Source organism: Vipera berus (genome assembly GCF_964194415.1).
Source record: "Vipera berus genome assembly, chromosome: 3".
NCBI lineage: Eukaryota > Metazoa > Chordata > Lepidosauria > Squamata > Viperidae > Vipera > Vipera berus.
The window spans coordinates 153,836,472-154,081,737 of record NC_138204.1 but is presented as its reverse complement, the minus strand read 5'-3'; the positions used below and the strand labels follow the sequence as shown (position 1 = coordinate 154,081,737).

General features: G+C 39.0%; 7 protein-coding genes across 14 annotated transcripts; 5 read left to right on the top strand and 2 right to left on the bottom strand.

Moving 5' to 3' along the window:
- The first annotated feature begins 64,054 nt into the window (after window positions 1-64,054).
- On the top strand, window positions 64,055-82,003 carry KCNG2 (potassium voltage-gated channel modifier subfamily G member 2). Its single transcript, XM_081323486.1, has 2 exons — window positions 64,055-64,922; window positions 80,810-82,003. The coding sequence occupies exons 1-2, from the start codon at window positions 64,167-64,169 to the stop codon at window positions 81,617-81,619; spliced, it is 1,566 nt and encodes a 521-aa protein (XP_081179612.1). The 5' UTR covers window positions 64,055-64,166; the 3' UTR covers window positions 81,620-82,003.
- A 5,239-nt stretch (window positions 82,004-87,242) lies between these two features.
- On the bottom strand, window positions 87,243-166,452 carry SLC66A2 (solute carrier family 66 member 2). Of its 2 annotated transcripts, XM_081323487.1 has the most exons (6): window positions 166,251-166,452; window positions 163,234-163,576; window positions 151,418-151,551; window positions 143,502-143,555; window positions 121,032-121,248; window positions 87,243-90,889 (listed from the first exon to the last, which is right to left on the bottom strand). In XM_081323487.1, the coding sequence occupies exons 2-6, from the start codon at window positions 163,461-163,463 to the stop codon at window positions 90,682-90,684; spliced, it is 843 nt and encodes a 280-aa protein (XP_081179613.1). In that variant the 5' UTR covers window positions 163,464-163,576; window positions 166,251-166,452; the 3' UTR covers window positions 87,243-90,681. The 2 variants fall into 2 exon arrangements, with proteins under 2 accessions (XP_081179613.1, XP_081179614.1); XM_081323488.1 differs by lacking the exon at window positions 143,502-143,555.
- Window positions 166,453-173,774: 7,322 nt separating this feature from the next.
- Window positions 173,775-177,149, top strand: HSBP1L1 (heat shock factor binding protein 1 like 1). The gene is made up of 3 exons (XM_081325588.1): window positions 173,775-174,053; window positions 175,264-175,360; window positions 176,280-177,149. The coding sequence occupies exons 1-3, from the start codon at window positions 174,009-174,011 to the stop codon at window positions 176,396-176,398; spliced, it is 261 nt and encodes an 86-aa protein (XP_081181714.1). The 5' UTR covers window positions 173,775-174,008; the 3' UTR covers window positions 176,399-177,149.
- A 2,406-nt stretch (window positions 177,150-179,555) lies between these two features.
- On the bottom strand, window positions 179,556-194,228 carry TXNL4A (thioredoxin like 4A). Of its 5 annotated transcripts, XM_081325805.1 has the most exons (6): window positions 194,096-194,216; window positions 190,852-190,945; window positions 189,886-190,059; window positions 186,127-186,202; window positions 184,183-184,286; window positions 179,556-181,891 (listed from the first exon to the last, which is right to left on the bottom strand). In XM_081325805.1, the coding sequence occupies exons 3-6, from the start codon at window positions 189,912-189,914 to the stop codon at window positions 181,720-181,722; spliced, it is 381 nt and encodes a 126-aa protein (XP_081181931.1). In that variant the 5' UTR covers window positions 189,915-190,059; window positions 190,852-190,945; window positions 194,096-194,216; the 3' UTR covers window positions 179,556-181,719. The 5 variants fall into 5 exon arrangements, with proteins under 5 accessions (XP_081181931.1, XP_081181929.1, XP_081181932.1 ...); XM_081325803.1 differs by lacking the exon at window positions 186,127-186,202 and having other exon boundaries at window positions 194,096-194,228; XM_081325806.1 differs by lacking the exons at window positions 189,886-190,059; window positions 190,852-190,945; window positions 194,096-194,216 and adding exons at window positions 186,660-186,924; window positions 187,265-188,369.
- Window positions 194,229-196,500: 2,272 nt separating this feature from the next.
- On the top strand, window positions 196,501-219,097 carry LOC308666693 (uncharacterized protein). The gene is made up of 11 exons (XM_081325587.1): window positions 196,501-197,721; window positions 200,171-200,552; window positions 202,402-202,573; window positions 204,288-204,466; window positions 205,197-205,293; window positions 207,742-207,883; window positions 210,761-211,145; window positions 212,642-212,813; window positions 213,746-213,924; window positions 215,229-215,325; window positions 217,219-219,097. The coding sequence occupies exons 1-11, from the start codon at window positions 197,584-197,586 to the stop codon at window positions 217,370-217,372; spliced, it is 2,097 nt and encodes a 698-aa protein (XP_081181713.1). The 5' UTR covers window positions 196,501-197,583; the 3' UTR covers window positions 217,373-219,097.
- Window positions 219,098-219,384: 287 nt separating this feature from the next.
- On the top strand, window positions 219,385-236,379 carry RBFA (ribosome binding factor A). 2 transcript variants are annotated; one of them, XM_081324647.1, is made up of 7 exons: window positions 219,386-219,618; window positions 220,974-221,016; window positions 221,910-222,086; window positions 230,832-230,944; window positions 231,599-231,683; window positions 234,672-234,745; window positions 235,800-236,379. In XM_081324647.1, exons 1-7 carry the CDS (start codon window positions 219,413-219,415, stop codon window positions 236,155-236,157), a joined length of 1,056 nt encoding a protein of 351 aa, XP_081180773.1. In that variant the 5' UTR covers window positions 219,386-219,412; the 3' UTR covers window positions 236,158-236,379. The 2 variants fall into 2 exon arrangements, with proteins under 2 accessions (XP_081180774.1, XP_081180773.1); XM_081324648.1 differs by lacking the exons at window positions 231,599-231,683; window positions 234,672-234,745 and having other exon boundaries at window positions 219,385-219,618.
- A 4,934-nt stretch (window positions 236,380-241,313) lies between these two features.
- Window positions 241,314-243,779, top strand: LOC308666524 (nuclear transport factor 2-like). Of its 2 annotated transcripts, none has more exons than XM_081325392.1 (4): window positions 241,314-241,415; window positions 242,627-242,698; window positions 242,892-242,990; window positions 243,327-243,779. In XM_081325392.1, exons 1-4 carry the CDS (start codon window positions 241,317-241,319, stop codon window positions 243,438-243,440), a joined length of 384 nt encoding a protein of 127 aa, XP_081181518.1. In that variant the 5' UTR covers window positions 241,314-241,316; the 3' UTR covers window positions 243,441-243,779. The 2 variants fall into 2 exon arrangements, with proteins under 2 accessions (XP_081181518.1, XP_081181517.1); XM_081325391.1 differs by lacking the exon at window positions 241,314-241,415 and adding an exon at window positions 242,235-242,366.
- Window positions 243,780-245,266: the final 1,487 nt, after the last annotated feature.

The window sequence follows — 245,266 nt, the reverse complement described above, 5'->3', positions numbered from 1 at the left end:
ATATAGCACCTTTTTAAAGCAATAGAGACTCATGAAGAAACTTAGGTATAGATATTTATTCATGGGGGTTTGAATTCTCAGGCTAGGAAGATTAGCAATGGTGCTGCAAAGCTATAGCCAACGGTCTTGCAGAGAATCGAAATAAATGGATTTGAAATTTAAATTCTCAGTCCTACTCAGCAGGCCAGAAAGGATCATACTAGATAATTGTTTGTCAGGAAAGGTGAACGAATAGCAGAAGCTGCTTAGATCAACATACCCCTTCTACATAAAAAATGGGTATAATAGATATTGGGGTTAACTCTATAGAATGCCAAAATATAACATTTTTCAAAATGTTTAAAATCTCAAGTCTGACTCCTGATTTTCTTTACAATGAAGAAGTAATTTGTCTTCTTCCAGGATTTTTTTTTTAAATTCCTAAATAGTCCCAGAAGCTTGGAATTTCCAGCTATTGCTAGGAAATCCTATCCCCCAGATCTGAATCTGCACTTGTGTTTCTTTTTCAATATCAGCCAAGTGAGCTAACTGCTGTCCTGCCTCTTTCTGACATTAGAAAGAGAAGTGTTCTACAAACTGATCTGAATGCATTCTGAGATGTTTTGCAAATTACTTACCACAAAATCAACATGAATTTCATGTGGTCTAATTTTAAACCAAAAATACTTTGCTGCTGTTAAAATGGCTTTTAGGTAAAAACCTTCATTTTAAATAGCCCTAATTATACCATACAGAGAGAAGCTTTTAGCCAATGAGTGTTTCTAAACAGAAGAGGGTTTTAAGATGCATCTCTTTCTAAACAGATGTATTTTAAGGAAGCCTCAATTTGTTGCTTTATAAAACCTCAACATCCAAAGTTTCCTTTTTTCCCCCTTTGATACTGAGTACCTAATCATCCATTATGCTCAATAGTGCATTTTAATAGGCACTGTAAAGTCTTTTATCCGGATGCATAATGAGAAAATCCCTTTCAAAGCTACTTTGTTAGCATTTAATAAGAATGCCCAGTTCAAAGCAGCCTAAATTTAAGAAGCGGGTTCTGACTGATATTAGCAACTCTTAAATAAGCTTAAAATAAACAGAAATAAACTCTTCACAGAAGCTACTTGGAAGTAGAAACTTACTAAGCACAAATATGTTTTTGCTTCTTTGCTTCAGCTTAATTAGCTAACATGAAAATAACATATACAACATAATCTGAATGGTTTCAAATGAGTTTTCCCAAGGACCATCATAATATAAAAATCAGAAGTACTTTAAATGTAAGTATTCTGAACATGGCCATGCCTCTCCATACCAGTATTTCTCAACTTTGGCAGCTTGAAGATGTGTATGTTGGCTAGGGAATTCTGGGAGTTGAAGTCCATATATCTTCAAGTTGCCAAGGTTGAGAAAGGGTACTCTATATGCCTATTTCCCATCCCTGCTTACTCCATATGCAAACTCTGCCTTCCCCCACAGCAGCATGAGGGCTTACCTTTTGGCAAGTCAGACCAAAGACAGACTGGAAGCCGATGGCTTTTAACAGCATGTTCTGTATTGCTGCAACATGGAAGCTGACAGCCAAGTGTGTAGATATGACAAGGACCCAGTAATGATCAAATAAAGTTAAGGTGGTTGTTTTTAATTTTTATTCCTCGCCATTATCATCAGGATACACATCAAAACCATAATGTGGATTCCTTCTCCTTCCTCTCCCCCACCTCCCGTTTCCTGAGACAACAAAGATTCTAAGGTATGTTGTGTAAGAACTGGGAATGGTAAGACGGGAATAGGCAGATTCCGGCTAAGTGGATCTGTTGTGTAAGCATAACTCAGTTGCCTCCAAAAGTCATCAGAAGACCAGATAAATATCCATTAACTCAGAAGAAAAAGAGGAAAAACACTAATTTAAACCCTAGAGCATATTTAGACAGAGATACTCTGATTTATTTCCACTGAAGCGTTGAGTATAAAACTCATACTTATCTGCAATAAAGTTTCTAAGCTAGATAATATATGTCTGAGAGTTTTCTGTCAAGTCTAGTCAAAGGGTGAATTATGGATTAAGTATCTGGATAATTTACTGCTAATTTTAGGGTGATATTATGGCTGCAGATCCTCTAGCAAATCTTTTAACTGTTGGACAAGTCAACAATGCCTTGTTCTGGGATCAGAACTAAGAGACAGTAATGCAGCTAACCCTGTTCCCTAGCAGTTGGGATGCAACTCACCACAGCTAGTAGTCCTCACACTATTGCTAGCCAAAGAATCTTCAAACATATTGGAGCATCTGTCGCAGCTCTCAAGTGCTGAATATCCAACACTGACAAATATCTTGAGAATTCAGTCAAGCATTTTGCCTTCCTCACTCAGCATAAACTTATAAATCTCTCAGACAATCATCCGAACCTCTGTTCAATTTCTTATTAGGAGTATAAATAGAAGTTTGACAATAACTCTGTGAAGAAAATCAGAAGCCACTTCTTTGAATTTTTTCTTTTCTATTATTTTTTCACCTTATTTCTTTTCTTGCAATTTTTGCCTTTTCTTTCTTTCTTTCTTTTTCTTCCTTATATTAGTTTAAGTAAAATTATATTCAAAAAAGAATAACAGAAGCGAATAAAAAAATTGACAGGAAACACAAGTCTTACATTTGTATGACCTGTAAAAAACAGTTTCTGTGCAGAGCCTATGTTCGCTATTCTGATGGAACCGCTATGGCCTTTTTTACCATTCTACATTCTCTTACTGGCTCCATTCTCAACAGACTTCTTTGGAAAGCACTAATGTTTAGAGATATTTTTCATAAAGTTTCTTTATACCTTCATAAACATCAATGATTCCTTGAGGCATTTAATAATTTCTTTTTAGCTATAAACAAGGGCATTTTTGTTATATAAACCCAACTAAATATCAGGAAGAAGGGCAATATTACTCTGTTAATATTATGTTAACAAAGGCCACTTCTATCCATTAATTTATCTAATATTTTTCTGCTGCCATGTGACCTAATGACTATTTATGTGTCATATTAATGAGTCCTCCATTTGTCATCCTGAACTTGTTAATAAGCAATTTCGGCAGATGGTTGTGAGTTCCAATAGAAAACAGAAGAAACTTCTTTCATGTTCTCACTGTCTCCATAGTGTTCTTTTGTAACCTTCTGCTTTGTCTTTTATTTTTCTTCTAAAATAACACTTTGTCCTCATTAGAAAAATGGGCCAAGATCTGGATCATTTCAGCAAACCTTTTCTGTTTTTCTCAGTGCTCTGACATTTTTTTGTTCCCTTTCCAAAATATGGCCTTGTTCCAATCTATTTTCTTCACAAATGCTGGTACAGAGACAAAAAAAGTGCCAAAAAAGTGAGTTATGGGTTCTTCCTCATATCTGTATTTAAGATCTGTTCAACACTCTTAGTGTGTGCAGAAAAGTCAGTGAATTGTAGCAACATTTTTAGCACAGAGGACGATGGGTCTATAACATAGGCCTAGATTCTAGGCCCTAGATAGAAGAACAACTCCATTTGTATAGCTTTGATGGCTCAGAGATCTTCATGATGTACCTAATTGACAAGTAGAAGTTCTTCTTGATTTGAAGAGATGCTTTTCAGGTTACATTAGGGAATATCCAAGCACTCAGGTTGCACAGAACACTCAGAAAAGACATTTGATTTAATTTTAAGAACATTTTCAACAGCATTCCTCTTTAAATTGGGCAGACTTGGAAACAACAGAAAGAAAACTATAAAGGTACTAATTCTTTCTTCCCAGGCTGTAGCTTTTTAAACTTCTCCTATGCAATTCAATGGGGATAGTAATATTGCCATTGGATTGCCAGGAAAAGGCAATGATGCTTTGAGGATTTAAAATCTAATCTGGATGTTTATGAAAAACCAGCAAATCACGAACTGAATCCTGTAAAGTTAGAGTCCTTTGAATCTATTTAACATCCCTTAAAGTTGAAACAAATACTGTAGGAAAGTGACCATTCCTAAATTAAAAATAAATAATCATTAACTATCCATTATTTTATTATTCAATTAATATAAACCATAAAGGCTCACTTGCCTTGCACAACATTACAAAGATTTGTAAAACAAAAGACTGGAGAAAACAAAATGGAAAATAATTAGAGGAAAAGTGTTGTTCTTAATTCATGTAACCACCTTGTTTCTACAGTATTTTTTATGGTCATTATAGAAATGAATATAAGGCTAATTCAAGGACATTGGCAGGATTAATTTCCATTTTGGAGGCACACAGTTGGTCTCTAAATTAGCTACTCCACTCAGCAGAAGATCTTGACAGTAACTGTAAACTATTCAGTAAAGATCTCTGCTCCTTGTTACAATATAAGGCAAAAAATAAAATCCTGCAAGAATACAAAGATGCATTTTTCAGAAGTAGAAATGGATATAAAACTACCTACGTAAGTTAATTCAAAATAGTAAAACTAAACAGATTAATGGCCTTTTATCTTGAAGTTAATAGGTCTATATCAAATAATGCAGGCTAGTGTTAAAAGTGCCTTCAGTTTAGAGCTATCATTTCTGAGCTGCTTAAATCTCAACAATTACTTGTTAATAGCAGACATACCAAAAACATGGCATAATACAGCAATCTGTATTTTTGCAGAGAGATATAATAAGCCTATTCTAACAAGAGAAAAGGTAAGGTCTAATACTTCTTTTAGCCCCAAATTGAAAATCAAAAGGGGAAGGCTATAGTTACTCATGCTTACTCAATGAGTAGTTACTTTTCTTGTATTTTCTGCTATAGGAAAGCCTTTCAACCCCCTGTTCCAAGAAGTGGGCAACACCATAAAGAAGGAATGTTTCTGAATAGCTATTTGGTGGCAATGCACAGGTAAAAAATATAGCCAGAATGATCTCCTGCATTTTAGTGATCATGCAAATATACTGTATAGGTATACATTTTCATTTGATAAACCAAACATAACATTGGAAAATACTTATTTAATGCATCATGTGATCTTTCCATACTGTAATATTCATATTATTCATATAACTTTTAATTTTTCATTTTTACTGCTATCCGTGAGCAAAGATTGGTGTAATAACTAATGTATGACAATGACAATCTGAACTATAGTAAAGTCATAGAAGCTATGGACCCCAATCTATTATGTTTGTTTGTCCAGTGCTGGTGGATAGATTTAAGATTTCCAGCTTCCCAGTGAGGAGAGAATGATTGGTCCAAAACCCCCTATCCAGCTTCTATGCCTAACAGAAGACTAAAATTTCAGTCTCCCTGCCCTTTAGTCCATCACTTTAACTATTTTAACTACTGCACCACGCTCACTTTCAGTGACTAGTATAGTCCTATACTATAGTAATCATGAAGGGACGCGGTGGCTCAGTGGGTTAGGACACTGAGCCTGTCAATCAGAAGGTCGGCAGTTTGGTGGGTCAAATCCCGAGTGCCACGTAACAGAGAGAGCGCCTGTTACTCATTCCAGCTTCTGCCAACCTAGCAGTTCAAAAGCACGTAAAAATACAAGTAGAAAATAGGGGCCACTACGGTGGGAAGGTAACAGCGTTCCATGCGACTTTGGCATCCAGTCATGCTGGCCACATGACCACGGAATGTCCTTGGACAAGCGCTGGCTCTTTGGCTTTGAAACGGAGATGAGCACCGGCCCCTAGAGTCGGAAACGACTAGCACGCATGTGCGGGGGAACCTTTACTTTTACCTTTATAGTAATCATGAACATCATCTCTCCCCTCCCCAAGATTTAGTTGGAGGACCCCATCACATCTTTATTTATATAAATGGAACCTCTTATTGATGTCTGTAAACTCATCCACACTTTAATGGAGTGGCAACTTATCTGTTGATATTATTGCTTTATTTATTTATTTATCAGACCTGTATGTTGTCCATTTCATCCAGTTCCTCATTCCAGCTATATTCTACACAAAGCTGCCTTGTGGCTTGAACAAATTGTGTTGTCTGAGTTGGCGAACTATATAAAAAAGGATATACAAGATCAACATTATTAGGAATTTCCATAGAGCTGCTAAAGTACTTTGTTTTCTTTGAAACACAAAGCTAGTCAGATAATGGTCAAAGGAGAAACAAAACAATCTTTAAAATATCAAAATGATGAACAGCATGCTCTATGTCAGACTTAGCTGTAAAGTACAAAAGAAAAGAAAGGAAAGGTAATAATCTACATCATAGCAAGCCTGTAATTTTTCTGAGTCTAATGCCCTTAAAATTCATTACAAGTCCACTGTGCAATCTAATTGGTGATTTGGAGATTTTTGCAATTCTTCTGAATATTGCAAATTATATCTGTATACCATAGGTTGCACATCACCACCCTTTTTAGACATTCTCCCAGGCCATTTTCGATTATTCATTTAGTAAGTCTAGCTATCTCTGAAGTACCTAGATCAGTGTTTCTCAACTTCAACAACTTGAAGAAGTTAAACTTTGAGACCTCATTTCCCAGAATTTCCCAGCTTGATGAGGAATTCTGGGAGTTGAAGTCCATCTTAAAGTTGCTAAGGTTGAGAAATACTGTTCTCTAACACTTCAGGTTTTGGGTTTAGGGTCAACTGACTGAATGTTTTTCATATATCCACTTCCCCAAGTCTTACAGAGAAACAGCTTAGTAGGGAAGAACAGTAACATGTAATTTGTAATGTTACAACTCTGATATTGATTTCTTATCTCTTTGATGGTAAACAGGTAGTCGTACATTCACTTATGCCAATTCCTGGCACAAGGTTAAGACAAGAACATGATGTGAGCTATTACTACGTTTTATACTGCATAAGAATCTGTATCAGACTCTGAACTGTCCAATAGGAACTAGTCAACAGGGTTGATACAATCATTGTCTTAATGAGTATTGTCCCAGCAGGGTGAAATTTAAGAATTTTATAGCTAATTTACCTGCTTTAACCTTTCCTGACTTTGTCTGATTTAAACTAAAACATGGAATACTGCTGTTGTTTCCATCGGAACAAAAATAGAAAATAGAAGACTTCAGGCTAATGAAGGGGCATGGTTCATCTGGACTGATCAGAACAAAACATAGAAGTTTTCCCAAATCAGTTCCTGGAGTTCTGGATTCTTTTTTTCAGGATCCAATCTGGGTTAGTTACTGGGACTAGAGCTTTAATCTTCTGAACTGTCGGACTCATGCTGGAGCGCATCCTCAAGGAACTTCTCTCTAGCAGAATGTGTCACATTCTAGTAGAGAGAAGTTCCCTGAGTATGGGCTCCAGCCCAAGTCCAAAAGCTTGGAAGACTAAACCTCTCGTCCTGGTGATCAACCCAGATTGGATCCTGCAACATTATCCTGGGATATGTATATTTGCCTTCAGTCAATTTTTTAAAAAAAATCTGATAAGGGTTAGAATGCAAATACCATACCATAAGAGTCTAGGGCAAGAATTCAGAGTTTCAAGGTGAGGGTTGAAATAAATGGCCTAAATAGCTTCTTCCAACTCTATAACCTTATGAAACTTCATAAACTGTGCTATGCTGGCCCACTGCATATTCTGTTATAGAGATGGGAAAACCTTTTTGCCTATCTTGAATTAAACAGAACAATGTATAACATTTCAACCTGCCAGACATGTTTATCTCGCTAAACACAAATATTTGTATGCATAAAGATATGAAATTGCTGACATATTCTATCATTCTAATTTAACAATTGTTGGCATAATTCCTAAAACCTGTTATGAAGTGTTGTTCCTTTCTGCTATATGACTGTATATTATTTTTCAAGGTTGAAAGCACTTTTAAAGGAAAAGGAAAAGAAAGAAGATGCAGCACTTTCATAGATGCTGAATTTATACACTAGTTTTTCCCCTCAAATAACAGCAATACTTAAAATTCCAGAAGCTGGATCTCATTTTTGGATTCTAGTCATTCAGTAAGGCATGATCATTCTTTCATTTTTGAGAAAATAGTATTCAGCAATAAATAATATAGGCATGCTTAAGAAAGTTGGATGCTTGTATGACACTGAAAGGTTAAACATAATTCTTAATACAACTATCTCCAATATTCTTTTTTTCCTCTCCCTCTCTATTTACCTGCTAATTTTATTCTGATTATTTTATTGTGAAGTTGCTGTTTGCAACACAAATAGCACTTTAAAATACATTCTATTGGCTAGAACTGAATTCAAGCAACATAAACTGGATTATCATAACTGAATTATACAACTCTGAATGTGTTATTACTTTAATAGTAAAATGGAGATTTGAGAAAATCAAAGCTTTCCTAAATCCAAAGTAAATTAATTTTGCTAGTCCATATAAAAATTGATAATGAATACACATGATTTGTTAATAAGTATCTTTTTATCATTTTAAAGTTACATAAAAAGAGTCTCCTTTTTGTTTCTGCTTAGCCACAATATGTTATATTAAAGCACTATTTTAATGTTAAAGTGTGCAGAGGGTAGGATTTGCTGAACAACCTTTTATTTTTATTTGAGCTTTTTCTTGGTGTTTTGAAAATAAGACCAAGTTTAATTAGAAGTTATTCTATGCTGTTTGATATTATGGTGTACATTGGAACAACAGGATATAAAAAATGATAGCAAGCAATGCCTCTCAGTAAGGAAGCTGTATGACCAGGTATTTGCCAGGCATATCCTGAAATATATTAATTTCTAAGAAATCTGAAGTGAGACAGTTTGTTAAGAATTACTTGAAATACTGTATTTCACATTAATACAAAAGCAATCCATCAACTCTAGCAATTTACTGTCTTTATATAATTGCAAAATTGTCTTTCTCTAGGTCCTGAAGGTAAATACAAGTAAGGGTCTAAGCTATGCTTGAAGAGCTTAGACGATAAATTGAAAACTTTTTATGTATATTATGCATTACTGAGGGCTGCTAACCTGTTTCCTCTTCATTTCAATTATTATATTAGATTGTAAGGTGAGAAAACTTGTACATACAGTATAAGTTGCCCTTGTTTCCTGACTATTTAGTATAACATATATATTTAAAAGAAGCATGATGAGATTTTCTGTATATCAATTATGCTAGCAAATTGAAACGTTATATATAATATTTTTTTCCAATTTCTGAAATGTTTAGCAATTTAAATATTTTTCTTTCTTGCCCACTGAAGGCAGCTGTATGACTAAAAATTATCTGCTATGCTTTTCATGTAGAGTTAAAAGAAATAACTATAAATGAAAAATAGCAATTTTGGAATTGCACAATTGTGTATAATACTTAAACTAGATTAAATATGGAAATATTCTTCTGAAGTTAACCTGAGGTGTGTTAATAAACTCTAAAGTCATGAAGCAAATAATCTAGCCAATAATTTATTCCCTGACTATGTCCATTTGGTATCATAATTAAGCCCAATGCTTAGACAGAGATTATATAGAGAAAAAGTATGTACGAAACACTGGAAGCAGATTGATAAATCAAATGAAATTCTAGGTAACTTTGATTGTGTCAAAGTTTAAAGCAAACATCCCCAAATATTTTGGTCAATAGGCAAACAATATATATATATTGCTGTGACTCCTATGGAAATAGATGGGTCTTACAAATTTCTCAGAATGTCTTCAACAGTGGATGGCCAGCCATAAAATAAAAAGTTAGGAGGAGTGTTGGCATAAAATCAAAGGAACCATCCACCAGTTCATTAGTGACCAGGAACTCAAAGCCCTTAGACATCTTTAGGAAGATTAGGATAATGATACATTAGGTTAGTCTTGAACTTTAAATTAAAAAATGATAAAGCTATTGGGAAGATGATTCTGGATTATATCTCTCAATAGGCATGTGCACAATAAATTCTTAATTCAGTTCTACAAATGGATGGAAGTAATCTTGCCATTATAGGTTTTGTAAAATATTTTTCCCCTCAAGGTTCTTTTGTTCTTAATTAAGATAAGCTTAGTTTAAACATCACAGGAAATATATATCAAAGAGAATTTATGGGAAGTTAACAGAGGTTATCTTGTCCTCCTTGATAGGCTGTTAACTATGATTTCTTTCTTATCCGGAGGGGAAAAAAAATCTGCTTATGGAGGATGTCCTTGTATGGTAATTTATAGATATTAGCGACATCATGTCTATATATGATGCTGAAAAAAAGAATTAGCGGCTACTTGTGTCTCATGTAAAAGTACTCCATATCTGAAAATAATGCAAATAATGTCTTCTCTATTTGAAGGAAGGAAGGAAGGAAGGAAGGAAGGAAGGAAGGAAGGAAGGAAGGAAGGAAGGAAGGAAGGAAGGAAGGATCTGAAGAGAATGTCAAAATAGCCACAGGTTCATGAAATTTTTCCTTCCACACGTCTCCAAGAAAAAGAACTAATTATTGTTCCTTTTCAACTTAGAATACTTCACTCAACTCACCATTGTTAAAATCAGTGCAAATCTGCTGTTATCATTACGCACTAACTTCACAGAAGCAAATAACTCAGTACAATGCCTTAAATCCGTATTTTAATATTTAGGCTGGACCTACCAAAATCAATTGGAGTTTATTTATGTTCTGTACCAGCCTGCTACCGGCCTTGCAGAAAGGCAACCCCTGTACAAACGGCAGAGGCTGGAATACGTCTGCCAAATTTATTACACAAACAAACAACAAAACATGAAACAAGATACCGGAGCTTTGATCCTCTATCGGAGCGGTTGCTTTCAGCAAACCAGCCCTCCCCCAAACACTCCCTTTATAAGAGTTCAGGGCGTGGCCTCTCTTTGCCTCCTTCCGAGAAGTCCCACAGCCTTTCTCTGCTTGCTCCTACTTGACTGCCTCCTGCGTCGGGCGTCCTTGAACAGGGCCAGCTGTGGGTCATCTTCATCCACACTGTCGGGCTCACACAGCTGGGTCTCCACCAAGTAAGAGGGGCCTGGCTGGGGGCTCTGCGGAGCCTCCAAGCCATCATCAGCAAGTTCTTCTTCAACACCCCCCTCCTCCCCCTCATCTGAGTCATCCGACCCAACTGCCGAACCCACAGGCTGACCCTGAATCACAACAATTTACTAATTATTTCTGAAAAAAATCCTTCAATCAGAACAATCCAAAGGTTTGTCTTATTGTACCCCAGTAATGGAAGCTTGACGCGGTGGCTCAGTGGGTTAGGACACTGAGCTTGTCGATCAGATGGTCGGCAGTTTGGCGGGTCGAATCCCGAGTGCTGCGTAACAGAGTGAGCGCCTGTTACTCGTCCCAGCTTCTGCCAACCTAGCAGTTCAAAAGCACATAAAAACGCAAGTAGAAAAATAGGGACCACTACGGTGGGAAGGTAACAGCGTTCCGTGCACCTTCGGCGTCTAGTCATGCCAGCCACATGACTACGGAGACGTCCTTGGACAAACGCTGGCTCTTCGGCTTTGAAACGGAGATGAGCACCGGCCCCTAGAGTTGGAAATGACTAGCACGCATGTGCGGGGGAACCTTTACCTTTACCTTTAATGGAAGCTTGCACACATCTTATTCACCGGTACAAAAGTCAGTGTGCTTCTACTTTGTATCAGCAGACCTTTTTTAAAAAAAAAATCCCTCCCTTACAGTCAGTGTAAGGGAAGTTATTTTAGACTAGCTCAATGGGTTTTATAAATTTTCTCTTAAATAAGCATCTTGACAGAAAGCTGGGCAGGCTTTTCATTCTTTGAATGTACAATCTTTCCTGACATGATTTCGCTCAACCTCTGCTGCATCTCTTACTCTCTTTCAATATTACATTTTCTGATATCAACACAATTAATCTTAGAGGCTGGTAGGAACAGGATTAAGGAGATTTTTAAAATAAATTTTCCCTTTCAAGCCTGGAGCTTTCTCACAAGGATATAGGATTCCAGCCTGTACATAACTTCATATATTTTAATAAAGTGAAGCACGGGCTATAGCAAGTTTAATTTGATTTGAATATATTATTTAAAACTATGGAATAGTCTTCATATCTTTAAATATTTTTATAGGTCCCAAACATCTTAGGTTCTTGTGTTTATCAGGAAAGTATGGGTGTCAACTTCTTTGTGTCAACCTATTTTTTTAGTGATTCCTGCAAGCCTGTTGTTACTGTGCAAGGCAGTAAGAAATAGAATAAAAATAGTCTGGGTTTTCTACATATTTTACAGCTTCAAGGAATTGGAAGATTCAAGGCACATCTCTTGTCTCTGTCTCTTTCTCTCTTTCATCTCTTTCCCTTTTTCTCTTTCCATGCTGCATTTATAACTGGAGCAGTGACAATAAAGATACGAATCTTTCGGAGAGCTACATTAACCAATAAAGTTCATAACAACTATGGCCAAGTCAGGCAGTTGGAAAATAGTTAACTTATAATTGCCATATTATTGTGTTCTTTTAGACAATTTGTCTATTTCTTTTTTAATGGTAAAATAATATTGCTGAGTGTTATCCTGCTGAACTTTTAAAAACAAGAGTAGGAAGCTACATTCTGCCTTTGTTCCCAATTAGCCGCATGTTGCTTGCAATGAGCTTGCTATAATACTGTCACTAATCTTTTTCAGTGTTTGACCCATATAGATAGATTGCATTATAGACGCATTGTTATGAAGTATGTTATTTTTTTATTTAATACATTTAAAATACATTAATATAGCTACAGTAAAGAGTCATAAACAGATTACAGAATGAAATTCCCTCACAAAATGTTTTTATTGATCCTGCTGGATTAAAATGGTGAAAATCAATAACTGACCAATTTAGTTATACTTAGGAAATTCATTAGGAAAATATAGTATTGGGCTGAATGCTTGTAACATCAGAAATGTATATTTAAACTACATAGAGACAAATGATGCAGGAAGGAAGAACACAGAGATTAAACAATATATCAGATAAATGTAATAATTTATTATATATTTTTTTAAAAGAAAAGAATGAAATTATATAAATAAGCAAAGGAAATAACTATGTAGTCCAATCTTTGTTATCATTTGCCTGTTTTTGGACGTGGTGTTTTTTGTTGAAGTGTTTAGTTTTATTATGGTTTTTATGTTTATGTTTTTTTTTTATTGTGAACCAACCTAAATTGGGCAGACATTAATGTTTTAAATAAACAAATAAATACATTTGCGGGCAGATGGACAAATGTATTAGTTTTAAATAAATAAATTCTACATTTCTCACTGCTTAAAAATGGAAAATACTGTAGCTTTTTAATAGAATAGTTGAAAGTGATCTTGGAGGTCTTCTATGTCAATCCTCTGCTCAAGTAGGAAAGCCTATACCAGGGGTGTCAAACTGCCAGCCCGCACTGGATGTGTCATGCTGAAACCGCACCCACCCACTGCCGGCAATGGGAAAAAAGTTGCAATACGTTGTGAAACATCGTGTGATGTTGCGAGTTTGACAACCCTGCCCTATACCATTTCAGACAAATAATTATTCATTCTCTTCTTTAAAACATCCAGTATTGGAGCATCCACAAATTCTGGAGGCAAGTTTTTTTTCTTTAGCAATAGGCACTGCTGTGATAGAACCATTAAATACAGTTCCAACTCAGCATGCAGTTTTTTCCTGTCACTTTAAAGATTAAATGCAAATAAAATGGGCAACACAAGATGATATTAAAACTCTATAAAACCTGTGTCAAAGAATCACCCATTTTTGGAAAACATTAATTTTTTAACTGGGATTTTGTTGTTACCTTGTTTCCTTTTTCCTAAAAAGTATTAATTGCATTAGAAATTATAACTATGGTATATATTTCAAAATTCCAAAAAGATAATAGCTAAAATACAGTTGCATGGCCGGTGGTCAGTATATATCTTTTAAATTATTCATGCTTCCTCCTGCACTACAGAAGTCAAACTAAGATGCCTGCAAACATCAGCACATACTGATGTTATTCCTTGTGGCAACATGCTTGCTGGCTGGGAAATACATCAGCCAGGAAACAAGACTGAGATTAGTTGGAAGAGACAGAGTGTAGATTTAAATTCCTCCAGTGTATTTAAGTGGCCCAAAACTGGTTTTGCTAAAATTCAGATAAACATCCCATAAACAGAGATGGGTTATGAACTAAACATTAGACTGTGCAATTGTATGTATGACTATTGAAATATAAGTCTGATATCATTCAATTGGCTTTTGCCCATTACATAAATATAATATATCAGCCTAAGGGGGAATGAACCTCAGGTAAAATAATAGTTCTTGAAGACTGTGCTGCCTACAGGCTAACTAGAATTAATTTTAAATGGATAATATCTTTTTAAATTACTAGTAGCATTAAAGGAGGAATAGTTCAATCTTACAAAATTACAAAGCAGCTATGTAACACTAATTAATATCTGAGTTCATTACATCATCATAAAATAAAAAATAAAATTTAGGATCCAATTGCATAGCTATCTGGAATAAAGGTAAAGGTAAAGGTTCCCCCGTACATGCGTGCTAGTCGTTTCCGACTCTAGGGGCCGGTGCTTATCTCCGTTTCAAAGCCGAAGAGCCAGCGCTTGTCCGAGGACGTCTCCGTGGTCATGTGGCCGGCATGACTAGACGCCAAAGGCACATGGAACGCTGTTACCTTCCCACCGGAGTGGTCCCTATTTTTCTACTTGCATTTTTACGTGCTTTCAAACTGCTAGGTTGGCAGAAGATGGGACGAGTAACAGGCACTCACTCTGTTATGCAGCACTCGGGATTCAACCCGCCAAACTGCCGACCTTCTGATTGACAAGCTCAGCGTCCTAACCCACTGAGCCACCCCATCTGGAATAAGTTCCACTAAATTCAGGTGTGTGTGTGTGTGTGTGTGTGTGTGTGTGTGTGTGTGTGTGTGAGAGAGAGAGAGAGAGAGAGAGAGAGAGAGAGAGAGAGAGAGAGAGAGAGAGAGAGAGAGAGAGAGAGAGAGAGAAATACCCACACCTATGCATATACAAACAATCCCATTTGAATTCAGTGGAATTTACTAATCAAATCAAACCTTTATTATGCGCATAGACCAACAAAAGGAAAGTTAGCCAATTAAAGGGAATAAAAGTATAAAATAATAAATTTTAAAATGCTAAAAGAAATAAAACAGAAAATATATATAATAACAAAAATTTAAAAAGAATCTAAAAAGGGGGGTAGGAACATTAGATGGATACAGAGCAGCATAAAGGTTAATATAAACTATATCTATAAAATTACAGAGCATTCTAGTATGATGAACCAGCTGCTCATTTAGTCTAGTTGATGGCACAATTCATCATCATCTAATGGATTTTAAGTGCTGCTGCACAGAATCTGGTAACATCATATGTTGTGGCAGGGTGGGTATCTGAAAACAAAAGGACAAAGGTGTTCTCATCACCTCTGAAGAAGGTGATGGTATGTCCCTTGCTTCAGGAGTTTTTCCTTTATCCAACTGTTTTAGACAATTGTAGACTTGTCTGTAATTATAGACTTGTCTCCAAGCTTCTTTTCTTAGAAAGGTGGTGGAAAAGATAGTGTCCCTACAGCTCCAGAAAAAAAAGCATGGACTCCTGATATATGGGATTTGATCAAGATTCACAGGCGAATGTTCCTTCCACGAGTTCTTCTCAACCTATTGTTCCGTCTTCACAAGTTGCCAATGCTGCTGCTGGCGACAATGATGAAGTCGAAGACGAAACGGAAGAAGAATGGACGGTTGTTCCGAGACGTTCCAAGAGGACCACAAAGGGAATCCCTCCAAAACGGTATTCGTGGCAAGTAACGAAAGCACCTTTACCTTTGATTTGTAATGTTACACTTCCTCCTGATAAGTTCACACAAATCAAACACCTTCCTGAATCAGAGCAAGATAAATGGTTTGAGGCAATGCAGGCTGAAATGGACAGTCTAAAGAAACTTCAAGTGTTTACGCCTGCAAGCCCTCCAGCAAACAAGAAAGTTATTGGCACTCGATGGGTCTACAGAATTAAAAAGAAGCCAAATGGTGAGTCGTTGTATAAGGCCAGACTTGTACCTCAGGGTGTCTCTCAATGTTATCCTGAGGACTATACAAATACTTATTCACCCACAGTGCGGACTGAGAGTGTGAAAATCGCCTTAGCCACTGCAACTATCCTTGGTTTAGAGGTTTTCCAGTTCGATGTTGAAACGGCTTATCTACACGCTGATCTAGATGAAGAAATTTATGTGAAAGGTCCTCCAGGTTTCTGACAAGGGGATACTTGGTTTCTACACAAAAGTCTTTATGGTCTGAAACAGTCTGGTTTAATGTAGTACTTATGTCTTTCTGACAAACTAAATTCAATGGGCTTTATTAAGTCCGAAACAGACGAATGCATGTTTACTAAAAGATCTGATAATAGGTATGAGATAGTTCTTGTTTATGTTGATGATATTGTTTATATTGGTCCAAATAAGCAGATGAGTGAGATTTTTGCTAAAGCTTTACAAAAGTTTTTCACATTGAAGTCTTTAGGATATATTAACACTTATTTGGGTGTTCAAGTTGTCAAAACACAGAAGAGGTTTAGTCTCACACAAGAAGATAAAATTGAACAACTATTGCATCACTGCAACATGAAGGATGCTAAGACAGTGAGTATACCCATGCAAACTGATTTTCACAACTTGGCACATGAACCAAGTCCTGAGTTCGAAGATCAAACACTTTATCGCTCAGTCATTGGGTCACTGCTGTATATTAGTAGTTGGACTAGACCCGACATTGCACTTAGTGTTAATCTCCTATCACAACACGTAGGCAAGGCAAACCAGTTTCATTGGACATGTGTTAAAAAATTATTGAGATACCTAAAACACACTAAAAACATGAATTTATTATTAGAACCGACACACACTGATTATGCAGAGTTATGTTGTTATGCAGATTCTGATTGGGCAAGCGATAAGAAATCACCTAAAAGTACTTCAGGTTATATGATGTTTTTAAATGGATGTCCCGTGTACTGGCATGTGCGCAAACAGAATTTTGTTTCTTGTTCATCTACTGAAGCTGAATATGCTTGTGTGTCAGATCCATGTAATTCTCTAACTTGGTTTGATGCTTTAGTCACAGATATCTGGACACAGCCGATTCGACCGATCACTGTGATGGAAGATAACGAATCTGTGGTTTACATATCTGAAACACGATTTACAGGTTCTAGGTCTAGACACATTGACATCCGTTATCAAAATATAAGACAAGTAGTTAAACAAGGTTTTGTAAAATTGCAGTATGTGCCTACACATGATCAGATTGCTGATATGCTGAACAAGCCACTTCCTGCAGCCCAGCACGAGTATCTGCGTAAGAAAATGTGTCTTATCTGAGTTCTGCTTTACTGACAAAAGGGGATGTCACTGCATTTTTTCTGTTTTGTCAGCTCAGCACATCTCACTCTGTTTTTCTGCCAGCTGTATTGTACTCTTATCATTGTAACCAAGGTGATTGTCACATGTCCAGCCATGTTTTGCTTTCATGTCTGGATCTACCATGATGTGTGCATGTCCAGACATGCTTCGTGCATGTCTGTGTGCATGTCCAGACATGCTTCGTGCATGTCTGTGCATGATGTGTGCATGTCCAGACATGCTACTTCTCTCCTTCTCTTTGTGCTGTCTGGTGAGATAGACATGTAGTCATGAGTCTTTCTTTTTTTTTACAAGTTTTTTTTGTAATTAAAAGTTTTATAGTAGAATATATGCTTCGGGGTTTCTTTATTTTTACCTGATGTTCATCATGCATCAAATGAACCACGGTTCATCGCCCTCTGATAGGGAGTTTTTGATTTACTCCCTGACAATTGGGCCCTTGGCAGTCAAAAGATAGGTTAATACAGCATGGAAACTACATTGGTCATGCTTGAAGTTGATCATTTGAGGGACTGGGATGAACTAGGACAAAGATGTTTTGGTTATAATACACAATACACAAAGGAGAAAATATGAGAGGATTGAAATTTCCATGGTTATAATCTTGAAGAGAATTTTTATAAAATAATGTATCATTAGTAAATGTCACCAGAAAAATTATCTAGAATGGGTAATGATACCTCAAATCTATGTTGGTAATGTGAACAAGAAGTAGGGACACTTTATCATGCAGAAAATTTTGGATACCAGTGCATACACTAATTCAGAGGATCTTAAAGATTGAAGGACCTTTCAATTGAACCTGGATGCTTTTCTTTTGGGATTTATGGGAATAAACAGCTGGGGGAAAATTATGGAATTTTGTTTTTATATATGATAACTGCAGCAAGATTATTATATGCACAAAAGTAGCAAGTTTTAGCACTACCATAGTGATTGAGGAAGATGATGGAACTTAGCAGAGATGCTAAATTGGCTAGTTAGAAAACAAACAGTATCTACATTTATTGCTGACTGGAAACCCCTTTTAGACTTTTGCATGAAACAGAGAAAATGAACTTAACTTAGCGAACCACAAAAATCTCGGTTCTTGCAGTCTTTTATTGAGGAGCAGTGTCCAGAGTATATGTGGACAATCTCATAACCTCTCCTTTCCTTGGAAAGATTTTGCTGGCCAGGATCCTGCTCCTTCAGGGATGTCTAGCTCACCATTCATTTTCTCTGTTTCATGCAAAAGTCTAAAAGGGGTTTCCAGTCAGCAATAAATGTAGATACTGTTTGTTTTCTAACTAGTCAATTTAGCATCTCTGCTAAGTTCCATCATCTTCCTCAATCACTATGGTAGTGCTAAAACCTGCTACTTTTGTGCATATAATAATCTTCCTCACTGGAAGTTTTCACTTGGATCACCTTTATGAATATGTATTTTAGTACAAGTTTGTGACTTCAAGGAGCTTAAATTACTAATATTTCTTTATCCCATCCACCTCCACATCCCAAGTGTCGTACAAAAAATTAGAAGCTTTTCTAAAAAAATACTTAGGCAGGGAAAAAAAGTTAATCAGGAAAAAAAAGAAACCAAGGTGAACAGAGGTGACCTAGAGTACTCAAATGTTTGAAAGGAGAATTGGTTTTTAGATGCAAAAACATTCTAGTGCTGAAAGGTTTTAAGGAAAAAAGAGAAGTATGTAGATATACAATAGACTTAATACAATAGACCTAATTAAAGTATTAGTACATGTTAACAAAAGAGTCCAAGAATAAACTTACAGAACCTATAAAGAAAGAGGCAAAAAAAATTCATAAGCAAGAAAACTATTCATTCAGGAAATTTAAATACAAAATGGAGGGAAATATCTGAAATAGGAAAACTGAATACTATATTGCTAACTAAATAAGTGTTAGCACAAATACTGAAATAAGTACAATGTTTAAAAAAGAACGGAGAGTTTAAAGACGAGTAAAAACTTGTCAACCCTCTTGGGTAGACCAGACAGAAAACATAATCAGATGAACTAAATGTACTTTTATTGTAAGGCTACATGAACATTTCAAGTTAGAAAGTACAAACTTTCCACTTTTACCTGCTTACTCCATTAGGGTGGGCCCTTCCTTTATTTTTTTTCCTGACCATTCAGTGACTGCAGCCCCCTGCCCCTCTCATCTGATCATTTCCTAGGCACTATCTCTTATCCCCGTTCCTCAAGGTCACCCATGCCTCCCATTACAAAACTGGAAGATTAAAGCTAAATGTGAGAAATAATCAATGAATATCCATAGACAGTTCAAATCAAAGCTCTACAATAGGAGAATGAAATAAGGTAAAAGTAAAGGTAAAGGTTCCCCCGCACATGCGTGCTAGTCGTTTCCAACTCTAGGGGCCGGTGCTCATCTCCGTTTCAAAGCCGAAGAGCCAGCGCTTGTCCGAGGACGTCTCCGTGGTCATGTGGCCGGCATGACTAGATGCCAAAGGCGCACGGAACGCTGTTACCTTCCCACTGGAGTGGTCCCTATTTTTCTACTTGCATTTTTATGTGCTTTCGAACTGCTAGGTTGTCAGAAGCTGGGATGAGTAACAGGCGCTCACTCTGTTACGCGGCACTCGGGATTCGACCCGCCAAACTGCCAACCTTCTGATTGACAAGCTCAGCGTCCCAACCCACTGAGCCACCGCGTCCCTTAGGAGAATGAAATATAATGTATTAAATATCTCTAATTAAAGAATTGCTTTCAAAATTTTACTCAACTTCTGGCAGAACAGACGACCCTGTAAGAGTAGAAGGTCAGAGGTCTTCAGCCTTCTCTCCTCTAAGCCCTCTGGGATTTCATCCTCTTCCCCCAACTTCTAGTTTCTAATTGGGATAATAGCTTGGTAGTTCCTTATGCTACTACCTTTCTTCTAAGGAGCATTACACCTGCCATTGATCCCAATGCTTGTGTGTGACAAAGAGTCCCATGCCCAATACTTTCTTTCTGGTAATTAAAATGCTAAAATACAAAAAGCAAAGTAACAGTGTAAGTTGACGGCTATGCAGTATAGAGACATGACTAGTTGACCCATGCCTTCCTTTTTTCCTAATCTCAGCAGTGGTAAACAAAATAAAATTTTATTTGTGTGTGTCTGTGTATGTGTATATACACAAATAAAATTGATTTTTCCTAATCTCACCAGAAATAAACAATATAATATCTCTGGTTAATAGCTTTGATATATCAAATATTGATAGAAATATTAGTACATACCTGTATATCAAATATCTATCGTTGAAAGATGTGAAAATATAGTGAAATTGGATTTTAAATAATATAGTACAGATAAAGACTTTATAGAAAAGATAAGTTAAAATACTTTTAAAGTTTTATTATTAACGTTAATTTCTAAGACAAACACCTTTTTTGTAATATATTTTTAAAAATCTCATTGGCATTTTAAATCATAATTGATATAATCTCTTGATTTTTACCTTCAATGTTTGGTAAATTATCCAAACATTAGAGTGATAATTATCTTTAGTCAATACTATACAAATGCCACTATATCAAAGAATATAATGGATTATGTTTTACATACACACACTGAGCATATACATATATACATGTATATATTCTAAAAATAATTTCTGTACTAATTTAAGTCCACACATCTTAAATTTGTCAAGTCTGAAAAACATTGCTCTACATCATTACATCAATGCATACCTTTTGTTTCAGGTTTCCTTGTTCAAGATGACAATTTTAATTGATGATTTGATTTGCTTCATTGGCTACCCCCATGGAAAAAAACACCAAATCATTTTAAAAAACACAGAATATCACACAATGGCTCCATCATGACTCTAACCCAGGGCCTGAAATAAAGCCAGATTTTAAGGACTTGTTTAAATAAGGCCACGATGGGAGCTGTATGAATCTTGAGGTGGGTGATGGTGATGGAAAGGTATACCAGGTGTACTTCAATTGATGGGCATGCCAACTCTTGTCAGACTATATGGGATGGGTACACTGTCCCTTCATTTAAATAGTGTGATTTTGGGAGGCTAAGGAAGTATGCCTTCTTTGTGGCAGTACCTGCCCTTCCAAAAGCATACTCTGGAGATACATACAGCTCACATCCTTGAAATACGATTATGTTTCCAGGCCCTTGATTAGGATGTTTAAGGAGCTTCTGGCAATGTTTTCTAGATGTTATTTATGCGGTTTTGTCTTGGTTGTCATGATTCTTTTTTTAAAAAAATTATGAATGCTTTTAAAGTAGTGATCCCCCAAGAACCAGCAGGGCCCCATCCTTCTAGAAAGCTGGCTTTTCTCCCAAGCGATGGGACAGGCTGAAGCTGAAGCCTGGTGACTAAAACTGCTTCTATCCAGGGGAATGTTATTTGGGATACTGCAAGTTGGCTTGGTGGTAGGTATGTTTGCATTTTTTTAATTGTTGTCCCTGGGAGCCGCTCAATGTTAAGGCACATAAGATGGATGGCTATGGCTATATAAGACTTTTAAATAAATAAATATTGTAAGCTGCTCAGGGACTTTTGGGAGTCAATCATCCTTGAAATCCAATAAATAAGTAAATTAATAAAAATTACGAATAGCCAATCCCTCAAGTCACCAGCTATATGCCATGGAAGACTTCACCTGTAATAACCAGCACCTTGAATTGTATGAGGAAGTCAACTGGCAACCAGCACAGCTTGCATTAGCATGCTATGGTCTACACCCATAACTGTCTGTGTAGTCACATTCTGCACTAGCTAGTTTCTGAATTGTTTTTAAGAGCAGCTCCCTGTGCAGAATTATATGCCGTTCTTTTCATTTACACTTTCATTGCATTACATTTTATTTTCCTGCAATTATTATCCTTTGTCTGCAAATTTAGTGAAACAAAACTATAATTACTTCAGAATGTTTATAAATATTTATTAGTATTTTCTCATATGATTTGCATAATCATACCTATGGATTAATACTTCTGCAGCTATATATTTCTGATGGTTTGGTGCAATTTAATAATACTGTGTGCCTTTAACAAAGCACATAACAGCTAACCAGTGGCGTAGCGTGGGTTGTCAGCGCCCGGGGCAAGGCAAGTAATTTGCGCCCCCTAACCCATGGATTTTAGCACTCGAGTGGGCGGTGACCCGGCGGCTCGGATCGGATTCGCACAGCCAGCACTGCAGTGAGAGAGAGTGAGTGAGCCAGGCAGGGGCACAGAGCTGCGAGTGCGAGCGCGCCCCCCCCAGATGTTGCGCCCGGTGCGGTCAGCCCCCCCTGCACCCCCCACGCTACGCCACTGCAGCTAACCATTCAAAAACAACTATAACAAAATGCCAAAGAAAGGGAATACAAATTTGACACCAGAAAATTACAGAAACATCACAATTTATCATTCATCAATTTAAATAATCAAATAGCTAAGCCTGTTAAACATGCATCCCCCCCCATGTTGTTGTTGTTAGCTGCGAAGTCGTGTCCGACCCATCGCAACCCTATGGACAACATTCCTCCAGGCCTTCCTGTCCTCTACCATCTTCTGGAGTCCATTTAAGCTCACGCCTACTGCTTCAGTGACTCCATCCAGCCACCTCATTCTCTGTCGTCCCCTTCTTCTATTGCCCTCGATCTTTCCCAGCATTAGGCTCTTCTCCAGTGAGTCCTTCCTTCTCATTAGGTTGCCAAAGTACTTGAGTTTTAGCTTCAGGATCTGGCCTTCTAAAGAGCAGTCAGGATTGATCTCCTCTAGGACTGACTGGTTTGATCGCCTTGCGGTCCAAGGGACTCGCAGGAGTCTTCTCCAGCACCACAGTTCAAAGGCCTCAATTCTTTGGCGCTCAGCCTTTGTTATGGTCCAACTTTCACTGCCATACGTTGCAACTGGGAAGACCATAGCCTTGACTATACGCACTTTTGTTGACAGGGTGATGTCTCTGCTTTTTAGTGTGCTGTCTAGATTTGCCATGGCTTTCCTCCCCAGGAGCAAGCGTCTTTTAATTTCTTGGCTACAGTCCCCATCTGCAGTGATCTTGGAGCCCAGGAAAATAAAATCTGTCACTACCTCCATTTCTTCCCCATCTATTTGCCAGGAATTGAGAGGGCCAGATGCCATGATCTTGGTTTTCTTAATGTTAAGTTTCAACCCAAGTTTTGCACTCTCCTTCTTCACCTGCAACAAGAGGCTCTTTAGTTCTTCTTCACTTTCTGCCATTAGAGTGGTATCATCTGCATATCTTAGGTTGTTGATATTTCTTCCGGCAATCTTAATTCCAACTTTTGATTCATCTAGCCCTGCCTTTCTCATGATGTGCTCTGCATATAAGTTAAATAGGCAGGGCGACAGTATACAGCCTTGCCGGACTCCTTTCCCAATTTTGAACCAATCAGTGGTTCCGTGTCCAGTTCTCACTGTTGCTTCTTGACCCGCATATAGGTTTCTCAAGAGACAAATAAGATGGTCTGGTACTCCCATCTCTTTAAGAACTTGCCACAGTTTGTTATGATCCACACAATCAAAGGCTTTAGCATAGTCAATGAAGCAGAAGTAGATGTTTTTCTGGAACTCCCTAGCTTTCTCCATGATCCAGCGTATGTTGGCAATTTGATCTCTAGTTCTTCTGCCTCTTCGAAATCCTGCCTGCACTTCTGGTAGTTCTCGATCCACATACTGCTGAAGTCTAGCTTGTAGGATTTTAAGCATGACTTTACTAGCATGAGAAATGAGTGCAATGGTGCGATAGTTTGAACATTCTTTGGCACTGCCTTTCTTTGGAATTGGAATGTAAACTGATCTTTTCCAATCCTGTGGCCATTGTTGAGTTTTCCAAATTTGCTGGCAAATTGAGTGTAGCACTTTTACTGCATTGTCTTTTAAGATTTTGAATAGCTCAGCTGGAATACTGTCACTTCCACTAGCTTTGTTGTTGCTCAGCTTTTCTAAGGCCCACTTCACTTCACATTCTAGGATGTATGGCTCGAGGTCAGTGACCACCTCATTGTGATTATCAGGGACGTTAAGCTCATTCTTGTATAGTTCTTCTGTGTAATTTTGCCACCTCTTCTTAATCTCTTCTGCCTCTGTTAGGTCCCTGCCATTTTGGTCCTTTATCATGCCCATTTTTGCATTAAACGTTCCCTTCATTTCTCCAATTTTCTTGAAAAGATCTCTGGTCCTCCCTATTCTATTATTTTCTTCTATTTCTTTGCACTGTTCATTTAAGAAGGCATTCTTATCTCTTCTAGCTATTCTCTGGAATTCTGCATTCAATTGGGTGTATCTTTCTTTTTCTCCCTTGCCTTTCGCTTCCCTCCTTTCCTCAGCTATTTGCAAAGCTTCCTCAGAGAGCCATTTTGCTTTCTTGCATTTCTTTTTCTTTGGGATGGTTTTGGTTGCTACCTGTTGTACAATGTCGCGAACCTCTGTCCATAGTTCTTCAGGCACTCTGTCTATCAGATCTAATTCCTTAAATCTATTTGTCACCTCTACTGTATATTCAACAGGGATATGATTTAATTCATACCTGAGTGGCCTAGTGCTTTTCCCTACTTTCTTCAGTTTAAGCCTAAACTTTGCAAGGAGAAGCTCATGGTCTGAGCCACAGTCAGCTCCTGGTCTTGTTTTTACTGACTGTATAGAGCTTCTCCATCTTTGGCTGCAGAGCATATAGTCAATCTGATTTCTGTGTTGACCATCTGGTGATGTCCATGTGTAGAGCCGTCTCTTGGGTTGTTGGAAAAGAGTGTTTGCTATGACCATTGTATTCTCTTGACAGAATTCTATCAGCCTGTGCCCTGCTTCATTTTGCACTCCAAGGCCAAACTTGCCTGTTATTCCAGTTATCTTTTGGCTTCCTACTTTAGCATTCCAATCCCCCATGATGATAAGAACATCATTTTTTGGTGTTAGTTCTATAAGGTGCTGTAGTGCTTCATAGAACTGGTCAATTTCATCCTCTTCAGCACTGGTGGTTGGGGCATAGACCTGGACTACTGTGATATTGAATGGTTTGCCTTGGATTCGAACTGAGATCATTCTGTCATTTTGAGGATTGTATCCCAGTATTGCTTTTCCTACTCTTTTATTGACTATGAAGGCTACTCCATTTCTTCTGAAGGATTCTTGCCCACAGTAGTATACCTGATGGTCATCTGAATTAAATTCACCCATTCCTGTCCATTTTAGTTCGCTGATACCTAAGATGTCAATGTTCAGTCTTGTCATCTCTTGTTTGACCACGTCCAGTTTTCCTTGATTCATGGATCTTACATTCCAGGTTCCTATGGAGAAAAAATCTTTACAGCATCGGACTTTCCTTTCACCACCAGACATATCCACAGCTGAGCGTCCTTTCGGCTTTGGCCCAGTCGCTTCATTCTTTCTGGCGCTACTAGTACTAGCCCTCTGCTCTTCCCCAGTAGCATATTGGACACCTTCCGACCTGAGGGGCTCATCTTCCAGCGTCATATCGTTTTGCCTTTTGGTACTGTCCATAGGGTTTTCATGGCAAAGATACTGGAGTGGTTTGCCATTTCCTTCTCCAGTGGATCACGTTTTGTCAGAACTCTCTGCTATGACCTGTCCGTCTTGGGTGGCCCTGCACGGCATAGCTCATAGCTTCATTGAATTACGCAAGCCCCTTCGCCACGACAAGGCAGTAATCCATGAAGGGGAGTAATCCATGAAGGGGCATACCTCATGGAGTAATCCATGAAGGGGCATACCCCCCCCATACCATTCTTTAAATGGAAAAGCTCTTTTTCCATTTTTGTCGGCCACTAGTGTTAAAATCTCACATCCAAAATGTTTTTGTTCACCACAGAAGTAATTGATTGGTGTAATATCCTTGTGATTACAGCATGGGCACATACATTCAGAGAGATAACTGTCAACCATTGATCGAGAACCTTGGTCCTAATTCATTTGGTGAGAAAGTACAAAACGGTTGAAATAAGCGGATATAATTGATTGGTGCACAAAACACTGGCAAGTGAAAAAGGAACAAGAGCCAGTAACATTGCACTTTTACAGTGCCACTACACAGTACAGATCTTTCCTTCCTTCCTTCCTTCCTGTTAATTAACTCCTCCTTCTAAAGATGTTTCCTTATATTACAAGTAGACAAAAGGTATGGTTATAAACTACAACCATTAATAGAGTGTGTGTGTGTGCGCGCGCGCGTGTATGTGTATACATACACATACTCATGTGTGTGTGTGTGTGAACACACACAATTGTGAGAAGTTTTATATCAAAATATATTTTACTCTTTATACTGTTTCCATCTTCCCCTTAAAGTATTAACAGAATCCACAATAGTTTGAGAATGTTTCTCCACCACATAATTGATAGTTAAGCTTAAACTAAATTAATCAAGTAAAATAGCAAACAGGGGAAAATCCCTTTCTTAAACTTCCAAATAAGTTACTAAAATCTAATCCACATATCAAAGAACAGCAGTTAATTAAATTAGGTCTCCCAGAGGAAAGGTATATTCACAAGAACACACACTTTCTCTCTCTCAAGTGTGACTCTAGGAATAAATATTTCTTCTTTCCTCATATCTGTCTGGATCTCATTTTTATTTATTCTTGCACAGCCCCAGCTTGAGTTTGAACCCCCAAATTATTCTCCTGATCCTCCCTCCCTTCCCTCTCTCTCAATCTGGGGAAGAAAATAATGCCAAGCCACTTCCAAAAATCTCGCCAAGAAACCCAGCGGAACGTTTGCATGTAGTCGCTACAACTCCAACCCTGGTGCCCAAATGCACGCGTGCTTAACAGCCCCCCTCCCCATAAGCTCCAAGATACTAAGATGGGGAAGGTTAATTGCGGGAGTTCATGCTACTATGATTACTGTTACGCAGGTAGCATTCTTTTGAATTCTTTCTATTTCACAACATTCCATTTCTCTTGTTGGAGCAATAACTTGCAGTTGACTCGTCTCTTTAGCTACCGATTCCCCAAGATAAAACTTCTTATCCGGAGCTTCCTTTGATCGCAGCATGCAAAAATCGAAAGGGCCAGGCCTGCTGAATAGAGCACGTGTTGTGCAATGAACAGAAAAGCCTACGATTATTATTATTTTTTTTATTGAAAAGTTTTACAAAAACAAAGTTTTACCCCCCAAATCCCCCCCACCCCAAAACCACCCACTTCCCCCCCCCGCACTTCCCAGAGCTAAATACAGGATTATAGTTATAATCATCATATTCTAAATAAAAATTATGCAAGTATACAATTAACCAAATTCATCACGTGCTTTAACTCCCCTTTAACATAACTACAATCAAAGTACCAAGAACAATATTCCACTAAAATCTACTCATAAGCTCAATGGAACTCTTTAGTCCCATATTTGTTCTAAATATAATCTATCCATCTCCTCCAAACTGAAATATATCTTTCCTACGATTATTAAGTAAATGTGTGTGTGTGTGTGTTTGTGTGTGTGTGTGTGTGTGTGTGTGTGTGTGCGGAAATCCGAATTAAATGTCGTGAGGGAAGAAAAGCGTTAGGTTGCTATTTTTCGTTGGGTATCTCTACCTCATGCCCCGAAAGTTCAGGGTGGGGCCGGCCACCTCGACAACGCCCTGGCTCTTTCGCCTCCGAGCTAGCCAAGACTTAGCAAAGCTCCCGCGATCCCTAAGGCGCCCCCCGACACCCTCGCACCCAAAGGCGGGGCGCAGGTACTTCTCTTGAGGCCAAAGAAAAGCGCAACCTGAGGGAGAGCCGGTCCGGCTGCGCCTTTTCTTCTGGGGGTTTCGCGGCGTGAGGGGGCGCGGAAGGCGGTGCCTGAGGCGAGGCTGAGCGGGGCGGGATTCTTCCCACCCGCCTCATTTCGCGGCTGCCGCTGCTTGCGGCGCTCGGGCTTTTTTTTTTGGGCGAAGCGAGCGGGGAGGAAGCGCTTGCAAGCGCGCCGCCTAGTCTCCGGAGCTGAAGCATCGGGGAAGAGGGAAAGCCGCCGCGTCTTCCCGCCACCCCTGCCTTCCATCCGCAGCGCCAAAGAGAAACTCCGAGGTGGGTGTCGAGACTCCCCAGCCAGCTCTCAAGGGCGGAGGAAGGCAAGGGATCGCTAGAAAACTAGAGGTGAAGAAGGGGAAAGTTTGGGTGGGAACCCCAGTGGAGCCACCTTAGCGGAAGAATCGGGGCCGTAGAGCTGAACGGTTTCGGACGAGGGTGGTTACTAGCAGCCCAACTTTAATGCGTGCGTAAGCCTCTTTGAGCAAGTTACAAGCCAGAGAAAGTGCATATAGAGTATAGGATTGCAGCGTGCAGCCCCTTAGCAAAACGCTCTTTAATTTGCGCTCTTGTTACGCACCTGCTTGTGTGGCTGCAAAAGAGTTGGTTATATCGCCTCGAGGTTGTTTTTAACTCGTGAAGACTCAAACCTAGGGCTTCTTTCTATAGCAACAGGGTTAGAAATGTGACTTGTTTCCTTGGGGAATAGGTTTGCGGACGCTTCATCCTCTTTCTTCCATCCCTCTTCCCGTGAATTCCTCCATTAAGTAAGTGGCTCGCATCATTTGATCTCTCACATCATATTTTGGGCAACTGTCTCTTCCCATTAACTTCTACCGGCATATTCCATTAGGCAGGAGCAAAGCAAACTTAAGGAAGAGCATGTCTCGGCTTAACGGTTAATTACTGTATTTGTACCCTCACTTTGTAAAGCAGACTATCAAAATACATCAGGGGAAAAAGTGAAATAATTCAGTTTTCCATTTTATTTCAAAACACCAGTTCCTGTTTTATTAAACTGTCTTTTAAATTGCCAGAGCAAAATATGTGCAATTACAATTGTAATGTGTGGCATAGGAAGTCTATGGCACTATAATTTGGATATGGGAGTATAAATTACAGTAATATTTTGAGGAACGACGTAAAATACCAACTAGATCCTGCTGCTGGAGCAATAGCTATTTGGACCACTAGTCGTTAACATAAAACAATTGATCGAGCTTGACTGTTTTGGAAGGTTATCCATATGCAAATATATTTTCCTAGACCTGTGATAGAAAAATAAAAAAAATATTATATAATGTAATTTAATTTATTTAATTATGATATTAATTAATGCTCAGTTCTAAAAATGTTTTGTTATGGCTCTTCCCTAATAAGAAATTGGTGGATTTCACTTTTTTGGAAGGGTGCATAGTGCAGCTGATACATTCAGATACATTTGGCTAGCTAGAGCATTCCAATACTATTTTTTCCTTTTTAAATGAACCTCCTTGAATTTAATGCAATTTTATCTTAATATAGCTGAATAAAATGTATGAACTTTAGAACACGTCAGTAAGCAAGCTGTTACTTTCTTAAAAAAATAATGAGATACCCAAATACTTTATACATTGTATATAGTATTTATAGATATTTTCAGGAAGCATAAGTTATGTTCATTGTACTATGTACAGTGATGTAATTTAAGGTTTCATCTCTGTAGGAAATCTATTGCATACAGTACAGTTCTTGATGCCCAGTAATAAACTTTTGTTTACAATTTAAGTGATAAATAATGCCTGATCACTTACTAATAATAAGACCTGATGTTTATAGATGTGGAAGCATGAAAGTCAGTTTCCTATTCATGTTCAGAATGTGTAGTATTTCATGTTTGCTATTCATGGCTGTATGGTCTTTACCAAGTCCTAATCAAGTTAAGGGAGTGTTTAACTTAAAACAGCTCATGAAATGGCTTATGAAACTCCTATGTAAAGAGAGGCTTTGCCAGTTTCATCATAAGAATTGTCCTTAAATTTTTATTCTTAATTGTTTATAATATTCCCTGATCTGATAACAAAATAATTGAAATTAGATTTAATTTCGGTTCCAGAAATGAGATTAAAATTGCTTCCCAAAAAGTTTACTTCATTGAAAAAGTAGATACTTTACTATAAGTAAAGTTTGGTTTTTTTAAATATATATTGTTTTCTATTTCAGTCACACACTATTGTAAAAGTGTCCCAAATTTTGCATATCAGTATAATTTCATTTTTAATGTAGGAAAAATATTTGCTTTAATATGAAATAATTTTCCACTTTGAATGTCTTGTTGGACTATTAAAGTAGAAATAATTTGTATGAAAAGTATTTTGGATGCATATAAACTGGCTCCAGCTCTTTCAAAGAATTTCGTGGCTTAGCAGGCATTTGAACCCAGATCTATTCAGTGTTATTCAATGCTTTATCCATTATCATGCTTATTCAGTGACACAGCAATGGCATTTTGTTACAGTTATGGTTTCCAGCTCATTGCTATAGTATGCATTTAAAATATACATGCATTTATTTGGAAGAGACATCTTTGAATAAAAATATTGTGAAAAGAATATCAGCATTCTGAGTGTAAATAAATATCACATTATCTAGGAGTCCTACATAATGTATCATTGATGGAAGTTCAGCTATGGGGAAAATTAATATTAGTTCATTAATTGATTTTCTGTAGCTGTCTAAACCTCCAAAAACTTGTCCCAAAGATTGGGAATTATTTGGATAATACAGTGAGCTGTTTAGGATAGAAAAAACTAGTGAAAATCATGTTCCACTTTCATTACCTTATTCACAAATCAAAATCTCTGCTGTATGTGGAGCTACTGTTTCACAATAGTTCATAGTCAGGCCACAAATTCAGTGATGTATAACACACACACACACACACACATATGTATGATTGCACCCTTTGTATCTTATAGAGTCATGTTTGATACTTAGTTGGAATAAAAAAACAAGCAAGCACAAAGGTCACTGATCCTTGAGGTAGAATATTAACATTTTAAATAAATAAATTTTATTTCTTAAAATAGAATGTGGCTTGCAAAACAGTTCTAAAAGGATTTCACCTATGAAGCACCTCTAATTAAAAAATCATAGCAACAATGAAACAGTTTCCCAGCCACAAAAAACCTTTTAAAAGAAAAATGCCTTGTTCTTTCTTTAAAAAGTTAATAATAATAATAATAACAACAGCAACATACAACCTAAGTGAATTTATATACTGTAAAGAACTATTTCTATGCCAAACAGGACCAGCAGGAGGCATACACATTTAAAAATAGTTATTTGTAGACAGTACTCAGAAATCAGAATCAAATTTTAATTCAGCCATATGGCATAATTTTTCCAACTTGGGAATAAAAAACTGCTTGCAAAATAGTTTCATATTTGTCTTCCCAAAGTAGCTTAAAATTCAAATGTAAAAACACCACATTACAAACTATGGAAATAAAACTATACCATGAAGCATTTCCATTATGTACAAAATTTAAGTTTCTAAAAAGCGTCACTTTTCTTCTCTTTAAATACAGAATTATCAAGTTTGTATGGAATGAACAGTAGGTTCTCAACTATGAATGACGTTGGTATGGGTACATACAATTCCTTAATTCTTGCTTAGTTTTTCCCATTTCTATTATTGTATTATCAGGATCTTCTTTTTGCATGTTAGCCAGGTTGAAGATCCTGACCTGTTATTTCAAAAGGCTCTATCATTCATCATCATAAATGTCTCAATTTAGGGGATATTGGCTGAAGAGCAATAAGCTAAACATTCTTTGGGTAACATGCTAAAATGTCATTTCTATTTTTTTAGATGATCGTGATAGTATGTATAGTGATAATCTATGCCAAGTGCAACTGATGAAGTCAATATTCACTGGAAATAAGCTTTATTATGCCATTGACCATTATCTCAGCACCTTCCCCACTTGTGCCTAACCATGGCATGGATAAGGTAAAGGTTCCCCCACACATGGCGTGCTAGTCGTTTCCAACTCTAGGGGCCAGTGCTCATCTCCGTTTCAAAGTCGAAGAGCCAGCGCTTGTCCGAGGACGTCTGCGTGGTCATGTGGCCGGCATGACTAGACGCCATAGGCGCACAGAATGCTGTCACCTTCCCACCGTAGTGGTCCCTATTTTTCTACTTGCATTTTTATGTGCTTTCGAACTGCTAGGTTGTCAGAAGCTGGGACGAGTAACAGGCGCTTACTCTGTTACGCGGCACTCGGGATTCGACCCGCCAAACTGCTGAGCTTCTGATCGACAAGCTCAGCGTCCTAACCCACTGAGCCACCGCGTCCCTCATGGCATGGATATGCCTCAGCAATTTACATGTTTTTTTATATGTTTCCACGTTGTTGTCTTCTGTTTATCCCAACCCATCATGAAAAAGGCTGTTCAGTGTTAAAAATAGTGCTTTCTTCGTTGAGCAGCCAACAAGTGGTAGTTTTACCTTTGATACAATCTAACATGCTTCACCAACCCTTTTGTTGGTGGCACTGTCAGATAATTTTGAAGTGGGAAGGGTGAGGGTGGGATCAGCTTAGTTCCTAATGGCCACTTTAGACTCATGCAGGTGTATCCCTTGCTCCGCGGGCACCCTCTTCCAGGGTTGGTGTGCTTGGGGAGTGAAAGATTTTGTTCTGTCATACTGGGCTCTCCTCCTGTACACATCCAAATAATTTGAATATTCGGATCTGCCCAGTTTTTCAGTTTGCTTTTTTGAATGGTCACATAGTGCTTTTTTGAAAAGGGAAGAAAAAAATGTTATAGGTGACATGGCGAAATGGCAGAAAATGGTTTGTGGGTCTTTCTGTTGCCAGTTATTTCATAATACATTTAACTATATGACATGGTTTACCTATCTCTGTGGTGAAGGCCTGACCCAGAGATTTGGCAGCTCGGGGGCTTCCCCTTCCCCTTTTCCTACCACCTCCCCAAACCTTTGGAACGGATCATTAGGATGGGAGATACACCAGGTGAATGGGCAGCCTCGGAAGATGGCTAAACCTACAAAAACAACGGTCAGTCCCTGTAGTGCTGACTGATAAAAGTTGAGGAGGTAGAAAAAGGGTGGCCTTCCCAATACAGGAAAAGGGTAACTCTCCTCTGGCTATAAGGCAGAAGAGAGCCAGTCTTCTCCTCCTCCTCACAGATGGGAAGAAAACACTCAGCAATGGGAAAAACTTTCATTATAAGGGCAATGAAGCAGGAGTTTCAGGAACACTAATTTCTAAATGCTGATTTTAGGCTTTCCCAGGTAATGATAGAATTGTAGTTGAACGTAACTGTTGGAGAGCACTTGTTTGGTATTTGTGTATTTACTGATTTAGCATTGAATTACTTTTAAAAGCCTGATATTTTACATTTTTTCTGAAGCACACTTTAATTTTTTTGACTGCCCTGGGAAAGAAAAGCGTGTGTAACAGCAGACAACTTTCTCTCTCCTTTATTGTTTGGACCTGCTAAAAGGTTGCACTGTGATATGCTGTATCTTTACTAAGTTCCCTCCCCCAGTCTAATAAAACCAAACCTGTATAGCAGGGGTGTCAAACTCAATTTCATTGAAGGCCGCATCAGCATTGCGGTTGCCCTCAGGGGGCCGGGTGGGTATGGCCTGGGTGGGCGTGGCCTACTGGGTGGGCGTGGCTAGAGTGTGTATGGCCTACTGGGTGGGCATGGCCAGCTCTACATCGTTCGCATCAAGGGTGCCTATGGAGGCCTGGGCAGGAGTGGGACAGATCTGAGGGTCTCTGGCAGAAGAAGGGTCTCTGGGCCAGGGCCAAGGCAGTGGAGGCCGTTCCCTCACTGTTTCCAGGATGGCTTCGCGGGCCACATGAAACCACTTCGCGGGCCGGATCTGGCCCCCAGGCCTTGTGTTTGACATGTCTGCTGTATAGTGTCATTTTATGGATCAGTTACTCCATCCTAAAAAGAATCCTCATGTTCATTAATGGACACACCACTTTAACACTGAATGAGGCTATTACAAGTATGAAGAACTTCTAGAAAGATCTTCAGTTCCTCTTTGAGAAAACAGCATATTGGAATATGCTAGGGCCGTGGTGGCGAACCTATGGCACAGGTGGCACGCAGAGCCCTCTCTGTGGGCACGCGCACTGTCGCCCCAGTTCTAGGCCTTCAGCTGGGTGTTATAAAACCTTTTTGCTTTAGGCCTCCGCCGCTGTGTGCAAAAAAAAAAAAGTTCAGTATATCAACCAATTTCAATTTCTTGCAGGAAAAAAAATCTCTCACAAAGTTGGAATTGATTGATTGATTTTTTTAGTCTCACCCAGTCTTCCATTAATACCGCAGCCACGCCCACCCAATTGGCCCACCCACCCAATGGGCCACGCCCACCCGGCACCCGACAATACATAAGTGAGTTTTAGGTTGCAGTTTGGGCACTTGGTCTCTAAAAGGTTCACCATCATTGTGGTAGGGAAGCAAAATAAGGCAAAAATGTCTGGGAATTTGCCTTCTGCTAACAGTCCTATATCACAGGTCCCCAACCTTTTGGGTACCAGGGACCGGTTCTCGCGGATGGGGCTTTGCTTGTTTGGGCAGACTGGTTGCTGGCATGCCACAGACCGGTACTGGACTGGGGGTAAGGGACCCCTGTCCTATATAACTCATGGATGGCCTCAGATCTTAAAAGCGTTTGGGGATAGATAAATAAGAGGCTCATGACAAGATGAGCTGAGAAGATCTATTGGATTTGCTTTTGATCCCAGCCTACGATAAATGACCAGCCATTAAATATGATTCCCATAATTTAAGGCTTATTTTTATTGCTGGATATTTCTCTGTAATGCACAGTTGTCTTTGTTAAGCAATTAAAGCTGATTGCCTTAGAAGTCTTGACTCTAGTACTTAATGACAAACAGCAATTTCAAAAGCTAAGAATAGCTTTTAACCTAAAGAAGTCACTTGTGTATACTTTCAATGTGGCGTAGAAGGTGGAAGAATGCTATTTTTAAACTGGCAATATATTTTTAGCCAATGTAGTCTCTTATTATAGTTATGGAAATAACCAATTTAACTCACTCATGTGGAAACAGAAAAAAGCTTTCAGTAGCCTCTGGCCAAATCATGATCAGTTGTATTTTACAAGGTATTTGGCTTGGTAAAGCTTTCATAGAGCATGCTTCTCAAGGAAGAAAAAGATTGTGTAGGCAGAAAAAGCTCATGGAAGAGATAGACCAAGGGAAAACATGTATATTGGATGGAAGGAAAGAGGGAATTTTTATTTTGTTTACAATGAAATTTTGATTGGATGGTGGAGTGTGTTTTATGTAGTTTGGATTTTAATATTCAGGATTATTCAGCAATGGAGTTGTCAATTATACATAGGTTATATGGACATTAAATGTTCTTGCAGTTTAGATAAAATATTAACAGTATGAAAAATAATGAATTCAGTGTATTGCCTCCGAAGTACTATATCTGTAGAGTTTGTTATTTAAAAAAAAATCACAAAAGTTTGTAATCAGAAATTCACATGCTTTATGGTAATGTAGTTTAATCAAAGCAGATTATTTCTACTGCAAGATTTTTCCCACAGAGGATTCCTTTCCCCCACCCCTGCAATTTCAGCAAAAAAAGGGAATATTTGAGGACTGGAATTCAAAATCCCAGTGTTTCAGAATACAATAGAGAAACTGGTGATAAAATGACATTACCAGAAGAGACGAGAGAGACAAATTTTGCAGCCTATTTTGCTCTCAATTCCACTGTTAAAATGCCCCCAAATCTTTTTTTAAAAAAATTCAGAATTACCACTTTGAGTGTCTATGAATGGAAATGGAAACAGCTTGTTTCCAAGCACCTATATGACCAGACCTGATTTTTACAACTGTTTTTTCAGCAGTTGTTAAGTGAACCATGTGGTTGCAAGTCTGAATCCAGGTGGCCTTTTTTTTACTAGAAACAGGCAAAGCCCACCAGAAACCAACAAAAGACATTGCAAATGATGGTCACATGACCGTTGGATGTTGTAACCTGTCATAAGTGTGAGCTGGTTGCCAAGTGCATGAAATGCAGTGGTAGCACAACATTTTATAATAGCCAGAAGTGTTTTTTACAGGCCACAAAGTACCTGTTTCAGAGGCTATTGGAACTCCTAAGAGTCATTAAATGACTAGTCTTAAGTTGAGAACCACCTGTAATTTATTTTCCTTCTAGTGCATATTAGTTTTGCGATGTCATATCCATTACGGAAGCCATTTTGCAGGAGGATCCAGAACATGCTCTCAGAATTTCATATCTGCACATGAATGAATTTTTGTTTTGCTTCCAGCTACTCTATGAAACCTTTTTGAAGTTGAAGTGAAAATTGATTAGATTTTTTTTTGTTTCCTTTTGGGGGGGGAGGGTGTTCATTTCTTCATCATCAAAGCCCCAAAGCCAACTTGTCAATGAAAATAACAAAAACTGAAGAAGAGACATTACTTTGCATTAAGCAGATTAACTAAGTTTATAGGGTCATAAATTTGGAGTCATGTTATATGGATAATTTCTCAGCTGAGATTTGTTTTTTCCTTTAAAGTACAGTACAGTAATCAAGATGATTGCTTCTGCTGATGATTTCAAATGTTTGTCTTAGGCAGACTTTGGGCCAAATTATCGTGTCTAATAGTCTAAAGCAAAGTGCATTAAATAAAAGACATACACAATGTATCACTTTGCGATAGAAATAGAATTGTTTTCTATCTTTTGAGCAGAGAGCCAATTTGGTGTAGTGGTTAAGGTACCAGGCGAGAAACTGGGAGACTGTGAGTTCTAATACTGCCTTTGATGCAAGACAGGTGGGTAGCCACTTTCTCTTAGTTATAGAAAGGAGGCAGTGACAAAATCTTTTCTGAAAAACATTGCCAAGGAAACTGCTGGGACTTGCCCAGGCAATTTTCGCGAAATTGAATAGAAGAGGAAAAAATGCTTTGAACAATCTGTATAAAAATGTTCTTTCCATCCTTGTACAACGTGAGTTGTATTCTGATATTCAAAGTGCTAGTTTGTTTCATGGAAATGTTATGATGTTGCACATAATTTTTACCCGACTCATCTTACTTGACTCATTCAAATTAAGGGGTAGTCCTCGACTTATGACCACAATTGGGATCAGAATTTACATTGCTAAGCTAGGCGGTTGCTAAGTAAGACAAACCCGATTGTACAACATTTTGCCACCGTTGTTAACTAAATCACTGTAGTTGCTAAGTGAATCATGTAGTTGTTAAGCAACTCTATCTTCTCCCATTGGTTTTGCTTGTCAGAAGCCATCTGGAAAGATCGCAAATGGTGATCACATGACCCAGGATGCTGCAACTCTCATAAATACATGTGGTTGCCAAGTGCCTGAATTTTGATCACATGACCATGGGAATGCTGCGTCAGTTGTAAGTGTAAGGACCAGTCATAAATTAGTGCTGTTGTTACTTTGAGTAGTCACTAAAGAAATGGTTGTAAGTTGAGGACTACTTGTAATGTCTGTTGAGTTATTGATCACAATAGGCATTGAGAATCTAAAATCCTCTAGGCAGTCTGTTGAGTTTGTATGATTATGTACGTTATACATCAGCCTTTCAGTTTAAAAATTGACATCTTAAATAGTTAAAGAAGACTTAACCTTAGCCCAGAGATTTTACTATATTGAACCCTTCAAATACTTGAGACCATCATTAGATTTCTAGTTCAAAAGCAATAAAATATGGTTTTAAAAATTTTAAAAATTCAAAATTTTCTGTTTTTTAAACAATGTACTACAGCATGGTTGTCAAACTGCCAACCCGTGGGCCGGTTGCATCATGCGGAGGCCACACCCTGCCCAGCTCTGGCAATGTGAACAAAGTCATGATATGTTGCGACATGTCACATGATGCGGCGTGTTTGACACCCGTGTACTACAGCATGGGTTCCCAACCCCTGGTCCGTGGACCAGCATGCCAAAAGCCAGCCCGCGCAAACAAATGAAGTCCCATCCACAGGATGCAGACAGCATGCGAAACTACACCCCTCCAGTCCGTGGAAAAACCTCTCTGCACAGAACCGGTCCCTGGTGCCCCAAAGATTGGGGACTGCTGTACTACAGAGAATTATAAATTTATCGGGGAGCTAAATCAAAGAAGGTAATTTCTGTATTTTTAACTAAAAGGTTAAACAGCAATACTGAAATAAGTTTAAATTGTATTTATGTGTGCCTGAGAGTGTTGGTGGTATATTGACTTGATTCCTTGACTTTGACAACTGCCTGGACTAGTTCCTCTGCTTTTCTTGGCAAGATTTTGGAAGTTGTTTTTCTTCCTAGTAGAGAGTGTGACTCTCCTTTCTTTCTCTCTCCCTCTGTACACACACACACACACACACACACACACACACACACACAGTTTAAATAACTTGAAAATTTTATATATTTGAAATATTTACCATATTTACCAATTGTTTCTAAAGATTAATTGGGACTTTTAAAAAATTATTTGCACCAGATTAAAAAAAACATTTGAGGAAGAATTGCAGATATTCAAGCTATGTTTGCCTTTTGTTACAATTTTAGATAGTCTGTAGGAGTAGGCTATAGATATGCAAGTTCAATCCTACTGTGCTAAAATAGTATTTTATTACATTAAAACCCTTCTAAGGACTGCTGAAAAGAAACCAAAAAACAAAGCAACTATAGAAAAGTAATGAATAGATGATGGGACTCTTTGATCAGGGTCATGGGACAACCATTAATATATGCTGCTTTTAATTGATAAGAATTCTCTGAAGGTGTCAAACTCGTAGTGTGTGTTTCTCTCTCTGTGTGTGTAGTGTTTGAAGCAGTAGTAGCTTCAATATAAATAATCTTATCAACGAAGGCAAGTCATCCCAGTATTATATTGAATTTGAAAAAACAAGAAATCTTAACTATTTTTCTGCTAAAATATCTTGCTGCTCTCAATGGATCATCTATTCTATTGCTGTTTTTCTTTGCCCCTAAAACTTTTCCTTCCTTGCTTTTCCTTAGCAGAATAAAGATAAATGATAAGAGAGGAAAGAAGAAAATCCTGAATGCCTATGAAATTATGTCATTATTCAAAAGCTGATTGCATTTTCTCAGGATCCTTTGTCAAAGGGCACTAAAAGACAATGCCATAAAAATATTTTGCACAATTCTACCTTAACTATATAAAATATGATAAAAATCCAATACATACTATTTATCATGTAACATAAAGCACAATTTGCAATGAATACTGTATTGTAAAATTTATTTTCTCCCAGTATAGCATAAACTAGACTAGAACCTATAAAGAAAATCATTTATACACATTTCCACATTTGGGAAGGAAAACAATTGGATGATAAACCACATTTTTTTTAAAAAAAACTTTCATTGACTTATCTTTTAAATCACTATTTACTTTTGCATATTTGCATTCTGAGTTCTAGTGCTGCTTTGTGGCGTGAGGTCTAGTCCCACCTTAGGCATGAGAGCTGGCTGGATAAATTTGGACCAGTAAACCATTCTCATCCCAAACCCACCTCACAGGGTTATTATACTTGTGAGGAAAACAGGGGTATTGTGTATGTTTGACGCTTTACGTTACTTACAAATTAATAAAGGGAGGATAAAAATCTAATAAGTAAATTTAAACAATAGCTTGTCGATCAGAAGGTCGGCAGTTTGGCGGGTCGAATCCCGAGTGCCGCATAACAGAGTGAGTGCCTGTTACTCGTCCCAGCTTCTGCCCACCTAGCAGTTCGAAAGCACGTAAAAATGCAAGTAGAAAAACAGGGACCACTCCGGTGGGAAGGTAACAGCGTTCCGTGCGCCTTTGGCGTCTAGTCATGCCGGCCACATGACCACGGAGACGTCCTCGGACAAGGGCTGGCTCTTCGGCTTTGAAACAGAGATGAGCACCGGCCCCTAGAGTTGGAAACAACTAGCACGCATGTGCGGGGGAACCTTTACCTTTTTATCTTTATATACTAGGTAAAACATTTCCATTGTAATTCACTAGCAGCCTACTTTAAAGACAATTAGATTTGTTTTCTTACATGGCTCAGTGGAAAACAGACTTTGATTCTAAGAAAGCCATTAGCAGATGAGTAGTTTATTGGTGGTCTATGTTTTGAACATTGTATTTTATATTAGTTCTGTACCACAGAATTAGTTCTGTTATTGGAGGTGCAGATGAATATATATTTTCAGTAACTTAGACATAATTTAAGATTAGACAATCTATGACCATTGGGTTATTGATTTGAAGATACTTCCTCACCAGATTCATCAATTCCTTCAATAATGGCATAGCTTCTAATATACTTGAAAAGTTTGTAAAAGTTCAGGGAGATAGAGATGTATCTGCCTTGAAAATAGCCCATATTGACACAGACATCAGGAATTGACCATAGGAAATGTTTTATGACATTTTGTTTTATGTCATAAAATACTTTTATGGTAATTTTTATGTTATAAAATGTTTTATAAAATTTGCCAAATTCATGCGTCCCAGATTTGGGGGATATTTGTAAGGTTGCCCATTTGAGGTAACTCAGTTCAAAAATAGTTGCCATATGATGTAGTGTTTTCCCTATTTAAATATTATGGGAACAAAAGTCTTGGTAGTATTTAGATAGGTAGGATTGATAATTTGAATTCTTTTTCCTAACCTGTTTAGGAATATCAGTTTTTATTTTAAACATTTTTTTTGCTGCCATTATATTTGATCTCAGAAAAAAATCCCAAAATATATCTTTTAACAATAAGTAGATGACATGAGCAGCACATAATTAGACAAGATGGGTAGCAGGCACATAAATCTAATAAACCAACTGTCAACTCCTCGTCTTCGCCGGATCAACAAGCTCACAGGAAAAACCACGACGAAGTACGGATGACTGGAAAGAGTACCTTTAATAGCAGGACCTCTATACCTTAACAAAGTCAGCGTTGGGAACCATTCGTCCCAACGCTTCTTTTATATGCAACAACTGCAGCTGGGAGGCCCGGCCGGTCCTTGGGGAGGGGCCGCGGGTTGGGGCCCACCACCGCTGCCCGTAACCTTTGACGTAACCTTTGTTGTTGCCCAGGATCTTCATTGGCCGCCGAGCAGCTGATTGAGGTGCTGCGGCTCCAGCGTGGGCGCCCGGGGCTTCCTTCGGCCGCTGCCCTTAATGAAAGACATGTTGTCCCACCTGGCTAAGGGGAGGGTGTTTACCCGCTTGGACTTACGCGAAGCCTATTATCGGGTGCGAATCAGGAGAGGAGACGAGTGGAAAACAGCGTTTAACTTCATCGGCCGCCGAGCAGCTGATTTGGACATGGCGGCTCCAGCGTGGGCGCCCGGGGCTTCCTTCGGCCGCGAATCAGCTGTTGGGCGCGGCCGCCATACGGGTCTAGCGTGGGCGCCTGGGAATCTCATTGCCCGCTGAGCAGCTGTCGAGCGCGGCTGCGACTGTGGCTGCGGGTTGCAGGCGGCGTCCGGAACCCCCTCCCGGTAAGCATGTCGAGCCCGAGGGGCTCGACACCAACAAACAAATAAAAAATAGCATGCAATTTGAAATGGGGATATGGCTAACATATTTAAAGAGAACAAGTTTATTTGTAACAATACAAAAATGCAGAAGGTTCTCAACTTAACAAGCACAATTGAGCCTGGAATTTTTGTTGTAAGTTGTTATGGCCATTGGTTGAGACACTTAAATTTTTACAATGAATCCTTAAGCAAGTCACCATAGTTGTTAAGCAAATCACATAGTTGTAATCCAGTTTATCCAAAGGGTGCTGCAACTGGTCATAAATGCAAGCCAGTTGGCAACCACCCAAAATGTGATCACATGACTGCAAGGGTAGTCATCGACCATGGTATCCTGCTGCGGCGTCTCAGGGGATTGGGAGTGGGAGGCACGGTCCTTCAGTGGTTCTCCTCCTATCCTGGGACGCTCGCAGTCGGTGTTGGCAGGGGGGCAGAGGTCGACCGCGAGGCCTCTCATTTGTGGAGTCCCTCAGGGGTCGGTCCTCTCGCCTCTCCTTGTCAACATCTACATGAAACTGCTGGGTGAGATCATTAGTTTCTGGATGAGTGCAAATCTTCAGTGCTGTTCGCTCATAGGATTAATATTTAAACTCAGTATTGTGTAACTCAGTTGACATAGTTCTCACAAATTTTAGAGTTTTTTAATACTAGGATACAAATATTAACTTTAAAGACGATAAACAGTACTGTAATTGTCATAGCCAGTCATGTCTTCTACCGTATCAGAACAAGTTCATATTTTAAGAGGTTATCATAAACAGAAAGATGTAATCTTTCCTATAGTATTGAAGTTGGAAGGGACCTTGGAGGTCATATAGTCCAACCCCCTGCTCAGGCAGGAAACCCTATACCATTTCAGACAAATGGCTGGCCAGTCTCTTCTTAAAAACTTCAAGTGTTGGAGCATTCACCACTTCTGGAGGCAGGTTGTTAGTTGTTCTAACTGTCAGGAAGTTTCTCCTTAGTTCTAGGTTTCTTCTGTCCTTGACTAGTTTCCATCCGTTGCTTCTTGTTCTGCTTTCAGGTGCTTTGGAGACTAGCTTGACTCCCTCTTCTTTGTGGCAGCCCCTGAGATATTGGAACACTGCTATCATGTCACCCCTCACCCTTCTCTTCATTAAACTACACATACCCAATTCCAGCAACCGTTCCCTATATGTTTTAGCCTCCAATCCCCCAATCCTCTTTGTTGCTCTTCTCTGTACTCTTTCTAGAGTCTCGACATCTTTTTTACATTGTGGTGACCAAAACTGGATGCAGTATTCCAAGTGTGGCCTTACCAAGGCATTGTAAAGTGGTATTAGTACTTCATGTGGTCTTGATTCTATCCCTCTGTTAATGCAGCCTAGCACTGTATTGGCTTTTTTTGGCAGCTGCAGCACACTGCTGGCTCATATTTAAGTGATTGTCCACTAGGACTCTGAGATCTCTCTCACAGTTACTACTGTTGAGCAAGTAGTAATACTATATAATACTATACCTGTGCATTTGATTTTTCCTGCCTAAATGTAGAATTGAATTTCATTTTGTTAGATAGTGCCCAGTGTTCGAGTAATGTATAGAGCAGTGGTGGTGAACCTATGGCATGCGTGGCATGCCCTAACCTGTCTCCCCCCATGGCCCCCTCCTCACCACCAGCGCCTCTGCAGGAGAATCGCCCCCAGGTGCCGCCCGCACAGAGCAGTACAGCAAAGCATATGGCAGCTGGGCAGCAGGGACAAGACTCTGCCCTCGTGCCCTGTTGCACACAGATGATGTTGTGGGGCATGGGCAGAGGGTGAGGCCGCCATGGCACTGCAGGGCCACATGGGCAATTTGCGGTGGGCTGTAGCAGTGGGTGGCCCTATGGGCAGGTGGGCGGGGGAAGGCCAGGAGATGGGGGACAGGGCGGTTTTGGGGCACTCGGTCTCTAAAAGGTTTGCCATCACTGGTATAGAGTATGGAGTAATGTTTGGAGCTTTAAACTGACCTAAGTATTTCAGAAGGAATAAATAATTTATACAATCTCATAGCTGTAAATCATTTAAGACCCTCAAGTTTTATTATGCCAGCCAATAAGTAGACTGAATACTTTTAATAAGCATTGGATATGTTTAATAAAGAATGCTTAATTAAATCTCATGGGTCATATAAAATAGTTTAAAACATAAATGCCTATTATATTACAGAACAAGATTCACATTATTTTTTTACTTATTAAATCTCTCTTATGATTTATTTATTATCTATTCTTTATTCTCTGATCTAAACAACTTCTGGTGTATGTTTTGTAGTATTGTGATTTAAAAGACTGGCCATTAAAATTATTTTCTGAAAGCTCAGTGAAAATGTATGGTACATTCATCTGAATGTTATCTGGCTGCAAGATGTGTTTTGCCATATTATTATGAGCTCCAAGGGGGTGCAAGTTATCTCATAAACTCTTTGACACAGTGTTTAGAAATTAAGAAAATTACCCTTTACTTTTTTTTGCCTACCAATTAGACTTGACTCCTGGAAAGGACATGGACAATTCCATGCAGATTTCTTGGAAGCACTTTGCCTTATTTGAGGGCTGAGAGAGAGTGAGCAACCCAAGGACCCCCAGCTGACTTCCATCCCTAAGGCAGAATTGGAATTCAACCTTCTCCGCTCCTAGTTCAGCACCTTCACTAGTAGACCAGATTAGTTCTGTAATATAGTTACAACTTCATTTGCGACTATAATTGAGACCAGAATTGTGCTCGGAAGGCATGCTGGTTATTTAGTGGGTCATCATGTGACTGATCCAATTTTACAACATTATTTTGTGGCAGTTGTTAAACAAATCCATTGTTCGCAATGGGCATTTTTTGACAATATCACTTTCTCCTAAAATGCAACAAATGATTTCTTCTACCCGTATCCCAGGGGTCCCCAACTCCTGGTCTTCAGCCCAGTGCCAGGCCACAGCCCATTTGGAACCAGGTCATGGAAGTGGTGAGTGAACGGGTGCATGCAAAACCATCCCCTCTCCCCCCCATCGCCACCTCCACCAGTTGGACGAGCCAGAAAGGTTGGAGACTGCTGCCATATCCCATCTCTTATCTATAAACAAATCCATAAACATTCTCAATTCAATTCAGATGTAAGCAAAAGGGTTATCAGAAATAATAACATACCTATTTTAACCTTGATCAAATAAGCTAATTTTTCTTTTCTCCTAATAATCTTGATGCTTAGTCCCTTCAAATAATATTGTAGAACTTGATTACTTCTCATTTCTTCTTTAGCCCTTATAAAATTATTCACAGCTTTTAAAAAGCCTCTTTTATAAATCCAATATAGGAAAATTATCCAGGTCACTGCCTTGGTTTGTTATAAGTATATTCTTTTTAATTATTTCTTGTTATGTCCAGTTTATCATCTTTCATGATGTGATTCTTGTAGCCTGTCAATTTTAAATCCACATTCAAGTCAGTCTAGATCTTACCCGGAAGAACATGTTCCTCTTCCATGATATCTTTTAGACACAGCCTATCTAGAGGCAGAAAGTTTTAAAATTAACTCTGGATTTGTTGTTCAAAAATATTTGTTAATTATGTCCAGTGTTAAAATATTTGGCTTCATTTTACAAGTGTAAGTTGAGTTTGAGTGTTTTTCTCCATTAATTGTAATCTATAGTGTCCAATTTTTAACATCTTTAATTTTAAAAAAAAAAGCATTTTCCCATGGGAAGGATTCTTTACAATTAGTCTAAATTCTTATTTCAAATTTATCTGTACCATTAATCCATTTGTAATTTCTTATTTTTTTTGCTGAATATTAACCCGCACCAAAAAAAAAAGTTCTTAAAGCTGTATTTAAAACTTCTTTAGCTAAGGTTTGAAGGAAACTCTCCCATTGCCGTAAAGCGTGTCAATCCCAAAATTTCTAATAGCTGAAAAACAGTTGACCCGCAATTTCTGAAAGTGATTAGAAAAAGAAATAAGTGAACTTAATGGCCTTTCAGAGGTTCCAATGTGATTGTAGCAAGGTAGTTATTCTCTTGTCTCCCAGAACTCTAGCTCTGCAAGAGACCACTAACTTGCAGTTACTTTGTGAGCAGCAACTGTCTGGAACACTTGTGGGAATCCCATGAGGAATTATGGAGCTCTCTGGTTTTTCATTCCCTGAGGTTGCCAGCTCTGCTTTGTGCAGAGCTATCTTCACCCTGTCATTTCTTTCCTGGAACTCTAATAGCATCTTCTTCAGTTAAGCAGAAGGAAAGGTATTAGACATAGTATATATCAACATATCAAAATAGGATTCTAAGCATTTTTTGTTTTAAAATATTGGGTGTGTGAGAGAGAGGAAGCTACAAACAGAAATAACAAAGACAAGGTAATCTCTTAATTTACCAAATCTTAGCTAAGATACCGATTTCCAAATATAGTCTCAGTACAATTGAGTTGGTTGAAGCTTTGCTCTGATTTAGTTTTACTTTAATAAATAAAAATAAACTAGAAAGGCTTTTTGCTGTAACCTGTATACCGAAGGCTTGTGTCCTTTCTATTCCATCACCCATAATTAATCTACAGCCTTGAGACCCTTAAAGATTCCTCTGTTTTAGTTAATCATGCAAGATGTCCAGGAACAATAGTCATTTATTTAATTTGTGTAGTCCTTCTTTACACAGATGGTGTTACTTGGCCTACAGCCTGATGCAAATTTATATGACATTTATATTTTCTTCTAATCATTTGCAAGAAAGAAATTAGAATTATACTAAAACTGGTCCATTTTTAATACATATAATTCATATAAGATCTTCTGTAAGAAGGTAAGTTTTCATGAATCTTCTGTAGTCATTCTTTAAGATGGAACTGCAATTTATCCCAAGCTGATTTGCATCTGACACTTGTTAAACTCAGCCACTTGTAATTTATTAACTAAAAATAAAGCCTTCGTCTGATTTTTTTTTCCTTCTCCAGTAAAAATTACATTTTAAATCTTAATTTTTTTTGACAAAATGTTATTTCAGGGAATGTAAAGGAAAGTTTTTGACTAAAAAAAGGCAGTTGGGACTGAACTGCTAATAATCCCATTATTTTAACACAGTCAAGGAGAGCTGTAAAAGGTATATGAAGACTTTTCTGACTTTTTGAAAGACCACAGGATGCCATTTGGAGATGCTATGATGTCATCATAGATGTCATGGCTGAATTTGTTTGGTCCATTTTGGGGCCTTTGGTCATATTGACATCAGTAATGATTCTTGGGCTGTCGGAGGACCACCACCACCACCAAAGAGATGATAGAGGGCTTCATGTTTGTCAATAACTTATATTGTCCATCTGCTTTCCTTGGCTCAGCTTTCCTTGCTCATGCTCACATCTAACTATGTCTGTAGTTTATTTTTTCATGCACAAAGAAAAAACCCTTAGAAAACATGGATGACTGATTGTTGTTCTTAAATATGCTTCGGAAATTGTTTCCACTGCAGACCTGCGTTGCATTATGGTAAAGGTTAGGTTTTCTGTCTGAAAGGGCCTGAACATATTTCTAACTTATTTCTAAAACAGTATAGGGGAATTACTATATTTAGACTTAAAACAGCAGTAGTTTTCTAGAAATTATGGAAATAAAACAACTGTAGCAGTTGCACAATTATCTGAGAGTACTTTTTAGAAAAAGAGATGGAGGTTGATTTATGAATTTAATTTAGGTTTTGTAAGAAGACAGTGAAGAAAAAGGAACAGAAAAAAATTAAAAAGACAAAAACTGTTAATTTTTTAAAATTTGGTTTAGAAATCAAGAGTGGGGGAGGAAATTTAGGATTGCAAGATTTCCAGCCATGATTTGTAAATGTAAGAAATGCAAAGGAAGGAAGGATGAAAGAAAGGGAAAAAATAATAAGGATCTCTACTGAATAATTTGATGTAGTTGAAAAAAATTATCATTTTGCTAATCAATTTAATGATATTGGTAAAAAAAAGTATAACAAAATATTGATTTGGACCCCAAATCCTTCAATATTTTTATTAATGGTAAGGTGAAGGGAATGCATAATAATTTCAAGTTTTAAATAGGACACCCCAAAACACTGAGGAACAGACACTCTCACTTATAGCTAGAAAGTTCTTACACCTTTCTTACTACCAGAGCAGTATCATCAACATATTTGAGGTTCTTTTTTCTTTTAATCCAATCTTACTCATGATACATTTATGTTGAAATATCCATCAATTAATTTGGCTTACAGTTACAAGGGAGTTTATGTAGTTCAGTCAACTATCTTGAGTATTATTTTCCTTCAGACATGTTTCAACTTAATAGTGGATACAGAAAGAAACTACTAATATTCCTGGTATGATTTCTTCTAGTGAAATGAAAGGGGACTGGGATATTCCCTTTGATGTATACATGCAGATCATATAAATTTTTGCTAAAGAAATAATATTAATCTCTAATTTCCTAGAAATGTCCCATCTCTGGCAGAAGAGAACACTAGTTAAAAAGGCAAAACATTTACAAAGAGCAAAACTTCTTGTTTTGTAATAAATGATCAGCTTCATTTGTAGGTATAGATTTCAGTCTTAGGCACACTTAGAGTGGACCCATTAAAATTAATGGGTTAATCATGATTAACTTTCTCCATTGAGTTCAGTGCATCTAGTTCAGATACAATTAAATTGAGATCAAAGCCATTTCATTATGCAAGATTTTGCATTGCAAACATTAGACTAAAGAGGCATTTGTCAGGTTGTCAAAAGAGAGCTAAAAATGTACATAGCTTTCCATGCTGAACAAGAAAATGCTGAGGCAATGCTACCCCATTTCATTTATGTGGAGGGACTGTAATAAGCTTGCAAAGGTGAGAGCATTAAATCTTGTTCTTCCTCTTGTGAAGTGTTCTTTAGGGAAATACACTTCATTAAGAGAAAAGGAAATTCATTCCAACTTGTTGCCTCCAAACAAAAAAGGATGAGATAAGCAATGGACCACATTTATTACAAATAAATAATTGGACGCTGTTCTACACGAGAAAGGGCCAAGAGCTATCTACCTAGGAAGTGGATTCAATATAATTTTGAAGAATATAGAAAGCAATCACAATCAGAGGAGCTTTTCCATAGTAAGATCTGAAATCATAATATGTATTTCCATGGTTTCTGTTCAGTTTGATGTTCGTAGCATAATTCACTATTTCTTATTTGTAAGTCTATTCTTTTGATTGTCTTCTTCAAGTTTATTGAATTTGATGTAGCTAATGGACTGCCTAATCTAATTTATCATGGATCTTAAAACATTTTTTTACTTTGAAAGCTAAGAACCAATGGCACCTGAGAGACAGGCAAGGGACATCAGAATGACGTATAAGATGTCACAATAAAAACCCCTCCTTCTTTCTGTGTGCATCGAGATGTTGCATGCATGTGATGTTGCTGTCAACATTCTGATAAAATCAGTAAAAACCAGTGGCTGCCATTGCCAAGAACAGTAAATTGTGGGATATTGCTTAACTTCAATATTATGAAAATGCTAGTTGAATATAGTTTAAATTTTGTATAATGATGAACTACTACATAGTCTTTGCAATTTCCTATATAGGTCTGATTGAAGATTGAAAGGGAGAACATCACCAAATGATTACTGTTAAGCAGTGCTTTTTTTGTAAAAGAAAAAGGTGCCGGAACTCACACATGTCATACAACCCACCTTGCCTACCCTACAAGTTTCCATCCAAAAAAGGTGCCGGAACTCCGTTCTGAGCGTTCTATGAGAAAAAAAGCTCTCCTGTTAAGGACAATTCCATTTCAACCTTTAGATTGCACGTTTAAATTGGAGAAAGCTAACTTTCTAGTATTGCAAGTTGAATATTGTTGAGTTGGAGGCACACATATTATTAGTTCTTTTTGTATTTAGGTCAAATATCTAATTGATAATAACTGCATTATAGAAATTTTAACTTGAAATGGTGGATTGCATATAATAAAAAGATAACAAGATAAATATTATTTTAAAAGACATTTTTTATTCAGCCAGCACAAAATGTGTCTTTTTGTGTCAATTTTGTTTTCATGGATCAAACTTAAACATACTTTTAGCAATAAACTGGGTATAAACATAAAGGTTTTTTTCAGCTTTCTGAACTATGCAAATGATATTTTACAATGTTATTTTAGCACAATGCATTCTCAGAATTGTATCTTGAAACATAAAAGCATATTGTACCTTAAGGTCATTAAAAATATTTATCTATCACTGAAAGAATAATAATATTTATTTCCCAGGTAAAAAGCATTATATTTCAAAATTTTATGAAATTGTAACTATGTAATATTTATATGTTATCATTTTTAAAATCTAAATGTTGTATAAGAAAGATAAAAGATATAATTCATAGTATCAAAAGAATGTTACATCACACAGTTATATACTACATAAAGCAAATAATACAGAAACTTTTATTTAGGATTCTGTTTCTAGGTTTTTTTTTATTTTGGTTCTCTTCCATTGTATCATATTATTAAAGCTGGTGCTAAAAATCAAGATCTTATGCTTTCTGATAATTTTCCAAGAGTTGTCTGCTTAGTACATATGGTGATAATTTGGAGGGATAAGAATGAAAAACTAGAGAATAAATTTTAATAATCTGTCTTTTAATATATCATATTAAAACTATACTAAAATTATTTTTCTGTATGAAGATATTGACTAAGTATATGACCTACTTTTCCTAAATATTTTGTTTACAATATAAGAAAAATAAATAATGTGCTAGTTGACAGCTTGCTCCAGTAAAGGATAATAATTCACACATAATTACAACATTACTTAGAAATGCTTGATTATATAGTGTGCACTTTTATAATTAGTATCTGACACTTTGAAAAAGCAGTGAAAATCACCATTTAAAACCCATACATTTCAGAATTGAAACATAAAGCTTCAAAAATATAAATAACAATAAAGGAAACAGGAACAATGTGCTAGAACTTGGATTAATTTTTGCCATCAAATATAAGGTGTGCAAATTATTGGGGGTAGTAAGAATATAATGTTCCTCACATACAAAGATTTTTTAATGAGTGATGTACTTAAATATATTGCATTCCTTTACAATCCACATAACAGTTTTATTTTTTTAGGAGTTGGTAGAGTGATATTTGTGAATGCCTTGGCATGTGCAATATCCCAAGTGGCATCTGTGGGATCTCAAAATTATTATTTTTGATAATGACCAAAATTTCAAATAAGTCTTTCAAAATATTATTTTAGTGCCCAAGATAGTTTGGGCACCTATAAAGGTTGCTAATCCTTATTCTATTTATTAAATCTCAACATTTTATACAGTAATTCTACATTTTAAAGTAGACTAATAATTAAATGAAGAATTTGGTGTAATTCATTGTGTAAAATAAAAGGCATTAAATAAATAATGAAGAACCTTGGAACTTGATTGAAGAGATGTAAAGAGCATTTCTAAATTCCATGTGTGAATTTTCCCCATTTTCTTCAGAGGCCTTGGGCCTCACTGAAGACCTTATTTTCATAGGCTTACAGTGGTACCTCGGTACTCAGTTGCTTTGAAACTCATGGAATTTGCTTTTCAACCACATTTTGATATGAAAATTTTGTCCTGGTACTCATCATTTGTTTGGTACTAAACTCACAAACTAGAATTTGTCATTGCCCGCTGCCTTGTAACTGACTACACATTGCGCCTCCCGGAACCAATGAATGATGAGTACTGAGATACTACTATATAAGTGAGCAACCTCTGTAATGAAAAGGCTTTTGTGGAATTACATTCTTTCTCGAGAGCTCTCTGCTCAAATGGGGGGGTGTTTCCCTTAGTAGAAATAATACTGTTTCCTTCTCAGGAAGAACCTCAGTTTTAAGAATGTGTAAAGGTTCATGGGCTTTGCAGTTAGCATTTAGTTAATTTTGATTTAATAACTATATTTTTTAACTTTATAGAAAAAGGATGAGTGAGTTTCAGGTATTTTCAGTTTGCAGAGTCGGGAGAATGCCATACCTCTGTTATGTTAATACATACATCGGTAAATTTGCAACGCCTGTAGATTTTATTGCAAAATAGGTAAGGTCATCTGTTATCTGGAACCACTGATGCATTCTCTTTTTTAAATCAACTTTCAATAATGCAAAAAGGTTATAGGTTATGGCAGCAATAATTCAAACTAATTGATTAATTACAGGCAGCCCTTGACTTACAACCATTTGTTAGTAACCATTTGAAGATATAAAGGCACTGGAAAAAGTGACTTATAACTGTTTTTCACACTTATGACTGTTACAGCATCCCTGTGGTTATGTGCTCAAAATTCGGATGCTTGCATGTATTTATGATGGTTGCAATGTCACAGGATCATGTGATCCCCTTTTGCGTCCTTCTGACAAGCAAAGTCAATGGGGAACCCAGATTCACTTAAAACCATGTTACTAACTTAACAGCTGCAGTGATTAAACTGTTAACAACTATGCCAAGAAAGGTCAAAAAGTGGGGCAAAACTCAGCATCTGTCTTGCTTAGCAACAAATTTTTAGACTCAATTGTGGTCATAAGTTGAGGAGTACCTGTATGTGTCATTAAGTCAGTGTTGACCCTTACCACCAACAGACCTTCTCAAGGATGATCTGACCCCAGTGTGGCTCTATATACTGTATGTTCCAGCTGTGCACCCACTGCCACTTAGTCAAGTCGATCTACTTTACTGCTAATCATCCCCCATTTTTCCCCTTCTACCTTTCCCAGAATTGTGAACTACTCAATGAAACAGGGTTTTGACACAAAGTGTCCAAAATACTATAATTTGAGCCTGCTCAAGGATGCCTTGAAGAACTTGGATTGATTTATTCTGTGATCCATTGCTTTGTTTCCTTGGATATCCATGTTATTCTCAGGAATTTTATCCATCACCAAAGTTCATTCAGTACTCTTCCAATCCTACTTCTTTGAACTCCAGCGTGATCTGATCTTTATAGGTATAGATGTCATACCATCTGAATATATTTCCCATCTTCATTGTTCCTCTACCAGTTGCTGGTCCACAACATATTTCTTGACTCTTGGTTCCCTTACTGTTGATATTGATTCTAAAAGGCAGAAGCTGTCCACCAATTTAGTATATTCATTGCCAGGTTTTAACACTGGTTGTTATACTTTTTGTCATTAATTTGGGATTCTTTATATTACTAAGATTCATTTCATCTTTCAACATATCCATGCTTCTTACATTCCATGATTTCTATTGTAGTTCTCTTTCTGCAGCTTTGCATTTTCTTATCAATATCAACAAGTAGATTTCCTGAAGGTTTTAATCTAGCTGCCTCATAACCATCATTAGTACTCTTAAAAGATCCTCAGCAATTTTTCAGTAGTATATTGAGTGCCAATATCTTAACCTCTAAACCAGGCATGTCAAACTCGCGACATCATGTGACGTCGCGCAACGTCTCGGAGCTTTTTCCCCATTGCTGGCACTGGGGTGGGCGCGGTTTCGTCGTGACGCGTCCGGCCTGTGGGCCGGCAGTTTGACACCCCTGCTCTAAACAATTCTAGAAATAGATCTGATTGAGCAATTACATGTTGTACAAGGTTTCTGTTTTTAGAGCTCTGTAAGAGCTTTTATGTTCATTCAAACTTCTGTAAAGAGTATCATATACTGATTAGTAGTTCTCCAGTTTGACAGCTGAACAGCATAAGCATTTCATCATTTGGTAACCAGTCATTTGATTTGTTTATTGGTTTTCAACAACTACTCTGTTTTACTGTACAAAACTCAAAGTCAAAAATACTACTCAGACATATATGATTCACTACAGGATAGTACATGGTTGATATAGAAAAAATCCTCTACTATATATGAGGTAAAACTTTATCCTAAAACATTAGGAATCAAATTTATATAGAATATTCTTTAGGAAGAGGGAATAAAGAGGGAATTTTTTTCCTCCTTCCCAGCAACAAATATCAGAGAAAAGACACCACTAAGCCTGCATTAAAATTATGAGACATGACATGTAAAACATATAAATGGAGTTATATTTCAGTCTTCAGATTTAATTCCATCCAGCAAGTATTATTTTATAGAAAATACATTTTGCTATCTTAAGTGTCTTATACAAATTTGTTCATACCAAAAATATAAAAACACAACCATCCAGCTCAGAATGGCCCAACTAGGTGAACTATTGACTGACGTTTGGAGGAGAAAGCAGAAAATTCATTGTTGGGTGGCCAGCAGTGGAATAGAGCAACTAAAACATGAAGAGGAGCACTTCAACTTGAAATTGTTTGTTATCGCACTGTACTTACTTCCTTTGCTTTGTATATCACTAAATATCACTATCATGCATGTTCAGAAGCAAATTTAGGGGAAGTTCATTTTCATATTTAAAATAATGTAAGGCCCCAGTTAGCGCAGAATATAATTTCAAGTATGTGTTACAATAACCAAAGAATTGCAAGCTGATTTAGGGTAATGGTTAAAGTCCTAGACCAGGCATGTCCAAGATTGTAAATTTCTACCATTATTATGTAATTTATATTCACTAACTATACTATATATTTTATATGCATCCCAAGACAATTTCTCTTCATTCAAGGTGACCCAGACAAGCCAAAAGATTGGACATGCATGTCTTAGACTAAGATCAGTCTTCCCTTAAGCATTAAAAGCCAATAGGTGGCTTTACTCCAGTTAATCAATCAATCAATCAATCAGAATAGAGCTTGAAAGGACCTAGGAGGTCTTCTCGTCCGATTCCCTGCTCAAGGAGGAGATTCTGCCTATACAGTAAAGTTACTTGCTCTTGGCACTAATCAGTGTCAAGATCTGATGCGTTGTGCGTTGATAGCTTTGAAATATGAGCCTAGTGCAAAACAAGCAGATCTGTAGCCAAGTGGGACAAATAATCTCGGTAACAATCACAAAAGTTAGAAGGCTTTCATCTTTCAAACCTGTTTTTTAATGGAAGGCATTTTATTATGTACTATGTAGCTGGCTTCGTAAAAAGCAAAGCTGAAGTTCTGTGTCTTTTCTACTCCCACTGACTTAATTCCTATTCAGCATTGAACATTAAAAGAAAATGATAATAATCACTATATCTTAGACGTGTACATCATTTTGCACCTGACACAATTGAAATAATAATTTTAAAAATCTGTTACATTTTATTGGGCAAAAAAGTGAGGTTATCTCTTTTTCTTTTGGTTAAGGTATTTCTTCCCAATGCTGTTCTTGGAATTTTAATTCCTGAGATATATACACTAATTAGAATTTCTTATGTAGATGAAACTGATTGTATAAAAACTATAGCCACAACTTTATTGCATTTCACTAAAATGACTGCTCAGAATATCTAATAGGACTATGCATATTTTGAGAATAATTTTGAAGAAGTATTTTGGATCTTGGGTGAGCACAGCTCCTCTCTACTGTACAATAAAACAGCCTATATTTTTTTTCAAACTTCCATTCAAGCTTTAAATGCTGCTACTTTAAGATGTCCAGTGGTTAATCTTATTCTTAATATAGCAGCATTTTTTTATGGAAACACATGGAAGTCTGAAAAAGCCAGGCTGCTAATGAATAGCAGAAATTTGCTGTGTTTTTGCTCACACAACATCTATCATTTCTAATATTTACATAGTTTAATATTAAGTACATATTTTTATTCTAAAGAAAAGCTGAACCTCTGGAACCTCTTTCACATGCTGTTAAATTGTAATCTGCTTGGAAGAGGAAATTATTAAAATATGGAAAAATATTAAGTATATATAAAATATAATTATCTAGATTAAGTCAAACAATTCTATCTTGATTCCAATCTCTCCTTTTGCCTCCTCTTTTGACTGGACTCCCAGGATCCCACATGATCCCCTTATTTCCCTCTATATCAGGGATCCCCAAATTGGTCAAATATTGATGAGGCTTTCCATTATTGGTGTTGTTGCTGGTTACACCATCAGCCAAATGTTTAGACTGGATCTGGCATTTTTATCCACCTATCAAGTCCTTCCCAACAACCTAGAATAGGCAGATGTTGATGTTTGAAGGTTTTAAGGGTATTGTCACTGGATGTAAGCTGCTCTGAGTAAAGCTACCTTTTGCAATTGATTGATGGTGATTTTGTCAATGACAATGGTATTCAAGTGGCACTCCAGTTACTTTGGGATTACACCTAAAGTGCCTATCACTATTGGTACTATCTTCTGTAAACACTAGTCCTCCTTCTGTTTGGGGGTTTTGGTATTTTGTGATTTTCTCCAGTTGTCTCTTTTCTATTCTGCTGTTCCCAGATGTCCACTATTCAGTCTTTTTTGTCTTTCTTATCAACAGTTGTTAAGTCTGGGGTATTACGTAGAGGGTGGTTGTCTGAGCCAGAGTACTTTAGCTTCTTCATTTTCTACTACTTTGTCTATTTTATGGTCCCACCAATGTACCGTTGTTGTTACTTTGTCATGCTGTTTGTTTCAGTCAGTCTGTATGATTTTGCAGCAGCTAACTAGGTGGCCCACTGTTTCTTCAGCTTTTTTGCAGAAATGGTATTTACTGTCTGTGGTTTTCTTCTCAATTCTGGCTTGTTTGCATTTATTCTTTTTTAAAAAATATAAATATTTTATTAATTTTCTAGTTTTACAATCAAGTACTTAATAGACAACGTATTGCCTGGGTCCATTAGTAATTCAATGGTATACATTTACTTCTTCAATCTAGATCCAATGTTGCACCATCAAATATTTCCTCTCTTTTTCCGGTACTACCTGTTTATTTATTCTTAAGGCTCGCTCTTATACAGCCAAAATTAACCCCTCTCTCACTTCCTTCAACTTTCCTGCTCTTAGCTATTGCCAAGTCTTGTTATCTGCTTTGCCTGCTAGTTTGTTTGGTTTTTTTAATGTATGACCATGTAATAATTTGCCTTACCATGTCTACTTTCTATCTCCCTTTGGTGTTTCTTGTAGACCAGCTTGATATCTCTGGTATTTACCAGTAGTTATTGTTGTTATTATTTGTTATACTATTAAAGTAGTATTTATTAAATTATTTTCATATAATAAATGCTTGGGGGTTGATGAACGATCTGCTTCATGAAGGGGTCAGTGAACTGAAAAGTTTGGAGACTGTGCTCTAGAAAGAGAATTTACAAATTTGATCCCACTATAGAAAAAGCATAGGGACGCGGTGGCTCAGTGGGTTAGGACGCTGAGCTTGTCTATCAGAAGGTCGGCAGTTTGGCGGGTCGAATCCCGAGTGCCGCGTGACAGAGTGAGCGCCTGTTACTCGTCCCAGCTTCTGCCAACCTAGCAGTTCGAAAGCACGTAAAAATGCAAGTAGAAAAATAGGGACCACTCCGGTGGGAAGGTAACAGCGTTCCGTGCGCCTTTGGCGTCTAGTCATGCCGGCCACATGACCACGGAGACGTCCTCGGACAAGCGCTGGCTCTTCGGCTTTGAAACGGAGATGAGCACCGGCCCCTACAGTCGGAAACGACTAGCACGCATGTGCGGGGGAACCTTTACCTTTTTACCTATAGAAAAAGCTCCTTTATTTAGCTCTGCTTGCTTTGACTCCTTTGTCAGCGTACAGGCAGAATAGTTTTGTCAAAAATACAAAACAGAACAGGTTGCTTAGAGTTTAAAAAGCTAAAAATCCTGGAAATAGGCCTAATAGTCAGTGCTAATGATAAATTACTTCTGTGATATGACTATATACTTTTTTTTGTTTGAAATATTCATCACTGTACTGCTATGCAAGTTTTTGGTGCGGAATTTGTGTTGATTTTCATTGGAGTCATGTACAAATCTGTGCAGAAATAAGCTCCATGGAATTCATTGTGACAATTTTTCTGGAATAAAATTGTTTATCTTTTCATGAACTCAATTCCCCTATCTGCTTTTTATCCTCTCCCAGTCTCCATGTCATTTGCTGATCCTGCATGTGTAATTTATTTCCAGGTTCGTGTGAATGAATATTCTGATAGAGTCAACTGGACACACTTTAAATATGGCTAATTAAGTTTGCCAGGCATTAGACATATTTATTTTGAGTTATCTGGTTCAGGGACCGGCTATAGTCCAGATTGGAGAGATATACACACTTAACAGACATACTGTATGCAAGGAGGAAAATTCATTGTCTGAAGAACAGATGAGGCTTTGGGAACAGTTTGAGATATGCCAGGCTGTGATAACTGAATGGATAGAAGCTGTGGATAAATGATTCTAAAACCATCTCTATTTTTGAATATGATACAGGTATGAGATAACGTTCATAGAAATCTGTTCAAAGGAAAATGCATGTTTGATTTTTTTGCTATTTGAAAGAATCAAAACTTCAGATTATTTTCCTATTGTAATAGGATTCGAAAACATAGCACCCTTTGACGGGATGAGGAAAATAAAATCCTGGCAAGTGTAAAATGTGTATGTGGTGTTTAAAACTGAAACATAGTGACTTTAATATGTCTAGAACAGTGTTTTTCAACCACTGTTCCGCGGCACACTAGTGTGCCGCGAGATGTTGCCTGGTGTGCCGTGGGAAAAATTGAAAAGTAATTATAAAATACTTTCTTTGTGTTTATTTGATTCCTATTCAAGAGAATTACTTTATATATAGTCAATATAGGCACAGAGTTAAATTTTTTAACATTTTCTAATGGTGGAGTGCCTCGTGATTTTTTTCATAAAACAAGTGTGCCTTTGCCCAAAAAAGGTTGAAAAACACTGGTCTAGAAGAACAATATTTGTTGTATCTGAATTATAGTAGCTTGTGCGTTGCTTAGAAACAAAATATGTCAGTCAATTCTCCATATTTTTGGACTTTAAAAAACTCCAACAACTCCGTTGCCATCCCTGGATATATATTTTTTCTAATTTTTATATATATGATGACACTTCATAGTAGGAGGCAGGTAATTTGCATTAAATTACATTTTCAAACAGGAATGCTTACCCAATGCAGCACATTGACCATTAATAATAAATGCAAATTATCCATGCATTCTGCAAAATCATTTCGTTTTTCACTCCTGGTTATTTCTTCAACCAAATATTTCCTTCCAAGCTCATCAGTTGATTCCCATTTCAGGGATCCCAGAGACTACAATATAATATGCCAGTAAGTAACATTTGAGGTGGATGTTAGAATGATGAACTTTTTTGCACTTGCCCAGAAATGGATACCTGAAGGGTATTTTATAATCTTTTGCCTATTGACAAGATTAAGATCATGGCTTCTTGTACAAACTAAGAACTAAGTTGTGATTCCAAATCCAGCAATTATTCTATTGCTGTTGAACCATGCTTTTTGGAAAGGGTTCAAATGTAATTAAGATATAGCATGCTGAACTTTAGTATGGGCAAGCTAAATTAGCAATTCAAATTATGGACCACTTAATATTATTTTACATTTTTTTTCTAATTTTGCAATCTCCCTCCAAATTGATCTTATCTCTAGGGCTTTTCCGAGCACCAATTTAGCAAGTGACCATGCAGAAACATTGGCTTAGATTGCTAATTTGTTAATGGGCTTACATTAACATTCTCATCATTAGGCAAATGAAACATTTTCTTCAACTTATGTTGCTACAAGCAATTTTTTCTTATTTTGGATAGTTAGGCCTAATGGCTACACACACACACACACACACACACACAAAATATCTTCTCACTCCTGTGTTGTTTTTTTCAAGGTGACATACAGTGCCTCTTCTATGTGTATAAAGAAATGGAAAGCTTGGGAAAGTTAGAGAAGAGAAATAAGTTAGATGGTTGCTGGATGGTAATAAAAAAGAGGGGTGGTAATGACAGGAAGTAAGTCTAGGGTTGGTAGAGTAATGATTTAGGAGTAGAAATGTTGGATGAGATTAGATAAAAGGTGAAGGACTAGAGAAAGGTTGTTGGAAGGACTGATTAGTAAGAGGTTCACTGCTAAAAAGGACTAATTAGCTTACAAGATATTCCAAGAGCTGAGTGAAGACTCCCTACTAACTGCTACATGTAGTGAAAGTAGATTAGTCCAGTTTTTGATCAATCTATTCTGCGTATTATTTGTATGTATGTATGTATGTATGTATGTATGTATGTATGTATGTATTATGTAACTGTTCATGACTCAGACATTCAATTGTCATTCTCTGTTGAATATTTAAAGACTTTACTGTTATCCATAAAGGTCCACAAATAAAACTGAGTAGTCTATCCTAATCTGATCTTTTTTGTCCCCTTTCCTTGAGAAATAGTTGTCAGAAATCTCCAATCTCTTCTCTTTCTTAATATACTCTGTGGAACATCTAATAAAACTTCATGTATTGTGTCTCCAAATTTTAAAGAAGTATTATGCTCCTTTGTTTTAAAACTACATTTTTCCTTAAAAATTGTGCTATCTGTGTTTTTAGTCAATACATTTATTGAATTTCCAATAGTGCATCTTGATCCAGATTAATGTTTTTCAAATTTGGCAACTTTTAAGATGTGTGGACTCCCACAATTCCCCAGCCAGCTTGAAGTTTATATATCCTAAAATTTCCGGCTTGAAAAACACTAATCTAAAACCAAAATGCTCTTTGAGTAAATTTTCCATTTTGCTAAGTCTTCTCTGCCAAAATCCAAACCATGAATATTTTAATGTAGTTCGGTTTTTGCTATTTGTAAACTAGTTTCTATCTTTAATTTAGACTTCCAACTTCTCTTATATGAGATCAATTTTTGTTTTGCCTTGCATGGGTTTATTATGCTCTTCTATTAGAGGTTGTTAATTTATCACATTTATCATGTGAATGATATATGAATATTAGGAGCTCCTTAGATAGAAGTAATCTATATTCTTCCAAGCTTTTTTAAATGTGGTCCACAACACACCTTTTGGGATTTTTTTGAAGGCTAAAGCCTCACTCAATTTTGAAAAATATTTTTAAATATTGTATTTATTTAAAGATTTGATAACCAACCTTTTGATCAAAATATTTTTAAGGATAATTAAGTAGATTGTTATGATAAACAAAATCTAGCATGCATAGGAAACCTCATAATCATTCAGCCTGTAGTTGATGTTAAAGACTAGAATGTGCTTCTTTCAGTGCTGCAGTTCTAAAACAACTTTGCCATATTAAATATATTATAGTTTGAAAACAGTATAATCCTGTACATATGCCTTAGAGGTTAACCTGTCCAACTCAACTATAAAACAAGAAAGAAAACTCCAAATACTAAAAATGCCCAGGAAAAACAATTAGAGTCAAGACAAAGCTAAAATTGATTTAAAATATGAAATCAGCCCAGTACTAGTAATATGATGATTTCCATGTATTTGGTTATTTTCTCTTTCTGTCAAAATTACAATTTGGTTGTATGGACACTGTGAGCTTACATAGGTAGCCTGGAGCCTCAATTGGGTCCCCTGATTTTAAGTGCTTTGAAGGCCGGGGTATCTTTCTGTTCATGAGGTAAAATAATGGAAGGGGAATTCCTAAGGTAGCAACATCAGGTTGCTAATAGCAATAGAGCTTTCAGCAGTGGTGCAACAAATTACACTGCTATCAAAATAATAACATGTAAATCTGAATGGCATCTTTGTGATATCAGATAGAAATATGCTTGGTTGTATCATTTGAATGATGACACAGTTGACATCATTTGCCTTGCATGTGGCCATTCTTCTCATGCCTGTTGGATGAAGTAACACAGCATATTCCTGTCCAGGAATAGTAGCTAAGCATGACTGAAGCTAGTGCTTAATAAAGCTCTATATTATATATCACTACTGAGAGGCACATGACATGGATTTTGTAATTTGGAAACTTGGAACAGATTTGGCTATCACAATATAAGAAAAATACACCAGTGTCCATTGGAACATCTCCCGTCCCTCAATCTTCTTCTCTATCAAAACCCTCAACATTTTATATGTTCATCTATATATCTTTGTGGTTAAAATAGCAATTACCGTTGTTTGGCAGTCTAATAGCTGAAGTCATTAAATTGATATGATATTTACATAGAGAAGTGAACCTTAGCATCATCACAATATAAGCAGAGAATAGAAAAATGTATGTTCACTAAAAAAGGAATTTGGTAGAGTGGTATCTTCGTTTTTCATCAGAAATATTTTTTAAAGTTTTCAACTTTTGTTCTACTTATGCTGAACTGGAAAAAGAATCTCCTGGCCTTTTAATTGCAAAAACTAAACTAAATTTAAAGAATACTGCAAAGTAATGGGATGAAAATGATGCTCATATATCTAGCTCTGAATATTTTATCTAGTTAATCGATATGTTTTTATTGCAGTTATATTGATGATGGAGGTAAATATTATTTTAAACTATCCTTTTTAACCTCTATGATTTTATTTGAAACAAGGAGGCATTACATTTTATGTATAGTGAACCCTGTAGAAATGTTGAAATATTTTTTACATCCCATAGGATTTATATAGGATCTAGAGACATTACTGTAAATAAAGACAATGATAGTGGCTGATCTTTTGCTTCCCAATTTGCCAGATTCTCATTCATTTTTCTAAAAGAAATATTAAAATACAGTAATATGAAATGAGGTGGAAGAGGAAGCTTGGCAAGGTATCAAGAAAAGTTCATTAGCCTAGCCAAATATTGCCATAATAAGAAACCATGCTATCTTTGATAATTCGAATACGCGCACCTTGATACTGTATTTTGATTACATTAATTTTTTTCTGATAAATAATTAAAAACACAGTTTAATATACATTCTACAAACATTATAGAAGGTTAATATTTCTTTGTAAAATTATCTCACATTAATGCCAACATTATTAGCTGCATTAGAATATTAGTACTTCTTTGCATGGATTTTCTTATTTGTACATTTTAATTCTAGGACCTTAAAGAACAAAGTGCATAAAGTTATATAAGAATATTATGATAACAAATGTAAATCCCAGTATCAGACTCAGATTCTTATTTTGCTTAGAATATGCTAAAGACAATAATAAGAATAAAAATATACAAATAATTTTTATCTTTAACTTCTTCCATAAAAGAAAAAAATCTTACAACTTTTCATGAGAAACTGATTTTCAGAGGTACTGAATTCATGAGAATGAAACTTTCTTATCTTTTGCTGAAAATAATGCCATTAGCAAATAAATTTGCAGAATATTTTTATATATTTTGCAATAGTATAATCCAGCCATATCCTAGTGAAGTACAATAAAAACTGGACCAATATTATACTCAGAATATCTGTGACTGAAATTTAATCAATGAGCTGATTATACCACAGGATATATTGATATGAATATCGTCCATGCTATTAGTAGTTTGGCTTGAATTTTTTAAAATTTAGCTTTAAAAATCCTACTCAGTACTACCAATTTATCATGATGTGTTCAAGGAATTAGTATTGTATGATTCTAAAGATAATTACTATTGAAAATTAAATGGGTTAAAAGGCTATAACAAAAAACAATACTTTCCTATTTTGTCCTAATAAGACCTTTTCTTCTATTCAGTCATGCCCATTTTTTTGGAAACTGCCTGGATAAGTCAATACAACTTTCTTGGCAATGTTTTTTAGAAGTGATTTGCCATTTCCTGGTTCCTAGGGGCTGAGAGAAAGTGACCAGCCCACTGATACACAGCTGGCTTTGTGCCTAAGGCAGGATTGGAAGTCATGGTCAGATAGTTTCCTCTTAATAAAGGAATCCTTAAAAATGTGATCAAACTTCAGAAATAAAATTCTACATTCTATCTGCCAAGACTTAATGAATGTTTATTCCATTTTGATGAGAAATAAGTTATTTGGTAATTTCCAATAAAAGACAAAGACAGGTAAGCTACCTGTGAAAAATCTGTTTCTCCTGAAAAGTTGCAAGGTGTTTTTTTTTCCCTTCATGGCAGTTAAAGAATGAAATGTCCAGAAGATATTTATAGGGATTTTAATGTAGAAAATATGTGGGAATTAAGGTCCACCAGTGTGTTAACACATGATCCATCCAATTCCCTTCTTCCTTAAGTTGTCTATGTAGAGAGCTGTAGGGCAGAGGTCCCCAACCTTTTGGGCACCAGGGACGGTTACGTGGAGAGAGGTTTTTCCGCAGACTGGAGGGGGCAGGTTTTGTATGCTGCCTGCATCCCACGGATGGGGTTTTGCTTGTTTGTGCAGACCAGTTGCTGGCATGCTGCGGCCCAGTACTAGTCCACAGACCGGAGGTTGGGGACCCCTGCTGTAGGGCATAATGCAAGGAGTCAAAGCAAAATTTATTGGGGGAAATTAACAGCTCTCCACATCTTGAACTGCCCCTCCTTTTAAAGTTGCTTTTCCTGTTTAACTTGTGTGACATATGTTGAAAATTCTCATGTTGAGATTTATTGAAGATTTACAGGTAAAGATACATGTTTGCATATATTATATTTGTTGGACTCTGAAATGTGAAAACTGTTTTCCTAGTTGTTTTCTGTACACTGTAGGAATATTGAGGAAAACCAGCAAGGTTTCTTGAGAAAAACACTATGTAGTTCAGAACGTCAGAAGGGGTTTGTTTTGCCTTTATTAAAAATGCAATTTCTGACACTAATATGTTCACCTTTTCTATCCTCACTAGTTAATACTCTCATTTCTTCAACTGCTCTGGCCCCTTCATGAATGTAACAAATGTATCAGGAAATGGCATTGCTGCCTGGGAATGCAGACCCCGAATTTACTGCATACTCTTATAACAACTTGGAGACACTTTGTGATGTGCAGACAAGGAAAGGCGTCTTCTACAAAAAAGCAAAACTTCTCAGTCCTGGGGAAGACTTGTATTGCTTTGCCTGTAGGGAGGACCAAACCAGGAATGTGATAATCAATGTAGGTGGCATAAAATACAAAATTCCATGGACCACATTAGAGAATTGTCCCTTGACCAGGCTTGGAAAGTTAAAATCATGCAACAACCATGAAGAAATAATGGATATATGTGATGATTATGATGTCAACTGCAATGAATTCTTTTTTGACCGCAATCCTTGTGCCTTCAGGACCATCATGACTTTTTTGACCGCTGGGAAGCTAAGGCTCCTCAGGGAAATGTGCGCGCTCTCTTTCCAAGATGAACTGGTTTACTGGGGGATAGAAGAAGAACATCTGGAATGGTGCTGTAGAAGACGAATACGACAGAAGGAAGAAGAGATGGCAGAGGCTGCCTTATTTGAAGACGAAGAAGAAACTAACGAAGCACCCCAATGTGCCTTCAAGGACAGCAGCCGTTTGCATTTGTGCATGAGAAAGCTCAGGGACATGGTGGAAAATCCTCATTCAGGGATCCCAGGAAAAATCTTTGCTTGTATATCGGTTTCTTTTGTTGTCATCACTGCAGTTACCCTCTGCATTAGCACCATGCCAGATCTCAGAGAAGAAGAAGAACGGGTAAGTGTACGCTATAAAAATAATGTTTGCACAATTGTAAACATTTCCAGAGGCTTCTCTGTGATACTTGCTTTTTGGCTTGTCTCTTTTGTACTTTTGTAGTTTTATGATATGCCCTGTTCACCGCCCTGAGTCCCTCGGGAGAAGTGCGGTATAAAAATTTAATAAAACCTAAAACCTAAACCTACATATATGTATATGGTAGTCACATAAACTTTATCCCAAGCAGATGTTCAGACTGAGATTAGCGTAGTTATAATTGCTTTTTTGCTTTTAAGTTAATATTGTATTATATATTAACTTTCTCAATTAGTTAGGACAGATATCTCAATAACTGCATTTAGGATATTCTCCCGATTCTTCTTGTCTTCTCGTATCAGAAACTTTAGCTGAATCAAGGCTGGATTTTCTTTCTGAAAGAAGAAGTTACAGTAGACAGAAAAGGGATTTCTTTCCCCTCTGCTGTGAAGGGAGATAAATGATCTGGGATGATGAGGGCCCCAAACCACAGCAAATTCAAAGAAAGTATTTGTGAAAATCTAATAGAGTTGGAAACTGAGCAAGATTGATTTTGACTGTCTAGAGTTTCCCCTGATCAGCATAAAATAGTAATGGTCATGTGGCCGGCATGACTAGACGCCAGAGGCGCACGGAACGCTGTTACCTTCCCACCGTAGTGGTCCCTATTTTTCTACTTGCATTTTTACGTGCTTTCGAACTGCTAGGTTGGCAGAAGCTGGGATGAGTAACAGGCGCTCACTCTGTTATGCGGCACTCGGGATTCGACCCGCCAAACTGCCGAGCTTCTGATCGACAAGCTCAGCGTCCTAACCCACTGAGCCACCGCGTCCCTTAAAATAGTAATTAGCGTGCCATAATCCTTTTTATTATCAAGAATGTGGCGTTCTTGTCTCTGAACACGTTTTGAAGCTCATAGTATATATGTAAACAGAAATCTGCAACTTTGCTTTATAGTTCCATACAAATTTCTCCTTTGGGTAGAAAACCTTGTCATCATTTTTCATTTTGTTTTCTTTTTGTTTGGTTTTTATGAAAATTAGTGGTCATTTAATTAGTAAATTTATATCATGCCTTTTGCTTGAGCTCAAGGAATACTAGTGTTGTCATTGATGACAAAGCTAGGGGTACAATAAAGGGTTTTGAGGACCTAAATGGAAAGAGCAAAATCAACATTAAAATACTAGTAAACCTCACCAAATTCTGTAAGAGGCTTCAGTATTTTTACAAAATTCTTACTTTAAACTCTTTTAAATATTTTACATATTATAATGCTATGCATAATGAAGAATTCATTCTTATTAGTTATGCTGCAACATTAGGGTCTTTTGAAAAATGTTTTTAAGATCCAAGTATCTCACTAGTTGAGGATATTGTAAGTGCAAGTTTCCTATGGAAATTCTTGAGACTTAAATGTATACCTCTATCTTGAATAGTTTTTTTCAAGGGCATATAGTATTTATTTCAGACTGTTTATATTATATTACCATATATTGTTTATAGTTCGTAACACCCCAAATTCACCCATTCTTGATAACTGGAAATGAAAGATTTATTACACTGAAAATTTACCTTTAAAACTGTAAAATATTTAACAGTGTATTTTTGTTTCTAGATAGATAAATAGAAATACAAAACCATAGAATACACATAATCCTTGACTTTGAAGCACAGTTGAGCCCAAAATCTATGTTGCTAAGTGAGAAATTTGTTAAGTTTTACTCCATTTTATGACTTTTTTTGCCATAGTCGCTAAGTGAATAACTACTGTTGTTAACTTAGTTGAGTTGTTAACTGGTTGTTAACCATCATAAAGATGAATCAGTTGTCAAGCATCCATTTGTAAATCACATTACCTTGTGGATGCTGTAGTGGTCATAAGTGTGAAAAACAGCCATAAGTCAGTTTTTTCAGTGCTGTTGTAACTGAATGGTTACTAAATGAACTGTTGTAAGTTGAGGACTACCCATAGTTACCAGTTTTCCAACTAGGCCACAATAGAGAAAGATGTCTGTAATTTGAATATAGTTCTTTATCGGACAGCCAGAGTCTGCTCCAAGAAAGATGACAACTGTTCCACGAAGGAAAAATGTGTTCCAGCAGGATGTGGCACAGAGCCAAAATTTAGTGACAAATACTAATTAAATATGTTTTCTTCAAACATGCCAAAGTAATGAATAACTTTAAGAGCACTTGCTTAACTCAAGTAGTCTAGTGGAGCAGATTTTTGTAAAAACATTGCACGTTTATAAATTATTATATTTTTTAATATAAACTCATAAATCAGTGGCTAAGATCTTTGTAAGAGTTTGCTGATTCTACATCCATAGAAGTGTTTTAATGCTTACTGTTGTGGCATAATGATAAATGATAGATGGATAGATAGAGCTTTGATTAAACTCGTAGGTTTGATCACAAAATGTCTTTTTGGTCAAAATGTAGAAAAAGTAAGTGAAAAAAATTAATGTTAATTTCAGAGACCTGGATCCAAAGACATTCAATTAGTTCATACAATAAAGCTTTCCTAGAAAGGCTGCCTCTGTGAGCTAAAAGGCCTTCCTGAATTGCACAAAAAAATCCAGGACTACCTGTATTCCATTGCACCTTTGCTGTATACAAGAAACACTTTGTAATAGTGGCGGATATCTATAGCCCAGCGTGGAGATTTGTTCTCGAGCTTGAGGGTTGGTTTCTGAACATTTCGTTACCAGGCTAGGAAACATCTTCAGTGAAATTCCACTGAAGATGTTACCTAGCCTGGTAACGAAACGTTTGGAAACCAACCCACAAGCTTGGAGAACGAAATTCCACCCTCAAGAAACACTTTATTCTTAGGTAATTTAGACAAAAAGGAATTACCTGAGGATGATCCATTTGTTGTGGGCAAGGCTGAAGAGTGGTAACTCGGCACCACTATCTTGATCAGTTTGAAGAAAGTTGGGGAGAAAGTTTTGTCAGAGCGGTTAAATTACATAACCTGCGCCTGATGGTTAACAAAATATTTTCCTGCTACTTGGCAGACTTAGCTTCTTGCTCTACTCTATAGGCTTTCTTATTATTTTTCATTGGTATTCTCTTCAGTTCAGAACAGCAAAATGTGATATTAAATTTCTCTTCCTATTCCAACAACAGTTTTATAGCATGGGCATGTCCTGAATAAGTTAAATTCCATTTAATGCAGGTTGTGTAGGAGAAGATTTTGATGCATCTATGATGTCTTTTTCCTTCTGCTTCTTGCAATGATTAGTTTGCTTTTTTATTTTTGTAGTGTGTCAGATGGTGGAGATGGGATTAAAAGTAAAATAAACAAGCCAATATCTTTAAAACAGAGCACAGGAATTATGTTTTCAGTCCAAAATATGGCTTGAGGATAGCTAAGAAGAAATGCACTTATAATCAAAGCATCAGAGAATGTGGTATAATAAGTTTTTGACAGCCAGTGCTGTCAAGAAAACTACAAAAATATAGTTTCAGGATAAAACTGTTAGTCTTACTTGGCTGATAATAAGCCATTGTCAAAACGCAATCTCCCTAAAATAACACATTAATATAATTAGTGGTAGCAACCAAATGGTGGAGATAGTTAAAATTCAACAAAGAAAATGATAGGACACTTATTAATATGCCAATGGAAAAGTAAAGCAAAACGTCATAAAGAGCCTTGAATTGTAGTGTCTATTTCTAGTCTAGCGTAACTATGAAAGAGGAGCAAATCTATTTTGGCTTTGGAGATCAGTGGGAGCAATCCAATATTAAGATGATACTAGGTGTCAAATAAAAAGAAGCATTAGAATGCTTGCAAGCAGCCTGTAATCACCTGCTAGATTATTATAATAATTACAGCTAGCTTTTTGGACTCTTCCAAAGACTATTTTACATAGTGCATATTCAATTAAATATAGTTAATGGTTTATCAGGGGTGTCAAACTCAATTTCATTGAGGGCCGCATCATCATTGCGGTTGCCCTCGGGGCCAGGTGGGCATGGCCTGGGTGGGCGTGGCCTACTGGTTGGGTGCAGCTAGAGTACGTATGGCCTACTGGGTGGGCGTGGCCAGCTCTACAGTGTTCGCATCAAGGGTGCCTATGGCGGCCTGGGCAGGAGTGGGACAGATCTGAGGGTCTCTGGCAGAAGGAGGGTCTCTGGGCCAGGGCCAAGGCAGTGGGGGCCGTTCCCTCACTGTTTCCAGGATGGCTTTGCGGGCCACATGAAACCACTTCGCGGGCTGGATCTGGCCCCCAGGCCTTGTGTTTGACATGTCTGGTTTATGCAGAGGACCTGCCTAAGTGTAGGAAAGAAAACTAAAAAAAATCATTCTTAAAACATTTGAAATGTTTTAAATTTTCCTGTTATATAACTTTGGCATCCTCACTCAGAATTGCCAAAATAACAAGTTAACAGCCTTGAAAACTTGTCAAATTTGTAGTTCTTGAAATATTATGACAATTTTGTTTTTGTTTGTTTTAATTAACTTTATCTTTGCATTAAATTGTGCTTTTAAAGAAAAGGGAGCTGGGAAGTTCTGCTGTTGTTTATTTGGTTTTAGGTAGACTTTTGTTATCAATCAATTACCAAATGTTTATTGTTTATTTGCCACTTTTGTATGGTTTCGTGCTTGGAAAGAAGTTTGCTGTTCCCTCTTTTGGACAAGGTCACTTTCTGTCCTTACTGATTGTTCAGACTGTCTAGACTAATTTATTGTTATTAGCCACTTTGTCATGTTTTACTGCCGACTTGTCTCACAATATTCTGAGACAGTTCTTTCTTTATACTCCCCCATTAATCTTATAATAGTTTATCAATTCATTAGTCTCTACTAAGGAGATCATGCAGTTCTTTTTCTCTCTGATTGGATTCCTTTGCTTGTACTAAACTGATCCATATTTTTCTATTTTTTGTATTTGTTGGCTTAGATTGCTGGTATTGCAACTCGCTACTTTTTCATTTGTGCCCATTGTTTTCATCTGCTTTCGGCTTTTCAGTCTGGTCTTGATTTACTCTACTTTTTCCCCAGTTCTTCCATTCATTCACCAAAATGGCCTCCCATAGTATTAACATGCATGACTTAATTTCACAAGTGATGTACAGTACCTCATTTCCTAGTGCTAAATATGCTACTGGAGTGACTTCTTGTGATTACGAACAATGAATTAACATAGTTTGCATTTCTCAGATGGTTATATTTTAACACCTTCCATCACAAGCAAACTAATCCTCAGAGTATTACATTTTCAAATATTTGCTGCTAGACTGACTACTATATTGGTACAGTCTGGAACAATTTAAGCTCGTAGTTGCATCTAGTAATTTGATAAAAAAACATTTAGAAAGTTGGCTTGCCCCATCAAATTGTAGAGAGTTGTTCTATTTTCATCATAATCAACTTTATCCAGTGATGACACTAAAAAACAAGAAATTGGATGAGACGGCACATTTTAAGATTGAAAGCAAAGGGCTTCTTCTCCCATTATCAAACCTACTTTGCTAAACGTGTTAGTTCCTCTCATCCTTGAATGATGATATGCAATATATATATATATATATATATATATATATATATATATATATATATATATATATATATATATATATATATATATATATATATATATTGTGTGTGTGTGTGTGTGTCAAATACTTGTTAACTATTTAGATTACCTTGCTAGACCCCAAACATGGGGCAAATCTTTATTTCCTGTTTCAGCCTATCTTGAAGGCCATCGAACAGGCAGTAGTCACACTGGTGACAGCTCGTATATTTATGTAAATTATGTAAATTTGAAATGCATATCAGTCTCCCTTAATTCTTTGTTAGTAATTTATATATATATATATATATATATATATATATATATATATATATATATATATATATATATATATATATATATATATATATATATATATATATATATATATATATATATATATATATATATATATATATATATATATATATAATAAAGGGAACACTTAAACAACACAGCGTACTGCATTTAATAGTAGGATGTCTTATTTTCTGTTCCCTTTATTTTTTTGAGCAGGATATATATATGTTCTTCTAGGCTTGTTCCTTCAGAAGGAGCAAGTAAAGAATTATCTATGGGCAACCTCTTAGTTTTTCTTTAACTTTTTTATTCTTCTTGGAGATTCACTTCCTTGCTGGAGGAGAGGAGATTACAGCTAGGAGAAATTTGATTGGTGGAGAGGTGTAGGAGATGACCAGTCTGAGCCCATGGGAGGGGTCAAGGGCGTCATCAGTTTGGATCCCTTCATGTCCACAAGAGATCTTGTCCAGTCCTCCTTGAATTCCACTGACTCTTATCTATCGGCAGTTCAGATTCTTATTTAGAGGTAACGTGAAATAAACTTGTACTCATTCCTGCATCTGACAGTAGGACCAAAAAGAAGATGCATGAATTTAAAACATAACAAGAAAAGGTAAAAGCACTAGTTTGAGCATTTTTACTTTCTAAAATGCCAACTGCCTATTTTGAATCTATTTTAGAGTATTATTTGTTCGTTGGTATTTTATAAATATATGCACTTCCGACAGTCCATGAGAATGATGCTAGATAACCATCTGAGACTGGAAATTTGCCTTCATTTATTAAACTAGGTATGGGTGGGAGGGAGAGACGTTGCTTTTAGAATTATTTGATCTCTTATGTTAAATATCCCATGTATTATTTTAGGAGCATGTGTAAAATAATTGTCCTAAAGATTCAAGCATTGCTCTTCAATATACAAGTGAAGAGAAAAGGAGTGCTTTTAGATGTGACTTAATCTTGAACTGTAAGGTCACACACACTCAAAGTAATAAACTAAATCATGCAAGAAAGCTCTTAGAGACCTCAGGAATACAGAACAAATGTAAACTAAAACAATTCAAACAGATATTTACCTAATGTTTTAGGCAGGTGGCTATTTCCTAAGGATTTTTGAGAAAGCTGTTACGAATGTGTGTCTTTTAAATGTCGAACTTGGACTAAAACAGCGGGTATAGGGAGGGAAATGTCTTGGCACAGAGATATAGTCCAAAGCCAAACACTAGGTTTAATTGCATATTTTCAATCAAAATGATTGGTTGCTACTTAGTTAGTTTCTTGGAGAGGTTTTTCATGAGCCGGATGACTCATTTGAAACAGACTGTATCCAAGAGAAATGTCAAACTCCTTGTTCAGTGGCAGGAAACATGACCAGACATCCATAAGGACCCCCGCCCCCCCTCCACCATTCCTCCCGCTTCAGCAGAACAAACCCAAAGTCCTGGGTTAGCAAATGAGTAGCATAAAATGTTCTGGACACTTTATCATACTAAGAAAGGAGATTACAATCTATGGATGTGATTATGAATACTATGGCTATAGAAGACCATGCAGAAGTAGTTCACAAGAGTACATTTTTGAACTGGGTTTTTAAATTTATAATAATAATAGGTTTTCCCTCACATTAATACATTCTTTCTTCAGTTTATTTACATTTGTCCTTTAGCCGCTCAGAACAAAAATGTTGGCTGCTCACCATGCATTTAATAATATGGCCATATCATCACAAGCTATTTTTCGCTTTATCGTATTGGCTCAGATATGAGGGCAATTCGGAAGTAAACCTCCGTTTGGTTATCAATGACAGGCACTCGCAGAAACAGAACTTTTATTATACACATTTGAAAACTACAACATTACATTACTTTTTGATATAATCGGCCTTCAGATTGAAGCAAGTGTCACAATGTCTTACAAGGTTTGAAATTCCTTAGTAGTAGTCACTTGGGGCCAAATCTGGGCTTGGGGGGGGTGATCAAAAACATCCCAACGGAACTGCTTCAAAAGTTCTTGGGCGCGTCTAGCAGTGTGCGGGCATTATTGTGAACCAACACCACACCGGAGGTCAGCATGCCCTGACGTTTGTTATGGATGGTTCGTCTGAGTTTTTGTAACGTTTCACAGTAGACTTCTGAATTGATGGTCAAACCACGCTCCATGAAGTTCACTAGCAGTACTCCTTTGGCATCTTAACATTTGGCAGGATTTTCTATGGCACCACTTCTGGCTGGTTCACGATAATGCTCGCCCACATACCGCTAGACGCACCCAAGAACTTTTGAAGCACTTCCGTTGGGATGTTTTTGATCACTCCCCTATAGCCCAGATTTGGCACTGAGCAACTACTATTAAGGAATTTCAAACTTTGTAAGATGTTATGATAAGTACCTCAATTTAAATGGCGATTATGTAGAAAAGTAATGTAATGTTGTAGTTTTCTAATGTGTATAATAAAAGTTCTGTATCTGCGAGTGTCTTGTCACTGATAACCAAACAGAGGTTTATCTCCGAATTGCCCTTGTATATTCTTTGCATGTTCACTGTAATATGGAATCCCACATCAGAATTTCTTTAGAAATGCATCTGTCAGTAGATGTAACAGGGGGAAAAATTGAAGTTGAAGAATAGATTATAGCAGACATGTCAAACTCACGTCACGTGACATCGTGGAACATACCGGGACGGTTTTGCCATTGCCGCCAATGGGGTGGGCACGCCTTCCGGATGATGCATCCGGCCCGCAGGCCGGCAGTTTGACACCCCTGGATTATAGTATCTTAAGAATGGAATATAAAATTGATTTTAAAATCATGGCATTGCCAGGGTGTGATACTTTAGCATTTGTCAACAAGGAATATATGGTACTGGCTAGCTAGCGACTCTAGATCTCACTTAGTTTTAGAAAACCACTGGCCTGTTCCAGACATAAAGTTAGAAGTTGCCTTTCTGGCTGCAATCCTCAGAATAACAAGGAATAAGAGCAGATGTCTTGGCTGGCCTTGTGACTCAGGCCTTCTGCCCAAAAACCCTGGAAGAACTGGAACCAGTGGGATAAAGCTGCCAGAGAAAATATAGGCAGAAGAATCAGAGATGTTTTATTTCTTTGCAGTGCTATTTTGCTCAGCTGTGTGTTACTAGTCTTCATTCGTCTATGTCACAGGTGTCAAACCCGCCACGTCATATGATGTATCGTGACATATCGCGATTTTTCTTGCATTGCCAGAGCTGGGGTGGGTGCGGCCTCCTCATGATGCAACTGGTCCGTGGGCCGGCAGCTTGACACCCTTGCTCTATGTTTTTGCATGTTTGCTTGCTGTTGAATAGTTGTTAAATGCAGATAAATGTAGGAAACAAGAACTCGGCTCACATCTCTTATTTCCCTCTTAATTGTATGTTTGAAAAATAAAAGTTTGATTCTACTCTACTCTACTCTACTTGTTATGTTACAAGTATTACAGTCCTTGTTATTGAATACTACAATTGAATAATAATATCATCATCAACAACAACAGAGTTGGAAGGCACCTTGGAGGTCTTCTAGCCCAACCCCTTGCCCCGGCAGCGAACCCTATACCATTTCAGACAAATGGTTGTCCAATCTCTTCTTAAAAATCTCCAGTGTTGGAGCACCTACAACTTCTGGAAGAAACTCCTTCCACTGATTAATTGTTGAAACTGTCAGGAAATTTCTCCTTAGTTCTAGGTTGCTTCTCTCCTTGATTAGTTTCCATCCTTTGCTCCTTGTTCTGCCTTCAGGTGCTTTGGAGAATAAGTTGATTCCCCTCTTCTTTCTGATAGCCCCTTAGATATGGGAACACTGCTATTATGTCACTCCTAGTCCTTCTTTTTCAGTATTACTGAATACTACTAGTGAGTTTGTATGTGTTCTACGATCACACATTCCAAAGCCAGCTGTTGGACATCATCCCCTTTTAAAAGGGAGACTCTGGAGCCATTTTTATAGAAGCCTTATCATCTTTTGTGCTACTCAGTTTCTAGGGAAAGGGGGAAGTATTTTCCCACAAGTAATAGCAGCATAACTACTTCCTTGAGTAAATACATCTTAAGTCAGTTGGGGGAACAGATGCACAGACAACCTGGAGTTCATGTAGAGGCGGCAAAAGGAGGGAATCCCAGGAAGAGACCAGATAGGCTTGTGCTCTGTGTTCAGGTTGGTTACCTGGCTAAAGAACTATTACTTAGTTATCTGTGTAGTGATTTCTAATTTTTGACTGTGAAGTGGGTGAGGGACAAAAGATAATGTAATCTTCTAACCTGGATCCCCAATTCATCCACTAGATGACATTCATCATCATCATCATCATCATCATTATTACCATCATCATCAGTCATCCAAGGAAATTCTATTCTGAATTGTTCCTGGAAGAGCAAAACTAGCAGGACACCTCTGTTAAAACACGGGCTATTCAAAGCATGGGCACTGCCATAGAAAAGCAGTAGCTATAAGCTTCCAAAGTACATCTTGCGGAATTGGAAGGCTACCAACAGTTTCTCTCAAGATAAATGAGTTGGTGAGATTGACTCTGATTGAAGAGAGTACTGATGGTATTTCAATACGAAGCTATTTTCAACTTTAGAGGTAATCACCAGCATCCTAAATTGCACTCAGAAGCTAATTGGAAGCCAGTGCAGGCAATAATGATATATTAATAACAGCAACTGCCAACCAATGAGCAGGCAATTACATTGTGAACTAATTGAATCTGTTGGGTGGTCTTCAAGAATAGTGTTGTGATTCAGCGTCAGCCTGTGGTTCCAGCAGCTGAGTCAGATGATTCTGAAGAGGAGGAGGAGGGGTTTGGCGAGCCTTTGGTGTCAGAGGAAGGTTCTGATGCACTGCAGAACTCTCAGCCTGGCCCCTCCCATCTTGTTCCTCCTCAGACTCAGCTGTGTGAGCATGAGGGATTGGAAGAAGACGATACACAGCTGGCTCTGTTCAGGGACGCTAGGAGCAGGAGGCAATCTAGCAGAGAAGAACAGAGGAAGGCAATGAGGCAACTCGGGAGAAGGCAATGAGAAGCCATGCCTTGGGACGAGGTGCTGGTTGCTGAAGGCAACCGTTTGAAGATCTTCTGCTAGAGTCCTGGTCTGTTATTCTTGTTTAACTCTTGTTTAACTTTTTGGGTTTAAGTCTTGTTTGAATTTTTCATTTAACTTTTGTTTGAACTCTTTGTAAATAAGTTTGGTTGGGTTTTTTCCAGCCTGTTGATTATGAAAAGGGGTTGTCCCTGACATTCAAACAGGGCCGGTCGTAAGCTGGAACAGAACGAACAGCCTCACATCAAGCACATTGCAGTAATCCAGACTCAGGATGATGTGTGCAGGAATTATTCTCCTGTGCCAGGTGTCATGCCTTGGAACTGGTCTAGATAATCTGCTTCTAAAGTGCTTGAGTCACAGTGATGTAGCAGGAATGGAGGAAGCCTACATGGTTTGTTTTAAGTTTCTTCCTACACCATTTCTTACACTCTATTCTGTCATAACCCAGACTGAATAAAGTTTCTTTAAAACAAAACAAAAAACAATCACCACTAGCTGTCCAAAGCATCTGCATGAGTTTTCTCCAACATCAAAGTTCAAAAGCATCAACAGACTCCTGCTTCTTCAGAGCCCAACTTTCACTTCCTTAAAGTGTCATTCCCTGCATGAATCTGATCTTCGTAGGTATAGACACATTGCAATATCTGAATATTTTTTCCAGTACCTTTATTGCTATCTTAGCAAGTTCTAATCTATAGCATCCTACTTTAGTGTTGGTTCCTTTAATTGTTGATATTCAGTAATAATACTCGTGCAGCTAAAGAAACTATAACTTGTTTCATTCGTGGCTTGGTATACTGTGAACACAACTGCATGGAGACATGGTAGGAAAAAAGATGTTGCTAGAGCATGTTTGTACCAAAACCTTTGCAGAAGCAGCAAGCCAAAAGAGGAAAAAGAAAAATTTTCACTCTTTTGCCTGTTGTTTCATTAAGATGCCCTCACCCCCAAAAAGAAATTCAGATTTGCTTCAGGAAGACAATACAATAATGTACTGTAAATCCTGGTAAGAGGTTTTGGATTTCTTACTCTGGGTCTAACTCCCAGGATTCCCTGTTTATTATATTTTGATAATTTAGTTAGTTATTGGTTTTTAGTTCCAGAATAAAAGTGTTTATGTGAGAGAAGAATGATGGCTAGGAAGAGATTGTACTATAGAAATCATACAATTCTGTATGGCATTGGATATTTTAATCCTTTCCTGAAGTGTTAGGACTTAGAGCAAGCAATAAAATGCACTGGCTGAAGATAAAGTACCTTGCACAATGTATAATTAATGTAATTCACTACCACTGGAATCATAATTATTCGCCACACAGTTGATGTTGGTTTTATCATTTGAAAGGGCTGAAGCGATTTATGAAAAATGGGTCCATTGGTGGCTATAACTTGTAAGACCTAAATGTGAAAGGGAAGAAGTGAAGGAAGCTTATTGCTTATATATAGCTGATCATATTTGAAAATCGAATGCGAGGCTAAATGGATCTTTATTCCAATCCAAAATCTAGTTGTGCCAGCTATAAAATTATAAAACATTTGCACAACGAAATATGGAAATAATTCTTAGTTCTCCTTCTGAAAGAAATTGAATGTACGTGAATTTTAAAAAGAGATATGTCAGCTGTGTGTTTTCTCCCTGAATTACATGTTCTTTTCCCATGTTACAATTTTCTACTTGAAGCTTCTTTGTGTAAAAGGTTCATTCCACAGCTAGAACTAGTCCTTTATGATCAGCCTATTTTATAATATGCATGAATGTGCCACTTAGTTCTCTGACAAATTATCTTTGCAAATTATTTAAATCATTTTAAATGATTCCTTTCCGCAACAACTCTAACAATATTCCAGTATGATCTAATATACTGGAATGGAAATGCGGTTTCATTTTTCCCCATATAAGATAGGCATGGTTATCTACTAAGTAGATAACATTCTGACTGTTGGTTTTTTTGTTGATTAGTGACCTGAATTGAACTGACCACTGTTACTTTCCCAGATAAAAACTTAAAAATGTTTTTGGACAGGGAAAACCTACTGCTAGGTTTGAAAGTGAGATTGGAAAATTGTCATCCAAAGTAACACTATGCCTAACTGCTGCTGGCTTCTATCGATGGAAGCTAGTGGTTGTTTTCGTACCTTTTTCTTTTTTATTGTCTAATTGGGCAAAATTACCTCAGCTCTAGGTCTGGTTTTAGGTTTTTTTTTAACCAGAATCATGAGGGAGCCTAGAATCCTGCAGAACCTTGACTGCAGAACAGCCTTGTCCTTGCAAATCTCTTCCAGCAAATTACACCAGTTGAGAGAACAGTAATTTAGAAATGTCATATCTGCCTCCTTTCCTTTTCATTAACACATTTCAGGTTCCTTCTCTCCTCCTCAATGTAAAGAGTGGTCTAAATCACTGTTAGACCTTCAAGATATTCCAGACAAGAAGGATGTCTGCGATTACTGTTTCTGTTGTGAAGTTGCATTAACAGAATCTTGCAAGTCTGAAAAACGCCCTCCTCTCCTTCACTTTTACCCTCTCCAAAACTACGGAGAGTCCCTTCTGATACACTTTTGCCCTCCCTTCTCATTAGGTCTGAAATTTTATCAGACCATAGTATAAGTTGTGGCTCTTCCTCCTGTCCCCCGAGGTCCTTCCCGTATACCATCACAACCATTCAGTAGTCCAGGGGTAGGCAACGTTGGCTCTTTTATGACTCGTGGACTTCAACTCCCAGAATTCCTGAGCCAGCCATGCTGGCTCAGGAATTCTGGGAGTTGAAGTCCACGAGTCATAAAAGAGCCAACATTGCCTACCCCTGCAGTAGTCCCTTGAGTAGACTTGTAAGGTAAAGGTAAGGTAAAGGTAAAGGTTCCCCCGCACATGCGTGCTATTCGTTTCCGACTCTAGGGGCCGGTGCTCATCTCCGTTTCAAAGCCCAAGAGCCAGCGCTTGTCTGAGGACATCTCCGTGGTCATGTGGCCGGCATGACTAGACGCCAAAGGCGCACGGAACGCTGTTACCTTCCCACCGTAGTGGTCCCTGTTTTTCTACTTGCATTTTTACATGCTTTTGAACTGCTAGGTTGGCAGAAGCTGGGACGAGTAACAGGCGCTCACTCTGCTACGCAGCACTCGGGATTCGACCCGCCAAACTGCCGACCTTCCGATCGACAAGTTCAGCGTCCTAACCCACTGAGCCACCGCGTCCCTTCGAGTAGACTTGTAGGAAATGTCTAATTTTTTCCCCCGTAAATGGTGGCAGATTTTAGGAATTCAGCAAGTCAGCACTCTTTTATCTTCAGAGAAAAGGAAGGTGGATTGCTGGAAAAGCAACTGTATAATTCTGTTCAGTAGTGTAAGTTCCGCTACCAATATGTCTGTGGAGTTTCTCAATCATTTATTTATTTATTATTTTTATTACATTTATATCCCGCCCTTCTCTGAAGACTCAGGGCGGCTTACAAGCTTAGCAGTAGCCTTCATTCTATGTATATGCCTGCTTGTTAGGGCTTTCACACACCCCCAAGCGGCATTATTACAAAGTCAGCTTATTGCCCCCAACAATCTGGGTCCTCATTTTACCTACCTCGGAAGGATGGAAGGCTGAGTCAACCTTGAGCCTGGTGGGATGCGAACCTGCACTAATTGCAGGCAGCTGGGGTTACTTAAGGAGGCATTAGCCCACTGGACTTGTGGACTTCAACTCTCAGAATTCATCCTGGGTAATTCTGGGGTTTGAAGTCTACAAGTCTTAAAAGTTGCCAAGTTTGGAGACCTTATCCAGGTCACGATTGTCCCCAAAGGTGCTTCTCCCAAAATTCAGTTCTGAACTGAAGAAAAATGTCTTGGATGAGAAACAAAAAATTTTCAAAGGGGGGAGGGGAACCAAAAAAAGTCCAGTTGCCTTTTAGAAAAAAACACATTTGCTACCCATATGTTGCCTATTCCCCTGCACCCAAAAATCACATTGTCAAAATTCAGCAGGAAAAAGATTGGTTTTCAGTGGTACAATTTGTGGCGTTCTTTTTTTTCAAAAGCAAGGATAGAAATGGAAATGAGAAAACTGTGGAAGACAAACCTTGTTCCACCTTTAAACCCTGCGCTCCCCTCATCAAGCACATTGAATTTGTAAGGAAAAAAATATTTCATGTTTGTTCTAATAGCCTTGGTTTGTTCTGTTTTCTCTCTGGGGGTGATTAACATTCACACATAACGAAAAGGTAAGGGTGAACTGCAGCTATATTTGAAATTGGAGAGGAAACAGCCCAAAAAAAATGATTATTCATTGTTGCTTAAGTGTCGGGTTGGTGAGTTTATTTGCAGCCTTTAAGCAACAACTTTGTTCATTTTCCAGGAAGGAATAATATTCAAACAGGTCTCTTACCTATTGGATTTTTTTAGTGGCAGTTATTAGTTTTAATTTAGGGGGGAAATGTTTTGTAGAATAAGCTTTTTAGAAGCTTTTCCAATAGAATTGTTTAATGTAAAGTAACTACTACTCTTTTTTTTTGCCAGAATCAAGCCCCAGATTTGGTGTGAATTTGGGATTTGGTCCTTGGGGGGAAAAGCTGGTTTTAAACCCATTATTCATGCTAGTTGGAGGGAGTTGAAGTTCACATATCCTAAAATTGCCAGGTTTAAAAACTGATCTAAAGGATTTAGGTATTGATAAAAATAAAGTCAGTCTGATCATTATTTTTAGAGAAATTTACTAAAAATGTTACAAATTCATTAGGAAAATGAATAATTTGAACAGTTCATGTGATAAGGAGGCTACTGTCTGGGTAGGTCCATCCCATAATAAATCTGTTGATCTCAAAGATGCCAATGCATAGAAATGCATTTAATTTAGCTTTGTATTGCAGCTTTAAACTGTAACAGATTACTTACAGGAACACAGAAGCACACAACACAAGAGCATTTTTGACATCTTAAACTAAAGATTTTTGGCTGGCTTGTTAAATAACTCTTAATTTTCTGCCTTCCTTGCAGGGGGAATGTTCCCAAAGGTGCCGTGACATCTTTGTGCTGGAAACGGTCTGTGTGGCTTGGTTTTCTTTCGAGTTCCTCTTGCGCTCCATCCAGGCGGAGAGCAAGTGTGCCTTTCTGAAGACGCCGCTCAACATTATAGACATTTTGGCCATCTTGCCTTTCTACATCTCTTTGATTGTAGATATGGCTTCTCCCAAAAGCAGCGACAAGCCTGGGGGAGGGGGAGTTGGAAACAAGTACCTGGAGAGAGTGGGGCTGGTGCTGCGGACTCTGCGAGCCCTTCGCATCCTCTATGTCATGCGCCTGGCAAGGCACTCCCTGGGGCTGCAGACACTAGGACTCACCGTGCGCCGCTGCACCCGGGAATTTGGACTGCTGCTCCTCTTCCTTTGCGTCGCTATGGCACTCTTTTCGCCCCTCGTCTTCTTGGCGGAAAGCGAAATGGGCGCCAAGCACGAATTCACCAGCGTTCCTAGCAGTTATTGGTGGGCTGTGATATCCATGACAACCGTCGGCTATGGTGACATGGTGCCTCGCAGCATTCCAGGGCAGGTTGTGGCCCTAAGCAGTATCTTGAGTGGCATCCTGCTGATGGCTTTTCCTGTCACTTCCATTTTCCACACCTTCTCGCGCTCGTACATCGAGCTTAAGGAAGAACAGCAGCGTGCTGCCAATAGGCAGTTTCACGAACTGGAAGAAAGCAACCACTTTTCACAAGACAGCAGCTCTCAGGAAGAAGAGTCCTCTTCGCCGGGCAATACCGGAGCAGCAATTCCTGCTGAAATGGAACAAGGGACTAAGAATTGCTGACACGAAGGAAATTGGAATCTTGGAGAACAGAAGGAGAAAAATGGATGGAGGGGTATTTTATGTCTTAAAGCAGGAGTCTACAAACTTGGCAACTTTTAAGACTTGTGGACTTCAACTCCCAGAATTCCCCAGCCAGCATGGAAGTTGAAGTGCACAAATCTTAAAAGTTGCCAAGTCTGGAGACCCCTATCTTAAAGTAAAGAAACTGCTTAGATCTCTTTTTACAGCCAGAAAGACTTGTCTTTTGAGCAACGGCTTACCCATGATCATAGTGCTGAGGCTTTAATGTAACATCCTTTAGAATTTCAGAGACTCTCCAGCACTAACGATGCTACCAATTGCGCTTTCAAAGGCAATTTTCAAACTTGTTTCTGTTGTGTGTATGTGGGAAGAAATAACACAGCTAATGTATTATTAAAAGTATCCAAATTCAGGTAGTTCTTGTTCCATTCATTTGCTATAGAGCTAGAGAAGCTGACAGATTGACCAGCAATAGTTTCTCCCTAGCTGTATCTCTAGTGGATTCAGGTTTCGGTGTACATCATGAAGTTGTTCTGTACCAGCCTGCTACCGGCCCTGCAGAAAAGGCATTGTATTGACCTAGAGTTGAATATAGGACAAACCCCAGAACATCCAGTTAATGTTAGCCCTGGCCGTTGCGAAGATGCACAAGAAAGGAGGAAGCACAACATATTTGCACTTCTTAATTTCTTCTGTTTGCAACAAAAGTTTTGTTCCATGGGGCATTTGGGATTTACAAAATGTGAGATAAAAGCTTTTGGTTTGGATGGATTTTGACCCTGCAAATCTTTTCCTCATAGTTAAAAATGTCGAAAACAACCACACAAGGGTCACAATGAGCAGTATGTTTGAAGTATATTTTCCTACCGGAAGGCAGGGAGCTTTTACAGTAATTAGTAATTGTGGTGAATTCCAAGTCCCAGATCTAAGCAAAAATTAAAAGCCTTACTGCTTTTGAAAATAGAGGGTCTTAGTGCTGGAGGTACTAGTAGTAAGGCTGAAGTCCACTTACTCTTTCATTTGTATTGATTCTTGGTCCGCAAGATTGTGATGACGCTGGGAGTTTATGCAGTCTTGTTTTGTATGGCTGAGCTATATTAAAATGTCATCTGTTAGCAAGGAACATTGTAAAAAAAAAGCTCCTTAATTTCTATTTCCTGATTCTCATTTGTTCCAGTTTATTTTGAAAATAAGAAAGGAAAATAAAATTACCTTGTGGCACATAATCTAAAACTAGTTTTTTTTTTAACCTATGGAAGCCATTTCTATCACACGCAGACTATTTGTTTTCCATGTGCATTTCACGTTCACTTAATATTTAGAGCTGTACATCACTCACAATTTTTCACATAGAAGAGTGTTTCTGGACTTATGCTGGAGTCAGAAAAACCCAGGAAAGATAGGAGAAACTAAGCTCAAACTATAGTAGAAAGTCCGATTCCTACTTTGGAAGTGTGACAAATTAATAGTATAACTTGTTCCATTTTCCTGAAGTCTACTAAAATATTGTGATTAGTTTGGAACTAATCTCTCTTCTAGCTAGTTTAGCAAATAATAGGCACTTCTACAAACCATTTCAGCCCTCTATAAGTAATGTGAAATGGACCAGAGTAACCATCTTTGTTCTTGTTGATTTCAGGATTTTGAGAAGGAATGCTTTCCCTTCAGTGCCAATCAATGCTCCGCTTAAACTACTATTTGTCCTGGAGCAAAAACATCCATTCCAAACGAAAAGGAAGTTACATACATAGCTAACACTCCTCCAATGTGCATTTGGCTATCATTCCCCCCACCCAATGCATTAAAGCTATCTGATCCTCTTGTATTAAAGCCTCATTAAAAACTGTAAAGGTAGCATCATGCTCTGTACTTCTTGCAATCAAATTCATTGTATCAAATTAATATGGCCGCCCATCTCACAGAAAGTGACTCTGGATGGTATAAAATAATTCAATAAAATTATATAAAACAATCATGACCTAAAACCATTATAAGCAATCATTACAAAAACACTAAATGTTATAACAACAGAACTAAAGAAGAAAAATAACAATGAGATGTTAGTAATGGAGCCATTTCACAAGTTTGCCCCTCCCCTGGAGTTTTGAGGCCTGCTGGCACAACCAGATCTTCAGGGACCTGCAGCAGCTCAAGAATGATGACATTGACATCTCTGGGAGGAGAAGATTCCGTAATCCAAGTGCCCCAGCAGAAAAGCTCATTGCCTAGGGCAGGGGTAGGCAACCTCAGCTCTTTTATGACTCATGGACTACATGGCATGGGTCCGGATTACCTACGGGAGCACTTGCTGCCGGCGTCACCTTCCCTCCGTCCAGTGCACTCCCACAGAGAGGGCCTCCTCAGGGTGCCACCGGTCAGAGAATGTCGACTGGTGACCCCCAGGGGGAGGTCGTTCTCTGTGGGCACGCCAGACCTTTGGAACCGCTTACCGGTTGAGCTCCGGATGGCTCCCGACCTTCGCTCCTTCCGACGTGATCTAAAAACTTATTTATTTGAACAAGCCGGCCTGGTCTGATGGGTTTGGGGTTTTAACATTGATCTTAACTAATTTATTGCATCGGGCACAATTATTTAATGTTTTTTTAACTTTTGTATCTTGTATTTTTGATATTTATTGCCCTGTACACCGCCCTGATTCCTTCAGGAGAAGGGCGGTATAAAAATCAAATAAATAAATAAATAAAATAAATAACTCCCAGAATTCCTGAGTCAGCTGACTCAGGAATTCTGGGAGTTGAAGTCCATGAGTCATAAAAGAGCTGAGGTTGCCTACCCTTGGCCTAGGGCTCCCTAGATGATGGAATCTACAATATGTCTATTAGAACTCAGGAAGAGACAATCCCTCGAGTATCCCGGCCCCATGTCATGTAGGTCAATACCAGCACCTTGGACTGGATCCAGAAACAAACTGGTAAACCAACACAACATGCGCAGCAGAGGAGTAACATGAGTACTAGCAGGAACATACGTAACTGCCCAGACTGCTGTATTTTCCACCAGCTAAGGTTTCTGGACAGCCTGATGTAGAATACATTGGCATAGTCCAACTGGGATATGATTTAAGGCATGAATGACTGTGTGCAAGCCCCTTGATCCAAGAATGGTCTTAACTGGACCACAATATACAAAGACCTTCCTAGTGATGTGTGCCATCTGCTCCTAGAGCAGGAGTTGTGAGTCCTGGAAGACCCCAGATTGTGCACAGGGTCTGTTTGGGGCAGTGCAATCCAGCATTAGAGAAGCTTCACTGTATGTAACACCAGTGAAAGGAGGCAACATGTAATTTTTAAGCTACAGGAAGTGGGACTCATTGTAAGGGCAATTTGTGCGATTTCTTCCTCATAGGACCAACCAGAATCTCTCCTTCCCCCAATACAGACAGAGGGAGGGAAAGAGAGAGAGAGAGAGAGAGAGAGAGAGAGAGAGGGAGGGAGGGAGGGAGGGAGGGAGGGAGAGAGAGAGAGAGAGAGAGAGAGAGAGAGAGAGAGAGAGAGAGAGAGAGAGAGAGAGAGAGAGAGAGACTAAGCAACTTGTTCTTTGCTGCATAATAGAAGGGAAAAGAGAACTTCTCACTTTCATCCCAGCTAGTTAGAATAGCATTGCCCTTAAAGTTGCTGCTAAAATGGTGGACAATCAGGAACTCAGAGCGACACAGGGACAAGAGGTACATCCAATGGAGAAGCAGAGTCCGTTTTGTTTTTGTTTTGCAGTTTTGGGTTACACCATTTAGTTGGAAATAAGATGGCTTAGCGTCTGAGCTCACCATGCAATTACAACACCGGTTCTGAACTGGCAGAGTCCTGATGCGTAGTGCCTAATGTTGTTTGGGGGTATGAATTGGAGCAACAGTTGTCAGCCATTTGCCCAAGGACTCTTTAAATTTTTGTATTATACTAACTAGGAGCACAGCTGCTGGTGGAATATGTGGCGTGCTCTGCCAAAAGAAATCTTAGCGCAACTGACAGAAGCACCTTTTTCTATAGTATCCAGTCTTCTAGATCAGAGGTCCCCAACCGTGGCCACTTTATGACTTGTGGACTTCAGCTTCCATGCTGGCTGAGGAATTCTGGAAGTTGAAGTCCACAAGTCATAAAGTGGCCAAGGTTGGGGACCCCTGTTCTAGATGGAAACAATATCATTTCTTCTATTTTTATGTCCAAAAACAAAAGAATACATGTAGTCCTTGACTTACGACCACAATTGAATCCAGAATTTATGTTGTGAAACATTTGTTAAGTGTGTTTTGCCCCATTGTACGACCTTTCTGGCCACAGTTGTTAAGTGAATCACTACAGGTGTTAAATTAGTAGCCCAGTTGTTAAGCGAATCTGGCTTCCCTATTGACTTTGCTTGTTAGGAGGTTGCAAAAGGGGATCACATGACCGCAGGACACTGCAACCGTCATAAATATGAGTCAATTCCCAAGAGTCTGAATTTTGATCACGTGGCCATGGAGATGCTGCAATGGTCGTCAGTGTGAAAAACGGTCATAAGTCACTTCTTTCAGTGCTGTTGTAACTTCAGTCACTGAATGAACTGTTGTAAGTTGAGGACTACCTGCAGCACAATTTAACAAAAATAAGGGCAGCAAGGATAGGGCAGCAATCAAGGCTATTGTGCCCAGAGCTGATAAAAGATTTGGCAGGCTGGAGAGCTGGGGAGAAAACCCGAGCTTCAAGCTAATTGGGGAATGTGATTTATGACTGTTAATTTGAGGAGGGAATTGTGCTTTGCTGCTATGTGGGGGGGAGGGGAGGAATTCAGTTTTTGGCTTTAACTATGTAGTGCCGATGCTTTGTTCCTCAAATAAAAGATTCTTTAAGGTAAACAATGCCTCGAACTTCTTTTAAAGAGTTTCATCTGTCGGAACTATGACAGAAAGACTAGATAAAAAAATTGTCTTTTGAATAAATAAAACTCCTCCTGCAATTTTTTATTGGAATTTGAAATAGTTGTTTCTATCCTACAGTCCTAACAAAATTCACCATGCAGGATTCATTGAGTTCAGCCAATCATAAGTACTTTATATTGTATTCTGGGCAAAAAAGTATATGAAATGTTTTAACTTTACATGCCAAAACGTATAAAATAGCAATGTTTTGCTGTAAACAGTGGATCAGAAGAGGAGGTCTATTGGAATAGGTCAAAGATCTGTTCAGAAAGTTGTTATCCAGAGGTCTGGTTCTGTGTGAATTGTGTATAATAAGTGCATATATTAACATCTCATTAGATCATTGGTATCTTGGAGAAATAAACCATCTTTGTTATCAAAATGCATTATTTCAAAGTATTACATTATTAAAGCCATCAATTTTAGAAGACTGGCCTTTGAGTATAAATGAGTTGTGCTGGAAATGAGTATGTTACTGAATTCCTTTTGCACTGGTGCACAATCAGTCCTGAACACAATAAACAGCAGCCTTATTTCAACATCAGAAAATCAACTCAGTTCTCCTGTATGTATATACAAATTAAATGTTTTCTTTCTCAAGTTCAGTATACTTTGGAGAAGGAAGCCAGGCTAATTGAACCCACATACAGCAATATTTCTTCTGTTACATTTGAAAAGAAAAACAAATAATGAACTTGTGTATAACTTTATTCTTTTTAAAAAAATCAAACTGGTCATTAAGGAGTGCAATTGGATTTTTTCCATACATTCAACATGTAGCTAGCTAAAATATACAAAAGTTCTTTACAGATATTTTTTTTTAGGAAATAGTTTCCTAATTACAGAGGTGCTCTTTGGATACTCTTACAGATGTATCAGAGCTGCTGCTTGATGAAGAGTTTACCTGTGACTAAGAGAAGGCTTAAGTGAGTGATGGACAACCTGTGTCCTATGGTGAAATGTGGCCTCTTAGCATCTTGAGAACTTTTCATATTTGATGGCAAAATAGCCAGTTTTCAGGGAAACGGGTCATCCATCCTCCCCCCACCCACCCAAAAAAAGCTAAGAGAAAATGGATTCTCCCGCATTGCTAGAAGGCATGCTACACTCCTCTAGTTGATCAGGAGAGTGAGCTTTACCATAGTCTAATTAAAGACTGGCCACTCTTGGTTTAAATCAGGAATGTCCAACCTTGGCAACTTTAACTCCCATTTAAACTTGACTCCCATTATTCATGCTGGCAGAGGAATTCTGTGAGTTGAAGTCCACAAATCTTAAAGTTGCCAAGGTTGTGCAACCCTGGTTTAAATGTTCAAGCCATGGCAACAGAAATTTCATGGGAAAAACGCAGCAATTGGCTCTCTACTATGTGATGGGTAGTTACGATCCCCTGGAAATCAATTGATGTTGATCCTAAAACCGTATTGGGTCGTGTTAAAATGGCCCTTTTCTTAAATACGTGGCTATCTGGAGTTCAGGAGTGACCCACACAGTTAAATACTGCACATGTGCATAAAGGTCTCAGGTTTACTTGTAGTTCTGTGATGTTCTGAGCCTATATTTTAATAACGACAGCAAAAATATGTGGACAGTAACTCATCTGAAAAAAGAAAAGTAGAAGTGTGTGTGGAATACTATTATTAATCTTACCTTCAATAACACTTGTTTTTTAAAAAAGAGGTATTTGTATATATTCAGGCTAAACTAACATAATAGTTTAATCCCGTATCTCTTTTCAAAAGACACTGGGAAAGCAAAGAATATTACCCCATACAAAAATAAAACCTAGCATTGCAAGTTTAATAAATTCTGTTGTATGAGTAGAAATACAATCCTCGCTACAGCAGCACACCAGGAAAAACTAGGATGAAAATGCATAATTTAAAAAACGACTGCCACCCTGTTCTAACACAGTTAGAACATTTGTGGAAAAGAGAGCAATGCAACATTTACATTCAGCCATGCTACAAAAAATCAGCTTGGTAAGGTCACTTCAGGCACCAAGGAATAAGCAACAAAGCCAAACAACAGCACAAGTCTAGCCAACTACATTTCACACCAAGCTCTCATTAAAGCGGCTTTCCTGAGGTTTTCTTTATTTGCCAGCCAGGCAGAGAGAACTCCATTAAAGCGATAGCCAATTAACGTATTGCCTCATCCTTGACTTGCCTTATCTTAAGTTTTTGCTCTTTAAGGGAGGGATCGAGTTCCTGGGCATTCAGAATTGCCCTAGTGAAAAGCTTGTCCCTCAGACCCAAAATATAGGAGAGGACACATAGCCAGATCACATGTGCAAGTGGAAGAGATTAAAGCAAAGCTTCTGATAGATTCCCACTCTTGCAAAGATAGAATTTTGATATCTTCAGGTCACCCCAGATTTGGGAGAGAGAGGACTGGATGAGGCAAGGAGGAGATCTAGCTGAAGACTTTTGATCAGACTTCACTGTCTTTTTCTGGATAGTTGAGGGGAATCAATGTAACAGTTGAATCAGCGTTTAATAAAAAAATCCCTCCATGTAGGCCAGGGGTCCTCAAACCTGGCCACTTTAAGACTTGTGGACCAATTCCCAGAATTCCCCAGTCAGCATGCCTGGCTGGGGAATTCTGGGAGTTGAAGTCCACAAGTCAAAGTGGTCAAGTCTGAGGACCCCTGATGTAGGCTATATCTAAAAACAAAAGCACATACAATTTTTTTAAGGCTACGAGAAGACAGTGGCTCCTGAACCACTGTTGAATGCATATATGTCCCATAGCTATGGAAGCAAATTTGCCTTGACAAGTTAGTCAAGGAACTTTTAAAACAATACAAGCAATGCTTTTCTTGCAGCCCAATCAAATCCCAGAATAGACTTACCTAAGTCTGGTGAACTCATTTTATAGATTCTTCAGTGTCTCTGCTCTTACAAATATGCCTCCCTAAGTGCTTTTTCATTCTCCCTTTTCAGTTACTGGCGACGGCATTGCTAAAATAAGCAACTTTCAAAACTTTAATGGACTCAGAATTACTACCATGCTTCCCCTCATTTTCAGTAGCCCCACTTCTTCCCAAACTTAAAATGACATTTGGCATTAAATATTTAGAAAAATATCACACACAAATATCTTCGTTAAAAAAAAAGTTTGCCCTATTATCCAGCACTAAAGTATTGCCCTCTCTTCTCTACCCTAGTCTAGTAGACCAACTCTGTCACAGAGAGATTACTCAGATAATGTCTTTAGCTTAAAAAGCAATACTACTGTAGTTGATCTGTGCAACTTAAGAGTGTAACTTTAAGAAGGTCATTGTGCTCGCACTGCGAAGACAAGATTTGGCTTTTCCACCAAACAAAAATACAGCAACAGGCTGCAAATAATGCCTAAACTAAACACAGACTCTCTTTCAAGCTTCTCCTCTTTAACTATAAATCCTTTATAGATTCTGTTAGTAATTTCTCCAAGGTGTCAAAATTACTCATCCTTCTGAGCTGTCTGAAGAGTTACTATGCATCAGTCTGTTCTGTTTGGCTGTAGTAGCATTTGTATCAAAATCACGAATCACTTTGATGTATTTATACATCACACTGGCCCAGCAGTGTGCACATATATATTTAACACAGTTGCACAAAATCTATTTCTTGACATTATTCACTAAACCATTTCTTCCTAGTATCAACTCTTGCAATCTTTTACCAAGTGTGGCCTACCACATTAAAAAAAACAAAACAGGTTCTGCATATTCATCTAAGGAATGTAACATATTCCAAATACATAGCCAATGTGCATATAAATAGGTAAATGCTTCGGACAAAATACTCCCAACTTTTATGACTGACCTCTGAAAAAATAGCATTGAGAACATTAACAACCAGCCCTTGTGATACACCCATTTGTCTGTGCACAGATATTTAGAGAATTGAGTAGAACAGAAGAAAATAAAACCCTTCACTGTAACCTCAAAGAAGAAAAACCGATTTCAACAGATATGCAAACCAATGAAAGAGGGGGAAAATGCCAAAAGAAGTGTCCATGTAGCTATGCAACTTCTATTTCTAGTTCCTCAGAAACATAGTAGGTACAAGCAGAGTTGAAGCTAAGGCTGGCTCCCAGCCTCTTCTACATCTCCCAAGAATAATTGCTTCCGTCCTGTGCTTTAAAGTGCCTTCGTACTGGCTGGATGTGATGAATGAGGAACAGGTTTCTGTGGGTAACAGCTGAAGAAGTAAACCTGCAAAAGGATGGCCATGTCTACAAAAACCTGGAGAAGTCCACACACCGAGAACTGGAATGGAGCTTGATTCAGGAGGAAATACACCGTCTTGAAGGTGTCACCACTGGTCCACATTAGCACCATCTTTACGCTTAAGAGAGAGAGAAAAACAAATCAAAAATAGAGGAAAAAAACAGTAATAAAAGTATTTCCCTGACATTCTGCTAATGGCAAAACAAATATGTCCTTTTCATGAAGAATGAAAACATTACAATGTTTATCCAAGAAGCTATCAAGAGCAATAAGGGAAATCAAACAAACTACAAATCACTGTCATCAGTGCTCAGATATAAAGAATGGTAAAAGTTTGATCAAATGGCATTGCAATGATGCTAACAAACAGGGTATATCTTTAGTCTGCTCTTCGGCAAAGTAATAACTCACAAACCTATTAAGTTCATCCAGATCAGGCCATACAACTTCATATGACACACAGCCAAACGTGTCTTTCAAGGCTAGATTAATTTACACATACACATAATTCAGACACATCTCTTAGATTTTTTTAAAGATACCCACATAAATAGATGTACTTAACTTTGATCCAGCTTAAAATGTGCAGTGCTGCTGGCTACAGTCATGCTTACAAGTGTTCCTTAAGTCATGCAGTATTTTATATTTTATAAATGGGTAAAAGAGTCTGAGAAACAACAAATTGCTGAAGGCTAAAAAGGAGATGACCTATTTCAAACTATAATATCTTGTCTTAAAAAGTGAGCTCTGGACAACCCTTTTTTGCCCATAAATAAAATCCCCTCGCTCTACTTTTTTAACCAAGTTTTAATTAGTCATGACAATTGGTCAGGATATAAAAATGAGGAACACAATTTACCAGTGTTCCTCATTTTATATGAACCAAGATATAGGGGTTCCAGCTTCCAAATAAACCAGGATATTAAACTATATATTTTTAAAAAAGTATGTTTGTTTTGAGTATGAAACCAATGCATTGTGTTTAGGAAATCAACTGAACCATTTTGGATGAATCATGGAGCATCTTGAAATGAAACAGGGAATATCTTGATTGATTCATGTTTCAGCTTAGAGATGTTTCAGGCGGATCCCGCAGGATGAACAAAGCAAGCTTTGGGCACCTTGCTCCTCTCTACTCTCTGCTTTTGTATGGTTTGGGCAGCAAATCTTCCCTATCCTTAGCTACCCCACTTGAATTCAAAGGTGGCATAACCAAAAAAACTTTCCTTCTCTGGTATCTTTGCTTAGCTGCCACTGCCAATGACCTTGCCATTAATCTGATGTCTTCCACCATACAACATCTATGCCAAGATCCAACATGCTTGTTCTGGGTTCACACCTAAAATGAACACTTTGGTCAGGATGTGGACCATCTGAACCTCACTGTTCCATGCAAGACCCTTTTGAACATTTTCTGTGATTTCAAAGCTAGACACACCTTCCACAAATGGAAAATTAAGTTAATTAGAGGTGTCTCGATTTAATGGGCAGCAGTTAATCAAGGATGTTGCATATGGCAATCACCTGGATACAAAGTCTGTCCTATGCTGCCAGGTAATCAAATTTTGTGGGCACAAAGAAATAAAGCAAATATCCCAAGCCATAGAATTAACTCTACTAAAAAAGAAATAATATATAACATTATTTTTAAGCCACTGTTTTCCAGTTTAAAGCACAACACTTTTTTCTTATAATACTAAAATGAAAGCAATCTTAAGTAGCTTTTATCATTTAAACACTAAATATTTTCATTAATGCATTATATATAGCAACTCAAAGACATTGCCAGCTTTTAAGTGACACAGTCTTAGCACATTATAAATGCATAATCTTTTAAATGGAAATTATAAGGAATGCCCAGTAAAAGCTTCAGAGCTGTTAGAATAACTTAAAAATGCATTGTGCATTGTGTACAAAATATAACTGAAAATGTGAGCACTTCAGATCTTATTTACAATTTATGATGTGCAAAAATAAATATGACTGAATTCAGAAATGGCCCAGCTCTTATCCATCCACTGTAATAAGAAAGGGAGGCAGAAATGCAGGTTAGAGATGATAAACTTTGTGTTAAGAACCCAAAATGTCTTCAAAAGTTGATGAAAGAGAGATGCACAATCTTAGTATTGTATTATTCTAAGAATAAGCTTCATCATGTGATGAAGTTAGGACTTACTGAAACTTGTAAGGTAGCAAAAATATGTATTGTATCTGTGAATTATCAAAATCTGATGACTAAAATTAAAAAGCTATATTCTACAGAGACAAGCTATTTACTACTTACTAAGAAGCTACCTCAAGGAAAATGTCCGAAAACTCAAGTAATTATACAAAATATATTTTAGAGCAGGCTAAATTAATTAAACATATATTTCCCCTAAATAAATAAGTTCTTTTGCAATGCAACTTGATTTCAATGAGACTTGAATTCAAATAACCTCATCACAATTCAGTCTACTATCTGGCTGTTCAATCTCCTCTTAAAAACTTCCAGTGTTGGAGCATTTACAACTTCTGGAGGCAGGTTGTTCCACTGATTAATTGTTCTAACAGTCAGGAAGTTTCTCCTTAGTTCTAGGTTGCTTCTCTCTTTGGTTAGTTTACTTCATTTGGTTCTCCTGGTAATTCATGTGGATTGGAAATAAATATTCCAAGGATCAGTCTGCCTATCTGAGCAAACTATACCCAATAATCTAGAGAAGTATTGAAATTTTCAGAAGAAAGTTTCTGTCTAACTATATCATCAGTTCGCGTCAGAGGTTCCCAAACTTTCTTGATTATGAGTGACACTTTAGCATCAGTAATATTTTCACAGGTCAAAAGAGTGACAGAAACACAGCTTCACAAAGATACAATGTTGCAAATGGATGGTGTCAAACCTAGCTTTGCAAATGGACATCACACAAAAAAATAGAAAGTATCTTCATGGGAACCATGGTACACAAAAATGACAACTTTAAGGTCCCATGAAGAGATCCATTATCCAGGAAGCAATAAATTTCAAGATGACTGTCTATGTTCATGAATTTCCCAAAGAAAGAAATGGTTGAAATTTTAGAATGTCTTTTGCATGGCTGGGAGCCAAGGCAGCCATTTCGACAGGAGATCTTATTTGATTTCTGCCTAAAGAAAAATTGTTGTTGTATTTGCCTAGAATTTTCTCCAGCACTCAGTATATGTGAAGCTGCAACAATGAACAGTATAGATACTAATGAAGCTTTTATACATCCATAAACACCAGGAAGGTAACAGCAGGATTAAAGATAACTGTTAATGAACTGTAGCCTCTCTTTTCCTTTAAAGAAACACAAAACTAAATAATTTAGTGCACAGTTTGGGTACCATTTCCTATGGGTCGAATCCTACACTTTCACACCAAGGAGTTACAAACCTGAAAGGAGGTTGTTTTTGGTTAATGACAACCCTTCTAAATAAACAAAGCAAACTGCTAACAGTTCTCTTTCTTTCTTATAGCCATGAAGTGTTTTATTTAAAAAAATAGATATGTTTTCCATATTCCGTATTTAGGCACAAAGGCTTAGGACCAATGTCCCAAAAGCATAAATTGTTAAGCAAATGCTTTAAATCTGTAGCTGTAGTTCCACAATATGATGGAGTTGTTCTGACTATGGGTACAATCCATGACATGAAAATTTCTACTTCGTGTACGCTCCCATTTTAAGATATTGTTACCTCTTCGCTGCACATCCTCCCACCCCCTCCTGCTGCAAAATAATGGACCTTTTGCATAAGGAAAAGGAAGGAAATCAAGGAGATTAAGCTAGCCTTCTGGAATCAGAAAGAACGGGGGGGGGGGAGGAATATATGTCTTTTCCGCAAAGGCTGAACAGCTGCTGGGGCTCTTACTTCTGAGGGACAGAAGAGGAAAAAACAGACCATAAAGTCCCAACTTGCAGGAAGCTAGAAGCAACACACAATCTGCCTGGAAGCAAGAAAGAAAGCCAAGTGCACGGACAGATAGGAGTTTTATTACACAAAGGTTATTTTCCCAATTTCGAACAGCTGCTCCACAGAACAATCTTCCTCTCCATTAATTAAAAAAAAGGAGATATGTACCAGGGTTGCAATTCTGGGAGGGAATCCGAAAGTGTTTTGAGGGATTAGAAATATGCTAAGAAGAGTTGGGCTAACCAAGTTCATGTCACCTTTTTTTTCCCCCCCCACAAAAGACATGATGCTAATGTAGCAAGGAAATTCACGGACCAACCTGAAACAGAATTATGTCCAAAAAGCTACCAAGTGAATTTGATTAATCATTCATGAATGTCAAGAGTATATAAATAGTGAAAGATAAAAAAATAAAGGCTACATTCTACATGTATGCAACGCTACCATTCAGTGGCCATAAAATTCCAAAGCGTAGAAGCAAAAATAATGGGTGCACAACATTGAAGACAAATGCAAAAATGATTCACAAACCACAGGCGGGATCTGTATCAGGGGTCATAGTATCAAAGAAGTCAATAAGAGCCTTGGTGGAGCAGTGGGCTAATGCCTCCTTAAGTAACACCAGCTGCCTGCAATTAGTGCAGGTTCGCATCCCACCAGGCTCAAGGTTGACTCAGCCTTCCATCCTTCCGAGGTAGGTAAAATGAGGACCCAGATTGTTGGGGGCAATTAAGCTGACTTTGTAATAATGCCGCTTGGGGTGTGTGTGAAAGCCCTAATAAGCAGGCATATACATAGAATGAAGGCTACTGCTAAGCTTGTAAGCCGCCCTGAGTCTTCGGAGAAGGGCGGGATATAAATGGAATTAAAATAAATAAAATAAATATGGCAGCTGGGACCGCAATCAAAGCACTGCCCTTTTTTCACGGGCATTGTATCGCACATCACAAAGAGGAAAGGTTTCGTTTGTTATGCTGGCAGCTACCATCTCGACTTTTTGACCCTGCCCCACAGAGAGACAAACTGAAGTTTCTAACAGCCCTGTTAAAACAAAAACCTAAGTAAAGTACGCAAAAATTGTATGAACCCTCAGGACTATATTTTCATAGCAGTATAACCTGTACAGGTAGTCCAAACAGTTGAGCCCAAAATTTCTGTTGTTAAGTGAGACGTTTGTTAAGTGAATTTTTGCCCCCATTTTATGACCTTTCTTGCCTCAGTTGTTAAGCGAATCACTGCAGTTGATCAGTTAGTAAGATTAGCTGTTAGGTGTTAAGTGAATCTGGCTTCCCCATTGGCTCTGCTTGTCAGAAGGTTGCAAAAGGGGATCACATGGTCTTGGGACACTGCAACCATCATAAGTAGCATCTGAATTTTGATCACATGATCATGGGGATGTTGGAAAACGGTCATAAGTCACTTTTTTTCAGTGCTGAACGGTCACTAAAAGAACTGTTGTAAGTCGAGGACTACCTGTATCGTATGTACTAATGCACATTTTGAAGATGGTTTGAAAGAAGGGCTGACTTTAATCACCCCGTCATTTTTCATTGTTGCTGTTTTAAGGAGTCAATAATCCATTAATGTGAAAGCAGATCCACTTTTTTCAGGCTTGTACAGAGGCCAGAAAACGACAGCTTTCTTCAGCGAATAGGAACTTGGCAAGTTCAAAAGCAGTTTTTCTATATCGTTTTAAAGAACGCAAGCCCTAATATACCCCAATCACAGCTTCCCATTATAGCTAATGTTTCTATTACGAGCACATTTTCTGCAAATCTTCTAAGAACCATCATCTAAATGGCCCACATTTAAGGGGGGGGGGACAGAGTGTCATCAAAAACCAGGGGTGCCAATTAGGAAATGCTGCCAGCTCCAAGGTGATCAGAAAAACAAATCCGTATTACGGTAGATGGGAATCCAATCTATAAAATACTGAAACGTACTGCAATATGGCTGGTTAAATAACAAGAGAAGCATCCAATATTGCAACAATACATATGCCAGAGAAAACAAAAGAAGCAGTGGCTGGGTTGGAAGAAATGCTATTGCCAGAGGCTTAAGCAACAAAAATAGCATTTCCGTGCGATGTAACTCACTGCCATGATATCCAATGTCAAACATGCCCCTCTAATATAAGTGCCTTATAGCGTAGCATTTAAAAGTTTCAACACGGAAGGCAAACAAGAACAATCCATTTATGCAATGCAGACCACTGCATTTGCAACAAAGGATTTAACAACAGTAATTACATGCATAACAGGAAAGAATATTACAGATAGTCCTTGATTTACGATCAGTTGGTTATGACAGACCCAGAGAAGGGGAAAAATGACTTGAATCTGAAGCTCTGACATTCACCCCTCCCCAGCAGTCACATGATCGCACTTTGAGCACTCAGCAACAACACCACATTTATGGTGATCTGCAGCGTCCCATGTTCACTTGAGCATGTTTTACACGAGTTTTGCCAAAAACTGGTACCTCACTTCCAAATTACGGCAAAATTGCACCATAGTGAACAATGGATTTGCATAACGACTACGCTGTTCATCTAACAACTGCAGCATTCGCTTTATGACTGCTACAAAATAGTTTGTAAAATCAGGTTGGTCACATGACCTGTTTTGCAACCATTATAACTTGTGACCATAATGGGCAGTATCATGGAACACGAATTAAAATGCTTTATAATTAATGATCCAGGTAGCATAAACTCTGCAGAATGGTTTTAAACAGACTTTTATTGGTCAGGAATCCTAGGCAGACTTACGTTTGCTGTTAAGTTCATCCAACCATGGCACATTTTTCCATTCGGACAGTGTAAAAGATTAAAGGTAAATTTACCCCATGTTGTTTCGGAGTGAAGAAGCATCCTTGCTTGCTTTCGTGAAGAGATGTAGAACAAAGACAAAGCCTGGACGTCCTGCCATAAAACTTTAAGCTCCACCCACTTAACTAGGTAAGCATGGCATTCACTAAACAATTAGACTACAATTCCCATAAGGCAACTCTTGAGGAAATAAGGTTTAACCCTGTAAATGCTACATGTTCTTACATACAATGCTACTAAGGGTGCTGTATTAACCCTGTAAATGCTGAATACACTAACACAGTACTTAATTCCTAAACTAGATATAAAATGGAGCAGCTGAATATATACTGGTCCAGCACAGGCAGGGTCCATTACAGTCGTAAGTCAAGGACTATCTGTATTTTGTACTAAAAAAAAATATGGTTTGTAGTCAGGGACTCTGCTCTGAATGTTTCTCCAGATTTTCAGGTCCTGGCAATTGCAAAAAGTTTGTGCATCCAACTTCAGCGCAAGGCTGAAAATCCATGATTAAGTCAACCTGTTCTGGCAATAATTAACACTTACAGAGCAGATTACTAATTAATTTAGTTTACTATAGTAAAATGTAGCCTGAGGCTCCATGGGGCAAAGCAAAATGGGGTGATTTTGGGCCAGTCACTCTCTCTCAGCCCATCCCACCTCACAGGATTGCTGTTGTAGGGATAATAGGAAGAGGAAGTTGTGTTGGATGTGTTACCCAACTTGGGTTATTTGTAAAAATAATATAGACAGGAAATGAATGAATGAATGAATGAATGAATGTCTCTCAGGACTCCACAAAGATCAAAATTATTTGCCACCCTACGCTGAAAAATAACAGTATTAAACCCCATCAAACAATTGTGAGAAGCAATAGTGGGAGGGAACACATCAATTTTAATTTTTAGTGCAGTAAATATTGATAAATGAAACCCATGCAAACAAAAACTCTTAGAATCCTCCATAATTTTTAAAAGTAGGAAGGGGTCCTGTGAGGAAAAAAAGTTTAAAAAATATTGGTGTAGCACAATATACTACAGCACAATAGTGCCATTTGGGTTGGCTCTATATAGTTTTTCATGAGAAACAGCTTAAGGTAGAACAGGGGTGTCAAACTCAATTTCATTAAATAGTGGTGTAAAAAATAAGGAAGACAAACTTGATAGAAATAAACAAGAGCTACTTATTGATCTATGGCAGGGGTGTCAAACTAGTGCTAGTAATGGTGTTCAAAGCCCTCCATGGCATGGGGCCGGAGTACCTCAGGGAACATCTGCTGCCGGCATCAAGCTCCCTGCGCCCTGTGCGTTCCCACAGAGAGGGCCTCCTCAGGGTGCCACCGGTCAGAGAATGCCGTCTGGTGGCCCCCAGGGGGAGATCCTTCTCTGTGGGCGCCCCGGAGCTATGGAACCAGTTACCGGTTGAGCTCCGGACGGCGCCCGATCTGCGCTCCTTTCGCCGCGATCTGAAAACATACTTGTTCGAGCAAGCCGGCCTGGCCTGAGGGGGGATTGGTGGGGTTTTTTTTATCATTCTTATTGGGGTTTTTTACTATGTATCAATTGTATTTTAATCGGGCATGCATTTAATTATCTTTTAATTTTTGTAAATTTCTGTGTTTTATTCTTGCCCTGTACACCGCCCTGAGTCCTTCGGGAGAAGGGCGGTATAGAAATGATAATAAAAAAAACACAAAAAACTCAATTTCATTGAGGGCCGCATCAGCATTGCAGTTGCCCTCAGGGGGCCGGGTGGGTATGGCCAGGGTGGGCGTGGCCTACTGGGTGGGCATGTCTAGAGTGCGTATGGCCTACTGGGTGGGCGTGGCCAGCTCTACATCGTTCGCATCAAGGGTGCCTATGGGGGCCTAGGCAGGAGTGGGAAAGATCTGAGGGGGTCTGGCAGAAGGAGGGTCTCTGGGCCAGGGCCAAGGCAGTGGGGGCTGTTCCCTCACTGTTTCCAGGATGGCTTCGCGGGCCACATGAAACCACTTTGCGGGCCGGATCCGGCCCCCGGGCCTTGTGTTTGACATGTCTGAGGTAGAAGATGAATATGCTCCCCATCACCCTTGGCCAGCCCCATTCCCTTCAGATTTTATTTCTTAGACCTCTTCTAGCCAAGAAGAGGCCTAACACGTGTGAAAGATACCTAGTTAGACCTCTGATCCATCAACTTGCAGAAAAGGTTTTATTTTTAATCGTATAACAGAACTACAAACTCTTGTCTGTTTCAGAAAAGATTACCCACTGCACTACACACATAGCCCATTCTGTAAACTTCATGACAAATTCAGAACACATTTCCAGGGTAAACTTAAAAAAAATATCTAGGAATGTGCAGCGTTAAGCAAAAATAAACTTCTAATTCAGATTTCTAAGGTTAGGATAATGGTAACTGACTTTTATAATATAAACTGTGAAATTGACCATTTCAAAACATACATGATTCTTCCATCATTATCTCCTCTCTCACACACTCTTTCTCCCTCAGGTGGGCCATTAAAACAGCCTGGGTAATATCTAACTGTGGAAAGTATTCTTTTATTAGTCTCCCTCCTGAGCATTTTAGTCCGTTATAAGATTCCCAGCAGAAATTTCTCCATTATTAGACTCATCAGTCTATGGTCTGAAGCTGCTTATGCCAGGATTTTTGTTGTTAATTCCTCGACTTTTTGCTTAGTTATTTCTTGCCGTTTCCTTGGGGTTCTTTCTGAGAAATGGAGAAACACACAAGGCAGAGACTAGACCCCAAAGGCCTACGCCTATTCACACGTTGTTGTTGTTGTTTTTAAAAAGGTGTGTTTCTGTGGTGCAGTTTAATAAGAACATAATCAAATCACAGAAACACCTGTTTTCTGGCAAGGCACTATCAGCCTTGCTGACCCACAGAATTAAATTTTGCAGGATGTTAGATTATTTCAAACATGTGCTCTAAAAGTAGGTCAATAACTCCACTACCTAAACTACAGTAAAATGTCAGAAAAGGAAAACGAGAGGGCAGTATTGGTACAGTTGCATCCAAAACACGGAAAACTGGAGATGATACTGTCAATTTCTTTCTCCTGGAAAAAATACAGACAATCCTGGCTTACCATCCACTCGTTTAGCAATCTTTTGAAGTGGCAACTGCACTAAATGAGTGGGACTTACAACTGGCCCTTGAAGTTCTGGCTGTCACGGCATCCTCGCAGGAATGTGGTCATGATTAGGCACTTGGAAACTGGCTCGCAAGAGAGTTGCAACGTCCCATGGTCATTTGATCACCAGTGCAACCTTCTCTGCTGGCTCCCCACAAGCAAAGTCCTGGGGAAGCCAAGAGGGAAGATGTCCCCCCTGGCCTTCCTGAGCACACGCCCTACCACGCCACATCCACACCTGGCTTTCCTGCACGTGCATCTTGTCATGCTGTCCCCCTGGCCTTCCAGCACACGGGCCCTTTTCTTGCCTCCTTTGTTCTCCCCCAATTCATGCAGGGCCTACACTGGCCCTCCCAGGTCCTCTCACATGACCCCTAAACTCTTTACCAAGGACTCCTTCTGCTTGCCGCTTAACAACATGCTGGGGTTACAACAGCAACCAGACTGCTTGGATTTATCATTGCTAAGCCACTGTAAAATTTCAAAGCAGAGTTTTCCTGGTGTGAAAATTATTGCTTCTCAACTTGCCAACGAACCTGAGGGGACGGAAGGGATTGGAATGTGAGCTGAGAAGATTAAGAGGCTAGACCAGGGATAGGCAACCTCGGCTCTTTTATGACTCATGGACTTCAACTCCCAGAATTCCTAGCTGGCTCAGGAATTCTGGGAGTTGAAGTCCATGAGTCATAAAAGAGCCGAGGTTGCCTACCCCTGGGCTAGACCATGAGATTCAAGGACATTCTACCAAGCATCTGGGTAGACTTAAAGATGCTTTTCCATAACAATATTTTCTTGTTTGATTGGGCAATGTGACCTGACCAAGAGGGAGGAGGAAGAATTCTATGCTTTTACTATAGAGTTTGGGGTGGGGTCTGGCCAGAGATGGTTTTGCTTTCACTGTGCTGAACTAATGCACTCAATAAAGTTTTACATTAAGAGATTGGAATGTCTCGAAGATGTTTATTTGGTGGGTTCATCAGTCTGAATCTTGACAGCCATGCTGTCATGTGACATAGGTTTTATGACTGCATTGCTTAGGGATGGCAATACCAATCCCAATTACCACTGCAACCTAAGGACTATGCATAACATTTTAAAATATTCAGAACAGAGTTGTATAATCAATCTAACTCAGCAACTCCCAACCTTTTGGGAACCAGGGACCAGTTCTGTGGAGGGCAGTTTTTCTGTGGACTGGGGGTGGGGCATGGTTTTGCATGCTGTCTGGATCCTATGCATGTGCAGGTGGGGCTTCGCTCACTTGCATGGCCCGATTCCTGACGGGCTGTGGACCAATGCCGGTCTGCAGCCTGTGGATTGGGGACCCCTGATCTAACTGAAGGGGGAACTTTACACTCTCATTGAAGGCTGCAGATCTAATAATTACATAATTGGAGAAAAGCATTTATTATACCGTATATACTTGAGTATAAGCCGACTCGAGTATAAGCCGAGACCCCCAATTTCACCCCCAAAAACTGGAAAAAGTTATTGACTCGAGTATAAGCCGATCCGCCGTTCTGCAAGCCTCTGCCGCCAGCAGAGGCTCGATCCGCCATTTTGCAAGCCTGAATACACAGGAATACCCTGTGTGGCCAAGGCTCGTCGGCAGGTCTCCGTTCCTCCTGCCGACCTTTGGGGAGGTTTGGGCGCCTCCCCAAACCTCCCCAAACCTCGGCAGGTCTCCGTTCCTGTTTGGGGAGGTTTGGGCGCCTCCCCAAACCTCCCCAAACCTCCCCAAACCTCGGCAGGTCTCCGTTCCTCCGCGCAGACCTGCCGACCTTTGGGGAGGTTTGGGCGCCTCCCCAAACGTCCCCAAACCTCGGCAGGTCTCCGTTCCTGTTTGGGGAGGTTTGGGCGCCTCCCCAAACCTCCCCAAACCTCGGCAGGTCTCCGTTCCTCCGCGCAGACCTGCCGACCTTTGGGGAGGTTTGGGCGCCTCCCCAAACGTCCCCAAACCTCGGCAGGTCTCCGTTCCTCCGCGCAGACCTGCCGACCTTTGGGGAGGTTTGGGCGCCTCCCCAAACGTCCCCAAACCTCAGCAGGTCTCCGTTCCTGTTTGGGGAGGTTTGGGCGCCTCCCCAAACCTCCCCAAACCTCGGCAGGTCTCCGTTCCTCCGCGCAGACCTGCCGACCTTTGGGGAGGTTTGGGCGCCTCCCCAAACGTCCCCAAACCTCGGCAGGTCTCCGTTCCTGTTTGGGGAGGTTTGGGCGCCTCCCCAAACCTCCCCAAACCTCGGCAGGTCTCCGTTCCTCCGCGCAGACCTGCCGACCTTTGGGGAGGTTTGGGCGCCTCCCCAAACGTCCCCAAACCTCGGCAGGTCTCCGTTCCTCCGCGCAGACCTGCCGACCTTTGGGGAGGTTTGGGCGCCTCCCCAAACCTCCCCAAACCTCGGCAGGTCTCCGTTCCTGTTTGGGGAGGTTTGGGCGCCTCCCCAAACCTCCCCAAACCTCGGCAGGTCTCCGTTCCTCCGCGCAGACCTGCCGACGTTTGGGGAGGTTTGGGGAGGCGCCCAAACCTCCCCAAAGGTCGGCAGGAAGAACGGAGACCTGCCGAGGTTTGGGGAGGCGCCCAAACCTCCCCAAAGGTCGGCAGGTCTGCGCGGAGGAACGGAGACCTGCCGAGGTTTGGGGAGGTTTGGGGAGGCGCCCAAACCTCCCCAAACAGGAACGGAGACCTGCCGAGGTTTGGGGAGGTTTGGGGAGGCGCCCAAACCTCCCCAAACGTCGGCAGGTCTGCGCGGAGGAACGGAGACCTGCCGAGGTTTGGGGAGGCGCCCAAACCTCCCCAAACAGGAACGGAGACCTGCCGAGGTTTGGGGACGTTTGGGGAGGCGCCCAAACCTCCCCAAAGGTCGGCAGGTCTGCGCGGAGGAACGGAGACCTGCCGAGGTTTGGGGACGTTTGGGGAGGCGCCCAAACCTCCCCAAACAGGAACGGAGACCTGCCGAGGTTTGGGGACGTTTGGGGAGGCGCCCAAACCTCCCCAAAGGTCGGCAGGTCTGCGCGGAGGAACGGAGACCTGCCGAGGTTTGGGGAGGTTTGGGGAGGCGCCCAAACCTCCCCAAACAGGAACGGAGACCTGCCGAGGTTTGGGGACGTTTGGGGAGGCGCCCAAACCTCCCCAAAGGTCGGCAGGTCTGCGCGGAGGAACGGAGACCTGCCGAGGTTTGGGGACGTTTGGGGAGGCGCCCAAACCTCCCCAAACAGGAACGGAGACCTGCCGAGGTTTGGGGACGTTTGGGGAGGCGCCCAAACCTCCCCAAAGGTCGGCAGGTCTGCGCGGAGGAACGGAGACCTGCCGAGGTTTGGGGAGGTTTGGGGAGGCGCCCAAACCTCCCCAAACAGGAACGGAGACCTGCCGAGGTTTGGGGACGTTTGGGGAGGCGCCCAAACCTCCCCAAAGGTCGGCAGGTCTGCGCGGAGGAACGGAGACCTGCCGAGGTTTGGGGAGGTTTGGGGAGGCGCCCAAACCTCCCCAAACAGGAACGGAGACCTGCCGAGGTTTGGGGACGTTTGGGGAGGCGCCCAAACCTCCCCAAAGGTCGGCAGGTCTGCGCGGAGGAACGGAGACCTGCCGAGGTTTGGGGACGTTTGGGGAGGCGCCCAAACCTCCCCAAAGGTCGGCAGGTCTGCGCGGAGGAACGGAGACCTGCCGAGGTTTGGGGAGGTTTGGGGAGGCGCCCAAACCTCCCCAAACAGGAACGGAGACCTGCCGAGGTTTGGGGACGTTTGGGGAGGCGCCCAAACCTCCCCAAAGGTCGGCAGGTCTGCGCGGAGGAACGGAGAGCTGCCGAGGTTTGGGGAGGTTTGGGGAGGCGCCCAAACCTCCCCAAAGGTCGGCAGGAAGAACGGAGACCTGCCGAGGTTTGGGGAGGTTTGGGGAGGCGCCCAAACCTCCCCAAACGTCGGCAGGTCTGCGCGGAGGAACGGAGACCTGCCGAGGTTTGGGGAGGTTTGGGGAGGCGCCCAAACCTCCCCAAACAGGAACGGAGACCTGCCGAGGTTTGGGGACGTTTGGGGAGGCGCCCAAACCTCCCCAAAGGTCGGCAGGTCTGCGCGGAGGAACGGAGACCTGCCGAGGTTTGGGGAGGTTTGGGGAGGCGCCCAAACCTCCCCAAACAGGAACGGAGACCTGCCGAGGTTTGGGGACGTTTGGGGAGGCGCCCAAACCTCCCCAAAGGTCGGCAGGTCTGCGCGGAGGAACGGAGACCTGCCGAGGTTTGGGGACGTTTGGGGAGGCGCCCAAACCTCCCCAAAGGTCGGCAGGTCTGCGCGGAGGAACGGAGACCTGCCGAGGTTTGGGGAGGTTTGGGGAGGCGCCCAAACCTCCCCAAACAGGAACGGAGACCTGCCGAGGTTTGGGGACGTTTGGGGAGGCGCCCAAACCTCCCCAAAGGTCGGCAGGTCTGCGCGGAGGAACGGAGAGCTGCCGAGGTTTGGGGAGGTTTGGGGAGGCGCCCAAACCTCCCCAAAGGTCGGCAGGAAGAACGGAGACCTGCCGAGGTTTGGGGAGGTTTGGGGAGGCGCCCAAACCTCCCCAAACGTCGGCAGGTCTGCGCGGAGGAACGGAGACCTGCCGAGGTTTGGGGAGGTTTGGGGAGGCGCCCAAACCTCCCCAAACAGGAACGGAGACCTGCCGAGGTTTGGGGACGTTTGGGGAGGCGCCCAAACCTCCCCAAAGGTCGGCAGGTCTGCGCGGAGGAACGGAGACCTGCCGAGGTTTGGGGAGGTTTGGGGAGGCGCCCAAACCTCCCCAAACAGGAACGGAGACCTGCCGAGGTTTGGGGACGTTTGGGGAGGCGCCCAAACCTCCCCAAAGGTCGGCAGGAGGAACGGAGACCTGCCGAGGTTTGGGGAGGTTTGGGGAGGCGCCCAAACCTCCCCAAAGGTCGGCAGGAGGAACGGAGACCTGCCGAGGTTTGGGGAGGTTTGGGGAGGCGCCCAAACCTCCCCAAAGGTCGGCAGGAGGAACGGAGACCTGCCGAGGTTTGGGGAGGCGCCCAAACCTCCCCAAACGTCGGCAGGTCTGCGCGGAGGAACGGAGACCTGCCGAGGTTTGGGGAGGCGCCCAAACCTCCCCAAACGTCGGCAAGTCTCCGTTCCTCCGCGCCCTGCCTGCCTGCTTCTTTCCGCTGCGGAAAGAAGCAGGCAGGCAAGGCGCGGAGTTTGGGGAGGTGCGCGCGCACCTCCCCAAACCTCCCCAAACTTCGGCAGGTCTCGGACGGCGGTGGCTTGGGAGAGGTGCGGGCGATCCCGGAAGCACCAAAGCCTCGGCCGCGCACAAGTCCTCGGTAAGTTTTTTTGTTGACTGGAGTATAAGCCGAAGTGGAATTTTTCAGCCCAAAAAGTGGGCTGAAAAATTCGGCTTATACTCAAGTATATACGGTACCTCATTTATTTACCAGGAATAAGCTGCCTCACAGTGAGGTGAAATCTCCTTCCTTGGAGAAATTAAGTGTGATTTAGACAATAGAAATCCCACCAAATGTCAGGGGGACAGATTTGATGCTCCCCCCTCCCAATTTAACAACCTGAGCGACACTGATAGTGAAACACTGGGACAGAGATTCTGGGAAACCAGACTTAATTTGGGGCCATTGCATCTCAACTCTAGTCTCTGTGTGCAAAGAGAGAATTAGGAAGCAGAACCCCTCCATTCCTTGCAATATTGGGGTGGGTGGGTGGGAAACATGAGATCTCTGCACTATGTGTTGAGCCATATCAGAAAACTGTTCCTCTGAATTCTGGGTGCACTGAACAATTTCACCAGGAAGCTGGGTTGGCACAAGCACCAATTTGTCTATCTACTTATCTTACTCTGCCACATTCAAAATCAGTTGTACGTTCAATCCACACAATTTATGCAGCAGAGAGTAAAGCCCCTGCTACAGACATAATTCTCACAGTGTAAACACTGCAGTCAAAAAACCTTGCTCCAAATAGCACTGGTGAGTTTTTAAATGTAATGCTGATTATTTAATAATGCAGCTTTCACGTTTCATATATTTGCCCTAATTTTCCCAACATAGGCTTCATTTCTAGGTCTGTGCAATTGGGAGCCCAGCTGAATAGAATGGATGTCCTTCAGAGAACACATTTCAGGGCAATGAAAAATTATTTCTGTAGCAAACAGAACCAAGAGCCATCCATCTATCTATCTATCTATCTATCTATCTATCTATCTATCTATCTATCTATCTATCTATCTATCTATCTATCAAATTTATATAGTTGCCTATCTCACCACAGGCAATTGGGAAGCACACAGCAAACAGATAAAAACCACATATAAAAATTAATAAATATTAAAAATAAAGATCATTTTGAAAAGTTAATATTATAAAAAAAAACCAGCTCGGCAATGAAGCCATCTAAGCATCTCTCTGGTTCCCTGGGACCCCCAGGTCTAATAACACAACCAGGTTTTGAGGGTCATATTTTTAGACAAACCTTGTCAAAGAATTAGTCCATCAATCTGTATGATGAAAAAGCAAATGTAGCAATAAAAGCATGTTTCAAAGGAGGGTGGATTTTCAGATGAATAAATATTTCATCATCTGGAATCAAGTTGGATTGCAGGTGTGGTTATATACAACTAACCAAAGTGTTTTGCCCCTGCCTGTTGCTGGGAATTTTTCCAACTTTCCAGCCCAAATACACAGGCCTGGCATTTCCTTGTGGCTTCCATCTTCTACAAAAACTGTGATTCAACCCAGTTTAGTTTTTCTAGTTTAGTCATGATCAGTTAGATACTTCTACCTCGCCAAGCAGGAAAAAAAAGAAACTGCATCGTACAGAAATAGAGATAGATAACAACTTTCTAACATAAATCAATAATTACAGCAAGCAGAAACTGTTAAAAAACAACAACAAAACTCAGGTTATTTATGCCAGGGATCCCCAACCCCCTGGCTGTGGCCCACTACCGGTGTTCTGTACCAGCCTGCTACCGGCCCCGCAGCAAAAGCAGGGACAACCCCTTTACAAACGGCAAGAGGCTGGAATAAAGCCTGCCAAATTTATTCACATAAAACAGAGCAAGACAAGACACCAACCATAAAACACGAGCTAAGAAGCAGGAATAATCCAAGCGGTTGCCTTCAGCAAACCAGCCCTCCCACACATTCCCCTTAAATACAGTTCAGGGCGTGGCCTCTCTGTGCCTCCTTCCGAGGTGCCCCATTGCCTTCCTCTGTTTACTCTTGACTGACTGCCTCCTGCGTCGGGCGTCCTTGAACAGGGCCAGCTGTGGGTCATCTTCATCCACGCTGTCAGGCTCACACAGCTGGGTCTGCATCATGACCAGATGAGAGGGGCCTTGCTGGGGGCTCTCATCAAGCTGTCCAATCCCCTCAGCAAGCTCTTCAACACCCCCCTCCTCCTCCTCTGAGTCATCCGACCCAACTGCCGAACTCACAGGCTGACCCTGAATCACAACAACCGGGCCATGGAAGTGGCCGCTTGCGTGCGGAGCGGGCCGGCAAGCATGAGTGCACAGCTCCGTTTATGCAAGCGGCAGGCGTGCGTACCTGCTGCTTGTGCAAATGGAGCTGCTTGTGTACTCGCTCGCCACTGGCCTGGAACTATCATCCCCTCTCCCCCACCCACCAGTTCGCAAAGCCAGAAAGGTTGGAGACCATTGATTCATGCAACTCTCCTCTTGGTATAAGTGAGAATGCACACTAAATCCACATGTCTGTCACTTCAGCTGGAATACAGGATAACAGGAACAGCAGACATTGCGGGGGAACAACTGATGAAGTATACAGAGAAACCAAATAATGAAAAAAATAAACTAGATAGGAAAATTTATATCCTAAGAGTTGAAGGGTACAGCAATATCCAGAATGGGTTTGTGTATTGACAAAAGAACATTTCCCTCCCTAAAAAAGTGATATGTCAAGGAAATGCATACGCTACTAAATATTAGAAGTGGAATCTCTAGAACAGTTGAAAGAATTTCAAATGCCTCGTGTGCCGCTTGTTCACAAACAATGCTGTAAATTATGGCATCTGAGAAGAAATTGAAAATAAAGTGAAGAAGTCCCCAAGCTGGGGGCAAACAGTTGAAATGTTCATTTAGTGTCCCTCTTAGCAAAAGATTTTGTGCTCCAGAAATAAAGGCTAACGTACCAGCTTTGCCAAGTATTTTTGTAATAACCACTTTATTCTCTCCACAAGTTCTCCAGTGGAATATGATAATGGAATATTTGGAGTGCTGGCCAATTCTGATAGCCAAGCTTGAACTTAGCAATGAAGAAATAGCTGGATCTGCTAGAGCCAAAGTTCTTAATGTGGGTTTCAAAAGAAATATTCAATCACTATTCCCAAGTCTAATTCAGTTGTCCTGAACAACATGCAGGCATAACTTTTATTTTTAATTTTGCCGAAGCCCAAGAAAAAACAAAAGTATCCTTTAAAAGAAAGATGGACAAGGACATGTGGACCATAGACATTAATAAAGAATGAAACCAGTACCACCAGTTGCTCATTTCCTTAGGAATATTTTCAATACTTTCTAACCAGTCAATCTTTATCTGTTGTTGAAACAGGAACTGATTACAATATGGGCACCCATTCTTCCAAGTGCTGACTATAATAAGATACCAATAGTAACTCATGTCAGAGCAAAAGGTCCCCTGTTCAGAAAATATAGATATATACTGGTGATTTATTTTACCTATTTTTGCAGAGCAAAAAGCCAAATAAAGATATAGAATATAAAAAAATAACCAATGACAGAAACAAAATCTTGGCAGAATTTGTATTACGCACATACACACAAATATATGTGAAATGTTAAGCAGAAATAACAAAGTTTTCCACAAGTCAAGGTCAACTTGTAGTGATACGCTAGCTTACCCATGTTGTTCTCTTGGGGAAAATGCTAGTGTGGTTAGCCACTGCCTTGCTTCAAGACTTTGCTTCTTCTAGTCTACAGAGCAAATAGATAGATCGGATGGATGGATGGACAGATGATTAATACATGATGCATGGATGGATGGATGGATAGATACCCCCAACCAATTATTAGCTGCTTATTCTGAGATCAACTCAGAAATCACCAAGATCAGTTTCAATATTCAACACTGTATAGTTAAGGAATATTAGGAAAAGTACATTAACAAACAAGACACTTCACCCAAAAAAACCCCACTGAAGATGTTATCTAGTCCGGTAATAAAATGTCTGGGAGCTAACTAGCAGACTCAGAGGACAAATCTCTACCTAAATCTACAATCCGAGCTACAAATATTCCCTACAATTAGGAAAAGTCTTACTAATGCAATCAGTGAACAATGTAAATTCACTGCCTAATCAGGTGGCAGCACTTGGTCAACTTTGTGGGACTGAAACCTAAGCAGAGTATAGTCTTTGAACAGGAAACGACCACAAAATATCATAGCTGCAGATTAGACTGCGGAGTCAGAAAACATCTCAAAAGAAATCAATGGCCAAACTCTGTGGCACTGCCATGAAAATGGAACATCTGTGACTTGTTCTTACCTTTCATGTGGAATTCAACTAAGTTCTTTGCTGTGTCAATTTCTGTGGCCAAAGTAATTTATTTTATTTTTTTATTTTATTTTAATTCCATTTATATCCCGCCCTTCTCCGAAGACTCAGGGCAGCTTACAAGCTTAGCAGTAGCCTTCATTCTATGTATATGCCTGCTTATTAGGGCTTTCAATTTGTTGCACCTTTCCAATCATACTACTCCAGTGAAAGATGCACTACTTCAAATCCTCAACAATGAATTGTTGTATTCTCCTAATAACTTTACAAGAAGCTGAGTGCTAAAGAACATGCATCCAGATAATCTCACACAACAAACAAGAATAGAATTTCCTTGCCCAATATGTAAATCGTGGTTTAAACAGTTTAACATTAAATATTTTTTTTCACTAAAATGAATTTAACTGACATTAAATTGAACCTGCTTTATTATGAAATTAAATCAGCTATGCACAGGACTATTTTTATATGACTTTATTCGGTAATGTCTTTGCCATACATGACAGTTTAAATGATCATAATGAGCAGGTTTGAATCTGCTCTAAAATTAAGGCCAGGAGGGAAAATGCATGAAATTAAAGAACCTAATGAGAATTTAAATGCAACCAAAAATTCAGGAAGGTATTGATGCAACCCATTTCCAAATTTCTAAATAGACATTTTATGAATAGAGTACAGGTACTCCTCAATTTACAACAGTTCTTTTAATGACCATTCAAAGTTACAACGGCACTGAAAAAAGGGACTTATCACCATTTTTCAGACTTACGATCATTGCAGCATTCCCCAAAGTCACATGATCAAAATTCAGACGGTTGGCAACTGGCTCATATTTACTACGGTTGCAATGTCCAGGAGTCATGTGATCTCCTTCTGCGACCTTCTTACAAGCAAAGTCAATGGGAGAAGCCAGATTCATTTAACAATTGTGTCACTAACTTAACAAATGCAGTGATTCACTGAACAACTGTGGCAAGAAAGGTCATAAAATGGGGCAAAAAAAAATCTCTTAACAAATGTCTTACTTAGCAAAAGAAATTTTGGGCTCCACTGTGGTTGTAAATTGAGAACTACCTGTAATTTTTTTTTAAAAAAAAAAGATTTTTTTTTATTCTTTTAAAATCTGAGTCTGTCCAGTTTGCACCTGAAAAAATGGAATTCCTGAATGAGCAGAGGCCAATCTTTGGAGGCCAACCCTGGGTTCCCAGGGCAACGCTTGGGAGTTCTAAATTCAAAGCTCATTCCGGCATGCCGATGCGCAACCCCTCAGAATAGGAATTTCTTATGTCACTTTGCAGCAATCCGTCTGGCGTTTTCAGCCACACTGATAATCTCAAGAACGAGCAAGATGTCCAGTCCTATCTATCAGAAAAATCAGTTAACTGGGACTGGGAAAGAAAGAAGAGCTCCAAATGTTATTTTGGGAACTATGGTATGAAGCAGAAACTGTATCCCCAAGTAAAAGGATGACCTAATACAAGAAGTTTGTTTCAGCTAACTTTGGGACAGGGGCAGAGATATAATGCCCGACTCTTTAGCAACGTACCATAGAGAAAGATGATCCTGGGTCACATCCACAAAGCAAATACAGCATCATCTTGGAATGTGCTCAGGGCTGGTAGACTTAGTTTTTAATAAAATTAAGGACAGATTCGTGTAACTGAAAGCTACCAAGAGTCCCACAGACATCTGAGACAGCAGTTAAATACTTAAATCAGATTTAACAATGGGCGGCCGGTCTTTCCTTTTCAGGTGTTTGAAGCATTCATAAAATTAGCAGCTCTTCACGTAGGACGAAACTCATATGCTAGGGGCTCCCCAGGAGAAATCTTGTTTCAAGGATCATAAAGGCGGCAACAAGAATTCTGACCCTCAGTTGTGTTATTTGTCTCTCAGACAATGCACTCAACGCTCCTTTGAGTGCGCTATCAGAAACGGAAGCTATAGATAGGCAGATTTCCATCTCCATATGGACAAGAGGTGATAAAGACAGAAATGCTGTTTTTCTTAAGGCGCTGCTACCATGACAATATTGCAAGCTATTCATTACTCAGCGCAGAAGTATTAGTTCAAACAGTTAAATCTTCACAGAATGCAAAAGCAATGGCACTTTTGAATTAGGCCCACGACGAGGTGGAAATCAAACACTGTACACTTAATTTGAGGCCATGCTGCACGTTAGGAAAAATCCATGAGTTGCATATTTCCAAATTCAGAGACAATTTAGAATGCCAAAGGGGCAATAATCTACTATTTAATTAGAGATTAATCTTATCTGGGGAACCATTTTAGGAAATGGAAGACCAAACCAATACTCATAATTATCAACAAAGATTAATTTAATACTGTTGTCTTGCAAATCCCTTGAGAAAATGCAGCATATTAAGTTCTTCATTTATTTTAACTGGGACATCATGTCAGTGGTTCATACTGTTATTTCACTTTAATGATTCTAAGACCAGTCTAAGCAATCAAATATTAGATTAAATATTAATCCACAGCAGTTGTTCAGAATCTGTCTTTCAAACTATCTCTCATAAATATATAACAAAAGTACACAACATACATACATCCAATCTTAAGAATTATATTTAAATATACAAAGGTATATTTTAAAAAATTGTTTACAGGTTTTTTTTGCAGGAGATAGAAGAAGTTCTACGGCATGGAAATTGGACAGTATGAATTGGAAAATTCATACTGGTAAGAGGGATATGAATGAATAAACAGCCTGTCTCAGGAGCGGGTGGACTCTCCTTCCTCCAAGGATGTTTGTACGGAGCCAAGATGTCATCTATCATAACTGGTATAATAGTAGTGACTAAATTAGTAGACCAGCGAAATACCATGGACATAGTATAATTAGACTTCAGCAAGGCATTTGACAAAGTAGACCACAACCTACTGGTTGGTAAACTAGAAAAATGTGGGATAGACAGCATCACCACCAGGTGGATTTATAACTGGCTGACAAACCATACTCAATGAGTAGTCCTCAATGGTACTATATCCACATGGAGAGAAGTAAGCAGTGGGGTACCACAAGGCTCTCTGTTAGGCCCAGTACTCTTCTATATCTTCATTAATGACTTAGATGAGAGAATAGAAGGGGAACTCATCAAATTTGCAGATGATATAAGCTGGCAGGAATAACCAACACCCTAGATGATAGGATCAAGATCCAGATGGATCTTGACAGACTTGAACACTGGGTCCTATCTAACAAAATGAAATTCAATGTAGAAAAAAGTAAAGTCTTAAACTTAGGCAAGAAAAACCAAAAGTATACATATAGATTGGGTGAAACCAGGTTTAACAGCAGTAACTGTGTGAGGGATCTTGAAGTCTTAGTGGACAATCAATTAAATATGAGCCAACAGTGTATGGCGGCAGCCAAAAAAGCCAATGCAATCCTAAACTGCACTAACAGAGAGATTCAATCAAGATCATGTGAGGTACTAAAACCATTTTATAAAGCCTTAGTAAGACCACACCTAGAATACTGCGACCAGTTTTGGTCACCACACTATAAAAAAGATGTTGAGACTCTAGAAAAAGTGCAGAGAACAACAAAGATGATTAGGAGACTGGAGGCTAAAACATATGAAGAACGGTTACAGGAACTGGGCATGGCTGGTCTAATGAAGAGAAGGACCAGGGGAGATATGATAGCAGTGTTCCAATATTTGAGGAGGTCTCACAGAGAGGAGGGGGTCAATCTATTTTCCAAAGCACCTGAAGGCCAGACAAGGAATAATGGATGGGAACTGATCAAGAAGAGATTCAACCTAGAAATGAGAAATTTTCTGACAATGAGAACAATCAACCAATGGAACAGCTTGCCTTCAGGAACTGTAGGAGCTTCATCACTGGAAGCTTTCAAGAAGAGACTGGACTGACATCTGTCAGAAATAGTGTAGGGTTTCCTGCTTGGGTGGGGGGTTGGATTAGATGACTTACAAGATCCCTTCCAACTCTTATTCTATTCTATTCTATTCTATTCTAGTTTCCTGCATTGAGCAAAGGGTTCAATTTATCTCTAAGGTCCCTTCTGGGATCCCATCACCTCCAAGTGTAACTTAACTACTTGCAATAATCTGAATCAGGTATTTTAAAATACAGTAATATCCTTCCTTAATTTAACTAGCCTAACTTGGCATATTACACATAAGGGGCATCTGAAACCCAATAAATGTAGTTCTTTCCCAATTTTTTATTGGCCATTGACAACAAACTGCTTCCACTGAGTTCTCTGTAATACTAAATCCCATGTAATGGTTACCAATATAATGATAAAGTGTAAGGAGTACATTCTTTGGTGGAAGTGCAAGCCATTTGTTCACTTTCACCAATGGTCAACAAAGAAAATATTTTTAAGGGTGCTTTTATGAAGGCAGAAAGGATCTCCAAAGAGGGAGGGAGGGAGGGAGGAAGTAAGCTTCAAAACTGAATTTTTCTTCCTACCAAACTTTCCTATTACCAAAATCTTTCTTACACATGACTCATCTGCTTCTGTATGGCATCTGTTGAACAGTTGAAGTCCATTCAACAGCATCAGCATAATCTTTACTGGGAGAGGGGTTTGCACACTTTTCCAGTTCTTTTAAGTGACATGGCTGAAGTGGTTAAAAAATCCTTCATCTTGCATTAACCATTGTACTCTGCAAATTATATAGTTCAGCTATTATTTTTTATTACATGTGGGTTTTCATGTTGAAGAATCTACTAATATAAACTAAACACATCTTTAAGAGTATTTGAACAGTATTTACTAAGCAGCAGAAAAAGTATCTGTACGCAAAACAACCCCAATGATATGAAAAATAAAGGCTCACCTTAAGTAGTGTCTAAATCAGAGGCTCATTATTTATTTATTTATTTATTTATTTTTGGGACTTATATGCTGCCCTATCTCCCAAAGGACTCAGGGCGGCTTACAACAATAAAAAACAACAATACAAAAATTAAAAAACGAATTAAATAACAGCCCCAAAATAAATTAACTACAGTTAAAAATTAAAACATATTTAAAAACCCATCATCAATCCAGGTCAGCCTGATGAAAGAGAAAAGTTTTGAGGTCGCGGCGAAAGGACCAGAGGTCCGTGGCCATCCGAAGCTCAAGGGGAAGCTGGTTCCAAAGGGCTGGTGCTCCCACAGAGAAGGCCCTCCCCCTGGGGGTCGCCAGCCGACATTGTCTGGCTGACGGCACCCTGAGGAGGCCCTCTCTGTGTGAGCGCACTGGGCAATGGGAAGTCGTCCCCGTTAGCAGACGGTCCTGCAAGTATCCCGGGCCTAAGCCATGTAGGGCTTTAAAGGTAAGTACCAGCACCTTAAATCTCGCCCGGAAGACAACTGGTAGCCAATGCAGCTCACGCAGGTGGGGTGTAATATGGGAGTATCGGGATGCTCCCATCACTACCCGCGCGGCTGCATTCTGCACCAGCTGAGGCCTCCGGGTGGTCTTCAAGGGCAGCCCCATGTAGAGAGCATTGCAGTAATCTATCCGAGAGGTAACGAGTGCATGAGTGACCGTACGTAGGGCATCTCGGTCCAGATAGGGGCGCAACTGGCGCACCAGGTGAACCTGGGCAAATGCCCCCCTGGCCACGACTCCAATATGATCTTCAAAACTGAGTCGTGAGTCCAGGAGGACGGCTAAATTGCGTGCCCTATCAACGGGAGGCAACACCTCTCCTCCCATAACCAAAGATGGAACCTCTTGGACAAGTCGAGATGCCGGTACGTAAAGCCACTCAGTCTTGGCCGGGTTGAGCTGGAGCCTGTTCTTCCCCATCCAAATCCGTACCGCTTCCAGGCAACGGGACATCACGTCGAGGGCATCACTGGCTTGGTTCGGGGTGGAGATAAAGAGCTGGGTATCATCGGCATATTGATGATACCTCACCCCAAAACCACGGATGATCTCACCCAGAGGCTTCATATAGATGTTGAACAGGAGGGGCGAGAGCACCGACCCCTGAGGCACCCCACAATTAAGGGGCCTAGGGGTTGATCTCTGCCCTCCTGTCAACACCATCTGCGAACGGCCCGAGAGGTAGGAGGAGAACCACCGTAAAACGGTGCCTCCCACTCCCAACCCCGCAACTGCTAATTTTCCTTCTGTGCTTGTGCAAGCATTATTTTTAAATATTTAAAAAAGTAAATCAGTTTACTGGCAGTATGTGAAGTTTTAACACACTGTCTCACCTTGCAAGGATAAAGTTTATTCTGTATGCCTACATTTATTTGCTGAATCAAATCCCGTATCAGAATTGCTTTTATAGAGAAATTTGCCGGATTCCACACCGACAGCCAATTATCCATAGCCTCAACAAATAATTGCTTGAGGTGCTGCATTTTAATGCTCAAAAAAAGAACTCTTATTCCAAATGCTTTCCAAATGCTCCTGGGCTGACAATGATTTGGCTCACCAGGTTCTCATTTGAGGCAACCTGGTGTTACCCTAATTAAAAAGTCAGAAGAAAGAAATAGTTGCAGCCATACTGACCAAAGCCATTCAGGTCAAGTTGGTAGTCAAGGGAGCTGTAGAGAGGCTATAAAATAAGGACAGGTAGATGACAGAGAAAGGGACGCGGTGGCTCAGTGGGTTAGGATGCTGAACTTGTCGATCAGATGGTCGGCAATTTGGCGGGTTGAATCCCAAGTGCCGCATAACAGAGTGAGCGTGTTACTCGTCCCAGCTTCTGCCAACATAGCAGTTCGAAAGCACGTAAAAATGCAAAGTAGAAAAATAGGGACCACTATGGTGGGAAGGTAACAGTGCTCCATGCGCCTTTGGCGTCTAGTCATGCCGGCCACATGACCACGGAGACGTCCTCAGACAAGCGCTGGCTCTTCGGCTTTGAAACGGAGATGAGCACCGGCCCCTAGAGTTGGAAACGACTAGCACGCATGTGCGGGGGAACCTTTACCTTAGATGACAGAGGCCAATATTGAAAGCATGGGATTTACCGAATAAGCATGAAGGTGATGAAAAGGTTGATGGCAGAAAAGGCAAAACGCTGGTTCAAAGCACATAGTCAAAATTGTGGAAGCTGATGAGCATATATTGGTTACAGAAAACGCAGGAAAGGGGAAGTAAAGTTAGAGGAGACATTCAGCCTTGCCAGAAATGGAGTTTAAATGCTGACTGTCACAATATGAGAACTACAGCAGCTACACAATCCTGGACAAGAGTACAATGTTTATTTACTGTGTTCCCCCCAAGGTAGTCCAAAGAAACTTTTTGCCTTTGAATCCAAAGGGTTGAACAGCTCTAATGTTAACATCAAAGAAGTCTGAAATGACATACTTATTTCCAGATTCTACAAATCAGATGCTATAGACCTCATTAATTCAGAATTTAACTCTCATTTAAATTAAATGTTCTTTTATAGTAAGAAATGATGGCTGACATACTAGAATCTTCACCAGAAAGAACTTAAGTAATTATTTCTTTGATGTTGCTAATGTGTCATTTTGAGACATTGAGCATTTGGTAGCCAAAGAGTTGAATGGCCACAGTTTATTATCAGTATATAGCAAAACCTGTTTTGCTTAACATATCTTCAGAAAAAAAGTATGAATTATTTTAAAGATGTTATATTTGAGTTGACCTACCTAGCTTCTTTGATTTATACCATAGAAAACAACGGCCATGCCATTACTGTTTGTAACACATATCACAAATGTATGCTCCTATCGTAAGTGTCATATATTCTTTGGCAGCTGTGAAAAAGGGAATTAACATATGGTGGAAAATTCTCAGCAAAATTCCAAGCTCTTATGGTTTAAATTCTTGCTATAGTCAATCACTAATTGTATTTTTTTCCAAAAAAAATCCCTGTTATCCTTTTATCAAATTCCTAGCATTTGGGAATATTCTTTTCTAAACTCTTTAAGAATGCTATTAACAGGATAATCCTGTAAGGTAGGTGAGGTGGAGAGAAAGTCCCAACAGGGGTGTCAAACTGCTGGCCCGCAGGCTGCATGCATCATGGCGAAACTGCGCCCACCCCATTGCCAACAATGGAAAAAAAGTCGCAATAACACGTCATGTGACGTTGTTTGACACCCCTGGTCTAACTCGTCAACATACATTGTGGTGTTGTCCTGAACTGATGAAAGTAACAAGAACGGTTGTAGTCCACAGAAGTCAACCCTTTAAGGTAGCCAAGTCAGGAAACAGATACCACCAGGATTAAATGAACCCTACTTTATTGTCGATCAGAAGGTCGGCAGTTTGGTGGGTCAAATCCAGAGTGCCGCGTAACAGAGTGAGCGCCTGTTACTTGTCCCAGCTTCTGCCAACCTAGCAGTTCGAAAGCATGTAAAAAATGCAAGTAGAAAAATAGGGACCACTTCGGTGGGAAGGTAAACAGCGTTCCGTGCGCCTTTGGCGTCTAGTCATGCCGGCCACATGACCACGGAGACATCCTCGGACAAGCGCTGGCTCTTCGGCTTTGAAATGGAGATGAGCACCGGCCCCTAGAGTCGGAAACAACTAGCACGCATGTGCGGGTGAACCTTTACCTTTACCTTTTATTGCGTTGCTATTTTTTAAAAAAAACAAGCTAGGACAGGCAGAACCCTATCTTTCTTTTAAATAACAGCAGATCTGGAGGAAAAAAATTTGCATTAATTCAGTTCCCAATATATCATTAAGAAAGAGAAAGCATAAGGTAACAAAGAACCAGAATTCATGAAAGGCATACTGTAATTAAGATAGGATTGCAGAGGGCAAGCAGGTCTGGCATCAACACAGTGAAGACTGAGGGCTGACAGCAAAAGACTTTACTGCTCCCAGTTGCTAAGTAGATTAAAAACAAGCGTTCAGAAAGAAATTGTGCAGCTCACTCAGAGCTAAGAGCTCTGCCAAATTCATAGAATGCCTCAGGCATCCATCCACGAGGGAGGAAAGAGAGCTGAGCCCCAGAGCAACACTTCAAAAGTTTTTCTCCAATTGGAAAAAATCGAAATGGCCCCCCCCAAAAAACCTAGTTCCAAATGAGACCCTGAAAAAAAGGGAGCGCTTTCAATGAAATTCTTCTTAGAAGTGAATACAGTTCTGTTCGCAGCAGACAATTATACAGCACTTCTGTGCATACACGGGTAACACACATTACAGCCTCAAAAAAAAAAACACCTCAGAAAGTTGAAATAGAGACATAGGTCGTTGGCTTTTTTAGAAGCTACCAGTTGTAAGAAAGCTATGCATAGCCAGCATATCAAGGGCAATGGCCATAAGAAGCAGGACATGCAGTCAAGTAGAAGATTGTACTAAATTGCAACTTGACTTTGAAAACGGAATTTTCTGGAATGAACTGCCCCCGGAGCTGCAGACGGCCCTTGACCTTCGGTCCTTCCGCCGTGACTTGAAGACCTGGTTGTTCCAACAAGCAGGCCTGGACTGACTACGGTTTTTAATTAGGCTTTTTACCGGGTTAAATTGTCTCGTAATTTTGCACTTATTGTTTAATTCTTTTTTAAAAAAATTACTCTATGTTTTTTAATTTTTATTGTTGTGAGCCGCCCTGAGTCCTCAGGGAGAAGGGCAACATATAAATTTAATCAAATCAAATCAAATCAAATTTACCAGCATTTTATGACACCAAGAGCAGAAGTATCTCTGTGGAAAGACAGATCACTAGCTATGGTGAATTCATTAAAGGCAAGCTCCATTACGGGCATAAGTCAATGACTATCTGTATATGCTAAATCTAGGGCATAAAAGGGTAGAGGAGAACCTGGAATGCTATGGTCCATGGGGTCATGGTACGACTTAGCGACCAAACAACAACAAGGGTAAAATGTATTCAACCAACCTAATGATAATATTTGTTAGCATATTAAGGCTACCTATACTTTGAACGTTATTCAGAGGTGCTTTGGAACTTGGATAAATACAGCCCTCTCTGAAACTACTTGGCATAATTAAATGAACAACAGAGAATTAGTGCATTCACATGAAATCTGAAGTGGCTTTTCAAAATGTTCAGCGCAAAGTCATAATTTTTATAATGTGTCAATCAGTCTATATATGGATTTCCCAGCCTAGAGTATAAGCCAATAATCAAACAGTGCTTATTTTAAAATGAAGGCGGGGAGGGGAAAGCTCAGGAGATTGTGATGCATCATTACATTCAAGTTTGTAGAACAAACAAGACAGTATATTTCCTAGTTTGGGAATTTTTTTCAAGGTTGTATATGCTACATATAATTACACCGACACACACACACATAGACACACACACACACACACACACACACAGTTCTAATATTACATTTTTCTGAATCTTCCTTGCCTCCCAATTTCAGTCTTGCAATTTTTGTTTTGCAAAAGGAGCTTTTTACAATTTTCTACCGCCAATATTCCCACAGTATTAGAGCTAAGGCAGAATTATGGACATACCATATATACTTGTGGATAAGACAAGGATTTTAGGTTCCAAATTATAGCAATTGGAAATTGGAATTGCTTTATCTATGAATGGGTTTATCTGCAAGTATATAGTAATGCTTTTTTAAAGTATCCAAAAATACTTGCAAATGAACCAACCCAGGGGTTAAGCTGACCCTTGAATTCTGAACCAAAATACCACAAAAAGTGCATGACCCATGACTAATTTAGTTATAAAAAATAAAAAGAGGAAAATTTTGAGGGTCATCTTATCTGCAGATCACAATTTTCAGGGTATCTAGGCTACGAATTTGACGGTTTGCTTAGCAGCAGAGGGGTTTATAAGCATATATGGTATTTTTATGTTGCTGTTTTTAATTGAAGAAATTCTGGGGCTGTCACATGCAAAGAAAACAACCACATTTCAAGAATGCAGAAATTATGGCACAAGCATACAATCTTACCTCATTCCTTCAGTTGACCTATTCTGATAATTACGGTAGAGCTGCGGGATACCCACCATGGCTTCAATGAAAACAGCAAGGAAACCCAGGGTTTCAACAAAGATACTGGAGTCAAGGGAAAGGTAAGTGATGCATCCTGTTACCCCAGTGAAAGCCAGAACGCACTGCACATAATCTGCAAACTTGTTCCAGTGCCAGAAAGAGTTCAAGTCAAAATCTGAAAAACAATGTTTACAAATAAATGAAAATCAAAATGGACTGCTTTGCCAATTCAATGCCACTTGCACTTCCAAAAATGAGAGGAAGACAGGATTACTTGGGAAGTTTAAGGAAACCGTCATTAAATAAACTGAGGCGGTAACTTATACAATCAGATCACTGATAAATCATAAGGTTATAACAATAGGGAAGAGATGATGTGGAAAAATAAATGTCTAATGCAACTCAAACTGAAAATTGCCTTTGTGAAATATTGTAGTGCAAGCAATTATATAAACCATGATCAGGAATATCATTTGTGCGAAGTCTGAAGTTGTGGAGGGAGGGAAATAGACAACATTTGTCCTCCCAACTATGGTTGTCTCACAAAAGTCAAGTTTTATAAGAATCCAAAGCCATCCATTCAGAGAACAATAAACAACAAGAAAATAGATTCAGAAGTAATGTTAAATGGCTATAGTTGTGCATCAAAGCACACAACTTCCTTCAAAAGATTTTCACAGGATTCTCAGGGTTGATTCAAGCTAAGAACCCACTATCTTCCCTATTGATTATTTTGTCTAGATGAAAAAGAAAAATATATTCACCCTGTCCTGAGAATATTCATCCCTTTTCTGGTACTGGGACTTGGGTCACTGTACAAACTAAAAGGTAAAGGTAAAGGTTCCCCCGCACATGCGTGCTAGTTGTTTCTGACTCTAGGGGCCGGTGCTCATCTCCGTTTCAAAGCCGAAGAGCCAGTGCTTGTCCAAGGACGTCTCCGTGGTCATGTGGCCGGCATGACTAGATGCTAAAGGCGCACGGAACGCTGTTACCTTCCCACCGTAGAGGTCCCTATTTTTCTACTTGCATTTTTACGTGCTTTTGAACTGCTAGGTTGGCAGAAGCTGGGACGAGTAACAGGCGCTCACTCTGCTACGTGGCACTCGGGATTCGACCCGCCAAACTGCCGACCTTCTGATCGACAAGCTCAGCGTCCTAACCCACTGAGCCACCTAATATCTATCAATTAAATGGGAGATCCTCGCTCCCAGTGATGGGAGGCCTCACACTTTCTTCAGCCATTAAATTATCAGTCGAGAATGATGGGAGCATTGAAGTCTTAGGCATTGAAGGTTTGGTATAATTCACTGCAACAAGGGTTGATTCTCTAGGTAAAGGAAAAGCAAAAATGTGTTGAAAACATTGCTTTTCTAGGGCCTTGTGATGATAGATAGATAGATAGATAGATAGATAGATAGATAGATAGATAGATAGATAGATAGATAGATAGATAGATAGATAGATAGATAGATAGATAGATAGATAGATAGATATACTTCTTTCTTCTAAATCTCCTGGAATCAAAGCAGGTAGCTGCATCTAACAGTCCTTCCCGATTCCTAGGAAAACTAAATAGAGATGGACCTGGTTGGAATTTGAATGGGAGACCCCAAGCAAATCCCAGCCTTGTTTGTTAAAAAAAATAATCACAGAGAATGTAAGATAAATTGAATCCACATGGTGGCCAAGGAAAAACATGGATGTATCTATGCAGTCAAAGTAACGTTTAGGCATTTGGGATGATGACAACCTATCTAGATAAGCCTGACTTCTTTGAGCCCCAAGGTAAACCACAATTCACCGTTTTCTGATGTTGCAAATGAAGTTAAGTGGTTGAAAGGGAAAGGCAAGGTCAAGGAAGCTGACCTGCTTCCTGCTTTTGTCTTAACCAGAACAGAGGGAAAACGAAAGAATCTGAGGCTGAAGCAGCCTTATCAGAAGGCAGCAAAATTGTGTGACTTTTTAAAATAGCAATCCTGACATTCTCTTGCTTGCCTCTGCTGCAGTAATAAAAAAAACATTCTTCACCATGGCGAGCCAACTTATTTGCCAGATACAGATAGGAAAGCTTTACTTTATTGCAAATTCTATCTCCCACCAAAATAACTGGGACATAAAACAATTCTCTGAGAACATTAAAAATAGAAATCATTTATTATCCCTTCTCTATAAGCACTGCCTAGCCGAGATTAATTGTATTTCAGCTATAATGAAAGCCTCACTCCATAATAGACTGGTCCACAACTGTTAGCTGAGAGCAATAAGCCATACTCCAGTGTGTTCGCAAGATAAAACCGAGCCTGATAGATCTGAGGGAGGATCAGCTTAATTCTGTCAATAATGTATGAGAGCAGTATTGAACTGGCACAAAATAGTCCTGTACTTGTGCTTCCCCCAAAAGGAATTTATTCTAATGAAGATGAAGACCAAGCATTACATATTTTTAAAGAGAACAGGAGACACTGAAATCCTATCCCCCAAACACTACATTTAATCAATGATTAACACTGCTCTTTGTTTCTTATTCAGACAGAAGAGATGATGAATCCAGTCTCCCAGAGATAAATGGCAAGAGGATGAATATGTATAGAATCGTTTTTCAGTTTATAGAATCGTTTTTTCAATTTACCACACCTTTCATTAAAAGGATTTGCTTATTCAAATAGGACTCCTTTAGAAAATAAGGGGAACCTTAATTTAAATATGTATTATCTCCATGGTATGAAGTTCAGATTAAGGGAACAGTCTTCACCATTTAGTAATCTAGTTCATTCAACTGGGAATAACAGTTTCTTCAGGTAACTGCAGAAATTAAATCTGTCTGTCTATCTAAAATGTATGAGAAGTCTCTCTCTCTCTCTCTCTCTCTCTCTCTCTCTCTCTCTCACACACACACACACACACACACACACACACACACACACACACCACAACAAAGTTGATATTTCAAGATAGGAATAAGGATTATTTCTTCTGATATTTTTAAATGGCAACGAGGAAGCAAAATTCAATTACTTTATCAGAGTCTAACTTTTCCATTTAAATCTAAGCCATAAAATGTGATTAAATTAAGCTAGATAGGGTTAAATTAGGACTCCTATGATAAAACTGAAATTTTGTTACATCTACCCCACTGAAGATTTTAAGCGCTAAGAGATTAGTAGAAAAGTCAAGGACATCAAATTGGGATACAGGAAATCTTTTTTCTAGATCAGGGGTATCATGCTGAAACCACACTTGCCCCATTGCCAGCAATGGAACAAAAGTAATGATATGTCGCAACACGTCACGTGACGTTGCGAGTTTGACATCCCTGTTCTAGATTATCCCCCTCCCCCACACAAAATCCTTAAGGACTGTTTGAATTTTCACAGCTCAGAATTAATATATTATTCATATATAAATAAGATGGGCCTTTATTTTTTGTTTGAAAGCCATAAAACAGACTCTGTTACGTTTTTTGTCTTTAAGAGACATAGGATCACTCAGTTGGGAATGGGTAATATCCATCTGAAAGATGTTCAAATGTGGTTTCTTTCTGAAAAAATATTTTCTCTCACCGTTCTACAATTAGCAAGTGTAACTGTCATTTTAAAATGAAAACAGAAGGAATGGAAATCTGAAGAAAAAATTAAGTTAGAAATTATGACATCTTTCCTAACAGTAAATTTAGATAGTTTTGTCAGGTAAGAAATTTTCAGTGACCATTTCCCCCTCGTAAAACTAAAGCCCTGCATGATATCTTACATTAAACAAAATTTTAAACCTTTTTATAAATTAGCTTTTTACATCAAATATTGATATGAGATTTTAAAGTAGAGATTAGGAAAAGATATAATGTTACCCAAGAGCTTAACCATGAACAATCTGCACTATTTATTTACTGTCACTAATGATCTAAGTCTAATGCAGCTGCTCTGGTTTTCATCTTTTTCAGCTCTTATTTAAAAAGAATTTAGTATTAAGCTAGATACACCCATGGAATGATCAATTGGTTGAGTAAAGATTATGTATGTGTTCCCATTTCTACAGCAGAAAAGGTAATTTTATCAGGCTTTAGTTATCTGTCCAAATGGCAGTGTTCAAGCCTGTGTGTGGAGGGAATTCATTACCAAATTGGAGAAGGGATCACAAGATAATCAAATGTAGCAGTACTACAGCAAAGACATATTCAACGTTTTTGACAGATTTACATGATTAGCATTTTATTTTTATATATCTCATCCTCATGGAGGAACATGTTTCTGTTAACAAAGGAATGAAGGAATAAAACTGTGGCTAGAAATAACAATAAAATCAACGAGCTTTAAAAACAATCATAAAAATATTTCAATTAAAAACAATATAAATCTGAAAGTCTAATTTTGGGATATTTGTTATCCTCTTAATGCTGAAGTAAACAGACATGTTCTCCACTGCTTCTAAGCTTTATTTAATTTGCAGGAAACATTTTTTTCAATCATCTTCCAACAATTTAAAAAACAAAACAAAATCTATCTTATATGCATACTTTCTACAGAAATAGCAAAGTGCCAACTCAGTCCACTATACGGTATGTTCCTCTGCAATTCCTTCTGTAATTTTCAAAATTAACTGTCATGTTTGGCAATATCACAGCAGTGTAATATTCCCAAACATAATGGCCACACAACCACAACATCGACATCTCAGAGATTCCCTGCCCCCTTCACTTAATTTTAAAGAAACTTTTAACTTTCAAACTAACCTGCTAAAAGCAGAATTCTGCCCTATTAATATTGTTTTCATATCATGCGAAGAACTACTTCTCTGAAAAAATTACAATGCTGGGAAAGGCAGAAAGAAATAGAGGATGACCAGATGTAAGGTGGATGGATTCAATTACAGCAGTGATAGGTACCGCATTGGAAGATCGGAAGGACCAGCTTGGAGAACAGAAAATCCTGAACAAAATCTAGCAATGATTGCCAAGAGTCAACCGGCGGACAATACCCAGGGGGAGGGCCTTCTCTGTGGGTGCGCCTGCCCTTTGCAATCAGCTGCCTGTAGAGCTTAGGACTGCCCCTGACCTTCGCTCATTCCGCCGGGACCTGAAGACCTGGCTCTTTGAGCTCTCTGGCCTGGTCTGAGCATATTAATTGGGATTTTAACTGTTTTTTAACTGGGGTTTATTGCAAGGTCTATATAATCTTTTTAATTGATTTTAAGTTTTGTAATTCTTGTATTGTTTTTTTAAAAAACCTTGTGAACCGCCCTGAGTCCTACGGGAGAAGGGCGGTATATAAATTGAATAAATAAATAAAATAAATAAATAAACATGGAGCTTGATGACACCAAATCAATCAGTATTGTCATTTCTACAAATTCCTCTGGGCTTCATACAGATGTCCCCAAAAAATAGGCCTCTGAAGTTATCTGAAAATAATAACTAAAAATAAAGATATTTCAAGACACTGCTATTTTATAAGATGCCAGACTTCCTTTAAAAAAAGCAAAGGAACATTTTACAAACTTGAAGATAAATGGAGTATGATGTTTAGTTGGCATCTGCAGGCATCAGCTTGCCTCTACATAATTCTCAGCTTTATTTAATCCTCATAATAACCTTTTGAGGATAATTATTGCTCCAATCTCAGAAAACTTCATGATTGAGTGTGCATTTAAATCTGGCTCTCCCAGCCCTAGCCCAAGTGATAAAAGGTGATTATCTTAACCTTACAGTGTGGTTCGATATGAAAACAGAAAAATAAATGTTCACAGTTTAGCTTGGGGAAAAAAAGACCTCTCCATGCAGAATCCTTCCCATTTTATCAGATAATTTAAAAAATTGAACTCCTGTGGCTTATTCTGTGAATTATGTTCTGCCTTGTGCGAGCATATTGATGTCAACAAGTTCAGCACTCTTCACAGCAGGACTGCTTGTCCTGTTTCTATAAAAGCTGGAGAATTAAGAAAAAGAAAACAGTCGATACCATCAAATAATTTTTAATCTGATGACAGTGTTAGGGATCATGTTTACTCATTGCCAATGGAAAAATAGCTAGAAATATCTAGGAAAATTATATTTTAAAAGGTGGTAGGTGAGAACAAGCCTCACTAATAACACAAACTAATGCCAAAAGTGCAACATCCTCACCCAATGTGATGTTAAATGTTTAACCAAATTCAAATTCTTTAAAATCAAATATACCAGTTCTGAAAAATTGCAGGGCACTAAAAGTAATTTAGAGTTATGCATTTGCAACTATTTACTTCTAATGAGTAAAGAAAAATAATCCAGAAGATTTTGCACACATAGGCTTTATTGATTTGATAGCAAACAATAGAAAACAGTAAAAAAAAGTAAGCTTAATGAGAAGAAAAAATAAACTTTTCTTCATTCTACTGCTGCTTCAGCAATTCTTCCTCTGACATGTATTTATTTTAAATATTAACAATGTCTATCTTCCACACACACAAAAACCACCTACAATTGCAATTTCCTAGAAAATAGACCATGGTGTTTTAGTTCTTACCTTTGTTTCTAATTTTCTTAAACCTTATAAGACCCAATAACCTGAGTAAATGATTCTAATGCTCAGAAGCAAACAAAAATATTACAGAAACCTTTACAATATTGTCACTGAGCATAACCACACCCATGTAAGTGTACAAGTAAGCACTACTGTGGGTTTTCATGATTTCCGGTAGTCATTTGCATATTGAGTTCTTGCTTCTAAATAGATCAGGGCTTAAATATTTCATGGGACTCTTGTACTATTTTGGAAAATACAAATTGCTACAGGTCTAAATTCTCTGCAATGAAGCAGTCCTTGGAGCTAAGAAAAAAAGGAAGGTACATCCTGGGAATTCCTTAGCTTTAGTGACTACTGTATTCTGCATAAAAGCTACAAAAATATATCTGATATTAGATGTAGGAATACTGATAAAAGTCACTTCCTAGGTCCTGAATAAATGCCCTGCTCTTTGGGGTTGTTGTTTTTTAAGCTTGAAATCATGACCAATTTACAAAGATTCTTAAAACATAGCCCACCCACCCCTCCTCCCCAAATCAATGAGGAAGTGGGTAACAAGGTAGAATAACACCACTACATTAAGAGCAATGGTGGTGCAGTGGTTAGAATGTAATATTGCAGGCTAACTCTGCCCACTGCCTGGAGTTCAGTCCTGACCAGCTCAAGGTTGACTCAGCCTTCCATTCTTCTGTGGTTGGTAAAATGAAGACCCAGATTGTTGGGGTCAATATGCTGACTCTGTAAATTGCTTAGAGAGTGTGCGGTAAAGCACTATGAAGTGGTACATAAGTCTAAGTGCTATTACTATTTATTTTTTATAAGTACAAGTTTCAGTTTTTGCATTCAATAACCACCCAGATACCATCAGAGTCTGTTGAGATAAGGCATTCTGGGCACCCCCGCAACATTTTGAGAAGCAAAGTAAAACAGCTGCAAATACAAACACAGCATTTTTTAAAAAGAGAGGGGGGGGGGAGAGAGAGAGAGAGAGAGAGAGAGAGAGAGAGAGAGAGAGAGAGAGAGAGAGAGAGAGAGAGAGAGAGAGAGAGAGAGAGAGAGAGAGAGAGAGGAATAAGCCTTTTAATTAATAAGGAAAAAAACACACCTGGCTGCCTTTTCTTGTGAATTATGTACCAATTTCTTGTGCTGCATCTGTTTCTGGGTAAGGGTGGGGAGGAGAAACCTGGGAGAAGAAAGCTTTGTGACTTTCTTTTTTGCAGACAAAGGGGATGCTGGAATAAAGAATACTTTCTGTTCCATGCGCTGCATGAAGTAACGTAATTGCAACCACCTTCCAAATCGTATGCAAGAAATAATTTCTTCGAAGACTCCATGCGAAGCAAAACTGAAAACCTTCTTCGGCATTAGCCTCTCATATCTGGCTTCATTTGTTATGCTGTAGTTTTGTTTTGGTCCAAGCTGCCTGTGAGGTTGCATGTATTTACTGTTTTGCATTTGTAAGCCATCCAAAGTCTGTGGGAGTGGGTGGCTATTATAATAATAATAATAGTAGTCAGTGTGCTGAGAACTACATCCTATGCAATTTATTTCCAGGCTTTTTCTACGGGATATTTCAAATACCTTAAGAGCCGGGGGGGGGGGGAGCTAAAAGAAGCCACTGAGGCTTTTCACTTATTGTTTGTGCAAAAGCTTTAATGGCTCTGCTGGGAAGACAACATATGGCCCAAACCATAGAAAAATACTGATGCATGCCTAAACATAATGCAACAGAAGGAATCAAAGAAAAACTTTTATGAACGTCTATGAATGAATAGAAAACTTCTACAACTCAGAAGTTCTATGAAATTTTTTTTTCCATTTTCACAGCTGGTGAGGTAGTTTGGTGTAACGGTGATGGCCTAGGATCGGGGTAGGCAACCTCGGCGGGGCCTAGGAAGCAGATTACAGGTAGTCCTTCACTTGTAAACCATTTGTGCAGTGACTGCTCAAAGTTACAACAGCACTGAAAACAGTGACATATCATCAGTGGTGGGATTCAAATATGTGAACAACCAGTTCTCTGTGTGGATGCCGCTTCCGGAAGTCCATTCTGGGCCTGAGCAACAAAAAATTAACCACCGGTTCTGCTGAAGTGGTGCAAACTGGCTGAATCCCAGCACTGCATGTGATTTGTTTTTGACACAACCGTTGCAGCATTCCAAGAATCATATGACCAAAATTCAGGTGCTTGGCAACCGGCATGTATCTGTAATGGTTGCACTGTTCCGGGATCATGTGATCACCATTTGTAGCCTTCCCATCAGGCTTCTTACAAGAAAAATCAATGGCGGAAGCCAGATTTGCTTAATGACCGCATGACTGACTTAACAAATGCAGCGATTCATTTAACAACTGTGGCAAAAAGATTATAAAATGAGGCACAACTCACTTAAGAACTGCCTTCCTTATTAACAGAAATGTTGGGCTCAACTGTGGTTGCAAGTCAAGATTACCTGTATTGGTTCTAGGCCTTCCTTAAGACTAAAAACCAGTTGGGTGACTTTGGGCCAGTCACGGAAATTTAAAAAAAACCAACAAAATAAATGTTTAGACGCCATTCCTATTTTGACCCTTAGATTATATCTATAGTGGTACCTTAAACTAATAGTAAGATCTATTTCAGCACCTTTCACACATATTTACCAATATACAACATTACGTAGCTAATTTTGCATATATGTATTTTTTAATCAGAAGTTCCCAACCTGTTTGGCACTAGGGATAGGTTTTGTGGAAGACAATTTTTCCATGGACTGGAGAGGAGAAAAGGAGCATACAATTTGGACCCTTGCATGCACAATTTTGCTCACCTGCCGCTCATCTTCAGTTGTGTGGCCTGGTTCCTAACAGGCCACGAACTGGTACTGGCCCACGGCCCAGGGCTTTGGGACCCCTGAATTACATTGTTTAGGAGTTTAATAAATTGCTGCCATCCAGATCTCTCCCTATGAATTTGAGTTTTGAATTATTTAACATTCTTTTCATACTAAGTACCAGGGGTAATCCTTGGATGATAGCCAGAGGCATAAATAATATGTCTAATAATTTTCACCTGCTCTATTTGTGTCCGAAATCTGCTCTGGAAGGTTGGGAGATTGATCCTTTAGGACAGGTCTGGGGATGCAAGGCAGGAAAGAGAAATCCCATCAGGCAAGCAAAAATCCACTTGCATGATGCTAAATGAATGCTACATTTCCTAAGAGAGTGCTGTTTGTTTTCTGGTCAGTTATGACCTAATTGTGCTGAACCAGATAAGAAGCAGCAATTCCACTTGATTAAGCCTGACTCTTGTCCAAGTCCCACATAAAGCAATGGCAAAAACAGATAAAAAATTCTTATTTATTAAATTTATACCAATCAGGCAAATGTTGGGGGCATCTCTTAAATACCGCTGAGTATTAAAGTAAAATAGATCCTAGAGAGGAGCCAAATGCAGGAAAATACATTGCTGGCTGATAGAAACTTTAGGTCCCTACCCATCCATCGAGAAACCTTTATTTCATTGTATGCATCTGGCTGCATTTCCCCCTGGATTGGATATGCTGTGTGTGGATCAGCTCTTGCAACAGGAAGCCCTCTTATCCCAACCCAGTCCAGTAGCTGACAACAGCAGATTATAACATTCCAGGATTCCCAGCTAAAAAAGAACATTGCCTTTCCAAAAAGAGGGTTCTTCCTACAAAACTTCAGCTGCTAATCAGAGAGAGAACCCGAGTATAAAAACCACACTCCTAAATCATTTATGTAGCTCTCCATCCACAACCACTATAAAGGTAAAGGTAAAGGTTCCCCCGCACATGCGTGCTAGTCGTTTCCAACTCTAGGGGCCGGTGCTCATCTCCGTTTCAAAGCCGAAGAGCCAGCGCTTGTCCGAGGACATCTCTGTGGTCATGTGGCCGGTATGACTGGACGCCAAAGGTGCATGGAATGCTGTTACCTTCCCACTGTAGTGGTCCCTATTTTTCTACTTGCATTTTTACGTGCTTTCGAACTGCTAGGTTGGCAGAAGCTGGGACGAGTAACAGGTGCTCACTCTGTTACGCGGCACTCGGGATTCGACCCGCCAAACTGCCGACCTTCTGATCGACAAGCTCAGCGTCCTAACCCACTGAGCCACCGCGTCCCTTAACCACCATAAGTATACATAATAATTAAAGCTTAGTCAGGATGATAATGTCCTCATGGCTATGTGTCATATTAGTTGGGAATTACGGGGCATCTGTGCAAAATATCTGGATGGCACCAAATTGTATAAAGTTGCATACTCTAAATAAATTGTATAACATTCCTGCTCTGGGGGAAAGGGAAGTTCAAAGAAAATCAAGCAGAGATTTATTCTGCCTTTCTCACCAAAGCTACTTCCAGCTAACTTTTTCGCAAAGATCCCTGAACCCTGAGGGCTTTCCTTTAATGAATGGATGGATATTTATAGTCAAAGCCACCTACTTTTGTTTATCATATCACACAATATACCTGTATTACAAATGTTTGTTCTTTGAAGAGTTTTTCCCATTTAAAAAAGTTTAAGCTCTCTACAGGGTTCTTAAATCAAATTAGAAAACCAAGTCATATTTTGTCCCAGAATGGTAGAGTAATGGGAACATCTACGATCCGTGCAAAGGCAGACATTTTACACCAAACCCTTTCCAACCTGGTTTCCTTGAAACTGCAGGATCTAGAATTTCTAGGCACCATGGACGTTGACTGAAGGTTTGGGAAGATGCAGTCTCATCATCTTTGAAGGAAGTCAGGTAGAAGAAAAACAAATAAAAGCCTCTTCTCCCCACTATACACTGTATTTATTTGAAATCAATGGGTAAGAGATGATCAGGCGTAGCCCGAGGGCAGGGTCAAGCACATCATCAGTTTGAAGTCATTACATTCCCACAAGAAACCTAACTCCAGTGCCCTCCCCCCCTCGTGAATTCCGTTGACCCTTATCTAGTGCCAATTTGGCTTTACCATTAATAGATCATTAGCACATTTAGCAGAAGGCAAGCTGAGTGAAATTATAACACTTCCTCTCAGGGTGCCTTGTTTTTTCTGAGTCTACAGCACACTTCAAAGCAAACCCTGGGTTGTAGTCTCTCTCTCTCTCTCTCTCTCTCTCTCTCACTCTCTCTCTCTCTCTCTCTCTCACTGATGGAAAATACAAAATCTGCAAGTCATTTTCCATGAATGACTCTGAGTTCAATGCAGGGTTAGAGGCACTGTAAGAAATATAAATTATTCACACAAGCTTCAGATTTTTGTTTGACGCTGTTGTCAAATTATGATTTTAAAATAATTCCAATATCCAGATGCACTTCAAACATTATTTTCAGTATATAATGAATATCTTTTTCTTTCAAAAGTTCCAAATACAGGAAAAAAAATTTATTTTTAATTCCATTTATATCCCGCCCTTCTCCGAAGACTCAGGGCGGCTTACAAGCTTAGCAGTAGCCTTCATTCTATGTATATGCCTGCTTATTAGGGCTTTCACACACACCCCAAGCGGCATTATTACAAAGTCAGCTTGATTGCCCCCAACAATCTGGGTCCTCATTTTACCTACCTCGGAAGGATGGAAGGCTGAGTCAACCTTGAGCCTGGTGGGATGCAGTTTCTCTTCTCATTCCCCTGGCTGCTTGTAAAGTACATTTAACATGATTGTCTAAATGTTTGCTGGACAATGATTCAATCACATCTCAGATGTCAGAATATGCTTCTTAGTATTTTTGCTGCACCTTCATACTTTCCCTTAAGACTTGAGAATACTGTACACATTTTCCTATCTAATTGGAACAGCCTGATGTTAATATTTTGAAAATCTAGTGGCACCCTCAAGTGTTCAAATATAGCAATTGCAGCTTTGGTAGCATTTTCAGATAACAGTACTCAAAAGTCTTCATCTTGGCATAAAAGCTCTTTTGTCCAGACTAACTTTTTATCTAAATTGTCCATTTCCAAAAGTATGAATCTTTTATCATTGACATCTATCATAATCCATGCATATTTGTATCTACAATTACACCCCTGGATCTACCCATACAGTTATGGTATCTACATTATCTAGTGCAGTGGTGGGATTCAAATATGTGAACAACCGGTTCTCTTCCGTAAGTCCATTCTGGGCCTGGGCAACAAAAAATTAGCCACCGGTTCTGCCAAAGTGGTGTGAACCAGCTGAATCCCACCACTGATCTAGTGGCTAAGGAAATCCAGCAGTGTTAGGCAACCTGGTGCCCTGCAAACATTTAGGATTGATATCAGACCCAGCTTACATAACCAATGATGAAAGACTGTAGAAGTTACAGCATTACATGGTTATTTCTCAAACATTCCCACTACTTCAGCTTTATTAAACAAACCGCTTTGTTAGGAATAAGTCTCGGATAGAGTTCATCCCCTTCTGTCTTCCTACACTGGTTGGAGGAGAAAGTTCTCAACAACATAGGTCAGGAATTTCTTAGAAGGACCATGCTTGGCAGATATACCTAGCAGATGATGAGGCTAACTAAATTCACCATTATTATTTCTTCAGGCTTCTTTTGCTTTTGGAAACAATCCAACTTTTCTTGCCTGGAGAGTTGGAAATGGATACTACCAGTAACAACCGTGCTATTTGTATATTTTAACTATGATGCTCTCAGTAGTGCCATCAAATCCATTTCCATGGATTTTTGGACAAATGCCAGTGTTTTTAACATGCAGCGCAATTCTTTCTCATTTTCTATTGTTATTTCTTCTTGAGCAAGTCCTGTACTGTATTTAGAACATTTGTCATCCTACCAGGTCTCAGCTACACCTTTAAATTATTTATTGCCCTATAATAAAAATCCAAGCTCATTCCATTTAATTTCTATAATCCAAACGTGAGTATGTAGATAATTAAGGCAGTGAACTTTATGAATTAATGCTTTTTCCCAATTTTCCACTGAACCATTTAATAAGTTCTCGTATACTTATTTCCATGCACTCCATAGTACATAAATTATTGTTTATAGATTTCCTTCCCCAATCCCAAAATTCAATGTAAATTCCTTCTGACCAAGTTTCACATGATTTGGCCAAGCACAGCAGAGACCCAATCTCTTCTAAGTAACCATTGCTCTAACACAGGGGTGTCAAACTCAATTTCACTGAGGGCCGCATCAGCATTGCAGTTGCCCTCAGGGGGCCAGGTGGGTATGGCCAGGGTGGGCGTGGCGTACTGGGTGGGCATGGCTAGAGTGCATATGGCCTACTGGGTGGGCATGGCCAGCTCTACATTGTTCGCATCAAGGGCAGGAGTGGGACAGATCTGAGGGTCTCTGGCAGAAGGAGGGTCTCTGGGCCAGGGCCAAGGCAGAGGGGGCCATTCCCTCACTGTTTCCAGGATGGCTTCGCAGGCCACATGAAACCACTTCGCGGGCCGGATCCGGCCCCCGGGCCTTGTGTTTGACATGTCTGCTCTAACACAGTGTTTTTCAAAATTTGGTGACTTTAAAATCTGTGGACTTCAACTCTCAGAATTCTGGAAATTGAAGTCTACACATCTTAAAAGTTGCCACGTTTGGGGAACACTAACAAATCATTTTCAAAATTCTTCTTTCCCTCTCCATCACCTTTCATTAATTGAAGAATGTATGAAAATACCTACCAAGCTCCCAAATATTCCAGTTTTCTTCACAGATCTTCACAAGTCCAAGATGTGGTTATAACTGATCTTGATAGTTGTCACTTCTTCTGATGTAAAAGAACAGGAAGAAATATATGCAGTGGTGGGATTCAGCCAGTTCGCACCACTTCGGCAGAACCAGTAGCTAATTTTTTGTTGCCCAGGCCTAGAATGGAACTTCTGGAAGCAGCATCCACACAGAGAACCGGTTGTTCACATATTTGAATCCCACCACTGGATATATGTCAATTGGCTTCATGAGTCATAGCAACTTTCTCTCATTCTTGGCTCTGCTCCCAACTGTACTTCACAAGCCAGTGAATCCAGGCTGCACATATTTGTTCCTCATAGTAAGAAGTCACCTTCTTTGCCTTTTTTTAGATAGCAATTGCATTGTGCTGCTATTCAGCTGTCCAACCTCTCATCTTCTGTGTAGCCCAGTCTTTTGTTTCTTCCTTGCAAACTCAGAAATTTGAGGCCCTTCCCGACAGCTTATTACTGAATTCCAACACTGTAGATTATCTTCCGCAAATGCCTCTTGTTTCTCCCACTTTTGTTTGTTGGGCTTGCGGCTTTGTTTGATTCTTATTCTTATGGATCATTATGTTTTCTTTTAGTTCCTGTTGTTCTGTTTCTTTTATTTAAATCTAATACATCTTCATCCTGCCTTATAATTTGAAGCATGGTTTTGCACAATTTCACTTTCCAGCACAAGCCTGCACTTGCTTCATAGACAGCTTGTTTTGAGACAAAAACACAAACCTGCCGCAAGTATTTTGGGTCATGCACACATAATCAGATCTGTTCTTTTTCACTTCTATTTCTTAACCTAGAGCAGACATGTCAAACACAAGGCCCGGGGGCCAGATCCGGCCCGCGAAGTGGTTTCATGTGGCCCGCGAAGCCATCCTGGAAACAGTGAGGGAACGGCCCCCACTGCCTTGGCCCTGGCCCAGAGACCCTCAGATCTGTCCCACTCCTGCCCAGGCCCCCATAGGCACCCTTGATGCGAACGATGTAGAGCTGGCCACGCCCAGCCAGTAGGCCATACGCACTTTAGCCACGCCCACCCAGTAGGCCATGCCCACCCAGGCCACACCCACCCGGCCCCCTGAGGGCAACCGCAATGCTGATGAGGCCCTCAATGAAATTGAGTTTGACACGCCTGACCTAGAGAAATGTTTCTGGACCTTTTTGTACTTATCTAAATTCTTAGGTTGGTCATGTAGACAACATCAACTCAGAGGGAAAATTAATTAGGGGCTTCATACATGAACTTCCCTTCTATAGCCAATGGCCATGACCTTACCACAACTAATAAAACTGTGATAACGCTTGTACCTGTGATACCTTACTTTATCACTATTAGTTTCAAGACTAATATAAATATACAATGTTTCATCCTCTTTGCTTTAAATGGGCAAAGATAATCCTTGCTGAATATTATCATTGGTCCAATATCACATTTTACTTACACAGCTGAAGTTTCAAGAGAAAAAAAATACGATAAAGAACAATGTTAAGGCAGGGTACCCAATCATAGTGCACTCTAAGAGTAACACTTCCAGTCTGAATAATCAATAAACAATTCCATTGGTGGCCTGGGGAGATGTAGTTCTACTTTGGGGAACACTAAAACAGAATATGTTTTCATTCCACTCCCTTTTTAAATCATCTCTTCCTTTTTCCACTTTCAAGATGCAAGCTTCATAAAATTAAAAGCTAGAATGAAACCTCAAAGAACTGCATGCTGAGCAAAATCACAGCGTTGGATACCAAAGACAAAAATTTTATCCTATAATTGAAAGAGTCCTAGCTCAACTTATTAGAGCTCTGTTAGAAAAATCACAATTCTGACTCATACTGCTTAAACTGGTTTCCTTCAGAACAATAAGGAATGGAAAATGCAATAGTTACAGAGAGACTAGATTCTATCATTAGTGGAAGTAGGACCCTGCAAAATAGGGCAACAGTACTGAAATATTCACATACCAACCAATTAAGATATTTATATTTAATCTTGCATTTTTAAATAAGATTTCCTTTAGGTAGGCATACTCATATTAATCTATGCAAAATGATAATTAGATTAACATTCATAATTGGAAACTGGCTGGTAATTTCAACAGATGGGAAGGAAGAATGAAAGGACATTGTTATAGGAAGTGTGGGGCAGTGAAATTTCAAATACAGGAAAAGCTAGAAGAAACCACCTGGCTGGTTTTAAATAAGAATGGCTTCCCCCCCACCCCCCCCAAATAGCAAGTTGTTAAAAAAAAAGACCATCTTTACCATTTCAATTTAGCGTCTATGTATCTGACCTGAACTGATAACAGCAACAGTAATTTTCTCCCCAGATGAATATGCAGTGATAATCCTACTGTAGGAAATATTAGAAAAATAATTTCCTAAAAATAATTTCTTAATTATTATTAGAAAAAAATAAATATACCATCAACACTATAATAATAAATGTTAATATTACCACATAACAAATCCTTATGGTCAAAAATATTGTGCCAGGTTGGCAGTAGCCAAAATAGCGAACTATATCAGTCAGCTTTGAAAACAGAAATCAATGAGAAAGTTTATCATTTATATTTAAGGTTAGGTATGAAAAGAGAATATGTATTTTCTTTCAACGTCATTCCCCCTCCCGCCCAAAATTGTATTTTGGAATTTTTCCCAAAATGTTCCAGCTGGGCTGCAGTTCAGCAGAAGAGTACGGTACTCTGACATATTTTGTTTATTCTGCTTCAGCCAAAATCTTCAGGCAAAGATGACACAGTCAGTACATCTCATCCCTCTCTCCTCTTCGTGGCTACCCCTCATCTGCTGATTTTCTCCTTTTCCCTTTCTCCCTTTTAGCTCTTCTTTAGCCACAGTACCAATGTCTTGCGTTCAAGTGCAGCATAGTGAACCAACTGTTGTGTTGTGGGTTCAGGAATGCAGGAAGGACATCAGACCGAGGAGTACAGCAAGCAGCTCTTTATTGTGGGTGAAAACTGTACTGGGGGAAATAGGGCTATCTGTACCTTTATATACCTGGCCAGGTACGCTCTCAGCCAATCAGTTCAAACCTTAGTTTCCCGCTGAAAGCTAACCGGCCACAGCAGTTTCAATACAGCGCCACCTGGTGGTATCGGCTATGCTGCGGCTTAATGTAACTCTTAAAACCCCCACACATAACACCAGCCATCTGCCGCCTAACGTCCCAGCATTTTTTCCTTATCTCCACTCAGCCATGTTAATGTCCTTGCCTCTTCCCTTTCTCCCCCCCCCAAAACACAAGTTTGTGAGTTTCAGTCTAGATACAGACCGTCCAGAATAGTTCTGTGTATGAAATGCTTGTGCATTTTATACATCCCTAATTCAAGACGTGCTTGGAAATGTACAGGACTACAAATGAAGCTGTTCTCTTTCAGTCATGAAAGCAGTCATGTTCCTTATGTGGCTCCTATCTGAGGCTGCTTTGGAAGCTGCTCCTGTTTCTGCATGAACGAGAAAGAACTGGCTGTGCGTATACTGTATGTGCACACAGACCCAGCCAAAGCAGATTTCAAATCAACTACGCATGCAAAATATGCAGTTTTAGCAATGAGATGAGAGAGGAGCTTCGTTTGCACTCCCATATATTGTGAAGTATCTCTTTATACACTTCTATTATGTACAGATCCCAACTGAAGCAGGAGGTGTCTATCTTTCAATAATAAACATTACCAGATTTGAAATTCCCCACAGTGTATACAACTGGAAAAAAATGTCATATATATCAATATTATCACCATGTAGCATAAAGCAGGATACTAAACACTAAGTAGAAAAACTAAGTAGAAAAAAAAATCAAACTAGCCAAATCATGAAAATATAGTAACTTCAAAGCATGATAACAACAAAACAAGAGACATCACACAAGTACTTGTTCTCCATTCAGATAAAAAGGAAATTAGCTTTAAAAGCTAAAGACTTGACAGAGCAACTACCTAAATTAACAGTTCCTTAACCTTGATTCTATCATCTCAACCACTGGCACTGCTGAGTAAGGATCACAAAGCACACTAGTCAGCATCTGGGTTAAATTTAAGTTAGAACCCATTTAAAAAGCTAATTGAGAGACAAACATAGCTTTATTAGATGAATCATCTTTAGCCATCAAACAAAAATGCAACTAAACCATTATAGCATTAACAGAGAACAACCTACTCAGGTGCTAAGAACTCTACAATAAGAAGTTTGTGCACTGTCTCTTGATTTAGAGAAAGATTCTTTTAAGATAACACACTGAACCTTATTTAACTGAATATTCTTTCTTAGAGAAATTAAATGATTAAGACCAACAATTCATCAGTTTTTTTAATTAGCTCTGTAAATAAGCCAAAGGCTTAATGAGAACAGTAAACTGCACTGGAATTCATTTTTATCTATTACTCTTGCATAGAGAAGCCTGACCAATATTTTGTTTCTATTTGAAAAAGGGATATTGTAGCTGCTGCCTGGCATTATAACAATTAGATTTCTGAATAAAGCATTTAGATAAAAGCTTTGTACTGCTCTTCTTGGTAGTGACGATGGGGACAATTAAGGATAATAAGTAGTTTTCTGGACTGCTGAAAGGGAAGAGGTTCAGTTTCTGCTCTGAAGTTAACGCCAAGTGACTATTTCAAATTATCTATAATTTTTACTCTTCTTCAATTTACAGGTGAAACTTGAAAAATTAGAATATTGTGCAAAAGTTCATTTATTTCAGTAATGCAACTTAAAAGGGGAAACTAATATATGAGATAGACTCATTACATGCAAAGCAAGATAGTTCAAGCCGTGATTTGTTATAATTGTGATGATTATGGTGTACAGCTCATGAAAACCCCAAATCCACAATCTCAGAAAATTAGAATATTACATGCAATCAATAAAACAAGGAGTGTACATAGAACAATATTGGACCTCTGAAAAGTATAAACATGCATATGTACTCACTACTTGGTTTGGGCCCCTTTTGCAGCAATTACTGCCTCAATGCGGCGTGGCATGGAAGCTATCAGCCTGTGGCACTGCTGAGGTGTTATGGAAGACCAGGATGCTTCAATAGTGGCCTTCAGCTCTTCTGCATTGTTCGGTCTCAGTCTCTCATCTTTCTCTTGGCAATGCCCCATAGATTCTCCATGGGGTTCAGGTCAGGCAAGTTTGCTGGCCAATCAAGCACAGTAATCCCACGGTAATTGAACCAGGTTTTGGTGCTTTTGGCAGTGTAGGCAGGTGCCAAGTCCTGCTGGAAAATGAAGTCAGCATCCCCATAAAGCTCGTCTGCGGAAGGAATCATGAAGTGCTCCAAAATCTCCTGCTAGACGGCTGCGTTGACCCTGGACTTAATGAAGCACAGTGGACCAAAACCAACAGATGACATGGCTCCCCAAATCAACATAGACTGTGGAAACTTCACACTAGACTTCAAGCATCTTGCAGTGTGTGCCTCTCCATTCTTCCTCCAGACTCTGGGTCCTTGGTTTCCAAATGAGATGCAAAAGTTGCTCTCATCAGAAAAGAGGACTTTGGACCACTGAGCAACAGACCAGGTCTGTTTTTCTTTAGCCCAGGTTAAGATGCTTCTGATGTTGTTTGTTGTTCAGGAGCAGCTTAACAAGAGGAATACGACATTTGAAGCCCATGTCCAGGATCCGTCTGTGTGTGGTGGCTCTTGATGCACTGACTCCAGCCTCAGTCCACTCCTTGTGAAAGTCCCCAACACTTTGGAATGGCCTTTTCCTGACAATCCTCTCCAGGCTGCGGTCATCCCTGCTGCTTGTGCACCTTTTTCTTCCACACTTTTCCCTTTCACATAACTTTCTATTAATGTGCTTTGATACAGCACTTTGGGAACATCCAACTTCTTTTGCAATTAACTTTTGAGGCTTTCCCTCCTTATGGAGGGTGTCAATGATGGTTTTCTGCACAACTGTCAGGTCAGCAGTCGTCCCCATGATTGTGATTCCTACTGAACCAGACTGAGAGACCATTTAAAGGCTCAGGAACCCTTTGCAGGTGTTATGGCTTAATTAGCTGATTAGAGTGGGACACTTTGAGCCTAGAATATTGCACCTTTTCACAATATTCTAATTTACTGAGATTGTGGATTTGGGGTTTTCATGAGCTATAAGCCATAATCATCACAATTATGACAAATCACGGCTTGAACTATCTTGCTTTGCATGTAATGAGTCTATCTCATATATTAGTTTCCCCTTTTAAGTTGCATTACTGAAATAAATGAACTTTTGCACGCTATTCTAATTTTTCGAGTTTCACCTGTATATAAACCAGCGGTCTCCAACCTTTCTGGCTTGGTGGACTGGTGGCAGTGGCAGTGGCAGCAGCAACAGTGTGGGGAGGAGAGGAGGTGATTTTGTGTGCATGCGCACCACTTTCACAAATACAGGTGTGCAGGCGTACGAGCACACTCACCCACCACTTCCGGGGCCCGATTCTGAATGGCTGCAGCTCGGCCCTGGCCTTAGCAACCCTTTTTATAAAACAAATATTCTATAGTTCTCCCAAACCTCTGAATCGATGTGGCCATTAGAAGTTACTATCTAGCACATCTGGAAAGCATCACATATTATACGGTATCCAAAATCCCTTTCAGAAAAGCTACATTTCAAGGAGTCATTTCCTGTGGCAATGATTCAGCAAGTATTGTCCAAAAACCCCTTTGGAAGAGTTCTGTGTTCAGTTTCTTCTGCATGGCAACACAATGCCATGTAAGGACAAATCTCCAATGGCATCATTTCTCTATCCCTGAAAGTCAGTACTTCTAGCTATGGCCTCCTAACCTTCCCAAAATGGAGGGCAACCAACTGCTTCTTCTGGCATCAATAGTCTGGAAAGTTTTAGTGGCACTAAGCCATACCACACTTGACATATGAAGACCAGACCTTTATCAGCACTCAGAAGCTAAGAGATAATCAATACATGTAATCAACAAACAAGTGAACTATAAGCCAAGAAACTATACCTTTGAGCAACCAGACCACTGTACAGGTAGTCCTCAACCTATGACCACAATGGAGCTCAAAATTTCTGTTGCTACACAAGACAGTTGTTAAGTGAGTTTTGCCCCATTTTTTTTTACCTTTCTTGCTACACTTGTTAAGTGAATCACGGTAGTTGTTAAGTTAGCAACATGGTTGTTAAGTGAATCTGACTTCCCCATTGACTTTGCTTGTCAGAAAGATCGCAGAAACTGATCACGTGACTCTGGGACACTTCAACCGTGATAAATATGAGCCAGTTGCCAAGCCACTGAATTGTAATCACGTGATCATGGGGATGCTCTAACAGTGTGAAATGCGGTCATAAGTAACTTTTTTCAGTGCCGTTGTAACTTCAGTCACTAAATGAACTGCGGTAAGTTGAGGACTACTTGTATGTCTGATATTTGAAAACAGCCATACATGCATTTTAATATGATTATTTCAAGATGACAATTATTATTTACAATTTACTATTCACAGTTTCCACACAATAGTTTCTATAATGCTCAACTGGTTCGGAAAACAACACTCCAGCTTAGAGAAAGCACTGATTACATATCATTATTTAAATAAAGAATTTTTAAAAAAATAAAATAAACCAATGGAAACTTTGACAGGAGTGGGAAACCTGGGCTCTGGTCCTTTCTTAAGTACAAAAGCCAGCTGGATGGTTTTGAACCAATTCTTATTTCTATTTTTTGAGAAGTCAAAAAATATCTATCCATCAATTCACAATGCACCATTGTGATAGTTTAGCGTAGCCCATAACCTTCAAAGGAGACTTTCACCTTGCAGTGCATTGATTCATATAATACATACACGTGCACACTCATGCATGCAAATACTTTAAATGTGTCTGCATATTGTTCACACACACACACACGCACAAAATCCCATCCAATTGTCACAAACTGTTGAATGAAACACAAATTATTGAGTGAAAGACGATGAATAAAGTACATTTAAGAGGATAAATCCTGTAATGTCAAATCTAGTCATGGAACTAACAGGAGAAAAAAAATATGGGAAACACATAAGGAGTAGAATTGAATGTGCCTTTTCCCTTAGTAATAAAACCCAAATGAAGATGTTGTTGTTAAAAAGATGCGGCATGGATAGTTTCTTCTTAGAAATGATAAGCATGCATTCATTTCTAAAATGGTAAAAAAAAAAAACTAAGTCCCAAGCAAAAACAAAAAAAGAGTGGAGAACAGATGGTGTTTCAATGGCACCCTCATGCAACAAGGGTTTCTAAAGTACATACCTAGAAAGATTCTCTTGGGAGCTGTTTTGATTTCTTCATCCTTACTATCTGCAGCTATATTAAAATATTGAAGAGAAAGCAAAGACAAAACAAGATAGTTTGACTCCTCATAATAGCAAGCTGTGAAAGTGCTCTAAATTAGCTTAAAGTTAAGGTAGCTTCATCATGGCAGTCATCATGCTAGAATGCTTTTTTATATTAAAAAAAGCAATTTAATTCGCTGGATTCTGATATTAGGCATTCATACTGTGCTCCCCAAAATTTCGAAAAACAAAAGAATCATTTAGAAAACATAAAGGACAAGAACCATAGCTTAAGCAAATATTCAATGCATAGATCAGTATCAAGCAATTATATTAGTTATCTACTTTACACCCCTTTACATTTTTTCACTGAGGATTGTGGAAAAAAAATTAAGCAAAAGTTTAGCTTAAATAAATCAAAACAGCATGTAAGAGCTCATCTCAGACGATAAATGATGCTTTACAATAATTCAAGAGATAAATATGTACAACAAGCTTATCTTAAATGCCAATAATTGAATTACAATATGAATAACAAATAAAGTTTTAAGCTATATTCACTTATCCAAAGTGGTACAAAACTACAAAAGCAGCAATTATCTTTCTAGCCAGCAAGATCTATTGGTTGATAAAAACAATTAAATTCTGTTCAAAACAATTCTCTCTAAATTTTGCAAATCTAGGAAATTGATATATGGATATTGAAACAGAGTAAATAAATTGCCTTTGATCACCACATATGTGTATCTCTTACATATACACTAAACCAAACATTCACATTTACAAATTCATGTATAAAAATAAAAAGCATGAATTCAAAATAAAAAGCCAACAATGCATACTATTAAACAAGTTTTTGGATATTCCAGATCATTAATTCATAGAACTTGGTATTTAAATCATACAAGAACATGAGAAAAAATTTCTTGCATTAAAATTAGAAAATGACATTTCAGAAAACATTCCAATGTGTGCTGCTTACTAAGGTAATAATAAGGAGGATATATTAGAGTGAATTACCCTTCTTATGCAGAACAAGTTTCATATAAGAATAGACCAGAAATATATAAATTAAAGAACTTTGAGCTACAGATTGGGTCATAAAGCAGATGACTCAAGAAAAAAAATTCAACAGTGAAGGCTCAATATTGACTGAAAACCAAAGAGGAGACTAGATTTTAAAACAAATCTGATTAAAAGTTTATGAAAAGGCTCAATAATTCACAACAATTTAACAAATATTCCAACCAGCACAAAACAGACTGTTTATAGATCCTCTTAAGATTTTCCCATTAAGATTTGTTTCATGTAACACATTCTGTCAGTATTAGGCAACGTGAAAATCATTAATTCCCTCCCAGAATTAGCTGCATGAGTGAAGGAACTGTGTGTGTGTGTGTGTGTGTGTGTGTGTGTGTGTGTGTGTGTGTGTGTACAAATATGGATTTAGGAGAATTAATAGGGTGAATGGACATATGGATGGACAGACAGGAAGGAAATCTAGCAAGTCTGCCTTCTTTGCATTGCCATATTGTAATTTTAAGACGTTTGGACTTCCAGAATTCCCCAACCAGGATGCCACCTGGGAATTCTGGGAGTTGAAGTCCACACATCTTAATGGTTTCCAAGTTTGAAAAACACTGGCATATCTGAATTGATGAGGAGGGAAAAATAAGCGTGCATAGGTCTGTAAATTATATACATATTTCATGGGGTCATGACATCAGCTTTTTCTCTCATTTCTGTTATCAACCAACTGTTGTGACTCAGGGCCAGCCTGTGGGTCCGACAGCCGGGTCCGATGTATCGGAGGACTCAGATGTGGGGGAGGAGGGAAACGAACCGGCTGATGATGATTTGGAGGCTTTGCAGAGTCCTCAGCCGGGGACCTCTTCTCAGCTGTGTGAGCCCGAGAGTGCGGAGGATGATGACCCACAGCTGGCCCTGTTCAAGGACGCCCGACGCAGGAGGCAGACGAGCAGGGACAAACAAAGAAAGACTATGGGACTCCTCGGGAGGAGGCACAGGGAGACCACGCCCTGAGCTCTCTATAAAAGAAGTGTTTGGGGAGGGGCTGGTTGCTGAAAGCAACTTTTCCGCTTGAGAAGACAAGCTCTTGTGTTTTTGTTAACTGCGTAATTAAATCTTGGCAGAAGCCTTTTAGCCTTGGACGCTTTCCAGACTCTTCTCTTAATTAGGGGTTGCGAGAAGAGGGCTGGTCCAGAACAGTTTGCTTTCAGCCACCCACCCCTTAATACTACGATGGAGCAGCTTCTTGCCGAGAATGCCCAGCTCAACCAGCAACTCACCTTGCTGGCCACTCAGGTGGCACAACTGCAGGCTCAGGTACATGCTGCCCCCCCACCCAGGAGGAAATGTCAGTTAGCTATGCCGGATAAATTTGCTGGTAAACCAGAACTGTTTCCTGCCTTCCTGGGACAATGCCAGCTTTATATCAGCGTGAGAGCAGCTGATTTCCCCACTGACCGAGATAAGGTGGGATTCGTGTTGAGCCTTCTGTCGGGAGATGCAGCTCGTTGGGGCACGCCTCTGTTGGCACAGCCTAGCCCTTTGTTGGATAACTTTGGGGGGTTTTGTGACCATATGCGCCTCATGTACGAGGACCCGATTAAGGCGCAGACCGCCACCCGACGTCTGAAAGCTTTGAGGCAGGGTCAGCGCCCCCTACAGGCCTATATCAGCGATTTCCGGCTGCTTAGCCAGGATTCCGCCTGGAATGAGGCTGCGCTCGTGGATGCCTTTCAGGATGGCTTGTCAGAGGAGATGTTGGATGAGCTGGCCCGCGTGGACATTCCCTCAGACCTGAATGGGCTGATCCATCTTTGTCTGCGGATCGATGCCCGGCTGCAGCAGCGTAAGAGTCGCCGTGCCACCCCACAGACCCCTGCCGCCCCTGTTGTGCGTGAGCCCCCAGTCCAGAGGGAGGAGCCAATGGAGCTGGGTGCCGCCAGGTCCCGTCTATCGGTGACAGAAATGGACAGACGACGATCGGAGGGGTTGTGTTTTTACTGTGGGGACCCTGGACATTTGGCTGCTTCTTGCCCGAAGAAGCGTCAGCGGGCGTCAGTGACCAAGCCTGCCCCGAGAAAGTCCCCTGCTTTGCTATCGGGAAACGGCCCGAGCCCGATCTAGACGGTGTGAAAGATCGGGCGACCCACAACGATCACGCCGAGCGACGCCGTTCCGACGGTGCCTGTGAACCTCCACGGCATTTGATTTTGGAGGCACGACTGATCCTTCCTGGCAAGCCAGAGGGGATTCCGGTCCATGCCTTAATTGACTCTGGGGCTACCACTAACTTTATGGATTCGGCCTTTGTGGCCAAATGGGCTGTTCCCCAGTGTCCGGTGGATCCGCCCATGCTTGTGGAGACCATCGATGGTCGAGTGCTCCTGTCCGGGCCTATCACGGCCGCCACGCAACCCGTGTGTATGGCCATCAGTACCCATGTGGAGGCCATTCAGTTTTACGTCACTTCGGATCTGCACTTCCCCGTGGTCTTGGGACTGGCGTGGCTCCGGGCGCATGATCCACAGATCTATTGGTCTCAGAACTTGGTCACCTTCCCAAGTTTGCAGTGCGTGGACCACACCCGCCATATCTGTGCCGGCCAGGTGGAGGGTTCCTCAGGGGTTTCCTTGCCTCCCGTACTGTCCGACTTTGCTGACGTGTTCAGCGAGTCAGAGGCGGACCAATTACCCCCGCACAGGCCCTACGACTGCTCCATTGACCTAGTCCCTGATGCGCCTCTCCCAGTGGGGCGTTTGTACTCCATGTCGGAGCCCGAGTTGGCCGCATTGCGGGACTTCCTGACAAAGAACTTGGCTCGTGGATTCATCCGGCCCTCGTCCTCGCCAGTGTCTGCGCCCGTGCTCTTCGTCAAAAAGAAGTCGGGCGAGTTACGGCTTTGCTGTGACTACCGGAAACTCAACGCTATCACGGTGCGTAACCGCTACCCGCTGCCCCTCATCCCCGAGCTCTTGGACCGACTCCGGGAGGCTAAGATCTTCACGAAACTGGACCTGCGTGGAGCTTACAACCTCGTCAGGGTTCGGCCGGGTGATGAGTGGAAGACAGCGTTTGGTACTCGCTATGGACATTTCGAGTACACGGTGATGCCGTTTGGCCTGACCAACGCCCCCGCTGTGTTTCAGCATTTTATGAACGACATCTTTCGGGATCTGTTGGACCAGTTTGTTGTGATTTACCTGGACGACATCCTGATTTACTCCCCGTCGCGTGAAGCGCATCATCAGCATCTCCGTCAGGTCCTGCAGCGCCTCCGGAAACATCGGCTGTTTGCCAAGTTGGAGAAGTGCCAGTTCTACCAGGTGACCATTGATTTCTTGGGCCACCGCATTTCTCCTGAGGGCATCGCCATGGATCCAAGTAAAGTTGAGTCGTTGCAGAGTTGGCAACCCCCGCGTCGCGTGAAGGATGTTCAGCGACTTCTTGGATTTGCCAACTACTATCGGACATTCATCCCTGGCTTTGCTGCCTTGACAGCCCCCCTCACCCGGCTCCTGCAGAAGAAGACTCGGTTCCAGTGGAACGCCCCCGAACAACAGGCGTTCCAAGCTTTGAAGGACGCCTTCATGAAGGAGCCCATCTTGAAGCATCCTGACCCGCAACGGCCGTTTGTCGTGGAGGCGGACGCCTCCGACATTGCCATTGGGGCCGTGTTACTCCAGGCAGCGACGCCCAACGGTACCCTTTTCCCTTGCGCGTATCACTCTCGGAAATTGAATCCCTCGGAGCGCAACTATACCATCTGGGAGAAGGAGCTGCTGGCCATCAAGGCGGCGTTCGAGGCTTGGAGGCATCATCTGGAGGGGGCGCGGCATCAAATCGAGGTCCGGACGGACCACAAGAATCTGGAAAGCCTGCAGACCGCTCGGAATTTGAACCAACGCCAGATCCGGTGGTCCCTCTTCTTTGCGAGGTTTGACTTTCGGGTGCGGTACATACCAAGCGGGCACAACCAGAGAGCGGATGCTCTGTCCAGGAAGCCCGAGTACACCCGAGTGGAAGACAAGCTTCCGCCCAGGACAGTGATCCCCGTCGAGTCTTTTGCTGCGGTACGGGAGCCGGTGGATATACGGGCTCGGATCCGGGAGGCGCAGCAGCAGGAGGCGTGGGTGGCTCAGCGGAAGGAAGAGGTGGGGCCAGATTCGCCTTGGTCGGTCACGGATGGACTCCTGTATTATCGTGACCGGCTCTATGTTCCAGGAGGGCCACTCAGGGGACTCGTCCTCAGCCAATGTCATGATAACCCGGCTGCGGGGCATTTTGGCCTGTTCAAGACTCTGAACCTGGTCTCCCGTACTTTCTGGTGGCCCCGAGTCCGACACGATGTCCAGTCTTATGTCACCTCCTGCGTCCCATGCAGGCAGGCCAAGTCAGCGACAGGGGCCCCGCCTGGTTTACTGCAGCCTTTGCCAACGCCCAAGAGACCCTGGGGGGCTGTGTCCATGGACTTTCTGACGGATCTACCCCCATCCTCCGGCTTCACAACAGTGTTTGTGGTGGTGGACATGTTGACCAAGATGGCGCACTTCATCCCCTGTCGCGGCTTACCGTCAGCTCGCGCCACTAGTCGCATGTTCATCCAACAGGTGTTCCGGCTGCACGGCCTTCCCGACAGGGTCGTCTCCGATAGGGGGGCCCAGTTTACAGCCCGCTTCTGGCAGGAGTTGATGCGGGCGTTGGACATTAAGGTTTGCCTCTCGTCCGCGCATCATCCTCAGACCGACGGGGGTACCGAGAAGGTCATCGGCATCTTAGAGCAGTATCTGCGCTGCTATGTTAACCTGCAGCAGGACAACTGGGTGGACTATTTGGCCATAGCCGAGTTTGCCTTTAATAACTCGCAACACACCTCCACGCAGATGACACCGTTCTTGGCCAACGTGGGTTATCACCCCAGGTTCTTCCCTCTTTCTCCCGTGGACTCACCGGAGCCGGCAGCGAACGAATTCATGGCGGAGTTACAGGCGATCCATCGGTTGGTGCGACGGCAGCTGGAGAAGGCCAAGGCCGACTACAAGAGGTTCGCCGATCGGTCGAGAAGGGATACGCCTCCACTATCGGTGGGGGATCGGGTCTGGCTGTCCACCAGGAACCTACCATCCACTCGGCCGGCGAGGAAGCTGGACCACCGTTACCTTGGACCGTTCCCAGTCGAGGCCGTCATCAACCCGGTCGCCTATCGTTTAACTCTGCCACGTTCCCTGCGCGTGCACCCCGTCTTCCATCGGTCCTTGTTGGTCCCCGAACAACCGGCCTGTCCACTTCGCCAAGCGGAACCTCCCCCATCAGGAACTCGTGATGGAGGCAGCACCCCCGAGTACGAGGTCGCCAGCATCAGGGATTCCCGCTGGCTGAAAGGTCGCTTCCAGTACCTGATCGAGTGGAAAGGGTACGGGCCGGAGGACTTCACATGGGAAGACGCGACCGCCGTTCATGCCCCTGCGTTGGTGACTGCTTTTCACGAACAGTTCCCATCCCGACCGCATCCGGATCGGCAGACCCGAGGGAAGGGCCCTGCGGTGCGGGATAGTGTTGTGACTCAGGGCCAGCCTGTGGGTCCGACAGCCGGGTCCGATGTATCGGAGGACTCAGATGTGGGGGAGGAGGGAAACGAACCGGCTGATGATGATTTGGAGGCTTTGCAGAGTCCTCAGCCGGGGACCTCTTCTCAGCTGTGTGAGCCCGAGAGTGCGGAGGATGATGACCCACAGCTGGCCCTGTTCAAGGACGCCCGACGCAGGAGGCAGACGAGCAGGGACAAACAAAGAAAGACTATGGGACTCCTCGGGAGGAGGCACAGGGAGACCACGCCCTGAGCTCTCTATAAAAGAAGTGTTTGGGGAGGGGCTGGTTGCTGAAAGCAACTTTTCCGCTTGAGAAGACAAGCTCTTGTGTTTTTGTTAACTGCGTAATTAAATCTTGGCAGAAGCCTTTTAGCCTTGGACGCTTTCCAGACTCTTCTCTTAATTAGGGGTTGCGAGAAGAGGGCTGGTCCAGAACACCAACTTTCTTATCATCACAAAATGAAGAAGGAACATTTACAAAAGCTGAAGTATGAGAAAACTGTAGAATATTTGTTGTACTGCAATGGAAATATATATGCATGTGATAGTCATACCCTATTCCCACTTTGTATTTGAAGGTCACACATAACTTGATGGAAGCCATTTGAACCTCTAAGACAGGGGTCGGCAACCTCGGCTCTTTTATGACTCGGGGACTTCAACTCCCAGAATTCCTGAGCCAGCTGTGCTGGCTCAGGAATTCTGGGAGTTGAAGTCCACGAGTCATAAAAGAGCCGAGGTTGCCGACCCCTGCTCTAAGAGATAAGAGTGCTGACTAGCTTGTCCCACAATTCATCTATATGTCACAGTGTTTGTTATCACCACCACATTCATAATAGATGGTAGGACTGATCCATAAAATGATGGAATGTTATGCTTCTGGGCAGAACAATGAGTACAAAATGATATTTCAAGTGGATATCACATGACTTTACAGCAATGAATGTGACACCAAGAAGCATATGAGTATATAATAGCAATTTGGGAAAGAATGATCTTTGTCTATAATTTTGCAAAAGAGAACAGCAGAACCCACTTCTATAGTTCACTACTCCAATAAATAGGGTCACCGTTTGAGAATTGCTTTGATTAGGATTTAGCATATTCATACACACACAAATAAAAGTAAATGCTTTCAAAATAAATCACATTTCCTTAATTGGAATGCTCTTTGTGTGTTGGATTATCAAAACAGAGTTTTTCTAAAACATAATGGAGCCAAAGAAAAGAGGGGAGAAATAATTTCGTACAGAATCAATACGCAATGATTTCAACCAACCTGAAAAGGAACGTCGCTTTATATTCAACTCATTGGCCACACGTACTTCAGTGCACAATTTCAGCATCAATAACATTGTGGCTATCATTATAATGCTTTGCAATAGTAAAGGTGACTCAAAATGTCTCCCAAACCTAAAAGAAGAAAAAGAGACATCAAGTGGTTGAACAGCCAAAATCTTAATAGTTGAAATATAAAGTGCAAGCACTAAAAAGAAAAAAAAGACACTTTCATAAAACAAAATTCAAATTGGATATAAATTAGTTTTCTGATTATCAAATTCTTCCAAGAGCCAGACACCATCTTAAATCTAGGTAGGGAGCCAGCATATAAATCTATAACTAGAGAATCTTCTAACGAAGTTATATAAGATGCCAAATAAATTGTTCTGGATAATTGTAGAAAAATATAACAAATAATGGAGGGCAAAATTATCAAATTAAGACTAACTTTTTTACATATTGGAGAGAAAATTATAAAATAGTGGTACTGGAGATTCTTAATTTTAAATACAAAATTTTTGCCAATGAGCCTAAATCTATGCCCAGAAAATCAGTTTCTCCCAATAAAACCACTAGAGGGAGATCCATTCTCCTCCTAAGCATTTACAGATCATTAATAAAACCATACACATGTAACAGCTTCAAAAAACACATTCAAACACCTTAAATTAATACTTAATATTCATATATACTATCATTTTTAACTTAGCCATATAATATTCATTTGCAGTATGGCAAGTGTAACCAACTAGGCTTCCTTCAGCACCAATTCCAATGGCCTTAACTTTGCAGGTAATTAATAAGGCACGTGTTCAGACAATCCAAAAATAAAATTATAATCAATAATTAAGAAATACTGTTTAAAGAACACTGGAGGGTAATAGCAAACAAAGCAATAAAAGACTCACTTGGTGTTTAACACTTGTGCTTGCAAGTTTGCTGATAAACATACAAGATCTTAACTGTCTTTGGGTCATTCAGTTCAGGTAGCCAAAGTGAGTTCCAGGAAAGGAAGTGGTGAATTTAGCATCCTGGCTTATTGCCATAGCAAAAAGAGAAAGTTTAGCAAATGCAGCATTTTTACATACACACATGCAAATGTCCTAAAGGCATAGAGAATAGAACAAAGAGAACAGGTAGAGAAAAACAAGGTTTCTGGACAAAACAGGGAGAAAGAATTTGCTTGCATTTGCAACACTGAGCTGTTTCTACTATCCAACATTTGGAATAAAAAACCAAAAAGCAAAAGGAGAGTTGCTGGTGTCTTCTGGATAAAAACAAAAGGGAAAGAGAGATAAAGCAAGAAAAAAGGAGAGAAACATGTTCTCTTCTAATATGCTGAGTGGTTGAGAGCACTGGGAAGGGGGGATTTTAATAAATTATCAGGAAGGTGTCACCCAGAAAGATTTGTTTCCTGGACTGGTGAGAAAGGGGATATTTTTCATTATTATTCTAACAAAAGCCTTCACTGAAATTTCTGGGTTTCACAACAGCAACAAAGCATAACTAACTTCACCAGTGGAACTGTTCCAATGGTTCAAGATTTTAGGGTTATGTTTATGTATAAACATTTATATAGCCTATTCTTCTTTTTAGGAAAGTTTGAAGCCACCAGATCATACCTTGTCCCCCACGGTGTCTCTTGCTTTTGGACATCTGTAATTTCATATGTATTAATCAGTCAATTGGAAACATGGAGAGAATTCAGCAGGAGTGCTTACAGATGTTTTACTAAGTACAATGGGATTAGGTATCTTGACTGAGTTTTAAGGGAATCTCCAAGTGCCCATGATGGAATGGAATCTTTCCTTTCAGCTGCAGACTATATGAACCACCTTTATCCAACATATGTGAGAGCTTCCTGACAATTCCCTTTGTTCTTGAGAGATGGATATTATGCAATAATATCCCACAGTCAAAAGCTTTCCCAACTTCTATATTTGGGCTAAGTATTTTTATTTATTTTTATTTTAATCCCATTTATATCCCGCCCTTCTCCGAAGTCTCAGGGCGGCTTACAATTTTAAAGCACAAATCAATGTGCTTAGCAGTAGCCTTCATTCTAAGTCAGCTTAATTGCCCCCAACAATCTGGGTCCTCAATTTACCTACCTCAGAAGGATGGAAGGCTGAGTCAACCTTGAGCCTGGTGGGACGCGAACCTGCACTAATTGCAGGCAGCTGGTGTTACTTAAGGAGGCATTAGCCCACTGCTCCACCAAGGCTCATATATTACCCCCAAAGGGTGAAATCCAACAGATAAAAGATAGCTGTAGCCAAAAAATTATTTGTTATCACAACAACAAACAATTTCACTCAGTCACTAAGTTGTGTCTGACTCTTTGCAGCTCCATGGACCATAGCATGCCAGGTCACCCTGTCTTTCAGTGTTTTCCAGAGTTTGCCTAAATTCATGTTTATTGCGTCAATGACACAATCTAACCATCTCATCCTCTGCCGTCCCCTTCTCCTTTTGCCTTCAATTTTTCCCCAACATCAAGGACTTTTCCAATGAGCTCTTCTCTTCTCATCTGGTGGCCAAAGTATTTGGTCCAAGAAATATTTCTCACCAAAAAGAATTCAAAACTATTTTTACATGGGCTAACTATGATTGATTAGTATCATTAACTTTTAATACATTTTCATTCTTGAGGATCTCTTTTCTGAGATGAGAAAGAGAAGACTAAAAGAGCAGATTGTGTACTATATATTAATGGTGTTCTTTGTGTCAAACTGTGGAAGTAAAAGTTTGTCTTGAAAGAAAGATAGAAAGATGACCCTTTTGAAGTTTGGTTTTGGAAGACTCCTGAAAATACCATAGACAGCCAATAGAAATGGATCATCAAACAAATCAACCCAGTTTTCTCACTCAAGGCGCAAATGACCAGGCTCAAATTATCATATTTCGGACACATTATGTAAAGCCTTATTAGCCCTCTGAACAAGGCTCTTATGCTGGGAAAGGTAAGACAAAAGAGAAGAAGAGGATGGCCACCAGCAAACTGTATGGACTCATTTACAGTGGTGATAGAATATAATAGAAAACAGAGTTGGAAGGGACCTTGGAGGCCTTCTACCATAGTCCAACCCCCTGCTCAGGCAGGAAATCCTATACGGTTTCAAACAAATGGTCCAATCTATCAATCAATGAGTATATAAAGTATTGCAAAAAAAGGAAGAAGGATTATACTACTACATATTAGTATGAAATTATTAATGAAGAAAAACACAGGGTAAACAGTTATATCATTGAAGATGCAAGGATATGCATAATACAATTTGATGCTGGTTTGAATAATATAGCTTTTCCTCTGGGAATGACCAAAATACATTTCCAAAGAATGTAAATATTTGCTTGCTCGTGTAACCATCAAAATGACTTGCCAGTTCTACAAAGAACAGAACCCACAGGATGTTTTTCACCTAATTACGGCTATCCGAGAAATAATTAAGAACAAATCACATTCCATCTTCTGAATATTGCATGACCTACTCCAGAAAGATTTTTGCCTTATGAGGCTTGAAAACCTAAAGTTGAGTGCTGTAAAATAAATCGTAAAATATCGTTTGCATCCCATCTTACATTGGTCTTTCTCAACTTAGTACTTTCCAAGTGTGCTTGGCACTCTAAGCAATTACTAAAATTACAGTAGGATTGTTGTTCAAAACATCTGCAGAGCACCAACTTTAAAAGAATATTTTACATCGCCATGAAATGGTTTCTCCTGCTATGCCATAAGTATATGAATGACCCTATACAGAAGGATTAATTATTCTCACATCCTATGGCTTGGTACCACTGTAATTTAATTCAAAATCCACAGAAAAAGTTATGCAGGTCACTTCTACTGCAACAAAACATAAAAACTTATTTAAAAAAAAACTATTACTGCACTATTTTCTTCTCTAAACTCCAACTTCCTGTAATTTTATATAAGACATGTCAAACACAAGGCCCAGGGGCCGCATCCGGCCCGCGAAGTGGTTTCCTGTGGCCCACGAAGCCATCCTGGAAACAGTAAGGGAACGGCCCCCACTGCCTTGGCCCTGGCCCAGAGACCCTCCTTTTGCCAGAGACCCTCAGATCTATCCCACTCCTGCCCAGGCCCCCACAGACACCCTTGTAGAGCTGGCCATGCCCACCCAGTAGGCCATATGCACTCTAGCCATGCCCGCCCACTAAGCCACACCCACCCTGGCCACACCCACCCGGCCCCCTAAGGGCAACCGCAATGCTGATGCGGCCCTCAATGAAATTGAGTTTGACACCCCTGTTTTATATCACAGAATTATATGACCAGAAAAGATCTTGGAGGTCTTCTAATCCAAACCCCTGCCCAAGGCAGGAGTCTTTATAACATCTCAGACAAATGGCTGTCCATTTTTTCCTTGAAAACCTTTAACAATGGTACATTCATAAGTCTGGGAGGCAAACCATTCCATTGATTAATGATTCTCACTGTCAGGAAATTCCTCCTTTTTCCAAGGACCGATGTCTTTCTGACCAGCTTCCACCTATTGCTTTCTGTCCTATCCTGAAGTGCTATGGAGAGTAAACTGACCCACTTTTCCCTGTGACAGCCCTTCAACTATTGGAAGACTTCCTTAAGCCTTCTCTTCATTAGGCTAAACATACCCAGTTCCCTCCAGACCCATAATCATTTTTGTGTGATTTATGTGTATGGCGGGGTGTGTGTGTGTGTGTGAAGTGGGTCGGTGTGTGTATATATATACACATATCTCTCTATATATGTGAATGACAATTAGTGTTTTTTTAAAGAAGAATTGGATTTACGTATCAACAATGTAATTTCTCCTAAAAAGATGAAAAATCAGTCTGATATTAAAGCTACTAATTTCACTGAGGGAGAAAGGGATGGATGCTAAGAAACATAGTATCTGATAAAAAGAAAATGACAGTAGATTGAAAAGTCAAATTCTGATCAAGGAAAGAATTCTGGGTGAAGATAGAATGGTAAAAAGAAAGGGGAAGAATAAATAGTTCTATGAAAACTAAGGATCAAGTGTGTCTGGCAAGAAGAGCTGGAAGGAAAGAGTTTTGAAGACCATGGGGTATAAAAGAATACAAAGATAATCCATTTTTCATTATTTAAGCAAAAAACACACCTCTTTGGGATCACAAATCATGCTACATCACCTGCGATCTAGTAGATAACCCCCAATAACAAGGTTTACACCACACATTGAACCAAAGTCAAATAATCTGATATGTTTTTAATAACATTGGTCTAGCAAATATTATTGCGAGCCAAGCAAAGAATATATTTAAGATGAAGTCTACTCAACAATTCCTTAGAATCAAGTTAAAAAATTACTCCCTCTAAGAAATTTGCTGGTGTCCATTTAGTTAGATTTAGAGACTAACTGGACTTGAATACCAATAGAATGTACCATCAGATTTCTGATCATAAACCCAGTGTATTCTGGAAGACCAGTATAGAAATGAAATAAAGATGGAAATGTTGGGTATTCAAGTTCTTCCAGAAATCTCTGTAAGTAGTTACAATTCTTGCTGATTATATATATTTGAAAGAACAGTTTTAAAAAAGTAGTCATCAAACACCAGTTTTTACTGCAACATACTGGATTTATGATTGTCATATTTCTACACCTATTGCAGCTTGTGAGTATTAATACCCTCTAATCTATATATATATAGTTATGGCTTATGATCCTAAACATATAAATATGAACAGATGTATGCTTTAAATCTTTTAAATAGGATATCCCAGTTTCAAGGTAAAAGTAAAGGTTCCCCCGTACATGCGTGCTAGTCGTTTCCGACTCTAGGGGCCGGTGCTCATCTCCGTTTCAAAGCCGAAGAGCCAGCGCTTGTCCGAGGACATCTCCATGGTCATGTGGCCGGCATGACTAGATGCCAAAGGCGCACGGAACGCTGTTACCTTCCCACTGGAGTGGTCCCTATTTTTCTACTTGCATTTTTACGTGCTTTCGAACTGCTAGGTTGGCAGAAGCTGGGATGAGTAACAGGCGCTCACTCTGTTACGCGGCACTCGGGATTTGACCCGCCAAACTGCCGACCTTCTGATTGACAAGCTCAGCGTGCTAACCCACTGAGCCACCGCGTCTCTAGTTTCAAGGGCAAACTGTTAATTATTACTATTTAACTATTTTTAAATATTTCCCATGCCTATAAAAATTATTTTAACTACAAGCCACAATTATATTGCCCATCGATTGGAAAAAGAGAAAGCAGAAGCATAATACAGAAAGTCCTCAACTTACAACAGTTTGTTTAGTGACCGAAGTTACGGTCATAAGTCACTTTTTTTCAGTGCCGTTGTAACTTCAAATGGTCACTAAATGAACTGTTTATGACTGTTACAGTATCTTGTTGGTCCCGCAATCAAAATCAGATGCTTGGCAACTGACTCATATTTATGACAGTTGCAGTGTGCCAGGGTCATGTGATCACCTTCTGCAACCTTCTGACAAGCGAAGTCAATGGGGAAGCCAGATTCACTTAACAATCATGTTACTAATTTAACAACTGCAGGGATTCATTTAACAAGTGTAGAAAGGAAGGTTCTAAAATAGGGCAAAACTCACTTAACAAATGTCTCACTTAGCAACAGAAATTTTAGGCTCAATCGAGGATTGCCCGTAATGTAAAGTAAATTGAAAAACTCAAATATCCTTTCTCCAAAAGCAGCCCATTAGCAATATTCAACAGAAGGAGTCGGTAATAACGAACACCAATACAATTCTTCATTTCCTGAGCTTTCTCACAGCCCACATTCATATAAATGTTAGAATCTCCACTAAATACTTCAGTAAATTGTTTTGATCAAATTTTCTACAGTTGTCTCGTCTATGTGTATGAGAGAGGCAAAAGATATCCAGAGAGAGCACGTAAGGGAAGTTCAAACCATTATTTGCACTTTCTTGAATTTTGCTATATAACAGGGCAGCTTGGAAACGTATCTGAGTCAATCTTTTAAAAGTCTCTAAAAATACAGCCTTTCCCCCCATAATTATTTATCAAATCTAAGAAGGTGTGAGGAGAGAAAGCAGCACTGGTCCCACTTATCAGAAAGAAAGTTCTACAGCTACCTGGCATAAAAGAAACACACCCTTAAACAATCAGTCTTTTTAAATACCTGTCACTAATAAATCAACCTGAAAAGCCAGCCTGATAACAGCCTTGTGCTGTTTTGTGATTTTTGGTCCTAGTTTTAAAGGAGGGATTTCTGGGCTCAATGGTCCCCTTGTCTAAGACTCAAGCTGAAAGGCACTTAGGTAGGCTGTAATGGAACTAGCCTGTTCTGCCTGCTGAAGTCTGCCTTCCTTGTTCCTTATTTTTGCCATTATTTTTCCCCAGAGCTGGGTTGGAGGTTGGAGCTGTGTTTTCCGCTGGCCAGAAAACAATAAGTCTGTCCCCACCCCTTCCAATTGTAGGAAAGCACTCAACTGATTTCACTGCAAACAAAACACTAACAGAGGAAACCTGATAATTCCTTTGGATTAGCTGAAGGAATATATAACTCAGCCGCTATTCAGGTACTGTACTCCATAAAATAGTTCAGCAACTAATGTTATGAATACTTCGAGTACATTTTGTTCTCCAAGAAAAATAATCCGCAGCAAAAAGAGGCCCTAATATTCCATAATATTCTCATCAAATTCTGGCTTCAAAACAGATGGTTATGTCCAAGCTTACAGTACATTATCTGTTCAGTTTGGTCTGACTGAAAAATATAAATTATGAAATACATATTTTTATGCTAAGGAACATTACATAAACTGCGTGAAGAGCGATATTCCTGAGCTACCCATATTTATGTAATTATACAGTCTGTACCCCAAATAACATCCCAAAGTGCAGTATGTATATATGATTGGAAGCCATGTATTTTGTTTCTCTTGTATGAACCCCCTGACATAGCTGGGACCAAACTTCATTAACACCCATCTCTGTAATATCCCTATAAAAGGATGTAGAAGATGCTTTAGGAAGGCATCTATTGTCTTACATTTATTAACGCAGATTTCTTATTTTTATTACTTAAACATTTTAAGTCTTTTCCTCCTAGACCTAGGCATTATTTTTCCTAAATTCCTGCCTACTGCCTTCACTTTCAAGTTTTCATTAGTTGCTCATGAATTCTCCAATCAAAGTTTAGGCCAGTTCAAGATGAGAAATAGCAAATATGGTTGTCATCACAGCTAATCATGGAACATTTTAGTCACTCACCAATAAACTCCTGGAAAAATGATGTATAGTGCTAGATTAAGAAGCAAGATTAAACTCTTTGAATTAATATTTTGGGCTAGTCACCATCTTTCAAGCTAACCACTTTCACAGGTTTACTGTGAGGAAAAAATGGGAAGGATGAGAGATACAGAGAAAGACACATAAACAATTTATCTCCCTACCTATTAGACTTTTTGGATTGAAAAAAAAGACCTAATATATTTATATTGCAGAAAAGTACTCTATTTTGAAGATCTTTGGTATTATGGATTTTTTGTATTTCATAATTACAACAATGTAATAATATTACTCAGGAAACTTAGTCCCTTAAATAAATGAAGGCACATACATTGCCTCAATAATATTCTATTTACAGCATGGTAATAGCATTTATGACACAGACTTAAACTGAGACTCCGAAGGCTCTGAAATAATTATTACACTGGTTTGTGAAGGAAAGCACGATAGGAAAAGTAAAGATAATAATCACTCTCATTTATCTAACAGGTGGGGGAAGTGCAGAAGGAACATATGATCCTCCAAATGTTACCCAACTGTTATTCTCATCATTCTGTATACTACACACATTGACAGGAACAAAAGAGACTTCACCAACTTCTAAAGGGACAATATGCTTCATTCTTCTCTCTAATTTCAATGATAGCCTTGATTAGCATGGCTCAATAATGATTCACTGTACATCCATTATTCCTTTAAACACAGAATTATTTAATAAAGGTCAGTTTTGATAACATCCCCAAACACGACTATAAAGCAAATAATAAAAATCTAATTCTTCTTCAGGCAGCAAAGAAAGAAAAATATAAGTAGCAGCCTATCTTTTTTTATGGCCAGACCCTGATGGTGGATGATAGATAAACAAAACAATTTAATGTAATCACAAGAAAAGCCAATACTTCTATTTGTCTCCAAGAGTTTTATTCCGCATTACATTCTTAAAATTATAGCAATACCTCCTAAAAGGTCATCTGTAACCAAATTAAAATCTGAGGAAAGCCCTTCCCACAAAGACTCATGGATCAGACTAAATATATAAGGCTAATGGTTTTGTTTATGTTTAGTCATGAACACTGATCAGTTATATTGCGATGAAAGATGCTTTGTAGCAAGACCAAGATGAAAGTCTTCTGAAGTTGAAGAAAAGGCTGACAGATAACTGTGCTATTCATCCACCAGTTCCCACTAAATCCCAGAGATAAATATTTGATACGAAGAACAATGTTGCTACTCTTAAACATTTCAAATGTCATATGACAGACATAATGGCTTCATTCTTACACATAGATTAGGTCTGCCATAAAAAGTGTGAATTATCACAAACTAGGCAGTTGTCATTAATATGGTCCTGTTTGCTGCATTCTATTACATGTATAATTAGCACAAGCTATACTGAAATGTATTCAGAAAATATAATGTATATTTTAAAATTAGATTTAATTTTAATTATTTTATGCCTCACACTTCCACATAGGAATAGACATGAGAATCTTACAATGCTGCTGTATAATTGAAACATGTATCCTATACATAACATATAATAACCAGCCAGTTTCCAGAAAGATTATCTATGCTTGTCAACTCCAGCAAAAAACCGAAAGTCATTGCTGTCATCCTAACATTACATAAACCTTTGCTGATCACAATAATCTACAAAAGGTTGTCCCAAAGGTGCTTTTTCAAAAGGCAACTGAACTTTTTCAGTTTGTTTCCGTTCTGAACTGAAGAAACTCCTTGGATGAGAAGCAAAACATCTTCAAACAAAAAAAAAGGAAGTCTAGTTGACTTTTGAAAAAGCACCTTTAGGACAACCATGACCTGGATGACAAAGAATCTCCATAGACATCTACAAAAGCTTATGCAGTACTCATTTAGGCTTTATTTTTTTATTTTATTTATTTATTTATTTATTTATTTATTTATTTATTTATTTATTTATTTATTTTTATTTATTTTAATTCCATTTATATCCCGCCCTTCTCCGAAGACTCAGGGCGGCTTACAAGCTTAGCAGTAGCCTTCATTCTATGTATATGCCTGCTTATTAGGGCTTTCACACACACACCCAAGCGGCATTATTACAAAGTCAGCTTAATTGCCCCCAACAATCTGGGTCCTCATTTTACCTACCTCAGAAGGATGGAAGGCTGAGTCAACCTTGAGCCTGGTGGGATGCGAACCTGCACTAATTGCAGGCAGCTGGTGTTACTTAAGGAGGCATTAGCCCACTGCTCCACCAAGGCTCTATTAAAGTAGGGGGGGGTCAAACTTCCAACGTCACGTGAGGTGTCGCAACGTATCGCGACTTTTTTGCCATTGCCGGCAATGGGGTGAGCATGGTTTTGCTATGATGCATCCGGCCCGCAGGCCAGCAGTTTGACACTCCTGCTTTAAAGCTTTATAACTTTCTCAATTAGCCACAACAATCTAGAGGTTGAAGAAATGGATTAGTGGATGTTACAACGTTTTCAAATAATACCGGATCATTTCATTTCAGATAAGTGGGGCACAAGATGCCTGGCTTTTCAACTGGAAGGTTGGCAGTTTGAGACCCAAGCACCATGTGACATGTTGAGCTTTCAGCTCCTGCCAACCTCGCAGTTCAAAACCATGCAAATGCAAGTAGATAAATAGATACCACTTCACTAGGAAGGTAACAGAGTCCTGTGTGCCTCGGCATACAGTCATGCTGGCCACATGACTATGGAAGTATCGTGGACCAATGCTGACTCCCTCCCCCCAGAGCCAGACATGACTGGACAAGGGAAACCTTTTACTTTTTATATCCTTGTTTGAGGAATTTTCTTTGCTAAGGGTGGGCAGACTTCAAAGTTAATGATAAAATGCTACTTTGAAATATAAGGGGATACATATCTAATACTTGTCTGCAACCCCTTAAAACAACTTTGTCATTTCCCAAGAGTCACAAGACTGCCATCTGATCTCAAGTACTGTAAAGACACTTTTTGGTTTAAGGAGTTGCAGACATTTCCGATTAGCATTTGCCTCCTCTTGAAGGATCTTTTCCCCTTCAGTTCCGAATTGCCACATAACCTTGTTCTTCATAATACATTTAATTGTTCGTCAAGCTTATACTATGTTTGCTAGATAAATATTGATAAAGCCTCCACAGCTAATTTCAAAGGAGCTTTTGTTTGAGTTTACATGTGTTTTATCCTGGCAACTTCAGGCTGACAAAAATATACAAGCTTTCCAATACAGCATACAGAGTATATTTCAAAATATCAGATATCACAAATTTAGGACCTTCATTAGGTATCACAGGTTTAGGTCAACCACAAAAATGTCATTTGGGTTTCACCCAACTATCCTTTTGAATATACTCATGAAATATTGACAAAGAACCCAGAGTGAGGCCAAATCAGGTGATATATTACTTATACTTCAAAGGAGTTTCATGGAATGTGGCAGCACAGTAAATTTCTCTCTCTCTCTCTCTCTCTCACACACACACACACACACACACACACTTTTTCAGGTATCGATAGATCTTCCAGAAGTACAAAGAGAAATTTAGTTTTTAAAAAAGAAGGAACTTACCAAAAGAGTATCCTTAAAATATTTGCAATTAATAATACTAAACACACATAGGTTGAAAATCCCTCTGCGTTCTGTGTCCTTTTAATATCTCGGTATTGAGGGATGTATGGCACTACACCACCAAAAATCATGGCTGCCGAAGCCCCCCAGGATATCAGCTGTTGAACTGCAGATACCAGCCATTCCCAGCCATCTGCTTCCATCATGGGTAAGATGATGTCTCTTAGCATGAGGACAGTTGGTTACAAAAGGGAAGCCCCTTTATTACTTCCTCAGGATTTACTGACTTGTATTCATATCTGATTAATCTTCCAATAGGCCATGTGCCATTCTTTAAGCAACACTAGAAAAACAAAGCGAGAGGAGACAAAGTCAAAACTTGCAGGGAAATATTCAGTCGCATCATTAGAAAATAATTAGTCAAATCATAATGAGCTAGAAGAAAAGACAATCTATTTGTCTAAACTAGTGCTTGCTCCACCATGCTGACATTCACACAAAATATCTGAGTTGTCAAGAATGGGAAAGCTTAACAATCCTAAAACTAAGTATTCTAACAAAATATACCTACTAAAGCTTATCAGTTAATACTCATGATGTGCAGTGTGTTCCTTTGTTGCATTACTGGTTCCAGCATAGCAAGCTTTCTCAAATTAATTCCTTTATAGGTCTGCATATTTTTTAATAATATAATAAACAAAAAATTCTGCAGGTTGGATAGCACACTTATAATTAATGGCATTAATGGCAGAGCCATGGTGGCGCAGTAGTTAGAATGCAGTATTGCAGGCTAATTCTTCTGACTGGCGATTGCCAGCATTTTACATTTCGAATCTCACCAGGCTTAAGGTTGATGACTCAGCCTTCCATCCTTCTGAAGTTGGTAAAATGAGGACCCAGATTGTTGGGGGCAATATGCTGACACTGTAAACTGCTTAGAGAGGGCTGTAAAGCACTGTATTTATAGCAATAGCTGTCTAAGTGCTATTGCTATAAACATGTAACACTTTTAGGACTGATGATACTTGTAAGACAACTACTGTCCATTTTAAAGGCACATGTTTTAATGAGACACCAATCAGAAGCAATCTAGTAGCTTTTAATTAAATGTGTTAGTTGAGAAAGGTGCTACCAGATTCCTTTGGATTTTCAGCCATCATGAAAGAACATGGCTTGCCTTTTATGAAGTCTTTAATAAAATATACTTTCCATGGTTGAAAATTCCTATAATCATGAGTTTTAATGAGTAGAAATTCTACAGAGACTGATAAACTGCCATTGATTTATTTGTTCAACAGCAATACAAAAGAGATTTTTACTCAAATTAGCATTGTTATAGAGAAAACATTATCCCTTTTCAGAAAATACACAAACATTCCTCCTCGGATATGAGAGAGAAAATCTCTTTCAATACACTCACTTATTAGTTGAATTCTTAATAACTTTCTTATTTAGCAAATTATATTGACACTGATTTTCATTTCCTTAAGAGTTATTTCCATCAATGAAAATTGCTTTTAATCAACAAAGTCAGCTTCTCTCTCACACACATACCACACATACTACAGTTGAACTCCCAGAATGCCCTGTCAGATCACAAGGAATTCTGGGAGCTGCAGCCCCAACTCCCCTGCAAGTTTATTTAATTTTTCTAAGTAAATCTCAAACTATACCGTACTAACTTCTTGTCAGGGGAAATGATTAACTACCTGCTTGTCAAGGAAAATTAAAACAGCTAGTCCTCAACTTACAACCACAATTGAGCCCAAAATTTCCATAGCTAAATGAGACATTGAGTTTTGCCTCATTTTTCAACCTTTCTTGCCACAGTTGTTAAGTGAATCACCACAGTTGTTAAGTGAGTAACACAGTTGTGAAGTGAATCTGGTTTCCCCATTCATTTTTTTTTTCAAAAGATTGCAGAATCACCCCAGGACACTTCAAACTGTCACAAATACAGGCCAGTTGCCAAGCATCTGAATTTTGATCAGATGACGCTGCCCCGGTTGTAAGTGTGAAAAATGGTCAGGAGTCACTTTGTTCAGTGTCATCGTGGCTTTGAATGGTCACAAAAGAAATGGTTGCAAGTCAAGGATTACCTGTCCAGTTAAACAAAAAAAAAACACGAAGAAATTGATCTAGGAAAATCAGGACAAGTAGTGAGTCAAAAGAGATGAAAGAAAGACTGTATTCTCTGCTCCTAGAGGAGAGGTCCCAGGAATTGGGAGAAGGTAAGACTCCCTCCTCCCCTTCAGACTTTCCGCCTCTTCGGCTGAACAACTAAATAAATAAATAAACCTTTATTGTCAAAGTACAACATGTGTACATTGAAATTAGCCGAGCCTCCCCCTGTGCTCTCTCTCCCCCCAACACACAGTGACAACAAACCCTCCATCCCACCACACTATGTGAACCAACTACACTGCATAAGATTATGTCCCATTTAAAAGCCTAACAGCCCACGGATAAAAGCTATTTTTCAGCCTGTTGGTACGGCTGGCTATATTCTTATATCTCCTACCGCAGCGTTTCCCAACCTTAGGAACTTGAAGATGCGTGGACTTCAACTCCCAGAATTCCCCAGCCAGCATAGCTGGCTGGGGAATTCTGGGAGTTGAAGTCCACGCATCTTCAAGTTCCTAAGGTTGGGAAACGCGGTCCTACCGGATGGTAGGAGAGTAAAATGACGGGAATCCCAGCTGAGTCCTCTCGCCAGAAGACCGTTTTATCTATACAGCCCTTGCCTTACACAAGGGAGACGGAGAGGGAGGAAGTGAAAACACCACTTTCCCCTAAGTGTTTTTTCTCCGCTCCTCTCTGAACGGCCAACCGCAGCTCTCGCCACAAAACGCTACCGGTACTTCTCCTTTCCTTCCACGCACCCGCAGCAACTCCGCCAAACTGCCCAGCTTCCAAAAGCAGAAGGGCGGCCAAACGGGCGGCAACTTAAAGCCCCAGAAAGAGGAGGAGGAAAGGGGGCTGCAGGGGAGGGGAGGGGGGGCTCGCCCTCTTCTTACCTGGGCTCTTGCCAAGGCCCCTCGTCCCGAGAATCGCGCATCTCCCCCTATTGCTGGAGGGAGCCCCAGCCCGGGCCGCCGCTCCCGCCCCAGACTGCGCTTGAAGCCACAGCTGCGCTGCGCCCTTTCCGCGCCCGAGGCTCCCAAAGCCACAGGCGCCGCCGCTGCCGCCGCTGCTGCTGCTGCTACCGCCGCCTTCCTTGGGCGACTGGAAACAAGGCGCTCGCAGCGGCAGCCCCCATCAGCGAGAAAATGAGCCCCGCCTCTTGTGACATCAGGAGAAGCTGAAAGGCCTCCCGTCTTCGAAGAAAGCCGCCCTGCCTGGCCTTTCGTCGTCTGGATCCTAGCGCCGCCCGACCTGTTCCGGAGAGAAAGAGGCTCGCTAAAATCCTGGGAAACGCAGGGGCAGGGAGTGAGGGGCGAGGGGTGTGTGTGTGTGTGTGTGTGTGGAAGGAATCTCAGTTTCCGAAAGAGAACATAAGAGCTCGTTCTCTTTTCGCTAAACACACACACGCACAAGATCACGGGATTTTTTTTCTCTCTCCCCCTCCCCCCCGTCGGATACGAGAAAAGAAAGGTGTTGGGAAAATAGTCAGATGTCATATTACCACAAAGTCTTCACACGCAACAAAGTGAGCCTGTTTCGTGTAGATTAGAATATAAATAGATCGGAGATGCTTCCAAAGCTTCTTTAAAATGTCATAATCACCGATGGCGGTAATATACTATTTTTAAATAAAGTAGTATTTTGAAGAAAGAAAATATGGGGGGGGAGAGAGAGAGAGAGACACGTTTGTGCTTGCACTAAATGCCCTAGAGTTGTTTCCTATTATTTATTCGAATTTGTTACAGCAACCCAACTCCAACAGGCAGGGTGGTGTACAAAACTATGGATTTTTTAAAACCACTGTATGTAAATTCTTACCTATTGTTCCTAGTTGGTAATTATGGCTCAGCTTCCTATGAAATATTCAAGGCATCAAAAGTGGTACAATAACTTCAAACCTTTCTGATAAACTAAAAGGTATTAGCAGCTTGCACGGGGTGGGGTTGTATAGTGTTCTGTAAAACCGAATTCAACACTATCCAGCAAGAAATCCTAAACAGTTCTAAGTTTCTTAATTCTAAGAAACTATATACTATAGGATTGGCACCAGGAGCAGGAAAGGAGCCCCAATCAACAATGTCTGGCAGAAACCACACCGGTTGAGAAGGAAGGAAATATAAAGATAGCAGGCCCAGCTCTCATGCAGTTCCATCATGTGCCCTGGAACTTGATAATATATATATAGAGAGAAGTTATTATTCAGAAGTATTACAAGGCCAAAAGAGCATTTCCTTTATCAAATGTTTTATCAGACAAAGTAAAATGAAATAAATAGTCTTTCAACAGCAGAAACAACAGGAGTAAATGTGTGTGGGGGGGGGAGGAAACACACAAGCTGAGTCCTTTTAAGAGCTGAAGCTAGGATAGGCATCTTTTCATTAAACTCAGTGTTTTGAGTTCACATAGGGGAATTTGGGAGGAGGGTAGTATCACCAAGAGCCCTTGCAGTTTTCTTGGGAAGATAACCCTAACCCTAACTTTGAACTATCAATAAATAAATAGTTTTAAATTGAGGCTTACCTTATATGATTCACGATCTCTATTAAGAACTGCAACAAATACATCTTATTGATAGCTCCCCCCAAAAATTGGCATTTTAGGCGGCATTCACTATTTGTCACAATACCATGATATAGGCTCAAGAGTTTTGAAGTTAGATGGGTAGTTATTTGAAATCTCACAGGTAGCACTGTGTCTGGATTTCTCAATAAAAAGTAAGCATGACAGGCTACTAGTTAGGTTGAAGTTCCTGAAACACTTCAATCTTTCTACATGGGAGTTCTTGAACACTCTATCGAAATCTGGCTCCTTCAGCCCAGTAATAGCAAAATAAAAAGGAAGAATATTAAGATTTTCATGCCTGGATGTGGCATGATTTGTGCCAAGTCCAAAGCAAGCAGTATAGTACAGTACAACCTGTCATATAAGGAAGTTTTTCATGAAAAATTCTTTTAAATCAATTAAGCCAAATCCTCAGATCCACAGTCATTCATGCCTTAATCACCTTTCAGCTGTATTACTTCACAATGAGCTCAACGTTGGGCTGTCCTTGAAAAACATTTGGTAGCTCCAGATGGTCCAGAATGCAGTAACAAGAATAGTTATGGGCACAGCTCATTTGTGTGGCATCTGCCTTTCATCATATGCCCTAGTTACCAGTTGGTTTTGGGTGCAATCCAAGGTGTCAGGCCTAGTCGAAGAACAATGTAACACAATCCAGTCAAAATAGGATCCTTTATTTTCTTTTGCCATATAGACAGAATCTTGCCAGACTAAACCTATACCACCCTAACCTAATGAATATACCCTGGGAGATTTTAGGGAGCGGTTATACTAAATCTTCCCATAATCCAGCTCTGGACTGTGCTGTCTCTTGTCCCCTCCTTGGAATGTTCTCCCTCCTTCCAGGGAATCTGCTTCATTACTATAGTCGATCACATAAGGTGGTAACTGCCATCTATAAAGCCCTTCAAGGCTATTGACATTTATAGGACTACCTCTCTCCAATAGTATTTGCTTATCACTATCCTGTCCTTTTGACCCTTCTAGCCTTTAAAAAACCTTCAAAGACCTGCCTCCTTCTGGAGGCTCTGGGGCCAGTGTCATTTGAGTTTGATTGATGTTCTGCATTCTGGTTGTGGTTTTCAACGCCATGGGCTGTTACAGTTGATATTATTATTTTTTGCTGTTAGTTTTGTTTTTTTAACATATATTATTAAATGGTCATTTATCGCCTAACATTGCCTTGTTGATTGAGGGAGGTTCCATAAGATCTTGAGTTTCAACAGATGACTGTTGGTTTACATAAACAATTTATGTCATTTACAGTTCGTTGCAGAATGGATGATTAGAGAAATGATCTCTGGCAACTGCTCTAATGGTGGTAGACTCTAAAAAAATCCTGTCACATAAACTCAGAGGATGTTCAAAAATATCAGAAGCCAGTTCAATACTAACCCATTTATGCTGATGATAGAATAGTACACCTGACAAAATTCCAGAATATACTATGAATTATATTTAAACAATATGCTATGTGGTTGTAGGCTAGCTAGATTACTCCATTAAGGTCAGGAGAGCCTATGTGCCTTAAATAGCTTTTCCATGCCAACTTCAATAAGAACATGTATTTCATAGATACTACAGGTCATGCATCTCATGTGACATTCTTTTAGTATCTTGTTCCATCACTGGAGGTTTTTAAGAAAAGATTGGACAACCATTTGTCTGAAATGGTATATGATCTCCTGCTTGAGCAGTGGGTTGAACTAGATACTAGAAGACCTCCAAGGTCCCTTCCAGCTCTCTTATTCTGTTCTAATAAGTATGCCTGTGACTCAGCTAGAATATGCTGAATCAATCTATGATGAAGGAAAATGCTATAATTTTCCCCAAAGCATTGAGCATAGGTTAGCTTCAAACTATCAAAAAACCCTGCTACCTTTTGTCTATTAAGGCATATCTGAGCAAGGAAGAAATAATCTGTTGAAACTGATTATACCCCGTTAAACACAGGAAATAAATGAAGTATCAAATCCAGACTCCTTTGAAGATGGTCCAATTCAGCAAGCACTCCAGATTTCCAAGTAGCAGCTAATCTTCAGAGGCATCCACCTTTTCATTAACTAGTTCTGCCATCAATTGCACACTCCTCCATGTGTTGGTTTTCAACAGCATCTCCCAGAATCCTCCGAGAAAATAAGATTTCTTCAGTTCACATGTAATTTGGAAAACATTGCTTCCCCTGCTGTGTACAAAAAGTGTAATCAAGTGTTGTAGTTTTTTTTAAAAAAAATCAATTCCTTCTTTAATCTAATTGGATTCTCTTTTTTACCCTTTTTTACCCTTACCATATTTTCTTGAAAAGAAAATATGTAGATGAGCTCATGAGCCTGTCTGTCAGCAGGATAAGTCTCTGAATACTGACAGAACTAGCCAAATTTGGCATGCAAGGAGTGGGGAAGAAGCAGCAAAAGGGAGATCAATTTGAAATGGGCTGATCTGGTTGGGGGGCTACACAGATGACAAAAATTTCCTGGGCAACTTTTCAGAATGCTTCTGAGTGGACTATATCGCCCTTTCCCAACTTCCTAGTTAGGTGACCCAGAACAGAGTTACTATTACAAACAAACATAGCCTTGTTCTAGTAAAACCTGTCCTGCCAGTCTCATATTTTCTTCAGTGCATGCAAGCCCTCTATATACTTAAGTGTGACTAGGAATATTTAAGAGGGTGTGTCACTTCTGTTCCTTAGCTCTTATGTAAAGAAAAAAATCCACCATCCAATGGCAGATCCATTGAAATATCACCACTTTCTTTTGAGTAAATTATTAAACTTGATTCCTGGTGACTTCACAGACATACATATGTAGGTTTTCTTGGCAACAATATAGAAGTGATTTGCATTTAGATTTTTTTAAACTTTGCAATCAAACCCACAATCCTGATACAGGTAGTGCTTGACTTATGACCACAACTGAACCCAAAATTTCCATTGCTAAGCAAAACAGTTGTTGGGTGAGTTTTGCCCCATTTTACAATCTTTCTTGCCATAGTTGTTAGTAACATGGTTGTAAAGTGAATCTGGCTTCCCCACTGACTTTTGCTTTGTCAGGCTGCAAAAGGTGATCACATGACCAAGGACCCTGCAACCATCATAAATACATACCAATTACCAAACGTCCGGATTTTGATCATGTGACCCTGGTGTGTGTGTGAAAAATGGCCATAAGTCACTTTTTTCAATGCCATTGTAACTTTGAATGGTCACTAAATGAATGGTTGTAAGTCAAGAACTACCTGTATTCCTTGGAGAAAACTCATATAAGACTAACCAGTCTCAGCCCTGCTTAGCTTTCAAGCCAAACAAAGTCAGTCAAGTTGTTGCTTTCTTTTCTTGCAACAGGCTGGAAAGAACTGTTGCTGATTTTGTGAGTTTAAGGTGGTAAGGTGTTAGTCTTGCCTTTTCCTGTGGTCTCTCTTTTCTAACCAGATTAAAGAAAATGTATTTTATACAGATACTTGTGATATAAAATTAACATTTTAATGTTATAGTTTACAAGGCTTAAAATGCTACTAGCAAAAATATCATACTTTTTGGTCTTTGATCTTTATCTCTGTACTATGTCTTTAATATTATCCTAGTTCCAGGCTGTTTTTTATTTTTTAATTCCTCATCTTGATTTGAATGATATTGCGTATCTTAATTTAATGTTAAAATAAGGCAGCACAGCTTCTGAGAATACCCTTGGTTTTTCAAATAAACAGCTCCTGGTATTAAAATTAATATTTATTTGGACCTAGTTGATTTTCAAGGTAATTTTACTACAATATTTATTACAAGGATTTTGGCAGTCTTCTTCTGGTGAGATAGTGGCAAACAAACAAAACACAAATAAATAAATTTTACACTATGATACTTATTTTTGGCCTAAGGCTTTCTAGATCAGGCATGTCAAACTTGCAACGTCACATGACGCCGCACAAGATATCGTGACTTTTTCCCCATTGCTGGCAACGGGGTGGGCACGGTTTCAGTGTGACGCATCCAGCCCATGGGCTGGCAGTTTGACATGCCTGTTCTAGATGTACACAGTAAACATACTAAACAATAATATTTCTGTTTCCAGCAAGACAGGTTTGTTTTGTTCATGTGCTATGCACTTACAGAAACCTTTGGGTTGGACAAAATGCAACCTTTCTACATCGTGAACTGTCTACACAGTTGCTATTGGGAACAGAGGAGTGGGAGCATTATACAGACTATCTTGAACTTGGTGAATGAAAGATGGAATATGTGCTCTTCTCTTGAATGAAGCATTTGCATAGGATGCATAGGTGACTGATTATGGGCCATTAAGTTGCTATAAACCAGGGGTCTTCACACTTGGCCCTTTTATGACTAGTGGACTTCAACTCCCAGAATTCCTCAGCCAGGCACGTTGGCTGATGAATTCTGGGAGTTGAAGTCCACAAGTCATAAAAGGGCCAAGTTTGAAGACCCCTGCTATAAACTCTCAGCAATCACATATTGTAGATAGATTTCCCCCCCCCCATGAAAACCAGTCCCTAATCTGGTCTTTCAGGTCTTCCAACCCATCATACTGTAACAATATACCTTCCTGCCAGTTATCATCTTCTCTTTCCTTCCATCTTTCTCAGCATTAAAACTTTTACCAGAGAGATAGGTTTCTGCTTAATGTGGGCAAAGTAGGACAATTTTCAGCCTGGTCACTGTGCCTCTAGTAAGAACTTGGTTGATTTGTTCAGTGATCCATTTGTTTGTTTTCTTGGCTATACTCTCAGGAGCCTTCTCCAGCAACTACATTCAAAAGCATTAAACTCCCAGGCAGTTTAAAGTTGGGTCCCTGCAGATACAAATTTTTCTCCATCTAATCTCATTGTTGAAAGAAAAATCATCAGGTCTAGTTCCAAGCTGGGAGTAAATAAAATGGAGGCTAAGACACTGGAAATAAAAATGGAGGCTGCTTAGAAGGAAGTTTCCAGTTTATTGATGAGCAGCAGTTCTGGAACAGCTGAGCAAATGGAGTTGACAGTGGATGGATCTTTATAGGGCTCTGAGACTCTGATGTGGAAATGTTTCTGGGTTGTGCAGTGAGGTGAGCTTTTGTGTCTTTTGTTACAGTGTAGGATTAATCCTATTATATCCTAAAGGTCATGTTTAGATTTTGGGTGGGGAAATGTAAATTCTTAATCCCATCAGCTGTGGAGGCTGAAGGTGTTTTGTTTATGAATGGTATACCCCAAATCTGCATTTCTAAAAGCTGGCCTCTTCAGGTTTCTGCCTGGGGAAACTTGGGCTAGTTTCTGTCTCCCTTAAGACTTTTCTCCATTATTCCTTTGGGGAAATATAATATTCTGCCTTTTAAAATACCCCCTAAATTTTTTTTTCTCTAGGAGGGTGATTGGGTGCTGACTTTCTACATCTGTTTTATTTTTTAGGATTGCTACCACAGTGGGGGAGAAATTTCCAACTGTGCTACTGGAATATTTTTCCTTCCTTCCTTCCTTTTTCTATAGCCACCCATTTCAGTCAATGACTCTGGGTGGCTTGCACTTAAAAAATATATTACAAGCAAAATACTAAAAACATTTTAAAACAATAAAAACAATTAAATACTACTTTAATAGTCCTATGAATAATAATAGTCACAACAACGAGATAACCCAAGGCTTCTCTTGCTGGCTGCTGACCATCCAGCCTTGGGTAGCTAGCTCCTCAACTATTTTAGACTGATCATCAAGCATATCCCAAGGCTGAACTTGAACAACCAACAACCATCTTTCAAACTTTAAAAACCCTGGAAAATGTGATATGTTCGCTGCTTAGAGGTGAGCTGGGAATAAAATATATCCTTTGTAAATTCCGAATCACAGACAACCAAAATAATGACGCGTCGGGCACGTGGCAAAGAGGAGTGGAAAAGTCACCGTCGCCTTTCGCATTGGTTCTTCTGCAGCGCCGGAGATCGTAGCCGTGTAACCGCGCCGGCGAAGAGGAAGCCCGCCTGGTATGCTCGGAGAGCGGCAGGAAGGCGGCTTTGTCTCCGGAGCCACTTCCCTCCCATCCAGGGCGGCAATTTGAGCAGAAAAAAGCGGGCGAGACGAGTGGCGTCGGCGGCGTCGCAGGCATGGCGGGCAGTGACCCTCAGAGCGCCAAGGAGCTCTCTCAGTTTGTGAGTACGCCCGACGCTCGCCTGAGGCTTTGCCGATTGCGCTGGTATGGTGCAGAAGTCGGGTGTGGGGCAGCTCTTTGTAGGCAGCGTCCCCGACACAAATATAAACGATATTTGGGGATTGGGAACCAAATGTAGCTGAGGAGAGATCGCGCGGCAGAGATACACACAATCACTTGACTCAACGAAGAGGACGGGTGGTGGGGTAAAGAAAAGGGCCCTTGATGCTCTCTGAGCTTGGTTGTTTTTTGACAGACGTTTCATTACCCAAACTAGGTAACATCATCAGTTGTTACCCAAACTAGGTAACATCATCAGTGCTGTTCAGTTTTAACATCTTCACTAAAACTGATGATATTGCCTAGTTTGGGTAATAATAGCTCTGCAAGAAAACAACCAAGCTCAGAGAACACTAAGGACCCTTCATTTCAACCCTGAGCTAGAAATAATTTCCTTTATCAGTAAGGCAGATGGCATTTATAGTTACCTCCCTACACCCTCTGCATCTTTTTACCTACCTATTTTTACCTACTGCATCCTACCTGCCATAAGGCATAAAGCTATCAAGGTATCTCCTCAGCTGGCAAGTAGTGATGGTCATCGCATAAAAAAAAACCTTCCACAACCCATCTCTGGTGCATTTTGGTCCTCATAACCCAAGATTGTGGCATTGAGATCCAATATAATTAGAGGGAATGACATTTGGGGAAAGTAATAAGATTTTCAGAAAGTTTCCACATCTCTTCACTGAAGATCAGTGCCTGTTGTTTATGGTACCAGAAACTCGTGCCTTGGAGTGTGGGGGAATGAGACCAACTTTTTCTTAACCCAAAGGATTTCTTTCAAGAATGTCTAAATTAAAAAAAAAATACTTCTTTTAATACTATGTAAAATTAATAAAATAATAAAATACTGTTTAAAAATTAGCAACCTATAAGAACACTTCCATATAAAAATTAGATATAATCTCAGCATTTCATATTCTGTTTCATGTTCCTTTTTAAAACTCCTTTTATAGATCATAGCATTTTCACAAAATACATTAGCTATTTTAGGGGAACACTCTCCTTTATCATAGTAGATGAAAGAAAGCTCAGTTCCTCAAATAATAGACTGCCATCTCTTTTTATGCACTGTAAACAATAAGGCTACTAAGGCTGGATGAAGTGGTAACTTGTCTAACATTATAGGTGTATTTTTTCACCTACAGGCAGAAAATCTCCTACAACAGCTGCAGGAAAACTTTGAAGACCTGACTGATAAATTATCTCTAAAAAATATCCTTTTCAGATCCCTTTCTAAAATTAGTATGAAATCATTTGTAATGGGCTTGACTAATCACTAAAGTTTCCAAAATATGTTTATAGTTTTGAGTTCACCTGTCAGGAATAAAACAGGGCAAAGATAAACTGGAAGATGATAGGAAATGCTTTTGGGAACTAGAAGTGAGATTATAATCAGGTTGTTTTCTGATAAGAGTTTTGTACAAGAGGGAATTCTTCTAAACAAAACACTGGATCTTAGCCACATTTTTATTTCCTAAGGATACTTATGGAGATTATCAAAAGTCTTTGTAAATAGAAGTCATTTCAGAAGCTGCTACTTTATGGTATAGCATGTCAACTTCCCATTTGAATTTTTCACTTAAGAATCTAAAAAAGGGAATGTTACATAAAGCAGTAAGCCTAGCAAATTTATATCAATTTTAGAAAAGTATTAATTTTCAATTTACAGCAAGAGTTCTGCAGCATTCTTAAATACCATTAATGGTTAACGTACCAATTTAAGTATATTAGATCCTCCTATATAGATTTTTGTTGAGATATATTCCTCTTCAACTTTATGAACTGCGACAGTGCTGACAGTATATAGGAAACTATTAAATAATAGTAGTATTCTTTTAAAATAAACTAATAATCTTGCCTCAACAATTATATTTGAAGACCTCAGATAATGTTCAGTCTTGAAACACTTAACTACAATATCATACACATTATAAGTTTTTAATATCCTGTAGCATACATTCAGATCAGATAAGGCAAGAAGTATGAAAACAATATTTTTATACCCAATAAGATAAAATAGAGCAAACATCATTTTGGACTTTTTTACAATAGAAAGAAACCAAATGTGAATCCTGTTATTTTTTGTTTATAAAGAATACCATGTATTCTTTTCTCAGATAGATTAATATAAACTCCTAATAAAAATGAATTAAAAATGCAGTGCTCTTTAACCTTTTACTGGATGAGATGGGTGAACGGATAAATGATTTGGAAAAGCATGTTGCTGAACTAATGGCTGAAGCTGGAATAGAAAATGCTAATGGAGATTCTGAACGGTGAGATTCTGGTTTTATAAACTAGTCACATTACTGTTGTAATAGCTAAAAATCTGCTATGACAATAAATTTAACATAACCAATTCAAAAGAAACCCATCCTTTAAAACAGGGGTGTCAAACTCGCAATGTCATGTGACATGTTGCGACATATCGCAATTTTTTTTCCATTGCCAGCAATGGGGTGGGCGCAGTTTCGCTATGATGCATCCGGCCCACAGGCCGGCAGTTTAACATTAATAGAAGCACAAGCACATAGCTAGCTTATGACAGGGTAAAGATTTCCACAACTGAAACTCAGTATTCAGTGAATCCATAGAACCATACATAGTTTGCACTTTTTCAGCTTCCCAGTCAAACCCATGAATTCTGAGATCTCATCTAAAAATTCAGCAGATCCATCTTTGTTTTAAAAACTCAGCCATAGCATATTCATTTTCTTACTGCAGTTCAGAGAATAAAAGTTATAATGTGCAAAATTTTGGAATGATTGCCAAGTGCCAGGACTTACCTGTTTGTAAAGAAAGCATGAATATGCATATTTGTACAAAAATAATTCAGATGATTAATTCAGCAGACAGAGCATGTTGAGCTAGTGTGACCTTTCATAACAGCACTTTTCTGTATTTGAAAAATTTTGGAAAATAAATGATTTGCCTTATTTTCATTCATTCAGTTGAAAAAATAGAAAGATTTAGTTATTTATATGCTAAATTCACATCTGGTTTTCCTAATTTTAACTCAGTTTGTATGGTAATTTTTATACAGAACTGAAGGCATCAAGGAAACACTGGATAGAACATGAAGATTTTAAGAGTACGTTCTACGTTTGTACAAATTTTAAGATATTTGTTAAAAGACTATAACTAAAGGATACACAGTACATCATCAGCTACAAAAAAAATCAAGCTGTAAATATTTCTGGCCTATATTATTAACTATAATATAGAATCATGCAAGTGTGATGGGCAGTATAGAAATTTAATACATAAATAAGGAAAATTCTCCTTGATTTTTTTTCTTTAAATGTGACATTAAAGGTTGATAACTAGCTTCATAACATTGAATTCATGACAATTCATACACATTTTTGTATGAATATATTTATAAGCTTTTATATCAAGTTTAGTTTTTATTTTCCCCTTGAAGTTTGTTTTCTTGGTACATCATATATGGATGTTAAGACTATCAAGTACAAAGAAAGCAGAGTAAAATTCCATGCTAATAGTTAAAATTAGTGTAATCTCTATTTCAATTAGTTTTCCTCTATTGAGATCAAGTGTTTTTGAAGTCATATTGCTATATTAATGCAATTCTGAACAATTTCTACCATGATTTTTAAAATAATATTCTTAGGAGGCCCTTCACGGCTTAACTACTGCAATACATCCTACAGGGAACTGCCCTTGAAGACCACCCAGAATCTTCAATTGATCCAGAATGCAGAGGCATGGGCAGTAACAGATATGCAGTGATATGCCTGTGTAATACCCCTGCTTTGTGAACTGCACTGGTTGCCAGTTTGTTTCTGAGTGCGATTCAATGTGGTGGTAATTACCTATGAAGCCTTACATAGAACAGGGTCTGATTATTTGAGGGACCGCCTACCTCTTGTAGTAACTGTCTAGCAGATTCGATTCAGGTTTTGCATACTCCGGTTGCTTTGATTAAGCAATGCCACCTCTCAGCATCCAGAAGTGCATATTCTCTGCTGGAGCACCTGCCCTCTGGAATGAGGTTTTCTACAAGAACTAGGTGGTTATGTTGTTTTAGAGTATGGGTATCATACTTGATTGCAGCACGTGACGTATTTGATGTTTTTTGCCTTTGCAGAGCAGGGATAGGCGTATCCTGTGTGTGATGCATTGGCCGGCGGGCCACCAGTTTGACACACCTGTTTTAGAGGGTCTTGAACACCTGGCTCTTTGCCCTGGCCTTTGACTACGATGGATGTAGTATCTTCCAAGGATAACTTAATTTTTGCTGCTGTCCTCTCCTTTTTTTTACCTTTTGCAGGGACTTTTGTTCCTTGTTTTTATTGCATTGTATTGTTTCTTTTGTTTTTGCTTGTGAACTGCTTGAAATTGTTGGGAGTTGGACATCGTACATATTTACTAACAACAAAATTACGATTTTCAGCGAATGAACTAAGGAAATTAGATAACCGAAGGATGTCAGAAATATAACCTGAACCTGGATGAGCTTTTTCATATATCATGCTAAGTCATAGTTTGGTTCATCATGGTTTAGTGAGTAAGCAAAAATATATTTTTGGATATATTTGTGCAATACTCTTTAAGTTATAAAACATGATTTACGAATTGCAATTTGTCAATCACACTAAACCAAAAATAAAAAGATCACACTGTGGTTACTGTATGTGAAAAAATCTTTTTTATGCTTATTATCTATATAAGCCCATATATTTTGTACCCAGTTTTGGTATGTTAATAACATTGCCTAAGAGCATATAGTTGAATTCATCACTGTATAAACTGACATGAACATGTTCAAATGAGGTCATGATTTTGAAGTGTAAGTATTTCAGGGATCACATTTTTTTTTAATTTGTCAAGTAAAACAGCCTTTTTGGTGTAAGTAATATTCAACATATTGTTTAAACTAGTGTTAGTTTTCTGATTTGCCTTTCCTGTAAGAAGTCAAGGTTTCTTACACAGTGATCTCCAGCAGTTAAAATATTTAAATACTGAAAACCACCCAGATTAAAAACACTCAATATTCATAGAATAGAAAAGAGAAATTTTTAATTCAGGGATTGGCAATCTATGGCCTGTAGACCAGATGTAACCTACCACCCACAGCCTTTCATCTGAAAAAGAAATATATTCACCTCCTAGCCCGTAAGATAGAGGAAGAGGAAGGCCACTGCCTGCCTCTGCAGGCAGCCATTTTGGCAATGATTCATTAGCTGCCCCATGGGGAATTCAGGTCCCCTGAAATTCTGGCAAAAGGCTTTTCTCTGGTTCTTACATTGAAAGCTTCCAATAACTGCTTTAACAGGCATCCAAATCATTTTAATCAGCAGATCCTAAATACTAGAGGACATCAAGGCAGCAGAACCAGATGCCATCTACAGGTCATAGTATCACCAGCAAGGCTTCTTCTCAGGCTTTCATGACAATTTATTTTATAGAGAGAATGTGAAGTGCCAGATAACTTTAATTTTTCAGGACTACAAGTGCCAAAGGTAAACAAGGCTCATTTGATTAGGCATCTACAGCAGCTGTTTTTCACACTGGCATGAGACATGACTGCCCTATTCCACTCAGAGAACTTTATACAGTCATGGCCGAAATTGTTGGCAGCCCAGAAATTTTTCCAGAAAATCAAGTATTTCTCACAGAAAAGTACTGCAGGAACACATGTTTTGCTATACACAGGTTTATTCCCTTTGTGTATATTGGAACACAACAAAAAAGGGAGGAAAAAAAGCAAATTGGACATAATGTCAAACACAACTCCAAAAATGGGCTGGACAAAATTATTGGCACCCTTTCAAAATTGTGGATAAACAAGATTGTTGCAAGCATGTGATGCTCTTTTAAACTCACCTGGGGCAAGTAACAGGTATGGGCAATATAAAAATCACACCTGAAAGCAGATAAAAAGAACAGTTCACTTAGTCTTTGCATTGTGTGTGTGTGTGTGTGTGCCACACTAAGCATGGACAACAGAAAGAGACGAGAACTGAGGACTTGAGAACCAAAATTGTGGACAAATATCAACAATCTCAAGGTTACAAGTCCATCTCCAGAGATCTAGATTTGCCTTTGTCCACAGTGCGCAACATTATCAAGAAGTTTGCAACCCATGGCACTGTAGCGAATCTCCCTGGTCGTGGACGGAAGAGAAAAATTGATGAAAGGTTGCAATGCAGGATAGTCTGGATGGTGGATAAGCAGCCCCAAACAAGTTCCAAAGGAATGAAAGCTGTCCTGCAGGCTCAGGGGGCATCAGTGTCAGCGCAAACTATCCGTCGACATTTAAATGAAATGAAACGCTATGGCAGGAGACCCAGGACTTTTTAATATTTAATATTTAGCTTTTTAATATTGTTTTGATTGTTGGGCTTTAATTAATTTAATTCATTTTAATTTTATATTATCTTTTTATATTGTCTTTTATATGCTGCCCTGTAAACCGCCCTGAGTCCTTTGGGAATAGGGCGGTATAGAAAACTAATAAAATAAAATAAATAAATAAAATAAAAAAGCAAGATTACAGTTTGCCAAAATGTACTTGAGTAAGCCAAAATCCTTCTGGGAGAACGTCTTGTGGACAGATGAGACCAAGATAGAGCTTTTTGGTAAAGCACACCATTCTACTGTTTACTGAAAATGAAATGAGGCCTACAAAGAACACAGTACCTACAGTGAAATGTGGAGGTTCAATGATGTTTTGGGGTTGTTTTGCTGCCTCTGGCACTGGGTGCCTTGAATGTGTGCAAGGCATCATGAAATCTGAGGATTACCAAAGGATTTTGGGTCCCACTGTAGAGCCCAGTGTCAGAAAGCTGGGTTTGCGTCCAAGATCTTGGGTCTTCCAGCAGGACAATGACCCCAAACATATGTCAAAAAGCACCCAGAAATGGATGGCAAGAAAGTGCTGGAGAGTTCTGAAGTGGCCAGCAATGAGTCCAGATCTGAATCCCATTGAACACCTGTGGAGAGATCTTAAAACTGCTGTTGGGAAAAGGCGCCCTTCCAATAAGAGAGACCTGGAGCAGTTTGCAAAGGAAGAGTGGTCCAAAATTCCGTGTGAGAGGTGTAAGAAGCTTATTGATGGTTATAGGAAGCGACTGATTTCAGTTATTTTTTCCAAAGGGTGTGCAACCAAATATTAAGTTAAGGGTGCCAATAATTTTGTCCAGCCTATTTTTGGAGTTTTGTTTGACATTATGTCCAATTTGCTTTTTTTCCTCCCTTTTTTTGTTGTGTTCCAATACACACAAAGGGAATAAACCTGTGTATAGCAAAACATGTGTTCCTGCAATACTTTTCTGTGAGAAATACTTGATTTTCTGGAAAAGTTTCTGGGGTGCCAACAATTTTAGCCATGACTGTATGCATTCCTAGAGTAAATACATTCTTAAAAAGCGGCAATACATTATAGAAAAAGATAGAATTGTTTTTAGAAAGCACTTGACATTTTAAAATTCTTTATATTCAAAAGTAAATTTAACTTTTATTTCCAAAATCAATGCCATTTTCCCATGAAAACCAGGAAACGTATTTGTATATATCTTCACAATGAGATGTAGCCATGAGTTTCCAAGAAACACGACTTGAAATAAATAGCCAAAAGGTTAATATCTGTATTTGGTTGAGTAGTCTTTGGGAGACACAACGAGACCTCTTCCTTTACGAGCTCCTCGATAAACTGTTTCTATGATGTCAATCATCTCTTGTTTGTCTTCCATTGCCCAGTTAATTTTGTTGTTGTTACCTGTGCCTAAATCGATCATTATGTGCTTGTTTCTTTAAGAAAGAAAAGGAGAAAAACAATTATACAAATATTTATTTTATTGTTTAACATTTTATATGCATTACCTCCTAAAGTATTTCTGCATATATTTGTATAGCCAGTGAGATAGTTACCAATATGTATATCCCCAATGAATTCAGGCTGTAATGATATCCCAAAACAGTGGGCTGTAGTTGACATTAATAAGATTAGAAAGTAGTGATGTCCCATTAATAAAATTGTTAATTATCTTTTTCCCAAATTACCAATTTATACTTATTGGAAATAGTGCTATATTACCAGGCATGTGATGAACCTCCAGATGGCATATGTAGTTTTGAAAGGTACATAAAAATTTAACAAATTCAAATGACCAATTTAAAGAACTTCCCATATCATATCGGAACAGAAAAGAATTCCACACATTTATGTCATTTCTAGAATTACAAGAGACTCAGTTAAGAAAATTGATGAACTTGGGGAAAATTAAATCGTTTAATACCAAGTTAAATTATTGTGGCTTATTGTGGTGGAATGGAGTGGGCCAGATTCCCAGGAGGGAGGGGGTGCATTCCAGAAGAGTAAGAGACAAGCCAGGCCCTTTCTAAGAATTGTCAGAATATATGCATGATGTAGTTGTACGCTATTTCAGTTTGGCAAGACTGATGTCAGGCCCCCAAAGTCAAGGAAAATACTTGGTGATTCTTCCAAGCAGGATTTTTTTGTTCCATAAAGGTAAAGGTAAAGGTTCCCTCGCACATGCGTGCTAGTCATTTCCAACTCTAGGGGCTGGTGCTCATCTCCATTTCAAAGCCGAAGAGCCAGCGCTTGTCCGAGGACGTCTCCGTGGCCATGACTAGACGCCAAAGGCGCACGGAACGGTTACCTTCCCACCGGAGTGGTCCCTATTTTTCTACTTGCATTTTTACGTGCTTTTGAACTGCTAGGTTGGCAGAAGCTGGGACGAGTAACAGGCACTCACTCTGTTACGCGGCACTCGGGATTCGACCCGCCAAACTGTCGACCTTCTGATTGACAAGCTCAGCGTCCTAACTCACTGAGCCACTGCGTCCCTCAAGCATACATACATACATACACACACACACACACACACACACACTCACTCTCTCTTTCTCTCTCTCTCCTAGGAATCTGGCCCACTACATTCCATCACCCTTACAGAATGTAGTGGGCTGGAGTATTTCTCTTTTCAGGAAATAATAAGCTTTTCTCTGGGACTGCTACAGAAGGCCAATAGTTATGCTGGCATTTTCCTCTTAATAACTATATACAAGAGATCCCCAACCTTTTGGGCACCAGGGACCGGTTATATGGAGAGAGATTTTTCCATGGACCAGAGGGGGCACGGTTTTTTGTGCTGCCTGCATTCTGCAGATGGGGCTTTGCTTCTTTGTGCGGACCAGTTGCTGGCATTCCACAGCCTGGTACCAGTCCCTGGACCCCTGCTATATACAGAACAGCTCTGTAAACTATATGCAAAAACCAATATATAATTCTAACTGGGAATGCCATGTTCATTGCAAACTCTATCAAGCTATTTTGCATGACCTGTTTTGATCCAAAAGCAGTGTCTAACAGGAATGAATTATGGGACAACTGGAGATACACTAATAGGTAGTCATAGTTTAGCGACCACAATTGCAACCAGAAATTCAGTAACCAAGCGCCACAATCGCTAAGCAGAAAAATTGTGCGACTATGATAAGCGTGTGATCGCAGTTCCCCTTTGGGTGTTAAGTGAAACATCATGTGACCGTGATTTATGATTTCACTTTTGTCTTCTCTATTAAGTCTGCTAAGCACACCAATAGCCGTCACATGGCTGGGGGACGCTATGACAGTGCTAAATGCAAGGATTGACTGCAAAGCTATTTTTTCCCTCCATGTAACTTTGAATGATTACTAAGCAAAGTAGCTGGTAAGCAAGGACTACCTATGGTAAGGGAATGCCACTTGCCTTACCGTTATGATAATCATAAAAAACACTTCTGTCATATATTTCTAACTCACAACTAGTTCACCAGGACCTAAAGCATAAAATTGCAAGTCAACTCAATAAGATTGGTGTTGTCACTTTTCCTTACTAATGCTAGTTTGTTGCCAGCTAGTAGGCTATAATATTTGTTGAATAACAACATCAACCCCAAAGAAGCTACTTTCAGGTTTAGATTGTAACTTAATGACATAACAACATAATTAGGCAGGAACTGTAAACCCCCCTCCCACTGAAAAAACCCTACCGAGAACATGCAAGTTAAAAAGCAATGTAAGAATGAAAATATACCTGAAGAAGAACATAACTGTACAGGGATCATACAGTTCGTACATCTTATTAAAGTCTGGTACTTCTGTGATATCTACTAGATAAATTACAGCAAAGTTTTTCACCTAAGAGAAAAATAATAAGTTTATAGTGTAAATATATTTATAAATTATTTTCATAATATTGTAAGCTTACACAGAAACACATTCATAGGTTTTGACTTACAGAACACAAGAACATAATGATATCCAAGACATGATGCTTGAAACAGTTAGCCACTACAGCTATATTTAGGTAGGTTCATCACCAGTCTATTTAAAAGATCTATTTTCAAACAATAAACAGAGTTCCGATAAGTTTTGCTATTAAGTAAGAATTTTTAAAGAAGTATCAGATTATTTTATACTCCCTTTTCATATCACACACTTCTGCCTTTCAGAATAAAATTCCTTCAGTATCAAAAAACAGAAATTTCAGTAGTAAGCATGTTTGCTTATACATGTTAGTTTTTACAAGGAAGCAAATGCATCCAATTGGCTGTTACTCACCAAATACTTCACCCTACCTATTTCTACAAAATCCTATCTATCACTGAGAGCTATTTTTGTTTTAGAAGTGATACTTCATAATTTTAGGAGAACATCTAAAAATGCAATAAATAAAATAATGGCAATGAATGAAATTGATATATATATATATATATATATATATATATATATATATATATATATATATATATATATATATATATATATATATATATATATATATATATATATATATATATTTGAAAGAGCAAACAAAGAATAAAGGAATGAATATTTATATATTATTTAACTTACCACTTAATTAAACCTCACATTTTACTCATAGAATTATTTTGCAGTCTTACTCATTTTGCTAATACTGAATACACACTATATAAAATACATCTAAAGATAGTAATCTATAAGTTTATTTTAAACAGAGAAGAACATATCCTTGATAAGATAATCAAATTTAAATATGTTTTCTTTCATGGAGGATGCTATTTCCTTTAAAGTTCTGAATCACCCCTCATTGTACATTAAAGATTTTTAAAGAATTCAGGAGAAAGTAGCAAATACTGCTGTAAACCTCACAAATTCCTGTAGAGCTCTACTGAACTGAAATTTGAATAAAAGACATAATCTAAAGGTTTAAAGACCACATTTTTCTTTTATCCAAACTTTACAACTTCAGTAAAAGTTCTTGGGGAAGCAATATAAGCAAAGTGTTTAAAACATTTTTAGAACAATTTATTGTACAATTCACAAATATTTGCCACAATATAATTACATGCAATAAGCCCACGAATGAAAACCAAGCTTATCTTGCACTATAAATCACAGACATAACCCTCTTAGGAATCTTTAGAAATCTGAAAATCATTAGCGTATACAACCTTTGTGTTGATCTTGAAACAATTAAGTACTGTATTGTCTCAAATTTTAATTAGTAAAAACAATGGTTATTTAAAGGTGCACACTTTCACTTTTGACCACTGCCAATTTAGAATTGAAATGCATCACATAATGCAGTACGGTTTCCTAAAATTAAAAATCCATAGGGAGATAAATAAACTCTTAAGAATAGACAAGGTAGAATACAGAAGGTGAACTTCCTAAAATGTACTTTTTTTTGCCTCAACTGACAGGAAACCATTTTTGGTCTAGATCTCTCTGTCTGTCTGTCTCTTTCGTACACTTCAGGATAGAAGTGTCAAGTCTGAAAGTATTCATACTGCAAAAAAAACAAGAAGGAAAACAAACCAGCAGAAGAAAATGCTTTACTGACTAGAATGTGTATGGAAAGAAGTTGCCAGGACTGAAACAGGCCATGTTGACGGGGTTAACTGCTTTTTCCTAAATGTAAAATGCAACTGCAGTACATCGACAGTTTGGTATGATATAGAAATATGTATTACAACTATAATTATTTACTCACTCTGTACAGCAGCCATATCCAAACAGGGCTCATAAGCCAGAGCATGGGGGGGTTCACCCTTTCTAATCTGCTATTTCTGCAGAGGGAGATTTTTAAATACAAAAGTTATATTGTTCTCTTTCTTCCCTCTGTAAAACTGCCAAATTCTCTGCCAAGTTACTAGAATTATCTGTTCTCTTAACTCAGCCTTGAAACAATTACATAGGCAATGTTTAATTTTTTTTTCTTTGACAAGCATTAAAATAAAATATTTAAAAGATCAACATAAACCAAAAGTCATAATATTTTAATTCTGGCACATTATTATATGGTATTACACCGAAGATCGTTTATATCTAATTTAGACATTTTAGCTTACATACAATTTGACAAATAGCTAGTGTCTGCGTAACTCAGCATGACCATATTATCTCTACTGAAATGATCACTGGTTGCTGCTTTATTTCTAGATGAAATACAGAGTGATGGTGACTGTCTAAACATTCTGTTTTGAATTTTAAAAGTCCTAAATGGCTTAAGTTCAGTTTGCTTACCCTAACAAGAGCACTGAAATTTTCTTTGGTTGCCATTAGTTCATCTTGCAATGATTAAAAGTCAGACATTCTCAATGGCCATAATGAGCCCCAAAATTCCCATCAAAAATACAGAGATTAACAAAGTTGTTGGATAAAGCTGTGAAAACATATTTTAAGTTGAAATTTTAATAGAACTTTTAAATAATTTTCAATTGTATTATTATTTGATTATAAACTAGGGACTCAGTTGGCAATATAGAAGTGCTTAAGTAATTTGCGGTGGCTCAGTGGGTTAGGACGCTGAGCTTGTCGATCAGAAGGTCGGCAGTTTGGCGGGTCGAATCCCGAGTGCCGCGTAACAGAGTGAGCGCCTGTTACTCGTCCCAGCTTCTGCCCACCTAGCAGTTCGAAAGCACGTAACAATGCAAGTAGAAAAATAGGGACCACTACGGTGGGAAGGTAACAGTGTTCCGTGCGCCTTTGGCGTCTAGTCATGCCGGCCACATGACCACGGAGACGTCCTCGGACAAACGCTGGCTCTTCGGCTTTGAAACGGAGATGAGCACCGGCCCCTAGAGTCGGAAACGACTAGCACGCATGTGCGGGGGAACCTTTACCTTTACCTTTTAATAAAACTAAATTGTACTTTTCTGCTGAAACTATACAAATTACAAGTCATTGTTGCTATTTGCGTGGTTTTCTTAATTTATGCAGAAATTTAAATATTTTCTTCAATGCATTATTTTTTAAAAAAATTCATTTGTATAATGTAGAACCATACATAAAATAGAATTAGAAATTTCGCTGTAAGTTTTTCAGCTCATGGAAGTATTTAGAAACAGCACATCTTTTGCAAAAGAAAGCAAGAAGAATATAGAGTTTATTTATTCATTCATTTCTTTTTCATTACAACCCAAATTGTTTCCTACACTTCAAGGCTCTAACTCTCAGGAGCATATTTTCAGAGAAGCTGGTATTAGAGCATGTCTTGCTCCATAAGCAGAATTTTGTTCACAGCAACTTATTTCTTAGCATATAGATACAAATATACCAAATTGCTGACTAGTAAAATCTTATAAAAAATTAACTACACTATGTAATTTATGGCTATAGTATTTACGCAATACCATACAGATAGACCTCATGTAGTGCCCAAAGTTGGAACTGGCAACTAGGAGGCTAAGTGGAAACTCACTGTGACAGTACTTATAATTTTACTTCAATTTTCCTTTGGTTTTACAATGTCAGAAGGATACAACCCCAAATAGCCAGGTCAGCCCAAACAGCGGAGAAAGTTTCTGGAACTCAGTACAAGAGAAAGCCAGTTAAAAGGGCAAATCTTATACTGTAGCCCTTTTTCCCAATTTTTTTCACTCCGGAGAACACTCATCCCAGTGCTGGGATAATAAGGGAATTAATGTTTTTATTTACATTTATTGGAAAGGAAGGAATTACAAGAGAGTAAGCAGGCACAAATGGGGAATACATATCAAAAGGAACATGCTAGCACTGTTTGCCTAGTGTACACCCAGCAACACAGGAGCAAGCAAAAAACCAAAGATGTGGAACTGATGAAAGTCTTATCAGGTACAGGAAGCAGCTGTGAGTCTGCCATCAGGCAAAAGGTTCTAATCAACTAATTAAGGTCACAGAGCGGATCTTCTTAACTTGCAGTTAGCAGTTTTTAGGGATGCATTGTGCTATGGAGAAACGCAGCTCAGGAATAGATAGCTTGTTTAGGCAATCTCTCCATTCTGGGTAAGGAGAGAGGGAGGAGCAAAAAACAGGTCAGATACAGGACAACGTATAATGACTATAATGGAAAATACATGGCTAAGAGATGCTGCAAAGGTTGTAAATTTATTTTATTTATTAAATGTATATGCTATCCATCTTGCTTCCAAAGCAAGCCTTGCAAGCATAGCTCATAAGGTTACTTTTTCATCACCATAAGACAGTTGCTGAGTGAGCGCTATCTGTAAGTATCAAATCACTGCAATCTTCCCTACATTGTTCATATAAATCAAAAATATACAGTTTACGAAATATTTTAGGCCCAGAATAGGCTGCTCCAATTTCACCAGAAATATTTCAAGTTTGAAATATGGCTAAGGTTAAAAAAACACAGCTAGTAAGGCTGGAAGAATGACAGAACATTCTTGGTGCAAATTTAAAACAGTCCAAACTCAAAACATTTTGCACTTCTCTAGTTATGGTATAATTACAAGTGAAATGGAGATTGTCCCTTCTAGTTAAGTTTCTTCACTTCCGCCATGTTTTTTATACATTTGCTTTCTGAGGCCACAAAACACATGGTGTATTCATGTGCATTAATAAATCAAGATCTCACAGAATCCTAGTTTATTGTAACATAAAGTACTTTACAAAGTATTTCAGTAAAAATAATTAAAATAAACAGAAAAACAATAAATTGTACTACCTAAGCCAGGTTTGGGGTTTGCTACAAGGAAATTATTCGCTTTCCATTCCTAACCTTTTTGAGAGCAAAAGCCATGATTTCTAATTCAGAAAACATACCATTCTTGTCAACAGTTCACATACCATTTTCACTGTTCATCCATATCATCTCTATATTTTTGCCTTTCTAACAGATAGATGACATATGCATCAAATTAAAATACCCTCCTCCACAACCACATTGCCCTCTGAGATATTTCAGTAGTAGCAATGCTGGGCAAGAATTGCAGCGAAGCTGTGTGAAGTAGCTGTGGCTGGGGAAAAAGGTAAATGCGCTGCATCTTTTTACAGTGTGGTGTTATACATATGGACATGAAGGCAACATCCCTAAGCAAATTAAATTAAATTTATACACACACACACACACACACACACACACGCAACATGAGTAATAGCCAAAGACAAATCAATTCTCTCTTAATTTATCTAAATTCACTTTTTTGTTATTGCATTTCTTAAACTTCAGAATGTAAAAGGCTCATTCTTAAAGTATGTAATGACATCATGGCTAAAAATAAATACTGGAATTCAGTGAGTTTAGCAAATCATTGGAATGCAAAGATGTATTTAATGTTTTCCAATCTTTCTCTAAGGGAATCTTTCAGGGTAAAAAATTCACACTTCTCAGCTGCAGTTTTTTATGCTATTTTTGAAAAATATATCTAGTAGCAGAAATACACCATTTTTCTTAAGCACATATTCTAAGCATGTTATTAATTAAAACACAATACTATGTTATTTCTCCAAGTCAACTAAAACATTATACCTTTTCAGCAATACAATATAAAACTTCATCCATTTTCATACATGTTGGATCCCAATCGTGTCCAAACCGATTAACTACCACACGATCCTCTTCTGAAAGAATGGCCTGGTCTACTTGCCAGCCATTGTGTAAATGTGGAAGCATATACGACATCTTGAAAAACGTCTATCAGACCTGTAAGAGAAGTACAGAAAGCAATTTATAATTTTAATGATAACACTAAGGGTTTGCTTAGTCACCCAAATAATGAACATAGGAGGCCAAGATACTGTTATTTTATAGTTATTCCATTTTTAAGATTAGCTTCCAAAACTATAATTAGAATCCAAAATATACAGTGAAATATTTATTTGTGAAATAAAATAGATCCTTCAACCTCACAGAATATTTTTTTGTCCAGAGAGAGAATACTAAGAGATTTGCAAATAGTCAGAAATTGAGTGATCATAAACATAACTAGAAAAATTATATTTCCAGTAAATGGAAAAATTTGAAGTAAATTTTTACAAATATTACAGCTTCATTTTTATTTTTATAAGGCATATGTGAATATTCAAAGAATGTTTTTTGGGGGGAAAAATCAAAGAGCAACAGTGTGAAAATTTTCTAGAAATTTCTAAAAAGCAGAAAACCATAAATGTAATACTTCTGGAAACTTATATTATTAAGAAACATATTGTTAAAATACATTTTGTTATTTGCTGTGTTATCAACTCAATCATTGGCCCATTAATAATTATTTATTTGTATATAGTATGTTTAGGTATGTTCATGTATGTGTTCACTTTGAGAGCGAGCAACTAAATTTCATTTTTGTTGTGTGTTGTTGTGCCCACAGTAAAAAATGACAATAAAGGCTATCTTATCTTATTTACTTATATGGACAAACACTAAAAATGTAAGATATTATGGGAGTCATAATTACAGCAGTTTCTTTTGTATTTAAATATGTAATGCTGATATTACCTTATGATAATTTTAGAAACTTCTCTTTCAGTTCCCTAATGTTCTGATTAGTACGTCTTTGAAGTACACGAAGTCTAGTCACGTTTCACATTACCTAAAGCAGAATAAAAGGCAGTCACTGTTGTCATATTTGCAATTGTCAATTATGTATTGCCTTCAGTTCCAGCATATATTTATAGGGCAACTCATATAGGTGTGTTTGGATTAATCCAAATAAATAATCTTTTTGAGGGACAAAAGAGAATAAGTGTAAGAAACCAAGAATAAAACATTATTACTTTTCTTGTATATTTTCATACGAAGGCAGAGTGAGAAGAGTTGGTTTACACTATCTAGAAGCTAAGGACACAAGCTCAGGATTACTAGTATAAGCAGTGGATATTATAATTTTTTGTTTGAACACCAATTATATAGCCGATTCTATGGGGCAATGATATAAGACATAGCGAAATAGAAACTCTCTAAAAAGCAGGTGGTTTCCTAGTAAAAAAGAGTGTTGTGAGCAATATACGCTTTAAGGCTTTTTTGTGAATTCAAAGACCAGCCCCAGAAAACAGATCTAATCTCCAAACTCTTTGGAGCGCAGCATGCCATCTCCCACAGCACTGTTTCTCAACTTTGGCCGTTTTTAAGATGCATGGACTTCAACTTCCAGAATTCCCCTGCCAGCATGCAGGATGGGGAATAATGGGAATTGAAGTCCACACATCTTAAAATGGCTACGGTTGAACAAAACACAACTCTAGAACACAGAGAATAGCTAGAAGAGATAAGAATGCCTTCTTAAATGAACAGTGCAAAGAAATAGAAGAAAACAATAGAATAGGGAGGACCAGAGATCTTTTCAAGAAAATTGGAGAGATGAAGGGAACGTTTAATGCAAAAATGGGCATGATAAAGGACCAAAATGGCAGGGACCTAACAGAGGAAGAAGAGATTAAGAAGAGGTGGCAAAATTACACAGAACAACTATACAAGAATGAGTTTAACGTCCCTGATAATCACAGTGAGGTGGTCACTGACCTCGAGCTAGACATCCTAGAATGTGAAGTAAAGTGGGCCTTAGAAAAGCTGAGCAACAACAAAGCTAGTAAAGGTGACAGTATTCCAGGTGAGCTATTCAAAATCTTAAAAGATGATGCAGTAAAAGTGCTACACTCAATTTGCCAGCAAATTTGGAAAACTCAACAGTGGCCACAGGATTGGAAAAGATCAGTTTACATTCCAATTAGTGCCAAAGAATGTTCAAACTATCGCACCATTGCACTCATTTCTCATGCTAGTAAAGTTATGCTTAAAATCCTACAAGCTAGACTCCAGCAGTATGTGGATCGAGAACTACCAGAAGTACAGGCAGGACTTTGAAGAGGCGGAGGAACTAGAGATCAAATTGCCAACATACGCTGGATCATGAAGAAAGCTAGAGAGTTCCAGAAAAACATCTACTTCTGCTTCATTGACTATGCTAAAGCCTTTGATTGTGTGGATCATAACAAACTGTGGCAAGTTCTTAAAGAGATGGGCGTACCAAACCATCTTATTTGTCTCTTGAGAAACCTATATGTGGGCCAAGAAGCAACAGTGAGAACTGGACACGGAACCACTGATTGGTTCAAAATTGGGAAAGGAGTCTGGCAAGGCTGTATACTGTCGCCCTGCCTATTTAATTTATATGCAGAGCACATCATGAGAAAGGCAGGGCTAGATGAATCAAAAGTTGGAATTAAGATTGCCGGAAGAAATATCAACAACCTAAGATATGCAGATGATACCACTCTAATGGCAGAAAGTGAAGAAGAACTAAGAGCCTCTTGTTGCGGGTGAAGAAGGAGAGTGCAAAACCTGGGTTGAAACTTAACATTAAGAAAACCAAGATCATGGCATCCGGCCCTCTCAATTCCTGGCAAATAGATGGGGAAGTAATGGAAGTAGTAACAGATTTTATTTTCCTGGGCTCCAAGATCACCGCAGATGGGGACTGTAGCCAAGAAATTAAAAGACGCTTGCTCCTGGGGAGGAAAGCCATGGCAAATCTAGACAGCACACTAAAACGACCTTATCTGGACCTGGATGCCTTACGTACAGTCACCCATGCACTTGTGACCTCTCGCCTTGACTACACTTTTGGGGGCCTCCCGATACTCCCATATCACACCTCTCCTCCGTGAGCTGCACTGGCTTCCGGTTGCCTTCCGAGTGAAATTCAAGGTGCTAGTGATGACATACAAAGCCCTACATGGCATGGGTCCGGATTACCTACGGGAGCACCTACTGCCAGTGTCAACACCCCTCCGTCCTGTACGCTCCCACAGAGAGGGCCTCCTCAGGGTGCCACCGGTCAAAGAATGCCGGCTGGTGGCCCCCAGGGGGAGGGCATTCTCAGTGGGTGCGCCAACCCTCTAGAACTGCTTGCCTACCGAAATCCGGATGGCCCCCGACCTTCGCACCTTCCGGCGCGACTTAAAAACCTACCTGTTCCAGCAGTCCGGCCTGGCCTGATAGCTCTTGGGGTTTCATTTGTTTTTACTATTGTTTAACTGTATACCTACCTTGCTCTGTACACCACCCCGAGTCCCTCGGGAGAAGGGCGGTATATAAAAACAAACAAACAAATAAATAAATAAATAAAAAGCAGAGACATCACCCTGCCAACAAAAGTGCGTATAGTCAAGGCTATGGTCTTCCCAGTTGCGATGTATGGCAGTGAAAGCTGGACCATAAAAAAGGCTGAGCGCCAAAGAATTGAGGCCTTTGAACTATGGTGCTGGAGGAGACTCCTGCGAGTCCCTCGGACTGCAAGGCGATCAAACCGGTCAGTCCTAGAGGAGATCAACCCTGACTGCTCTTTAGAAGGCCAGATCCTGAAGCTAAAACTCAAATACTTTGGCCACCTAATGAGAAGGAAGGACTCACTGGAGAAGAGCCTAATGCTGGGAAAGATCGAGGGCAAGAGAAGAAGGGGACGACAGAGAATGAGGTGGCTGGATGGAGTCACTGAAGCAGTAGGCGTGAGCTTAGATGGACTCCAGAAGATGGTAGAGGACAGGAAGGCCTGGAGGAGCGTTGTCCATAGGGTCGCGATGGACTTCGCATCTAACAACAAGAACACGAACCTCTTCTTCCTCGCCTACCTCTCCCTCCTTCCCCTTTTCCTCCGCCCGCACCAGTCCCACTGTCCCGGGCACCGCCTTCTAACCACCGCGTACAACAACTCCTTTTTCTCATCAGCTCTTCCACCACTCACCAAAAACAAAGCAGCAAAACAAGCCGGAACGGCCACGACCGAAAGCCCGCCAGCGCTGAAGACCAAAAGAAAAATCCTAGAGCGTCGCAAGGCTAGCGGGAGGGGAGGAAGCGGCGTCAGCATTCGTCCCGTTCTCTCCGTCACTTCCGGAGAGGTTCAAAGCGGGATAGGAAAAAGGGGAAATGAAGGAGAGAAATGATCAGTTAGCGCAGGGGTAGGCAACCTCGGCTCTTTTATGACTCATGGACTTCAACTCCCAGAATTCCTGAGCCAGCTTGGCTGGCTCAGGAATTCTGGGAGTTGAAGTCCATGAGTCATAAAAGAGCCGAGGTTGCCTACCCCTGAGTTAGCGGGAGAAGTCCGCCGAGTAGAAAGCTTCAGCAGGGGCTGCCCTTGCGGAGAGATACGTGTCAGCGTCTGAAAGAATCCATCTATCTCCCGAGGGCACAATGCGTGGCAAAACAAAAAAACCTCAAACCCAAATATCAGGGCTGTCCCCGCCCTTCTTCCTCCCTCGCTGTCAGTTACTGGAGAAGGCGGTTCGCTGAGCGTAGCGGAATCTTAGGTTTCTTCCTTTCCCACGTTATGGCTGATTCTTCGGGTCTATCCGTAAGCAAACAACATTAAGGAGAGCGAGAACAGATTTCTCAGCCTAATTACACCTTTGCCTTCTGCCAAACGCTTATGAGTAGCAATAATTAGTAACGTACGTAGATGCTTCTCTTGTGTCTCTTTTGTATCTATTATTATTAGATTTTTATGAAAACTCAAGGAGGCGAATGTACTTAGTATTCTTGCCTCCTGTGTGCCTCACAACAACAACCCTGCGAGTTGAATTGGGCTGTGGGAGAACTGGCCCAAAGTCCCCCGAGCCAGCTTTCATGCCTAAAGGAGGACTAGATGAACTCGCAATCCCCCGTTTCTGGGCCAGCACCTTCACTACTACGCCAAACTATTTCTGTTAATATCTAGATATATTAAATATATAATCTTATATATACTGCTCAAAAAAAACAAAGGGAACACTTAAACAACACGATGTACTGTATTTAATAGTAGGATGTCTTATTTTCTGTTCCCTTTATTTTTTGGAGCAGTATATTTAAGATTAAAAGCAAAGCTGTTGTTTGATTTCTCTATATAGACAATCGAAGAGAAAGCTCATCTTTGCTTGGAAAACTAATTGATTTCTGATAACTCATTTTGATTGGCTGATCTCATACAATATAGTGGGCTAAAGTGTTGGCTAATTTATGTGTTGGCTGTGTTTGAATAGTAAAGTGCCCATCCATATTAGTTCAGTAGTGATTTTCTCAGTTTGCCTATGCTATGCTGTACGATTCAGTTGGTTCTATAACCTTGGCTAGTCATTAGTAAACTCAATGCCAGTGCATTGAGGCATCCAAACTGATCAATCAAAGACTTGGACTCAGTCACAAAGAAACTAGGACAAAAGATACTATTGAGTTGCAGGATAGAATAACATCTGAAGTCAGACTTTTATCACAAATGGCTTCTTGAGGAAAACACAACTGCTGTCAGGACCCACCCCAAACCACGTCTTAGGAAGACAAAATTCTTGGAGTCAAATCTATTCCAAAAAGAATCTTTACTATGACATGCTTGGTTGTAGGAGCGAGACAGGACTTAATATTTCCACGAAGTAAACCCTTATAAAGAGTTCCCGGTTTAACCCCCCTTAATCCCCATTTGGTCAGTCCCCCATCCTTCCTCTCATATCATCCATATCGTGGGAAAAAGGAAGTTAGGACCCTTTATGTTTATTGCTATCTTCCGTGACAAAAACCAGATGCTAGCCCCCTCTTTTGTTTCCCCAGTTCAAAAGGCTTCTCCTTTCCTTTGAAAAGCCTATTGCCGGTTCAATACACATTTATTCTCTTCGCGAGATGGCAGAATCCATGGGATAATGTTTGAAACATTCCATTTATGAATATTATATTAATGGATTCTGACAACTGCCTGGGTTCATGCAATTTGCTAGGATTAAAAAAAACCAATAAATTTTGGCTTAGCACAATGTTAAGGACCAAGTCTTTTAATATTTTCAAATAGAAAAAAAATACAGTGTAAATAATGACTTGTTCAACTCAATTTTGCTTCTCACAAACTGGACACATTTATGCAATTTTCTTGGTAACTTGTGGCAAGTGAAATATGTAATAATATTTTATCTGCCAATAACCATGACTAGTAGATTAAACTATAACAAAATTACTTGCCATAGTTTTTCAATGTACTGAATGGCTGACAGAGGAATTTTCCTACTTCAACCTTTTCCGTCTGTCTAATTTTCAGTGTTTCTGTACACATAAACTCTAAACACATGAAAAGGCAAATGTGACATGGAGCTTTTCAGTAACTATATTACATGTTTATTATTGTAATATAGCTTGTAAACTCTTCCAATACATATTTGATAGCTGGATATAAAACTGGAAGACTTCCTTGCTCTTAATATTTCAGTTTCTCTGAAAATTAAGATAATCCCTTGCTGATTATCAAATTAGGAACTTTATACTGCTGAGAGAATTTCATAATCAGAGAGTCAGTTCAAGTGCCTTTTTTGACCTATCAATGTAGAGTTCAATACAAAGGATCTCTATTGAGACTTTCTGATGAAATTTAAAAAAAAAGAATAAACCAGTGACATGTGAAAGGAAGATGTGCTGTGTATATAGTTAAATTCAAACAAAATCAAGCCAGCTAAGGGACTTCTGAAACCTGAAAAAAATGCTTGATTTACTCCGTGCTATAGAACAGTGAACTTAAGTCAATGCTGTACTTTGCTAGAACTAGGGGAATTGTTGCAGAAGAACCTATTGAGTTTGTGTTAGAAGTGAGAAGATAATTGGTTCAGGGTCATTGTTTTCCTGCCATTTTATTAAAAAAGGGAAACATGCAAGTTTTGCAATACTGTACAAATAATCATTGACTTACAACTGTTTGCTTAGTGACCAGAGTTACAACAGACCTCTCCAGAGTTACTTACTAATTAGATTCAAAGTTCTGACTGCCATCCCCTCCATGGTCATGTGATAGCATTTTGAGTACTTGGCAGCTAGCCCACATTTATGGCTGTTTGCAGCATCCTGTGACTGCAATTTATTACAATTTTTGCCCAAAACGGGTTTAATGGATTTGCTTAATGGCCATAGTGTTTGCTTAATAGCTGTCGCATTAGCTTAATGTCCACTGCAAAATATGGTAGGTTGTAAAATCAGGCATAGTTATGTGGTGACCTGCTTAATGACTGCTATGACTTATGACAATAATTCTGGGCTCAACTACAATTGTAAGACAAGGACTACCTGTATGCAAAATTTCCAGTGTTTACAATGTGTGGCAGTGTGTACTTTTAAGAATGTCTGTTGTTTTGTGTATTGAATGTCCCCATTAGCCCAGCTTCTGATAATTATTTCTTGAACCAATGTTAACACATTTTTTTCAGCATCAAAAACTTAGGAATAATGTTCAGATGTAAAGCTTTTCGCTTGGCAGAGATACATTGGTTTAAATGGGCAAAGAAAAATATTACTTGTGTTCAGCGCTACAAGATTAACCGAAAGAGCACTGGGGAAACACTACTAAGTGCATATCAGCTCACGGTTAGTACCAGAAAAAAAAATCTTGCAAAAGTCTGTGTTAAAGATTTCAATACATCCAAATCTTTAGCCAACAAGTGGGTATATTTAGAATTTTGAGAACCTGTCATGGGACAGTTTCACAGAATGCCCATTATGGAGAAAGGGCTTGTGTATTCACAAAAAGTAAACAGGTATTCACAAAATGTATCAGATGGTTAACTGCTGATGAGGATGTTCCATGCCACCCCTTCTTGCCCTCAAGATTTATTTATTTATTTATTTATTTTTGGGACTTACATGCCGCCCTATCTCCCGAAGGACTCAGGGCGGCTAACAACAATAAAACACAATAATACAAATGTTAAAAAAGATTAAACTAACAAGCCCCAATGATAAAATGATAAAATATTAAAAATATTCTATTTAAAAATCCCTATCGTCAGTCCAGGTCAGCCTGATGGAAGAGAAATGTTTTAAGGCCGTGACGAAAGGACCGGAGATCCGGGGCCATCCAGAGCTCAAGGGGAAGTTGATTCCACAGGGCCGGCGCTCCCACAGAGAAGGCCCTCCCCCTGGGGGCCGCCAGCCGACATTGTCTAGCCGACGGCACCCTGAGGAGGCCCTCCCTGTGTGAGCGCACCGGGCAATGGGAGGTCGTTCCTGGCAGCAGACGGTCCTGCAAATATCCCGGGCCTAAGCCATGTAGGGCTTTATAGGTAAGAACCAGCACCTTAAATCTCACCCGGAGGACAACCGGTAACCAATGTAGCTCACGCAGGAGGGGTGTAATATGGGAGTATTGGGATGCTCCCATCACAACACGCGCGGCTGCATTCTGCACCAGCTGGAGCCTCCGGGTGGTCTTCAAGGGCAGCCCCATGATGCTATCTATCACCCCCAACTTACCTTTTCTTTTTCTGGGAAAATGGACACACTTCCTAGCAAAATAATGAGATGGGCCAATCATAGATTTTATTTTCCGAAAATACCTGTACGATCATATTGGGCTGAGAGGCCTTACTGATGACCCTGTCGGTGGTATTTTGGCAGCTATCAAACTCTTTTAAAATTAAAGGAATGTTTTAAAACTTTTGGGAGGGAAAGAACTTTATAGACACTGAGGGACTCATTGATGTGCTTTGGCACCACACTGAAGATCCCAGATGCACTGAATTGTATTAGCTCAAGTTTGCTATAGACCTAATTTCAATTTATAAATGAAAATTTATTTCATAAGCTTGATTGAAGAAGGGGGTCTTGGTTGGGCTCCAAAAACATTACTTAACTAAGTGCTTGGATTTTTTTTCAAGGATTAAAAATAGCTAAATTTGCTTTTTATCCATTGGGGCAAGAAGGACTTGACTGAGGGTATTTTTATCTTAGGGGTCAGTAGCTAATAGGCTTTAAGGCAAGTATAACCATCTGAGAAGTGCAACTTTTTCCACCTTCTACAAATCTTAAGAGAAAGCATTGTGGAGGATAACATCCGAAGTAATGAGCTGAGATCATTTTAAGAAACTGGTATTTTTGGCCAGCTCTATAAGCAAAATATTTTGGCCAGCTCTTTAAGCAAAACCATTTTTAAGCTACTGCATAATAAGCAGATAAAAATAGATGAGCGACAACTAGTGATTATCCTTTCAAACTGCCTTTCATATGAATGGAATGTACGGGATATGCCGTTACTGATCGCTTGCAGTAGGTTATCCATATTCGAAGGAAAGATCCAGCTTCTGTGCTACATTTGTGATTCAGCATAATCTATTCTAAAGCATCTTCCGGTGACTGAATCTAAAGTGCTGTGCAGTCCTGGTATATTGGGATATTTCTTTAGCAGCCTGACTCCAAGCTATTTAAGATATACCTGTATAGGCTAATGTCAACACATTGACCTGGAACCAGAAATAACAATGCAGTGCAGTACATAATGGTTATCTCTTTAAAGACCTTCATTTTTTTAGGATTTGGGGATCTAATCACCTATTCCTAGTGATTATTGTCTGTCCATTAAGATCAGTAACGGAAGATGTCACCATTCTTTAGGAAACATTATCTGCAGACTCCACCAAATAGTACTTTAAAATAATAGCATTTTACAAGCCAATATATCCTTCCCACTCAACAGTCTTATCTTTATAAGTATACAAATGTCAAAACCCAACCAATTCTTCCCTCATCCTGAATTTCAGGCAGTACGCTAAACTTCAATCCTTGGTTATTTAAAAGATTAAACACTTCTCAGTTGAATGTTTCTCATCATTATCTTCTCTTTCAGTGATTAATATTTATATGTATTTATATGGAAGGGTGTGGGTATATACATATGTATGTATATAGTGTGTTTATATGTGTGTTATGTAGTGTGTTATGTATGTGTACACTTTTGAGAGCAGGGAACAGAATTTCATTTTTAATGTGTGCCAGTGTGTCCACAGTAAAAAATGACAATAAAGGTTATCTATCTATCTAGATTATGGAAAAAGAACTGCCCAGTGTTTTGATCTCTGAAATAGGCGGTGCATTTGGTATATTAGAAAGCCATGTAGAGTTTCTCAAGAAGCATTTCAATCTCATCACCATGAAGGAATTTCAGAAAAACAAAGAAGAACTCCATGAAAAGATCAAATCTGTTTTTGTATTTGAGCGTCTACCAGCCATTGACCAGGAGCTTCTTGAAAGCCTGCCCAGCCTAAAGGTGATTGGAAACTCAGGAGTAGGAGTGAATCATTTGAATCTGAAACTAATTAGTAGCTTTGGTGTTAAAGTGACCAACACTCCACATGCCGTTTCTGATTCTACTGCGGACATTGGGATGGCATTAATGTTAGCATCTGCCAGAAAATTAGTTGAAGGTAAGTAATTTTCTTCTGCAGTTGTGCGGCCAATATTGGGCTTTTCCTATGATTATTTTAAGCCCACCATCTGTTTCTTCACATACTTATTTTCAACTAGCTGTTTGAGTTGGAAAGAATTAGAGCTGTAAAAAAGCAACAAATATCACTGTAAAATTGATACTATAACACCATCGATCCCTCTATGTGATTTTTAGAGATATTACTCAACTCCTGCCACTTAGAATATTTTAATACGATGTGATTCAATCTGAAGCCCTCCAGGCTATCCTTATATGTCTCCTCTGTGAGGGAACGTCTTCCCCAGAAAGTCAATGGAGAAGCTGGCAGGAAAGATTGCAAACTGCTGTCTGTTGCTGAGAGGACTCCTTGTCTCGGGGTTAGCTGAAAGCTGCCTGCTGAGGGGAACTGAACTCCTTTGGCAGGGTGGAGGAATGGAGCTCAGCTCCTGAAAGTCTGAACTCCGTTGATGCACCCTGCTAATGGTGTTCCCTTCCAGGTGCGAAGGGGAGCCAAACTCCTTCAGTGGGGTGGAGAAACAAGAGTTCAGATCCTGAAGATATGAGCTCCATTCATGCAATCCACCAAAGGTGTTCTTCCCAGGCACAGATGGGAACTGACGTGCAGAAATGAGACTTAAATCCTGATGATTTAAAATCTGCACCCCATGGAACTCTTGTCAGCCAGCCCCTAGAGACGAGAGGGAGCTGAAATCCAAGCAGGATTTTCAGCTCCTGAGTGGAGAGGCAGCGTGGTAAGGAAACAACACAAGGTGCCTTAGGGGTGGGAGAGCTCCATTGCAAGCCATGCATAAGTGTTTCTCCCCCAGGGGCTGAAATCCTGCTTGGATTTCAGCAGGAAGGATTTTTACCTCCTAAGCAGAGCCACCCAGAATGTCCCCCACCCCCCAAGAGACACCCCATACTCCTTACCTGGGACTAGGCCTACTTAACAACCCATGTAATTGCTTAATAACTGCAACCATGAATGCAGGGATTGTGGTTGTTGAGTGAAGCAGTCGTGAGAAATCACTTAACACTTTGCTTAATGCCTAATATTCTGGTCCCAGTTGGGGTTGTTAAGCGAGGACTATCTGTAGTGGAAGGGAGGGAGAGAGAATGTAGCATCTTTAGAAGAGAGGTATACCCACTCCGGAAAGCATTACGTGAATCTTATACTAAAGCAAGGGTGTCAAACTGCTGGACCGAAACCGTGCCCACTCCATTGCTGGCAATGGCAAAAAGGTCGCGATATGTCACGACACGTCACGTGATGTTGCAAGCTTGACACCCCTGTACTAAAGGATAACATGATTGTTTCAACTCTTTGTAATTTGTTTTTCTTAATGCTATTAAGATTGCAAGGTTACAAGTACTGTTAAATAAATTTAAAAATGAGTTGAGATTAAGCAATTGCATTCAGTTGTATTTTTGTCTAACATGCATGATTTGTTCTCCAATTTTTTTTTCTGTAACAATATTCTGCAGAAGTTACTTAGGTAAATATCAACACGTAATATAAGCCAAAATGTTTCTGAACTTACTCGCCTATTCATCAAGGACTTTCCCCTTAACACCACAAGAACAATTAGATCTGTTTGCCAGTCTTTTTTCTGCAGAAATGGTACACTTAGAAATCAAGGAGGAGGAGGAGGGATTTCCTCTTTGGCCAAAATCCAAACAGGCAGACGGATAAATCCCAAATAAGCAGATAATAAGACTAACCACTGCTGCTTAGGGTCATATGAAAGAACTAGGAAGCCGCAAGAGAGAATGGGAAGAATAATTTTTATCCCACTAGAATAGATACCTTAATATTTTTTATTCAATTTTCTTTTTTTGTGTTGTAGGTTGTCATCTTGCAATGTCTCCAGATACTACGCATTTTGCTGTTAATTGGCTAGGAGTAGAAGTCAGCAGGGCCACTCTTGGTATCATTGGAATGGGCAACATCGGTTATAAAGTGGCCAAGAGGGCAAAGGCTTTTGACATGAAGATTCTCTATCACAATAGGAATCGGAGGTAAATGTATTTTGAGACATATATTGTAGATGTGATATTGTATAATATGGTTGGTATGATATATGATAGGATACAATATACCAGGGGTCTTCAAACTTGGCCCTTTTATGACTTCTGGATTTCAACTCCCAGAATTCCTCAGCCAGCGTGCCTCGCTGAGGAATTCTGGGAGTTGAAGTCCACAAATCATAAAAGGGCCAAGTTTGAAGATCCCTGCAATATACTATATATTTTGGGATTTAAATATGAAACTCGTTTGGTAGCATTGGAGAGCCTTTAAAAATATTTTCTACTAACTGCCCTTTAGCAGTGATCTTTGGCCAAAAAACTTGACTAGAACTGAAATTATGAATACAATATATATATTTGCAGGAACTTGGCCCAATGAAACATATATTTTCTTAGTGTTATTAGAGTGGCAATAGAAATGCATAAACATTCCGGCAAATTAAATTCAAAGGTTATTAAGCTATTGGATTGAGACTGGTTATGAACATCCCATTCCCCTGAACACAGGCAATTAATAAGGATGTGACATCTGTTGTCAGGTTTGCTTCAGATCTGCTCTGAAGCAGAAGCTAGAAGCATGGCTTCTGAGGCATCATCACGTATTCCTCTTCTCAAATGGCTTTACCCAGATGTCATTTCACCAATAAATTTATTTATTTATTTATTTATTTATTTATTTATTTATTTATTTATTTATTTATTTATTAGTTGAATTTAAATAGCACTCATGTAATCATAAACCCTATAATCCCAAACTATTTTAATTTTGTATTTGTTTCTGGAGAGAATGCTCTTTAGAAGCAAATTTAGGATCTAATTCATCATCAGGTTGATAATAAAAAAGATATCAGGTATATACATAATGCAGCATGCACAAACATGCTTTCTTCAAATCTATGTTTCATCAGTGTCATGGAGAATAATCTATGTAAGCAACCATTGTGTGGACTTTGAGTTGTTACTAACAACCGGCACATTTAACAAATAGTCTGCAGCAGTTATTTTTGGAACAACAAAAAGTTTGTTATGCAAGGCAAGAAGAACCACAGATATTTTCATAGGTTGCACTGAATAGGAAAAACACTGGAGTGGAAAGCTGTCTTTAGACCTAAAATAGCAAGCTCCTGAAGAATGGAAAGTATTTCTTGTTAGGCATATGGTGTTAGCCTACAATGTTGGGTTGAAAATATATTAACCATAATGCTATGTCTTTAAGAAGTTAATTGGCCAATGGGTGTGTAAGTGTTCTCATGGCCATAAGAGGGAGCTAGTAACGTAGCTTCTCTCTCTCTGAATTCACTGATCTCTACTATTACTGTTTTTGCTCTGCTGTTGGTTTACTACTGTTGTAAACCTGAACTGTGTATTGACCTCTGGACCGGTAAGAAGACTTTGTATTTTGGATTACTCCTTGGACTGTTGCTATTTATGACCTGGACTGTTTATTTTTGACTGTGCATTTTTGTTTTTACACCACCTCAAAAGTAAACTACTTTTTGCTTTTACAACTCAGTGTATTCTTGTGTGACTCTTGCTGCTCTCAGTACCCTTCCTTGTCTGTGCAACTCTTTGGTAGCTCAAGGAGATCTCTGCACAATAAATTCCTTGACACTTCTCATTTATGCTGTTCAGTGATTGTGCCTCCCAAATAATGCCACCATGAGAAGCTCTTATAAAAATTTGTCTTCACATTTATTCCTTCCAGAAAAGAGGAAGAAGAACAAGAGGTTGGTGCCATGTATTGTAAAAACATTGATGACTTGCTTCAAGAGTCTGATTTTGTGATGCTGGTTGTAAATTTGACATCAGAGACTCACAATCTCATAGGAAAGAGAGAGCTAGAACTGATGAAACCCACAGCTACACTCATCAATATCTGCAGAGGTAGGATGCAACGCTATCCAAATGTACAAAATTTCAATCAAGCAATTAGATTAAAATTTAGATGGACAAACTACTCTTGTTAAACTGCTTCTTGTTAAAGTAATAAGACTATACTTCTTAACACAACTTATTCTTTCCAGATTGAAAATATCAAAGAGGTAACAAATTTATTAAGTGATGCAATAAGCAGGTCACCTAGTCATTTCATGATTTTTTTTTTTAAAAAAGGATCTTGTGAATAAACCTTGAAATGAGAGCATTTGCTACAATATTTTTTTCTATGGATGTTAGAGAAATCTGACAAATGAAGTGATAGGATCCACAGCATAGATTTTGTTGCTGTTCACAACTACTAATCTGTTATATAAAAAATGAACAATGCTATTTAATTGTAATTTATTCTTAGTAGGGAATTAATTATATCTTAAGCGCTAGTATAGTAAAATAATATGGAAAGCATTATTTGGCTTTTGTAAATCTTTTACGATCAGGTCTTGAGCAATTTACAATCATGGATTTGGACAGGTTTTGTGGAATATAATTAAAATATTTATTTTAAGGTGCGGCAGTCCTAAGTATTTTTTATTGGAAATAAGTTCTACTGAGCAAATATATTTAGGTCTAAGTGCCTGGTACAGAATTCACCTATATATCTCATAACAAGCAGCATCCATTCACTTTTATGTTTCTTTGTTATATCTGTGTCATCCCCAAATCCCCTTTCTCCTAGGTGCAGTTATTGACCATGATGCATTGGTAGAAGCACTCCAAAATAAGGTTATTAAGGCTGCAGCTCTGGATGTGACCTATCCTGAGCCATTGCCAAGGTAAAATATACAATACTCATAGATCAGGGTAAAAGGACAATAAATCCGGCAGGAAATAAATAATGATGATATTGTATAGATTCAGAAGATCATTCTTAATATAGGAGTTCCTATGTTGGCCCAATTTACTATTTTTGCCACCCTCTCATTTTCTTTGTGTTATAGAAAAGGAAGAGGAGAATTAATTGTAATAAGGCACCTTTGGAGCTGTAGCAGGAATGGCAAACTTTACCAAAACCCCATAACTTTGTAGTACTGTAATCTGTTAAGGACTGCAAATCTGAATGGCTGAATCTAAAACAAAGTCAGAGCCAATGATAAGCCAAGCTACATCATGTTTTGCCACCTCTTTTTTTCCCCTTCCCCAGAGGTTGTTTCCAAAGTTTATGAAATTATGACAAGAGTTGAGTAGCTTTTCCACTGATCTCTGCAGTTATCTCACCATTGGTTTAGAGTTATCCGTAATTTGTAATTTTCTTTGGACGGACTGAAATCCAAACTTTTAATTTAAACAAACCAGAAACCTGTAAGGAATTGGTAGGATGGAAAATAAATTAGAAGCAAGTCTACACACTAGAAGGGTTTTCTGTATAATAATCTATTTATAGTCAGACTAGGACAGCCAATTTGTCCTTTATCCTTATCATATAGATTAAAAAAAATACTTCCAACTTACTGTAAAATTAAAAATACTCTGCATTGTTTCTATAATCCCATATAATTCCAATCATCACATCCCAACATCAAAATTATATTCCTCTTAAGTTTCTCACAAAAATTCCATAATTGGCTTCATCGACAGCTCATCACTGTCTTCTAAAATAAACCATATATCCCTTCATTTCCTACTCAGCCCATTTTCTATAAAGTCACCTCTAAATTTTCAGCTCTTCTTATTAATCAGCAAAGATCCACTTAAAAAAATAGCAAAAAACACCTAATAGTTTAAATATATGCCACACTTTTCCTTTTATTCTATGCAGATTGAGATTTTGGAAATAAACTGAGGAAGCCTGGATATAAATTCCCATTCAGTTATTGACCCCAGTAGACAACTTTGGGCCAGTTACTTTCCCAACTTATTTCATAGGGTGGTTGTCATATGGATAAAATTATATGATAAATTCAGTTTTGGCTTGAGTTGTCAAAAAAGTGGGATATAAGTGCAATAAATTAAGTTCTGAGAAGGGGTCTATTTGGAGTACACAAAACACATTTTAGAGTTTTTGTCTTTTTAAAAAATGATCACATTTCATTCTTTAATCATCCCAATGATGTCTATGAGAATGATTCCCATTCTCTTTGACAATAACAGGAGTAACTCTAGAGCAGGGGTAGGCAACCTCGGCTCTTTTATGACTCATGGACTTCAACTCCCAGACTTCCTGAGTCAGCTGACTCAGGAAGTCTGGGAGTTGAAGACCATGAGTCATAAAAGAGCCGAGGTTGCCTACCCCTGCTCTAGAGGAAGAGCTATTGAAACAAAGCAGCAAGTAAAGTCTGTTTGCAGGATGTGCCTCTTGGATAGTATGGATACCACCCCACAGAAAAGTTTCCATAGTAGAAACTGGGCAGCTGAAGTTAATATCCTTTTTGTTGGTTTCAGTCTAGCTCAGGCATGTCAAACTGCCAGCCCACAGGCCAGATGTGTCATGCCAAAACCGCGCCCACCCCATTGCGGGCAATGGGGAAAAAGTCCCGATACGTCGTGCGACGTCACGTGATGTCGCACGTTTCACATGCCTGGTCTAGCTGTTGCTTTCCAAATCATTTGCTGCAGCTGCCAAAAAAGCCAACACAGTGCTAGGTTGCATTAACAGAGGGATAGAATCAAGATCAGGTGAAGTGTTAATACCACTTTACAATGCCTTGGTAAGGCCACACTTAGAATACTGCATCCAGATTTGGTCAACACGATGTAAAAAGGATGTTTAGACTCTAGAAGGAGTACAGAGAAGGACAACAAAGATGATTAGAGGACTGAAGGCTAAACCTTACAAGGAACGCTTGCTGGAATTGGTTATGTGTAGTTTAAAAGAAGAGAAGGGTGAGGGGTGACATGATAGCAGTGTTCCAATATCTCAGGGGTTGCCACAAAAGAAGAGGGAGTCAAGCTATTCTCCAAAGCACCTAAAGGCAACGGATGAGAACTAACCAAAGAGAGAAGCAACCTAGAACTAAGGAGAAATTTCCTGACAGTTAGAACAATTAATCAGTGGAACAACCTGCCTCCACAAGCGGTGAATGCTCCAACACTGGAGGCTTTTAAGAAGAGACTGGACAGCCATTTGTCTGAAATGGTATATGGTTTCCTGCCTGAGCAGGGGATTGGACTAGATGACCTCCAAGGTCTCTTCCAACTTTATTATTGTTGTTATTGTTGTTGTTGTTATTATTATTTGCCTGGACTTGGCGAGTCTAAATTATCTTACCCTGCTTTCTCTGCAGAGATCACTTGCTATTGCAGATGAAGAATGTTATCATAACACCCCACATTGGCACTGCTACAGACCAAGCCCTGCACATGATGACAGAAGAAGCAGTAGAAAACATCCTGGCAGTTCTCAATGATCTTCCCATTCCTAGTGAAGTGATCGCAAAATGACTTGACAGAGAACATACCAAAAAATCAATTAATTACCAAGAACAGGAGATTAACTTCTGAGAAATATGACAAATAGCCAGACGACATATTCCTATCAGTTTCAAAATGTGTGACTGATTATTTTTTGTAATTAAATTAATTCTATAAGCCGCCCAGAGTCACTTCAAAACAAGATGAATGGCAAATAAATTTAATAAATAAATAATTAAAATCCCATTGGAAAAAAGTATATTCTGAGGCTTTTGATCATGGTGGTTGGGTTTCTGATTCTTTCATCCCTTTATCTCTAGCAAACAGATACACAGGCTTTGTAAAATGAGAACAACAAATTTAGAAAGAGCTAAGGCTTAGGGCTCTGTTAAACATCATATCAAGGTTCAACCTCAAACAATGTAAAAAATTTGAATCGTTCCAGCATAGAAATATTTATTATTTGAGGTTATAGTTTTCATGTTTGAAATGATCTTTCTCCTGTATTCCTCACCTGCAGATAACTGTTCCCCTTTTTTGACAATTACATGAAGAAGAGAGCACAACCAAAATACAGCAAAGCATACTGCCTTGCACATTTTGTTTGCTAGGCTAGATGAGAGATTGCTTAACTGTTAAATTTTATTCAGCCACATTTTTTGAACAAAACCCAGTTGACTTGAGTTCACACAACCCATTAACCCATATACATATTATTAATTAGTTGCTATGGTTGAATTGACACAAAACCAAGCAAAACATAATATTGCCAAGCAGTACATGAATCAAGACATAGTTTTCTGATCTTGACTAGAAAATTGTGACAGCTGAAGCTTTCAAATTTTTCATGGCATTCAAAAGCTGAATCCATTAATGATATAATTGATTGTATAATGGCATTTTAAAAGGCACAAAGAACAAATTGTTCTGAACAACCTTGCTTTTTATGTTTTTTAATGGAATAAGCAAAATTTAAGGAAAAGTTTAGAAATAAGGAACAGGAACAAAAAAAACGTTTATATTGTTGACAGGGAGAGAAACAGATACAAAGCACTTTAAACTTTACAATTGCAACATTTGTATAAAGCAATCTGTTTAAAAAATAATATAGTTAAGCTAGGTGATCAGACTTGAATAAACATTTCACAGTAATTATATAAACCTTATATAAATCTTTAAAGCCCTTTGTGGCTGTGTTAATTTTCAACCAAAGCAAAAGTCCATACCTTTAAATTATGCAAAGGAAAATGTACTTTTAGGATGCACTAAAAGGGATGCTTAATTATTTATTATTTTTCTTCTATTTTTAATTTAATTCATGTAATTTTCCAAAATCACTATAGCTTTTAATAAAAATGTAGCATTTTCAGATAGGATCTTTATTTTCAAACTATTCAGATCTACAAAGAGACTTGAATGATAACTTAGAATATTCATGCAATAATTAGGAAGTAAAAAAAAGTAACAGTATTTTTGCTCTTTGTGTGTACCTACATAATTTCTTTAACATAATGAAATTAAGAACCAATAAAAAATGCATTGTGGTTCTGATGGACTTAGCATTTGGTTATTTTTTTAAAAAAACATGGTATAAGCTGACCAAAGTCAACTACACTTGTAATTTATTAGTAGAAAATTAAGTAGACACATTCAACTGAAATACAAAGACTGAAATATGATCAAGAACATAATCCAGCTGCATTTGGTTAGGAGAATAGTTTAACAATTTACTAATTTACAGCTTGATTCAAAGTTCTCCATTAAACTTTGCCCTTTTCTTATGAGGGATCTCTGTACTATAGCTTGAATTATTACCGGTATATAGAAATGGGTAATTCAGAATGTTCACAGAATGATCATTTGAATTTTAAGAGACTTACAGATTCAGAAAAAAATGCTTTTCTTGATATGCTGGTACTTACCATTTTTAATATTTGTTTAAAATACCAGTTATCTGATTTTTCCATTTGTTTCCATTTGTTGTTTGTTCCATTGTATGAGTAATTTCAGCCGAAAGGAGTACTCTTGAAGGTTAGGATAAATACATTTTTTTCTCTTACATTCTTTAAATAGGTATTTTCTGGTTAAGACAATGCTCCCAAAATAGAAATAACCAATAGAAAAATTATGAGAGGTGATTGCCAATAATTAAGAATTTCACTAAAGAGAAACACTCAAGTTAGATAAATAGGACAATAAACTCTCAAACTAGGATCTCTCTCTTCAAATCCTTACTCATCAGTATAAGCTTCTTCGATGAGTTTAGCCAGTCCCCATCTTGAGAGGTAAATTAGTTGTGAACATAAAACAGAGGGGGAAAACTCTCTAAATTCCAAAGTCCTTCACTGTTGTCTTTTTTGGAAATCTGGCTGGGAGATATTTAAAGATTATCTTCCCAACTTGTACTTTGAAACAACGATTCAGAAGCAAGCTAAGCTGGATTGTTTTCCGCAATGGCTGATACTTTTAGCAAGGTAATTTATATCTTCTGAGGTGGGAAAGGAGGAACGAAAAGTGCCATCGATCATCATTGGCAAACTTGTACCTTGAATCAAGTGAAATGGAGAGAGAATTGGGGAGCTTTGAGGGGAAAAAAGGGGGGCAACTTTAAATGCTATATCTGCAGCAGTACATCAGCATTTTTTTCTTACCTGTCATTTGCATGTGTATTTTTGTACAATCTGTGAATTTTAAATGAATGGGAACAAGTAGATGTCTCCATCTTCAAATCAGTAAAAATTGATCATAGGTTTTAATAGTGACATGTCTGAAAAAAATTGTTAAAGTGTTATTATCAATAGGCTTTTCTAAGATCAGTCCATTAATAACTGTATACTGTTGTTACAGAAGTATGTGTTATAAAGGTAATATCTATTTGTTTTGTTTAAGTAGATTGTGGAAGAACAGGAGCTACCGTATACATTAATAAACGTCATTGGCGGTCCAGGTGGAGTTTATGAAGACCATGTAGAGTTTCTGGAAAAACATCTTAAACTTGTCACCATGCAGGAATATCTGAAAAACAAGCAAGTGCTTAGTGAAAAAATCCAAGCAATATTTATGTGGGCCTTTAAACCTGAGGCTACCAGGGATCTTCTGGAAGATCTACCTAATTTAAAAGTGATTGCAATCTCTGGTGTTGGAACAGACCACCTTGATTTAAAACTGATCTTCAGCTTTGGTATAAAAATAACTAATACACCTTTTGCAGTGACCAGTACAACAGCAGATATAGGGATGGCTTTAATGCTGGCTTCTGCTAGAAGGATTGTGGAAGGTACAATTTAATTTTTGATAACTCAATGGTAATATGCTGGAGGAGGGGAGAGACTGAGGGGTCCGGGATGCTCTCTGAGCTTGGTTGATTTCTTACAGACATTTCATTACCCCAAAGTAGATAACATCCTCGGTGTACTGATGATTTTACCCAGTTTGGGTAATGAAATGTCTGCAAGAAAACAAACTCAGAAAATGCCAAGGATCCCTTATTTCAACTCTGAGCAACAAATATTCTCCTTTATTGGGGGGGGGGGGGGGAGAGAGACTGTTTAAATCTTTTATGTTTCAAGGTAATTGATTTTCATTGGTTCATATTGTTTTTTTAAGAAGCTCCCTTGTAGATATAATGTAACCAAGTATTTTGCCATTGTCTCATCCCAGAAAATTTTAAATTTTCTGTTTTAGTCTACATCTCTGAAATGTTCTCAAGTTTCCCATTCAGGAACTAGCAAGGTTTGCCTCTGTTTAGGGATTATCTGGTGGTTTGTCAAGATGTAGCAACCGGCTGAACTTACGAACTATCAGATAATGGTTTTTTTTTAGAGTAGTTCATTAACTGCTACCCCAGACCTATTTTTCCTGCATAATTATTGAATGAGGATTCCCCTCATTCCCCTCCCCCTTGACTTACAAGAGTTCATTTAGTTACAATGGCACTGAAAAACGCCACTGAAAAAAGTGACTTACGACCATTTTTCACACCTATGGCCATGATGGCATCTCCATGGTCATGTGATCAAAATTTGGTCACTTGGCAACCAGCCTGTATTTATGATGGTTGCAGTGTCCCCAGGGTCACACGATCAGCTTTTGTGACCTTTTGGCAAGCAAAGTCAGTGGGGAAGCCAGATTTACTTAACAACCATGTTACTAACTTAACAACTGCTATGATTCACTTAACAACTGTTACTAGAAAGGTTGTAAAGTGGGGCAAAACTCACTTAACAAACGTTTCACTTAGCAACATTAATGTTGGGCTCAATTGTGGTAGTAACTCAAGGATTATCTGTATTTTCCATGTCACCTATAAGGAAGAAGTTGCTTCTGCTTTCTTCCATAATATTCTTTTTTTCCTACTTCCCAATCCAGTTTAAAGATTTGGTATTGCCCAGACATCTGCCATCATAGCTTCCAAACTCAGCACAGTTAAATTTGACAATGGTGACATCATAGACTGGTTTTAATGCCATAATGCAGTTCTAAAATATAAAACCAAGGAGCGTGTTCTGAGCAACCACTTACTAATGGATTCAGTAGAGAATCTCCGTATATCATAACTAGGATTGTGAAGAAAGATTTCTAGGTTTCCTTCAAAAGGCAGTTGAGACCTTGCTACAAATACCAGTACCAGGAAGTGGTGTGGCACCCACCCACTGTTCAGGATCAGTAAGGTCAACATGTTTTGCCACAAAAGAGTGAGACCTGCGCTATTGATTATTGACTGATTTTGTACTACCATAATCCACTTCTTTTGGTTTGTTTTTAAACGTCTAGGTTATCAGATTGCAGTGTCCCCTGACACTAACTATTTTAATGTCGACTGGTTGGGACAAGAAATAACTGGTTCAACTCTAGGAATCATTGGAATGGGCAGGATTGGTTACAAGGTGGCCCAAAGAGCTAAAGCTTTTGAGATGAAAATACTTTATCATAACAGAAGCCAAAGGTAACCAGCTCTCGGATTAGATCATATTTACATTATTATTATACTTTTTTTATTTTTACCTTTCTCTTGTGCTCACCATGAATAACTCCATTTGTCTCCCATTGCAGAGATACCTGTACAAAACAGTATTTTTTCCTAATCTTTCATAAATGTATATTTTAGATCCATAAATGAATATTGTGCGGGAAGGTATGCCTGCAACAGCCGAAGAGACCAGTAGGAGCTAGACCAGGGAATCTCCAAACTTGGCAACTTTAAGACTTGTGGACTTCAGCATGGCTGGCTGAGGAATTCTGGGAGTTGAAGTCCACAAGTCTTAAAGTTGCCAAGTTTGGAGAGCCCTGAGCGAGACAAATTCCAGATCTGCTTCATTTTCACTATACTCGCCAGTGAAACAACATATATTGTACATATATCAAGACTTGTGTTGGGAGAAGATAGAAAAAAAACATTTCAACATTGAATCAGGTTAATATAAACCTAAGTTGTATTGGCACTGGTATGAAAATGGGAGATATTCTTCAGGAATGGTTAGAATGGGGCATTTTTGTAATGGGTTAGAGGCCTTTGGATGTACCAATATGTTCAGATTGCCTTTGTCACTAATTTATTTATTTATTTATTTATTTATTTATTAAATTTATATACCGCCCTATTCCCGTAGGACTCAGGGCGGTTTACAGGGAAAATTAAAAGTTAAAATACATCACATACAATTAAAATCGATTAAAACTAAGATTAAATTAATCCCTGAACTTAACTAAAACCCCATTAATTAAATAATTAAAACCCCTCAGTCTGGGCCAGACAGCTCAAAAAACCAAGTTTTCAAGTCCCTACGAAATGAGCGAATGTAATTCTGTGGAGGTATGAAACATCAGTGGAAATATTGCTAGCATTAACAATTAGAGCTAAATGATTATGTTCTGCAGAAATGAGGCAGATGAGCAGGCTGTTGGTGCAGTTTATTGCCAGAAGATGGAAGATTTACTTCAACAAGCTGACTTTGTGATGTTGACTGTGAATCTGACTTCTCAGACATGCAAGTTGATTGGGAGAAAGGAACTAGAACTCATGAAGCCCACTGCCACTCTTGTCAACATCTGTAGAGGTAGTATAATGATTTCAAACTCATTATAGCCACATTTTCCTTGAATATGATGAAATGAAAATCATTTATGACATGAGGGAAAGTAAGGAACTACAAATAAAATTCTGTCAGGAAAATTTAAGGTAGTCTATAACTCATCTGCATCATCTAAATTAAAGAGCTTGAGAAATTGTAATGTTTTTAAATACCGATACTGGATTAAAGTTATTCTTCCCAGTTCATGCCCCATCCCATTTTTTAGAATTCCTGGCTAACATTTCCCTAGCTGCATATCTCCTTACTAATCTAAGGAACGGCCTCCTGAAATACCATTTTCCTCCTTAGATGGCCATTATCCATTTTACATTAGGATTATTTTTCTCACTACTGCACTTGTGCTTCTGATCTTCAGTTATGAAGAAGTTATCTCCAGAGGTACAACATACATGGGACATGGTGAATAAGGGTCTATTTTCAGTTAACTAATCAGCAGAGATATTGAAATGTTTGCTTTAATTTGTAAATGTTAGTCATTATCTAAAACATCTCCTTGAAATAATAGTCAACCTGAGGATTACAAATATTAATAAAAGACTCAAATGTACACATGCAATAGACAGGTAACAGCAAAGCATTTCCTTTATCATTTTTCTAGAATAACCACTCTTCCAGTCCTTTCCCTTAGGTGGAATTATGCTTGCTTTCACCTTCTTTCCTTTCAAAATATAAAATATTTTTTAAATTCACAACTCCTTAACCATTCCTCTCCTGCCAAGAAAATTTATGTTTTGACAGTAAGAAACTGTTGGCAGCAGCACATTGTTCATGTTCTTCACTATAATATGGAGTTGCTAATTATTTTAGCTGCCCTTTTCACATATTTTCCAAATATACAATATTTGTGTGATATAGTGTGTTTAGCAAAATAGAATTCAATATTTTGATCAAGGTTGCTTCGTAGAATTGTATAATGTCATAAAATGATTTCTCCACTAAGAACTTTTCTTTTTCTCAACAATTTCAAACTGAGTTATTGTATATAGTAACTGATTAATTCTTGTAACCCAAAATCCCTTTTCTGATAGGACTGCATTAGTTCAGACCCCATTCATTCAAACCACTCATTAAAATATAAGGAATTTTTTTCTTTGTTCCAATGTGGTTGTTGCCAGAAATGTCAACCTGTTAGTGTGAAAGGAGTATGTCACATTTAACAATGTTTTACTACTATCATCCAAAGAAATGAGTCTCCCATTTTAGTTTGGTAAGTAGTATGTCATGATAGAGCTAGTAAAAAAAATTGTTCTCATTTGCTTTAAATTCAGGTCAAGTGGTTGATCAAGATGCACTGCTGAAAGCTCTCCAAACGAAAACAATTAAGGCTGCAGCTTTGGATGTAACGTATCCAGAGCCACTACCAAGGTAAAAAAAATTCATGTATTTAGTATTAATATGTCTGTGTGGGGCTCTGCTTATTCCTTTATTTTAAGTATTCTATCCCAAAATATTTTCAGGCTCATCTCCGATTCATCTAGACTGCAGGATTATTTAAGATAAGATAGTTGGCCATTCATGCCAAAGAAAGCAAATGTTCTCTATTAATCAATAGGGTTATATTTGACTAAATAGTATATTACTTTATTGACTGATCTGTGTTGTCGGCTCTTAGGGGCAATATGGATAGATATTCTCCATGAATATTATGTGATACAGTGAGTTGATTTAAGTTCTCCAAATATGAAAATTAATCTGCAACAGGAATGTAGCATAATTTTTAGCCAAGACAAATGCATCATTTCCCTAGTCACACTGAAAAATTGGTTTTAAATGTTCCCAGGCAAATGATATATGCCCCCAGAAGAAGGACTTACAAATGCTTAGGACACCAGCTTTCCTTTCTGTGGAGCAACTCAAAACAACCTCAGGATCTTAGAAGGACTGATTGGTCTTGCTGGCCACAGGAAAGCACAGGGAACTGAAATGGAAATAAACAAGAGTAAAAAAATCAAATTCTAAAGATCAGTTGTTTATTTTTATACGATTATGTTTGCCTTGCATTCAGTAGTTCAAGGCAATGTAGCTTTCTTCATATTTTTTCCCACAGCCACCACTCTACAGTATGAGAAGACTGAGCTAAAAATGACCAGCTCCCCATGGTTCAGGATAGACTGCTTTTTTCAAGTCATACCTGGTTAGTTAGCTAAGCTTAGTCTTCTCAGTAGTTAAGCTTGATGTACATATATTATACACCGTACTGTATCCACTTAACTGGGTGAATGTGTTGTGAGGACACTAAAAAAGGGTCAACTGATGCAGTCAATTAGCCATGAAAGGATTAGATTTATCCCTGTCCAAATCTATGTCCCAGTTCTTCACAATCAGTTGTGTTGTGTGGGAACATCTAAAAAAACTGAGTCGACTGATAAATGTTTCAGTCCTCAACTCTCCACTTCAGAATTCCCAATGCTTGCAGTGCAGAACACATTTCTGCAAGATGGTTTAGCTGCATATTCTGTTGCCTGTCAACACTCTCCTATGAATTGGCTTATGGGATAATAAACACTCCCAAGGAAAAATGGACAGAGTCCATGTATTCCCCATTACTGTGCTTGTGTGCTACCAGAAGCAGCAGTGTTGTGATTCAGGGTCAGCCTGTGGGTTTGGCAGTTGGGTCGGATGACTCAGAGGAGGAGGAGGGGGGTGTTGAAGACCTTGCTGAGGGGGTTGAAGATCTTGCTGATGAGAGCCCTCAGCCAGGCCCCTCCCACTTGGTCACCACGGAGACCCAGCTGTGTGAGCCTGACAGCGTGGATGAAGATGACCCACAGCTGGCCCTGTTCAAGGACGCCCGACGCAGGAGGCAGTCAATCAGGAGTAAACAGAGGAAGGCAATGGGGCTTCTCGGAAGGAGGCAGAGAGAAGCCACGCCCTGAACTCTATATAAGGGGAATGTGTGGGAGGGCTGGTTTGCTGAAGGCAACCGCTTGAATAGTTCCTGTTTCATAGCTCCTGTTTCATGGTTGGTGTCTGTTTTATGTTAATAAATTTGGCAGGCTTTATTCCAGCCTCTTGCCGTTTGTAAAGGGGTTGTCCCTGCCTTTTCTGCAGGGCCGGTAGCAGGCTGGTACAGAACAAGCAGTGAGGAGATGCTTGAATTAAGAACTGCGGAATATTAATGATCTGATTCTACTTTCTGAAAACTTTGCAATACCAAAATATATAAATGCCCATATTCAGTTCAGTTCCATAAGCGTGACACATCATTATATTTTCAAGTTTAAAAGAAACAGACAACTTTTCTCTTTTTTCCTTCAGAGATCATGCTTTATTGCATTTAAATAATGTCATCATAACACCCCACGTTGGATCTGCAACTTCACAAGCCCGCCGCCATATGATGAAAAGTATGGTTGAAAATATTCTGGCTGCTGTAAATGGCCTCCCGGTCCCTCATGAAGTCCATGAGTAACACGTGCCTTGTTGGGATAAAGTATTCTATATTTGTCTTTAAATGTTTATACCACGGTTCTCCAAAGTTGGCAACTTTAAGCCTTGTGGACTTTAACTCCCAGAATTCCTCAGCCAGTCATGCTGCCTGAGGAATTCTGGGAGTTGAAGTCTACAAGGCTTAAAGTTGCCAAGTTTGGAAATTCCTAGTTTATACCAAAGTAATGAATTTGATTTTTATCGGTTTGACAACGGATCTCCATTTAGCTTCTTTGGAAAAAGAATAAGGAAGTTTTGGGGTATGTTTTGTTCATTTATGTTGTTCTGTTTGTTATTAAATGGAATGGAAAACAAACTTGAAAAATAGATATTTTTACTTTATTTTTTATTATGTCATCTCTTTCCAGTTAAAATGCACTGGATGAGTGTCCCAGTTATATGATACAGTATTTGAAGGGCTTGTTGTCAAATAAGGATTACTGCTATAGGTATTTGAGATGTTTCTCCAAATATCATCTGTGGGATAGGCTGTTATGTTGAAAATAGCAGCTGATTTAATGAAGATTAAATTTCATTAAAATTAACAGGGCTTATTCCCAAATACTGTAAATATTTCAGTTATGAAATAAGGCTATTATGTATGCATAAATATATATTCTAATGGAAAAACTTTGAGATAATTGATGTGTTTAGGAGTGCATATATACCATACTTGTGAGATTTGGGAACATATAGTTTAAGCTATCCTACATGTTCAAATTTTGTAGTGTCTATCATTGCAAATACTGTATGTTACTGAAGAACTCCTGGATGTTTAATCCTGTAAAATATTATTGAGGTGAAATTTACAAGTTCATAGTAGAGCAGTAACTCTCAGATGTGGCCAGAATTATAGATTATGGGAGCTGCTATTTTTTTTTAGTTTGGGCGATAGGAAAACATGTCCCATAATATAATCAGAAAAAGAACAAATACATACATCAGCATAGTGTAATATCAGACTATCGGTAGGTCTGGAGAGACCAAAATTTGATTCTCCTCTGGGCCATGGAATCTCCTTGAATGACTTTGGCCCAGTCACTCTCAGCCTATCCTACTTCACAAGATTGTTGTTATGGAGAAATAATAATAACGATATTGCCTATCCCAGGTCCTTGGGAAGGGTTCACTAGGTGGACTAAAATGCCCAAATCCAGTCTGAACATCTGGCTGACTGTGCAATGGACCACAGTAATAGGTGCCTTGAGTGCAATCCCAAAACAACTGGGGCACCATTGAATACCATCAGCATTGACCAATTTACCATCAGTCAGTAGGAAATGCAGTGTATGCCTCCCAGCATACACAAAGGACAGCACAGCAGGAGGCTGATGGTGCAGATCAGCAGAGGGGTTGGACAGCTCCGGGCGATAACTGCCCACTCAGGATAAGCCTGAGTTAAGCTGTTGACAGCCCCAGGCATGGTCAGCCTGGTGGGAAGCCAGGATCTACACCCATTGTCACCTGCACTGGCAGGAAGCCCAGGTTTGAACTGATTGGATGCCATCCACCTGGGCAGGTACAAATAGACGCCAGGCTTCCCTGTTTCCCCAGTTCGTTCTGTTCAGAATAAACTCATCTTTACCCCAGCTCTGTGTCCGTCTCTATGTGAAGCACGCGACTTTACAGGAAAAGACAGCTTTACTCAGAACAGCTGACATCTTGCAACGACCCCTCTAATTATAGTACTATTCAATATCCACATCTGCCTCTCCCACGTCCTTGGGAAGGACTCGATAGAATAGATGGATACAAATGCCAAATCCAGTCTGAACTGACTGTGCCCATCCAAAATAAAGCAAGCCAAGCTGCCTTAACTCCTTGAGAAAAAGCGGATAGTAAGTCTACCAAATCGGGCACCATAAACGAGGTGACTTTATCGAAGCTCATGTCCTCAAGAAGTCCTCCTCGTCGCTGGGGGCGCTGTAGAAGGATCTCTCTTACAGGCGGGTGTAGCGAGTGCGCATCCGGCGGAAGCGCGGCTCGGCCCGCCTTCCCGGGCGTTCTAGAACTCTGGGTTACAATGTGGAACGTTCGAAATGGCTTGAGGGTGGCTGTCGTCGCCGCTGTCACCTCCGTAAGAAAACAGGCGAGTTTGCCTTGGTTGCTTCCGGCTTTGGGAGGCCCGTCCGCGATAACCTGCCCCGGCTGTTCTCGGGCTCTGCACTGTTCCAGACGACTCTGCCGATCCCCTAATGAATTGCTCAGAAAGTTCCTGGTTAAAAAAAAGTGAGTGGATCCCCTCCATTTGTCGCCGACAAACTCAGCGGGTGCTGAAATACGGAGCGATAATGGCTTCGCGGACAGATGTTTGCTTCTTTCATCTTTCCAGGAAGAGCCTCGCTCATCCTCCGCGGCGTGATGGGCAGGGTCGCTCCCCTAACCGAGATCTCTTACAAACCTGGTCGCAATTTTCCCTTCTAAATTATAACCCCCCCCCGATTTTTCTTCTTCTTAACACAAGCTTGACCCCATTTCTCGGGTACGTCCGCCTCCCCCCCAAATCAGGGGTAGGCAACCTCGGCTCTTTTATGACTCATGGACTTCAATTCCCAGAATTCCTGAGCCAGCTTGGCTGGCTCAGGAATTCTGGGAGTTGAAGTCCATGAGTCATAAAAGAGCCGAGGTTGCCTACCCCTGCCCCAAATCATTCTCAGAAGTAATAGAGTAAAATAGCCGTTGCACTTGCAACTCTATCCTTTATATCAGAGGTCCCCAACCTTGGCAACTTTTAAGACTTGTGGACTTCAACTCCCAGAGTTCCTCAGCCAGGCTGGCTGAGGAATTCTGGGAGTTGAAGTCCACAAGTCTTAAAAGTTGCCAAGGTTGGGGAGCCCTGCCTTATATACTCAGAAGCAAGCTGTACTTAAGGAAACTGGTTCGGAGTTAAAGATACTTAGCCTTACAGAGTCATTCTTTGCCTGGTTTTAGAAGGCAGCTTCTAAACTTGACTCATTTCACGTAAGCATGTTACACTGATTAGGACAATACCTGCTTGTGCAGAGTTCATACAATGCTTTTAAATACTATTCTATTATCTGACAATAATAAATGCTTTATTGAATGTTTAGCTGTTATGATGAATAAGCCTGTATTTACGTTAGTCTGTTGTGACTTAGGTTATTGTAAAATACTGAGTCTAAGCTTATAAATTTTAGAACTCTGAATGGCCATCTTCATTTGCTGATTTGACTTTTACTTATGTGTGGTATGAACCTTTAATTATTCAATATTACTGTGTTTCAGTAAGGCTGTCTTTCTCAACCTTGGCAACTTTAAGATGTGTGAACATGCATGCAAGCTGGGAATTTTGGGAGTTCAAATACACACATCTTAAAGTTGTCCAAGTTGAAAAACTGCTATAAGGGGTAATAGTAAGTTATGATTTTATTGGTGAAGCATGTCATGTTTCTTCATGAACAAAAAGTAGAACTAATGAGTGAGTTGTGATCGCTTTTTAAACTATTTAGCGCCCTTGTTAAAATTATTTTTCAGGTAGATTTTGCAAAATAAAATAACACAGGAAAATATATTTTTATAGTTATTAAAGCAGAAAAGTTATTTTTTTCCTCTAATCTTTAAAGGAAGAAGTTTTGGTACTCTAATCCTACACTTGGATCTGAAATGGTAAGAACAAAAAAATGCCTTAATCTAAAGGCAATGTCTTAATCAGCATATTTCATAAATTTTGTATAATTCCTATATTATGATAATTGTACTAGATCATGTGGCTTTCTCGGGGAGGGTTCAAGTTGCATAAAGCAGTAGCAGCTACTTTTTGCTTTCATTGAACTTGTATTTCATACTGAATTAGAAATAAGTAAATAATTGTTATGCTATTGTATTTTGACATTCACAGTTTTCATCAGAGAGTGGTGTAGGAATAAAATAAAGCCACATTAACACCTAAATAGCAGCATTAGGTTGTTATTTACAGATATTGTAAAAAGGACTCAAATATTTATATAGGATATGTATATAAAAATAACAAAATTTAAGAATATAGGTATTTGAAATAGCTATGCTGAAAAGTCTTGTTCATATTCTGGTTATGTAGAAGAAATATGTCATCTCTGTAAATTAAATACATATATTTAAGAAAATATGACATATGAAGAGATATATGATAAACATATATAGTTGAAACTATTGTTTAATATTGAGTTATGCTTGACCTCTCCATATGGTAGGCAGTTCCTTTTAAAAGTTAAAATATAATGAAATGTGATTATACATATGTAAACGTTGAAATCTAAATTCAGCTATATAATTATGAGATGTAATTGAAATTCACCTCTTTGTTTCCAGTTTTCATTTCAGTTTCTATAGAATGGTAGGAACTACTGTTTCCACTTAATTATTATGGGCAAGTTGGTATTAAAAGTATGGGGAAAATAAGTAACGAAAAGCAGAAAAACTATGACAGTTCTACTGGATCCTTAAAGAAATGCACTCCACTCCAAAAAGTTATACCTAATGCTAAAATTATTTGTTTTCTGCAATTTCTTGTTTTTTTAAAGCTGCACAAATCATCCAGCTTGACAAATGTTTTAAAGCTATCACCTCCGAAGATTAGGAAACCAGATAGCATTCGTAAGAAAACTTTGGATGTTCTGTTTTTTCAAGCTGTGAGGGACCTACTGAGCACCCCTCTAGTTGGCCAAGAACTTTATAATCTCAATGTGGAAGTGTTTAAGGCAAGTACAAATCATATCAATCCGGCAAAATCATTTAATTATGTGTCAAAGCAGAAACATCTGATTTTGTGATTGTGTCCAGGAAACTGTGCAGATGTTGCTGTGATTTATTGCATTTGATTGCATTAACAACTGTTCTACATGCATTGCATATGGTTTATTGCCTTTCTTTATTGCATTGGATTGTCATGGTATCAAGAGCAGTTTTACTATATTATAAATCAGAGGTGGCTCAAGAATTCTAGGAGTTTATGGAGATTCTCAGTCATCCAGGTCATAGTTATCCCAAAGATGCTTTGCCACGAGGCAACTGGACTTTCTTGTTTTCCTTTGAAGACATTTCGCTTCTCATCCAAGAAGCTTCTTCAACTCTGACTGGATGGTGGGGAATGGAAAGATTTATACTACTGCAGACAGCTGTTCATTTGCATTCTTTTAGCGAGTTGTTTAAAAGCTACCTGGAAGTTTATCTGTGTCTTCAGGGTCACCTGAGTAGTGCAAATGGGTGTGGAGCCTTCTTGGAACTGCTGAAAGGACTGTGTTGTAGACTGGAGATAGATGATGCCGTATTCCTTCCCCTCTGTTTAGAGAGGGCTGTTCAGTTTTGACATAGATGGCGTCTTTGACCCCTCTTTCAACCAGCGGTCCTCTTTGTCCAAAATGTAGACTTTGCTGTCTTCGAAAGAGTGGTATTTGTCTTTTAAATGCAGATGGACTACTGACTCATCCAATGGGACCCTGAAGACACAAAGAAGCCTCCAGGTAGCTTTAACAACTCGCTAAAAGAATGCAAATGATCAGCTGCCTGCAAGGAGTATAAATCTTTCCATTCCCCACCATCCAGTCAGAACTGAAGAAGCTTCTTGGATGAGAAGCGAAACGTCTTCAAAGGAAAGCAAGAAAGTCCAGTTGCCTCATGGAAAAGCATCTTTGGGAATTCTGGGAGTTGAAGTCCATCATTCCCTTCCTCTGTTATAAATTGATAATGCCATTTTATATCAGACCTGCTTATGCTATTACATTGAGTTTGCAGTACTACTCAGCTGGAAGTTATTTAAAAAAAGCTCTGTAGACACAGCTGTACCATTACTCGTGATCTACTAGCAGGAGGGCTTAAAACAGAGTATTCCTTCAACATATTAGTAATGGCTGCAGACAAAGGATTCAAAAAATCCTTATTACACGAATGGTATCACCTTGAGAGAGGCTATTACAGGTAGTTTTCAATTTACAACAGTTCATATAGTGACCATTTCAAAGTTACAACAGCACTGAAAAAAGTGACTTTCAATCATTTTTCACACTTCCGACCGTTGCAGCATCCTCATGAGCAAAATTCAGTTCTTTGGCAACTGATTCATATTTATGACACTTGCAGTGTCCCGGGGTCATATGATCCCCTTTTGCAACCTTCTGACAAGCAAAGTCAATGGGGAAGCCAGATTCACTTAACAACCGTGCAACTAAATTAACAACTGCAGTGATCCATTTAACAACTGTTACAAGAAATGTTGTAAAGTGGGGCAAAATTCACTTAACTGTTTCACTAAGCAACAGAAATTTTGGGCTCGTAGTACTTCAACTCTAGTTGTCTTCTTTGTAAACCGTACATGTTTACATGTTCACAGTTTATTTCTTCTTGCGTAGCTTGAATTGAAGCGAAATGTCTCATCTACCTCTAGCTGAATTTCTCCTCGATCTGCCTTCAGAGCCTCCTCCAGGACGTCAATAATCACCTCCGCTATGTTTTCTTCTCTATCCTCAGGGATATTTTGAAATCTTAAATAATGTTGCGCTTTTTCCATCTCTAAAGTCTTGATTGCATTCTCTAATTTTTCATTTTCTTGTAGTAACATTTCTATCTTTTTATCGTTCTCATCTGTTTTTTCTTCAATTTTGTGTATTTATTGTTGATTTTTTATTATCATTTGATTCTGAGCTTCAAATTTTCCCTTTCTATCCAAAATTTCTTCATTTAGTTTCTCCAGTTTACTTTGCGTCTTTCTGTGATTTTCTTGCATTTCCAGGTGGTTTTTTTCCAATGTCTCTTGATTTTTTAACATAAGTTCTTGAAGAAATTTTAATGAAGTCTGTGTTTCACTTTGAGCAGTGCTTATCTTTTCACGGTCCAACTTTGCGTCAATAGATCCCTGTGTTGTAGGACTGGATTGTCCTACTGAGGGTGCAGAAGAAATTTTCTTCATAAGTCTAGTAATATTTGATGAAGTCATTTTACAGCTTACAATCTAAAGCCAAAACTACATCTGTTTAGATTTAGCCAAATTCAATAAAAGTAGCTTTGAATCTCAATCTCACAGCAAGGCAGTCTTATCATTTGCAGGTGTCCTTTGTCAAGGTTACTTCAGTCCACAACAGGTTTTTCAATTCTCACAGTATATCAGAAATTTCGTTCTTCTTTCTCCACTAGATGTCCTCCTTGGCTTATTTATCAATGTCTGATATTTTTAACAAAGAATCTTTCCCCCTCTTTATAATTACTCGCCGCTTTTAATCCTTCTGGTGGTCTTTACTTTTCAGCCCTTTCCCATCAGGGGCTCAACATTTATAGTCCTCAAGGAGAAGGAAAGAGAAAATCTTGTTCACCCAGCTTCAGTACGCAGTTGAAATTCCGCTGATTTATAGTCTTTTTTCTTCCTGCTGGAGACGACTATGGCTGCTGGATCTTGGCAGCCTTTTCCTTCGTTTTTCCAGAGGGTCCTACAGTTTGCTCCGATCGGGTTTCCCCTGATCTGAGCTCCTGAAGTATCTCTCCTCCTTCATTGCCCCTCCAGGGCAACTTTCCGACCCTTTAAGGGTTGCTAGACGAAGAAAAACCAAGCTGGAAAGCCGAGCACCGGCTTTTCCCAGTTGTCCCAACGGCTGCCAAACAACAAGAGATGGAGTACTACAGAAAGTTAGAGATGAACCAATACAATATAAAAATAAAGAAATTGTGGTCTTAAAGCAAATACCCAAGAGAGTTAGAGACACACGAAGACAGTATCACTTTTTGACCACGAAGCTGATTGCCAATGGTATAAATTTCAGGTGGTTAATGCCGGAAAGCATCTTAATAATCTGGAACAATACAAGATATAGACTGGACTCAATTTGGAAAGCAGAAGATTTTGAAGTGAGGAATAGGTCAATTTTAGATGGAGTGAAACTAAGCCAAGGGAAGAGTAAGGAGCAGAAACAAACAGAAGAGAGGACCCAACGAGCAACTGCACAAACAGAAGAACAGAAAGAGGCAATTTATGCACCGAATAATAATCAAGAAAAATTCTACAAAAACTTACATAGAAAAATAATAGAAATGGAGTATCAAAATATTTGCCTACTAGGAGATTTCAGTGCAATAATAGATGGAAAAATTGACTATAAAAGTAACAAAACAGGGAAAAGTGGAAGAGGAAGATTACCGAAGACATTTTTTTGATATGGCGGAGGAAACTGAAATTCAAGATGTTTGGAGGGAAGTTAATCCACAAAAATTGCAATATACTTTTTATTCAAATAGCCAAAAATCCTGGTCAAAGATTGATATGATTTGGATGACTGCTGACGTGAGAATGAACGTTCAGGACATTGAAATAGAAACAGGCATATGGGCAGATCATAATCCTTTGAAAATGACCTGGAAAGGAATACAAAAAGGGCCAAGATGGACTTTAAATCGTTCCATATTAAAAGAAAAAGAATTTATAGAGTTAACAAAAAAGAAATGGAATTCTTCTTCAAAGAAAATAAAAAAGAAGATACAACAGCACAAAATGTATGGGATACAGCTAAAGCGTACCTTAGAGGTATAGCTATAACGTATATGGCAAGGAAAAATAAACAGAGAAAACAGCAATATGTATTATTAAAAGAAAAATTTGGAAAGTTAGAATTAGAACTGCAAAGAAATCCACAAAAAAAGACTTTAAAAAGAGAAATGGACATAATAAAACATAAATCTGGTAGACTCAGAAAAAGTGGCAGAACAGATAAAAAGAGCGGAACAAAAATGTTTTGAAAATGCCAATAAGCCAGGAAGATGGTTAGCTTATAAACTTAAAAAACAGAAAGAAAAAAAAGATACATAATTTACTCGATGGGAAAGATTATTTACAATATAAAAATGAAGAAATAAAAAAGATAGTTAAAGAATTCTATAAGGAACTGTATAAGGAAGAGACTTCAAGAGAGAAAACTGTAAAATATTTGGAAGAAAGTAATCTTCCAAAGATTTCAGAGACATTTTAAAATATGTTAGATGAAGGGGTTACAATGATGGAAATAACAGAGGCCAAAAAGAGAGAAAAAAATGGGAAAACACCAGGTCCAGATGGACTTCTGGCGGAGTTATATAAGAACTTACAAGAGATATTAAGCGAACCGTTGAAAGATGTTTGTAATGGACTTTTATTAGAAGCTAAAATGCCAATATTACTTTAATACCAAAAGAAGATTCGGATTTGACCCAGATTAAGAACTATAGACCGATCTCATTGCTCAATGTGGATTATAAAATTTTTACTTCAATAATGGCGGAGAGATTGAAAAAATATTTAGTTGAATTTATACACCCAGATCAAAATGGCTTTTTACCAAAGAGACAAATTAAAAATAACTTAAGAGTGATAATACATGTATTAGAATACTATGAGCTACATCCAGGGAAACAAATGGCATTAATATTCTTAGACTCTCAAAAGGCATTTGATAATCTTTCATGGCAATTTATGATTCATCAATTACAAATAATGGACTTTGGACAGAATTTTATAAATATGGTAAAAAGAATATATAACAAACAAACAGCCAAAGTGATTGTGAATGGAGATTGTACTGAGAGCTTCGAAATAAGGAAAGGCACAAGGCAAGGATGCCCTTTATCCCCTTTGTTATTCATTTTCACTTTGGAAGTTTTAAATCGAAATATAAGACAAGATACAGAAATTAGAGGGTTGGGGATAAAGGGTGAAACATATAAATTACAAGCATTTGCTGATGATTTAGTATTTATTTTGGAAGAACCCTTGGAGATGATCAAAAAATTGTGGGGGAAGATAGAACAATATGGAGAAATGGCGGGACTAAAAATAAATAAAGAAAAAACTAAGATAATAGTTAGGAATCTTACGGATAAGCAAAAAAGCCGATTGTCAGAAGCAACAGAGGTACATTTAGTGAAAAAGGTTAAATATTTGGGTATATATTTATCAGCCAAATGCTCAACAATAAAAGAAGACAATTATACAAGGTTATTGAAACAAATGAAGCTAGACTTGGAAAAGTGGAAGAAATTACAATTGTCATTACTAGGAAGAATTGCTACAGTTAAAATGAATATATTGCCTAAGATTTTATTTTTCTTTCAAACAATTCCGATAAAACTTGGGGAAAAATTCTTCCAAGAGTTGAATTCATTAATTTTGAAGTTTGTATGGGAAGGAAAAAAGCTAGAATAAAGATGAAAACGTTGCAAGATGCTAAGGAAAATGGAGGCTTTGGCCTACCTGAGTGGGCTTTGTATTATCAAGCATCTGTATTAACATGGGTGAAAGAATGGATAGTGCTTAGGAATAAAAGTTTGTTATATTTGGAGGGACATGACTTACAGTTGGGGTGGCACACTTTTTTGTGGTACGGGAAAAACAAAATCCATAAGTATTTTCAAAATCACTGTATTAGAAATGCTTTGATAACAGTATGGGAAAAAATTAAAACGAAAATATATGTAAAAATTCCAGGGTGGTTATCAACGACGGAAGCTTTCTCACACCCAAATTTGTTAGATTTTGAAAAAACTTGAGATATTTTGAAAACTGATGGGACATTTAAATTGAAATGAGCTGGAAAATCAGGGCATCAACATGTCATGGTGGGCATTGTTACAAATACAGAAGAGATATGGAAAAGATGTGAAACTGTACGGATTTTATAAAGAACAAACTGTATTTGATAAGATATTGTTAACTTCTAATTAGAAATTAATTAAGAAAATATATAATTTTTTGTTAATTTTAGAGATGGAAAGTGAACAAACTAAAGAGACAATGACAAGGTGGGCGAAAAGCTTTGGTTATAATATAGAATTAGGAAAATGGCAAAAATTATGGGAGAGAAATTATAAATTGACGATGTCAACTGCGTATAAAGAAAATTTATATAAAATGTTTTATAAATAAATAATAAATAAATAAATAAATAATAAACCTTTATTGTCAAAGTACAACATGTATACATTGAGATTAGCTGAGCCTCCCCCCCATGCTCTCTCCCCCCAACACACTTGCCACCAGCAAGATTAGCAAAAATGTTTAAAAATGTGTCAGATAAATGTTGGAAATGTAAACATAATTTAGGTACGTATTATATCTGGTGGACATGTGACAAAGTAAAGGCCTACTGGAAAAAAATACATGCTTGGTTAGAAAAAAATATTAGGAGAACATGTAGTATTTAATCCTGAATTTTTTTTATTAGGTATAATACCAGAAAAGATTAATAAGCAAAATTTATATTTGGTTCTACATATTACAACGGCAGCAAGAATAAGCTATGCGCAATGTTGGAAGAATGAATGAATATCATCAGAGGAAGAAGTAATTAAAAAAATACTGGAATGCGCTGAGATGGACAGACTAACTATGAGGCTGAAAGACAAAGAAACAGAATATTACCAAAGCTGGAATTTATTCTACAAATGGCTAGAGGAGAGAACCAAAGAGTAGGACTTGATTATGTATTAGTGTTTTATGAACCCAGATCACACACTGATTGAAAAATTATCATATGTATGTAGAGAGAAAAAAACAATAAAAAGCTTACTATTAAAAAAAAGAAATTTTGGGCTCAATTGTGGTCATACGTTGAGGACTACCTGTACTTCTCTTTACATTGGTGTTTAACCCTAAACTCTTCAGGATTTTGTTTCTTTGGAAGACCCACTTCCCAACCATCCTTTTCCAGGAGGGAAGAGGAAAGACTCTTTGCTCTTTTATAGAGAGTTCCCAGCATCACTGCTATCTTCGTTGTTTTTGTTAGTTTTTAATATTTGATGTTTGGTGCTTCCCAGTAATGGGACATTTTGCTTTCCTGCTGTGTTATATTCAGTTGACTTTCTCTGATTTAAAATCCAAGCGTATGGATAACTTGCTTTTGTCATTGGAGAGTTGGGGTATGTTCAGAAGTTTATAAGTGTAGCTATTTCATTTCTGAATATCCCATGAAATATGTAGAAATGTACTGACATCTAAATTTCTTCCAACACCTAAATAATAGTGTAATTTCCATTGGTTTCCAGCAGAATTAAGATTACGCTCAATTGTATCTGCAATATTGGAACCTCCCTACTTTAAAATGGAACTTGTACTTCTTGGGAAAACTGTATTTATATATAACTGATAGCTTCTTCCATTTTCTTTTTTTTTTTTTATTAAAAAGTTTTAACATACAATTTTTCCTTTAAAAATCCCCCTCCCCCTCCCTTCTCCCTCCCCCCCTACCTCTCCCCCCTCCCCCCCTCCCCCCCCCGACTTCCCAGAGCTAAATACAAGGTATATAAAAAAAACAATCATAAACAACCATATACTAACATCCATAAACTCTAAAATCCATCACTCTCTAGCTTATATAGGATAATATATATATATATTAAATATATATAGAAAAACAAAAATAGAAAAAGAAGAAAAGAAAGAAGACTTATTCAAATGCTACATGAAACTTCTTAACCCTATACTTGTTCTGGATAAACTCAATCCATTTTCTCCATTCCATAATATAGCGTTCTTGCGAGTGATCTTTCAAATAGGCCGAAATCTTCGCCATCTCAGCCAGGTCGGAAACCTTTAAAGTCCACTCTTCTATGGTCGGCAGTTCCTCTTTCTTCCAGTACTGACCTATCAAAAGTCTTGCTGCCGTAATTAAATTCAACATCAACTTAGTGTCCACAACTGTAGCATCTGTAATTATTCCCAACAAAAAAAGTTGCGGACAAAACTTTATCCTCTGTTTAAAAATCTTCTGCATGTTCCACCAGACTTTTATCCAAAAGGCCTTAACCTTTTTACAAGTCCACCATATGTGAAAATATGTTGCGTCTTCATCACCGCACCTCCAACATTTAGGCTGATAATTCGGATACATACTTGCAAGCTTTTTAGGATCTAAATGCCATCTATAAAACATTTTGTAAAAATTCTCTCTTAGATTTTGAGCTTGTGTAAATTTTACATTCCTCACCCAAATCTTTTCCCACGTGTCCATTGTAATAACTTCCTGGATGTTTTGGGCCCATTTTATCATACAATCCTTAACAAGTTCTGTTTCTGAATCAATCTCTATCAACGCAAGATATATCCGTTTAATATGTGCTGGTCCCTGATTTCTGATTTGCTTTATCAAGTTTTCATCGGTCATTGTAAATCCATTTTTCTGGTCTTCTTTCCACCTGGCCCGTAACTGAGTATATTGAAACCAATTTTGAACAACCTTCTCTTCTCGCAAGAGGCTTCCATTTTCTTGTGGAACAATTATCCTTCAATTTATGTTCTTTTTTCTTTCTTGGGTAATAATTCCCTCTTGAATGTTTGTGAAGTAGAAATATATCTTCGTTCCACCACCAATCATTGATCTAATAGCACTTGTTTTGACAGCAATCTCCATCACTTATGTAGGTTTGTAATAGAATTGTTTGTAGCGCTCCTTTCCAATGTGAAATTGCATTTAAATTTAGTATTTTAAATTTCTTAGGCTTCCCTCACGTCGGATTTTTCAGCATGTCGCATATATTGGAAGAGTTCCGGCAGTGCAGAAAAGGATGAATGTATTCAGCAAATTCTACAGAGAAAAGCATCATATATTAGGTACCAGTATGGTGTATGTATGGTCAAGCAAACATCCCTTAAGAATTGGCTGGTGTTGGCCTGTAGAATGGGGATGCTTATAAAAAAAATACAATGGGACTCCTTCACAGTTTGACCCCTGGAAGTAACAGAACAATTGCCCACAGGTAGTTCTCACTTTACAACTATTCATTTAGTGTCTGTTTGAAGTTACAATGGCACTAAAAAAGTGACATGATTGTTTTTCACGCTTATATCCATTTCAGCATTCCCCATGATCAGGTGATCAAAATTTGGGTGCTTGGCAACTGACATGTACTTATGACAGTTGCACTGTCCTGGGGGGTGGTTATGTGATCACCATCTGTAACCTTCCCAGCTGGCTTCTGACAAGCAAAAGTCAGTGGGGAAAGACAGATTCGTTTAATGACTGCATGATTCACTTAACAACTGAGGTGATTCACTTAACTCTGGCAAAAAAAAGTAATAAAAAGGGGGAAAACTCACTTAATAACTGCCTAGCTTAGTGACAGAAACTTTAGGCTCAACTATGGGCATAATTTGAGGCCTACGTGTATTTATAACTTAAACCTAGTCCATCTTTCAGAAAGAAGCTTGCAGATAATGCTTTTAGGTTGTCTTCATATAGACGTTAGAATATTTTTTTCTTTCTAGACATCTTCTGATATCGTATCGTATCCGGGTAAATGTTCCTTCAGTAATATTTGTTAGGGACAGAGAAGAGGAGGCTATAAGAGAGGTAAGAAAGAAATTTCCTATATGTCTGTATTTTTAGGATAATTTAATTGAAGTTCTTTTCTTTAAAATTGTAGTTTGCTATATAACAGGCTAGTTTCTTATAATAGGTTTGTCTTTATACAACCTTAAGATAGCTAAATCTTCTGTTTACATGTATATAGTTTACATACGTATTATATGTTTACAGCATGTGTATAATACGTATGTAAACTACATAGCTATCTTATGTTTTGTAAAGGTAGAGTAACATAATTAGGAGGGGAATAAAGATTGTGAAAGAACCACATGGCTCATTATGATTACTACCTGGTGCCTGTTACAAACAGTTGTAGCAAGACAGCTGCTGCATGAAAGTCATACATTGCTTCACAGTCACCCATTGAGGCTTGCTGACCTGTGTTAAGGAACCTGATGGAGAACAGCAATAGCAATAGTATTTAGCCTTATATACTGCCTCATAGCACTTTATAGCACAATGTTGAAGCACTTTTTGCATATTGTCCCCAACAATCTGGCTCCTCATTTTACCGATCTTGGAATGATGGAAGGCTGAGTCAAGTTGAGCCCCATCAGGATCGAACTCTAGGCTACATGCAGAGTTTGTATGCAACACTGCACTTGAACCACTGCGCCACCTTGGCTCTTATGTGTGGAGCTAAGTGGAGGAAGCACTTGCATGAGGAATGTGACCATAATCTCCAAAACTTAACTTTCACCTCCCAAGGCTCAAGATCTCATTATTTGGAGTTTTGTAATCCTAGGGTTTATGCTGGAACAGAACTCATGTGAATGAGAGCTACTTATACATATGGTTACAGAAAAATCTTAAGCAAGTCTCTCAAAGATTCCTTTTTTAATAGTAATTTTATTAAATATTATAATTACAAAAGATTATAATACATTTTAAATGTAGAAGAATAAAGAGTAAAAGGTACAGAAAAGAAAGAAAAAAGGAAAAGGAGAAAGTAAGAATGTAGTTAAGAAAAAGAAAAATATATAAAGAAATGATTTCCTGCTTTATCACAAGTATAAATTTTTTTAGTAATTTATCACTTTCTCTTAAAATACAACAAAGGATCTCTTCTTTCCATAAAGCCATCCATAAAGGTTTGTCATTTTAGTCCTGGTGTCAGTAAAAGTCCATTAAAGATTATCAGAGACAACAACACATCTATTTTAACCTAGAGCAGATAAACCAACTGTATGTTCCTTTAACTTCAAACAATCTTTAATCCTTTCAAATAATATTCTAGACTAGAATTTGATTTTGTTTCATTTTTTCTTTGACCCTTCTCATGAGATTCTTTAAAACTAATAAACCTTCCTCTTTTGTAAATCTAATATGGGAAATTATCCTCTTGGTTTATTATTTGTATATCCCTTGTAATTATTAATGCATCAGCCTATTTCTTTTGTATGTCCAGAGTAGCATGTTTCCATGTCATTCTTGTAGCCTGGCATTTAAAAATCCACTTTCAACTTAGTCTGTCTTTTCAGATGTTGTCAGGCAGATGTTTCTGCTGACGCTATTAAAATCAACTTCTGAGTCTGTTTTTCAAAAATGTCCTTTAATATGTTCAAAATTTAGAATATTTTGCTTTATTTTGTAACTGTAAGTCAAGTTTATGTGTTCTCCTCCTGTCATTATAATATTTAGTACCCTCTAGTGTTAAATTTTTAAAACTTTATGTTTTGGGGTTTTTTTAAAAAAAAGAATTTTCTCACAAGGAGGATTCTTTGTAATTAATTCCAAAAAGCACTGCTAGTCCATTTGTAACTTCCTAAAGGCGATCAAACCATTCAGTCCTAGAGGAGATCAACCCTGACTGCTCTTTAGAAGGCCAGATCCTGAAGTTGAAACTCAAATACTTTGGTCACCTAATGAGAAGGAAGGACTCACTGGAGAAGAGTCTAATGCTGGGAAAGGTTGAGGGCAATAGAAGAAGGGGACGACAGAGAATGAGGTGGCTGGATGGAGTCACTGAAGCAGTAGGCGTGAGCCTAAATGGACTCCAGAAGATGGTAGAGGACAGGAAGGCCTGGAGGAACGTTGTCCATGGGGTTGCGATGGGTTGGACATGACTTTGCAGCTAACAACAACAACAACTTCCTAAAGTCAAAGTTTGAACCTTTTTGCTGTTTATTCCCTGCTACAAAGTCCTTCAACCTGTAGTTAAAAATTTTCTTTCCTTAAAGATTGAAGGAAACTCATCTGGTGTTATCAAACTTGTCAATCAGGTTTCTAATAGCTGAAAAGCAGCAATTTATGAAAGCTTGTTAGGTGCAAGAAATTGGGAGCCAGGGTTAGGTCCAAAATGCATACAAGTTTATTTCATGTTACCTCTAAAGAAGAATTGAGGCAAACTGATAATAGATAAGAGTCTCTTGTGACCGTGAAGGGACTCTAAATTGATGATGCACTTAACCCTTCTCTTGGCCCCTGCCTAGTCATCTCCTACAAAATGACTACAAAAAAAGTATGCAAATATAGCATCTTTAAGGGTACCAACTGCAGTTGACCTATTCCCCAATTTCCTAAAGCTCTAAACCTGCTGAAGACTGCTATTTTGTGTTCTCCTTGAGAAGAGCAGCTGTCTGGAGCATTTGTAGGTGATCTCAAGTCTTCGCCTTGTCTGGACAAGAATAATTGAAGAGCCATTCTATTCACCATCTCTTCATTCTGCCTCAGTCATCTTTAGTCCACCATTTCTTCCTCTGGAGGTCCCACAATTTTCCCAAAGACTCTTAATATTTTTACTTATTTTCATAAAATGATACAGATTTCATCTCTTTGTGAGAGCCTTGAAAAAAGTCCTATTGACCACAAATAATTTTCAAGATAGGTGGAAGTCTTTTTAACATTGGGTTATGCTTGAAGCCAACACACAAAATGTATGGGATTTAGAATTTATTTATATTAGGATTGTGAATAGAACAGTCTTTATTTCTGGACAATTTCAATGTTTTCATTCCTTTTACATTGTTACAGGTTGAGAAATTATTGGCAATTGCTGATATGGGGCCTGAAGAAGAAGAAAATGAATTATCTCAGAATGATTTCAGGTAAATTAGTAAAGCAACTGCAATCCTGAGCTAGTGAAAAATATCCTCAGGTAGTCCTCAACTTACAACCTCAATTGAGCCAAAAATTATGTTGCTAAGTGAGAAATTTGTTAAGTGAGTTTTATCCCATTTTACGACTTTCCTTGCCACATTTGTTAAGTGAATCACCGCAGTTGTTAAATCAGTTAACACGGTTGTTAAGTGAATCTGGCTTCCCCATTGACTTTGCTTGTCAGAAGGTTGCAAAAGGTGATCACATGATCCCAAGACACTGCAGACGTCATAAATATGAGTCAGTTAACAAGCACCCGAGTGTAAACCATGTGACCCATTCGGATGTTGCAATGGTCATACGTGTGAAAAATAGTCATAGTCACTTTTCCATGCTAATTTCCATGGTAATTTGAAGTAATTGAACTGTGGAGGACTGCCTGTATCTAGGTAAAGGTAAAGGTTCCCCCGCACATGTGTGCTAGTCGTTTCCGACTCTAAGGGCCAGCGCTCATCTCTGTTTCAAAGCTGAAGAGTCAGCGCTTGTCCGAGGACGTCTCCGTGGTCATGTGGCCGACATGACTAGACGCCAAAGGCGCACGGAACGCTGTTACCTTCCCACTGTAGTGGTCCCTATTTTTCTACTTGCATTTTACATGCTTTCGAACGGCTAGCTTGGCAGAAGCTGTGACGAGTAACAGGCGCTCACTCTGTTATGCGGCACTCAGGATTTGACCCACCAAACTGCTGACTTTGTGATCAACAAGCTCAGCATCTTAACCCACTGAGCCACCACGTCCCTTGTGCCTGTATCTATTGAATGCCTTTTACTAGAAAAAGACTATAGAAATTTCCAGTTGAGCAGTTGAAAGACTGATTATGTTACATGGTTTTTCTATCTTTATCCCCTCTTTTAACTACAGGGATGACTTAAAACTCTGGGAGGGTAAGAGACACTTCCCTAAGTGGTACAGATTGCAAGGAATCAGCAAAAATCAGGTGTATAAGCAAGTATCAGATATCTTAGGCCTGTTTGTTTCATTGTTTACTCCATTTCTTGCAGTGAGGAAAGATCCGTTGTGGCTGATACCCATGTGGACCCCTCCACCCACACAAATCTGTTTGGAATTGATCATGAAGCATTAAATAAGCGAATAATGGAATACAAAAAAATGAAAAAGAAGGAGGTATTGGAAGGGACTTCAATACTAGAGACACAGTTGGCTGAGATACGGCAACACCAAAAGAAAAAGAGATGGAAGAAAGCTAGGAAATCTTACGACGACGACCTTAATCCTGAGGAATATTTGCTGGAGAGATACAGTAAAGATGATTGGGACAGTGAAGTTTCACCTTTAGAGAATGAGGAACTGGAGTACAAGCCAAAGGAAGATGGCAATGAATTAGAAAAAGAAAAGTAGCACTCTCAACTTTAAATGAATTTATGAAACTGTGGATCAGTTTGAACTACTCCCATTACAAAACATTCAATAATTGTCTTGTTGAATGGAGAATATATTGGAGCTGAAGTTCTCCTTTATGATTCATTTCCCCTTTTCCTTATTTATATAACCATAGTTTGCGGTTATATCTCATTCTGGCAGCCTATGATTAGTTTTATTAAAATTGACTTGTTAAACCTGCTATAACCCTTGTGGAATCTTTTGAGTTAGATGAGCTATAAAAAAGTACAGATAGTCCTTGACTTCCATTGCCAAGCAAGACACTTAAGTGAGTTGTACCCCCATTTTATGACTTTTTTTGCCACGGTTGTTAAGCAAATCACTGCAGTTGTTAAGCGAATCATGTAGTTGATAAATGAATCTGCTCTCTCCGTTGACTTTGTTATTGGAAGCCAACTGGGAAGGTTACAAATGGTGGTCACATGACTCCAGGACACCACAGCCAGTTATATATATGCCAGTTACCAAGCATCCAGATTTTGATCATGTGACCATGGTGATGCTATAATACAGAGGTTCCCAACGTTTTGGGCACCAGGGACCAGTTCCGTGGAGAGAGGTTTTTCCGCAAACCAGAGGGTGCATGGTTTTGTGCTGCCTGCATCCTGCTTTTGTTTGTGCGGACCAGTTGTGTGGCCCAGTACTGGTCCATGGACCGGGGGTTGGGGACCCCTGCTATAACAGTTGTGTGAAAACCGGTCATAAATCACATTTTTGGTGCAGCTGTAATTTTGAACGATCACTAAACGAATGGTTGTAAGTTGAGAACTACCTGTAAATCAATAAGTCATCTTGTTTTAATGTGTGATCTGACTTACTACTGGTAGTTGTAAAGATCAGGTAGACAAGGCAGATCATAACTTGTAATTTCATTGTCAATGTTACCGCCTCCTGAAGGCCTTATTTTCTTACGAGTTTTTATATATTAGAATTAGCCTTGTGCTCAAGAACTAATGATTAGGTTCTTGCCTAGCATCTTCTGACTAAATATTCCACAAAATCAGGAAATGCTCAGGTTTCCCCATCTACCAGTATATGCAATAATGTTGGATATTATTTAAGCATCAAATGAACATTTTGGTGGTAGCACCTGGCAGAGCTTGTGTGGGCTGTGTGTGTGTGTGTGTGTGTGTAGTGGTTAGAATACAGTACTGCAGACTAATTCAGCTCACTGCCAGGAGTTCGATCCTTACCAGCTCTGTAAAATGAGGAGCCAGGACCCAGATTATTGGGGGCAATATGCTGACTCTGTAAAACCACTTAAGAGGGCTGTAAAGCACCATGAAGCGGTATATAAGTTTAAGTGCTATTGCTATCAAGAATCCAGATTGATTTGAAAATACCCACAAACAACATTTTTTAAAAAACGACAAGGGCAAACAACCTCCATCATAATGTCCAGAATGCTGTAGGGCAAGGATCTTCAAACTTGGCCTTTTTATGACTTCTGGACTTCAACTCCCAGAATTCCTCAGGCATGCTGGGAGTTGAATTCCACAAGTTATAAAAGGGCCAACTTTGAAGACCCCTGCTGTAAGACTTCATTCATACAGACTCTAGTAGTTGAGTTCGAACTTGAAGATATATTTAGCTTTTTACCAATACATGTTTAGTGGTTTTCTAATGGACCAAAAGCAACCACGTTAGATATAGTTCTAAGTGCAAAGTCACACAAGTGCTGTTCCGCTCCCATACACTGACATTACACCAGAGGCGGTCAAATGAGCTTGAGACATTACACCAGAGGCGGTCAAATGAGCTTGAGGAGGTGCAGAGTTCTAAGTAAATCTGATCTCCTTTTGCAAAGAGAATCTAGTCTTCAGCCAACAAACCAGCTTTTATGCAATAACAATAGAACTGCCCAGTGGCAGGAAATAAAGATAACTGTCTATTGCCTATTTCCTGATTATAAGGATAGTCAGGCATATTCCTAGTTATGGCCTGTTTATGTCACTGATCTTCAGCAAACTGCCAGGTGCATAAAAGAGATTTTGTCTGTGTAGAGATGTTATGGGAGAACAAAGTTCCTGGAAATCATACAATGCAAGGATTAAATGGGGTCTTGAGAATTATTTAGTGTAGCCTGCCCAGTACTTTACAGAAATCTAACCAATATCTTGGTTTTTTTTGCATTTTTAAAAGTAGACATGCTATTTTAGATTATCTAAAGGGGAAAAGCAAGTGATAACTTCAACAATAAAGAAAAGTGGAAATAGTGCAATATTTGCCCAGGAAAAATGTACTCCATCCTTAAATGTGTAATCTGATATTGGAAAACAAGCAGTCCTCTACAGAAGGTGCATTCTGGAAAAAGTGTTGTCACTAAATCATTGAAAGGAAAAAATAATAATGTGGAAAGTGCCCGTTATCTACTGGCCCTTATTTACCATGATAAGAAAAGTCAATACAGGTAGTTCTTAACTTAGGACCACAGTTGAACTCGATTTCTGTTGCTAAGTGAAACAGTTAAGTCAGTTTTGCTCCATATTACAACCTTTCTTGCCATAGCTGTTAAGTGAATAACTGCAATTAAATTAGTAACACTGTTGGTAAGAGAAGCTGGCTTCCCCATTGACAGCTTGTCAGAAGATCACAAAATGTGATCACATGACCCCAGGACACTGCAACCATCATAAATATGAACCAGTTGCCAAGCATCTGAATTTTGACCACATGACCCCAGGGATGCTGCAAGGGTCCGAAATGTGAACAATGGTCGTAAGTCACTTTCTGCAGTGCTGTTGTAATTTCAAAAGGTCACTAAACGAATGGTTGTAAATCAAGGATTATCTGTACAGTACTCAAGTTATGTATTACCTAGAGAAAACAAGGTTCAACATATAATTCTAATAAAGATACTTACTAGGTAGTATTTCTGCAACTTGCAGGAATTATATTAGTAGCAATGACAAGCATCAGCGTTATTATTCTAGATCTCGGTTTTCTGATGTGTTAACATTTAGTATAGCTGCACATGCTCATAAACTACCGTATATCCCAAAATACCTTCTACTCCAATTTACGCCCAAAATGGCTCTAATTCCTAACGTAACATTTGTTATCTGCATACCAAGAGATTCTATTTCACATGCTCGACTGAATTCAGAGGATCTTAGAGATTACAGTATAAAACTGTATTTATACTGCAAACTTAAATTTACTACTACAGCAAACCATTCCGGCTCAAACCGAAATCAGCACAGAAATTAAACGGAAACATCCCGCCTCCGAAGTACTTTTTAAGAGCTGGCGGTCAAGCCACCATTGGACGAGGTAGGCGTGACGTATCCGATTTCTGCCGCTCGCCCGGGACGCCACCTGCTGGTGATCGAGCGTTAACGCTGCTGACCGAGACTTTCAATGGGCAGATGGACTGAAAAACTGCGGGAGCCTGGAAGACAGTTTTCTGCGCGATTTTGCGGCGCTCGATTTTCAGACTGACCTTTCCCTGTGAGTTGCATCTCCTACTGTGACTTCGCGAGGTTCCGTGTCTTATTCATCCCAGCCACAAATAGCGGGGATGGGGGCGGCGGCACCCTTCCGATCTCATGGGCTTTTCATGCCCTGCTGCTTGCTCGAATTTCTGCAAGATTCCCCTGGCGCTTCCACCGGACCCGGTGCACTCGGGGACTGAATCCTTCCTCCAGATTCAGGGGAAGTGCCCCGGTCCCCTTCTACACCTGGTGCTGGCGATAGGCGAGGATAAAAGCAGATCGCAGCTCCGGAAGCTTTAGGCGCGGGTCGGCATCGGGTGTCAGCGTCGGAGCGAGTTTGGCGATGCCTGGAGTGATTGACGTGCAAACGGCGGCATGCAGGATTAGGGGGAGGTCTGCATAGCTTGTTAGAGTGCGTGTGGCTTTACATAAAAGAGCAATCAAAAAAAGGACAGTTGCTTGCCGTGACATTGGAAGCTTTAAAACAGTTTTTTAAAAAAACAACTTGGCCACTAAAATGGGTAGACTTCAACTTCCAGTATTCACGTATGTTTAAAGTGGCCAAGTTTGAGAAACGCTCTTCCAACTGTCTGGAAATTCTTAACCATCCAGATACTGGTTATCCTGAAAGTGCTTTTTCCAAAAGGTAACTGGACTTTCTTGGTTTTCTTTTCCTTTGAAAACATTCTAATTCTCATCCAAGAAGATTCAAAGTCTGTGTGTGTGTGGGGGGGGGGGGAGAGATGTCTACTGTAGTTGTTTTTTGGAAAAAGCACCTTTGAGACGCTGCTTTTAACGTCCCCCAGATCACGCAATATTTTTCTAGACACCAACGGGTTTGGTTGCCTCCAGCAATTCCACATTATCCTCCCCAGGGAGCTTCCGCCTGCTCCGGGGAAACGACCCCACAGAAGAACGGGTGGGCGATCGGAGTTCAGTACATTGCGTCCAGAAGAGGCCTGGTCCCCCAGCATTCAGAGAATGGAGACAGCGGTTCTAGGAAATACAGTCGCTAACACGCAAGTTCAGGAATAGTGTATATTTTCAAGATTAACGGAAAAGTGCCTGTTCTTGGAGGAAGCGTGTGGCAAATAAATGTGTGGATTATGCGGTTTGTTCCCCTCCCCCATTATTTACTCAGATCTGACCTATTGTGTTCACTGGGAATAATTTGCATCTAAGGCAAGTTTGTTAAACAAACCCATTCTTTCTGTTCATTCAACATACTAAGACAAAACCAAACAGCCTTCTTGTATGACCTGTGAATCCGGTCAGTGAAACTCCTAAATGGATCTACAGCTTCCTAGTTCGATGCATGTTTTAGTATTAAACCCTACTGTGGTAAATGGGATTTACTTGTACGTAGGAATTCTGCCAGTGCTGTAATATTAAACATGCTTGCATGTTATTGGAATATACTTTCAACTAAATAATTATAGAAATATAATATAAAATCAACAAGAAAGAGTGAATGGGTGAGTTAGAAGACTTGGTGTATATTACAGGTCTAAATTTAAAACCTACGTGACATGAAGTGATTCAAATTTTGTATCCATTCTTTCATTTAATTTCAGACTTGGTTGTACATAAGGTGAGGTTGCGATTACCTTGCTTGGTTTTCAACTGGTATTTCCATTTCAGTAATAAAGACTGCCCTTTTTTTCTCTTTTGCAGGTCTGCAAAATGGCAGAAAGGCCAATGTGGGAGCAAATTGGAACAAGTTTTGTACAGCTGTATTATCAACAGTTTGATACCAGTAGGGAACAATTAGGTGCCTTTTATGTATGTATCAACATGTCTTTGCTCAAACAGTGATTATCCAGTTGATGCAGTGAATGGATTATTGGCTTGAAAGCTCTGTTGTTTCTACTAAACAGCAAAAGTTGTAGTTCAAAGGCATTAATTGAGCAATTTCAAGCAAGGCTGGTGGAAAACAACTACAAGTGGTCCTTGACTTATAACTGATTCTCAGCAAGTGTTTGAAATTACAATACATAACCTCCTCCAAAGGTATTAGCCCAGCCTCTGTCCCTCCCCTGCAGTCACATGACAATGTTTTGGGCATTTGGCAAGGTGCCCAGATTTATAGCCATTTGCAACATCATGTAGTCAGGTGGCCACAATTTACAATGGTTTTGCCCAAAACAAGTGTTTACTTCCTCCGTTTTTGGCAAAAATGCCCTATAGAGAACAATGATTACTTAATAATTAACTGCAAAAAAGGTATAATTGGTTGATCACGTGAATATCTTGCTTTATGATCATCAAGAGTTATGACCATAATGGGCAGACTCTATTATGGTCATGAATTGAGGACTGTCTGTAGCTGTTTTGCTTCATGCTGGCCAGAATAGAAGTTTGGCAGCTTGTTCTCAATAGGGAGTTTGGCCTTTGTATTTATAAGTCACGGTTTGGGGTTGGCATGGCTGGTGAGCTCTTACTAGGTGTTCTGGGAGATTGGGCTAGTTTGGATTGAAATCCCAACTCCTTTTTATCCATATCCCTTTTATGGCTTTTGATCTATGTCTATTATAATTTAGCATCCCTTTTGCTGTTACATTATCTTTGTTCCCATTGACACTGTGAGTGTGCACAGATGGAGATTAAGCTAGAAACCAAAATGGACAATCTTTTTATTTTCTGGAGAGCGACGTATAGCTAAACTTTTAAGAAATTCCTGTCAAGTGATGAATGGAGGAGTTGAAGATGCCAGTGGCAAAAAAATGGATATTGGTACATATTTTGGTAGCTTCTTCCTCTCTCTCCAGCTCCTTTTTTTCTTTCCTTCTCTGACAGGTTCTTATAAGAATCATTTCTATCTATCATTCCGAGGTCCAATAGATAGAAAATATTGCAAAAGTCTTGGGAGGGTGGGTGGATAGTTCATTGAGGATTTCTTGCCTGAGGCTAGATCTCTGATTATTTATTTGTATATTTTCTTTTCTTTGATAATTTCATTATGCATATTACTGAAACATGTCCCTGTTTCACAGACAGATGCTTCCTGTTTGTCTTGGGAAGGTCAGCAGTTCCAAGGAAAAGCTTCAATTATGGAAAAACTGCTGGTATGTTATTTATCAGGCTATAATACATAATTGATTAATGTTATCTGAACATTTCATGCAGTGACTTTAAATAATTACTTGGAAAACGCTTCTTAATGGGAAGGCCAGATAAGAGTTTTCATGGACTCCCTCAGTGGATTTCTATGGATATGTGGTATCTTCTGAGGACTTAATGGGTTTTTTTTTATAACAGACGCTTCCTTTCCAAAAAATTCAACATAATATAACATCCCAGGATCATCAGCCAGCTCCTGATAATTGTATCCTTAGTATGGTTGTTGGTCAATTGAAGGTGAGATTTGTTATATCTGCGGTTAAAATCTATTCAAAGCTTCTAAGACCTAACATTAAAGCCGGAATATTAAGGCATCCAGAGTGTTAATTTTTTTACAGTATTTTTCTCGAAGTATGTTAGTTGCAATATAATGCATAAAATAGCTCTGTCAAAATATGGCATCAGATCCAGAACAATCTTATCAAAAGCATTAAATCCTTTTGATGCATTTCTGCTGAAACCAATGAGCCTCAGAAATGCATGTATTTGCTTGCTTTTTTCTATAATATTTAAATTATTGTGGAATTTATATCTTATTTATGAACTTATTAAGCTTGTATTCTCTCATGGTAGGTGGACAATGATCCAGTAATGGGATTCCATCAGATGTTTGTTCTCAAAAACATGAATGACAAATGGGTTTGTTGTAATGACATATTTAGGTTGGCTCTTTATAATTTTGCCTGAAATTTCTGCTCTTGGTTTACACTTACAAATATCATATAAATGTTGGTTTTAAATGTGTTTGAGTAATTTTCTTTCTGTAACTGCAAACTGAAAAGCATTTATCTCCTGTTAATTGAAATAATTTAAAATAGTTGCAGTGTTAGACATCCTTTAATGTAAAACATTTAATACTTTATAAGAAAACAGTTTTAACTATATGAGGCTTGTGAAGATACACAGTGTATATTTCTTATACAAGCAACAGTTTGGCAATAAAATAATCTGTGTGCGGTTTTAGTGAACCAAAACGAATTGCTATGTCTGTATACCTTTTTTCCCATGATTCAAATTTAATAAAATTTTCATATTACTTCTTAATGTGATGTTTATTCAGAAAAATAATCATCATTTGTTGCAAATGTTCTGTAGCCATGTACATACATATGTTATGTAAAGTCGCGTGCTTCACATAGAGACGGACACAGAGCTGGGGTAAAGATGAGTTTATTCTGAACAGAACGAACTGGGGAAACAGGGAAGCCTGGCGTCTATTTGTACCTGCCCAGGTGGATGGCATCCAATCAGTTCAAACCTGGGCTTCCTGCCAGTGCAGGTGACAATGGGTGTAGATCCTGGCTTCCCACCAGGCTGACCATGCCTGGGGCTGTCAACAGCTTAACTCATTAGGCTTATCCTGAGTGAGCAGTTATCGCCCGGAGCTGTCCAACCCCTCTGCTGATCTGCACCATCAGCCTCCTGCTGTGCTGTCCTTTGTGTATGCTGGGAGGCATACACTGTATGTTAATTCATGTAAGTGTGTCAATGATGCAACAGGGCAAACCACTGAAAACAAGCTGATTAAACTGACGTTATAAATCACCATATGAAAAAGAAATATGATCAATGGGTCTGCCTTCTATATTACAAGATTTAACTCAAGTGCCAACATGAAAAATTCCCATCCACAATATTAATCTAGTTTAAACAAGATGGGGTCATGTAGTTAGTTTTTCAAAATGGTAGCAAAGAAGTGATGTAACTTCTGCTACTCCCATCCTCTTTCAACCTGTATCTTTGTAATACCTTGTGTTTGAACAAAAATCCCTTCAATATTTAACATGTAGCAAACAAAACCTCCATAAATTTATACCATTCTGTTTTCACCTTATTAAAAAAAATGTTGAATGCAGTTTCTAGAGTAAGATGCCTTCTTTTACGAAATAAAATAGATCATAAAAATATAAACATGCAGTTTTCAATATGTAGTGATTGTTGCATAATATACCTTGTTTTCTTACCAGTGAGTAGTTTCTTACTCAGATTTAATTTCCTTTGAAGGGAGATTGCTGAAGACGAACTGGAATTTTGTACTATTTAGATTTATTAAAAGAGGTGCAGTGTTTACCACCTAAATATTGCAAATGAGCTCCAATCCATGTCTCTGAAATTTGATTTAAAAGGAACCACTTAGCATCCCAAAATGCTTTCAGAGGTTAAAACATAGCCTTCTGCTTCATTGCAATCTATAACACAGACACTGCATTATTTACCCTTTGTTTGGAAAAGTTGAAGGTGGGTTTTTAAATATTATTTATCAAGACTGTTGACTTGAAGGCATCAAAATAAATATTTTTTTCTTCATTTACCATGAAATGTTTTTTCCCCGTAAATGATGTGAGTCCTGATGTTAGGCCACTTATTTCTTGCTAACACATGATTTCAAGGAAAAATACACTTTCGAAGAAAAAGATATGTAATTTTCCTTGATTTCTGTTATATAATCAGGCAATGAGGTAGGGCAATTCCAAAATTATTCTGCAAGATGAAAACTTGAGAGCTTTTGATAG

Coding starts and splice junctions, on each gene's coding strand:
- RBFA (XM_081324647.1), top strand. CDS start 219,413: ATGTGGAACGTTCGAAATGGCTTGAGGGTGGCTGTCGTCGCCGCTGTC. Junction 221,017..221,909: donor CTACACTTGGATCTGAAATG/GTAAGAACAAAA, acceptor GTTTTTTTAAAG/CTGCACAAATCATCCAGCTT. Junction 222,087..230,831: donor TCAATGTGGAAGTGTTTAAG/GCAAGTACAAAT, acceptor TAAATTTCTTAG/GCTTCCCTCACGTCGGATTT.
- LOC308666693 (XM_081325587.1), top strand. CDS start 197,584: ATGTTCAGATGTAAAGCTTTTCGCTTGGCAGAGATACATTGGTTTAAA. Junction 205,294..207,741: donor TATCCTGAGCCATTGCCAAG/GTAAAATATACA, acceptor CTTTCTCTGCAG/AGATCACTTGCTATTGCAGA. Junction 213,925..215,228: donor TCTTGTCAACATCTGTAGAG/GTAGTATAATGA, acceptor CTTTAAATTCAG/GTCAAGTGGTTGATCAAGAT.
- SLC66A2 (XM_081323487.1), bottom strand. CDS start 163,463: ATGCTAAGAGACATCATCTTACCCATGATGGAAGCAGATGGCTGGGAA. Junction 121,249..143,501: donor TCCCAAGAGAATCTTTCTAG/GTATGTACTTTA, acceptor ATTGTTTTTCAG/ATTTTGACTTGAACTCTTTC. Junction 90,890..121,031: donor AGGTCAACTGAAGGAATGAG/GTAAGATTGTAT, acceptor CTCTCTCTTAAG/CGTAAAGATGGTGCTAATGT.
- KCNG2 (XM_081323486.1), top strand. CDS start 64,167: ATGTATCAGGAAATGGCATTGCTGCCTGGGAATGCAGACCCCGAATTT. Junction 64,923..80,809: donor TCAGAGAAGAAGAAGAACGG/GTAAGTGTACGC, acceptor CCTTCCTTGCAG/GGGGAATGTTCCCAAAGGTG.
- TXNL4A (XM_081325803.1), bottom strand. CDS start 190,038: ATGTCGTATATGCTTCCACATTTACACAATGGCTGGCAAGTAGACCAG. Junction 184,287..189,885: donor TATATTGTATTGCTGAAAAG/GTATAATGTTTT, acceptor TTTTTCTCTTAG/GTGAAAAACTTTGCTGTAAT. Junction 181,892..184,182: donor ACAGTTATGTTCTTCTTCAG/GTATATTTTCAT, acceptor TCTTTCTTAAAG/AAACAAGCACATAATGATCG.
- HSBP1L1 (XM_081325588.1), top strand. CDS start 174,009: ATGGCGGGCAGTGACCCTCAGAGCGCCAAGGAGCTCTCTCAGTTT. Junction 174,054..175,263: donor CCAAGGAGCTCTCTCAGTTT/GTGAGTACGCCC, acceptor TTTCACCTACAG/GCAGAAAATCTCCTACAACA. Junction 175,361..176,279: donor CAGATCCCTTTCTAAAATTA/GTATGAAATCAT, acceptor TTAAAAATGCAG/TGCTCTTTAACCTTTTACTG.
- LOC308666524 (XM_081325392.1), top strand. CDS start 241,317: ATGGCAGAAAGGCCAATGTGGGAGCAAATTGGAACAAGTTTTGTACAG. Junction 241,416..242,626: donor AACAATTAGGTGCCTTTTAT/GTATGTATCAAC, acceptor CCTGTTTCACAG/ACAGATGCTTCCTGTTTGTC. Junction 242,699..242,891: donor CAATTATGGAAAAACTGCTG/GTATGTTATTTA, acceptor TTTTTATAACAG/ACGCTTCCTTTCCAAAAAAT.